The sequence below is a fragment of the Miniopterus natalensis genome, chromosome 12, assembly GCF_054644295.1.
Source record: "Miniopterus natalensis isolate mMinNat1 chromosome 12, mMinNat1.hap1, whole genome shotgun sequence".
Taxonomy (NCBI): Eukaryota; Metazoa; Chordata; class Mammalia; order Chiroptera; family Miniopteridae; genus Miniopterus; species Miniopterus natalensis.
In genome coordinates, this window is record NC_142092.1 from 70,673,070 (window position 1) to 70,951,984 (window position 278,915).

The 278,915-nt window shown below is 53.2% G+C and overlaps 8 protein-coding genes across 15 annotated transcripts in view; 3 read left to right on the forward strand and 5 right to left on the reverse strand.

Annotated features, from left to right (window-relative positions):
• Positions 1-8,979, reverse strand: part of GTF3C5 (general transcription factor IIIC subunit 5) — a 14,773-nt gene extending 5,794 nt beyond the window's left edge. The window contains exons 1-4 of the mRNA XM_016196587.2: positions 8,610-8,979; positions 7,402-7,621; positions 5,570-5,768; positions 130-325 (exon numbers count right to left, since the gene is read on the reverse strand). Coding sequence (XP_016052073.1) covers positions 130-325; positions 5,570-5,768; positions 7,402-7,621; positions 8,610-8,762 — 768 coding nt within the window. The 5' untranslated portion in view covers positions 8,763-8,979. The remainder of the gene's footprint in view (positions 1-129; positions 326-5,569; positions 5,769-7,401; positions 7,622-8,609) is intronic.
• Positions 8,980-25,554: 16,575 nt separating this feature from the next.
• On the reverse strand, positions 25,555-29,530 carry GFI1B (growth factor independent 1B transcriptional repressor). Of its 3 annotated transcripts, none has more exons than XM_016196676.2 (6): positions 29,431-29,530; positions 28,825-28,980; positions 28,204-28,475; positions 27,470-27,607; positions 26,311-26,476; positions 25,555-25,733 (listed from the first exon to the last, which is right to left on the reverse strand). In XM_016196676.2, the coding sequence occupies exons 1-6, from the start codon at positions 29,528-29,530 to the stop codon at positions 25,555-25,557; spliced, it is 1,011 nt and encodes a 336-aa protein (XP_016052162.2). The 3 variants fall into 3 exon arrangements, with proteins under 3 accessions (XP_016052162.2, XP_087679374.1, XP_016052163.2); XM_087823248.1 differs by having other exon boundaries at positions 26,311-26,575; XM_016196677.2 differs by lacking the exon at positions 27,470-27,607.
• A 15,165-nt stretch (positions 29,531-44,695) lies between these two features.
• TSC1 (TSC complex subunit 1) lies at positions 44,696-89,238 on the forward strand. 4 transcript variants are annotated; one of them, XM_016196589.2, is made up of 23 exons: positions 44,696-44,783; positions 53,604-53,666; positions 60,114-60,299; positions 61,485-61,588; positions 62,916-63,068; positions 65,355-65,499; positions 67,061-67,215; positions 67,551-67,624; positions 72,139-72,314; positions 73,114-73,229; positions 73,538-73,649; positions 73,946-74,064; positions 76,252-76,321; positions 76,753-76,857; positions 77,111-77,669; positions 79,008-79,051; positions 79,634-79,800; positions 80,472-80,654; positions 81,470-81,580; positions 82,300-82,422; positions 85,186-85,373; positions 85,453-85,614; positions 86,491-89,238. In XM_016196589.2, exons 3-23 carry the CDS (start codon positions 60,194-60,196, stop codon positions 87,008-87,010), a joined length of 3,492 nt encoding a protein of 1,163 aa, XP_016052075.2. In that variant the 5' UTR covers positions 44,696-44,783; positions 53,604-53,666; positions 60,114-60,193; the 3' UTR covers positions 87,011-89,238. The 4 variants fall into 4 exon arrangements, with proteins under 4 accessions (XP_016052075.2, XP_087679116.1, XP_087679115.1 ...); XM_087822990.1 differs by having other exon boundaries at positions 79,649-79,800; XM_087822989.1 differs by having other exon boundaries at positions 76,756-76,857.
• A 3,341-nt stretch (positions 89,239-92,579) lies between these two features.
• SPACA9 (sperm acrosome associated 9) lies at positions 92,580-100,129 on the reverse strand. 2 transcript variants are annotated; one of them, XM_087823250.1, is made up of 5 exons: positions 100,016-100,129; positions 95,875-96,055; positions 94,095-94,297; positions 93,510-93,657; positions 92,595-92,646 (listed from the first exon to the last, which is right to left on the reverse strand). In XM_087823250.1, the coding sequence occupies exons 2-5, from the start codon at positions 96,016-96,018 to the stop codon at positions 92,635-92,637; spliced, it is 507 nt and encodes a 168-aa protein (XP_087679376.1). In that variant the 5' UTR covers positions 96,019-96,055; positions 100,016-100,129; the 3' UTR covers positions 92,595-92,634. The 2 variants fall into 2 exon arrangements, with proteins under 2 accessions (XP_087679375.1, XP_087679376.1); XM_087823249.1 differs by having other exon boundaries at positions 92,580-93,657.
• A 281-nt stretch (positions 100,130-100,410) lies between these two features.
• AK8 (adenylate kinase 8) lies at positions 100,411-179,769 on the forward strand. The gene is made up of 13 exons (XM_087823251.1): positions 100,411-100,494; positions 101,279-101,363; positions 106,666-106,715; positions 109,098-109,211; positions 111,455-111,523; positions 122,722-122,803; positions 123,274-123,345; positions 123,428-123,628; positions 126,623-126,754; positions 136,481-136,570; positions 150,394-150,535; positions 178,184-178,264; positions 179,532-179,769. The coding sequence occupies exons 1-13, from the start codon at positions 100,411-100,413 to the stop codon at positions 179,767-179,769; spliced, it is 1,440 nt and encodes a 479-aa protein (XP_087679377.1).
• A 4,121-nt stretch (positions 179,770-183,890) lies between these two features.
• Positions 183,891-203,966, reverse strand: GTF3C4 (general transcription factor IIIC subunit 4). Of its 2 annotated transcripts, none has more exons than XM_016196591.2 (5): positions 203,619-203,966; positions 195,922-197,745; positions 193,212-193,342; positions 191,464-191,552; positions 183,891-189,720 (listed from the first exon to the last, which is right to left on the reverse strand). In XM_016196591.2, exons 1-5 carry the CDS (start codon positions 203,964-203,966, stop codon positions 189,656-189,658), a joined length of 2,457 nt encoding a protein of 818 aa, XP_016052077.2. In that variant the 3' UTR covers positions 183,891-189,655. The 2 variants fall into 2 exon arrangements, with proteins under 2 accessions (XP_016052077.2, XP_016052076.1); XM_016196590.2 differs by lacking the exon at positions 203,619-203,966 and adding an exon at positions 199,179-199,785.
• A 663-nt stretch (positions 203,967-204,629) lies between these two features.
• On the forward strand, positions 204,630-267,360 carry DDX31 (DEAD-box helicase 31). The gene is made up of 20 exons (XM_016196593.2): positions 204,630-204,740; positions 209,384-209,640; positions 209,742-209,817; positions 210,739-210,782; positions 212,075-212,145; positions 213,077-213,141; positions 217,374-217,418; positions 218,658-218,699; positions 219,444-219,508; positions 220,930-221,049; positions 221,177-221,283; positions 222,369-222,607; positions 223,330-223,506; positions 226,725-226,784; positions 234,219-234,269; positions 235,827-235,966; positions 240,204-240,285; positions 245,545-245,647; positions 251,289-251,457; positions 267,192-267,360. The coding sequence occupies exons 1-20, from the start codon at positions 204,645-204,647 to the stop codon at positions 267,358-267,360; spliced, it is 2,178 nt and encodes a 725-aa protein (XP_016052079.2). The 5' UTR covers positions 204,630-204,644.
• Positions 267,361-272,253: 4,893 nt separating this feature from the next.
• On the reverse strand, positions 272,254-278,752 carry BARHL1 (BarH like homeobox 1). The gene is made up of 3 exons (XM_016196657.2): positions 278,287-278,752; positions 274,264-274,486; positions 272,254-272,548 (listed from the first exon to the last, which is right to left on the reverse strand). The coding sequence occupies exons 1-3, from the start codon at positions 278,750-278,752 to the stop codon at positions 272,254-272,256; spliced, it is 984 nt and encodes a 327-aa protein (XP_016052143.2).
• Positions 278,753-278,915: the final 163 nt, after the last annotated feature.

Below are 278,915 nucleotides of genomic sequence, written 5' to 3' on the forward strand. Positions count from 1 at the left end.
TGACATCTGGAGGTGAAAACGTCCCACATGCTAACAAAGCAGTTTAAAAGAGTAGCCCAGCCGACTGCAGAGACAAAGCTGAGGGCGAGCCCAGGGGCCCGCGGGGGCGGCCAGCGCGTGGGCGCTCACCTTCCTCAGCTCCTCCTCCACCGCCCGGTCCACGGGGTTGGTGCAGACCCTCCTCCACGTCTGCGCGGCAGCCTCCAGCGGCTGCGTGGGCACCTCGTCGTCCTCGAAGTTCACAAAGACGGCGTTGTGGAGGCGCCGGGCCCTGCTCAGGCCGATCAGGTTCTCACCTGAGATGGGGGGGTTGTTGTAGCCTTCCCTGGGGGCAGAGAGGACCGATGAGAACTGGAGTGCTGAGGCGACCCCAGGCACAGCCTGGCTGCACCCGGCAGGGAGCCCACCAGGCCTGTGACGCTGGTGGCCCATGTTTGTGTGCTTTTCCCTGCAATCTGCATAAGGGAGAGGGTCTCAGCGCCAGCTACTCCTGCCTGTTCTCAGCTGACCATGGGGAGAAGGGCCAGCGACACCAGACAGCTCACAGAGGCTCTGGGCCTGCAGCTCTGAAGCTGGGCAGGGCCGACAGGTCCCAGAGGCTGAGCGTGTGTGTGCAGGGGGGCTCCTATTCGCGGCTCATGACGGCTCATGCGCGCACCCATCAGCCAGTGAGACACTGGGAACAACCTAATACCCATCGGGCGGGAACGGTGAAATAGTTACCGTGCAGCCACACAGGACGGGACCGACCCGCCGCCAGACCACAGCTCTGCTCGCTGACCTGTAAATTCACTCACTCAACCCTCCAAAGCACCTACGAGCAAGCACCGACTCTCCTGTGAAGTAGCTGAGGCCACAGGGGTTAGAAACGTGCCTAGTCAGAGCTGGGGCTCACGCACAGGGAGGCTGGCCGCCCTCTGACAATCGAGTCTAACTGGAGGCAACTAGACAACATCCAAGTGAAGAAACGATGGACGTCACCAAGTGTCACGCAGCAGAGGCAAAAAGCAAAGGTTCTGACACTAGTTACGCTGGGTCTCTCTAGTTGGCACAGAACATGCCCAGGAAAGTGAATCCCAAGGTACCCAGAGTGTCAGCTCTTTAAGGCGGGGAGTCAGGAGCGGCAAACCCAAACTGAAGTGGGAGGAAAGTATGAACCCCCACAAGCCCCTCATCAGCTTCACGCATTATCATCACACAGCCAGTTTCGTTTCATCTGCACCCCACCCCAAACTCCCTAAATTATTTCAAGTATATTTTAAAGTATGTCCTGGACGCCACAATTTTATTCAGGTGATTATTACCTTTTAAACTTGTTTCCCTTTTACCTTAATTTTCTTCTTTTTTTTTTTTTTAAAATATATCTTTATTGATTTCAGAGAGAGGAAAGGAGAGGGAGAGAGATAGAAACATCAATGATGAGAGAGTCATTGATCGAGCCCGCAACCGGGCATGTGCCCTGACCAGGAATCGAACCCCGATCACCTGGATCCTAGGTCGACGCTCAACCGCTGAGCCACACCCGGCCAGGCTACCTTAATTTTCTATATGAGTACATGCCATCTGCATATTTATGAAGAACAAAGTGATTTTCACATTAGGAAACAAAACTATAAACACAGGATTGAGTCTGTGTCTTTTTTAAAAAAAAACGTGACTCCATCAGAAACCATCTGGAACAGGAGCAACAGTATCCTGTCTTCAAAGACACCTCCCTGAAACCCCAGACACCCCACGAAGGAAAGTGGCTCACTGCAGGGCCAGGGCTCCCCGCACCCACTCCAGCTTCCTCGAGGAGGAAGGAGCCACCAGGCCAGCCTCCCGCAGTCTTGTGTCCCCGAGCCCCAGGAAGGCCGTCGCGACAGCAGTCGATGGCAGCCCTGGGAGAAAAGGCAGATGCTTTCTGTGTGCTGGAAAATTGATAAACCACGTGGCAAGGACAAAGGGCCTGTGGGTCCAAGGACAGCTGGCCCTCCTCCCTGGTGCCCTCCTGGTGTCCCGCAGGACAGAAAAGTGACTCAGACACTGTCGCTGGAGTCGAGGCTACAGTGCACTGGGGGCTCTATTCTCTTCTGTATATTTGTTTGTTTCTGACTTTATAAGAGTAAAATGCTTGTGAGGAGAAAAATAGTCAGAACGTCTCAGAAACGTACATTTTAAAAATGGATTCTATCGCCCTCTGCTTTAAGCTCAGTGGCACTAACACCCAGACAGACACGTCACTCCCAGCAGGAGGGGCTGGGGCCGACTTAGTTGTGCACTTCAGGGAAGCCTGCTCTTTCTAACAAGCCCGCCCTCCTCCTGCAGTCAGAAGAGGGGTTGGGGGAGATGTTATGGGTTCGACAGGCCTGAGGCGTCAATCACAGTGACTGTGCAGCCCACCTGGCTCTCGAGTCCCTTCTGAGACACCCGGGGAAACTGAATGAGGACTGGGTACTGGAAGACAGTAAGGAAGAGTGTAAATCTGCTACCTATGGTAACAGCATTGCAGATAAGTCTTTTAAAACAAGTCCCTCCCTGTTAGAGACACACGCTGACTTGTTTCCTGAGGATCTGCTGTGGCGCTGGGGTGGGGATGGTGGAGATAAAGGGAGCAGTGGAAGGTTGCTAGTTATTGTAGCTGGTGATGTAGGTGGGGGTCCCACAGATAATTCTACTTTTGGGTATGTTTGGAGCTTTCTAAAAAATTTTTTTTAAGGAGGAGAACACCACACCTTTTCCTTAGGAGAAAATCAGGCCCCTGAGCAGGATCTGCGAGATCTTCACCCCTACCTTTCTCTGGGGTGACCAGTCCCCTGACTGTACTTTGATAATCCCCTGGTCTGGAATGTCCTCCCGGATCTTCACCTGCCCAGCACTGTCATCGCTCAGGTCTGTTTCAAATGTCAGCTCCTCTGAGGGCCCTCTCTGACACCCTTAGCCCCTGCCCCCCTCCCTGTCCATTACGACTACTTCCCTTTCATCTCCTGTCACACAAGCATGTGGACACTCATTGTTCACCCATGTTCCATCCAGCTCTCCAACTCCCAGACCCTCCATGTCCTGTCCTCCCTGACGCCAGGCTCCAGAGAGTGCTTGGGGCCATGACAGGTGGTCACTACTTGTTGCAGGAAATACTTAAGGAGGTAAGAGAAAGTTCCCATACAGAGATAACAGTTTGGACCCCAGCCTTCCAGGTTTTTCTAGGCTTCCAGCATCACACCAGTTTATTTTTATACCACAGAACCTGCTCTAACACCTGCCTCTTTCATAGAGCGGGTGTACCCTGGACACGCACGTCAATCCACGAGCCAGCTCCTACAGGCTGCACGGTGTTCCCTGGGACAGACGGTCCATCACGTAACTGACCACGTCCCTGTCAGGGACTGATCACTGATTTATTACTTTATCACACCCTGCCAGGCACTTGCTACTGTAACTATTTCAAGAATCTGCCGTGTGAGCCCCCAGCACGGCAGGGCAGTGTGTACTGTCACCATCTCCCACATAGACGGGACGCTGTGAGGGAGGCCCCAGCTCACTCAGGACCTGAGCGCGGTGCCCGCGCCCGCCTGCTCTCCCACACCAGCTCCCAGCTTCTTACTGCAGCCAACAATCAGTAAATCCTCTCATAACTGGATCTTTGAACTCTTAGGTGAGAGTCACTGTAGGATAAATTTCTACGGATGGGAATGTTTGGGAAACAGAAAAAGAACATCTAAAATCGTAACAGATTTTGCCAAACTGCTCGCCAAAAAAGCTGACCTCATTCTCAGAGACCCGTCAGTAGAGGGTGTCTGTTTCTCCACACCTCAAGGTGCACACTTTTGGGGATGGGTCTTCAAGTCCAAAAGGCGACATCCCAATTCACTCTCTGTGGTGTAGGAACAGCTCTGAGCAAGGCCTCCAGGGATGCAGGGTGCAGGGCCCAGGGTACATCTTTGCCAGGGCTAGTCACCAGCTGCTCTGCTCTGGAGGCACTGGGGCCATGGGCTTGAGCACAGCTGGCAGCCCTCACCAGCCAGAGGGGAGGTGACGCTCAGCTACCAGGTCAGCAGGCGCTAAAGTCCTCCACATTTCTGGAAGTTTAAAACATGCTATGAATAATCCTTTAACGACTATCACCACCTATGGGCCATTTCTCAAATTGTCTTTTTCCTTTTGCTAATCTGTTTTTCCTACTCTTGCTCCCCCAACGCTTCATCCACTGGGGTCATAAATACTGGCAGAGGGCCTCTCACAGGCCAGCTGTTCTGGACACCAGGGTTGCAACAAAGAACAGAAGAGGCCTTAGTGTAATCACTACCTCCAGGGAGCTCACACTGAAAGTGAGACATTTAGAACTTTGTGTCCTTTTGTGTATAATTTGAAAAACTAAAGCATGCAAAAATACGGACTGCACGGCAATGAGCGAGGGGCTGGGATCAGAAGTCAGGGGCTCCGGGGCTGCCATATGCCCTGGACCAGTCACTGACCCCGAGCCCCATCTCCCCTTTGTCAAAACATGCACAGAGCTTCTCTCAGATGCTAAATCACTGGCCATGGAGGGGGCTATGATATTATTCTCAAATTGGGCATTTTCAAACTCAGGTTTTTCTTTTCTTTTTAAATACTATTCTGTCTTGGCTTTTAGACAAAGGAAATCCCATTCTTTCCTATCACTGTGTGGCTGGGCTCTAATGTAAAATCGACATTTGACATGGCCAGGCCTGCCTTGCCTATAACCTCTGGGGGTCTCTCCATACTGTCAAGGTTGTCTAAATGAAAGCATTTCGTTTATACAAATGCAGCACTCACACATGTTCTTTTTGGGGAGCACATGGCTGCAGGCTGGGAGACGGCTGTGATACACACCATGATGCGTGTTCACCTGGCTTTTCTCACTCTCAGTGTAAGAGAAATCACCTGAGTGAAGAGACACGCATCCCTCTGCTCAGGAGATTGTGTTCTCGCGAGCGGACAGACAGTGAGCAAGAACATAGTAAGCAAGGTCACGGCAACCACGAGGGCGATGGCACCTCAGGAGGTGGCACACAGCTGGGGCAAACTAGGGCTGGTGTTTGGAGGTGAGTGTGGCAAAGGGAGATGGGCACAGCGAGGATGAATTACAAAGATGGTCATGAAGTCACTGGGAGGGATGGGGACAGGGAGGGCGAGGGGCGGGAAACGGAGGTGGTGGAAAAGTGCTGGGCTCAGAGGGGGACACTCGCAGGTGGGATTTCTGATGTAGTGTCATTACTGGTGACAGCAAGGTCAGGAGGGTGGCAATGACCAGGGACTAAGCCATTTCTTGGCTGGAACCAAGTCCCAGAGCTAGGTTATCTGTCCTCTAAGGGCCCTCCAGCTCATGAGCACACAGGCACCGCTCACCAAGGGCTTTCTGTGTACTTGGCCGTGTGCGGAAACTTCCCGTGTATTTTAAATTGAATCCTAATGCCCCTGTTGGGTAGGTACTCAGTATCGGGTTTTTGAGATGAGAGCTGAGGTCAGACAGGCTAAGGGCATGCCTGAGGCCTCTGACGCTGAGTGGCAGTCACGCCCCAGCCCAGGGCCCTTGCTTTGCCCCTGACACTGCAGAGGTGGGACTCACCGATGCTGAGTCTCTGGTCGATAGAAGTAGTCAGCCGGGGTGTCCAGCCGGGAGAAGATGGGCGGAGGGATGTAGAGCGGCAGCTCCTGATGGAAGAAGCCCTCCTTCTCGGGTCTGAGCATGAGCACTTTGTCATACATTGACTTGTGAGCACCGCCCGCCTCCGTGTGCACGGCCAAGTACTGGAAGTCAGACATTCCTGGGGGGAGAGGCAGAGCGGTGGCCGACACTGCAGCCAGGGACAACTCTCCTTATTATACCTGCCCAGGAAGGGGCAGCTCCCATGCACCAAGGCCCATGTCCCCTTGGGGAGGTGCTGAGCAAGCCCCACGGTGGAGACTGTGGGCCTTTGTGGCAAGAGCTGAAACCATACGCCTCCGCAATGCTCCCATGCACTCCAAGTCACTTGGATAAATAGTATGTGAAGGTTGGGGAGTGGGGTAGGGCTCTGTGGTACATGAGAATAAAGTCTGGGTCAGCGCTTCTCGAGATGTAAGGTGCCTGTGACTCAGCTGGGATCTTGCTAAACGCAGATTCTGAGATGCTGCATTTCTAACAAGCTCCCAGGTGAGGTAGGTGCTGCTAGTCCAGGGATGCACTCTGACAGGTGAGGTGCTGGCTCAATTAGAGATGAAAAGTGAAATCACTCAGAAAGCCTTGTCTGAGCAAAACCAGCCCACTCTGGTGAATACCACATCCCACCAGAATGAGCAACAGTCAAAATGCCAACCCCTGGGGTCCTGGGTCCAGGTCCTGTTTTAGTTTCTTTTCTCTTCCTATCCCCCTCTAACCTTCTCAATCTTTCTTAAGATTCTGAGAACTGCAGCTGCAACTAAACGTTTCTAAGTGCCCCGCACACAGTGGGCGGGCCCCTTAATGGGCATCACCTCCCTGAATCTTCACAAGGGCCTAACGAACTCAGGGCCCCACTGTCCAGACAAGGAGACTGAGGCCGAGAGAAGCCTAGTGATCTGCTCAGGAAGGCACAGTTCCAAAGTCCGTGTCGTTTCCCGCTCCCCTTCTCCCTCCCCCGCCTTACTGCCTCCCTTCCTGACTGGAGCTCCCTGTGGGTAGCAAACTTGATTGAGGAAGCCACGGGAGACATCCAAGAGTACAAGGAACATGAGGTCCCAAGGGGCTGAGGTGATCTGGAAAGGCTTATTAATCCTCACCTGAGGATCTGTTTCCATTGCTTTTCAGAGAGGAAGGGAGAGCGACACAGAGAGAGCAACACCAGCAGCAGTGAAGACGGAGATCAGGTTTCACAACACTGCGGGGGGCTGAGGACTGGAGACCTGCTGACCAGTTTTATTTGGCCCACATAATAACTTTGAAAATTAGGACACATTTCATGCAACTCCAGCTTCTCTTAAGAATGCAGAAACTGCTCTAGCCGGTTTTGCTCAGGGTTAGAGCATCAGCCCGTGGACTGAAGGTTCTGGGTTTCATTCCGGCCAAGGGCATGTACCTTGGTTGCAGGCTCAATCCCCTGCCCTGGTGGGGTGGGTGCGGGAGACAAACAATTGATGTGTCTCTCTCACATCGATGTTTCTCTCTATCTCTGTCGCTCTTCCTTCCGCTCTGAAAAGCAATGGAAACAATATCCTCAGGTGAGGATTAATAAATAAATAAAAATGCAGAAATCGAGCAGCGGTGAGCCCACTCAGGGTCTGCAGGAAGCTGTTGGCTGGAGGGAAGAGGCTCCCTCACCTCTCACCCCTGCGCATTCCTGGCTCACTGCACTTACGTGGCTGACCTACAAGGCTCCGGCAAGCAGTGGGGACACAGGCCCTGAGATAACCGAGTGCAATAAGAATACACTTTGTAGTTACCTTGAAATTTGTATATGGTGGGGACGGTGCCAAGGACCTCCACATTGAAAGTGACCTTGGGGTGGGCCTCGGGCCCCAGCACCCCCTCCTGCCGCTTTGTCTTCCTCCTGATCCGGAGCAGCAGGCTGCTAGTACTGAAGCGGTTGGCGCACACGGGGTGGCAGTAGGGGTCCTTGGGCCGGAAGTGCAGCTCCAGCCTCTTGGTGGGGTCTGTATAGATCTGTGGCAAGGCCAACGGAGATGGATGAAGCAGTGGCCAGCTAAGCAGCCAGCAGGGAACTGTTCCTCTCTCTCAACAAAAGTCTGGTGGTGACCCAGGTGACCAAGGAAGGGCCAGGAAGCTCATGTTTCATTCAGAGCGTAGGTCCCCGAAGACTCACTTTTCAAACCCAAGTATCTTAGTTTTTATCTGGCAGAGAAAATGAGGATAGTCTCTTCCTTCTCAGCAGTTTGTGAAGCTGGAGATAACTGCCAGTTAAGTAAAGCGGTCATGCCCAGTCAGTGCCAGAAATCAGGGGACTCCTCCGATGTGGCTTCTGGGAGGTATTATCACCTGAGTTTACTGTGGAGGTAACTGAGGCCACTTGTCCAGGGCTTCCTACTCTGCGCACTAACTACCCACCCCAAGGGTCTTGTATGCAAGTGTTTCCAGGTCCGAAAGAGATTAAATCCATCAGTAACAAGCATTTTGGCTCTGACTAGCTGCTACTTGTCCTTTGCAAGCCTTGGCTCCTTCTTAAAACGGACATAATAAGAGCGCCTATTCATTGGAGTGTTACGATGATTAAATGAAAATATGGGCACAGCACTTAGCCCAGCTCCTAGCTCATGTTGGACACTCAACTGTTCCTGCTGCAGAAGAGTGAACTATATGGCTACCTTTAACCCTAACAACAGAACACTTCGTCTCCCTCTCATGTAGGTCAATGGTTCTTAATCTCCGCGCGCCTCTGTTTTCTACTCCTGTGGAAAGGGGCTGTGGCAGCCCAGGCTGGAATGCAAAGAACACCCCCTTCCCTCCCGGGATCTCCCTACAGCCCTTGTCCCTCGGCTTCCGAGGAAAAGCCCCGCCCACTGCCCGCACCAGAACCCGCCTAAAGCTCCGTCGCCTAGGAAACCACACCCTTTCCCCCGGGTGGTCCCGCCCCTCCGGCCTTAATCTCACAGCTCGGTCCCTCCCGCGGTCCCGGAGACTCCCCCTTCCTCACCCGGGAAACGCCTTCCTCGCCGCCCAGGGTCGACAGCATCTTGGACACGTCGCGCACCAAGCCCGGGTACTCCACGCACACCAAGCGCCGCTCGCGCCGCAGCTCCACGGGGATGGCGACCCCCCGCCCCGCGTCGGCAGCCCCCGCGGCCATCCCTGTGCGGGTCTGGCCCGGTCCGCCGCGGTCAGTCCCGCCGCGTGCTCCCAGAGGCCTCGCTTCGATGGTTCCGCGAAGGATTCGTTCCGGCCTCCCGCACTGCTCGCCTTTCTCTATATCCCCGGGCTCAGCGAGACTCCAAGGCCTCGGAGGGGAGGGGGGGCGCAAAGGTCCGAGGGAAGGCCCCAGGACTCCGGGGTGAACCTTCACTCTGTCCTCAACGCCGTGTTTTTTTAAGTTAAAGGGTTGGCTCGAGGGGCGGGACAAGGGCCTTTGTCTATCACTTACCCGCGAGGTTTTAGCCAATGAACAGTCAGGCGGAAGGCAGGTTCCACCCCTTCTTTCAGCTCCATAGTTTTAGCCAATAAGGAACCAGGGCTAAGCCGAGTTCCCGCCCCTTCCTCGGTTCCAGCCAATGATGGCTCGGGGAGAGTCGAGGTATCCTTCCGGCCCGCGTTCTCGCGTGGGAAGGTCTCAGTAATAAGATTACCTGGACGCGGAGTCGGCCGCTCCGTTTTCTAGGGGCTGCGGCCGTCACCCCTGCAGCCCCCACAGCTCCCCGACGCGTTTCTAGCTGCGGGAGGAGCCGGGGAAGGGGGCGGGGGAATTACGCTTTGTTTTTTTGTTTTTTATTTTTAAAAAATATATATTTATTGATTTCAGAGGGAGAGAGAGAGAGAAACATCAGTGATGGGAGACTCGGGATTGATCGGCTGCCTCCTGCAAGCGCCGGACTGGGGATCGAGCCCGCGACCCGGGCGTGTGCCCTGACCGGGGAATCCAACCGTGATCGCCTGGATCCTAGGTCGATGCTAAACCGCTGAGCCGCGCCCGGCCGGGCTCTGTATTTATTTGTTTTATTAAATTTTTTTCCCCTTTTTTGTTTGGAGGGAATTGCTCTGAATGCTCGCCAATGCCCCAGTCAGTCCTTGCATCTCTTATACAGGTATTAAGCGCCTGTTGTGTGCAGGGTACTGCTCTGAACCTAAGAGAAGCAGCAGGTAAGCGGCTGGGTGGAGGACCCTGAAGCAGGGACAGGAGCCATTCAAGGAAGTTGTGGGTGAGAAAGGGGTTCTACAGGAAGTAACTTCATGGGGTGATCTGATCATAAGTTTATAAATGGGCAGGTTATGGTCGTATTCACGCCCCGGGCATGTAACTTCTTTAGTAAAAGGTTTATCTTTGCCGTAAGCAAGTCCTGTGCATTGTTTTTGTGCATCTAGGTTAGCACACCTTTGAAAAATAAGGGTAACCACCCTCGAGAGAGCACATTATCTTGTTAATTATTCTGTAATACAATCCCCGCCTTACTTTCTCCCACCTTCATTCCTTAATTTCAAATGCATTAAAGAAACTGCAAAACTGTCACTCTCTGGAGCATCTGAGATCTTGCTTCCTGGCAATTGTCAGTTTGGCTCAAATCTTTAAAAAAACTACACGTTTGGATGGTTTCTTACATCGGCCGAGTGACAGAAAACAAAGCTATAGGCAGTGAAGTGTGGGGTGATGAGGGGGTGAGAGGTCACAAAGGCCAGACAGATTCTAAAAAGAATGTACCTAACCAGTTGGTTTTTCCTATGTGATGGAGACCCCTTGCAGGGAATGCCACTGTCTGAACTATGCGTTTGAAAGACTCTCTGGCTGTTGTGTCGAGACTGGATCAGAGAGGGCAAAAGTGGTCCCTGATAAACCAACTGAGAGGCTGCATAATCCAGGCAAGAACTGCTGCCTGGCGCCAGGGAAGTAGCTGTTCGAATGGAAAGAGGGGACTGTATTTGAGGATATTAAGAGATAAAAACCAATAAGAGTAAGGGACTTCTGGATATGAGTACCCCAAGTTTCTGAATCAAAAGATTACTTCATTGTTATAGATGAATTTAAGGAAGCCAAATAAATGGGTGCAAAGACCACTACATTTTAAAAAGATAAGTGTGTAACCTGAATGTGAAATATGTCATGTAATTGAAAGACTCGGCTGGGCACCCCAAAACTTTGAAAGAAGGGCCCCCTCTGAGAGCACAGTGAGGAATCAGCCAGAAGCAAATGATGGACGAGCCAGAGGATCCACATATTTCAGCAGGAAGCTGCATGGGATTTGTTGTGGTTAATGCTTTCATGATATATATATTTTTCCATCTCTTCACTTTCAATCTTATCCTTATATTTTAAGTCTGTCTCTTGTAAGCTGGATGTAGTTGTGTGGGGTTTTTTTTTGTTAACCCCCTATCTAACATCCTTTGTCTTTGAACTGGATTATTTGTTTTGTATTTAATGTAATGCCAATATACAGGGCGAGGCAAAAGTAGGTTTACAGTTGTTCGTATGGAAAATAATACAATAATTAATAATACAAGAATAAACTCTGTTTCACGTGCTCACAACTGGAAACCTATTTTTGCCCCTACCTGTCTTTAAATTTAAATCTTTCCTGTTACTATTCGTCCCATCTGTTCTATTTCCTTTTCCTCCCCTTTCTCTTCCTCTTTTATACTAATTATATTTTATTATTTTATTTGTCTTTTACTGGGTACCCTAGAGATTATAATATGAATCCTTGGTTTATTAAGGTCAAATATAAATTAGTATTTTTAACACAGCCATGACAATGCAAAGACACATTTAGACCCCTCTTCCCTTTTGTTCTATTGTTATCATGACATATGTTTGTATATATGCATATAGTGTGTGTGTGTATACTTTAAATCAACTTGATTGAGGTACAATTTACATGCAATAAAATACACCCAGTTTAAGTGCATAGTTCGGTGAGATTACAGAATATTTCAATCAGCCAAAGAATTCCCAGATCCCTTGGCCGTGAGCAGCCTCACCAATCCGGCAGTGGAAACAGATGGGGCCCAGGGCCCTGGCGGGTGACCACCCAGGCACCTGAGCCTAGGGCTCACTCAGACAGGCAAAGGTGGTGCTGGGACCTGCCCCCAACTCCCTCGCTCCCACCATGCTGGAGACTACCCACAAGGCAAAATTTCTCCCAAAGGCAGGTGCAGAGGATCCGGGACAGTCCATACACATGGTTCAAAATCCAAGACACCAAAACCTGGTGGCGGAAGGGTCTCCCTCCCACTCATGTCCCCACACAGAGGACCGTCTTTTCTCTGGAGGTGACTAAGGTCACCCGTTTCTTGTTTATATCCCTCTGGAGGGAATCTTACTAGTTAGAAACAAAAATCATATATATGTTTTCCATCCCCTTTCAAAAAGGGAGCAGCTGGCCCACAAGCGGGCTGTTAATTCTGTCTCCCCTAATAAGCAGTTGCACGTGTTTCCAGCCGGCTTCCCGGGAGATGCTAGTAAGCCTCTGGCCTATCAGTCAGCTAAGCTCAGCCGACCCCAAGTGGCAGCTGAGAGGCACTCCCCGCCCTGCCGCCTTTTTAAACTTGACCGTGCGTCATGGAAACCACCGCGCCGCAGCCGCGCGCTCCCCCGTCCTTCCAGGCGGGTGCACGCTGTTCACCGCGGGCCGGGCCGGGCCGGGCCGGCTTTCCCAGCCCGAATGCCAGGGGCACCCAGGTTGTTTCCAACCTTCTGCACATGCAGTGGGGTAACGAATCCCCGTGGCGTGTCGTTTCGACCTGGGCGAGGTGTCTGGAAGGCACCGTCGGGTCAAAGGGCATGTGTGAGTGTGACTTTGTTAGGCCGGCACGGAATGGTCCCCCAGGGGTGGTGCTGGGACCTGGCCCGGGGAGCCGGTTTCCCCCGCGCCCAGCAGCGCCCACCTCCCCAGGCAGGGCGCCCCCGCGCCCCCGCGCCCCCGCGCCCCCGCGCCCCCGCGCCCCCGCGCCCCCGCGCCCCCGCGCCCCCGCGCCCCCGCGCCCCCGCGCCCCCGCGCCCCCGCGCCCCCGCGCCCCCGCGCCGGGGCTGCCTCCGCCTCCCGCAGACGCCAGGGGGCGCTTCTCTCCCTCGAGCGCAGCGCGAGCCCTCCCCGCGCGCCCTCGGGCCTGCGCGGCTCCGCGTTGTTGGGGTGGCCCCCAAACCCTCTAACAGAGGTTCTGCGGGTGCCGCTCCCCTCCCCGCAAGTTCCTCGATGCCTTTGCCCCCCACCCTGCCCTCCTCCCCTTCGCCTCGGAGTAACCTCTGGGATGGGGGGCCCGCCCCCCACTGAGAAGAGGCCCCCTCTCGGGGACCCTCTCCAGGTTGTTGACCGCGGGGCCTCTTCGGGCGCCTGGCACACACTGAGACGCCGAATTGGGGGTGACTAAGGAACGGACGGAGAACCGCCCGGAGGCGCCTCCGCAGCCTCCCCCCCCCCCCCCCCCCCCCGCCACCGGGGGGCTCCGACCCCGCCCGGACCCTTGACCAGGACAGAGGACCCGGAGCGGGACGGGCCCAGGCCCCTCGACAGACAGACAGACAGACAGACCGGGCTGGGGTGTCTGCTGCACAGGGGCGCTCAGGGAACCCGAGAGGGGGGTGAATGACCAGGAAGAAGGAAGGAGAAGTGGGGAGGAGGGGAGGGGTGGCTGGGGGCAGGTAGAGAGGGGAGGCGAGTAGGGAAAGAACGGGGACTGCCGGCCCCACCCTGGGGCTCTGTCCTTCCATCCACCTGGACCCCTCCCTCGCTGGCCCCACACTCTGCGGGAACCCTGATTCCGTGGGCAGGGTTTTTACCTGCAGATTGAAAAGCCTTTGGGTGCAGGTGTTTTTTGTTTTTGTTTTTTTTTAAATGGATGTTTTTATTGATTTCAGGGAGGAAGGCAGAGGGAGAGAGAGAGAAGCGTCAGTGACAAGAGACAGTCACTGATCAGCTGCCTCCTGCATGCCCCCCACTGGGGATGGAGCCCCCAACCCACGCCTGTGCCCTGACCTGACTGGAAGGGTGACCTCCTGGTTCTTAGGTCCAGGCTCAACCCCGGAGCCACGCCCGCCAGCAGGAGGTTCTATAAAGTTCAGCCCAACTTTGGATGAGGCCGTGCCCGCTTTCCCCCTGGAGCCAGCAGGGAGCCTCAGGGAAGGGAAGTGCTCTGCTGGAGGAGGGTGCCGCTGGACAGGCCTTCAGAGTGGTCAGATTAGATGAGGGCTCCTCCCTGGACCCGGCGTGGGTGCTGCCCCCCAGGTGAGATCTGAGCTGGGGTCCCCCGGGGAAGCAGTTCTCAAACGGGTCCTCGGTCGACAAGGACTATGCTTCTGAACTGCCATTCACAGTCCTGGCCAGATGATTAGGAAGACCCCAGCCCCAGCCCCACCCTTGCCACGCACCAGCCCCTTTGGGGTGGGGAGTGGTCAGGCCCATTAGTTTGCCTGTTGTCCATCTGTCCATCCCTCCATTCATTGCAAAGTATTTATTTGCTAGGTGCCTGGGAAGCAGCCCAGATCTTCATGAACCGTGTCCAGACAATGGCAGGTAGCTATTTAATGACAGTTATGGTCAGCATCGCCGGGGAATTCCTGCGGGCCGTGAGAGTCTATACCCAGCAAGGTGAGGCCCCCTTGTAGGATGCACACGGGCTGAAAACAGAATAAAAAAGGAGCAAAGCTGGAGAAGAAATGAGGGACCTACCTTCAGGCAGAGGGAACAGCATTCAGGATACCCAGAGGCAGGCAAAGCCAGTCGGGAAGAAAGAGCGGGCAGGCAGGGATTCCGGTGGGGCTGCCTCGCAGGCGCTCAGTCCTGGATGCTCTCCCGCAGCCCCGAAGCGCCCTCCCTGCTCCAGCCCAGAGGAGACTCTGCATTGCTGGCCTCGGTGGAGGGACAGTTCCTGCCGTCTCTCCTCCTGGACCATGAGCTGTCTGGGGCTGGGCTCTGGCTCTCACCTTTGTTCAGTGAACATCAAGGTCACATGTAGCCACCAGTGTTTTTTTTTTATATATATAGTACTAAAATATACATAAAAATAAAATTGCTACTTTAATGTTTTTTTAAAAAAATATATGTCTTTATTGATTTCAGAGAGAGGAAGGGAGAAGGAGAGAGAGATAGAAACATCAATGATGAGAGTCGTTGATCAGCTGCTCCCTACACGCCCCCGACTGGGGATGGAGCCCACAACCCGGGCATGTGCCCTGACGGGGAATCGATCCGCGATCTCCTGGATCCTAGGTCAGTGCTCAACCGCTGAGCCGCGCCCGGCCGGGCTACTTTAACAATTTTTAAGCGTACAATTCAGTGGCATTAAAAGTACATTCACACTGGTGTGCAGCTGTTACTGCCATCCATCTCTAGAATTCGTCATCCTGCAAAACTGAAACTCTACCTATTAAACAATAACTTTCCATCCCCCCTCCTCGAAACCTGGCAACCACCATTCTACTTTCTGTCTCTCTAAATTTGCCTATTCTAAGGACCTGGTATGAGTGGAGTCACACAGCATCAGTCCTTCTGTGACTGGCTCTTGTCACTGAGCGCCGTGCCCCTCCGTGTTGCAGCAGGTGTCAGAGCGCCTTCGTTTTTAAGGCTGAGTAGTGGCCCATCGTGTGGGTGGATCCGTGTTTACCCATCATCCGTGGATGGACCCCAGTTGCTTCCCCTTTTGGCTGCTGGGAGCGATGCTGCTAGGAAGCCTGCTGGCTTTTCTTGTCTCTGGCTCAGCACCTAGGGCCAAGCACACACTCAACAAGCAGTGGGTATTTTGCAATGTTCCAGGGTAAAGGGACTATGGGCCCCGTCCGGACCAGCCACCTTCCTTCTGCATCTGGAGGCCCCGAGGAAGAAGGGACTTCCCCAGGGTCACAGTAGTGCACTATCTGGTCACCTACGCCACTCAAGACATCCTCACAGACTCCTGAGAAATGAGCTCAGAAAGCCTCCCCAGATAAAGGAGGTGAGGTAGCAGACGCTTAGCCCTGTGTGCCAAGCACTGTGCGGACACTTGTCCCCAAGCCACTTCCATTCCAACCTGACACTGACCCCCGAGCCCTGGAAACGGAGACCAGAGACTGGGCCACTCCAGGCTGCTGTGTACACCTTACTCCGCAGGACAGCCCTGTGTGTGTCTGTGGGGGGGAGCACTCTCATTTTACAGACAAGCAAGGGGCCCAGAGGAGAGAAATGACTTGTCTAGGATGACAGAACTCTGCACAAGGCTGACTGCAAATCCGTCATTGTGTTCCCCATTCTCCACTGGTCAAGGAAGCCTCACTCCCCAGCCTCCTCCCAAGTCCAGGGTCTGAGGAGGAGTCGGGGCCCAAGGGCACTCTCCAGCCCTGGCCGGCCCCCCACCTGGAGAGCAGGGTTCCCCCTGAGACTCTCCAGGGCCCAGGTGGCTAAGCCGGTGGCATTCCCACTCCTTGCTCTGTCCGTCCTCTTAGAGGACCGTCGCCCTCAGTGCAGCGGGCCCTGCGCGGGTCCTGGTTTGCAGGGCCAGCTTGCAGAGGACCGGGGTGGAGGGCATTTGTGGTCAGGGCACCCTCCCAGCCAATTTCTGAGAAGGCCCCCACCCTTCTCTTTCTCCCTCCAGGCGGGGGCTGGGATGGCCACACCAGTGCCCGCCTGGGGTGCTTCCTCTTTACCGGGCTTGCTGCTCGGTGGCCAGGCCACCCAACGGCCTGCCTGCCGCCGGACTTCCTGGAGGCCAGGCCTCGATACCCACACCTGCGGCAGCCCCTGCGCCTTAGAAGGTTTATCTGCCGGAGGGGCTTTGAGGGGAGCTGGTCCCTTATCTCCATGCCAGGGGCCTGCCCTACAGTTGGGGCTTTGTAATCTGACATTGTGATTTTTCACCCTTGTTTTTCCCCCCAGGGAGGGAAGATTTGCTGAATCACCCGGGGGAGGTGGTTGGAGGGGCTGGGGGAGAGGCAGCTGGAGGGCGGTGATAAGTCTGGGGCCCGCGAGGGGCGCTGGGAAGGAAACCCCGCTGTGACGGTTTCCAGCTAAGATTGTTGTTCTGCACAACTGCCCTGGGGACACTCAGCTCAGGGGCCTCAACCTGCCCCCACAGGAGTGCAGGAGGCTGGGCCACTGGTGCTGCCCTGTCAGCCATCAGGGACTGGATGGCAGGGACCCTGAGAGGCAGCAGCGAGCCAGGGGCAATGTGGACCCCACTAGGTCCCCCTTGCTTTACACACTGGCCTGCTGCAGCCCCAAGAGGGGCGCTGGCGGCCCCCCACCAGTCCCCCAGCTGGACGGAGAGGAGCCAGGCAGACCAGGGGCCTTCTATCTCCCCAGGGCCTTTGCACCTGCTGTTTCCTTGGTGTGGAGCTGCTCTCTCCACTTTTGACAGATCAAATTATTTTCAGCTTTCAGATGTCAGCTTCCTCCAGGAAAGCTTCCCTGACCCTGGGTTGGGTTGGTGACCCTTCAGCTTCCCAGCATCCCCTAGGTGTCCTTCTCCTGGGTCTTGACCCACCAGGGCCCAGCCCTGGGGTTCTCTCCTCACAGCCCTGAGAGGAGTTGCCTTGCATCAGGACTAAATGTCTGGGGCTTGCAAGGTAGGAACGAAATCCCCAGAGTGGTTGGGCTGACTGCCCAGGGCCCCTCTCTGTGGCCCCCTCTGTGGGCCAGGTACAGAGACAGTCACGTGAGTTACCCTGGGGGGGCCGGGAACGGAGGCCAGGCCGCCTGGGCAGAGGCTTCTGCCCCCTGATTTCTGATTCCCCTCAGAGTGCGATGGGCAACCGCAGCCCCAGGGAACAGGGGTGATTGACGCCCCTGAGTCAGTGGCCACATCCCCTGCAAGTCCCAAAAGGGACTTCTGGGGCAGGAAGAGCTGCCCACGGTGGTCGCTCCACTGCCTTCCTGCTGCCCAACTGAGCTCAGAGATAAGTCCTCGCTGGGCCAAGAGCGGCCGGGGGGCTCCGGCCTTCCCCAGAAATCATGTCAGGGTTCCTCGCGTGGAGGAAGGAGCCTGAGCGCCACGAGATAACCCCGTTATTTTTAAGAGCTCCGGGAGGAAGTCCCAAGTCACCCTTTGCAGAAATAGCTCTGAGCCTCAGCCTGGCGTCTGTGGCTCCAGCTGTCAACAGGGACAGCCCATGAGTGTGGCCCAGTTCTGTTCGTCACAGGCCCTGGGCCTGTGCTCCAAGGTCAGAGCCACTGGCAAGGAAACTAACAACAACTGCATTTATTTATTTACTGAAAGAGCAGCGGGTCAGCTTCCAGAGGTGCAGGCAGGTGCCAGCAACAGTGAGCTAGCTGCCTATGGACCTACCAAGTTATTTAACCTCTCTGGCCTCAGTTTTCTCATCAGGAAAATGGGGATAATCATAACGCCTCCTTCGGAGAGTTCATTTCTATAAAGTGCTTTGCAAGGCTGTCTGGCCCTTGGTAAGCTCTCAATACATATTAGATCTTAGTTCGTCAGCGTAATGCTGAGGGGAGGTCTAAGTGGAAACAATGTCAGGCACCGCTTTTCCTTCTTCCTCAATGTCATGCTCCTGTGTGGACTTTCCTGCCCCCATTGGCTGTGGACCCACAATGTGCAAGCCCCACTCTCTCCCCCCAGCCGCCACCCCACCCTCCATTCCCTTGCTCCTGCTTAAGAACTGACCCCTAGACCCCTGGAGTGTGCTTGTTTAAGAGGGAGAGAAAGAGAAAGGCTAAGCTAGACATTTCTGAAAACCACAGGTGCCATCTTCCAGACAAAGAAACTGAGGCCTAGAGGGAAGTCCTGAAAGTCACCTTGCCAAGTGGGGGCCGGATCGACATCCAGCCCCCTCAACACCCCATCCAGAGCTCTCTCCTTCCCTATCCCTCTCTTGCGAGGGGACAACTCAGTGCTTCTCAGTGGGCTTGCCCCGGCCACCCACATAGATGGCGATCCCCACGCGGACACCACACCCTACCCCGCACCGTCTCTGTCTGTTTCCTCCGCCGAGTTCCCAGGAGGGGGCATTTTGTCTGTTTTTCCCAGTGCCCTGCTTATTTCCACCACTAGAATGGTGCCTGGCATGTGATGGGTGCGTGACAAATATGAGTTGATAAATGAATGCTTTCAGGCCCGTTAGGGTGGTCTTTGTGCCTCTGGAGGATCCTGGGCCCGGCCTGTTACGTGGGACTTGGGACACTCTGCCCGTTCTGCACACTTGGCAGGCCTGAGCTCTGTTTGTGCCCCGGGCAGGCAGAGGTGGTGCCTGCAGATTGCTCCTGGCTGAGCACCACCCACCAGGGACCCTTGCAGGGACCCTTTCTCTCTCTCTCTCTCCCTCGTAAACAAATCACCTTTCTCTACCCTCCACCCCCACCAAACACAAATCTCCACATTGTTATTGTAAAAATCATAGAAAAGCCAGGAGAAGTCTAGAAAAAGGGATTTTAAAAATCCACCCTGATCCCCACCCTGCCACCAAGATCACTTTCCAGAACTTGGGGTCCCCTCCTTCTGCCAAGTGGTCCCCACCTCCAAGGCCAGGCTGCCTGCGCGGCTGTGCCTGTGCGTGGGCCCAAGTGAGGTGCCCCTCTCCCCTCGCAGGGCCTGGTCTCCCATCCCTCCTCCCATTTCCCACTCCTGGAACCCCCGGGTCCTTGTCAGTCTGCCCCTTGTCTACACTCACTCGGAGACTCAGTTTCCTCATTCACAAGGCAGGATGATTACATCCCTGACTCCACGAGCAGTGATCCCCGGGACAGTGACAAGTGCCAGGCTGGACATTCGGGGGGGGGGGATCCTTAAATGAGAAGTGCATCCTCACACCCAGACCACAGGGACAGGGAGAGAAGAGGCTGGCGTGGGATGAAGCTGGAGGAGTGCTCACTACCTCATGGTTTCCCTCATATCTTCTGGGGAGTGGAACCTTCCAGAAAAGGGGACTTTTTATTTGGGCCTTGCAGAGGAGCAGGGGAGCATGGGCCCCATTCTGTGGTCCGGAAGGCTGTGACAGGGAGAAGTGGGGTCTCCAGCCTGTGCCCGCAGGGGGCTCACTCTCAGCTAGGGCTGGGCTTTGGAGGTCCCCCCCACCCAAAGGAACCTCAGAGGCCTCTTCCTCCCTGGCCTCTTTCATTGGGGTGAAGTGGTTGGAAGTGTCTCTTTCTCTCCGGCTCCCCTTCTCCCGCTCTCTGAGCCACCAGGCCCCTGATAACACTTGGAAGGCGCTATCGGCAGGGAGCCTCCTCCCGCCGGGGGGCCTGCTCCATGCTGACGGTTGGCAGCCGGCACCATTTGATAAACTTATCAGGTCAAACCTGAGCCTGGCAGCTCCGCACAGCCCCTGCCTCAGATTTCCCTCCTCCTGCCTTCCTGCAGCCCCTCCCACCATTGAACCCTGGGCTCTGCCTGGCTCCAGCCTGGGGCCTAATCGAAGCAGGACACCAGCCCTCCACCAAGGCCAGAGGAAGAGCTGGGTGTCCAGCCTACACCCCAATGCTCCCAAGCCAGGGGCTCCACCTTAGCGTCCCCCCCCACCTGCCAAGGAGGCGCCAGGGCCACCTTAGCACTTATTGGGGACCTTCCAAGTTCTGGGCCCCAGCTAAGTGTCCGGACGCAAAGGACTGACCCAGTATCTGCCAGGAGGTGGTTCAGGGGGTTGGGGGTTGGCGACAGGCCAGCAAGCACTTGGAAGGAGCAAGGAGCCTGCCCCATGGGCTGGCTGTGCATGGACAGCCATGGACCCTGGGGGCCAGCTGCTTGCAGGGAGGGGTGGGGAGGCAACGCCAAGGCAGGGAAATGGTATTTGTGCATAGGGACTCTTTTTTTAATGCCACTGATAAAGTTATCATGCATGCCCATTGCAGAAAAATACAACACCCACCCTGAAAAACAGGGAGAAAAAATACGCACAGCCCCTGTATTCAGCACTGTTGATACGCGGCGACGCTTTATCCTGCAAACTTCCTTCCCCGCGCGCAGCTAACAAAATGGAATCACATGGTGTATACTGATTTTTAAACCACTTTTCACTTACGATATCACGAATAGCTTCCTATGTTGACACATTTACTATGCAAATCTATTTTCTCTTCCATTTTTTTAGTAAAACACACACACACACACACACGCGCATCCAAGCCTCTTGCAGACAGCACTGAGAGTGAAACCCAGCCTCCCTCTGGCCCCAGGAGCAGCTGCCCTCAGTGGTTGGGCGGCCTTTCTTCAGATTTGTTTCTCCGAGCACCTGGAAGTGCCGCGTAGGACCCCACGCTATCAGTCGTCGGAGAGCAGCGGTCCTCCTGTCCCCCCGCGGCTGCACCTCCCCTGCCTGGACACACCCTCGTCCCGCAGCCGGTCTACTCGCGGGGGAGTTTAGGATGGCTCCAGTTTCTTCCTCCATTACCCACGGGCCTCAGAGGACAGTGCCCACCCGTGACGATTCCTTTAACTCAGAACCCTAGGAGCGGAATGGAGGGCAGGGGGCGAGCACACGTGGAAAATTCACGTACTTGAGCTGGGTTTCAAGGGTTCAGGGGAGGGAGGAGAGCATTTTCGGTGGGGGGAGCACCCTGGGCAAAGGCACAAGTGTGAGAAATGGCAGCAAGAATTCCCCAAAGGCCTTTGGGGGGGGCGGATAACAGGAAAGACTGTCCCGCTCGTTCAGGGTCCCAGGGAAGCGGACAGTTCGGCCTTGACGCTCTGCGCCCTCCCCTGGGGGGGGGCTGCCCTCCCGGCCGCCTGCAGGGAGCAGGGAGGAGCTGGGCTGGCCCCAGGAGCTGCTATCACTCCGGGTGCTGACCCCCAACCAGCTCCAGCCCCAGGGCCCCCGCGGGCTCCGCAGGCAGCACCGTGCCGTGGATTGTCCTTCTAAAGCTCCTCTGACGTCTCCTGGGCTCCTTCCCTGGCTGCAGAGCAGCCGACGGCCCCGGTGGTTGTAGGAGACTCTCCCGGTTCCCCGGGCCCTCCTGCTGCCCAGCCTGCGCCGTGCTCTGCCTCACTGTGTGTGTGTCATAGCTTCTGGCCTGAACAGATTTTTTGTCACTTTCTGGGCGTGTCTCCTCTATCCCCTGCCACCACGGCCACCCCTTATGCGCCCTGTTCCTTCTCTGGAGTAGCCTGCACCCGCCCCGGGTGGGAGCCCACCTAGGGCAGTGACGGTTAGGCCAAGGCCAGGGGCAGGGACTTGAGTCTTTAGTCTTTAGCTACATCTGGTCTCTAGGGAACTTTACGAATAGGATCTATTTTTCTAGATAATCCAGGAACCTAAGCCTTCCCCTCCCCCCACTGTCCCAGCATCCAGGCCCTGTCTCCTCCCGTCGCTGGTCCATCCACTACTTCTAGACCAGCACTCGCCGCTCTGGGCAGTGGCAGACGGAGACAGGCTGGTGCCAACCCAGGCACACACCCAAGCCTAGGCCAACCCTGGGAGACTCATTTTCATCCTTATAAGTGATTTCTATGGAACCCTCCTCTGGGCATCTCCCAGTTTGTCCCTCAGGGGGCCCTGGTCCTGGGGCTGGTGGGGCCTGGCTTCCCTACTGGGGCGTGACCTGTTCTTGCAGGAGGGTACAGAGCATTGGGACATTTTATCCGAAAAGTAATTCAGATGTTGCATCCTGCTCCCTAATGTGGCCAGCTTGTTTTAATAGTAAAATATTGGTTTTGTCATTTACTGTGGGGTAAATTGATACTTTAGGTTGAGTCACCAGCACCATTCTGAAGTCTCACGTGGCCCCACCCACACCCACCCAGCCCGCAGCAGTGGAGGGTCGGTGTGGCAGTCTGAGAAGTGTGACAGTCCCCCATCTCACCGTGCAAATTCAGAGGCCACCAATCACCCCCTATTCTATACAGAGTCCCCTGGTGTCATGTAAGCAATCCTGTAGCCCCGGTGGAAAGGCCACTAGACCGGGGGAACCAGAAAACCTGAATTCTGTGTGACATTGGTGCTAACAGACCATGTGACTTGACCCACTGCTTCCCCTCTCTGGGCCTCGGTGACCTGGTGTGGCAGAGAAGCCATGTCCCCTTCACGGGGCGGGACACTGCCTCCCAGTTCACACGCCAGGACGCAGGTGGTGGGAATTCCAGATTGGGGGGGGATGGTGAGAAGCAAAGGATAGGGTGGTCGGACCCCTTCAATCGCACAGTGGGTTACACCCCCCACACCAACCCCAGTGTGATGAGCAGGCCCCTGATCCTGAGAAAGGGACAGCATCTGACAGGGAGCTCTGCTCCCACTGCCAGGGGACTGCCGCTGGCACCTTCTAAGAGCCTCCTCCAGGGGCCACAGCTGTGCATGTGAGGCCCACCCTTCCAGTGAGGAGTGGGGTGGGGAAGGAGCAGGGTGCACTCTGAGCAGCCCCCAACCCTGACTGCCTTCTGTTTCAGGGGGGAGAGCAGAAGAGAGGGAGAAGCAGATTTCACGGAGCCCCCACACCCGTCCACACGCTGGCCCTCTTTCTTTGCAGCATGCAGACGGGGTCCAGCCCCACTGCTCCGAGGCTGCAGTGCCTCCCCCACACCACTGTGGGTGCTCAGTGGAGGGGGCCTGCAAGCTAAATCCCGATGGCCCTGAACCTCAGCACATGAAGAAAGACGCATTGTCTAGCTCTCAACCCGCCCAGCCACAGAAGTGGCTGAAATCCTGGTATAGCTGTGGTTTTGTTTAGCAAACAAGGAACATGCAAAACAGCTCGCACGAACGTGTGTGTGTGTGTGACCCCAGCACCCACCCTTGCACTAATCAGACCTAGGAGGTGCGTGCCCCTTACCCCACGGTGTGTGTGTGGGTGTCAGGAACCCATTCCAGGCCGGGCCCCACTGTGTAGCTTTGGGCAAGTCCCTTCCCCTGTCGGGGTTCACCACCTCCATGGACAGGAGGAGGGAGTGGTGGTCTCCAGGCTTTCTTGGCTCTGGTGTGCTGGCTGCTAGGGGCCTTCATCCTCTGACTTCAAGAGCCAGGCCTGGGGGACATGAACTGGCAGCCTGCTGAGGAGGCCAGCCCACCTTCCCATGCAAATCTTGAACCCCACCCCACCACGCGTCTGCAGTCGGACAGGTTTGTTCAGGGGAATTCTGGCTAAGGTAAATAGGAAGAGCCTCTAGAATGAAATATGCTGGGGTCCTGCCCAGCCAAACCCAGAGCCTGGGAGTCCCCAGTCCCTAACGGCCTTGGAACCCCGTACGGTCACGAGGACTAGAGGAAACACCTGCAAATGTCATTGGGAGGAAAGGTAAACTGGAGACCTGAAGTCGAAGGCTTGGAATTAGATATCCTGATCCCAGCTCTGCCCTCACCCGCTGTGTGACCTTGGGCAAGTTGGGCGACCTCTCTGAGCCTCCACTGCCCCCTCTGTAAAATGGGATAGTGACACCTCCTTGCATAGGTTAGAGGCAGTGTGTGGAAACCCTGGGCCCAGCTCGGTACCTGGAAGTGACTCACTTAGAGGTGTCCACTGCTGCGGGCCAGGCCTGGGCTTGGCACTGAGCGCGTGGTCCTGCAATGTAAGCGAGGAGCCCTGGGAGCCAGGTGTTCAGAGGCGGGAGAACCTCGGGCTGGAATGACCACGGGAGGAGGCATTCGGGGGGGCCTTTTCCCCACCACGTGCTGGGCCCTGCTCACTGGGCCCTGCACACCTCTCTCAGGGCGTCCTCCGGGAATGAATGGTTATGCTCCCGATTCTGCAGAGGAGGCACTTGACCTGCGTCACACAGCTAGTGAGGGGGAGGGGCGGCACCGGCCTCAGTCACATCTGTCAAGCCTCTTTTGCCATCTGAACTGACATTCACCAGTTCCAGGACCAGGGCGTGGATGTCACCTCTGGGGGCCGTTACACAGCCCACCACAGCGATCAGGTGGCCCTCGCATGGGAAGCTTATCCCAGATCAGCCGGGTGGACCCCAGGTGATCACAAGGGGGAGGCAAGAATGTGAAGGTGGAGTGAGGCGGGAGGGGAAGCAGAGAGCAGCTGGATGGGCTCTGAGGGTGGAGGCAGCGGCCTCCCGAAGTCAGAGGAAAACATTTCCCCCGGAGCCTCCAGAGGGAGTGCACCCTGCTGACACCTAGAGTGTAGCCCGGGGCCCCTGTTGGGTTTCTGAGCTCCAGGGACTGTAAGAGAATGAATTTGTGTTGTTCGAAGCCGCTGAGTTTGTGGTGACTTGCTACGGCGGCCACCGGAAATGGACAGAGCCCGGCAGCATTGACCTCGCCCTGCCCCCTGGCCTTGTAGCACCGTGTCCAATGCTTCTGCTCCTGCCTTATCCGTCTGGTCTCCATACTCATCCCCCAACCTGTCTGAGGGCAACTGCATAGCTGTCTCTGCTTTTCAAGGACCCCCCCCCCCGCCAAAGCCTCATACACTAGCTTGCACCCAGTAGGCATTTAATAAATGCTCGTCGAGTGTAAACAAATCTGTGTTTATTTCAATTAACAGCAGTTGAGGGAACAGGTTTTTGACAGCAATAACTGCTGGTTTCTCCAGCCCCGTGGTCTGAGGGCAGAACTGGACCCCAGCTGAGTGCCGGTCAGAAGTAGGGGGTAGCCAGCAGGTCTGGCTGAAGTAGAGGGGTGCTGGGCATCCCATGGGGGCAGGAGGCAGCTCTGACCATCCGGCAGCCTGAAAGAGGCCCCCTAAAAACCAAGGGGACCAGATCCCAGCATGGTGGGCAGAAGGCACCAGGAGGATTTCTCTGTGGGTCCGGGCTCTGGTCTATTCGTGGTATCCCTGTCCACGTGGGGCTACTCTGGTCTTCTGAGCTCTGCCCTCTAGAAGGCACCCAAGTTTTTATATCTTCAGCTCAGAAAAGACCCAACCCAGCTCCCAACTTTACAGCAGAACTACTGGTCCAGAGAGGGAAAGTGATTTGTCCAAAGTCACACAGCAATTGTGTGAGTCTCAAAACAAGCTGGAAGACTCCCATCCGGTGTTGCCTCCAGGAGACTGGGGATCTGGGTGCGTGAAGCTGGCCTTGCTCCGGGTGACAGGACCTCAGGACAGGCTGGCCAGGGGCCGGGAGCGGGCACAGCCTCACTTGAGGTTGTGCTGGCTCTCGCGGTGCCGCCGCAGGTCCACCTTGCGCTGGAAGCCCTTGGTGCAGAGCTCGCAGCTGAAGGGCTTGAAGCCCGTGTGCTTGCGGCTGTGGGTGATGAGGTTGGAGCTCTGGCTGAAGGCCTTCCCGCACACCTGGCACTTGTGTGGCTTCTCACCTGCGGGGCAGAAGCGCCGGGTCAGGGTTGTGAGCGCCAGGCCTGCTGCCCCAACGCCCTGCATTCGATCTCCAAAATTTTATTATGCTTTATCTCGCTACCAACCCACATTCACTCTGACACCTCCCCGCCCCATACTGGATTGTACCCGGGTTAGGGCAGGGACTAGATCCATCTGGTTTACCAATCTAGCACAGCTCCTGGCCCAGAGCCTGGCACAAAAGAGGCCCTTGGTTAACAGCCGAGGAATGAATGAGTGAATAAATGGGGAAATGAATGAATGAATGAAAAATTCACCTGCTAGTCTCACTTCTACCTGGAGATCAACACTGCTGACTTTTGCTGTTTCTTTCTAGTATTTTCTCTCTGCATTAAGTGAACTTAACTAACACAGTGCCTCCAGCCCTCCTGTTGGAGGGAACCCCCTCCATGTAACTTGACCCCACCATCCTAAAGCTGGGACCTTTTAACAGTGAAAGGTGAGGGTGCCCGGGCTCTGCTTGGGCCCTGCCTGGGCTTGGACGGGCTGTGCCCGGGGACACAGGCCGGGCGGTGGAGCTGGGGCTGGCGGCCTTACCTGTGTGAATGTAGGTGTGCTTCTTCATGTCCGACTTCTGGTGGAAGCGCTTGCCGCAGAACTGGCAGGGGTAGGGCCGTGTGTCCGAGTGGATGAGCAAGTGGGTGGACAGGGTGGACGAGCGCTTGAAGGCTTTGCCACACATCTGGCACTCAAAGCTGCGCTCCTGCCGGAGGAAACGAGGCCCTGGGGGGTCAGGCGCAGGCGGGGCCTCGCGACCCAGGGCTGCCAGGCTGGGCGCAGGACTGGACCCGGCCGGAATCCCCTGAGGAACAGGACACTCTGTTGGGGTGGCCTGGAGGAGCAGGACCCAGAGCCCCCAATTCCTGCCTCCCAGGAGGCGCTGAGGCTTGAGGCCTGAGTGGCCTCCTGTGGGATTTTTCCTTATAACTTTCACAGTATCCCAAACAAAATACATGTTTGTTGACTGGTGGACCAGCTGATTTGGGAGTTTTTGCGGGGGTTCACAGTTCATGTCCCTTAACCCTGAGTGAGTTCCTTGAGGCGGGATGGTTATGGGCCGCGCAGTGGTTTGGTTAAGAGTCTGAACTACTGAGGTCTGCTTCTGGCTTCTGCATCTTACTAGGCACGTGACCTCCCTGAACATTGGAACAGGAATAGCAATGACCTCAAAGGGTCATGGGGAGGATAGGAGGCAGAGAACCGGCACATGGTTCATGCTCGCCAATGTAAGCTCTCGCCACATTTCCTGCCTTTCCCACCTGAGCTTTCGTACTGACCCAGGTGTTGGCGCCTCAGGTCAGGTGCAGGCGCTTTTCTGGAACATAGTACTAAGGAAGGGGCTCCTGCCGCAGGTAGGGCTACGTGGGACGAGACCGACGTTTAAGCCTGACTTTAAGATGCCAAGAGTCGAGGCCCTCAAAGGTAAGGACACCTATCCCGATCCCCAGGGGACGCGGGCCCATTTTTGAGCCTCACAGACACAGTGCTGCCCCCACAACCAACCTGGGCCAAGAGCCTCTTCCAATTGTGCAGGAAGCCGACTTGGTCCATCAGGGAGTGGGGGGTGTTAAGAGTGGGTATTGGAGAAAGACCACGGAGGCAGGTAATGAGGGACCCCCAATCTGTGTCACCAGCCATGGCCCTGGACCTCCTGGGAGTAGCACAGAGCAGGAGGGGGTGGGGTCCAGCTGCCCACCTGGGAGTGGATGTGTGTGTGCTGCTCCAGGCTCACCACGTGGCCGAAGGTTTTGCCGCAGACGTCACAGGCGAAGGGCCGCGTTCCGCTGTGGGAGCGGCGGGCATGCACCTCAAGCCCGTGTGGGGTGGAGAAGACCTGGGAGTGGGGGCAGAGTGTGAGGCCACGGAGGGGGCGCTGCAGAGAGGGAGCCCGGCCTGGGTCCCAAGGCGCCCCACCCCCGCCTCTGCGCCCAGCTCAGGAGGAGCACCAAATGCAGATTCTGCTGGCCCCTGCTGTGCGTCCCGGTGGGGGCGGGGGGTGGGGAGTCCCCTTCCCTTTCCCTTTCTGTGGCTGGGTTTCCTACCTAAAGTGGGGGCTGGGGGATCTGGAAAGCCCCTCCTAGCCCTCTCTAGAGGCTGAATAGCCAGCCCAGTGGTTAAGAACCAGAGTTGGCCAGAGGCAGGTTTGGACCTGGTTCTGATATCTACTCGCTGTGTGCTCTTGGGCAAGTGACTCAACTTCTCTGAACCTTAGTCCTGTGTCCAGTTCCTGGGGCTCATGCACATCAGGTGCTTAGCACAGGGCTGGGCACATGGTCAGGGCTCAAGGAATGGTGATGAGGACAGATTGTGGATCCTCGACGCCACCAGGGGACCCGAGATGCACAGGGAATGCCCGGCTTTGAACACCCCCTGTGCCGCATGCTGCGGGCGGATGCACAGCAGGGCCAGGAGCCCCCGCCCGCTGCTCACCTTGTTGCACTTGACACAGTGGTACGCCTCCAGCCCCGGGGAGTAGCGGAGGCTGAAGTCCAGGGCCGGCTCGGCGCTGGGCACCAGAGGGCTGCCGTACAGGCTGACGGAGCGCTCCAGGAAGGCAGACTGCATGGTGGAGGGGGCGTGCCGGTAGCTGCGGCTGTAGGACGCGGCCAGGGCGTCCCAGGAGAAGCTGGGCTTGTAGAATGGGGGTGAATCGGAGGGTGGCGAGTCCCTGTCCTGGGCTTGGGACATCACAGCAGGACCCTCTGTGGAGAGTGGGACACATGCCTGGTGGTGACTTATTTACACACAGGGGGCCCACCCCCCGCATGTGCTGAGGGGCTCCGTATGTAAGTGCCAAGCGTCCCCCCGCCCCAGAGTGCCCGCCTGGCCCACTTCATCAGCCTGCCCAGCGGCTCCCTCACCCCCACACTGAAGCCCTCATCTGGAAATGAGCTCCCGTCCGGGAGAGATCCAAGCAGAAACCTGAGAGCCCAGCATCCAGGTGACCTCGTCAGTCCTTCCTGACTCCACGACTCCAAGGTCCCTGCCTCCAGGAGCCCCTCCACCCCCTCACACTCACTAGAGAATGGCTGGGGGTCTTGGGCCAGGTACCTGGTGCTGAGACCATCCTGGTCAAGCTCTGGTCCAGCTCCAGCTCCGACTCCGGCTCCGGCTCTGGCTCTCGCTTGAGGTTGGTCCAGTCCAGACACTGGCTCGGGAACAGGGTGCTGAGAACAGGGTCATTGCTCGGGACCTGCTCACTGGCCACTGTGGGGAGATAAGATCATCAGTGCCACCAGCTGCAGCCCTGCGAGGGATCCAAGGTGAGGACAGGGCCCTGGAGGGAGACCTGTTTGCTGCCGCCTCTGGCTGCCTACGCTCAGGGGCTCTGCCCAGATGGGAGGCCCGGAGGCCTGGAGGAGACCCCCTGCAGGACTCTTGGACCAGTCTCGGTTTTTTGGAGCACCCGACTTCAGCCCTAGATTGGACCCCATTTAGGACCCACAGGACCTCATCTGCGGCTACCGAGGGCCAGCTCCACCCTGAGCTCTCATCGCCCCAAGGGCCCAGAGAGATGGGTTCATTCATTCATTCATTCAGCCAACACGGACGGGCTCCCCCTGCTCCCAGACCTGGAATGGGGGGATGAGCTGCTGCAGCCCCGTCACGTGGGGCAGGGGTCTGGGGTGCAGGGGGGCAGCCTGTGCTCTCACTCACCCGGGCTCAGGACTGGCGGCCAGACGGGCTCATGGTCCCGGACGCGGGGCTGGTGGTAATTGTGCGCCTTCTTGCTTTTCACCAGGAAGGAGCGCGGCATGGTCAGCGCCCACACCTGCAAGGGGACAGGTGGGGACGGTGAGGAGAGTGGCTCTCCTCTGCATTTTAGGGCCTCCTCCTGGCGGAACAGTGTTCCCCCAAAAGTGCATGTCCACTCGAAACCTGTGAGTGTGACCTCACTTAGAAATAGGGTCTTTGCAGATGTGATGAAGTAGAGGTCATACTGGGTTAGGGCGGACCCTAAACCCCATGTGACTAGCGTCCTTAGAAAAGGGAGATTTGGGCCTATAGACGCAGACACACGGGAGGACACCACGTGGAGGTGGCGGCAGGGATGGGAGTGATGCAGCCACGAGCCCAGAGGCGCCAGGGAGTGCTGGTGGCTGCCAGGACGTGGCAGGCAGGCGTGAACCACACTCCCTCAGGCCCGAGGAGGGAGCCCGCCTCATGACGCCTTGATTTGGGGTTTATAGACATCAGAACCCTGAGAGAATGCATTTCTGTTGTTTCGAGTCTCCTGATTTGTGACACTTGGTTATGGCAACTATCAATCTTAACCCCCCCACACCACTCCTTGCTAGGAAACGGACACACAGACCTAGAGACAACCCAGGCCCAGCCTGCTGTGGCTGCACCCCCCCCCCCCCCCGTCGCATTGAAGCAGGGAAGGAAGGTGGGGGGGTGTCTCCAAGTGGGATGCACTGCGGCCCACATTTAGGAAGCTGCATCTGCGTCCTGGCTGGACTGGCCTTCAGAGGCCACAGGAAGGGGTGTTCTTGGCTCAGGTTGTAAATCCAGGTGCTTGTGGGTTAGAATCCCAGCTCACCTCTGTGCAGTTTGGGGCAGGCGCTTAGCCCCTCTGGGCCTATTCTCTTTTCTGCATCTGAGGCGTTCCCCCTCCCTGGGCTGCAGGGGCGATAGGGCCAAGCGCGGGAAAGGGATTACGGCTGCTCTGAGCAACAGCGAGGGCCTGGTGATAAGGCCCCGGCTGGCAGCACCCGGAGGAGGAAGTTTAGAGAAGGCAGCTTGGAGCTGGGGGATGCCCCTGAGCCAGGAAGAAAAGGGACCCCCAACTGTGCCCAAAGCCCCCAGGGGGCATCAGTGGCCACCCTGCCAGGCACCAGCCCAGGCCTGGCTCTCCCTGCTGTATGTCTCAGTGTCCACATCTGCTAAATGGGATCACAGCCCAGCTTCGCGGGATTGCTGGGGCAAGAACGGACCTTCACTTGTTACAAACAGGCGTGTGAAACGCCTGGCGCGGTGCCTGGGCTGCAGGGAGCGCTGAGAAGTGGCGGCATCTCAGTCACAGGGAGAGAAGCGACAGGAGGGCAGGCACCGCTGTGTCCTGTTGCCTCTTATCACATCCCTGGCCTGGCTCATAGCAGGCACGCTCTAAGGATGGGGACAAGCCCTGGACCAGGGACAGGGGCCACGCTCCAGGCCCTCCCCCTCTGGGCTCTGAAATGAGGGGGTGGGACCCTAAAGGCTCTGGGGTCCCATCCAGCTCTCAGATTTGAACCACACAAAGCCCGCCTGGCCCGCCGTCTTCCCCAGGCTTGCTGGGCAGCCCGCGGTAGCCTTATCTCCCAGGGACAGTCTTCTTCCTGCCTCCTCGCCTGCACCCCCACCAGGGCTCCCCACAGCCCCCTTCCTTCCCCCTTCTAGCTCTTGGCTCCAGGAACACGCTGGGGAGGCCAGGCCCTGGGGAGTTCGAGAGGAGACCTCTGTGCACTGGGGCAGGGCTGGGGAGCTGGGTTCCCCTTGCCCTTTGTTCTGGGGGAGCCTCCCAGGACCATGGTCTATTTCTCTATCAAGAGATGATTTATTTATTTATTTTTTTACATAGTATTTTATTAGTAAATCAACTAGAACCAAAGGAAGGCAAACTGCTTAGTCTCAGCTCGGTTAACCCTGACCTGTGAGCCGAGCCGCTATTACACCATTTTATTGAGGAGAAACGGAGGCTGAGAGACTGGCTCGCGATGCCAGGGCAGGGCGAGGTGGAGCAGGACCCGGTCGTCCAGCCCCAGGCCTCCGTGCCCTTGACCACTGGGCCACAGGGTCCGGTGTGGAGGGAACGAGCAGACAGGCAAGGAGGAAACGGGACAGCGTTCAAAGCTCCCTGGGCTGCATTGCCATCAGATCCAACACCCGTGGGGCGTGGGAAGCAGTGACTGTCTTCCCGGGTCATGGGGTAAACTGAGGCAGAGAGGGGAAGGTGGCCTGCCGGCGTCGCACAGACAGTTCGGTCCTGTGCGCCTGTCCTGCTAGGACTTGCCCTCCGGCCCAGCACCGAGATGCGGCCAGCACCCCAGGAACACAGCCTGCCTGGGGAAGCGGGGGAGGCTGGTTGCTGGGGCAAGAGGGGGGAATAATGCAACTCCCATGATCTTCGCATCTTTTCCAGAACCCAGGAGGCCCCATGTTGGGCCCTAAAGAGTTTTGGCGAGAGGCGGGGGAGCGAAGGGACTCCCTCTGGGAAGCTTTGGGCTCCCCTTGGGCTCAGAACCCCAGGAGACCCGGGACCACAAAGCAGCGACACTCTCCCAGGTTCATGAGCTCCCCGTAGGGCCCACCTCACCCGGATAACTTCCTTCTGGCCCCTGTTTGCTGAGTTGAAAAAAAAAAATAAAAAAAACAGGAACCAATCACCTATATGGTAGTTAATTAACAACCACACCGTTTTGATTCACATGAAGCCTTTCTGAGAAAGAGCTCGGAGCAGAGATTGTGAAAGAAACCCAAGATTTCTTCATAAAACAGAGACCTTGATGGTATCGGACTCCGGAAAGAGACTCCCTGTTAACATCTCTTCAAAAAGCCCCAATCCTGATAGAGGGTCTCCCCACCCCGAATCAGAATCTCAGCTGAAACTTCTGAAGGGGGGTGATCCCGCACCCCGACTTCCAGGTGGGGTTGGAGCAGCAGGCGTGTGAACTCCGAACACCAGGCCCTCCCTCGGACCTCCCGCGGGCCAAGTCTGAGCGTGTGACCTTGACCGCATTAGCCACCAACCTGGGCCTTGGTTTCCCTATCTCTCACAGGGACGGTTGGACTAAGATTTCTACACTTCCCTTTTGCTCTAAAATCCACGTGCAGTTCGTTGCCCATCCGTCGGCGCGGGGCTGGCCCACCTTGACTGAGACTCCTAGCCCGGGTTCCCCTTTTGGGAGGGTTGGGCAAGACTGTGTCGTTTCTCAGAGCCGCTACCGAGGAGGCTTCCGACTTCCTTTATGCTTAAGGGGAAACACAAACAAACAAACACACAACCTTTTCCATGAAGGAGCAGGGGGAAGTGAGCGCAGGTCACTTTGGGGGCCGGCGCGGAGAGGGGTCATTATTTTTCTTTGCAATTTGGAAGGAGCTCCCAGATGTCTCCTCCTAAGTTTAGAGAATGTAACATCGGAAGTGAATTGAATCAATATCTGGGTGTATCCCCAAAAGAATCGAAAGCGGGGACTTGAATAGGTATCTGTGCACCCCAGTTCACGGCGGCATCATTCACAACAGCTGAAAGGTGGAAGCGACCCGAGTGTCCATCAACGGACGACGGGCGAACTCGATCTCTACATGCAGTGGAATAGTATTCAGCCTTGAAAAGGAAGGAAATCCTGACACCTGCGACAATGTGGATGAAACCGGAGGGCGTTACGCTGAGTGAAACAAGCTGGTCACAGGAGGACAAATCCTGTGTGGTTCTGCTTTGAGGCACTGTCGACAGCAGGCAAATCCACAGAGACCAAAAGTAGACTGGTGGCTGGGGGAGGGGAGCGGGGAGTTATTGTTTAATAAATACAGAGTTTCTGTTTTGCAAGATAAAAAGGGTTCTGTAAATGGACAGAGAAGGGAGAGCACAACCATGTGAACATACTTCGCGCCACTGAACTGTACACTTAAAACGGTCAGTGTCGCATTATGTGTATTTTATCTCAATAAAACCAAAAATGAGCCAATAAGGCGTGCCCTGAGCATTTCTGAATCAGAGACTAAAGAAGCTCCCGCTGGTGTGAAATTTCTGGAAACAAATGAACAAGACCTGTCTGTCCACCAGGGCCGAGAGCAGAGTGTAAGGTTCTCTGCTGTTTCTGGAAAGGGGGAGAGCCCGTGTCCCAGGGCAGCACCTCGTGTGCTCGGGCGGTTTTCCCCGGCCGTGATCTGCGGTGATCTGGCCCCAGAGCCTTAGGGAGCCCCGTGTTCTCCACCGGGGCCCCCAGCCCACCCCACCCTCCTGAAAGCCTCGGGGAAAATGGTCTGCCCTGGTTCTGAGGGACTCCGCCTATCAGACCCAACCCCAGCAACTTTCTGAGGTTCTCCAAGAACTTTCTGCAGGGAGACCAGCATAGGGACCCCCACATCTGCGTTGGGAGAGACCTCACGCATCTCCTTTTCTGGACAATCCCCCTGCGCCAGCTCCGAGGATGAGAAACCCGCCACCTCACCGAGTCTGAAAGTTCCCATCGCCCGCGGGCCAGTGCGCGGGCGGGCTGTGCGCCCCGGAGGGCAGGCGCGGCTCCCGGCTCCCACCAGATCTGCATCCAGAGACTGCAGGTTAATCCCCGCACCCCAAAATCTCATGAAAGCTGTGGACTTTTCCCCAGAAAAAAAGTCCACAGGCATGTGCCCACAGCGAGTCCGTGGACTGTCCCCCCAACAAGCTCTATGTTACAGCAAGTGCCTCTCCCCAGACGCCCGGACTCCAACTTGGCTTTTTCTCCCCCGAAAGGTAGAAGAGTCTGTGACGCGGGTCCCCACCCACGGTCCTACTGCTCTGGAGCCTGGGGGAGACGGGGGAGGCAGCTGCCCCTCTGCCCTCAGCAGGCTCCGCGTTGGAGGCCACCTCCTTCCCGTGTCCTGGGACGGTCGCCGGGACTGCGGGATGCCAGGTAGCGGGGCTTCCTTCGCGGCTCTCAGTCCCAGCCTTACTTTATAGACAAAGAAGGGCGCTCATTACGGTGCCCTGGGCACCCAGACAGTTTGCGCCCCAGGGGGGACACCCGCTCAGGTCCTCGGCGTGTGTCTCGCCACACCGCACCGGGCTCGCCCGGTCTTTGGGGTGTGGGTATGGTATGGGGCGCGGAGGTGATGCCTGTCAGCCCGAGACTGAGTTTTGAGCCGGGTGGTGGCATTTCCACGCAGCTCCCAGCCTCCCGCCGCCCTGGGGACCAGGCTCCAGCGCTGCCGCTTGTCTCGGGCCGAGGGCTTCATCCCACAGGAGGGATTTGCAGCCCACCTCCAGTTTCCTAGAAATGCCACAGGGGCTAGGGAACCTGCCTGGAGACGATCGAAGTCACACATGCAAACCGAGAAGATGCGGCAGGGGCCCGTCCCCGCCCCGCACTCACCTGCGCCGAGCCCGCGCCGGTCCTGCGGTGGGAACCTCGCGGCCACTGTCCGGGGACGGCTCCCCTCCGTCAACTCTGTGGCTCTCGGCACAAATAGATACTTCTCCTTTTCTCTCTCTCTCTGTTTTTTTCCTCTCCTGTTCCCCTCCCTGATTTTCAATCTGATTATTTGTCAAAATCTGGCGGCGAGGGCACAGCCAATGGAGAGCGAGAGGCTGTATTTGCTTATCGCGGCTTCCCAGGGCCCTGGCTCCGCGGCTCCCTCTCTCCAGAAGGTTCCAACAACATCTGGATGGAAGGAAAGGGGTGGCTAATCATTAAATTTAAAAATTAAAGTTGAAATAAAAAGTTTACTTGTAAACCTGACTTTGTATAGAGAACTTATAACTTTCTTTAGCTTTTCTTCCTCTCTCTCTCTCTGTCTCTCCCTCTGTCTCTCTCTCTGTCTCTCCTTCTGTCTCTCTGTCTCTCCCTCTGTCTCTCTCCCTCTCTCTCTGTCTCTCTCTCTGTCTCTCCCTCTGTCTCTCTCCCTCTCTCTGTGTCTCTCTGTCTCTCTGTCTCCCTTGGTCTCCCCATCTCTCCCTCCCCCTTCTGCCTCCACCAGTTCGAGTCCCCAGCGGGGAGGATTTCTGTGACAAAGCACTTGGCTAGTGGGCCACTGCAGGCCCTCTAACAGAGGCCCCCATCCCTGCAGAGGTCAGCTTTGAGAAAAAAAAAAAAAAAAAGCCCAATTCCTGTCCCCACACTCGACCTTAGCAGGAGTGAAGGAACAGTCAGGTGTGTAGTCAATGGTCAGCCAGACCCTCTGCAAGCTCAGGTTCACGCTCGGGTCCCCGGGCCTGCGCGTGCCGCCATCTGGTGGGCACAGAGGAGACCAAGGAGGTCCACAGGGGCATAGGGGTCTCCGGCCTGTCCCGGGTCACCAGGGGGAGAGCAGGGATGTCGGAGGTTTCATTCCACTTGGCACAGAGCCCCGCTCTCTGATCGCACCCTCACCTCCCCCCCATCCCACACCTCCACCTCCTCAGCCCCGACGGCTCAGGGATGACGGATTTATTTCGGGAGGATTTGCATAAGGCAAGGACTCACAGAGCAGGGCACTGTTAGGACGATTTGCATACCCTTCCAGCCTCCAGCTCCAGAGCCTGCGTTTCCCTCAAAAAGAAAACAAGTTTGGTGACAAGAAGCCCCGACTCAAACTGCAAGTCCAAGGTCTGACAGGGAGAGAGAGAGGGTTTCTGGTGAGGTCTCTGCACTGGGTCCAGCCTGGATGTCACCGGGGGTCCTGTGGTGCCACCTGGGCTCATGTCCCAACCACAGGCCGCGCACAGGAGATGGTCGCCCCCAGTCCTGGGTGTCTCTTCCTGCTGGAGATACATTAGTGGAAATACCTGGAATATTCTTTGCATGTTGCACATTACCAGCAGTCAACTAAAACCATTTGAAATTATGCAGAAAACTTAAGGTTCAGTTTCAGGCACGGTTGGATCCAGGTGCTCCAATGATAATGTCTGGATGGCATTCCTTTCTGCCTCAGGACATTTGCATGTGCTGTCCCCTCTGCCTGGGTAGCCTACCTTCCAGATCTTCCCACAGGATATGGGTCTCTCTTTGGCCAGGGCTGGCAGACTCTCCTGCCAAAACTGCACTAAGAGACTAAGAGAGGGGAAGATGGGATGACTTCTGGAGGGAAGAGCAGTAGCCCCACAGAATAAGGCCAGGAAGGTGTTTGGGGTCATAGCTTCCACCTCCTACCTTCTGTCTTCTCACTGTCACCTGAATATGCTGTGTTCTTGCTGGGGACCAAATCCCGCCTTCTGTCTCTGCCTTTTCTGTTCCCCCTGTCCAGAATGTTTTTTCTCTTTAGTCTCTTCCTTCACAGCCCAACCCAGCTCTCAGCTCCTCCAGCAAGCCTTCCCAGACTCCCCACAATCTCTGGCGTCACCTGTGGTCCAAAGGATTCGGCCCACCAGGGACAGCCCTTGGATTCTTGAGTTGCTTTGTCTGTTGTGGACACTGGGCGGCGTCTCAATGTGGCCAGCAGCTGTCTGAGGGTGGGAACATGTGGAGTCTGTCCTCTCACAGCAGGCAACAGGGCAGGCTGGCCGGAAATGCTGGCCTGCAGGAACCTTGATCAGGCTGAATAAATGGGACCCGCTGCCACCAAGGGCTAGCAGTGGGCAGTGTGCGGAGCCCCTACCCCCTGAGGACACAGGTGGGTTCAGAAGTTCTGTGGGAGATGGGGAGGGGTGAGTGTGCTGTGCTGGGGGCGCAGGGACCAGCTGGCATTAGCTGTGTGACCTTGGGCACCTTTCTGGCCTTGGCTTAGAACGGCCACAGAATGGGAAAGCAACAAGTAGGAGCTGAGCCCATCTGCCCGGGAATACATGGATGAAATGGGTTGTTCTAGCATTGGGGGTGGGGGGGGCTCCCAGCAAGCCCCCTGCACCCTGGGGCCATTCTTCTCTACCTGCCTCTTGGAGCCAGAAAAGCCCCCCTCCTCTGTTCTGCTGTGACTCGGTCCTTCAGGGAGATTGTGGAGCTCTTTCCAAGCCCAGGCTCCTTGGCAGGAGCTGCAGGGCCGCTGAGGTGGAGGGTGCCCCACTTGCAGGTCCTGCGGGCTTACCACGGAGGGCGCAATTCACTGTGTCACCACGAGGTGGCGCTCCTGACCGCTCTGCCTTCGGCAAAAACAAAACACTAAAAATTGTCCGTGTGGATCTATGTAGGATGCACGTATGCATGTATCATCTATCTATCTATCTATCTATCTATCTATCTATCTATCTATCTATCTATCTATCTATCTATCTATCTATCTATCTATCTATCTATCTATCTATCTATCTATCTATCTATCATCTATCTATCTATCTATCTATCTATCTATCTACCTATCTATCTATCTATCTATCTATCTATCTATCTATCTATCTCTATCTATCTATCTATCTATCATCTATCTATCTATCATCTATCTATCTATCATCTATCTATCATCTATCATCATCTATCAATCATCTGTCACCTATCTAGTGTATCTAATTACTGCTTAAATTACAAAAGCAAAACATGATCAGAGCAGAAAGAATAAAATATGCGTCTCTGTCCTGCCGCGTACTTAGCTTTTCTCTCTCCCTCCCTCCCGTCTTCTCTTTCTCTCTCTCTTTCCCCCTCCTCTCCCTCCTCCTGCCTCCCCCCATCTCCCTCTCATATGCATGTGTGCATATCATGTTTTTGAATTCAAGCAAATCTTTATTATTAAAAACACTCTGTATTGACCCTTGGCTGTTGAGTCCCACGCGGTTAGGCAGTAGCTCCCCCAGTCGGTGAGCTCAACCCTTCTGTCCTCGGGCCTCCATGAGTCTCAAGAGAGGCAGCAAACAGGCACCCAGGGACCCCTCTCTAGGTTCGGGAGATAAGCCGATCCCGAAGCCCACCTGCCTGCACCCTCCCCCCAGTGGCGAGCCGCCAGGCCCTGGGCACAGGTCTCCATCAGCTTTCCTCAAGCCAACCTCCCGCTGGGCGCCGGTGGGACCCGAGAGGCAGGGGGACGGCGGAGCCTCAACTCACGCCTCTGAGGTTTCAGAAGGGAAAACTGAGGCCCAGACAGAGACGTGCCGAGGGCACAGGGCTCCTGAGAAGCAGAGCTGGGACTGGGACCCGGCCTCCTAACTCTGCTCGAATGCCCTTCACAGTGGCGACCGCTCTTACTGCCTCCGATGTAGACATCTCGTCTGCCTTACAAAACATAAATGCCCAGTGGCACGAACAGAGCCCGTGAAGTCTAATTCTCCAGAGTCGCTGGGTGTGGTGGAAGCGTCATTCTGGTGTTCAGGCCGCCAGCTGGGTGACCTGGGGCACACTAGCCTCCCGAGACTCCTACTTCACGTCTGTAAAATGGGGCTAAGGATATGCCTCCCTTGGGGTGGTTGTAGACAGCGACTGAAGAGAATACGTGCAAAAAAAAACTTTAAATGTGTGAGACCCTATTCTCAGCAGCGATATGCGACAGCAGACTGTGGAACTCTGCTCCCTGTCTCTCTAATCACAAGGTCAAGAGCAGCCTTAGTGGGGGGGGAGGAAAGAAAACACCCCGTGACGTCAGCCTGAGTCCCTCCCGCGGGTTGATCATTAATGAGCCGCGGGCGCCCGGCTCCCGCTCCCGGCCTCCGCTCACTCCCCCCTCGCGTCCTCTCCGGGCCCCACGGGAAGCCCACTCGGAGGCTGCAGAGACGGGGTGGGAATCAAAGTCCTGTGACCATTCGCGCTGGGAGATGGGGTGGGGGCTTCACAGGCCTTGTCTCTTTCAGTCCGAGGGAGCATTTTACCACTTAGGGAAACCGAGAACCAACTTCCAGGTGTAGCTGGCACCAGGACCAAGTCCACAGTGACAGTGGGGGCGACCTGCCCGATCCACTAGAGCTCGGAACCAAACCTAGCACATCACAGGGTCAGCAAGCGGGTGATGCATGAATGCAAGTCAACGCCCTTCCCAACAAGCTGTGTGCGTGTGCACGTGTGTGTATGTGTGTGCCATGTGCATGTGTGTGTGAATACGTGTGTGTGCGTGTGTTCACTGGCCAGCCTTAGCAGGGCGAAAGTCTCCCAATGGGTCCCTCCCTCCCCAGGGAGGCCCATCGAGTAGCGCCCCCAGTGGTGACAGACTTGGTGCCCCTGTAATTTCAGCAAACAGGAGTTTGCTGTGGCCGCTGAGAGGGAGAGGCCCTGTTCCCGTCACACCCTACCTGGGTCAGAGGGCTCATGGCTTCTCCAGGCCCAGGAAGCAAAGCCTGAAATGAATGCATAAAGCAGGGAGGAACCCGAGGAAGGGCATTCGGAGGGATGCACATACTTTCACCGAGGACAAGACATCCAAGGTCATCTGGGAAAGAACCCCCTCTTTCCACACTGGGGGCTCTATCTCAACGCTGGGCAGCACCTGTGGGTGGAACCAACCGGGAGGGAGCCTTTCGCCCCCTAGGATGTGCACCCAATTTACATCTGCTTTGCATGGACCCGCTGTTCAGAGATTTCCAAGCTACCGTCTCATCAGAGTCCCCTGAAGAATGAGCCTGCAGGGAGGGCCCCTCTGCCGAGGAAGAGAAAACCGTGTAGATGCTGGGGGGAGAGAGGGAAGACCGCGGGGTCCTGTGACACAGTCGACAGTCCCTACAGCCTTGAAAAGCGATCTGTCCAGGCATTGCTGCAAGATGAGAGGATGCAATTTTTAAAAGACACTTGTAATGCCCGGCTGGTGTGGCTCAGTGGTTGGGCATCGACCCAGGAACCAATTCGATTTGCCCGAGGTGCGGGCTCGATCCCCAGCAGGGGGCATGCAGGAGGCAGCCGATCCATGATGTCTCTCCCTCATGGATGTTTCTCTCTCTCTCTTCCTTCCACTCTTTCTAAAAATCAATTTAAAAAACATTTGGAACAAAAAGATAGGTGTAGAAAGCACCCAAAGGAGGGACTCAACGAGATGTCTGTACCCCATCTGTTATGCAAAGAGCTGAGGTCTGAGAAGGCAGCACAACCCATTTACATGAGCTAACTATATATATATACATAGATATATATAATTTAGTCCATTTGGACACAGTGCTAAACAGTGAGGGGACAGTGCTAAGACTGGAGAGGCCAGGGGTGTGGAAGGCTTTGGGGACTGCTCTCGGGAGCTTGGACTTGACCCTGTGGGAGGTGTGTGGCCACCGGAGGCAGGGCGGCTGGCAGGGGGCTGAAAGCTGAAGCAAGAGGACAGCGGGAAGGGATGAGCTTACGGCACTGAGAGGGAGGCGCTTTCGGCTAGTGCTGTCCTTCCAAAGGCCTTCAAATCTCATGGCATCTGGAAGGCCTCTGGTTTGCAAGGGACGGAAACCCAACTGAAAGTAGCATCAGCAAAAATCGTTATTGATTGATTCCTGGAACTTGGAAGACCAGGGCGAAGCTGGTCTCAGGGACCCTGGAAACTTGGGAGAGAGCACCTTACATTTCTCTTTCCATCTCTGTCTCTGTCTCCATCTCTCTGTGTCTTTTCCTTTTGGCTGGACTTCTCACGGAGCTTGATGTAGAAGAGAGAGGGACAGGGTCACAGCTTTCTCATCCCAGTGTAGTGACCCAGGAGGAGAGACAAAATCTGTCTTTAGCATCCATATAGAAACGCCCAGGGAAGGACCCTAACTGGCCCAGCTCAGGTCACATGCCCAACTGTAGGCTAATCACTTTGGCTAAACGATGGGGAATCTCAGATATCAGTTGGGCCCAGTCCAGGTCCCTGGGGCCTGAGGGTGGTACTACGGTTGTCCCCAGGATGGGGCAGGGGAGACACTGCAGACAAATGTAATGGATGTGCGTCCCATGCGTGAGTCAGCACCGCCTGCCTACAAGGTGGGCAAGCCCCTGGCACAGGGCAGGCTCCAGGGTGGTACGTGGAAGGTAGTGGTCTGATTAACATCTGTTTAGCAAGGGGCAAAAATCAACCCCTGAGAAGAGGAAAATGACTGGGCAGCCCAGGCTAGGCAGTGGCTGGAGATGGCGGCAGGGCTGACCCTGCCTGCCCTTTGCAGACTCTTCTCAGGAGCCCCTGGTAGTCCATGTGGAGAGAACAGTCACCACCTTCTTCCAGAGCCATGTGACTGTGCCCCCTAGAGGGCCAGGAGCGGATGAGTGTCGTTGCTCCCTTCCCGGGAGGGAAGCATCTCAGCAGGATGAGGGCGCCAGGCCCAGGACAGTTGGGGGTGGAGAAGGAGCTCCTGGGTCAGAGCTCGGGAACAGTGCCGTCCCCCGACCCCACCCCTTCGCCTGAACTCTCCCCATCACCGGTGGTCTCAGCAATCTCTGAATGTACCTGAGTCCCCGCTCTGGTGTGAATGCAAAGGCAAGACGGCTTGTGGACTGGAGGGAGTGGGAGGACCCCGACCCTCCCCCTCCTCCCCTAACCTTTCCATCTCTGGACCCCAAGCTGACTCTGCTTCGGTGGCTGCACAGAAGTTAGCCTCTGCTGAACTGACGCCTGGGAGTGACAGAGGCCGACTGTGAGCACAGCCAACACAGTAACAAAGCTAACATTTACTGGACGGGGCTCTACGCTAGTTATAACTTAATATCTTATTGAACCCACCCCAAATCTCCCTTAGGTAGGCATTATTTTTACCTCTACGCTGTGCGTGAGGAAACAGGCTCGCTCACTTAGTGTGATGGTAGGAACCTGCATTCAGACTCCGGTCTGTTTCGACCAAGAACTCTTGGTTTCCCCCAACTGCCTCCGTGACCATGCGCGAGCAGCGGTGCATCCCCAGCTCAGTGCTCATTTCCCCGTGAGCCGGCAGGGGCCCCAGGAGGGCTGGGGGTGAGTGGGTAGGGGCAGAAACACAGCCTGGGCTCTGCTCACGTGGGCTATGGGCCCAGAGAAGGTGCCTTTTTCTAATTTTCACAGACGCCATACAGGCTAGCAGCAGCCCTACTCTGGGCCATGCTGGTCCTCTGCATTCTGACAAAACCCACCAGGCTGGCCACTCACACACCAGGCCCCTCCAGTCATGCTCTGCCTCGCGTTGTGACCCAGCTGGTTCCCACGACAAAACCTGTCTTTCCCATAACTCACCCAGCATCTTCCTGCCTCCAGGCTCTTGCTTCTCTGGTTCTCCCGGCCTGGAATGCATTTTTCTCCCCAATAACCTCCTCCCATTTCATTTTAATAAAACCCAGCTCTCTTGCCTTTATTTACTTATTTATTTTAAAAGGTGTTTTTATTGATTTTTTTTTTTTTTAGAGAGAGGGGAAGGGAGAAAGAGAGAGAAACATTAGTCGGCTGCCTCCTGCACACCCCCTCCTGGGGATGGAGCCCACAAACCAGGCAGGTGCCCTGACTGGGATTTGAACTGGTGACCTTTTGGTGTGGGAAGGGGGGGAATGACGCTCAACTGAGCCACACCGGCCAGGGCTTTTCTGCCTTTAAAACCCAGCAGGTTGGGGCGACCAGAGTGGCTCAATTGGCGGGAGTGCCGTCCTGTACACTGAAAGGTTGCCGGTTGGGCACATGCCTGGGTTTCAGATTTGATCCCTGGCTGGAGTGCGTATGGAGGGCAACCGATTGCTGTTTCCCTCTCACATCGATGCTCCCCGCGCCCCCCTCCTCTCTCTGAGCACGTCCTCTGGGGTGAAGATTAAAAAAACAACAAGCCCGGCCAGATGCCCGCTCCTTCAAAGAGCCTTTCAGACGCCACAGTTAGACTTCATCTCCCTGCCTGGCGCCTCCCACGCCGCTTTGCATCAGTCACGCACTTGTGTCCTGTCTCAACGATACAGACATCTGAGGAGCATCTGAGGAGCATCGACTGTCTCCGCAAGGTGCTGGGAGGACCGCTCTCCTACCTTATCTCCCTGAACCTGCGCCAGGGTCACCTTCTCTCCCCAGGGGGAAAACTGAGGCTCAGAGGACTTCCAGACTCCTCCAGGGGCACACGGCTGGGAAGCGGCACAGCAGGAACTCAGTGAAGGGGTTCTCATTTTTTTCTTTTAAGTTAGTTTTTGTTTTTGTTTGTTTTTGTTTTTTAAATATATCTTTATTGATTTCAAAGAGAGGAAAGGAGAGAGAGACAGACAGACAGAAACATCAATGATGAGAGAGTCATTGGGGATCGAGCCCGCAACCCGGGCATGTGCCCTGACCAGGAATCGAACCCCGATCGCCTGGATCCTAGGTCGATGCTCAACCGCTGAGCCACACCAGGCCAGGCAAGGGGTTCTTATTAAAAAAAAAAAAAGTTATTTATTTATTCCAGGGAGAGGAAGGGAGAGGGAGAGGAACATCAATGATGGGAGAGCAGCGTTGACGGGCTGCCTCCTGCACGCCCCCTGCTGGGGACCGAGGCCTCACCCCGCCCTTAGGCGGGGCCAGGAGCCCCAGGGCGACCCCACCTGGGCCACGGGGAGGTCCCTGCTCAGTCACTGTGCGGTTCTCATTTTAAAGCCACCTGCTCTGGGAAGCATTTTTTTTATTTAATATTTTTATTGCATTCAGGGAGAGGAAGGGAGGAGAGATCATGGATGACCTGCCTCCCGCGCACCCCCTTCGGGCATCTAGTCCGCAGCCGGGCCGAGCCCGACGGGGACCCACCGGGGACCCTCCTCCTGGGTCCAGGTCGGTGCTCACCCCGAGCCACGCCGGCGGGGCTGCGCAGCGTTTTTTTTTCCCGTTGAGACTTGGCTTCCCCACGATGGTCCTCAACGGGGCTCAAGTAAACTCATACGAATCTTCTTACAACAATAAATCCATCCACCGAGCCGCCCGCTCGGATCAGGCGGTTCCCGCAGACGTCGCGGACCAGGCCCGGGCTTTCGCAGACGCTCCGCGCGGCGCGGTGCCCGGGCGCAGGGAGCCGCCGCTCGGCCCGGGCTGCCCTCCGCCCACGCGGGCCCCGGGGCTCCGCGGCCCGGTAGCACCGGGCCTGCCGGGGAGCAGCGGCCCGGGGACGGCGGCCGGGCCCCGCCACACCCAGCCCCGCCGGCTTGTTTACGCCTCTGCCGCGGCCCCTCCCGCCGGGCCGGCCCGGCCACGTGACCGGGGCCCCGCCCCCCGCGCTCTCGCGAGGCTCCTCCCGCAGCGCCGGCTCTTCTTTTTGCCTCCTTGGGAGTCACAAGACCTCTCAGCGGCCTCCCGTCGGGATCCTTCCGCCTGGCCCCGCCCCCTCCTCCGCCTGATACACTCTCCTCGGTCCTTTCACGGCCGGTTCGCATCCTCCGTGACGAGCAGGGCGGCCTCTTGCGTCCAGCGTGGCTGCGACCGCGGTCATTTGTCATTAGGTGCGAAGGAGAGGCGAGACCCCCGCCCCCGCCGCCGGGGACTCTTTTTTCGTGAAGGAGGCTTCCGCGGGCCGGGGACGTTTCACGACAGGGGGAGGTGCTGTACGTCCAAGATGGCGGCGCCCTGTAGTCTGGAGGGACTGTGAGGTAAACAGCTGAGGGGGAGGAGACGGTGGGTGAGTATGGGGGTGTCGCCCCCTCCTTTTCACGGGGCCTTCTCGGGGCTGCCCTGGCGCCATGACCCCAGTCGGGGAGGCCCCGGGCGGGCGGGGGCAAGGGGCTCGCTTGCCGGGGAGGAGACCCCGGGGAGGGGGATTCGGAAAGCTTCCCTCTCCCTCTTATTCCGCGCGGTCTCCGGTGGGGCCGCGCCGGGCCGGCGGGTCCCTGGGATGGGGAGGCGGGCCTGGCCGGCACCTCGCCCGTCCCGGGCGTCCGGGAGGACGGACGGATGCGCGCCCGGGCCGCGGCTCCCAGGGCAGGGGGGTAGGTGGGCCCCCTCGCCGGACCCTCACTTGGTGGGGTGACAGGTTCCCGGCGGGGTGCGGAGGGCGGCGGAGAGACCCCCGTCGGTCGGCGGGGAAGGGCCGCGCGGCGGGGCTGGTCCCGGGGCGCGAGGAGAGGGGGCCGGGGTCGGGGCGGAATGAATGGAGGCTGCTGTGGGCGCCGAGGGCTCGCCCGGGCGCGGGGTCTCCGCCGGAGCCGGCAGGACCGGGTCGCCCCGCTCCCGGAGGGCTTGTGGGTGTTTGACGACGGTGGAAGACAGTTACCTCCAGTCAGCAGAGGTGATGCCTGAGAGACAGCTATTTGCGGAGCGGCTCCTGGCCGCTCATTCATTCATTTGAGGAACCGGAGGGTGGAGGGCTTGCAGCCCGAGAGCTGCTGGAACCCAGGCTCTCCCTTTGTGTTTCCCGGTGAAGAGTTTTGCTCGGTGTGTTTTGGACGGGGGGTGGGGGGGTGTCTCGGAAGGGGGTGCGGTCCTAGTCCCAGCAGCTGGCGTTCGCGGAGTCCTTGCTGGGGAAGGGCTGCGCCCCGTCCTCGGCTCAGCGACGGCGACGCCTGCGCCCCTCGGACGCAGAAACTGAGGCCCAGCGAGGTGCGGGGAACCCGCCTGAGGCCGCCTCGGGCAGTGTCCGAGCCGGGACCGGAACCGGGGTCGGACCCGTCCCCAGGCTGCGGCCCGTCGTTATTTATACCCGCACGGCTCGGCCCGGCCCGGCCGTTTAGTTATTCGATCAGAGCTGGCCCGTCACCCTAGTGAAGCGATTTGCAGGAATCTGTTGGCCCGGGCCTGTGCTCCAAAGCCCTCGTGCGTGTGTGTGTGTGTGCCCGTGTGCGTGCGTGTGTGTGGGCATGCGTGTGTGCATTCATGAGCGTGTGTGCATTCGTGTGCGTGTGCGTGTGTGTGCATGCGTGCACGTGTGCGTGTGCATTCGTGTGCATGTGTGCTTTGCATGCGTGTGCATGCGTGCGTGCGTGCCCGTGTGCGTGGGCATGCGTGTGTGCACTCGTGTGTGGGCGTGTGCGTGTGGGGGGTGCATGCGTGTGCATGCGTGTGCGTGTGTGTGTACTTCTGAAGGGAGTGCCTTGCTCCTGCGCCTTGGCTTCTGCTTCAGAGGCGGTGCTGTGCAGCTCAACATGCGGATCTAGACTGGAAAGTACTTGATACCTTTACAACACTGGTGAGCTGACTGCAGAAGTCCTTGCTGGTGTTTTTTGTTTTGTTTTTTTAATAGAAAGCATAGGGATAGCACTTGACTTTACATAGAGTGTGCCGTAAAAGTACTAAATAATAATAACACTCTCCTGAGACACTGTGATTTATAATTTTGGGGTCAATGGGGACTCACCCATATTCAAACTGGCTGGCAAAGTGGAGCTGTACGTTTCCAGAAGCATGACAAAGCGGGATCTTCTGGGAGCCTCCATTTACAGAGCAACCACCTGTGATTCTTAGGCTGAACATTGCTGTGTAGACCTGGGGTATGCCAATGTGAAAACTGATTTAGGGTTGTGCAGGGAAAGGTGCCTGTAACAGTCCCGCATCCTTAAGAACCCGCAGCATTCTTTGCTGTTGCCCTGGGGAGCTGCAGAATCTCCTTTTTAACCATCTGGTATAAACTTAAGGGGTATTTATAGAAGACGTAAATGGAAACTATCCTCTTAACTAAAGTTAATATCTTACCCAAAACACACTTACATCACGTGCCTGGAAGGGTGGTGATGTAATAAACTTTCTTTGCTTCATGCATTTCCTGGTGTCATAAAGACTTGGTATGTTTCTAAATTCCCAGTTAGATTTCCAGCTGGCTCCAGGCCCTCTCACTTGCTTGTGTTAAATTGGAGGGTGTCAGATCCTTTGACTCAGTGATACTCTTCCTCACTGGATTAAGAGCAAAGACCTCCAATACTGCAACTGTTGTGGTGTAATGTGATTCCTTCTGTGCATGCCTGGCTTCATTTGAGATGAAACCGAACAGTCTTACTAGGACTAATCACATATATACCTGTCTGTGTGATGTTTACAGAATAGTAAAATTGCTGGAAACAAGATCTCTAACAGTGTTCATCAGAATCTCCGTCACAGATGTCAGGCCCCGTAGTAGGTAGACCTGCATAGTCAGTCTTTGAGGACCCCCTGGATGTATATTTTGGGAGAAGTCAAAGGTGGTCCTGATGTGCACCAGAGGTTGAAGATCAGTGCCTTAAAGTTTCAGTTGGCTGGCTGGCATGGCTCAGTGGTTGAGTGTCAGCCTATGAACCTAGAAGTCACTGGTTCGATTCCCAGTCAGGGCACATGCCTGGGTTGCAGGCTCGATCCCCAGTGGGGGGCCTGTAGGAGGCAGCCGATCAAAGACTCTCATTATTGATGTTTCTCTGTCTCTCTTCCTCTCCCTTCCTCTCTCTGAAGTCAGTAAAAACATTTTTTTTAAAAAGTTTCAATTGGGCTATTTTTCTTTTAAATTACTATTTATTGCAGAGGCATTTTTAAAAATAGCTTCTAACCTCTGGTGTGTGTAGTGGGGTGAATTTTGGGCTCTCAATTACAGCTGACTTGATCTTATACCTCTGTCTTTTTCCCAAGTTTGGTAGGGTACAGGCATGCTCCTTCTCTGGGTTCCAGGGCCATAGTGTACTGAAATGAGCTTCTCCTGGAATTAATTGGACATTCTTGGATGCAGATGAGCCAAATACAGTAATATAGCAACCATTTCAAGCTTTATAAAAGTCAAATAGCTCTCTGAGCCTGTTTCTTCATATGTGAAATAAGAGAGTTGGATTGTAAATTAGAGTATTCCTAAGTCTAAATTTCTGTGATTTAAGATCCTCCTGGGGCTTCAGTTAAACATTCTGACTAAATTGATTGAATAAAAATGTTAATGGGTTTATAATATATCAGCAAATTGGTGACTTTTAAAAGCATGACCTGTTTATCTTTTCCTTTGTATCACATTATTTTTAAAAGGTAATTTCCTTTAAGTTTCTCATACGATAAATCCCTTTGAGAGATTATTTTAATTTTTATTAGTTTTGTCTGTCATTTAAGTAGCTGCAATCATGAAAGAAAAGTGTACTCAGCATTCAAACCTGTAGTTTTTTGCTTTAAATATACATATAATTAATATGTACTCAAACACTGTTCTTTCCTTCAGTGTTTAATATAATTTAGTTTGCATGAAATACTCATCCCCCCTCCCCCCAATTTAGGTGGGTCTGAAAGAGGTCTATCATCAGGAATTTTCTGGTTTACTTTTAAGCCTGTAGTTACTAGATATTAGTAATTTAATGTCTAATGTCTCTTTTGGGGGTAGAATAAAAAATTATATATATGTGTGTGTATGTATATCTCAGTTAATTCTCGGGACCTTGCTAATTTTTTCTTGTCCCTTTTCTTGTGCAGTGCTAACTTTTGTTCTATACAGGGAAGTAGCAAAAGGTAACAATATTTCTAAAGATTGAAGGAATTCAGATTGTCATCTAATGAGTAAAGTGCCTTAAAAACCAAGGTTTGATACAAAACAAGGCAGTTTAGTTACCCGCCTAGAACTCACAGGTCACTGTGTAAAGATAATGGCAGTAAAGACCATGAAGTATTTGAGTAACGAGGGACAAGTGTGTCCTTCTGTTGGTGATGGAAGACACAGTGCAGAGTGATAAGAACAAGTGTAGTGGCCTTAATGTCTGCAGTCATTTAGATGTGCTGCTTTGAGTGGCTCACAGGGCACAGTAACAAATGAGAAATGTATCCATTTTAAGTTAAACAGTAGTTTTATCAGTGTTTCAAATATAAGCTGTTGAATGGATAGACCGCAGAGCCTATGTATCCGGCAATACATTTTGTTTAGTAGTAATATTGTTATAAAGTTTATATGTGTTGAGTGCTTATGAGTCAAACACTGTGCTATTTTGCAGGTAAGATCCTATGAACTCTTCCCACAGCCTTAACAGACAGGATAGGGAGGTGAAGGACCTGAGGCCTAAAGCCACTTACTCAGCTGCTGAGCTGGGATTTGAACCCTGCTGGTTCACTCCAGAGCCCCCAGATTTAGTATTTCAGTGTGTTAAACTGCCTGGACTGCTGATCTCATAAACTAACTCATAGGTCAGTGGTTCTTAATCTTTTTTTGGTGGTGGTGGGGGGGGGGGCGCTGGAGGAGGTGGCTCAGTTCCCCTCTGAAAATAAACTATGGGTCAAATATCCTTCCCGTTCCATCACCACCAAGAAAATTCATAGAGATATGAAATGCTGGGTATGTCTTCAGGAACTTCATTCCAGATAGATTACTGCTCTTAAAAATGGACTTGGGCTTCATTAAAAACAATCTTTTTTTTTTTTTAAACCAGTAGGTAAGGAGAAGCCCAAATCTTTTAAAGATGGGCCTATGTACTGTTTGTATTATAAATCATCTTGTCAGACTTTTATATTGAAATATTCTTTACACTTCACTGGAAATTCAGCTTTGGGTGCCACATCAGAAATGAAGAATTCAGGGATGTAACTTGCTAAATGCTTGTCAGGCCTGGCACTCAGTCTGTGCTGGTACCTTTAGCACCTGGTACAATTCCTTTGGGTCTTCCCCAAGGTTTATGCACTATTTCCCCTTGAACCTCAGAGTAGACATGAAATGTATACGCTTCCTGTTCCCCGCCTTCGTCCTTCTTTTGTCTGGGCCAGTGGCTTTCAACCTCTCCTGGGCTTCAGAATCACACAGAAGACCCCGTTCCCGAAGTTTCTGACTCAGAGGTCTGGGTTAGGCCCACGAATTTGCTTTCCTAACAAATTCCAGGTGATGCTGATGTTGCTGGTGTGAGGACCACATTTGAGAACCACTGTCCTAGACTATCAAACCCTATGACTTTATTCTGTGGATGTTTCTGTTTTAGTCCTATGAGCTTGAAACCTAAAAAAATATGATAGTTTGCTCAGATTTCTTTTAGGGGAAGCCCTGTATGGTGACTTTTTGACACATACATGATATCTGTCTGGCCTGTATTTTCTGGTAAATAATTTTGTTCATGCTAATAGAAAGTCAAAACATAAACATTATTTATAGAAGAAATACACCGTACCAAAATCAAGCTCTGTCCCTGCAGGCGACCTTTGAAATAGGATACAACCTTCAGCAAATTGTCCATGAAGCTTCCTGATGGCAAAATTCTGAATGGAGAGTCTGGACTCTCCTGCCCCAGCTTACATGACCTTGAGAAGGACTACCACTGAGACCATTTAAATCACATGTGACTACACACTTTGGCAGGTCTTGCCATCAGCTGTTTTACTCACATACTAAGTAGTATTTCCTGCCCCTTTTTCTTTCCTTCTGTGTATTGGTAGGAAGAGGGACTGGGAGTTGGTGTCTTACCTTTTTTGGATGCATTTGTGTAGGAGGCAACTTTGTTCACCTGATAGAATATTACCTCAGATAGTGTAATAGTGTCTTATTAACAGATTATTAGTATCTGTATTGTTAACATATTAACTGTATTATTAACATACAAGTGCAATATTTCTGATTTATATCTACTGTACTTGATAATGAAATAGTCCACCTATGCCTGAACCTGTATCCAAGTTGAATTTGAGTTTTTTCTTAGTGAAAACCCGAGTGATAGGAAACAAGTGTAGTGAAGAGACATCTGCCTTCATTTATACCCATAGTTGTTTTTGTCACAGACAAGTGAGTACAAAGTTATCTCAGGCGATAGCTCTGCAGTCACCTATTTTGTGTAATTTGTAGTTCTGGGACTTCTAGGGGAGAGGAGGCCACAGACAACACTGGCTTTCCAAAACTCTGAATATTCAGCTGATACTTTCAGATCAGATACTTTCTAAAGGCCTTGTAGGTACCTGCCACACACGTTCATAGAGGTATGGGTAGCTCTTAGCCATCTCATGGCCCATCATGCATCTTGGCGAGGGCAGAGATATGTGACGTGTGTACAGGTCCTGCTGATGACAGCACCATGTGGCAGGTGCCCCAAGTTTGCATGTATCCCAGGTGTCTAAGCCATCAATCTGTAAGCACCCACACTGTGGAATTGAGGTGAACTGTGACAACAAATTGACCTACCTTCCTTCTGTTTAATCTCAAGACACTAAAGTTCAGAGCCCTCATCTTCTTTCTCAAACCTGCTGTTTGTTCAAAAAGACGGCTTGTAGAAGTGCAGTCACAACATTGCCATAGGTGAGAGCATTGCTTCAAACTATCACAGGAACAGCTCCATTGGGAGGCTCGTTTCTTTTTTGGTTTGGCTTTTGAAGCTAAGGTGGATTGACCCTGTTACGCTCTGACGGGTGTTTCCATCCATGCCCCTTGAGGGTGTGCACATCTGTGACCAGTCCGCTTCCTTCCTCACTTCTGGTCAGGGAAGTCATGTCACATCTCACTTCACTGACCAGAATGGTTCTGCCCTGTAGTCCCTCTGTAGGGCAGGATTTAACTACAAAGTAATGAGAGAATAAACATAAGTATCAGTAATGGCAGGTAGCCCTTGACATGCCAATGCCACAGCGATGCTGATTGATTGCCATTGCAGTTTTTTGTGTAGTGATAAAGGTGTTGAGGAGTCTTCATGTTCACATTGGACAAAAACCTGATTTCCTGTGCCAGTGCCTTTATCTAGGACAGTGGTGTGGCTGGGCAGGCCGCAGGATCCCATCTTATATATATCTGAATTTTACCCTCACCTTAGATACTGCTTTTCAGGTAAAAGAACCAACTGGGATTAATTGCAAGAAGTCTGTATGACTCGCTGGACTAACAGCTGATTGAAGGATTCTGGAGATTAGAGGCTCACATGTTTAATTCCACCTTTTTAGTTGGTTGAGCGACTGTGGCAGGGCAAGCACGCCCTGTCTGAAGGGCCAGCCTGCCTCCCAGCTCTGCGCACGTGTGCATGTGCCACTGAGGACCATGGTGTAAATGCGTGGAGTGTGCTCCACGAGGAAACAGAATCACCTTGTTGTCTGGGCAAGAGGTTTTCATTGTTAGAGAGTCAGTTGCTCAATCCCCTGGTTTGACTTTGACCAGGATGGTACGTTGAAGGGCTTGTTTCCAGGCTTTTCTGTGCTCGGGGTAATTAGGTGTATATAGTATGTGAGGCTCAGCTTTCATACTCTACAGTCAGCCCTGGAATGGCTACCAAACAAGCTGATGAAATCTTTGTTCCCAAGAAGAGGGTTGTTTGCCTCTTGTGTGGCAGATGCTGAAATAGGCCCTGTGTGTCCAGTGGTGGACCGCATGGTCTCTGTCCTCTTGGAGCTTCCAGTCTGGAGGTCAGCCTGTACCTAAATACATTTTGAAGCAAACTGGAATGTATGTGTTTATATATACTCATATTTGACATAGATGTTTAACATGAGATAATGTGGACAGAAAGTAGGGGAAGAAAGTAGAGAAATGCTCGATCAACAAGTACAGTAAGTCCTCACTTAATGTTGTTAGGTTCTGCAACTTTAAGCAAAATGATATATAATGTAACCATTTTTATTATAGGCTAATTGATATAAAGGAGTCGAGTTTTATGATGTTGAAGGAACAAGGCCTTATCTGAGGACCTGCTGTGCCAGGCACTGTGGTAGCTGCTAGAGATACAGTACTGACTAAGCCACTCTCTCCCTGGATGTACCTTCCAGTCTAGTGTGGGAGGCATGTTCAGTAACTAATTATATAGGTGACACAGAAATGCAGGCTGTAAGAGCACACAATGGGACCTGACCTAGGCTGGGCCTTGGGAGTGGAGGGAAAGGAAGACTTCTCTGAGGAATGTGTGTTTAAGCTGAGATTTTAAGGGTGAAGATATAGCTTGGGGGGAGGGAGGAGACTGGTCCTGAAATGGAGGTGAGACTGGCTTGGCTGAGAGACTAAGAGGCTAGTGGGGCTGGGTGAGGGGGGAGTGGTGGGTGCTGAGGCGATGCAGGCCCATGAAGGACCTGGGGCTGCTCCACCTTTGGGGCTGCCCCCTGGGGCTCCCATTGTTAGCACTCCATGCCACACACTGTGCCCAGGGCTCCTGGATGCATCGCCTTCAGTCACCACACAGCCTTATGAGGAAGAGGCCTTTACTCTTGTTGCTGTACAGGTGCGGTAGGTTAAGGTCAGACATAAGAGACTTAGGATAAGTAGCCAAAAGATACGCAGCCAAAAGATGGCAGAGCTTGATTTCAACTTGGACCCTCACTACTGCCCATTTGTTTATAGCTCTAACACAGGCAGTTAACAAAGGCAGAGAGTACAAGTTCCGCACAGTATAGAAAATTTCCCAGCAGCCAGCTGTTCAGAAATATGGACAGGGAGAGGTAGGTGTGCCCAGGGATTTTAAGAGTTCATTTTTTTGGAGAGCAGATGCCACCTGTCAGGGCCAGAGTAGGAAGGAGGTGGGCCCAGGGGAACCCTAAACTCACTCTGGTTGGGTCTGGTTTGCTGCATTGTAAGATTACTATGTACATATTTGTGTTTTTCCCTCCAGTGACCATGAAAGACACCAGGTTGACAGCACTGGAAACTGAATTACCAATTGTCCCCAGAACAGGTAAGGTATCAACTCAGCCCACTGGTTGGGGAGACAGAGGGAATTGGCCATCTTGTCCATGGTGGTACTGGTGCATAATGTTTTTTTGCACGCAGGATTTAACATTTATGATGTTAACTGCTTGCCAGGAACTGGACTGTCTATGGCATGAAGTAATTGGTCAAATTACTGATGATTATTAATTGCTTATTCAGTGCCGGGCACTGTTAAATGCATTACTTTTCTCTTCACAACTGCACTTTTGGTGTATCCCCTTTTGACAGATGAAGAATTGGACTCTGAGATGTCATCTAATTTTCCTAAGGTCATACGGCCAGTACTTGGTGGGTCCATGACTCAAATCAGTTTTCACAGCCAAGCTTGGTTTTAATCATTAAATTGAAGTGCACTTGGGACTATAAACGTAAATTTGGTATAAATGTAAATTTGGTATAAACCAAATGTACTCTCTGGACCCTACCCCTTAACCTGCTCTGGAGTGGGGCCTGGGCTACAGGTTTGCATACTTTCCGGGTGATTCTATAATGCACATCCTGGGCTGAGCGCCCCTGAAGTCACAACTTAGCATTTGCATTTTAACATGGCTTTATCTGTTGGTTGTCTTAATTCATTTTAGGGATGAATTATATGCTATTGGGTCTAGGAACTAGAGGATTCTCAGAGCCCCAGGATATTTCCTTCATAATTATTGAGGCCCTGGCCTTCGGATACCTGGTCAGTCTTAGTGAGCTGACTGATCACTGAGATGTAAGGTGGAATTGATCAGCAAGAGTGCCAGAGCAGCACGTGGTATGTCTGTGGGGACACAGGGAAGGTGTTTAGTAGGCTGTTTTTATACACAGACACCTAATGGGATTCATTTAATGGCTTGAAGATTGCCATTTACTATATTCTGTCACTGTCTGCCTCACCTTACATAGTAGGAAACAAGTAGGGATTTTTGTCTTAAGATCAATGTCTGTTCACAAACAAGGACTCAATGTAGGTTGTAGATTGTCTAACAAAAATGTGGAAGCAGCGTACTCTCACAGGGGAGGCTTTCTAAGTTTGTCTTTTCATTTTCAAATTTTTTGTGTGTAGTTAACACTGACCCTTTTTTTAATCATCACTTGATATGTTTTTTAAAAATTGATTTTGAGAGAGAGAGAGAGAGAGAGAGAAAGAAACATTGGTGATATGAGAGAGAAACATTGATCAGTTTGCTTTCCGTACACACCCAAACCGAGGATCAAACCCCACAACCTAGGTATGTGCCCTGATCGGGAACTGGACCCACTGCCTTCCGGTGTACAGGACGATGCTCCAGCTAACTGAGGTTTGAAACATACTTTGTCAGCACTATCAGCAGCCAGGTTGCGCCTGTAGTCACTGGTACACATGTGTGATCCCGAACAATCACCTTCAGCTGCCACTGTTAGTCCCATCACTGATGTTTCTGGACAGAGCTGATGTGATTCGGGAGAGTGTCTGATGGGCTGTTTTCTGGAAGGAAGCTGTACCTGGGGCAGACCTCGAAGATCCTTCATCTTCAGTTACTGCAGACTGTTGGCTGTCTATAGCAGTCCTTTCGACAAGCTTTTTGTTTAAATTTTTGCCCTTCATAGACATAAAACTACAAGAAACTGTCTCTGTAAAGTGTTTTTGTAAAGTCTGTTTTGAAAGTTGATAAGTGAGTACAAAATGTGTTTGAGTAATTTTTTTCTTAACATTGTTTTCTTCTCTCTTTTTTTTTTTTTTAAATATATCTATTGATTTCAGAGAGAGGAAGAGAAAGAGAGAGAGAAACATCAGTGATGAGAGAGTCATTGATCAGCTGCCTCCTGCACACCCCCTGCTGGGGATGGAGTTCACAATCCCAGCATGTGCCCTGACCGGGAATCGAACCACGATCTCCTGGATCCCAGGTTGATGGTCAACTGCTGAGCCATGGCGGCCGGGCTTCTTCCTACTCTTTATATTCTTTATGTTTGGCTTGAAGATGGTTTATCCTGGATGCTATTTAGTGTGATTTTAGATTTTTTTTCATGACAAAATTGAGGTGAAAGTAGACATTTTTTATTCATTCTCAGATGTGAAGTATTCCCAAATATGACTTTTTCTTGAAAGACTACACACTAAATGCAGTTCTTAAGGTTATTTTGTTTGTAATAAATGCTGAAAAACCAATTCTATAAAAATTAAAATATGCTTTCTGTCATTTAGCCAGGTATTAAAATATTTGTAAACATTTGACTCAAAGAATAATTACTGTTATTTATAGTGATCTAGCTAGTCTACCCTATTGATATTCACATTATTAGTTAATGTATTTAACTAGTTGAAAGTTCTCAATTGTTTTTTAATGTAAAAGTCACATCATGCTCCGGCTGGTGTGGCTCAGTTGGTTGGAGCATCGTCCAGCGCAGTGAAAGGGCTTCTGCTCGATTCCCAGTCGTGGCTCATGCCCAGGTTTCAGTTTCAGTCCCTGGTTGGGGTGCGTGCATGAAGCGACCGATTGATGTTTCTCTCTCATATTCATGTTTCTCTCTCTCCCTTTCTCCCTCTAAAATCAATTAAAACATATTTTTAAAAAGTCACGTCATTAACTGCCGATTTTATTTTTATAAGTATACATCTGTACTTAAACTGACAGAATTTCAGCCTGTCATACATAAATACAGAACTTATGTGTTACCTCTATTTGAAAGCAATTATTCAGGTATTAGTAGTAATTCTAAATGCATGCCTTGTCCACTTTGCACATTGTGTGGATTAGATAATATGGTGACAACATGAACATGTAGTTATTGATCTCTCTCTCTCACACACACACACATACACACACACACACAGAGTCAAGGATGCCAGGAATGCTGCCAAAGTAGGCAGTTGATAGTTCAAATTTCACACCTAAAAACCAGGGCCAGGTATCGAGACAGACCTGAAGGACAGTTAGCCCTGTGAGGATGTGGGAGAGGAGCACTCCAGGGATGGAGGGAACAGTGTGTGCAAAGGCACTGATCGAGAAGCTTTCTTCCTGGGTTTTCAAAAACAGAGACTAGAGCAGAGAAATGAAGCAGAGGGGTGTGAAGTGAAGGCAGAGGGAGGTTGGGGAGTTCATAAATGGCTGAGCTGTGGGAGCCTTAGAGGCTGCTCGTGAGTTTGGCTCTTATTAGCTCCACAGGAAGCTATTGTTTGATTTTAAACAGGGGAGTGATAGATTCTGATATTCATATTTCAAGTCTCTTGTTTAGTGGCAAATGAGTTCTAGGGGAGCAGGAATGCAAGCAGGAAGGTGGTGAGGGAGGCTGCTGCTCTCTTGTCTCCAGGGGCCATAATGTGGGTTTGGACTGGACTTACCTCAGATGTAAGGGTAAGAGTGGTGGAAGCAACAAGGTGTCTCCTAGATGTCTGCATCTTGACCTTTTACTGAGACCAGAGGATGGGCAGAGTGACAGGGTTTGGGGTGGGTAGTGGGTGTTGGAAGTCCTGCTCTTAGTATAAACAGTGTCATCTATAGCACTGTGCTGTGCATGCGGCCACTAAAGATAACATTAAAGTAGCTGGAATGTTGCTTTGCATGTAGATACAGACATGTATTAACCCAGATACTGACTTTCGGCTTCTCCTACCTTCTCTGTTTTCTATACTTGGTTCTTTCTAAGATGGAAGAGAGACTGGCACGGCTGTAAGTGGGTATTTCACGTGCCTGTGGCGCTCACCTTTCTGTGTTTGTTTCCAGCAACTCTTCCGTAGGTTGTAAAGTGTGTTTAACGCTTGCGCATCTCACCCGCCACCACCAGCCCAGCCCAGGCTGGTTCCTCCCCGCCTTTGTGTACCCACTGAGCCACGGCCATTTCTCACATGTGCATAATTCTCCAGTGTGCTTGCTAGGTCTGTCTGCCCTCCGTAGCACCTGCACTGAGGCCCTTAAGACATATTTGAATGAGTTTAAAAAGGAGAGATGTTCCAGTCATGGGACTCATTCCAAAAGCTTATAATTCAACTTTTGTCAGGGCTTTTTAGAATATTGGAAATCCTTGAACTTGGGTCACTTAAATGACAAATCTCATACAAAGCCCAATATTTATATTTTTTCTAGGGATTAGGAAATATGTTTAAAGGGTAGAATTTTAGAACCAAAGAGAAAAGCTTGTTGCCAAAAATGTTCTAATGTGTTTTAGCTGAAACCTTATTTTTGCCTTGTGTAAAGCATTTGGAAAGAGTAGGCTTCAGAAACCAGACTTCTATGCCTAAATTATATTTACACACTGAAAAACAAGCTGGATGGTCCAAGTCGGTCAGCCTGACCACTGCCAGGTTGACTGGATGGTCGCCGTCTTTGTTTAGAACTGAGCTTATGCCACTGTGCTCTGGGCTCCTCATTTGGGACCAGCCCTGACAGGGCTGTCTTCTCAGTACACAAAGGAGCATCTCCGAGACCGTAAGTAGCAATTTTATTGGAACAAAACTGAACTTACAGACAAAATACTTTAAAATCTAAGGGTCATTTGTGATTTACCTGAAGTAGAAATGAAAATGGGGCTAGGAAGGTAAACGTGCTACCTCGGTTGCAGGCTCGATCCCCGGCCCTAGTCCTGGTGCGTGTGGGAGGCAGCCAATCCATGTGTCTCTGTCCTGTCAATGCTTCTCTCTCTCCCTCCCCATTCCACTCTCTCTGAAAAGCAATGGAAAAAATATCCTTGGGTGAGGGTTTAAAAAAAGTCATCTTGAAAGCAGTGTCCTGAAGACATTTATTGGACTCTTCCCAATGACATGCTGCACTGCTCAGCGAGTGTTTATTTGCGCCACGTGCTGTGCTGAAGTGTGTGACTGACATCAGTCATCCCGTTTAGCCCTCTAGGAAGAATACACCCTGGCCAGCTGCTGCCTTCACCATGGCGGTAATTGAGTCCAGCTCACAGCAAGGCGACATTGGTTTCTCTTCTGTTTTAAACTCTTTTGTGGTAAAATCTTACCAGTTGTAAGAGTTCTGAGCCCTTTCAAATGGCCTTCCTTTGTGATTTTCCTGTAAGATTTATATTTATAGGTGTGACTATAAATACTGTGTACTTCATGATTTACTATAAAAAATGCATTTAGACATTTTAATTGATTTCTCTGACAAATGAACTTCTGACTAACCAAGAGCCAAGTCAGTGAATCGTTACTGGTTATAATTAAACAAGAACGTAGATGACAGTAGTTAATACTCTCTAGTTTCTGGGGTCATTGCTCCTTTACATTTGACATCCTGTAGGAGGAGCTTAACTCTGTACATAGTGTTTCTCAGACAGGGTTTATGTATCACCCAGATAGGAATTACCTGGGGTGCTTATTAAAATGCAGATTCCTGAGCCCCAATCCAGTTCTGGATGGGCCCTGGAAGTTGCGTTTCTAACAAGCATCCCAAGTGATTTTGATGGACACTAAAGCTTGATAACTTCTGGTTTAGCTTATTCAAAGGAAAACATAGAAAATAAGGGTGTATTTGTGTGTATATGTGTGTGTGTGTGTGTGTGTGTGTTTTAAACACATCTTTATTGATTTCAGAGAGAAGAAAGGAGGGGGAGAGAGAGAGATAGAAACATCAATAATGAGAGAGTCATTGGTCGGCTGCCTAGCCTGCAACCTGGGCATGTGCCCTGACGGGGAATCGAACCCCAATCTCCTGGATCCTAGGTCGATGCTCAACCGCTGAGCCACGCCCGGCTGGGCAGGGTATATTTTAACATGGCTGCAAGTGGCATCTGTCTTCATTGGCCTGGGGACTGGGCCAGCCTTGTTCTGCTTTTCCATGTGACCGTGGCCAACTCACTCATCCTTTTTGAGTTTCCATGTTCTCATTTATAAAGGAAGGGTGCCAGCTGGTTCCCTCACACAGTTGCCGGGAGGGTCAGCCACATGCTAGCTTTGTGTCCCATTTAAGGGCTTGGAGCTTTGGAGTCAGGCGGACCTGGGCTCAGCCTTCAGTTCTTCCCTGGTTTTGCCTCTTGCTAGCTTTGTGACCCCAAGCCAATGGCCTGACCTCTGTTGCTATCCCTATAAAAATGGGACCAAAGAACCAGTCACATGGTACTAGGAGAGTAGTGTATTCGATGGTGTTCGTAGAAGGTACGCAGTTCCTGCCTGACACATGGTAGCAGCTGTCACTTGTTTTTGAAGATAGAGCTTTAGAGACCAAAGTGGGGAGGTACACGAAGTGGGGAAGTGCAGCCACACTTGGCGAGTGAGGTGACGCAGGATCGGTTCTGAGTGGTGCCGTGTTTGGTTTCTCTGGTGGTTGCATCTGGAGAATCCTTCTCATACATTTGCCACAGGCAGCAGCGTTCACGCGCCTGGCTGCTCTCATCGGCGAGGTTCTGGACATGCTGTTCACGGCACTGAAAACACACGCTGCTCTGTCCCGCAGGTGTTTTCTGTGGGGAAAACTTGATTGTTTTGTCACCCTGTGTTCCTTTTTCTCAGTCTGGTAGCAGCACCAATGAAGAGCCTTCAGAGTCTTTAACGAACGTCCTGGACCCTGCACAGCACGTCCGTGTAGGAAAATGGCCCAACAAGCCAATATTGGGGAGCTGCTCTCCATGCTGGACTCCCCGGTGCTGAGTGTGCGTGATGATGTCACGGCCGTCTTTAAAGAGAACCTCAATTCTGGTGAGCAGGAGCCTGTTCTTTTCAGCTCATCTGCAATCGGCAGACATTGACGTAGCGGTGACCAGAATCCTGCTCATAAATTATGGTTTCATTTTCTCAAGAGAGTCTTTAAAACCACCAACAAAGAGCATACATTGGTGAAGTTACGCTGTGTGTTTTAATTGCAGAATATTCAAATATGTACACAGACATAGACATAAGAATCCCATAGTGACCCCCTTGAACCCATTGCTTGTTTCTACCATTCTTATTTTATCTTAACTTCACTGACTCCCCCCATCCAAGTATTTTAAAGCAAATCCCAGATATACCATTTTATCTGTAAATCATATGTGTGATTTTTAATATGAGAAATCCTTAACCTCCCTTTAATTGGAGGAAAACAGTTTAAACAGTACCTGTTTTTGCTTACCAGGTGGGTAAAAATCAAATACGGATCATAGAAATAGACATTGTTAGCAGGAGACTAAGTTGGTGGCCAGCCTTTCTGCAGTATCATCAATTTAAAAACATGTACCATTTGCCCACCTACAAGAATCTGCATTTCATTATAGCCTTGAATGAAATATAGTGAAAAATTGGGGAAAGCCAGGTGTCCTTCAGTAGCTGAATGGTTAAATTAGCTGCGTGGAGCCAAGCAGTAATGAACAAGGAAAGGGTCAATAAAGAGAATGAATAGGTCCTAGGTGCCGACATCGAAAGGTGTCTGCACCACCTCATTAAATGACAAAACACACAGGCTCTGAGGATATGGACTTGGGGGCGGTGTGCGCACGTGCTCGAGAGAGATTCAAGTAGGAAGGTGTTTGAATGGACATTTACCAAAGTCTAGGGCATTTCTCTTCGGAGTGGGTTGGGAGGCAGGTGGTGAGGAGACTTCCATTTTCATTTTATGTACTTTAATATAGTCTGAATTGTCAGTAATAGGCATGGGTTATTTTTGTAATTAAAAGAGTAATAAAAAAGATAGCATTTATGTGCTTATGTGGATATTTAGACAAATAAACTTAGTGTTATCTTATTGTTAAACCTAAATGAATGTAAGGAAGCAGAAATAGAATGCTTCGTATGACTGTGGGTAGCCTATAGAGGAACGATTTCTGGATTTTGTGACAGGCGACTATTTGAGGTAAATTTGAACGTTAAAGGAAATAACTATGAGAAACTACCCTTGTCTTTGTTCAGACCGTGGTCCGATGCTTGTGAACACCTTGGTGGATTATTACCTGGAAACCAGTTCTCAGCAAGTATTGCACATCCTGACTACCTTGCAAGAGCCACATGATAAGGTAACTGCCAGGGTGTAGAGCGGAGCGTGGGGGACATTCTCCCATGTGGTGCGCTGGCTTCTCCGTACACCAGCTGGGCAGGCCCCAGAGCTCTCCCCTCTAGCTCCTACCTGCCGCAGGGGCCCTCGTTCCCAGGTTATCACCACATGTGAAAGTCATCTGCAGGGTCTACGTTTCTGGAAAAGTTTAAAAAATGAAATAAATTTCAGAGGCTTTTTAAGATCTTGCTGTTTAAAGAAACCTGGAATCCCACTACTGTAATTGTGCAGTGCCAGCCTGACCCATAGCACAGCCCTGGTTAACCCCGTGCTTTGAATAGGATTTTTCAACTTCTAATAAGCCTTGGAAAATGTAAAGCGCAGGTAACTAATGGGGCTAACGGGTGAGTCCTGTCTCCCAGCTTTTGGGAGGTCCCTTACATTTTGCTTTTCCTTTATTTTTTGGTTAATCCATACCCTAGGGTTTTTCCCCCATTGATTTCTAGAGAGAGTGGAAGGGAAGAAAGGCGGGGGGGGAGAGAGAGAGAAACATATCGATGCCTCCTGCATGTGCCCTGACCCAGGCTGGGGATTGAACCTGCTTCCCAGGTAAGTGCCCTTGACTGGGAGTCAAGCCGAGACCCTTTGGTCTACGGACTGATGTTCTAACCACTGAGCAAAACTGGCCAGGCATGCTTTATTTTGCTTGGTGGTCAATAGCTAGTAGAGCACTTTAATGGCAGACTTTGGGACATCTTGAGTTTGTATGCTGGTGACGCTACCAGAATTTGAAGGCCTTGCCCTCTTGTTTTTTTCACTCTGGGCTGAATTTTAACTTCTGTTACTACCTGATTTATATTTGGGGCCAAACCATGTAGCTGGGCTACTGTAGCAGTGAGTATGCTTCCAGTGGGATCCCTTCGCAGCTTCAACAGCAGGCCGCAGGCTGGGGGCCTGTGGTTGTGGTAAGAAGTGACCTCTTTGTATTTCAAAAGGAGGGCCTATGAAGGAGTGTCCTACGAAGGAGTGTCCTCAGGCCTCTCTGCCTCCCGCCGCAGATGCATGTTATGGGGATCCTTTTTTAGGAAGTGCAGACTGGCTGTCCTCTCTCAAGCCAGATGCAACAGTGTTTTGTTTGCCAACATGGTTTAAAAAATCTTGAATTTGATCTCTTTACCTGTGGCACCCTTGCTCTACATCAGGGGAGGCCTTGGGGGCCAGGAGCCTATCACTGCCAGCTTTGTTTGTGTGATCCTTGTATGTTCATCTAAGGGTTTCCTTTGGTTCCCTTGACTCCCTTCCACCCCCAGCTTTACTAGATATATTTCCCTGTTCTTTCACGTTTTTAGCACCTCTTGGACAAAATGAATGAATATGTGGGCAAAGCCGCCTCTCGGTTATCCACCCTCTCGTTACTGGGCCACGTCATCCGGCTGCAGCCACCCTGGAAGCATAAGCTCTCTCAAGCACCTCTTTTGCCTTCTCTACTAAAATGTCTCAAGGTATGATGTTTGTAAGGATTCGAATTAAATGGCTTTGTGCATGTCGTCTCTAAAATGTTGAGTAACTTCAAGCAAACCAGCTAGATTTTAACCTGAGCATTTGAAAACTCCAGGCATTCGGTGTTTCTTCCTAAGTACAGAGCTGGGCCGAGTGTTCTCAGGGCATCCTGACTGTCCAGTAGCTTTTGTCCAAGCAAATACAGTAACGTTTCGGTCAGGTCTGTTCAACGTCGCTCATCCCAAGTCTCTTCGACTTCATCCTTTGCCGGCCTCCCCTCAGTTGAAACATGCTGGTTTGTCTTTGGGAAACACTTATTCCTGGTCACAGCTCTAGTCAAAGCGCCTGCTGAGTTGCGCTCTACTTTTTTGTACCAACCTTAGTTTTTCTACACAGGGAGTCAAACCTAAATAGAACCTTATGGTTTGTGTGTTGACAGTGGCTTGCTGAGCTACCAGAGCTCTGTGCTTAATCTGTTCTGGTTCCTGGACTTGTTGCCTACCTGTGAAGTTAGAAAATGAGATTAGTGTGAAGTGCCTGCGCCTCGAAGAGACTGGACATGCCTGGCAGTGTTTACCACAGGCGGGCAGCACCTTAGGACTCGTCTGATACAGCACCCAGCACAGGGGTTTGTGTCTCTGCCAGCAAGGGCACTAGCTGCGTTAGGATCCCTAGAGGGGGTCCCAAGGAGTTGCACTGATAGGTGCCATAAAAACATGCACGTAGTATTGGGGAAAAACAGGAACAATCTTAACTTTTTTTTAAAACCCTCTTCCAAGGATATGCGTTCATTGATTTTTAGAGAGGGATGAAGAAGGAAAGAGAGAGAAACATCGAAGTGAGAGAAACTCTCATCAGTTGCCTCTCCTTTGTGCCCCAATGGGACCGAACCCGTAATCTTTTGGTGTATAGGGCGACACTCCAACCGACTGAGCCACTCGGCCGGGGCAGCAGCTTAATTTTTTTAAGCTACTGGGTTGATGAGGGTATAACCCAGTTCTGAGGCACACCATGTGGTTCGATTGCAAAACTGTCTTTTCCAAAAGGGTAGGCCTGGAAAATTACTCATGGGCTGTTACCCAGCCTTCAGTTAGAATGTGGAGGACTTAGGGGCAGTCCCTTTTACCGGAACTCATTCTACGTCTCCACCAGTGTTTTACGTTCTTGCTGCTAGACAGCTGCCATGACCAAGAGTATGGTGCGTGATGTGGAAACCAAGCATATTTAAAACTTTATTTCCAGCCTGATAGATTCCTTTTTAAATGGGAATAATGAATGTCTTAATTTCCACAGGAGTCTTTTGATTACAATCTTGTTTCTTGAGTCTGAATTCCAGCCACTTGGCAAACAGCCATGATTTGATCATGGGCCAGCTGAGCTGCTCTCACCGTCCAGGTGACTCACCCTCCGCTGGGCATCAGTGTCCTCATTAGCTGGCAGTGACGAGGCTCAGTGTCGAGGTTATCAACGGGTCAGAGGTCACCACAGCGGCTTTATCTTCTCTTGTTAATCTTCACCCGAGGATATTTTTCCTTTTTTTTTTTTTTTTTTTTTAAGAGACAGTGGAAAGGGGTAGAGAGAAGCATCAATGTGAGAGGGAGACATCGATCAGCTGCCTCCTACACATGCTCCCTGTTGGGGTAAGGATCCTGCAACCGAGGCATGTGCCCTTGACCAGGATTGAACCCAAGACTCCTTGGTCCTCAGGCCAATGCTCTAACCACTGAGCCAAACCGGCCAGGGCTCCACATCACATTGTCTTTTATTTGCTGATTTCTAAATACTGTGAAGGTGAGCCATTAAGTACACTTGTTAGTGCTAAACTAATTTCTTCTTAAGTCACATTTCTGTTGTAATCTTTTGAAAATAGTGTGTTACTTGTCAATGTGTAGTGTTTTTTTGAATTGACTTTAAAAAGGTAAGTGTTTTAGGATTTGGTTGGATGAACAAAAAGCAGCGTTTCTTTGTTCTGTTACAAAGCAGCTTCTTCAGCTTCCTCTGAGTGCTGTGAGTGGAATGTCCTCTGGCTTGAGGACTTGGGAGTCGCTCTGCCAAGTTTAACTCCTCTCCCGGACACGTGTCCAGATGCAGACTCCTACAGGCGAGCTGGTCCTCAGCAGTTTTCTTGTGGCGTCTGTTGCAGTGTTGTCCCTCCAAACCCTTAGGGACTTAGGGACAGGTTATGAGTCTGAGCAAGCCTCTCATTTGGGACCCTTGGTTTCAGAACCTTGTCATGTGCTGTGCTACGCCTGATGGGTGTTTTTTCTTTCTCGGCTTTTCCTTCACAGATGGACACGGATGTCATCGTCCTCACAACGGGCGTCTTAGTGTTGATAACCATGCTACCAATGATTCCACAGTCAGGGAAACAGCACCTTCACGATTTCTTTGATATTTTTGGCCGCCTCTCATCATGGTGTCTAAAGAAACCAGGTAAAGATCTTCTGTACCTGTCGTATCCTACCAGGTGGATGCTTTCAGTAGTGATGGCAGGTCGTGAGCTGTAAGGGGGGACACGTAGACTTCGGTAGCTGAAGTGGGTGTTGTCACTGGCTAGATGAGGAGCTAGCTTGGGGCGTCCACTGTAGGCGGGAACAAGAGGCATGCCTGTTGAGATGCCTTTCTTCTGTTGGCTTAAAGGATTCATTCTCAGAGAAATGGAGTAGTAGGAGGTAAAGCTTCCTGACTTTCGGTAAACCCCCTAGTCCATGCCAGGCAGCCAGCACTAAGCTTATAGGACATTCTTGCCTTAGTCTGCTGCTCTGTAATGACAGAGCATAGACCCTTGGCTCTAAGAACTTGGTCCTGTGTCTGGGAGGAGGGAGAATGCAGCATGTTCCAATGCTCTTTCACGTTTCAAACACAGTGGGCTTTGTCACACCTCGGCAGGTAGCACAGCTCTATCAAAATCACTCAGAAGCTGTACGCACATGAAATTCCCAGCATGAGATGCTCATGTTGCAGGCATGAGCTGTGAGCCCTGTGAAACAGAATCCTGTGGCTCTGAGCAAAGCCCCTGTGGTGCTGGCCGGTTATTTAGTCGGCTCTCCCTGGGGGCAGGGATGGTCTGTTCATTCTCTGGAGGAGCTTTCTGTACACTGTGGGCTTGGCCGTTTCCACCGGGTCCAGGCAAGGCTACATTAAGTTTTCTTTCTTTTATCCTCACTGGAGGATGTTTTTCCATTGCTTTTCAGAGAAAGTGGAAAAGAGGGAGGGAGGGAGAGGAGGGGAGAGAGAGAGAGAGAAACGTAGATGTGAGAGAGACATATCGGTTGGTTGCCTCCCCCATGCTCCCCGACCGGGCCAGGAGTGAACCCACAACTCAAATATGTGCCCTTGATTGGAAATTGAACCCGAGACCCTTCAGAGCACAGGCCAACACTCTAACCACTGAGCCAGTCTGGCCAGGGCCACTGTCAGCTCTTTATAAAGCTAATTTCAGCATGTTTTTTTTCACTATGTAGTTACAAATTTGCATAGCGAAGACTACATACTCTTTCCCAAAGATTCTCACACCTTTGTTCACAAATATTTGAACCTTGTTGTGCACCAAGCACAGTGCAGGACACTGAGAGTACAGAGGTGAGTTGACAGAGACGTTCCCAGGAAGCATGTGCTGAGCAGTCTGTGGACAAGGAGCATCAGAAACGTTAGAGCCAGTGACTGTCATTATAAAGGTAGTTCAGTGTGGAGAGAACGTCTGGGCCCTTTTCAAGGGATGACTGGAGAGGAAGCAGAGATTAGCTCAGTAAGAGCCTGTGGATCACTCTAAGTAGAGCGGAGTATATCCAGAGGCCATGGGGGCCATCAGCGGGTTTTCCGCAGAGGTGTCTGGTGTGCTCACATTTGCTTTGTAGAAAACCATTCCCCCTCTCTGGGGCAAAGTGGGACTGTCCATCAGCAGGGAGTCATACGGGAGCTTTGGAGGCATGTCTGTTGGGCACCATCAGTCTGTGTCTAGCTGAGAGTCTCCCCTCGATGCTTTCCTTTTCAGGCCACGTGGCGGAAATCTACCTTGTCCATCTCCACACCAGTGTTTATGCTCTCTTTCATCGCCTCTACGGAATGTACCCTTGCAACTTTGTCTCCTTTCTACGTTCCCACTACAGCATGAAGGAGAACCTGGAGACCTTTGAGGAAGTGGTCAAGGTAAGTGAGAACTCTGTAGACAGTTGGCATTTATAACTTTTGTGTTAAATGGTAGATAGGAATTCTGAAAAGAAATTCCGCCTTCCCCCCAGCCCAAGACCTGCCACCCCGGCCCTAGGCAACTGCTGATCTGCTTTCTGCTTTATAGACGTACCTGTCCTGAGCATTTCACATGAACAGAGTCATGTGACATGTCTTTTGTGCCCGGCTCCTTTCACTTTACACAGTGTTGTAGCGCATATCAGTATCTATTCTTTTTTCTGGTCTAATAATACTCTGTTGTACGGAGATACCACAGAAGTTAAGCCTCTTTTTTGTCAACCGAACTCTTCTAGCCAATGATGGAGCATGTGCGGATTCACCCGGAACTAGTGACTGGATCCAAGGACCATGAACTGGACCCTCGGAGGTATGGAAACACACTAGTGATATATTTCACACTCTTCTGAGAGATTGAAAATGGGACCTAGGAGACGTCCCTCTTGAGAAGTTAATGGGGAATACAGGTTCTTCTGCTATAGCGTTAGTCCCTTTTGAAGGACTTGGACAGTGAAAACTTCCACTGAGTCTGAAACATTCCTGAGAGACAAGGAATTGGTAGCTCATTTATTTATTTATTTTATTTAAAATTTTTTTTATTGATTTTAGAAGAGAGGAAGGGAGAAGGAGGGGGAGAGACACCTATGTGAGAGAGAAGCATACATCGGCTCCCGTATTTACCCTGACTGGGGATGTGCCCTGACCGGGAATCGAACTGGTGACCTCTCGGTGCATAGGACGATGCTCAGCCACCTGAGCCACACCAGCCAGGGCTCATTTAGCAGAGGGGATGCACTGTGGGTGCCAGCCCCGCAGAGCCCCCCGAAGGGCTTCGAGCTTGGTGGGCCCAGCGATGGTGTGAGGCAGGAGAGGAGGGTGTGTCTGAAAATAGGTGGACGGTGGAAAATCTGGATGCTGAGTGTGGATTCCCCAGGAGCTTTCTCCTGCTTCGCCAGGTGACTGCCATCTTCTGTGGAGCCCTGCAGAATCTCCCAGGTCCAATCCGTCCTCTGGAGAAACAGCCTGCAAGGCTCCTGATTTGAGAACACCGGGCATGGCAGAGGATGAGTCAGGCTGAAAGGAGGGGATGAGTGAGATTCTGCTTCTTGAGCCATGAGAGCGAGGGGTCCCAGGAGATGAGAGCAAGAGCCGTGTCCCAGTCTTGGTCCAGCTGTCCCTTCCTTCAGAGGTTACAGGAGCCCCTTCTGGGGGAGTCCTGGGAAAGACAGGCTTTCCTTAGCCAGAGCACCTGGCAAGGTCTAGAGTGAGGACCAGGAGTTGGATGAGCTGCTGAAATAATTGCAGAGGGAGGAGACCTCTCTGTTTGCTGCTTCTCGGCTCACTGATCCTGCTCCCAGGAATTGGTCAGTGTGGACTCCTTCTGTGGGATGGAATGAATGTCCTCAGCTGATCCAGGCAGAGAGGGGGCGTAGGGACTTCATCAGTGCATAATCAGGGCACACTAAGTACACGTGAGTTATCTGGGGCAGGGTCACCTAGGCGCTGTGTCCCTCGGTTCAGAACAGTACAGTAGCAGCACCTCGATGTCTGTTCTGATCTGCACGGGTTGTCTCTGTCTTGCTCAGAGCCGGCATCTTACTCTCTGTGGATTTCCCTTCGCTGGTGTCCTCTCAGGGTCTCCGTTTCCTGTATATTGTGTCTTCCCTCTTGGTTTGCTATTGTTTTCATGGGTTATATCGTTCAGCAGTTTCTGGGTAAAGGATGCAGGTTTTTGGCTGGGGGTAGACTAGGAGTCTCTCCCACTCAGCAGTTTGAAGGCATTATAGTGTCTCCACTGTGCTTCCAGTGCGGCTGTGGAAATTGAAGATGTGCTGGTTTCTGATCATCGCGTTTGCTGTGTTTCCTCTGTGGGAGCCTGCAGTCTTTTCTTTGTTCCATAATATTCTGAAATGTCCTAGTGATGCCCCTTGGTGTAAGTCTGCTCTCATTGTTCAGTCTGGAAATTCTTCAGGTTCTAGGAAATGTTCTTTATTTTATGCTTGGTTTCCTTTCCTCCGTTGTCTCTTGTCTTTTTTCTAGAACTAGTATTCAAATTGGGACCCCTGACACGTTCTCTGCTCCTTTTTGCTCTCCCATTTTTTTCTCTGCTCTTTTGTTCTGTTCCCTGAAGATGCCCTTATCTTTAGTTTTAATCCTATTATAGTTCTGTTTCTAATACCTCAGAGCTTTTTCTGTTCTCTGCTCCTTTTTTACAGTGGCCCATTTTTGTCTTTGGGTGCAGTCTCTCGTCTGTGAGAATGTTGATAGCTGTTTTTTTTCAGGGGTTTTCGGAGGTTGTAGAGTGGGATGTGTGTGTTCAGTCTATTCTTCTAACTTGGAAGCCTCCTGGGTCAACTTACAGAGCCTCCCTCACCTCGGTAGGCAGGCAGGGGTTATCTGGCTTTTGAAGAAAGCTCCAACTCAAAAGATAAGACCCAAGGTAAAGCGGAAGAGGCGGAGCTAGAAACTGATCCTACAGAGCAGCAGGAACTGTCAGCAGTAGCTCTGGAGATGAGGCGCTCGGGCGCAGATCCCCAGGTCAGGAGGGAGGAGTCAGACGCAAGAAAGAGCTCCTGAAAATGAAAAGTGATATCCCAGATAAACATTTCAGTGAAAGGTTGGGAAGGCGAATTTGAGGATGCCTCAGGAAGGAGGCTCTTTGGGAGAGGGTGAATTATCCTGGCGTCCCGTTTGCATGTGTTTATGTAGACCTTATACGAGGCATTGTTTCAGAGCTGTTGGAGTAAGTTTAAGAGGAGTTAGGAATAGATACACAGAAGATTGAAGAAAAGCAGAAGAATTCCAATACCAGGACAGTAAATCGAGCAAAATAACTATTGTCATAGTAGAACTTTGGCTCGATCATGAGTAAATAGTACTAATGTAGTCATAATAGTTGTTGAAAATCAATTTTGACAAAGAACAAAACAGTGGTATATTTATTTTGAGAGCACTGAGGAGGAGGGAAAGAGATACATGGAAGTGACCTAAGTTCTCACCTATAATAGATGATGTGTCACATTCAGACATCAGGAAACTGAAAGCATAGGGTATAGTTTTGAGAAACACTGCGGAGGGGTCACAGTTCAAGCAGCTGCCAGAGTGCTGGAGGGAGAGGTATGGGAGGGACCTTTTATACTGTGCTGACTTTAAACTGTCATATTGCTTTGAATCTAAGGTGCCATTGAATATAGGATGTACTTATGTTGTACTAAGCACATTTGAGAAGGAAAGAATACCAAATAAATGAACAAATGACTGGTTAGCCTATGCTTCCTAGTTTCAGAGGTACTAAAACATGAACAATCCCTTTAACCACCAAGGAATTGTTGTGAGTGCATCTGTTACTCTGATTAAACTAAAATGTTCCTGCTTTGTCGTGAGTCTCATTTTCTTCTCTGAGATAGTCTTCCTGTGTGTACGTATGTGTCCTGACTCTTGCTGTCACTTAATCACTTTCCGGCCACACTGAGAACGTGTCAGGAGGAGACTAGCACCAGTACCACAGGCTGCCACTGGGAACTTAACCTGTATGGTGACCCAAGAGGCTACGTGGGAACGCCAAGGTTCTCCTTAGGGAGCTGCCTCACGTCCCCATAGCCCGGGTGCTTTCATCCTGTATTTGACGTCACACTCTTAGCATCAAGGAGTCAGTGCTGAGCGGCCTAGAACTGTCATGTAGGATGGGATGTATTGCTAGGGGAGACCCAGGGGGTGCCCCTGTGCTGCTGGACTGTTTTTCTGTTAGCTTTAGAACACAAAGATGAGAACATCTGTTGATTACTAGTTACTTAGAAACATGTAGAGCAAAATTGTGTTGTCTAAAAGGAAGTTTGTAGTTGAGCAAATAAATGTATTAATTATCAGGGCCTTGTTAGGGCACTTGGCGATGACCGAAGGAGTAGGAGGAGGGAAGAAGCATCACCTGTGTCTTGTTCCTTTAACTTGAATTATTAGCTAGTCATATCTGTTTGTGCATCTCTTGAGGAGTTTTGTTTCCTTTACTCATGTAAGATTATATCCTGATTTAATCTTTGTCATTTTATGTCATTTAATCTTTGAAAGCATAGTTTTTAAAACCAACTCTCTTAAGGTATAATTTAGATACAATGAAATTCATCAGTTAAGTTTTGACAAAAGTCACAGTCACAATAGAAGAATGTATTGTTGCTCAGAAAGTTGCTTCCAGCCCCCCTCCTGGTGAGCACTGACCTGCTGAAATTGTGCTTTTTCATTGAGGAGTCACAGTTTTTCCTGTGCAGAGTCTCTCTCTGGTTGGACTTTGGGTTACTTCCTCTCTTCCTTCCATCACGAGCTGTGCTGTGCTGTGCTGAGCGCTGGTGTACATTATGATGCATGTGTGTTTCCACAGGCCACGTTCTCTGCAGTGAACTGTGGCTCACGTAACAGGAACCCTAGACAGTTCTTCAAATATCCTCGTGGGCTTTCTCTAGGTTTGAGACTTTCTGGGCTGCATTTGTTGTCTGGAATCAAGGCTTTGATAGGAAACCTTAAATCAGGCTCAGCTACCTGGCAGTTTCCAGGCCGCCCTGTTCTTTGATTACCTGTGTTCCAAAGGAGATTTTCCCTGGTGACTGCTCTGCATAGTTTGTGTTCTATTTTGAGGCAAGGCCTACTCTTTTGTTGATTAAATTCTTCTTTCAGATTCGTTTCTGGCAACTTGATATAAGCACTTTAAGTGGGGAGGACACAGGTTTGTGAAACGAGTGGCTAGTTTCTGATTAATATTTCCCGGGCTGGTGCGGCTCTGCCTTGTGCTTTGCTCATCACGGGTCAGTGGCTGGCTGGAGTGAGCACTCTTGTGTATTTGATTGATCACGTGCATTACAACTTGCACCTCTTGACTTTCTTTGCCTTTTACAGGTGGAAGAAATTAGAAACCCATGATGTGGTAATTGAGTGTGCCAAAATCTCTCTGGACCCTACGGAAGCCTCCTATGAAGACGGCTATTCTGTGTCTCATCAGAATGCAGCCCGCTTTCCTCCTCGCTCAGCCGACGCCACCACAAGCCCTTATGTGGACGCACAGAATAGCTATGGTGAGGGGACTTTGGCACTTCCCCGCTTTTCCACTTTGTCTTTGGAAAGCACCGTTGATTTCTGCTAACTTTTTTTTTTTTCCTAGAGGAAGACTTACTTCAGCTCCTACGAGTTGTTTCCCAAATATTTAAAATTTGAATTTGTTTCCATTTTCTCCCGATTAATTCCGCCTTCATGTTTAATTTAGTCCCATGTCCTTGATCTCCTACCTGATCGTATGCTTAACAAAGAAAATGGATTTAAATATTTGACTTCTAGGCTCCCCTTCATAAGGGAATCTTTCTACTTTTCAGACACTTGCAGTGAGGCCCTTGGGCTGTAGCACTAAGTGTGAGTGAGTCTGGACAGTTTAGAACTGGGCTGTTACAAAGTGTGGGCTTATCTGGTGGCAGCACCCACTGAGGCTGTGATTCTGGCCATTCCTTCTCGAGTTCTCCTGCAAACCCTGTTGTTCATGTCCAAAGAGCACTTTGAAGTGTTCCTTTGTCCCCCAGGATGTCCCCTTCAGATATTTTTTAAATGTAGAGAACTGAGTATTATTGAAGATCTAGAAGACCGTACTTTAAAAAAAAATTAATTTGAGAGAGAGAGGGAGATCAGTTTGTGTTCCACCCATCCATGCATTCATTGGTTGCTTCTTGTAGTGCCCTGACTGGGAATCAAACCCACAACCCTTTGGTGTACAGGACAATGCTAAAACCAGCTGAGCCACCTGCCAGGGCCAAGTGAACAAAGTTTTTTGTCAGAATAATGGAAAGCCACACACTGATGCCATATGCTCTTTCCCTTTCATTGCAGGGAGCATGACCTCCACCCCTCACTCCGCTTCCCGGCCGACATTGTCCAGCACACCAGGGCAGCTACCTCCGACTCTGAGTTCCCCTGCGACACGGCTGTCAGCTGAGCCGCCACAAGTACGGTGTCCATTAGTGTGCCTGCTTCCTTCTGTGCTCGCTGCTGAAGCTGATAATTGGTCAGGATTTAGTATGTAGTCTGGGAAAATCTCAGTGCTTGTTTCAGAAAGAGTTATTTCTAAGGATGTTACATTAGCAAAACCCAGTTGGGTCTCTCTGGAGTCTAGACTTGGAAAATGCAACTTGTCTCTTGATGAAGCTTTAATAAAGTGCCTTTTTCCAGTTTGAAGTGACCGTCGGTCATGGACGTAAACCTTGGGTGGTTGGTGTTCATTCCCCATCGTTGACATGCCTTCCTGACTTCCCAGGCCACTCTCTGGAGCCCATCTGTGGTTTGTGGCATGACCACTCCTCCCACGTCTCCTGGAAACGTCCCATCTGATTCATCCCAACCTTACAGTAAAGTCTTTGGTACATCTGGTATGTATGTCTTAGGTTGGATTTGGTTGGTGGGCTGGGCCTGCCTTTCATGACCAGAATGGTCTCTTAGATCTGATAGTGAGTCTGGGGGACTTACTGTAGTAAACATGATGTTGATACTTAAAACTCTGGGGCTTCCAGAGCATGTTAAGTGAACCTAAAAAAAAGACTAGCCTAGTTCCCCAAAAAGCTAACTCTAGCAGCTTTCTTCGCAGTAATAAGCTGATAATAATTCGGCAGCTTTTCTAATAATTGGACTTCGGGACTGTGTGTGTTCTGTCCTTGTCTCTGAGCAGGTGGAAAAGGAACTCCCTCGGGAACCCCAGCAACCTCCCCTCCTCCAGCCCCACCCTGCCATTCGGATGACTGCGTGCACGTTCCACTCCCACAGCCCACAGCCACGCCCCCCAGGAAGGTAGGCTCGAGGTCTGTGGTTCTGCCCAGGCACAGCGACTGCTCGCTCCCACGCTCACTTTGTGAAGCCCATCATGCCAGATAGAGCTTCAACCTAAAATGTGATGGATTTAAACAGAACAATTGGAAATAGACCAGCCAGCAGCTCTCCAGGTGGTATCAGCTGACTCGGCATCCTGAAGCCCTTCCAGGGAACCCACAGGGTCAGAAGTGCTGTCACAGTCACAGTCACACTAAGCTGTCTTTCCCCTTGACTGCGTTGAACTCATGGTATAGAAACTGGTGGGGGCTGGCTGGCCCCTCAGCATGAATCAGAACAGGCACCTGCCTGTCCTGGGGGCCATCAGGCTTATTCCTCGGCATGTTTTTTCATTTTAAAAGAAGAAAAGGAAACAAACAGACCAAAAAAACTAACTTGAGTGTTCTATGGAAAGAGGTGGAGGTTTTTAGTTTTATTATATATTGGCCCTTGGGAACGTGTATGTGTGTTATTACTGTGATGGAAGATGGAAAACCCACAAAGCACTTCGTTGCACACCCGCCGTGCTGGTAGCTGGGGCAACACGCAAGCGTCCGAACTGAGAGCTGTCCGAGCTGCTTTTCTTTATGAAGTGCTAGTTTTATTTTATTTATTTTTAAAAATATATCTTCATTGATTTCAGAGAGAGGAAAGGAGAGGGAGAGAGAGATAGAAACATCAATGATGAGAGAGTCATGGGTTGGCTGCCTCCTGCACGCCCCCGACGGGGGATGGAGCCCGCAGCCCGGGCATGTGCCCTGACCGGGAATCAAGCCGCTGTCTCCTGAATCCTAGGTCAATGCTCAACCGCTGAGCCACACCCGGCGGGGCTCGCCAGTTTTTTATTTTATTTTATTTTATTTTATTTTATTTTATTTTATTTTATTTTATTTTATTTTATTTTATTTTATTTTATTTTATTTTATTTTATTTTATTTTATTTTATTTTATGATTATTTATTTATTTAACATATCTTTATTGATTTCAGAGAGAGGAAAGGAGAGGGAGAGAGACAGAAACACAGAGAGTCATTGATTGAGCCCGCAACCCAGGCATGTGCCCTGACTGGGAATCGAACCCCGATCGCCTGGATCCTAGGGCGACACTCAACCGCTGAGCCATGCCCGGCTGGGCGCCAGTTTTAGTTTAAAGAGCATTTGGCTGACTTACTGCGGTTATTCAGAACTGAGCATGTCTGGCAGTTAGTTAAAAGACAAACTGAGCCTGTCACTTCAAGATAAATAACACAGTATTTGTTGCCGATGATAAATTCACCTTTCAGGCGAAATTAGAATATTAAAATACTGGTTCGGCCACCACCAGTGGTAGCTTCCTGTAGACTTTCACGAGGAGATTGAAGTGTCTGGTTCCTGAGTTGAGTTTTCTGCGTCATCTAGTGAAATGTTGCAGCGTATGCGTAACTTGGTGAGCCAGTATTTGCTAAATGCCCGCACTGCGATCTTGCAGCCTCACACAGGTGGAAGGTGCGTTCAGGTAGAGGCAGACTAGTGGATACACACCGTGTGGAAGGTGAACTGCCGTGGCTTCAGATTTCATGTCATGACTCACCTGTAGGAAATAACCGTCGGGTTTGGGTGCAGTGTGAAAGATGGCTAGCCCCGGTAAGGTCTATCGGCAGAGTCTTAACATACATCTGCTTCTTACCACTGCTCATCTGTGGGGCCTGGGATTTTCTTCAAATGCTTTATCCAGAATACCATATCGCAACAGATTGCAGGCAGAGGCAGACAGGAGAGCCCAGCTTTCTTCCATTCAGCCAGGTGTTCAACTTGCAACAATGTAAATCAGCTGCGCTCTCCTCACTCGTCCATTCTTGCATGGGGAAATACAGATTTTTTTTCATAAAAGTACATGTTACTTATGTTTACATGCAAGGGATTTATTATTTTTGAGTAATGAAAATAGTTTAAATTCGTCTTTCAGTTTCTAATCCCATAACTGTCACTGGATATGACCACATAAAAAAAATTCTTGGGATTCTCAATAATTTTTAAGACTATCAAGGCATCCTGAGACCAAACAGTTGGTGAACCCTTTACATCCCTTTAATATCTACTAAAAGTGTAGCTATTTGGGATATTTCTTTTACACCTGGGGACATGTCCTCAGCCTTGCCCTGTGATGTAAGCGGTACCTTACCTTTTCAGGAGGAGAGAACGGAATCGGCCAGGCCCTGTCTGCACAGACAACACCATATCCCCAGCGACCGAGGACTAGGTAATGTCCCGCGCGATGTCAGGCCTCGCTTGTCTCTCCTGTCTCCTCGTGGAAATAGGGAGATTCGGGAATAGTGTGAACACTGAGGCCTGGAGGTAGCGAATTGTGTGCTTAATCTAAATGCCAGCCTGATGGTAACGGCAGATGCAGTTTTTAAGTATCACAGTGAAGTACCTACGTGTTGAGCTGGCCAAGCTGCAGTTTTATCTGGTCTCTTGAGTGTTGAGAACGGAGAATTTTGTTTCCTGTGGGGTTAGTTTTTGGCACCTTCAGTGAGAGGATTGGTAGTGCTTAGCTCTCTGTAGCGGCCTTGGGACAGCTGTTCCTGGCCTTTCTGTTCACCACGGCGTCCTCCGTGGTGGCGGCAGCAGTTGCACGGTGTGGCAGCTTCCAGCGTGTTCCTTTGACTTGAATTGTCTGTTTCTCTTTAGAAGAACTCCCTGCCAGCAAGGGTTCCGTCACTCTCAGTGATCTTCCAGGGTTCTTAGGCGACCTGGCCTCTGAAGAAGACAGCATTGAGAAAGATAAAGAGGAAGGTAAGAGCCATGGGGTCCTGGGCCTAGAGGTTGTAGGAGATGGTAAAACCCTGAAACCAGGCTTAGAGTCTACACTCCCAGGCTTGCTTCGGGGAAAAGGATGGGACTTTTATTCTGGGCCCAGTGCCAAGTAAAGGGATGCCGCTTTCTGTCTTTCCCTCTGGGTGGCACACAGCAGCCTGCCACCCCACTGCCTGGCCCTGCCCGGATCGCCTTCTTACTGTGGTGTGTCTGTCGCCCTCCCTCCCCTTAGCGGCGATATCTAAAGAACTTTCTGAGATCACGACGGCTGACGCTGAGCCTCTGGTTCCTCGAGGAGGCTTTGACTCTCCCTTCTACCAAGATAGCTTCCTGGGCTGTCCGAGGAAGACCCCGTCAGCCGTCTCCAGCGCTCAGGGCGCCAGTGTGCACCCCGAGCCTCTGAACTCCTCGCTGGACAAGCCTGGGCCTGACACACCAAAGCAAGCCTTTACTCCCATAGAGCTGCCCTGTGGGGGCGCCGACGAGAGCCCTGCCGGGAGCAGGGAGCGCCAGACGCCTCTGGAGACCAGCATCCTCACTCCCAGCCCTTGCAAAATTCCTTCTCAGAGAGGCGTGGGCTTTGGAAGTAGGCAGCCTCCCCCCTACGATCATCTTTTCGAGGTGGCATTGCCAAAGACTGCCCATCATTTTGTCAGCAAGAAGACTGAGGAACTATTAAAGAAAGCACCAGGAAATGTAGAGGAAGACTGCACACCCTCTGCCTCCCCGCTGGAGGTACTGGACAGGCTGATCCAGCAGGGTGCTGATGCACACAGCAAAGAGCTGAGCAGGTAAGGTGCGTGGGCTCCAGTCTTCCACAGTGTCAGTTGTATGTGGGATCAGAACTCGGGAGGGTGCAGACCATCATGCTCCATCTGGGAGCCGCTGCTCCTCCTGTTTGGTCAGACATCCCTCCATCCGGCTGCCTTTTTGTACATGACTGTGTGTGTCCTCTAGACGTGCACACTGAACTGGTCAGCCCTTATAAGATGTCCCATTTTAACACGAGTCTTTCTCTCTTTACGTGGGCCATTTGTCCACTGCACTCTGAGGAAGTTCAGAGGCTTCCACACTTGCTCTCAGAATTGGAGGGTGAGGTTATGGTATTTCAAGTATAGGAATGTTTGTCACAGGGTCCCTGTCTGTCTAGCTATGGGTGGTTTTTCTGTTTGCTGTCACAGCTCATTAGGTAGAAGATAAAATTTACAGCCTTTTGGTGCAAGTTCATGTGGCCCCTCCCCCAGGATGGCGCACGTGGTTTCTTAGATCTGAGACACTTTACAACCTTTTATTTTTTAAATTTTTTTCTCTTTTTTTTCTTGTCTGACTTTTTTTTGTGTGTGTGTCTGACTTTTATTACTCTTTTCAAAGGATGTCCAAGGAAAGGGTAAGGGAAGTTTGAATCCTCTGCCATTTCTCAATAGGCTCTTGGGGAATGTTAGTTTTTCATTTTTCTTCTGTGTGATCATCTAAAGTAGAACACGACAGAGATTGCGGTATTTAAGATCGCTCTCTTTTTAAAGATTGATTTTAGAGAGGGCAGGAAGGAGGGAAAGAGGGAGAGAGAGAGAGGGGAGAAAGAAACATTGATGTGGGATAGAAACATTGATCAGTCGCCTCCATATGCCTCCCTGACTGGGAATCAAACCTTCAACCTTCTGGTGCACAACATGACGCTCTAACCAACTGAGCCACACCTGCCAGGACTAAGATCTCTTTTTTAATGAAATCCAGTGTAATAGGCCCAGGTAAATTACCTGATTTTTCCTTAAACTTGGGTGACAGGAGCTTCATAACCCAGAGCTACTCCTCATGTATTTCAATAGAGGGTTGAAAGCAGGTAGCTCTCAGCGTGTTCGGTCACCAGTCCTTGGAGATCTGAGCAGAACATGCAGGCCGCAGAGTGAGCTCAGCGTTGGGCCTTTTCACACCAGAGACTTGGGTGCACATCCTGGGGCACTGGCCCTTGAGTGGCCTGTAAGGCTCCTCCGCTGACTTCACCGTGGACTCGCAGTTGGAGACTTTCTTATGCCACAAGAAAGTGACCTAACCTTGCCACAGTGAAAATTCCAGATAAGTTTCTTCTAGGTAAGATTGGTAACTTTGTGATTCAAAAACTTTCTTCCTAGGTTGTCTTTACCCAGCAAGTCTGTCGACTGGACCCACTTTGGAGGTAAAGTTGTTACTTTAGCTCCAAATCCAGCCCACACGATCCTGCTTGTTGCCTTTGGGAGGTGCCCTATAGGAAACATCTCCCCTTTGCTACTGTTCCAGCCCCTCTGTCTGCTTGGCTAAAGAGTATCTCAAGTGTTGCAAAGTCAGCATTTCCTGTTTTTGAAAAGTGTCAAAGACCATGCACTTGGCAGTAGAATTGTAAAAAGTGCAGACCTCACTCCCAGCTTCCAAGTGCAGTAAATGGTACTGTTAGAGTTCTTGGGGGAAAACATACCAGGGAAGGAAGAAAAGGAATCTCAGAAGTGCATGCATATGGGTCCAGTTTGTGGGGGAAAATAAAGAATGCTCTCAAGGAGTCACCCCACATTATGCCCGTTGTGATCCTGTAAAGGGAGATAAGTGGTAAATGCTTCCTTGTCTCCTAATGAATGACTGGTGCAGGGAACCAAGTGGTTTGACAAGTGAGCGGCAACTCGTTTCTTAAAGAATTGATTTCTTAAGCTAAGAGACCACGGGCGGGGGCTTGATTGAACGATATGTAAAAGGCATCTCTGCCACCCTCCCTCTGCTTTAAAATCAGGCTCTCCTCCCTCAGATGAGATCCGCACCCTCCGTAACCAGTTGCTTTTACTGCACAACCAGTTGCTCTATGAGCGTTTTAAAAGGCAGCAGCATGCTGTCCGGAACAGGCGTCTCCTCCGCAGGGTGATCAGAGCAGCGGCTCTGGAGGAGCACAACGCTGCGATGGTGAGTGTGGTGGGGGGCAGGTGGCGGGGTGGTGGTCATTCCTTGCCTGTAAAGAGCAGCCCTGAGCCGAGTCAGAGTTCCCTGCCTTGCTTTGCTCACTGGTGTGGCTTGGGCAGCCCACCTTATCTCTGAGGTTAACACGTGATTGGCCGTGTCTCTGAGCTCCCTTGCAGTTCTTGGAAACTGTGGGAACAACTGATTTTTTTGTATGTTTGTAATTGGCTACTATGAAACAGGGTCAAAAGATTATTTTGTTTCTCCAAATATGAGACCAGCTCTGCTGAAGCTGTTTTATGGCTAAATCCTTACGGCACAGTTGTGAAGCCAGTTAGACCTGGAGATTGGACCCTGGCTCTGCCACTTAGGAAAGTAAGTCAGCCCCCTGCAGCCTGCTACCTGGTGTGTAACATGAGAGGAATAGCAGCACTTGCTTAGTGCCTGGCGCAGGGTGAGCGTTCATTAATGTGCATCACTTTAGTGACCTTTGCTAATGTGAAACTTGGTAACTCTGGAGTTAAAGCCCAGTTAGACAGTAGCAAGCGGTCAGGTTCTAGGTCTGTTGTTAGTTACAGGGTAGCTAAGACTTTAGATGAAATGTTTGCATTTGAACTTGAGTATCACTGCCCATGTTGGAAGGCAGCTAAAATGATGACATCTTTGGTCTCTGCTAGAAAGACCAGTTGAAGTTACAAGAGAAAGACATCCAGATATGGAAGGTTAGTCTGCAGAAAGAACAGGCCAGATACAGCCAGCTCCAGGAGCAGCGAGACACGGTGGTCACCCAGCTGCACAGCCAGATCAGACAGCTGCAGCATGACCGTGAAGAGTTCTACAACCAGAGCCAGGAACTGCAGGTACGCACTGCCACGCCTGGCAGTCCACCGGAGAGGGCACGCAGCACCTTGCTCATCGTACTGGAGGTGAACCCTTTCCTCTCGGAAACCACAGCTGCTGGATCTCATGGCAGGTCCATTTTATTTAGGGCAGAGGTCCCCAGCTCTCTTGGTTCATAGGTCCCTCAACGTTTCAATAATTTTTTCCTGGTACTCTGCAGCCAAAACAAACACCTGAAAATCTGCTTATTAAGCAGATCTAAACAACTTAGTGAGTAGTTGTTCTGACACCTTAGTAGCTGTTTGAAATAATATACATAAATTTAAAAATTTAAATTCATTTTTAAATGACACAATTGCTTACCAATGCTATGTGTACACCTTTTGGGCACTGCACAGAGTTTCAGACCCTGGAATCACCCTCATTTCCTCTTTCACACTGGTTTCCCCCTGGGGGTTTTTAGCACTTTGACCAACTGAAGCTCACCTTTGCAAAGAGATGGCGTCATCCAAGGGCAGGGACACTTCTTCCTGAAACTGAACCTCCAGCCAGTAGTGCACACAATGACCAGCAGATGGCACTGTGTTTCCCTCAAAAATAAACTGTCCTGCAAGGTTCCTGGGAGTTGACTGCATGGCCCCAGGATTCTTTGGTGCAGTTTGGGAACTGGGGCCTTTTATCCCTTTGTTAACAAATTAGGAAGTCAGAAACCCACCATAACTTGCTTTTTAAAACTAAGAATTAATTCCTGATGGGCCACCGAGGAACCAGGATCTGGTGGCTCTCTGGGAGCGGGCCTGCTGGCACTCTGACCACATGGCATCTCTTTGGACAGACAAAACTGGAGGACTTCAGGAACATGGTGGCAGAGCTGCGCCTGGAACTGAAGAAGGCCAACAGCAAGGTGTGCCACACAGAGCTGCTGCTCAGCCAGGTGTCTCAGAAGGTAAGACGTGGGGCGAGCTGAGCTGTCCTCCCAGTACTGCTGACGCTCCTTCAGAGGGGACAGATACGTCACTCCTTCAGGTGGGTGTGTCAGTGTGAGGGAGGGAGTCAGCCCCTTCCCCCCAGGGGGCATTTGGCAAAATCTGGAGACATTGTTGGTGTTACTGACATGGAGTGGGCAGGTGCCAGGTATTGCTAAACACCTGTGTGTACAGGACGGTCTCCACAGCAGGGACCACTGGCCCTTGCCCTCACCTGTGCATGTCCCAGGAGGTCCTCCACACTGTGTTTGCGTAAATGTGCGAAGTTTGTTCAGAGTTTGGAGCTGTGATCCCTCTCTCTTTGGGATTCACTGCACTGCTAGGAATCGCTTAGTCAAGAGCGGTGAGTCTTCCCTGGGCCTTTACTGCCAGAACCGAATGTCCCTGCTGTGGTCCTGCCCATACCCATCTTCTCTAGGCGTCCTGGAGTGGCCACCTTTGATGTGGGCATGGGTACCTCTTCCCCTTTGCCGGCTCCATTTTGAAGTGCATTTCTGTCGATTTTCATTGTCCCTGGATGCCTTTCTTTGCTCCAGCGTGTATCAGGGGATTGAAAACTGTGGGAGTAGTCGTCTCTGCCCTCGCACTGAAACGGCCTACTTCTGGCTCATTCCCTGATGGCCACTTGGCAGTTGTGTTTTGTCGAATCTTTCATGGCTTATTCATGTGTTTTGCTCAGCTCTCAAACAGTGAGTCAGTCCAACAGCAGATGGAGTTTCTGAACAGGCAGCTGCTGGTTCTCGGGGAGGTCAACGAGCTGTATTTGGAGCAACTGCAGAACAAGCATTCAGACACCACAAAGGTAGGCCGGGTGCGGGGGCCAGCCGCTCACAGGACCCAGGTGGTGTGTCTGCGGCAGTTCAGAGTGGCTTTATGAATCATTGCCTAGAAGATGGTGCTGTGGTCCTTGTGTCCATCTCCAGCCCTCCCTGGCCTAGCGATACAGGCATTTCTCAGCCATCATGTGAGCCTGTTCCCCTAGTTGGGTTACTTTGAAATTGAGGCAGGTGTGAGTGAGAGCACTTGCCGGTAACTGATCAGGAGGTGATCAAGGTGTTTCTCTTCTATTACCCACACCTCTTTTACAGGGGAGGGGCGGGCGGAGGGAGGGAGGGAGGGGATGCAGCCAGGCCTGTTCTGTGCCTCTCAGGACTGGCTGTGTGCTGGTACTCATATTTTTCTTCCTTTTCATGTTGAATTTAGTTTCAGCAGGTGGTGGTTCAATGCTGGCAATGAGGCCAGCATTGGGACAATCTTAACGTTAATTAGGGCCTCACAGTGGTGTTGAAACAGAAGTTTCATGTCACTTTATAAATAGCCTCGGGTGATGTTAGGGACTGAGTGAGGAATGGATTTTAATAGCACATGCTCAGATGTTTCCTGTCACTGACTTCTCCGTCACACACAGCTTCCTTGGTAGGCGTGCTGTGCTTGCGCTTAGTACAGTGTCTTAGAACCAGAGAGGCGTAGTTTTCATAGTGGAGCACTCCTCAGCCCTCTGCGCTCAGCTCAGATCCCTTCAGAAGGAAGTTACATGCAGAACTTCCTCTGGAACCAGCCATCACTTACTTTGGAAGTATAATGGCTCTGGAAAAAGAAAGTGGGAAGCACACCTGTGGGACAAGAGAACCTCTGAAAAGTTTGCTTAAATGCAGACCTGATGTCTCCTGAGAGGAGCACAGGTGATCTGCTTCTGTGGTGCCGCCTGTGGCCTGAACACTTGTGCACCAGAGCCTCCAGCGTGCCCCCGTCCTCTCTGGGCTGTTCCACAGTTCATACACCCCAGAGCCTCCAGCGTGCCCCCGTCCTCTCTGGGCTGTTCCACAGTTCATACACCCCAGAGCCTCCAGCGTGCCCCCGTCCTCTCTGGGCTGTTCCACAGTTCATACGCCTGGTAGCACGATGCCTTCATTTGTAAGCAGCAGCAACAAACACTAAACTGGCCCTAACCAATGTGGCTCAGTTGGTTAGAGCATCATCCCATGCACCAAAGGGTCATGAGTTCGATTCCCGGTCGGGGCACATACCGAGGTTGCGGGTTCAATCCCCGGTCAAGGCTGGTACATGAGGTAGTTGATTGATGTTTCTCACAGTTCCCGGTTGGTCAAATCAGAAGTATAGAGACAGCATCAGGGAGTCTGGCTCTTTCCACTCCTCTCACTTTGTGGCCTATCCTGTCAGCCTTGCCTTGGGTTAGCTGTACTCATGGTTGCAAGGTGTGTGCCAGTTACCGCTGCCACAGGTGGATGCCGTGATGTCCTGTGGAAGGGAGAGCATTACTTCCTGCAGGTCTCTCTGCAAGGAAACCTTCCCCAGGAACTGTCTACCAGACTTCCCACCCTTGCTATCGGCCAGGATGGTGTCGTGTGCCCTTCTGTAGACAGTCATTGCCTTGTGCCCATCAGGGTTTGCCCCGGACCAAGAGCTGGGCTTCCCCTTGTTCAGTCAGGCACAGAATGGCCAGTGGGTGAGGGGCGCAGTGCCTAATGTGGTGGTTGTAAGAGTGGGTGTGAGGGTGTGTGAAAGCACATGGACGTGCCTGGTTCAGTGCTTTGTCTGTTTGTCCATAAATCACTGCCATCATTTATGACAAAGTCTGATCTCTTCACTGACCGGTGCCAACGTCTGGGCTGAGAGGCACAGCTGGAACAGCCATGTTATCTGGCTCCCAGTTCTGAGCTCCAGACAATTGCAGCCCCTGCTGAGGAAGCGCTGGTCGTACTGGCCATCTTGAGCCTGGGATGCCTTTGAGGGAGCTCCTCGACCTGCCTCTTATTTATTATCTTTTTAAAAAAACAAACCTGGTAAATTTTGTTGTGCATATTTCACCACAGTAAACACAGCATATGTAGCATGTGCTTGTTGGGAAAGGACCCTCCAGCGTCCTTCCTGAGCATTAGTGTCCGCCACCTCTGGGGTTTCAACTGGTCCCACCGTGGCTGGCCAGTCATTGCCTGGCATGAGTGACACCCCTGTCAGGGCACCTCTGCTGCAGGTGTTGCTTTGCAAGAGACCTGCTCAGCCTGTTGTGTTCTCTCAGCTGGTCTGAACAGAGGGAGAATAGGCAGGGAAACAAAGGGCCCTCCTTCCCTGTGCCGAAAGGACACCCGCAGGTCAGCGTCTCTCCCGTTGGTGTTTTGTGAATATGTTTACATAGTCAATCACACTGTTCACATGGTTTATATATATAGTCTGCTTTTTATCTCTTACTAATATATATCATTTTAAAAAGCTTACAAATATAAGACATACTTTAATTTACTTAACTATTTCCCTGACAGTAGACCTAATAGTTTCTAGTTTTTCGCTCTTCTAAATATGCTGTGATGATTCTTTTTGTGTCAGAATGTCTATTCATATTTGAAATTATTTCCTTTGGGATAGATTTCAAGGAAGGATCCCTAGGTTAGCGCTTCCTGCCAGCTCACTTTCCGGAGCTTTGTACCAGTGTATGTTCCTGCTCGCACTACGCTGCAGTCCCTTCTTAGTGCTCGCTACCTTGGTTTCTCCAGGTGGACGTGGCATGGTCATTGCCAGAAGCCACTGACTCCAGCCCCTCTTTTAGGAAGTGGAAATGATGAAAGCTGCATATCGGAAAGAACTCGAAAAACACAGAAGCCATGTGCTCCAGCAGAATCAGAGGCTTGACACCTCTCAGAAACGGATTTTGGAACTGGAATCTCAACTGGCCAAGAAAGACCACCTTCTTTTGGAACAGAAGAAATATTTAGAGGATGTCAAACTCCAAGCAAGGTAACTTTCATGGAAGAGGTTCTTGGGTGGTGTGTGTGTGATGTGGGGTTTCCCACATGCTGCTGGCCTGTCTTTTCAGAGGACAGCTGCAGGCCGCAGAGAGCAGGTATGAGGCTCAGAAACGCATCACCCAGGTGTTTGAGTTGGAGATCTTAGACTTATATGGCAGGCTGGAGAAAGATGGCCTCCTGAAAAACCTTGAAGATGAGAAAACAGAAGCAGCGGAAGCAGCAGAAGAAAGGTAGGAGCAAAGGGTGGGCGTCAATGGCCTTGCCATTGGTGCCACTGACGGAATGAGGACTGCGTGATACAAGTTAGAAGCGATTGCAGCAGGCGGGCTCTGTCGGTTTCAGAGAGCCCCAGACACCTCTTTCCCCAGGACGCCCAGTGATCTCCCCATGTTCCCTTTCCTGGGCCCCAAATCCCTTGCTATGGTCACGGGAAGAGTCCATATTTAAGATTGCATCTCATGTCCCTAGTTGTCCCCTGAGGAGATCTCATGCTTGAGTCCTCTGTTGTAAATGTGGAGCGGGCTCGCAGAGGTCAGGGTCAGTGTGCGCACCCCCATCATGGGCTGGCAGGGGTCAGGGTCAGTGTGCGCACCCCCATCATGGGCTCGCAGAGGTCAGGGTCAGTGTGCGCACCCCCATCGTGGGCTGGCAGGGGTCAGGGTCAGTGTGCGCACCCCCATCGTGGGCTGGCAGGGGTCAGGGTCAGTGTGCGCACCCCCATCGTGGGCTGGCAGGTGTCAGGGTCAGTGTGCGCACCCCCATCGTGGGCTGGCAGGGGTCAGGGTCAGTGTGCGCACCCCCATCGTGGGCTGGCAGGGGTCAGGGTCAGTGTGCGCACCCCCATCGTGGGCTGGCAGGGGTCAGGGTCAGTGTGCGCACCCCCATCGTGGGCTGGCAGGGGTCAGGGTCAGTGTGCGCACCCCCATCGTGGGCTGGCAGGGGTCAGGGTCAGTGTGCGCACCCCCATCGTGGGCTGGCAGGGGTCAGGGTCAGTGTGCGCACCCCCATCGTGGGCTGGCAGGGGTCAGGGTCAGTGTGCGCACCCTCCCTCCCAGACATGGACACCACAGTCACCACCTGCTTTTCTCCTCCTGGGTTTGTTGCAGGCTTGACTGTTATAATGACAGCTGCTCGGATTCTGTGGCAGGGCACAGTGAGGAGGCATCTGGCCACAACGGTGAGACCAAGCCCCCCAGACCGGGCAGCACCCGAGGTGGGGGTGGAAGCAGAGGCGGCGGGGGCAGCAGCAGCAGCAGCAGCAGCCAGCTCTCCACCCCTGAGAAGCCCCCGAACCAGAGGGCAGGCCCGTTCAGCAGTCGGTGGGAAACTACCGTGGGCGAGCCCTCCACCAGCATCCCCACGACGGTTGGCTCACTTCCTAGTTCAAAAAGCTTCCTGGGCATGAAGGCTCGAGAGTTATTTCGTAATAAGAGTGAGAGCCAGTGTGATGAGGATGGCGTGAGCAGCCTTTCTGAGACTCTAAAGACAGAACTGGGCAAAGACGCGGGCGTGGAAGCCAAGACTCCCCTGAGCCCCGACGGCCCACACCCATCTCCCCCGAACCTGGACAGTGTTGGACAGCTGCGTATCATGGACTACAACGAGACTCATCAGGAACACAGCTAAGGGTGGTGGCCAATCAGTGTTAACTTGCGTGCTGCTGGCATAGACCAGGAGGTGTGGTGCCGTTTCCAAGCTTTCCTATTCCCAGGGTTTGAGTGGCTGGCTCACGCGGCAGAAGTGGGATGGAAGGAGGTCCTTTTGACAACTTCCTGAATGTGGAACGGTTTTTGGATCTGGCATTGAAATGCCTCCCCCCCCCCGCCATTGACTTAGCAGTGTGTACTAACCGAGGGCCAGTTTGCATTCCTCAGTAGCTTTATTTTCTTCCCCTGCCCCTCCAAGGTTGTGTCCTTTGAACCAGTGCAATATGAGGCCAAATTTCTCTGAGTCTAACACACCACTCTCTGCTCCCTAAAGTTCAGATAGCTGGGCTGGCTCCCGTTAGCCAGGTGACAGGTGGCACGCAAGTAATCTGTTGGCCCTCTCAGAGGAGGTAGCATGCTAAGCTGACATCTCATGAATACTTTTACAGGAGACTTTTTCGCTGCTTTTGGTTCTGAGGTTCAGCATCTAAAGCAGTGGGTTAGAAAATGATGGGTCGGTCACCCTTACATTCTTCTGGCGGCTCTGATAAGCTTCCTAAGAAGTTCTCGTGAACAGAGGCCTGTTGTTGGAAAAGTCTAGAGCTGGCACTGTGGAGACATAGTCCCTTTTGTGAATGCTCTGTCCCCTCCCCACTACCTCTTATTTATTTGGTGTTTGCTCGAAAGCTGGTACTGGTCTGACCACAGGCTGGTGTGTGGAGTAAACCTGCTGTCTGCAGAACGGAAGGGCTGTGATGTGGGCAATTACCCGAGAAACACGTGTGGGCAAGGAGCTGCCCTCCGGGCAGGGCTGTGCTGGCCGAGCCTGAGGTAGCTGTCTGCGTGTTCCCTGTGTGTCCCGGGTGCCTCTGTGTCAGCTTCGTGGTGTTCCAGCAGGACGGCTCTGACGGGCCACAGAGTTTTTTCAAAGCTTAGTGACCATTGTTTCTCAGGCTTCAGAGTTGCCTCACTAAAGTAGGTTCTAGGCCACCAAAAAGGTAACAGCTTTTTACACCAATTCTGACTTTGAGGGGCCTGCTGCCCTCCCACATGTTGGTGATGGCAGAGCATCTCCCATCAGGGTCCTGGTGAGTTCTGTCAGAGGCTGGCTGCTGGGGACCCATGGGTGTCGCACATGTGTGCTCAGGAAAGGTGACACCAGCTGCAACACTGGTGGTGGCAGAGAACCAAACTCCACAGATGCTCCTGAAATAAACGCTAGAAGCCTAAGAATTCTTGCCTGGTGTTCCGGCTGAGGCGAGGAGAGGCTGGGAAAGAGCTGGCGAACCCAGTTTCTCTTTCTGTTCTTAGGGTTACAGTACAGAAGGTTCAGCCTCAAGGAGGAAAAAGACCAGTGATGGTACGAAACCTTAGAGCGTGTCCTGGCATCCCTCAGCACGGGCCGGCTGAGAGACTGCGCCAGCACAGCTGTGTGGGCAGGAGGCCTCCCTGGGACGGTGTGCGGGCGTGACTGACCCACCCCAGCCTGCGAAGGCTGTCAGCAGGCACGGCGACACCCTCCCACGGGGTGTCCCACGCGGAGTGTCACACCACCCATTTAATCCTTTGTGTCCAGAGGAAAGCTAAAGGTCAAATACGTTCTGGTTGCCTAGTTCAGATTTAGAAAAGGAAAGCAAACAGATTCAGAGAGGAGAAAGTGTTACAGGGTCGCTGTCGAGACAGTTCTGAATGTTAACCCTGCTCCCGTCCAGGAGATCGAGACTTCAGGCGCCTTAGTCACAGTGTTTCCCCTGGCTGACTGGCAGAGACAAGGAGGCCCATGGGAAGAAAGGAAAACAGTTTTTAAAATGGGCAGATTGTAAAAATACAGGAGGAGGAGGCAGCGTGATGAACTGGGCTGAGGCTCCAAGGCAGTCTCTGTGCCAGGGCCCTGGCAAGCTCCTGCAGCCTGGGTGCTGTCTGCTCAGCTTCACAGCTATGGCTGAGCCTGCAGAGCTGCGCTCAGTCCCCTCTGGGTTCCAGGTGACCATGGGTTTTATTCAGCCAACGCTGGGATCAGGCCTGGAGTCATGTGGAAGTGGCCCAGCCTAACAATTTAGGCTTTTGTGTTGCAAAGGCCTCAGTCCTCAGTTTTGTTTGGTTTGGAACGGATAAACCTGCCAGGAGTCAGCAGGCCAGCCAAGGCTGCTGCAGCGAGCTAGCATTCTTCAGGGTGGGAGGCTGACCCAGAGGCAGTCCTGAGAATCGGCCAGGCCCAGGGGCAGGGAGGCAGAGGCACAGGAGAGTCAGTGTCCCTGGCAGATCCTGGGCTGACGGGCGCTTGTGGTGCTCACATGGGCTGGGCTGGGCTGGGCTGGGCTGGGCTGGGCTGGGCTGGGCTGGGGGGTCTCTATCCAGCCACCGAGCTTGTTGCCTGCCCCAGTGCTGTGGCAGTGTCCTGGTCCCCCTTGACACTGACCAGGGTCAGCACAGACCCCGAGAAGATAAGAGGCCGCTGCTGGGGCAGCAGGGGATTTATAAGAGGAGCACTACAGTATCACTGGGTGGGCGGGAGAGGAGACCGCAGCATGGTCTCCACAGGGAGGTGCGTCCCTGAATCCGCTACAGGTAGCGCTCCGATCTGTGTCAGACACGAATTTAGGGATTTAAAAGGCTTTGACAAGGTTCTGCCGAAACACGTAAAAAACCCATTACTGTGGGGTTGGGAGAAATACTGGTCATGAGTAGGAAAACGGACTGAAGTCCAAAGGTGGGAGAGAAAGGCCATTTCTTGGGTTGAGAGGTTTCAGAGCTCTCCTGGGAGACGGTGACCAGCTCTATAAGGTGGGTGGTAGACGTGGCCTCCCCAGGCTGTTCAGAGTTTTTCAGGAAAGAAAACTGCTGAACCTTTGGGAATAAGCTGCTGACAGTTGTTAGGCTCTGAGTGGAGAGAAACGACAGATATGCTGCTTTGTGAACCAGAATATACGTACTGTCCTCGGGGAAATAGTCCAAACTCTTCCTGGAAGGTAAGCTGTTAAAGCCCAGGATCAGGTCCCAGACGCCCCTGGCCTTTGGAAAAATTAGCCCATGTGCCGCCTTGGCCAGAGAGGCCACACAGCACAGGGCAGATCAGGACAGCCGGAAGCAGCTCCAAACCCGCAGTCCCCATTTGCAATAGCACGTGGAGCCTCCAGTGGGTGTTCTTGTTGAGAAAGATTAAACTAGCAGCTGCGTAGAGGATGACGAATGATGTGCTCGTGGTGTTGAGAGGACCTGTGAGCTGGGCCGCACGGCTGTGGGTGTTTCTGTGTAGAAACTAAGGAACGTGCTCTGACTAAATACTAGATAGAACAGACCAATGAAGCCGGGAGGAGATACCGAAGAACAGATGAAAGTACTGCTTAGATACCCAGTTTCCTAAGTGCGCACACTAGGAGGTGTGGGAAGTGTGGACAGGTTTACGGAGGGTTTGGGTAGAGTGAGGGCTCAGCCCCAAGCTGACGCCGCCACCTTGTGTGGGGACTGAGAGTGGTCCCTGCAGCAGCCCAGTCCCGCCCAGGAGTGTGTCCCCATGGGGACAGCTGTCTTGTGGGATGGCCCAGATCAGCACGTCTTCCTCTGCCGCATTTTTACCCTAGGTACATGCTTTAAAACTGACCAACAGTGCGTATTGGACAGTACACCCAGTCTAAAGATGTTCGTGTGTCTGTTTACATCCAGAGCTCTATGACACATGCTCCCGCCCCCCCTAAGGATTTGATTGCACTCGACTAAGCTTTTCTCCAGAGGTGAAAAAACCAGTTGAGGTCTGAGGTCGGGGCCTGGCCCCAGGCTGCTGCTGTGACCCTTGTCCCCAGGTGGCTCGTGTCTCTGGCCATGACTCTGATGTGCCCAGGGAGAGCTGTTTCAGTCTTTTCCACACCATCCCTCGGTCCTTACATGCTCTCCTGAGAGTGGCGGGAGCTACACGGGACACTTGCTTGGGACAGTTGAGCACCTGCGCCCACGACTGCTTTCAGCCTTGAAACGAGTTATTGAAGACAGGAGCTCCCCCCGCCCTCGTTTCCGTTTCCCTCTCCTTGCCTCCCCTTCCCACAAAATTGTCCATCCTCTGGGCTTAGTAAGCTGGTTGACCCATTGGAATAAGTCTTTTAGAGGAGACCCAAGAATTTGAGACCCCCTCCCCTCCCACCTCAGCGCAGTGTTTGGACAGGAGGGTAGGGTACTGCTCTGTGCAGCTGACACTGGCTTATCAAAGGCAGCCAGGCATTTTGCACTAGGAAGAATCAGTGATCACTTTTCAGAAGGCGCCCACGGACCACAGACACCTTATGGAGGAACAGATTTTGCTGACATAGACCTGGTTTTATAACTCAATCATGGATCAAGCGTGTGCAGCCAGCCTGCAGGGGAGGGGTCCCATCACTGAAAAACAGATTTTTTAAACTGACTGCTTTTAGTTAAATTTTAAAAAGTCATCTCGTCAAAAGGTTTAAACCTTCCCGCCTCGATTAAAAAAGCATGTCACACAATCCGCATCAGATGCCATCAGCGTGACCAGCAGGAGGAAATGGTACAATCTCAGTGAGTGGGGACTGGAATCCAAAGGGTTTGCTGTCCTTAGAATGTTCTAAAACGTCAAGGCAGTTGCTTGTGTTTAACTGTGAACAAATAAAAATTTATCGTTTTGCACTATGCTGTGCTGCTGCGAGTGGCTCCTGTTGCCCCTGAGGGACTCATCCAGAGATGGGAAAAACTCAGGGTCTGGGGAGGCTGGTTACCTCCGGGTGCAGAGGAGAGTGCCGACAAGTGTCAGAACCTGGCTTTATTCTGTGAGATCATTTTTGTTCTGGCAAACAGCCACAAATCCTCAAAATTACCTGCCTCCAATTCATGCCCTTTCCCCAAAGAGTGGCCTTCTGGTGTGTCTGTGGGAGTTGACTTGAGTCACGGCTATGAGAAAACTCACAGGTTGCTTACTGGGCTGCACTGTGTCCAGCCTGGGGCCCACTTGTGTCCCTAACGGTTGGCTGGCACAGTGGGCTTAATGCAGCCCTTTGGTGGAGCCCAGGGACACTGAACCTATCAAGAGCTGGCATGCAGCACTTTCCCGTGCCTGGGAATGTGGGAGGAAGCGGGCCCTGTGCCATGGGGGTGGGGACGGAGGTGGAAACTGCCTCTAAAAAATGGTTAGAGTGGTCCTGGCCTTACTATCTCTTGCTTGGGACATCTTGGGACAGTACCAGGGACTAAGAGCTCCACCTGCAGTGTAGCTCCACCTGCAGTGTAGCTCCACCTGCTGCCCCCTGGAAAGGGGTCTGCTCTGCCTGTTTTAAGGGTGGAAGCAGTTCCTTTGAGACAAAGACTCAGAGGTGGCAGCTTTTCGTTTTGTTTGGAGAATGCAGGTGTCCCTGTCTGGGTAGGTCTCTAACACAGGAGGGGTAGCCGCGGCCTTCTGTGCGTCTTTGGCAGATGTGCTCCTGTCTAGTGGCTGCTCTGTGCTAGCCGTTTCACTGGTGAGGCCACTGCCCAGTGTCCTTGGGGTCTCAGGATAAATGTGGCTTTCTTTAGGGATAAATCCCAGGAGACCACGCCAGGCACACAGGTAGTAGAACACTTTTATTCTTGACGTTAGCCCCCGAGGAAGCAAGAATACAGAAGCTAAGTCGCCCCCTGTGAAGGAAAAGCCAACAGTCAGATAGGACTCCTGGCAAGCTCGGAGCTGGTGACACATTTCACACGTCTGGGCCTCGCTCATGAAGACCAGGTAACTGCCCTGCACAGGAGCCCAGATGAGAGACCCTCCAGCGTCTCTCAGTCTCCCTCTCCCAAGTAAAGGCGGAAGGAAGGAAGGAAGGAAGGGCTCGTTCCCTTGGGCTTTGGTCCAGAGACCTGGTCCCACTGAGGGCGCTCAGCATGCTGACCCGCAGCAGCCTGGAAGCCAGGGCAGCCCCGTCCCGCCAAGAGCCGCGCCTCCCAGCAGGTCCCACTGCGGCCTCCTGGCTCCCGCTCAGCCTGGCGAGGGCGCGCTGGGCGGGAGCTCCAAGAGGACGGCCGCGCAGTCAGCCTCGCTCTTTCCCATCCTCCCTGGGACACTACCAACCACTCCGAAAGTGGGGCTCCTCTCCATGGGCACAGAGCCTGCCCTGAGAGGCGAGGGAAAGTTAGACGTTAGAGCGAGGGAGGGCGCGAGGGTCTCAGGAACAGATGGGGCAGCTCCTTTGGGGTTAACGAGCGGCAGGGACTATGGGTGCCAGTGAAAATGGATCCACCAGTGAAACCGGGTTTAGTGACAGTCCCCATGGGCCTGGCACTGGGTCCGGACGGGCAGACAGGCCACGGGCTCTGGGTTACAGTTTCCCACCAGGTGGTCTCCAGGGAGGTTTTGAACACCCTTTGCCTTCCCCCCGGGGCTTGGGGCTGTCTTTCGTGAGCTGCCCACACTGGTGTTTTCCTAAGCAAGGCCGGGCGCCTTTGGTCAGGGGAGGCAGAGCAGCCGCCGCGGTGGCGTCCTGGCGTGTCTGGGGCTCACTCACATGCTGCAGCGCTTTGCGGGGCAGCTTCTCCGAGTGGGCGATCCACTCTTTCATTAGATCCAGGACAATGGGAATGAGGCTGACCACGCCCCCGTAGTGGTTCCTGGCCTCGTCACAGCTCAGGTGGTTCACCACGTCGTGAGGATACCTGCAGGGCAGCAAGGGGGCTGGGTGAGCCCCCACCCCAGCGACTCGCCACACGCCAGACCTCATGCGGGCGTTTTGATCCTGACCTCCCAGCAGAATCGCCTGGGAGGTTTTAGCACTGTGCGCCCAAGCCGGCTCCCGGTTCGGGGCCCCCGGTGTGAGGGAGATTTGTAGAACCCGGGTGAAGGGCTGTGGACGCCTCTAATAGCTTCAGAATATGCTGCGTCCCCGTGACTGTTCCTGCCCTAATGTCTCAGCAGCTTCCTTGAGAATTTGGGACTTTGGGCAGTGGATCCCCAGGGCTCAGAATTAGGGCCTGGGATTTCCCACCGGCTTCATCAGTTCGGGCTCACCGGCCCTCTCAGCAGAGGCCCCTCCTCTTCCCCCCTGCCCACACGCATAGGCCGAGGCCTCAGGAATAGGGCCAGAGTGACTTACTTTGCTCTCAGGCTGCTCAAGTCGTTGCTCTGGCTCACAAAGGTTTTACACTTGTCGAGGAAGTTGTTGGTGACCGGGGTGCCCGAGTGCAGGGCTTCGAAGTTCTGGCAGAGCCTGCTGAGCTCCGTGCAGATGTCCAGGAACATGAGCAGGATGCGGCGGTCCGTGGAGTTGTTGCAGTAGTGTTCCATGTAGCTCTGCACCTGCCGGGCCGGCGCCGTGGCGTGAGCGAGGCCGGCCGCAGCCCGGCCCTGCCTTAGGGGCAGGCCTCCAGGAGCCCCGCCGTGCCCTCCGCGCCGCCCAGGGCCAGCGGCGAGATGCCAGCCATGCTGGAGCATTCGCACAGAGAGCACCGTACAGAGCTAATGGCGCTAACGCAGTTGAGTGTCCCAGGCACCGCAGAATGCTTTGCAGGCCCAGCGTCACTCCCTCCTCACCTAAACCCTACACCTGGGCAGCTTTTAAACCCCCGCTGTGCAGATGAGCAGGGGAGGCTCAGGGCGGTGAGGTACCGAGCCCGCCTCGGCTGTCAGCTCGCGCCCTCGCCAGTCCCCACAGGCCTAAGCCAGGGCCTACGGCCCCGACTTTTCATGCCACAGTCCCGCTCAGACGACTGTTGGCAGGGCCACCCGGACTGACATCCTTTGCAGTTCTGTCCTGTGTGTCCAAGGCAGAGAAAGGAGGGACAGCCAGTCAGTGGAGCTGGGGAAAATGACCACCCACGTGAGAAAACCACTCTTTACCTCACACCACAGACGGGCCACCTCTGGGAGGTGAAGCTCTTCAACCTCCAACCCGACTAGCCCTGCGGAGAGTGTGCCGCAGACCCAAAGTGGGAAACAGCCTCGGAACAGGGCCGGAAGACGCTCGGAAGACGGAACAGCTGACCTACTTTCAACTCCTTTCCTGGGGGGGTGTAAGGGGTTCCCTCCTGGCTCAGGGGACTGTCTCTCCGGAGTGACCTGGCTCCACCCAGTGACTCTGGATCTGAGGTCAGGCAAGGGTGGGAGGACTGACCTTTGCCGGAAAGGAACTGGCTCCATCCAGGCGGCATTCCCGACCCACTTCTGTCAGATGGTTCCCCCACTCTCCACGATCTGGTGGCACCAGCACCCCCACCACCTCCAGCACCCATAAGGCTCTAAGTCGAACCCCGGGCTTCCTGCTGTCACCGGTTGCCAGCTCTTGCTAGCGGATGTCTTTCCAAACCAGTTGCCTGAAGTGTCCCTTCCCCAGCGCCGTAGCTTTGCGGGGGGCAGAGGCTGACACCCTCCGCGCCCGCCCGCCCGCCCGGAGCGGAGCGATGTGCTGTAACCACAACAGAGCAGCGCCCCTGGCCGCCTGTGGTGTGCGCCCGACCTTCGGAGGGCAGGGTGAGGGTGGAGAGCCGACACTTCAGATGGAGGGTCAGACTGTGGGGCCGCTGTTACAAAAGCCTCCACTGAGCCTTCTCACTTTACAGATGAGGAAACTGAGGCACAGAGGGGCAAGCCACTGGCCCAAGGTCACGGAGGTGGCCTGGGGTAGAGCTGGGATGTAAGCCCTGGCCGGCTGAGTCTTGAGCCCACATTTTTAATGCTTTGCTATAGTGGCTCCCACGCGTGGCGAGGGAAAGAATGTACGGCTCGTCCCCCCAGCCAGGATCTGAATCCTGATTCTGGCACGAGCATGCTTCCTCTCTCTCGGCCTCAGTTTTCTCATCATTCAGGCGAGGGCCGGGCCTGCTGCCGCCCGGGAATCTCTGGCCTGGCGGGGCCCAGGATCCTGCCCCTGCCCTCACCTGCTCGATGCTGGCGATGGGCCGGATCTTGTCGTGGGCGTTCTCCCGGCAGTGCTCCAGCGCCGCCACGAAGGTGAACTGCTGCTGCTGGAACAGCTTGTACTTCTGCTCGATGCTCCGGAGGGACTCCTTCGCCTCGTTCATGGTTCTCCCCTGGGCTCACCCCCTGGAGAGCGGGAGCCTGTGGGAGGCAGACGGGAGCACTGAGGGCCCAGGGCCCAGGCGCGGACGCAGCTCTGCAGTCGGGTGCTGGGTGCATGGCCCTCCTGGCGGAGTGCTGCATGCGGTCCCCACCACCTGGAGGGCAGGGACTACAGCAGTCACCCCCGTTCTGCAGAGAAGGGAATGAGCCCTCCCGTGCAAGACCCCCCAGGCTGCCCACGAGAGAGCTGAGCCTGGCCCAAACCCGTTTATCCCGGAAGGACACATTCTTTGTGGTAAAATATGACTTCCTTCCCTCCACTGTGGATAAGAATTTCTCTGGTTTCCAGTCTTTCCAGACGGTGGGTCTCTCTTTCTCTCTCTCTCTCTCACACACACACCCCGGCACAGCCTCCAGTGCCTCCCTGTGGTGTCAGTGAGAACTGGGATCAGGGAATGTGCCACAGCATGTAAAACCTGATTCTATCAGCTTGGACTCAAATTGTTTTAAAACATCGGCCACTGCAGTTGGTGGGATTCTTTCCGGTGGACCAAGCACAGGAAGGGTCGGCACTGGGCTGCGCCTTCCCAGCTCTGGTCGGGGCAGGGCCCTGATTCCGGTTTGCCCGGGCCCCTCCTCCCTGCCTCCTGCTAACTGCAGGATGACCCTGACTGGGAATGTGACTGCCGAGGGCAGAGCTCTCTCCTGGTGCCTCACTGTCTCGTGCGGTCCAGGCGGTCCGCAGCGCCTCTAGAATCTGCCCTGGGAGCAGAAAGGCTATGGGTTCTCCCCTCCGTGACATCATAATTTTGCTGAGCACACACCAAATGCTCCAGGTCACAGATTTGTGGAATGGTAAGAGTTAGAAGGGACTTCAGCAGATGAACTCCCCTTTACTTTGGGGGGAGGGGGCTCATGTCCAGGATGTCACAGCAAACCTGTGCCACGGACCCCCTGACCCCAGGCTTCCTGACAGCTAACCAGCATCCTCGAAGCTGCCACACCGCCGACCCCGCACCCCTGGACCAGCACACCTGGACCCCAGGCCTGGATGTGCCCCACGTGAGCAGGGTCAGAGGAGGCTGCGAGGGAGGGAGGACCCGAGTGAGATGCTACAAGGGAAGGACATGGGGAAGGACACTTTCCAGGCTTCCCGGTAGGTCCCAGGTGGAGAGGTGTGAGGACAGGTTGGAGCTGGGAGGCACTTCCTTCTGTGTGTCCCTCAGCACCTCGAGCCCAGAGCAGGGCTGGCGCCAGGGAGGCCGTCCCTGTGGCAAGAGGAGATGGTGTCGGGGATGAAAGGAAACGCAAGGAGGACAGACCAGAGGATGGCCTCCGAGCCTCGATGGGAGCAGTAAGTCAGAGAACCTGGGAGGGCTGGGAGACACAGCCGAGTCCTGGGCAGGGAGCTGAAACGCAGCCAGGCTGCCATAAAGGAGCCGCACCCGAAGGGACCCTGACAGTTGGCCCCGTAAACCCGAGTGGGTCCACTGTAAACAGAATGGAGCGCACTTCAGCGGCAGTGGCCCGAGTCCACCCCGGGAGCCATGGCGCCTGTGTTTGCCAACAGAGCAGCGCAGCTCCACTGGGGACTGGCTGGTCCAGGGCCAGGCAACCTCCCCGCACTCAGCACCTCCCGTCTCTGAAGTGGGCAGGCAGGAGGGGATGCAGTGGGGGTCCCCTGTGTGCAGGACACTATTTAGGGTGCTGGGCTATGACATTAAACAAAACAGGTGAGATTCCCCACCCTGCAGGAACTACCTTTTAGAGACGGAGGCAGACAAGGAGGACCAGTGAATGGAACGTAGATAGAGCAGAGAAGTGGGATGGGGTGTCAGGAACGGGGGGGGGGGGCACAGTATGCAAAGGGGCGTTTGCAGGAGGTGGCTGGGGGCAGTGCAGGTGCTCTAGCTCGCAACCGGAGCCAGGAAGGCTCGCCCGCCACCCCCGATCCTCATAACCACAGGTTACTCGACGGGGCTCCAGGAAAACCCTGGACGCGCCCCACCACAAGTCCCATGAACAGGGTACCACAGCTGTCCCCACGTGACAGATGCTGGGAAGCGAGCAAGCCAGCATTTCCCCGCTCACCTCTGCCTGACTTTATAAAGTCTGGGCTCGTAACTCGAGTATCTCCCTCCTTCCCTCTGAGAGGGTCCACCAGAGACATAAGGTCAACTGTGGTTGGGGGTTTGGGGGTGTGATACCAAAGGCCTGAAATGCTCCAGCCCTCCGCCAGGGCCCACGCACCCGCCGGACCCCAGGATCCCGCTCGCTGTTCCCGTTCCAAAGCAGCGGGGACTAGCATTCAGGGGCTGCCCTGTGCGCCTGGCTCCCTGCCACCCTCCGGGGGCTTCCCGGGGCTGCCAAGTCCTCCAGGGATACAGCACTACCTCGGCTGGTGGCCCCAAGAGCCCCTGAGAGAAAAACTGACTCGGTTCTTGATCCTAGCGACTTGTGACATGCACAGCAGGAATGTCGTGAGAAGAGCTGTAATAAGCTATCCAAAGTGATCGTCCCTTGAACGAGAGTCACTGCAGCCAAATTAGCCGGGATGAAAGGCACAGGGTGCAGACACTTCTCGATCTGGGGGGGAGGGGGGGAGGAAGGAAAAAATGATTACCCAATAGGTTTTTGGCTTTAATTGATTTGTATTTTTCTAGGCTGCTAAAGAAGATTAAATCGTGGTATGAAAAGCGCCTAGGGCTTAAAATAAATGAGGAGAAAGGTAAGTCATTTCAGAAATGTCCAGGAAGCAAACTGAACGTCTCCAGTGCAAATTGCAGGCTTGGTTGTGGGGTTCTTTGTTCGGGGGGGAGGCGGCCTCCTTTTCTTCCCCGGCTGTCTCTGCAGTTGGGTTTGACAAGCCTACCAAGGCCTGTGCGCTTTGAGGAAGCGCTTCTGAGGGGGAGGCAGGACTCAGCCTCTCCTGTCGGAGGGCCAGTCTCCGGGCAGCCGGCTGGTGGGAAGGGCTTTGGCCGGGAGGCAGGACACCTGGTTCCCAGCCCTGGCTCTGCGTCTGATTAACAGGTGACCTCGGCCAACAGTTTCTCCCTTTCTAGGCCTCAGTTTATCCGGCTATAAGGTGAGGGAATTTGGATTCGAGGCTCTTGGAGCGGCTTTTGGATTCTCATGTTCTGTGATCAACCACCAATGGGGGAAAAAGGCCCAGAAAGAGGACCTGACTCGCCCAAAGTCACTCAGACAACTATTTCTCACCATTCCAAGCCTCCAAATTCTCATGTGCAAGACGGAAATGAAGGTACCCAGTCCTCAGGGTTGGTGCAAAGATTAAATGAGATAATACTAAGAGCAGCTCCTACGCAGTGCGCCCTTACTAGAAGCCAGTTCCTGTCCAATACTTCGGAACCCCCAGTTCCCAGGGGAAGAGAGGGGCACAGGGCAGGCTCACACAGCTGGCAAGCGTGCACCCGGAATTCGCACGCTGGGCGATCTGTATCCACCTGGCCACACGCACCCCCCCCACGCGCACAGGCACCCAGGGGAGCGCGGAGCCCACGGCGGCGCCTCCCGCCGAGAACCGCAAGAGCTCGAGCTCCCAAATGCAGGGCCGGCGCCGTCTCCCCGGGGTGCACGCGACCCCCACGGCGCGCACCCCTCCGGGCCCCGGGGCAGCAGCGGCGGCCGCCTGCACCCCCGCCCGCCCCCCGTTTCCAACCCCGGGGCCTAACCTCGCTCGCTCCGCAGCCGCCTGCGCTCTGAGCGCCCGGAGCCGGAGAGCCCCGCGGGTGTCGGGCCCGGGAGGGGCGCGCAGGCCCTCCCCGAGGCGGGAAGGCGCGGTGGGCCGGAGGGTGCGGACGCGGCGGCGGGAAGGGGGCGGGGCCGCGCCGATTGTGACGCGGTCGCCTAGCAACCGGGCCACGTGGCCCCCGGGGCGCGGGCGGGGCTCCCGGGCTCGGAAGCGGCGAGTTCGGCGGAGGGTTTCCCGCGAGACCCTCGGCCCTCGGGCCGCCCCGTGGCCTCCCTTCCCTCCCCTACCTCCAGTCTTCATGCCAAAGATGGGGAAACGGAGGCCAGGGAGCCGAACATCTGGGCGTGGAGCATCGGCGGACCCGCAGCAGGATCCGCTTTACCCTCGGGGTGTCGTCCGGCGGCTCGGCACGGGGGGGGGGCCCCCGCCGGGCACACCGCGGGCCCTCGGAGGCCGCGGCCGGGAGCGGCCCGGGTGCCCCCTGAGCGCGCCCGAGGGTGGGCGCGGCCGGCGGGGAAGGCGCTCGCCCGCAGCACGAGTCCCCGCCCCGCGGCGCGCGCCGATGACGTGCCGCGGCGCCCCTAGCGACGGCGGTCACTAGGGAGCGGCGCCCGCGGATGACGCCAGGAGCGGCGCCCTTAGCAACGGCGGTCACTAGGGAGCGGACGCGCCGCGCGGCGGCATGGACGCGACCACCACCCCGCACCGCATCCCGCCCGAGATGCCGCAGTACGGGGAGGCGCACCGCATCTTCGAGATGATGCAGGTGACCGCGCGGGCGCCGCTCCCCGGAGCGTCCGTCCCCCCCGGGCTCCCCCCCCAGGCATCCCCGAGACGCCTGTGGCCGCTGGAACCTCCGGCCTGCACACCGGGGACACCGGGCCTCCCTCCCGCAAGCACGCGCTTCCTCCGGGAAGGGACTGACGGGGGCCAGCTGTCCCAGGGCTGTCCAGGTATTTGGCAGGTAAACATTCCCTCCCGCCCGGGAGGGGCTCTGGTAGCCGCGATGGCCCCGCCCCCCTGCAGACATCTGCGCTGGGCACTGACTGTCACTGTGCCGGGCACTGGGACGGGGAGGCAATGATGGGACACACGGGGCCGCAGGAGCGCGTGGCAGGATTCCCCCAGTGAGCATGGTCAGGAAGGTCCGTTTGCACCAGGGCCTGAGGACCGAGGAACCTGTTCCAAGCTGAGGGAGCAGCACTGGCTCAGGCTCAGGCTCAGGCTCAGGGGTTTGTGAAAAGAACAGAGAAGGCTGGTCTGCAAAGTACAAAGGGGCAGGGGAGAGGGCCCTGGGACTGCCTGAGTCGGGCCGTGGTCCCTCCAGGTGCCTCCCCAGCTGTACCCACACGGCCCCTCCCTCATGCCTCTGCTCCCTGGACCCAAGCAGCTGCCATCTGGGGCAGGGGCTGGGTCCCGAGTTGAAGGCGTATGGGTGGTGTGTGGTGCAGAGACGAGGCCTCACAGCCATTATCCATGGTGACCGGGGTGCTGGACCACCTGAGCCAGGGGTTGTGTTAACCGCCTGGGTGTCTGCCCTGTACCCACAGAACATGCTGGAGCAGCTTCTGATCCACCAGCCCAAGGATCCCATCCGGTTCATGATCAATCACTTGCAGCGAGACAATGACAACGGTGAGCACTCGGGGCCCTCGCTGTCCTGGGAGCAGCGGTGAACCACTCTGTCCTTCTGTGTCGGAAGGGAGGCCAGAACAGGGCGGGGAGGGGTTCTGACAACTTGGGCTGGTGGTTGATTGAAAAATGCCTTAATTTCTTTGGGAACACAACTAATAAAAGTTCTCTCACCAAGTTATTAGAAGAAAAACCTCGGAGTGGCCCACGGAGTCAATCACTAACACTTCCGCCTGCCACAGCCAACATCGCCTGTTGGGTTTAAGCTCCGTGATCGCTCCCCTTGTCAGGTGTAAATTTGGTTTCTGGTCTACCCGACAGGCAGCATGTGGGGTTTCCTGATGGTCTCATTATGGGCGCCCGTTAATGAGTTCCAGAGCTCCCCACACCTTGGCCTGAGTGCAGGTTGGCCAGACCCAAGGCCAGAGCATGGGACCCGGGTGTGGAGAGAAGAGGTTCCATTCCAGGGTCGATCTGCCATGTGGAGTAGGATTGTCCGTCCTGTGTGAGCTGTCAGGAGAACCGGGCTCTTGGCACTTTGATGTTTCTTTCACTGGGGCAGGAACTGCTTTGAAGGAGCGACTAGCACACCAGTGAGATTAGTGCTTGGTACAGCGGAGGCAGATGACTGCCCGAGATGCCCCGTGGTGGGCCTCAGAGGCCTAAAATGAGAAGGGATGCTAAGTAGCTTAAAAAAAAAAGAGAGAGGAGGCCCCAAGCTTGCAGGTGAGCCGGGCACGCCTGGCGCTTCCAGCGAGTTCTTTCCGCAGGTCCTCATGGTGTCAGGCTTGGCTCCAGAGTGAGGACCATTTCACAGACCTCAGCCAGGTGGTTCATAGAGCGCCCAACAGTGCCCTTTTCTAGTTGGGCAGAATTGAGAATTGACATTAACTGTGAGCCCGATGCCCCAGGTAGACATGGAGCTGTGACCTCGTGGGCCCAGGAGGACCACCTTCCGCAGCTGTCCACTGTGCCTTCCTGTGCTCCCGGGGCGATTCACTTTGCCCGTCGGCGATTGTTCTCAGAGGCCTCTGGTCCCTGGTTCACACGTGGGAGGCTCACCTGCTTTGCAGGGTGGGTGTTAAGCCACCTTCCTTCCTGGTGGGCCTGCTGCAGACCAAGCTCCCCACCTGGCCTCACCCACTGCCCCGTCTGCCGGAGGCGGAGGTGTCCGGTCCCGCTTCCCCGGCTCTGGGGCTGGGCTGGGCTGGGCGCAGATTGCTAAGCTGAGTGTGTGAGGGCTACTGGGAGCATTTCTGCCCATGTTCAACTCTGGTGCTGCCCCCTCCCCCCTCCCTCAAGCAACTAGTAAGGCCAAGGGACCGTGACACAAAACTAAAAGTAAAACAGGAGCAAAGCAGAGCGACAGGGCAGCTCAGGGAGCGCAGGGGCTCCACTCCTGGCCCCACGACCAGCTCCTGCCGTTCACCCCTCTCCTTGTGGAAAGAGACGGTGAGGCAGCCTCGCTCCCTCAGTTCCTCATTTGTAAAATGGGCGTCACCTGAGATGGAGGAGCGGCAGCTCTGGCCCCGTGGGGACTGGTCAGTGACGCTGGCCAGGCCCTGACGCTCCCTCAGGGCTCCAGGTGCTGCGATGTCGAGCTGGAGCTTCCGCTTGTGAACGTGTATCAGATTTCCCTAAAGTAAAATGGCACTTGACAAAAATATAAGTATTCGAACCCTAAGCTGGGTCCCGATGGCCCGTCATGCTGTGTTGCTTTGAAAAAGTCTCTTGGGGAGCGTTTGGGCCACCCCGTGTGTCTCTAATTCCAACCCCAGAGCTCGGCGCGTCACCCTGGCTGAAAGCTCCGGAGCCTGAAGCCGAGGCTGACCCCTCCTTCGTGTTTCAATCTTGCAGGTGTCCTTTTCAGTGTCAAACCATCCACTGCAGCAGAATTTTAAGTTCAAACAGCCTTTCTGTTTGGGATGCAGTGTAGCCGACGCCGGCCGCGCGGTCCTTTGGGAGCATTTCCGCCGCCCTGGGCCCGGGGTCCGAGGGTCAGGCTCCCTTGTAGCCCCGCGGCGGCCTGTGTCACCTGGACGCTGGACTCTCAACACTCCACTTCCTGGGCCTGGGTGCCGAGTGGCCAGTGGCTGGTGCGGGAGGGATGAGGGGAGCCACCCGCACACGGGCTGGCAACCCCTTCACCGCGGGAAAAGCAGATCGGGTACAAAGTGAGCATTTAGAGTAGCCCTGGGCAATGCTACGGCAGGCGATGGCGTATATAGCGGCGTGCTCTGTTTTTTATCAAACGTTTGTCCAGGAAAGCTGTGTATTAGAGCTCCAATACCTAAGGGTTTCCTTGTGAATTTTAAATCACGCTCCTAGTTAAACCTCAAAAGGATCTGTGGATGGAAAGGCTTTTTGATTTCCTTTGAAGTGGTTGGGAGAAGTTGATTACTCTTGGCAGCCAAGCAGCCTTTATGACACTGTTTATAAATAATTACGAGCAGGGCTGGAGTTTCAAGGTGTTAGATTTTAAGAAACTGAAATTAATCAGATAAATGTGTGCGAGAAATTGGGGGTGGGGGCATGGATGTTCCCTTTTAGAGCATTTCCATAGATGTGTGCAACTTGATGTCGCCTATGGGAGCCTGGGAGGGTTTCCCCAGCAGCCTTTGAACCCTGTCGCTTTGTCAAGATGAACGTGTGACTCGGGCGTCAGCTCGTTCCCCAAACGCCCTTGCCGGGGTGCGTCTCCCTTCTCCTCGGGTCCCGCAGGCCCTGAGCCCCGTCAGGTCTGGCCCTGTTTCTGAGGAACCTTGGTGGAGGCCTGTGGTTAGAGCCCTGATTGGAGGGGCAGCTGGGCGATGGGCACATGAGCCAGACCCACGTCCCCCCGCTGCGCCCTCTCTCTGGCTTTGGCAAGCAGCCCCCCACCCCATGGTCCGAGTGGGCTCTGCTTCAGTGCGCGGGGCTCCTCCACCCTTCACTACCCTCCCTGCTGCTGCAACGCTGCCCCCCAACCTTTCATAGGGCCCCCCCCGCTGTGGCTTCTCTCATCCAGGAGGAGGGCCCAGAGGCCTCGCCTCAATCTGCAGAGGTTGGGTGGTTGTCTGAGTTCGCCTGTCAGGTGAGCCCACAGTCAGGGGTGGTCTGGGAGGTGCTCTCCCTGGTGGCCCTGCAGGGCCTGGTGCCTGGGTGACTGTGAGGGCACGTCTGGTGGCTGCCCCACAGCTCACACAAGTGAGTGGCGTTTGGGGCATGGCCGCCGTGTCTGGCGTCCAGTGGGTCAGCGCTGTGCCCCCCAAGGGGAGTCCTGAGCCCTGGGCCTGGCTCCTGCCTGTGTAGGAGTCCGCGCACCTCACTGGCCTTCGACTCAGCTCGTCTGCTTCCTGCAGCTGGCACCTGAGAATGCCGAGCGGCACAGGGCACCTTTGTCAGGAGGCAGTCATGTTGGTGACAAAAGTGATAGGCACTCAGGACAGCTGCGGAGGAGGCCACTGCCACCCAGCTGTGTGTGTGGCTCCGCACAGCCCAGGCTGTGGCAGAGGCACTGAGACTTGGCCCTGCCCTCGGGGAGCCTGCCATTGGTGGGGGACAGTGATACGACTGGCTGCTCAGCTGTGGCACAAGCGTTGGGTGGGGGTGAGGAGGACAGCCCTGATGGGGAGATGACAAGCCAGGAGGCAGGAACGTGGAAAACATCCTCGGGCAGAATCAGGCAGCTCCGGGCCGCGGGACCCCCAGGGAGACGAGGCTGTTCGGGTGACCAGGGCGCACCGGCCTTCTGCTGAGGTCACGCCCCTCCCTCCGGGCCCTAGAGGACGTGAAGGGACACAGAGCCCTTTGTCCAGGAGAGAGTGGGAGCCGAGTCCCCGATACTGAGGGGGCAGGACGGACGGTGGCCAAGCCTGCCTCGGAGGGAAAAGCGGACGCGTCCCACAGGCGGTCAGGCAGTGGGGGGCTCCGGGGGTGCACCTCGCCCACACCTTCCTGCCCCCACATCTCTGATTCACAGGAGAGGCCTCAGGCATCCGAGAAACAAGTTACTGCCTCTCACACGTCGGGGGGCTGATGGGCCAGACCTACAAGCGTTCAGCGACGCAGGAAACAGCAGCGTCCTGGAGCAACCAGTTGGCCCACGGGAAAGTCCCATAGCGGCAGGAAGCCTGACGGGTGCCCGACCGACGTCCTCCGTCTCCGCGTCCTGAGAAGAGAGAGGTCCCGTGGCAGAGGCGGGCAGAGGGGGCTCGCCCCCGGTCGTGGGCTGGTGAAGTTATCCCGCGACCGTCGCCAGGGGCCGCGATGCGCCTTGCTTTCCTCGGCGGCATCCAGTCCAGTGCCGAGCATGGAGGAGGCGCTCAGGGAATACTGTGGGGTGAACCTGGATGATCTTGACCTTTCCCTCCACATTTTCCCTGAAAAAGAGAAGGTGCTGTGAATTTGGACGCGGACAGTCCCCTCCCCGCAGCCTGGCAGGAACGGCTCTGCACCCAGACGTCAGAGGCCCAGGCGAGCCGGAGCGCACCTCTGTGCGTCTTCCCCGACCTCTGTGCTGTGCCCCTTGCTTCCCGCGGATGGGGGCGTCATGGTCAAGGCGGCGGTCAGCGGGTCGTCTGTCCAGGCGCCGCGTTCTGTTCCCTGCGTTTTGACCCAAGCTCGCTCACCTTCCACGCTCTTCTGATGTGTCCATTCCCGTGGCCGCACCCACTCAGCAGTCTGGTGGCTGCTGTGGGAACTCCATGGTCCACGGACCTGCCAGGGCCCGGAGCCTCGGAGCCTCGGAGCCTCGGGGCCTCGCACTGAAGCCAGCAGCCCGCGTCTCCATTTGCATAGAAATGCCCATGTCTGAAAACAAAGACTTTCCAGCCTGGGGTTTTATAAATCTGGCCCATATGCTGCAGGCGTCCCCCATTATTTCCCGCTGTAAAATGATGGGGAATACAATTTGCTAAATAAGAGGGCATAAATATTAGGGGGAAAAAGCTTCGAAGGTCGATTTACATAAAATACAGCTTTACTCGAGAGCACGTCCCCGAGACAAAGTCCCTGTTTAAAATGCTTTATGATGTTTGAAATCTCAATTGTTCCTGATATTTATTAGTTTGGAAAACAAGTTACCATGTCCGTGTCCCCTTGGAGACAGAAAAATAAACCATCGCAGCGATCGCTTACCTCTAAGCACAGAGAGAATGTTCTCTGGTGAGAGCATCCCCGAACCACTGGGTTACAAACGACCGTGTCACTTGCAGAAAATGAAATCCGGGGCGGAGAGAAATAAACACTGTGTACCCGGGGAACGGAAGGCGGGAGGCTGCTTTGTCATATCGGTTGGTGACATTCAGATCTCTTTACTCCGCAGTGCCCAAGATTGTCATACTCGGTCCACCGGCCTCGGGGAAAACAACCATCGTAAGTGCATCGCGTCACGTGTGCGACACGGAGGCTGCACCGCGGCGACTTCCATCCCAGCTGAGCTTTTCTTCTCTCCCTTCCCCTGCTTCTAACTTATTTTCTTACTGTAAGAGGCAGTGTGTGTTCATAGTAGAAAACCTAGAAAATACAAAAAAAAACAAAAAAAACTCAAGCCCAGAAGTATCTATAATTCCCCAGCCGAGCGGAGACGCGCGTCACTCCGACGCGTTGGGCTGTGCCTCCCAGGGCGCGCCCGCGGCTATGGGACGCCCACCGCCCACCTCGGTGCCGCCCCCAGGTCCTCCGCGAGGTGGGCCCGCTGGTCAGACCGTGCACCCGGTCCCCAGGACTCGGGCACGGAACCTTCAGGTTCACTCCTAACGTTTTAATTATGAACCAGTGCAACTGATGAGAGGGGCACAGATACCCCTCCCAGGTTTTACCGGAGTTTCTCATTTTGCCGTGTTTGCCTCGATGATTTTCTTTCCATTTCATTTTTATATTTGTTTATTCATTTGTTTATTTTTCTCACCCGAGGACATTTTTTCCATTGCTTTTCAGACAGAGTGGAGGTCGGGGGTCAGGGAGAGAGAGAGAGGGAGAGAAACATCGATGTGAGAGGGACACATTGATTGGTCACCTCCTGCACGCGCTTGACCAGGGCCAGGGATCGAGCCTGCAACCGAGGCACGTGCCCTTGGCCAGAATCGAACCCGGGTCCCCTCAGTCCTGGGCCGACATTCTAACCACTGAGCCAAACCGGCTAGGGCTATTTATTTTTCAGTGTGTTTTTATTGATTTTTAGAGAGAGAGAAACATGGATGAGAGAGACATCGGTGGGCTGCCTCCTGCACACCCCCTGCTGGGGTCGAGCCTGCAGCCTCTCGGTCTCTAAGATGACAACGTTCAACCAAGTGAGCCACACCGGCCAGGGCATGAACTTTCTGGCCTTTAAAGCCTGGTTAGTTCGCCTCAGCCCACCCCCCTCCAGGACTGTGTCCTCACTGGGCACCGTCCGCCCGGAGGGTGTGCCCGGGGTTCCCTCACCAGCTGCCTCCCAGGGTGGCCGATCCTCCCGCACAGTACGTGCACGGGCTCTGCGTTAGCATTCGCGTAGCTGTTCCACTCACCCACCTGTCCGGCCACCCACCCGTCCGCCCGTCCCTCTGTCTGGATTGTCTACCCTGCTCCGCAGGCTCGGGCTGTCCGCTCCCACTCCCACGGAACCCCTTGTTGCGTTCCTGCTGGAGTCGCAGGGCTCCCAGCCCTGGTCGGCTGGAGCGTCACCAGGGTGCCCTGGAAAATGCAGGTTCCCAGGCGGTCCTCCGTACTCTCCTCATCAGCATCTCCTGGGGCGGCCCAGGCGCTTGCGGAACGTGCCCCCGAGATGATCCTGAGGTTGGGACCCGGGTGGTCGCCTCTGGCTCCCTGAGCCGTGTGGACGCGGAGTCGAGGCTCTGTGAGGACTCTCCTCTGGCAGAGGGCCTTCGTCTTCCAGACGGTCGACACCCTGGGGCCACCCTGCCTCCTCCCGAGCTCTGGCTCTCCTCTGACCACAGGGTAGAATGTAGGAAGCATTTGTGACTCAGGAGCAGAGGCCTCCTTCTGTCAAGTCCGAGCGTGGCTGAGGTGCTCGATGTTGTCCCCCCGAGGGTGTCGGTGCCTAGCTGTCCCGTGTTTCACTGTCCCCTGCCCTCCACCTCTGTATGGGGACACATAGACTCTAACTTCACAATAAGAGGATATACAGTAAAATCCAGACAGAGGGCCGCAAAGGGCTGTTGGCTGATGGCGTCACCCACATTTCCCAGCGCGAGGAGTGGAGAGAATTAGGGTTCACACCTGCCCAGAGGACCTTCAGGGCCCTCGAATCACCCTGACGCCAAAATGGTCATCGGTACAAGCCTGGTGTCAAGACCTTTCATCACATGATTATTCTGGAAAGTTTACTCTTCGCTTGTCTGCATAGCTCTTGTGAAGGAGCCTAAACTCTCGTTTGGCCAGCAGAGGTCCCCTCCCCGCCTCCAGGAGCGTCAGTACCTAGTGTGGCCTGAGCCACGTTCAGGGCCTCTCCCGGCATTGCTGTCACTGCTTCCTTGAGCTCACAGCTCACGGTCCCCGGGCCTGGAAGGGCCCCCACGGCGGCCAGCAGCAGAGCCCGCGCGAGGCGTTCAGCTCCGTGCGGAGGCCGTGCTGGTTGGCAGGCCCGCGGGACCCCGGGCTGGGAGGCGCTGCGTGGGGTTGTCTCCCGTGGCCGCCTCCCCCCCAGCCGGGAATCGTCCCGCTCCCGCGTGGCCGGTCCGTTCCCACAGGTGGGGAAGGGCCCGGGCGCTCTCGGGGTTCCCTCCCCGCAGCTGGGCTCTCCCCTCCTTTCCTCAGGCAATGTGGCTGTGCAAACACCTGAACAGCAACCTGCTCACGGCCGAGAACCTGAGAGCAAAGGAATATTCCTCCCTGGCCGAGGACGCCAGGAGGCACATTCAGGCAGGGCAGGTAGGAGGCCGGGGGAGCTACTCTGGGGTCATCTCATTTTCTGCAGAATATAAGCTTCTCGGGGTGGGGGGAGGCAGGCTTATTTCCGGAATACAGATGCTTTTATTAGGCTTATAAAAGTGGAGAGCGAGGAGGGAGTTGGAGATTCCTCCTGGGCTTCATTAGGCTAATTATCAGCATATTTCAGACCACGTCCAAGTGCTTCCAAGGGTGTCTTGTTGGGGTTCTTTGGTCTGCAGCCCGGGTGGAGGGGAGATGAAAGGCAGGCATGGGTTTGGATCCAGGAGTGAACGGTTCTGAGGTGGGAATGGAATGGGTGTGCGTGGGCCCCTGCTCGCGGCCTTCTCGCAGGTGGTGCCCGCCAGGCCAGGCCGCTCATTAAGCATCGTCTTCAAATCGTCTGCTGATTTGGAGCCTTCGAAGCTCCCTTTGTGAGTGGCAGTAACACCAGACACTGATGTCTCCTGCTAACCTCGGCTCTGCGCTCCTACATGGAATTCTCTCGTAGGCATTTCCAAATGGTTTCTGGAGTCCTTCCTAATTGCCTGATGTGTGCCAGGGGGCGCCAGGGCCAGCTCCTCCTCCTGGGCCCTGGGAACTCCAGCCAGCGGGGAGTCCAAGGTGCCATGAAGCTAACAGGGCCCAGGATTGGGGCCCGCGGCCCCCTGAGGTCGGCGGCTCCTTTGGCAATGAGTTTACTCGGAAGGGTTCTCTGGGCAGCCGCCAGGCCCCGCCCTGGCCCTGCAGGAGAGCAGAGCCTTCCCCAGGGGCGCACCGTGACGCTCGGGAGGGATGTGGAGGAGCCCGGGGCCACGCCACGTGCCACAAAGCCCATGTGGGCCCGGGCGTGCCTGAGGATGCTGGGGCTCCAGGCGGCCAGGGATTGGAAACAGCTTTTCTGTTTGTTTTGAACTGTTTATTATAAAATATTGTGAAGATGCCCAGGAGCAATGAGACTAACATAAGACCCCTATGGACCCACCACGCGGCTCCAGCCAGCATCAACTCATGGCAACCTTGTTCCATGATGTCCCCCCACTCGCCCCACCTCGACTCTGCTCTAGACAGAAGTTCATACTGGAGATCAAAGTGACTATGAGTCCCGAGCAAGTGTCACCCAAAGGTGGCACAGGCACATCAGGGGCCCTGAAGGGTGGGGCCTGCTGATGGGACCACTTGGGCTGTGTCATCCCGGTGAGGAAGCCCAGGCTTGGAGAAGTGAAGTGAGGCGCCCCAGGGTGCAGAGCCGGGGTTCCACCCTCCACCCCCGGCTGCCTCTGAACAGCAGCAAACCCGCTCCGTCTTCAGGGGTGGGGCACCTCCAGGTGAGCACCCAGGGTCTGCTCGGGCCCCGGCAGCCAATGCTGCCCTCGCCGACAAGGGGCAGGCTGAGTGTCGCTGTGTTAGCGAAGGGCAAGGTCAGGGGCCAGGGGCTGCGCCTGGGCGGGGCCTTCTCTGAGACCAGCAGGGGCTCCCGTGGGCTCCATCAGCTTGTCCCTGTTTCTCCCCCAAAGAGGCTTTGGGGCTGGGGTGGGGGAGCACGACAGAGCTCTGGGAGGAGGGAGCCTGATTCCCTCGAAGACAGCTTGGCAGGGCTCTGAGAAGCAGCCCCCTGGAAGCCCTCGCTGCGGCAGTGTGACACATCAAAGCTGGCATCGGGACAGCGCCGCGGCGGGGGGCACCCAGGAGGGGCCCAGCTCAAAGTCACCAGCCAGTCCCCGGCTGCACAGACTGCAGGGGGCACTGTGCCCCACCCGGACCTGTCACCTTTCAGCTCATGTTCTCTGACTGGTTGCAGAGCCCCCCCCAGTCCCCTTCCCCTGAGTCCTTCGGATCCCAGTACCTGTTTGAATGCCATCTGCTGGATGGGTGCTGTCGGGGAAGGGAGATGGATTTTTGGAAACTGGCCTCAGGATGTAAACTGGCTCTGCCCGGGTCAGGAGGGGTCAGGAAAGGGTAGGAGGGGGCGATGAGGAGAGGAAGGGCAGCCTGGGAAAGTGTCCTGGGATGGCCGGGAGGACGTGAGCAGCGGCACAGACACCCTTCCTCTCCAGCGGCTTCTCCCACGTGGGGCAGGGCTCCCAGTGCTTGAGATGCTTCAGACACCGGTGCTCCAGGTGGGGCCCCCGGACCGGCGGCATCCCCTGAACACCTGTGAGAACTGCAGCTGAGCCCCCCGCCTGCCAGTTGTGACCTTTGGCGTCCGGCGCCCGAGCTCAGGCCCCCCGTGCTCTCTCCCGCAGGCGGTGCCCAGCACGCTGCTCGGCAAGCTGATCCAGGAGCGCCTGGGCGAAGAGGACTGCGTCAGCCGGGTGAGCGGCCCTGCGGGCCCGCTCGGGCTCCCGGGCGGGGGCTCTGTCACCACACGGGCGGGGAGGGGCGCGTCCGCCTCCCAGGGCAAGTCGGAGCTTGGTGAGGGTCGGTCTGCAGGTGGAGGGACACAGGGTGGAACCTGGGAGGCCCCTCGGGTGCCTGTGGGAAGAGCCGGCCCATCGCGGAGGCCACGGGGGGCCTCTGATGAAAGGATGGCCACAGAAGTGGGGGTGGGGGGTAGATGGGGCAGCCGGCCAGCGCCGATGAGGCAGTCTGGGCACCCTGGACCTGGAGGGGCAGAGGGGAGGTCGGGCGTGCCCCAAACTCTCCTTCCATCCTCTGATCCCCTCCAGTGCCCCCTTTGGAGATTGGATCAGTTGCCACTGCCAATATTTAATCAATTCTGCTTTTTTAATCCTCACACGAGGATATTTTTTCCATTGCTTTTCAGAGAGAGCGGGAGGGAGAGAGAGAGAGAGAAACATAGAGAAGCATCGATGTGAGAGAGACACATCAGTTGACTGCCTCCTGCATGCTCCCCGACCCGCGCTGGGGACTGAGCCTGCAACCGAGGCACGTGCCCTTGACCCGAATCAAACCCACGGCCCTTCAGTCCGCAGGCTGATGCTCTAACCACCGAGCAAACCAGCCAGGGCTCACTCAGTCTTCATGGCAGTCCAGTGCGGGCAGGACTCTCGTCACTCCCGCTTTAGGGGTGCAGGGCCTAAGACTTGCAGAGTCTTTCCCAAGGTCCCATAGTCATCCCAGGGCCGAGAGGCGCACACGGAGTCCTGCTTTGGCCACTCTGTTCCTGTCGTGCCAGCGCCTGCTCGCCGTGTCCCTGCGGGCGGGCGCTTCCCTTCCCGTAGCCTCACAGTTCCGATTGGGTGGTGTCCAGGCCAGCGTTACCCGCAGAGTAAAGAAATAGCTCCTTTCGTTTGTTTTAAACTTCTCCTGAGCCCGGCCAGTGTGGCTCAGCGGTTGAGCATCGACCTAGGATCCAGGAGATCGGGGTTCGATTCCCGGTCAGGGCACAGGCCCGGGTTGGGGGTTGATCCCCAGAAGGGGGCGTGCAGGGGGCAGCCGATCAACGACTCTCTCATCATTGATGTTTCTCTCTCTCTCCGTCTCCCTCCCTGTCTCTGAAATCAGTAAAAAATATATTTTAAAATAAAATAAAATTTCTCCGGAGCTTCGAGGGGCATCTGCACCCTCCCACCTCCCCGTGGGAGCCGGGACTGCAGGAGCAGGGGGAGGCCCCTGGCCATGTGCTGTGGTTGCTCGAAGACAAGACAGACGCTCGTCCAAAGTACACAGGCTTCCTCGCTTCTGGGGAGCAAAATGACACGTATGCATATTCATTTACATGGTGATTATTATCATTTAGCTGCACGGAGACTAGAATTGGTAATTTAGAGCACAGGAAAGATGCAGGGCATAGCGTTCAGGGAGAGATAATACATTCACGACCCGTCAGGGCTCTGTAGCTGATGTTGCCCCCCCTTTTCTCTTTGGTGTAATGTAGTCTCTTTGAAGAATTTCTTTGAAGTGACCGTCAAACGCGTTAGGGAACGAGAAACCAGCACTTCGCATTGGCCCCGTCAAAGGAGGCGGGCTCTACTTGCGGGGACGGCCGGCCTTTCCTAGGGACAGCCGCGTCCTTGAGGCCCCAGGGCCAGGTGCTCCGGAGCCCGTCGCGGGGCAGAGGGAGCTCAGGGGAGGCAGTGAGCGCAGGAGGTTTGGGGGAGGCTCAGTACCGCAGGGCTCCTGAGCCTGCCTTCGTGTTTGCTCTCCGCTTGTCTGAATTATTAAGAATCCCTTTCCTTTCTGGGGCACCTAACCCGCCTCCCCGGTTCTCCCCAGTCCCGTCTTCATATTGCCGCCAGGGGGAACCACTAAAAAGTCAACGCATTTATTTCTTCGCTGTGGTACTTTCACATGGCTCGAAAGTCAAAAGGCACCCACGTCCCCCTGTGCTGCTGCTCCCCAGCCACCTGGCCCCTTCCCTGGAGGCGACTGATGTTAACACCGTCTTGAAAAAGCATCCTTCTGAAGACTGTTTCATACACAGAGAAGATTTGTCTTTTAAAAGCGAAAGTCACTGCGCCCCTCCGCTGCTGAGACCCTCCCCGCTTCCCACCCTGGGCTGCACCCGCGGAGCCCCCGCGCCCCGGCCCCCTCTCTCTGCCGAGCCCCTGCTCCCTGCCTCTGGACCTCCCCCCGCTTAGCCGGCGCCTGCCCCACTCAGGGCCTGGGCACACTGGCGGGCAGACCCCCAGGGGTTCCCCTGCTCCCAGGGTCCATGCCTGTGGCACCCCCTCCCCTTGCGTGGGGGCAGGGCCAACAGAGGGGGGCAAAGGCGATGAGGCGTCGCTCCCCGGAGGACGGTGCATCGTATAAGACGCTGCCTCAGTGGGGCAGAGGGGCCTCGCCCTTCCTGGCCGGGCGGAGGGAGCTGCCCAGTAGGGGAAGGCAGCAGGAGCGGCCCCCAGCCGGGCGCAGCCGGAGCCTCAGCCACGCGCCCGCTGTGGACGCGAAGCTGCTCTGCCTCGGTCGAGCCTCCGGATGAGAGCGCAGCCCAGCCCATCACCACGGCTGCCCCGAGAGACCCCGGGCAGGGAGCCGAGGGAAGCGGGGTTCAGACTCCTGCCCCACAAACGTGTTGTGTGAGGCCCCCGAGACTGAGATGATTTGTCACGAGGACTAGAAGACACACGTGCCTGCTCTTTTCACCGGCTGAGGTCCCCCTCGCCGTAGCTGGACAGCTGCTTCCCCGTCCTCAGTCTCAGGTTAACGTCACTCCTCCGGGCAGGTGCCCTGACCCCGTGCAGCCCCCGGCGAGGCCAGGGCTTCTCTTACCCACCTTCTCCGAACTTGAACTTCCACAGTCGTCCTTAGGACTGTGAGTTCTGTGAGGGTGGGGGCCGGCCTGTCCCCTTCGGCAGACTCCCCTGGAATCTCACATGGTACCTGGCGCAGACTCCGAGCTTGGGAAACATTAAGGAAACAGATAATTGAAAGCCATCGGATAACTCCCGGTTCTGCGCCACCGAGGCAACGCAGTCCTACCCCAGCTTGCTCTTGGCCCAAGGAGTGCGACGGGCAGGCCCGTGTCCGGCTAAGAGAGAGAGAAGCATCGATGGACAACCACCCTCCTCCCAGCTGCGGGAGAAGGGAAGGCATGTGTGCAGTTACGAGGGCTTGTCAGACGGTGAGGGTTTTATCCCCAAGAAAAGGCAGAGGCCTCTGTGCATCAGGAATGTGATTGATAGGTGTGCAGATGGCCTGTGTCCCCTCCACTGGCCCGAGCTGTCCCCTGAATATCTGGGCTGGTGACAGCAGTGAGGGAAGGGAGCAGAGGGACCCGTGGGGAGAGGTGCTTAGATCTCGGGGCGTCTCTGTGCAGAGCACCCCAGAATCGGGCAGGCCAGGCCATGTGGGCTCTGGCGCGCGGTGCCCGGTCTGAACGAGGCTGTCTCGCTCTCCCAGTTAAGTGAGATCTCATGAGCCACGTGCTCAGCAGCGGGCGGGCCCTGAGACCCAAGCAGGCTGAGGAAGGGGCTTCTCCCATGCCCCGGGGCGGCGAAGCAGTTAGGGTCACTTAGGGGCGGGGGCAGAGGACTGCTCCTCCCTCGGCCCCGAGTGAGAAACCGTCCCGGGCACTTCTGGGGTTGGCTAGTGACCTGCCAGCTCTAAACATCTCCGGTCCCAGCACCTGGCCAAGGTGTCTCCCCAACGCCCCTCCCAGAAGCAAAGGCGCGAGATGGAGCCTGGCCCCTGGGAGGTGTGGTTCCTTAGGCGGGGTGTGAAAAATGATGACCTTGCCCAGGGTCCACTGGGCCTGGGATCTCGTCATAGTGAAGGTCGGGGGGGGGGTGGTAACAGCAAGTCCAGATTGAAGCCCAAACAGAGGTTCGGGGGCAGAACTGGTCCATCAGGACAGAGACACAAGGGGCAGTTAGCTGGCATTCATTGGCACGTGTGCCAGACACTGTGCCAGCTCTGAGGCACTTTCTGTTTGAATCCTCACAACTGTCCTATGGGTCTGTTTTTTTTAAACCCTTGTCTGAGTATATTTACTTGTTTTTTTTTTAAATTGATTTTTAGAGAGAGAGGAAGGGGGAGAGGGAGCAACACCGACTGGTTGCCTCCTGTCCTCCAATCAGGAATCGAACCCACAACCCCTGGGCTCCAACCAGCTGAGCCCCCTGGCCAGTGCTAGCCTATGGGTTTTTGACAACTAAGACTTACGGGTACCTACTGTGCGCCAGGGACTGTTCTGGGTCATGTTAGGCACAAACAGAACAAAGAGAACCCACGGAGCACCCACTTCCACGGGCGCAGGCCGGGGGCGGACAAGCAGCTGCAGCGGGAAACCCACCGCGGGTCCCAAGGAGGGCAGGCCTGTGTCCTGAGAGAAAAGCAGGCCTTCCAGGAGTCCAAGTTCAAAGCACTTGGCTCCACATAATCCCCGCGCCTCGAGCTGCAAAACTGTGACCACGCTGCTGAACTTTGACCTTGCCCCCCAGATTCCTGGTCAGGCAGGTCTCTGACCACACTGCAGGCAGGGCCACCCCCCACCCCCCAGTTAACAGTAGGTAGGGGGGTCCCTTTATGGCACATCACATGCAAACTGGCATTCTCGGGTTCGCTTCGATCTCACGCACCACAGAGATGCTCAGCTGTTCCCCACGAAGGAGGCGGGGAGGCAGCCGAGCGGGGCCGGAACCGAGCTCCCAGGTTTCCCGGCAGGTCCCGGGAGCCTTCCCCTCCCCTCCCCTCCCCTCCCCTCCCCTCCCCTCCCCTCCCCTCCCCTCCCCTCCCCTCCCCTCCCCTCCCCTCCCCTCCCCTCCCCTCTCCTCCCCAGTGCAGCTTTACTCTCCCGCTCAGGCGTGAGCCGGTGCTGGGCGGTGGGAAGGCCGGCGGAGAGGCCCGGCTCCGGCTGCGGAAGCCCAGCTGCTGTTTCATTTGTCCTTGAGGCGTCCTTGGGCCGGCGTGCGTTACCCAGCTTTCATCCGCTGGCTGACGGCAGGGGGAACACGGGGTCTTCCTGCCATTGTTTGGACACTCACGGGTTTATGGATGTCACTGGCAGCTCCGAGGAGTGCGGTTTTATGGATCAGCAGCTCTGCCGAGGCCGGGCTGTGTGGTTAGGCTCTCAGGGCCTCAGAGGGGGGTCGGGCGTGCGTCACGGCGAGGCGGGGACACCCTCATGGGTCCCTCACCTGTGGGCGTCTCTGGCCTCTGTGACCGAGGCCATGGTTGGCTGGTCGGCCGGTTGGTGTGATGCAGGGCTTCTTAGTGGCATGTGTGGCCCCGTCTGCGGGCCGAGCAGCAGCACCCCTGCTCCCCGTGGGCAACAAAATCACCTCATGTGTCCTATGGCCCCTCTCACTGCCTTGGGGGGGAAAATGGATGTGGGAAATGCAGGACAGAGCTGGATGTCCGAGCAGCTCAGGGACTGGAGAGCACAGGGCTGTGGAAATGGGCCTGGACGGCACCACCAGCCACGTCACCTCTAGCGACTCTGAGACCGGGGGGGTGGGGGGGGGCTGCCTCCCGAGAGCGGGAGAGCCCTGCGAGGGCACCAAGCCCGGGCAGCAGCCCCTGGTCCCCGCTCCTAAGCTTTGGTGATGTTGTCCAGCCAGCTGTCGCCCATGAGAAGCAAGGAGTGCGCCAGGGGCTGCAGAGAGGAGCCGCCATCCCCGGGGCACCCGCCTCCGCCAGACACTGAGCCGGCCCTTCATGAGCATCGTCACACCAAGTCAGAGCGCCGTCCCGTGCGACTCCTACTTTGCTGACGAGGAAATAGTCACACAGCTGCTACGTGGGAGACCGGGGTCCCCATCTGGCTCAATACCGTCAGCCCATAAGATCTGAAAGAGTCGTGGAACAAAAGTGGATGGTTTTTAGCTATGATCTGCAACCTATTAACTACCCTGATCTTAAGTATAAATAACCTGACAACCTAGACTGTTAATTATAAGTAAGAGCGTTGGTTAGAGTACAGGGGCAATGTGCATTTATTGGTGTGCCTCTTATTTACGCATTAAGACGTGGAAGCCCCGCATCCGCACCGGCGAGCTCTCCTCTGCACATGCAAGCGGCCTCCCCACGTTCCCCGCCAACAATCGCGCAGGTTGGATTTTTCCTGGAGCAACAGAGCAGGGTCTGGTCTCGGGAAGCAGAGCTGAGAACGCGTCTAGGGAGATGTGCAGGGAGGTCGGGCCCCAGGGAGCGGAGCCGGAGGGAACAGGCGGAGGGCATGTGTTTTCCGATGGCCGTGACCAGACAGGGCGGGGGCTGTGGACGGTGAAAGTCCCCTGGTAGCGGCACGGCTGCTCCAGCGTCCCCGCTTCTCACCTTGGCGATGACTGACACCCGAAGGGCCAGTCTTGTCTCTGAACCAGGGGTGGGCTCTAAGATGTGGGAGAGGAACAGGCCTCGCACAGTGTGTGGGTCGCCCACCCCCCTCGCTTCAGCGGGAGCCTGCCGCGTCCGAGCCCGAGCACGGAATGTGAATCCGTAAAGCCGGTTATCTCTGCAGTGGGTCAGCTCCGTGTCGCCCCGGACTCGGAGCTGGGTGGCCCTGGCCCATGTGGGGACAGACAGTGTAGCCTTCCAGCCGCGTCTTCCTCCCCAGGGCGGCTTCCTGGGCTACCCAGGCATCTGATGTGCGTTTGACTGTAAAATACTTTTTAGCTGTTTGCAGATAAATAAAAAGCCTCTTGAACTTCACACCGGTGCCCTACCGGCTTTGAACACCTGGCTGTAGCTTCAGTCTTGGGGAACAGACGTGCCTGGACCCGCGTGTTTGCATAAAAACGCCCCGCGTGGGTCACCGAGGTGCACGGCTCCTGCGCAGCTCAGCCCAGTCTGAGCACATGCAGTGTTGGGCTGTGCGGTAAAAAGGCCCCGGGAGCCCCAGGCTGCCTGGGGTGGGGCAGAGCCGGACGGTCCCGTGACATTCGTGGACTCGAGCGTGGTCGGGAATGCCAGCGGTGTGGCATGTTGTTGAGGTTAAACTTGGAAATTAAAATGTTGCTAGTCATCAAAATGCAGTCGGCCCTTGAACTGCATGGTTTGAACAGCGTGGGTCCACTTACATGTGGAATTTTTCCCCAATAAATGTAGAGTCGGCCTTCCGTATCCCCGGGTTTTGCATCTGCGGGTTCAGCCAAGTGTGGGTGGAAAACAGTACTTTCAATCCGTGGCTGGGGATCCGTGGATGCAGAGGCCGACCATATGCACTGTGCCCTGTGGTCCTGTGTAAGGGACTTGGGCACCTTCGGACTGTGGTACCCACAGGGGCCCGGAGCCAGCGCCCGCAGGTGCCGAGGGAGGACCGCGGGCGTTGTCCTCGCTGATTGTCTCTGGGACACATCAATGTGCCAAACTTGGTCTTTTAAGATGCATTTATTTTCTGGCTGATAAGATGTCTCCTCCCTTCTCCTTTCTGTGCTGGGAAACCACGAACTACTTCATGAGGAAAAAGGCTGCGGTGCATCTGTGTCTCGTCCCCGGTTCTGATTCTGAGCTGAGTGAGTCCGGCTTATTGAGTCCAGACCTTCAGCCCCCGGTGGCCTCCTCGGGGCTGTGAGGAGTCCGCTTTGGGCCCCGGGGGGCGCCCCTCGAGTCTGCACTTGGAGCTGGGAGCTGGATGGGGCGTCCTGCGGGAAAACGCAGGGGAGCGCCCCCTCTGGTCTTTGGGGGGGGGGGGGAGACGACTGCATCAAAAAGGCGGAGGGCCCAGAGGGCAGGCGTCACGCCCGCGCCGTGGCTCATTGCGCTTTAATAACAGCCAGGAGGGCGGGAAGGCCAGCGTTCAGAGCGCTCGGCGGCCTCGCCGGCTTCCCGGCTGCCTGGCTGCTTTGCTTCCCTTTCTTCTCAGCCGTGACATCTGCTCGGCGCTTGTCCCTCCTGTGATTGCGCACCCCTCGCAGCTGCGCGGACCCCCAGCTCGCCGGTGCCGGGCTGCCCCGGCAGCCGCCTCTTTGATGTGTGATAAAACAGAACCAGGCCACGGGGGTGTGGGGGCGCGAGCCGCGGAATATCAATCAGCCCGCTCGGAGCAAAGCCCGGCTCCGGCCGGCAGGCGGCCCGCGCAGTGTCAGCCGGGTGGATCCTGCCCCGCTGCAGCGTCAGCCGGATGGATCACCGTTCCAGTCGGGGGCGGCTCAGCGTCCGCGCCCAGCTCTCCTGGAAGGCAGGCCCGGGCCCAGCGAGCCTGCTGCTGGGGCGGCCGGCTGCTTGCTGACTGTGCCTTCTTGCTTTGCCGGCTGTGCAGCCATGAACTTGCTCTCAGCCGAAATTGCTGTTTCCCTTGAAAGTGCAGCCCCTCTGGCAGCCGGGCAGTTCCACGACCCTCTGCAAACGCAGGCGCTCTGGGAAAGGTCTGCTGGGGCTGAGCCTGGGGCTCCCGTCCTGAGGATGCCCCCGGGACCGGCCCTCTGGATGCGGGGGCCTTGGTCACGGTGCCCTGCCTTCCTGGCGGACCCGCCTGGGCCAGCGCTGGTGAAGGGTCGCTGGGGCTGCCTTCCCCATGCAGCGCGGGGCTGCACTAGTGGGGTGTGGGGCTGCCCTCAGGGGTCCCTGGGGACCTGTTTCTTAGCACCTCTGATTCTGAAGGAGCAGCCTGGAGAGCTGCTGGCCTGGGATCTGCTCCAGGGCCCCCACCTTCTCCGCCTGTAGGCCTCAGATCCGCGCAGGCCCGACGCGCCGGCGAGGCCGGGCTAATTAGGGAGATGTTCCTCGTTTGCTGCACTTTTCCTGCGTAATTGGGAGCCCGCTCTCTCCAGTGAGAGCTGTTCCCCTGAACAGTTCTAAAAGCTTTGGACCACATACTGCTTCAGCTGCAAACGTATGTGCGACAGCTAATGACTGCTCGCGATGCGGTATTAAACGCAAAGCCCTCCTGGCGCCGGTGCCGAGCGAGGACCGGGCTCCAACCCTCCTTCAGCTTCAAAAGCGGCTCAAAACGCCATCACCAGCCCTTGTCCTGGAGGGAGCAGCTGGTGGCCCCCAACCCCTCCCCAGCAAATAAAGGGAACCCGTCTGAGTGTAGCTGAAGTTCAGAAACCCGGGGCTCGCCTTCCGGGACCCGGAGAGCGGGGCCCCCAGACTCTGCCGGCGCCTGCGGCGGGGCGCATCTGTACGCGCTCGCTCTTCTTGGAGAGCCGCAGCCCAGCGCCTGGCTGGCTCTAACAAGGACTTGAGGGAGCAAATGGCTGTTAAAATTCTCTTTCGCACTTTTGCTTTGTTGGTTTAGGAACCAGGGGTTCCGTGGCTGTGCATTTTCCTGCATAATTTAAGAAATTAATGGGAGCATGCCTGATTCTCCCAACACTCTCTACTCTGTAAATCTGTTTAGCTTTTCTTTAAAACTGTCACTTGAGGCTGTTGGAGCCTAAATATTTATTTTTTAGAAAGACATTTCTTGCTCCCGTCCACATGGTGTTCTGGGAATCAGGTGTCACGGGTTATGAGCGACCTTGGGTCTGAGCTCACCCCTGTCAGTCCATCCTCTGACCTCAAAGCAACCAATTCTCATAATGACCTAGAGGGCGGGGCCTGTGGCTGGGGGCGGGGAGTGTCCGGGTCCCCATCTGAGAGCCAGTGTCAGAACCGTCCCTCTCCCCCACTGCAGAAAGGAGGAACACCTGGAGCTATTTGTGGCTTTATTTCACTCTTGCAAAGCTCACCTTACCCAATTTACCTGGCTGTCAGGTGGAAAGCATTAAATTGTGTGTGTGTGTGTGTGTGTGTGTGTGTGTGTGTGTGACCTGGCTCACGGAACTTGAAAAGACGTCAGACACTGTTTAAAGTGAACGTTGTTGAGGGACATCAACAACAACTTAAGCAAACGGGAAGATCGTGTATTGACCAGATATTGCAAAAATGTCAGTTCTTCAAAAGTTAACCTCTGCAGTTCATGTCATTACCGAAGCCTAGTTGAATTTCGATTTTGGGACTTGGCAAAATGTTTTTGCTGCTTACCTGGGAGAGCAACGTTTTTGAAAAAAGACGAAGGAGGAACACGACCTGTAAGATGAAACAATAAATTATAAGGTGGCAATAGTTTCAACAGAGCGAGGACCGCACAAGTGTCTGTCTATAGGCAGCAAGAGGCCGGAGCCAACGCGCAGCAGCGCTCAGGCCGCGATGGAAGCCGCGGTCGGAGGGGGAGCCCACGAGGCTGGGGCGGCTGCTGGGCCACCAGAAAACAAGTCTGAGCTCCGCCTCGCATCACTCTCAAGATAAAATGTGGCTCCGTTCGGTATTTAACTGTAAAGACAAACCATAGGAGAACAGGATGGAAATGCAAGTGAACGTTTCTCAGCGTTTGCACAAGTCCACACGACGTGAGAATCTGGAGGAAAGCGATGGCCGACCTGGGCGAAGGCCCGTGTGTGAAAAACAGCCCCGCCCGCGAAACTGAAAGGCCAGAGGCAAGCTGGGGTCTGTGGTCCTGTTTGCCAAAAGGAGTTAATGCTTTTAACATGTAAAGAGCTCTCGTAAATAAATAAAGGGGTAAAACCCCGAGGGGAAAGTGGAGAGATGGCATGAATAGGCATTTTTGGAAAAGAAAATATTCGACCAGCCAATAAACATATGGAAAGAAGGCCGAGCCTCATTAATGATCAAAGAGATGTAAATCAGCAGCGCGGGCCCAGGCGTTCCCCAGGGGCGCCTGCCCTGGTTGAGGAAGATGCAGGGAGACAGCTGCCAGCGGACTCGTGGCCGGGCCAGGCGGTGTCGCAGGGACCTGGCAGAACGCGTCCAAGGTCACAGGCGAGGCGACAGCGTTTAGAAATTTATCCAGAGGCTGTTGCATGTGCATCAGGAGGTCCGCCCAGCGCGGTTCCTAGACAAAGGTGAAAAAAGGGAGTGAAACCAAGGGAGCGGCCGTGAGGGTTGGCGAACGTTCCCAGCTGCGCCCCACAAGCCAGGCAGCCGCCAGAGCTCCCAGGGAAGGAGCATCTTGCGACGAGACGTTCGTGGAATGTTTTTGCTTTACAGGAAAACACACACACACACAACCCCCCCAAAAAAACCCAGACTACAAATGCGGCTGATTTTACTTTCTTTGGTCTTAAAAGTTCCAGACTTTCTATAAAGCTAGCATATTCCTTTATTAATTCCCCCAAAAATCTAAAAAATAAAAATAGGAGAGCACCTTTCCAAATTCTCTGCCTAGGGCTGGATTCTGGACGGCATCCCGGAAACTCGGGAGCAGGCGCTGATGATGCAGACCCTCGGGATCGCCCCCAGGCACATCGGTGAGTGGCCCCCCGCCCCCCCTGCCAGGGCCCACCCACAGTCCAGGCACCATCCCAGGGGAAAAGGGGGCCAGTGCTGTTGAATATTTTAGAGAACCAAATGCATTTGGGGTTCGTGCTGAAAAAAGTGGGGTTTTATTTTTACCCTGGTGGTTCCTTGTTCCAGGAGTCCCCCACCTGAGAAACTCTTTAGGAAATCACCTAAAATGCGGCGAAAGCGTCACGCACAGAGATGTCCCTCGCGGTGTTTTGTATGACAGTGAAAATTGTTAGCAGTCAGGCGTGTGCCGTCCCGGTCCCCAGGCGTGTCCTTTGTGTTTCGGTGCTGAGAAGACCCCTCGGGGTGGGAGACGGTGGTGGTTTTAATGTCATTACGCAGAGAGACGCCCATGAGACAAGTGTAGGGCCGTGAGGTTCAGCTGTCTGGACCCGGTGCCCAACGCGCCTGGTTTCCTTCCTCCTGCGCCCAGTCGTGCTGAGCGCTCCGGACACGGTGCTGATCGAGAGGAACCTGGGGAAGAGAATCGACCCTCACACCGGAGGTGAGCCCCCCCGACCCCCCCATGCAGCAGCTTCCTCGGCGGCGGAGCAGGTGACGCCCACTGAGCCCCCCTGTCCCGGCAGAGATCTACCACACCACCTTCGACTGGCCCCCCGAATTGGAGATCCAGAAACGCCTGGTGGTGCCCGCGGGCATCTCGGAGCAGGAGACGGTGCAGAGGCTGCTGGCCCACCACAGGAACATCGTCGGGGTGCTCCCCCTGTACTCGGGGATCCTGAAGGCCGTCAGTGCCGACCAGCCCTGCGTGGACGTCTTCTACCAGGGTGAGCGCGGACGGGCCGCGGGTCACTGTGCGCCACAGGCCTCCCCGTGCCAGCGTCCAGGACGTGCCCGGGGCCCAGAAGTCAAGTCATGGAGGGCCCAGGGTCCCCGTGGGGCGGAGCCCCTGGGAGCACCCCACTCGGAGACCCTGGGCTGACGTCTACACTCCACGGGGCCAGCAGACTGGACAGTGAGGGGCGGGAGGAGGAGAGGTGAGGGACGGGCTGGGAGGGACGTGGCAGCAAGCCTGGCCCTCAGGGTGAGGGGGAAGGAAGAGAAATTCTATAAAGACGGAGAAAACAGTAACACAATCCCACCCCCACCCCCACGAAGACTGAAAAACCACAGTGCAACTCGGGTGCTGTGCGTCCATGTAAAAAACCCCTGAAGCGGACAGGTGGGGGTGTATGGGGGGGCAGTTGAACCCCGAGACTTTGGAGCCTGGTGACCTGTGTTCAAATCCCCACCACACCCACCACGGTGCCTTCCGCAGCCCCCCAGAGCCGAGCCTCGGCTTTGCCATCCCTGAGATGGGAGCCCAAGTCCCGCCTCCCGCAGGCCGGGGTGGCGGCCACGCGGTTCTGCGGGTCATGTCTGCGCACAGAAGCGGCTCCGCACGTGGCAGACACTGCGCTCCCGTCGGAGAGGCCAGAAGGGGGGATGTCAGAGCACTCCTCTCCCCGCCCAGCTGCATCAGCATTTCTAAGTCTTGCCAAGCTTTGGCTGTCTCCAAGGCCAGTTATCCCTCCTGTGTGGTGACAGGTAAATGACACATAAAAATACCCCCAGGTATTTAAGACGCTTGGCAGCATACACGGGCTTTTCCTCACGTTCTCTCAGATCCTTCGAGGGGAGTGCTGTTGGGTGGGCAGGAGGTTCTGGGCTCCCCGTAGCCCCCACCTGCCCCTGGGCGCGAGTAGCTTCCCCGAGAGCCCCGCATGGCTCGGCCTGGCTCCCGCCTCCCGCTCTCCGCTCTCGAGGGTCAGCCACCGACGCCGGGTGTCTGGAAGTAGGACCGGGTGCTACTTTCAAAACGCCGGCTTACGGGTGGCCGGGAACTTCCCACGGGTTTTGCATCTCTGAAGGGTCGTCAGCCGCGAACACTGCACTCAAGATAAACCACCACGGCATTTATCTTGTGCCAAGATTCTGAATTTATACATTAATTGCTTTCAAATTATTTAATTAAATTTAAAAGTTCATGTGATCGTTCATAAAGAGTTCATGCCTGGAATTGTAAATGAAAATGTGAGTGTCTGAATGTATTAATTATTATTAATTAATAATGTGGAGAAAGAAGTGAGACTTGGAAAGCAGAATTCTCTCTGTTGTTTTTTTAATCTCTCTGCAGTGCACCCAGCAGCCACATATTTTTTAAAGGAATAATTAGCTGTGGAGGCTGTCTGGGGGGTCATTACCTCTAGTTAACTTGGTTATTTACTGTAAATTAGGCGCCGTTTGTAAGCAGGCCGCTTTGCCGGCAGTGTCTGTGCTCTCCGGCTGGGCCGTCTGAGAAGAGAGAACCTTGCTAGGAGCGTTTCCTCTGGGCTGGTCCCACCGGTGGAGATGTCACCGTGCAGTGGGTTTGGGGAGCCCCCAACCCTGCCAGCTCTGTAAGTGGGGACAAGAGGAGCTCGGCCCTCCTGGGCACGCCAGTTCGAGCCTGTCGAGCGTTTAGCTTGGCGGTGTCGAGGGTCAGCACAGCCTCGCAGGCAGTCGATTAACTCACCTGTGCCTTCAGGTCTGAACACGAGGGGAACTGTGGTGTTTCTAACGGTCCCTCCAATGAGAATCCCTGCAAAGACTTGAGAGTCAAAACCTGCACCACGAACATATTCTACTGGTTCTCAATTTTGTACCCCCCCTCCCAGGGGACATTTGGCAAAGTCTGGAAATATTTGTGGTTGTCACAACCTGGGAGGTGCTGCTGGCACCTGGTGGGTGGGGGCCAGAGCTGCCGCCCAGATCCTACACTGCACAGGACAGGCCCCGCAGCCAGGACCCAGCGGCCCCAGGATCAGGAGGGCGCGGGCGCCAGCTCTGCCGCGGATGGCGGCGGTTTCAGGGAGGCTGGGCTCCCGAGGGCAGCCTGTTGGCTCAGCCCCTGGTCGGGGTGGAGTCTATCTGCAGGTGGGAAGGTGTCACGGGGACGCCTCTAGCTGACCTTGGGCGCTGGATGGTCTGGGTCCCTGGCAGGAGGCAGGGCTGGGCAGGGAGACCCCGTTTTGATGTGGGCAGCCGGGGAGCAGGCACGGCCTGGGCCTCAGCTGGAAGGCAGCTCCCCTGGTCAGGGCCTGGCGACCCCCTTTCCCGGCCTCCTTACCTGCCTTCACACCCTCTCCCCGTGCTCCGTGCTCGGGCAGGAGGTGGCCGGGTTTGACGTTCAGTGGCTTTGGCGTGGGGGTTTTGCCCTGTGCGGTCGTCTCAGTGTTGGCGATGCTCCCGTGTCCCCACTTCTTTGTTCATCCAGTGCCAGGGCGCAGGAGGGCGCATAGCTGCAGCCACCCCTCCCGGGCCTGTTGGATGGCCGCCTCTGTGGGGACTCCCAGCAAAGTTGGTGTCACTGGAATGTGGCTGCAGATTATTGTAACCAATTCCCGAGTCCTTTGGAAGCCCCGAGGGCCGGCCCTGCGTGGCCCGGTGTGGTCATCAAAGCCCGTCCTGCCCCTAGGAGGCCGGCCTGGTCCGGCTTCAGGTTAGAGGCCTGGCCAGCAGGGGTTCAGCTGGGAAACACCCCGATGCAGTGGTGCACATCGTGGGTCCTGGGACCAGCCCCCCACAAAGCAGCCAGCCAGCCCCTCCCATCTGGGTGCCAGGCCCGAAGCCTAACCCCTTCCCCGCAGCCTCGCCCTGCTCGGCAGGCCCAGGCCGGACACAGGAGGTTTCCACGGAGCTGTGAGGAGAGGGAGAGTCCTGCTGGGGAAAGAGCCCCGCACGGTGCGGAGCGGCTTCCCTCTCTGGGACCTGTGTTAATTCTCCTTCCTCCTGTCTTCCAGCTCTGACCTACGTCCAAACCAACCATCGATCCAACGCCCCGTTCACCCCGAGGGTGCTGCTCTGCGGGCCCCCGGGCAGTGGGAAGAGCCTGCAGGCCGCCCTCCTGGCCCAGAAATACGGCCTCATCAACGGTGAGTGCCCGGCCGCCGCTTCCACGGCCTCCCCGGCGCCCGCCCTCCAGAGCGCTCCAGGGTATGGGGGTGGCAAGGAGGGACCAGTGTCGCCTCTCCCTTGCTCCCTGCTCTGAGCAGTTTTCAGGGAGTCCACCTGTGCAGGGACAAGGTCCCCTCCTCCCAAGGGCAATGCTGTGAACACACTGCCCAGTGAGGACAGGGCCGGGGCCCGGGAGCCGGGGCAGTTTCTAGCCGTCCTTTATTGCCCCTGCCGCAGTGGTTTCCTGTGCTCCGCCCCAGGGGGGCCTCCCACCAGCGCCCCAGCCTCCTCGAAGCCTGAGCCAGCTCCTGCGTTATAGGGCCTGCTGTTTGTTTATACTCTCTTGTCTCCTTTGGCTCCCCAACCCAGGTCAGTGTGTTTACAGGCAAACAGTTTCTGAACCAGAGGAAGGCTCGCTCTGCACAGTTTCAATAAATATTTCACCAGGAGGAGAGAGAGTATTGAAGTCAGTCCTCCAGGTCCTTCCCAGGTGGTCCCCGGCTTGGATGCCAGCCTGTCTTCAGGGGGGAGGGGCTGCAGAGGACCCGGCGTGGCTGGGGGAGTTCGGGCGCCAGCCCCAGCCAGCGCTTCAGCAGCCTAAATAGCCTCCGCTGCATTTACGAAAAAACAGGAACCTGCACCCCAGCATATAAATACATGCTCCCCCAATTATGCATACATACCACACCGATAAGCGTGTATACACACACACACACACGTACACCACCCCAGAAGGATCACGTTTTCAATAAAAATGCTTTTCAATTATGCCTCCCACAACTTAAAATTCCGAAGACACTGAGACTAGCTAGGAATTAGTGACAAAAATCATACCCACAGAATGAAGACAGAGAACTGAGCCAGTCATTCCGATTCGTAAGGAAACGTGCGAATGGTAGTGATGTTAGTATTTTGCTAAAATTTCTAAGCGGTCGTATTCTCATTGATTAGTGTGGAAAAATAGCCCAGACACTTTAGGATTAAAAATGCTTTTGCTGGCATCAGTGGGTTTTTTTAAACCATCACTCAGAGAATTTCTTCTCCTTTGATTCCCCCCCTTTAAGAGCATTAGACTGAATTTCCAGCTCTGGTTGGCTTTTCGTGGGAAGGAGCAGCAGTCGGCTTGCAAGCGGCTGCACGTGTGTCGGGCTGCAGGGCTTCCTGCCATGTGGGGGGACGTGAGGGTGGGTCTCACAGCAGAGGGTGGCTGAGCCCCAGCCAGCAGCCCTCACCGTAGCCCTGCTTTGCTTAAGTCGCCCTCACCGCATCTTATGTTGTTCATGCAGACACTCTCACTCAAGACAGCTTCTCTTTAATCTTATTTTTCCATTGCTTTTCTAGAGAGAGAGTGGAAGGGGTGGGGGAGAGAAACATCGATGTGAGAGAGACACATAGGCCGGTTGCCTCCCGAATGTGCCCCGACCTGGGGCGGGGAGCGAACCTGCAGCCCAGGTATGTGACCCTGACGAGGAATCGATGCTCAGGTGCGCAGGCCGATGCTCTCACCACGGAGCACGCCGGCCAGGGCATTAATTTTATTTTTCAGTTGCAGTTTACATTCAACATTATTTTGTGTTAGTTTCAGGTGTGCAGAATGGGGGTTAGGCAACCGGGTAAGGAAAAGCAATGTTTCAGGTAAATTGTTTTTGGTGCCCCAATGAAGAAGTGAAATTACCAGGCTAGATCTTTCTAAAAATGAAAATAGAAAAGCTCATCAGGGCTTTTGCTTTGTCCCAAAGAGCCATTTGGGGGCGAATCTTCTCGAAAATTGAGCATTTGGAGACCAATTCAGAAAGTTCTCATTTCTCCAAGGTGCTCTTGATAAACGCAAGACATCACGAGCTTCCCATAAACCGATTTAAGGGGACTGCTGTTAACAAGACGAACACCGCGCGGTCCGTAGAGGTTTGCGGAGGCCTGTCTGCGCCTGGAGCCCCTGGCACTGCCGCCCCGCAGGGCCACCCCCTGGCTGGGTCTTCATCTCCGCATTTATGAGCCTCTCAGTCCTGGGAAAACACCTCCAAACAGACACACACCCCAGCGCCCACTCCAACAAGGTTTACTGAAAGTCTCCCGGCTACAGTGGGCAGGGATACGAGCGGGCGCAGTGTTTTGACAGAAAGGCCACTGTTGATTAAGATGCTCTGTTGATTAAGACCCTCTGCCCGGTGCCTTCACTCCTGGGGCTTTCACGTTACTGAAGCACTCATTTATCGTGCACTGTCCACAAAAAGAGACGTCAGAGGGCCAGTTACGTCAGTCAGGCTCAGCGCAGGCAGCCGAGCACCGGGCAGCCGTCCACCAGGAACCCGGAGAGCGGCTTGCTGTCCGGGCGCCTTGTTAAGCGAGGGCGGGCGGAAAGCGACCTGCTCAGCAGTGTCAGGGGCGGCCTCATTTTTGTTCAAAAAGCGTGCTGGTCTATGCCCAGAAAAAAACCTGGTTATTTCTGTAGAGTGGTGTATGACCCAGCTCTGATTTGTTTTGTTTTGTTTTGCAATGAGCATGAATTTTCTAACCAGAGACAACCACAAAGGATTTCCTTAAAATATTAATGGTTCGCTACAGCGCTGAATGCAGTTCACGTTACCGGGTGCACAGAGCGGGCACGCGTGAAAAAGTAGGAGGGGAACCTGAGGGTGCAGCGTGGCCCTGGCGGGCCGGCCTGGGCCTGGGGAGTGAGCAAAGCGAACTGCGGCTGACCCCACGCCGCTGCGGGGCCGACTGCGCCCCAGCCTCGGTCCTTTGAACCTCCCGGAGAGAGACCGTCACTGCCTGTTCTTCAGGGAGCCCGGTGGCGCCAGGCGGCTGTGGCAGGGGCTCTAAGCCGTTCCTCCCCAATACAAGCAGTGAGCACTACATGCCCGCCCCCGACCCTTCTCGCAGCATTTTAGGAGGTTCTGTTTTGTCAGCCGGTTCAGAGTATTTTCTAATCTCCCTCGTGGTTTGTTTCTTGACCTATGTATTATTTAGAAGTGGATCGCTTCATTTCCAAAAATTTGGGGATGTTCCAGGTTTGTTCTTGTTACTGATTCCACACTTAATTCTGCTGTGGTCAAGAACACACCCTGTGCGATTTCAGTCCTCTGAAACGCATCGGTACTTTTTTACGGCCCCGCACGTGGTCTGTATTGGTGGCTCCCACAAGCCCTGAAAGGAATGTGTGTCCTGGTGCTGTTCACAGTGTCCTACAAACGTTAATCAGGACAAGGCGTTTGGGAGCGTTGTTCAGATCTGTGTTTTTCACGATCCCTCCTCTCTCGTTGTTTCAGTTACTGAGGGGGTGCGTTAAAATCCGCAACTCTGACTGTGGTTTTGCCTGTTTCTCTGCCAGCCTTCGCTCCGTGCAATTGGAAGCTACGGTATTAGGTGCACATACACCTAGGATTTCCCTGTCTTCTGGGTGAAATGACCCTTTTGTCGTTAGGAAATGTCCCTGTGCGTCTAGTAATATACTCACTTCCCTGACGTCTGCTTTGGTATTAGTGCGGCCATGCCAGTGTCTGGATGGTATCTCTTGGGAACTTTTTCTTTTAAACTGTCCATGTCTGATATTTTAACTGTGTCTTGTAGACAACACAGAGCTGGGTCTTGTTTTCTAAAAAACTAGCCTGATATTCTTCTGCCTTTCTGTTCCGTCCATGTCCACGTAAAGTAATTTTCATACGGTGGGGGCAGGTCTGCCACCTGGGTTTTTTCATCTGTTTGTGTTGTCCTTTGTCTGTTTCTCCTCCCCTGCTAACTTTTGGATTACCCGGATATTTTTTATCATTTTTTTATTATTTTTTTATTTATCTTTATTGTTGAGAGTATTACAGGTGTCCCATTTTTCCCCCCAATTGACCCCCTCCCCCTTGTTCGCACCCCCTCCCCAGGCCTTCACCCCGTCATTGACTGTGTCCATGGGTTATGCCTATATGCATATAACTTCTCTGGTTAATCTCTTCCCACCCTCCACCCCCTTCCCTCTTTCCTCTGAAATATGATCGTCTGTTACATGCGTCAATGTCTCTGGATCTATTTAGTTCATCAGATTGTTTTGTTCATTAGCTTCTTCTTATAGAAGACCCTTCAGCATTTCCTGTAGTGCTGGTCTGGTGGTGATGAACTCCTTTAGCTTTTCCTTGTCTGAGAAGCTCTTTATCTGACCTTCAATTCTAAATGATAGCTTTGCTGGGTAGAGCAATCTTGGTTGTAGTTCCATGTTTTTCATCACTTTGAATATTTCTTGTCATTCCCTTCTGGCCTGCAAGGTTTCTGTTGAGAAATCAGCTGACAGTCATATGGGTGCTCCCTTGTAGGTTACTAACTGCTTTTCTCTTGCTGCTTTTAAGATTCTGTCTTTGTCTTTAACCTTTGGCATTTTAACTATGATGTGTCTTGCTGTGGGCCTCTTTGGGTTCCTCTTGTTTGGGACCCTCTGTGCTTCCTGGACTTGTAAGTCAATTTCTTTCCCCAGGTAGGAGAAGTTTCCTGTAATTATTTTTTCAAATAGGTTTTCAATTCCCTGGTCTCTTTCTTCCCCTTCTTGCACCCCAATAATATGAATGTTGGGCCTCTTGCAGTTGTCCCAGAGGCTCCTTATACTATCTTCATATTTCTGGATTCTTTTTTCTTTTTGCTCTTCTGGTTGGGTGTTTTTTGTTTCCTCATGTTCCAAATTGCTGATTTGATTCTCAGCGTCCTCCACTCTACTGTTGATTCCCTGTAAATTATTCTTCATTTCAGTTCCTATGGCCTTCATTTCAAATTGGTACTTTATTATGTCATCGATGGTCTCAGTTGTTTCCTTAATAATCTGCTTAAACATCCTTATAAACAGAATTCTGAACTCTGTATCTGTTAGCTTGCTTGGTTCTATTTCATTTAGTTCCTCTTCTAGAGATTTCTTCTGTTCTTTCCTTTGTGACATGTTTCTTTGACTCCACATTTTGGCTGCTTCCAGGTGTTTGTTTCTATGTATTGGGTAGAGCTGCTATGTCTCCGGGAATTCGTAGAGTGGCTTTGTGTAGTAGGTGTCCTGTAGGGTCCAGTCGCTCAGCCTCCCCAGTCACCTGAGCTGCGCCTTCTAGGGGCTCCCCTGTGTGGGCTGTGTGCACTGTCCTGTTGTAGTTGAGCCTTGGTTGCTGTTGGCGTCACTGGGAGGAACTGACCCCCAGGCAAATCAGCTGTCAGGACCAGCTGCAACTACAGCCAAGGAGCTGCTGTGCTGGAGACACCCCTATGGAGCAGGATTTACTTCTGTGGTGCTTTGGTGTTCACCAAGTGCGCCCCTTGAGTGTCACTCGTGGATGTGGTAGGGTTGTAATCCAGCGTGGTCGAGTCTACCCACCAGGTGCACTGTCTCTGAGGCCTCCCAGGAGGTGCAAAGTCAGCCTCTGCCAGTGCCTTGCCCAGGGCCACCCAGCATGAGCTACACAGCAAACCATAGCTGGCTGCTACTTGTGCTGGGCTTGGAGGTGCCCAGGAGAGGCCAAGTTATGAGCCAGTGCAGGCTGCCGCTAGTGCCAGGCCTGATGCCACTTATCAAGCTGTATGGGGCAGCTGCTGCTTGTTTGAGAGATTTTAGGAAAGTCCTAAGCATGAGGCTCCAGAGGCCACTTGCAGAGAAAAGTCCCTGGAAATGGCCTGGATGAGCTGCAGGTGGGGAGGGCGGGGCCTCCGGGAATCACGGGGCGGGGCCAATGGTGGGAGTCAGGTTTTGGCGATTCAAATATGGCGCCTGCCTGCCGGCTGTGTGGGGAGGACTCGCCAAAGGAGCCATGGCCTCCGCCAGCCCTTCTGCCTGGGGGGAAGCCGCCCTCCAGCTCTGGCCCCAATTCCAGGCAGGTTAGTTCCTCCCCGAGTGTCCCGGGTCCTTTCCGGCTGCTCCCGGCGCTGGGCTCAGAGGGAGCGTCCGAGTGAGTCCGTGCCGGGCCCTTTAGAGGAGCTGCTGGGGCTCCCGGAGCCTCCGGGACCTTCAGGGACAGTCCCCGCTGGGTTCACAGCCCAAAGTTATGGGGCTTCTCTTCCCAGCCCTGGAGCAGCCCTGGGCTGGGGGCCTGATGTGGGGCTGGGACCCCTCCCTCCTCCGGGAAACCCCCACCACCGAGATGCCCTCCCGGCTTTAACCTGCGGCACCGGGTGTGGGCCCGCGGCACGTCTCCGGGATTCAGCCCCGATCCGCGCGTCTCCGCCCCTCCTCCCGCTCTCGGTGCTTCCTCAGGTCCCTGGCTGCGGGGCTTCTGTGCAGCCGGATCTCAGAGGCCCTGAGCGACGGCGGTTCTGTATTTTCGCTGTACGTTTGATGTGGCTGCGGGAGGCGGCGGGGCAGCTGCTCCCTGTGCCGCCAGCTTGTTTCTCCTACCCGGATATTTTTTAGTAATCCTTACCGCAGTCTCTCTTGACTTAGTATCACACCTCTCCGTGCATAACATAACCTCCCAGCGGGGTGTCCCCTTCCGCCCTGCCCCGTCCTTTGTGCTCTTGTCAGGCACGTTGCCTGTACTTACCTCGTACGCTCTTCAATGTGCTGTAATTGCTTTCACTTTATACGGTCTCTTTTTAAAAGTCAAGAAATGCGGGGGAGAAAGGCGCTTGCCTACGCCTACATGTCAACACTCTTCTGTCTTTTGTGTAGATCCAAGTCTCTGTCTGTTATCATTTTCTTCCAGACTAAAGACCTTCCTTTAACATCTCTTGTAGTGAAAGTCTGCTGGTGACAAATTCTCTCCGCTTTCGTGTCTGGAAATGTCTTTGTTTCACCTTCATCCTTGGACGGTGTTTTTGGTGCACATGGGGCTGTGACAGCTGCCGTCTCTCAGCACGTTAAGGGTGTCGCTCCTCTGTCTGTGGCTTCCGACGCGGCCCCGGGTGATTGTTGTCCTTGTTTCCCTGTAGATAAAGCATCCTTCCCCACTCTGACTGCTTTTCCTATTTTCTCTTTGTCTTTGGTTTTCAGAAACTTAACTGTGATGCATCAGGGTGTGGTTTCCTTTGTATTTGTTCTTCGTGGGTCTCAGAGATTCTTGGATTTGTGCGTTCATGTTTTTCATCAGATTTTGAAATTCCTCTGCCATATTTTCTCACATATTTTTGTCTTCCTCTCCCCACCCCTCTCTCTTCTTTCTGGGACTCCAATTACATGTATGTTAGACTTTGGATATTATTCTCCAGTGCTCTGCTTTTTGTTTCCATCCCCTCCTCCAACCCCCTCTTTGCCTCAGTTTGGTTACTTTCTAGGACTGTTTTTCCCATCTCCAAATTCACTACTTGCAAGCCCATCCTCAGTGTTCTCCAGTTCTACAATTTCATCTGTTGTTTTTTTGTTTTTTGTTTTTTTTTATACTTTCCATTTCTCTGCTGAGATTTACCCGTCTGGTGACTCATATTAACTACCTTTTCCTTGAAGTCTTAAACATATTTATAGTAGCTGTTTTGAAGTCCTCGTGCACTAATTCTGACTTTTGTGTCATCTCTTGGTCTGGTTCTATGGCCTCTTTTGTCTTTATAGGGCTCACTTTTCCCTGTTTTTGTGGCCTCTCAGGTAGTTTTTTATTGCACGCTGGACATCGTGGTTCTCACACTGCTGAGAGTCTGGTTTGTGTGTCTTGCTTTAGGAAGACTGAGTGTAAAGGGGTTGGGTTTTATCACACGGTGAATCCAGTGCAACATCCACTTGACCCCGTTGAGGCTTCTATTCAGTTTTGTGAAGGTGGGGCCAGACTGGACTCACCCTGGGGCTGGTGTCTCTCTACACCACAGGCATGGCCTCCTGGAGTCTCAGCTCCGTGTCGGGGCGTCCGGCTGTCAGAATGCCGGCGTCTCCCGCGCCGTGTGAGCCTCCACTCAGCTCACGGCTCCCCGGCAGCTTTTACCCTCCGGGCCTCGTGAGGTCTCACCCCACATGTGTGCAGCTTTGCCCAAACCAGGGACTCTAGTGGACCCCCCGCAGGTCCCTGGGACTCCTCGCTGCACAGCTCCCTCCTCTCCATTACCTGCGCCCGGAACTCCGGCTGTCTCAGAGCCCAGGACCCGATCCTTGCTTCCCGCTCACTGTCTGGTCTCCGCTTCTCCTGTGCTGCGGTTTGGAAAGTGACCATGGGCAGGAAAACCAGGGTGGATGTGGGGCTCCGTGTGTCCCTCCTCCTAAGAATCACAGCCCTGGTGTCCGCTGTGCCTGGAAAGAGTTGCTTCATGTTGCTTCACAGCTTTTTAGGATAGAAGATAGCCGTGATGCCTGTTCCCCCTTCATGGCCAGAGCTGAAGCTAAGCATGGGTTTGATGCCACACAGACCTGGGTTCGAACCCCAGCGGTGCTGCTAACAGGCTCCGTGACCCAGAACAGGGGACTTCACCTCTTCGAGTCCCTTTCCTCACCCAGAAACAGCAGGTTGTCATGAGGGCTAAGACAAAGCCCGCCTGGCACAGCGCCCGGCACCTGGCACATGGAGAGGTCCCGGTGACCAGCAGCCTTTGCTCTGCTCCTGTTTCCCTGAGCGAGTGAGGCTGCGGCCGTCCGAGGACAGTCACTGCTGTCGTCTCCACGTGAAGGTAGCCTGTCCTCACTGAGGACGGAGTCTGGTGATGGTTGTTGTCTTAAGCATTCACTTCATTCAGTGAATTTTAGGCTTGTTGGTTTGTTTGTTTCTTTAATATTGGAAGAAAAGTCCTTGGCCTTAAGATTAAGAAAAGCAAGATTGTGCAATTAACAACTCACGAAAATATAGCTCGAACCTTCAGCTTTGGCTGCTACAGGCTTTCATTCCACACTTCTTGACCGACACCCCTGCGTGTTGGCCTTGGCTGAGGTCTAGAAACACCTCGTGGGGGCTCGTGACAGAAAGGCCCCAGATTGCTTGACTGTGACTCCAAAGGGGGTTACAGCAAGGTCAGGGTGCTCCCGTGGTCGGGGTGTTCCCGTGGTCAGGGTGTTCCCATGGTCGGGGTGTTCCCGTGGTCAGAGTGTTCCTGTGGTCAGGGCTCCCCCGTGGTCAGGGCTCCCCCGTGGTCAGGGCACTCTCCTGGTCAGGGCTCTCCCATGGTCAGGGCTTCCCCGTGGTCAGGGCTCCCCCGTGGTCAGGGCTCCCCTGTGGTCAGGGCTCCACTGTGGTCAGGGAGCTCCAGTGGTCAGGGCTCCCCTGTGGTCAGGGCTCTCCAGTGGTCAGGGCTCCGCTGTGGTCAGGGAGCTCCAGTGGTCAGGGCTCCCCTGTGGTCAGGGCTCCCCTGTGGTCAGGGTGCTCCAGGATGCCGCCTGAGTCACAGGGGGGCCAACAGGGCACATTCCCTCCAACAAGTCATCCCGTGGGAGCACCTCGCTGACTGGAAGCAGCGTCTTCCCCGCCGCCCCAGCAGGAACAGTGAGAGGAGAGCACGCGGGGCACGTTGCTGGGCCCACGCGGTTCCCCAGCCGGACGCTAGCCCTCGGCCTGCCAGAGCCCCGCTGGGAGGCTCCGGGCGCACCCAGGCCCTGCTGTGTCCCCCACACCGTCCATTTTTAACACGTTCTTTGCCAAATGAATTCTTTCTCATTCTGCATCTTCCTCCTCGGTCTCTTATTTGCCAATTCCTTTTTAATATTTCCTTTCCTGGGACACACACCCACACTCGGGAAACCCTTGCGTGTTTCCAGCGACCCTTCCCCTCGCGGGCAGCACTCTTTCTTTTCTTTCTTGTCAGTCTTCCTCCTGCTGGAAACGTAATGGGCGCCTTTCTGTTCCTCTCTCCAGTCTGCTGTGGGCAGCTGCTGAAGGAGGCCGTGGCCGACAAGACCATGTACGGCGAGGTCATCCAGCCCTATTTTGAAAAGGAACTGGCAGGTAGGCCACCCCTTCCACAGCGGCTCTGGAGAGAGCGCCCCCGGGGGCACGCAAAGCACCTGGGCGCTCAGGTCCGGGGAACAGCCGGAGATGGAAACGGCTCCCCTGTGAGCAGAGGCTTTAGTGGCTCCCTGGTGGGGCCTCGGCCCGATCCACGCGAGGGGCTTTGCGGAGCCACTGTCCTCACTGGCGGTTTGGAAGGTCCCCGTTTCTCAACACGTTGCTTCCCGGAACCGACGGCGCAAGGCGGAGGCCACGGAGCGCCCACGCCTTCGTTAGTCCACGCGCGGGAAACGCCGTGGCAGCTGTTCCCACCTAGTCAGCAGTCGGGGTCCAGGCGGCTGCGCAGGTGCTGCTGCTCCTCACAGGGTCTCCCGCCGCCTGCCTGGCGGGGGAGGCCGGACCAGATGATCTGTCCAGGCCCCCCACCCATGATCGCCAGTCCTAGTATCCACCTGAGGACGGGAACCTTTGAGGGATTCTAGTCCAGTTTCCCGCATCCACAAATGAGCCACGGAGGGGGACGGGCCGCCGAGGCCACTCGGCCAGCTCGTGTCTGGGCTTCCCTGGTCCCCGTGCCTTCCTCGGGCGGAGCGTTTTCCGTGCCCCACACCTTCCTCCTGGCGGAGCGCGGTGCCCGCGTGCTCGCAAACACGCGGCCGCCTTGGGGCAAACGGACAGACCAGGCCGCAGGGCCGCCCGCCCACCGCAGCTGGGACTTGTCGCTCTGTCAGCGTCCTGAGTGCGCCGTCCTCCCGTCTGCCGTCTCTGGTGAGCCCTGCTGTTCATTTCCATTGCTGCGGAAACAAACTTAGTGCTTTAAAGCAGCTTGAGTGCGTCATCTCCGGGTCCCGGAGGTCAGGAGCCCTAACGTTGGTGTCGGCCGGGCCGGGTCCTTCCTGGGGCTCTGGGGGGACCTGCTCCCTAGCCCGTCCCAGCTCCCCGAGGCCCTTCCCCCCACGTCAGCCAGCAGCTCGGCGTCTTCCCATCTTTCTCCCTCTGGCCCCGAAAACGAAACCCACAAGCTTTTTTGGTGATGGCCGCGAGGCAGGGCTGTTTTCTGGCTTGGTGACCGGGAAGGAGACCCGGGCTCCGACCCTCCAGGCTTTGGGCCGCGTGTCCCTCTGCAGCCTGTTGTTTGCTGAGACCCTGCAGCTCCAGCCGCCTGCGCCTCCTGCAGAATTAAAGACACAGCCACCCCTGTGTCCCATCTCCTGCAGAAGCACTGCATCCCCCCTGGCACTAATCCCGGCCCCGCGGGGTCACGGAGAATGCGTGTGCATTCAGAACCACTGACCGGCTCGTTAGCGGCTGCAGAGGAGACCAGGGCGCTCTCCGGGCGGAGGAGGCTGGAACCCTGGCCTGGCAGGGCCACTGGCCTGGAGCCGGAAAGGGACAAGACGCCAGCGCTTCTCCTAATCCCGTTCGAGGGGACTGTCCTTCTGGACGTGGAAACTGCTTAGATATCCGCAGCCTCACATGTCTCCCAGCAGAGGCCCCCCTTCTCGGATCCCGTGTCGCCGATGTCTGGGACCCGGTGTAGCTGGGTGGTCATCAACCCTGTCACCTCCCCGCACCTGAGCTCTAAACCCATCTAGAGGCAGCCCAGAGTGTGCTGGGGGAACCGGGGGAGGATGTCAGGGTCTGGGGGCTCTGTTGGGCTTCCCGACCCAGCCTCCAGGTCCAGGCCTGGGGACAAGTCAGCTGAGCTGCAGGGGTGGCCCCTCACCCAGTGAACAGCCACACGGTGAGGCTGGGGACGGGGGAACTGGCCCAGGCCCTCCCTGGGAGAGCTCTGCCGGGCGGGGGCAGAAGCGGGAAGGGACCCATCCCCACTGGGGCGGGGGCCAGAGGGACGCGGCCAGTCCAGTGAGAGACCCTCCTCTCTGGGGGAAGCGAGGCAAAGGGGCAGAGGGAGCAGAGTGTTTGTCTTCCCAGCGCTGCCCCAGGATCAGAAGGGCCCTTCCCAATACGCAGACGGCGGTTGCTTTCTTTTGGGGGCCTATGGGGGCCTCTCAGATTTCTCTCTTCACGTCCTCGGCATGTTTTAGACACCTCCCCTCCATGCCAGCCCCATTCCCCGGGGTTTGGGTTCCCAGTCACCCCACAAGCATTTCCACCTGGGACACCTGCAAGGTTTGGGGGGCTCACGGGAGAGCAGAGGCTCTTGGAAAAGACTCAGAGGACTTGTCACCCTGGGGCACAGCCCTGGCCCCTCCGAGTGGGCAGCCAGAGCCTCCTGCCTGTGGCCAACCCCGTGCAGAACCACACCCTCGCCACCCCGTAGACCAGGCAGTGTCCTGGGTACTGAACCCCCCCCCCCCGGGGACGCTGTGCCCCCTGCTGCTGGCCGCTGGCCACCTCAGCGAACCTCCCGCCGTCTGTCCCTGAGCTCCTGCCACTCAGGCTCCTGCCCTCTCCGCTCACCTTGGAGCCGCAAGCCCCGGAGACGGCGGCTCTGTCACCGAGGTGCATGGAGGCCGCCCCCGCAGTCATCACCACCGGCATCCAGATGTCGTCCTTCCCCCGGAGCCACCCCCCCTCGTCCCCAGGGACTCAGATGTCATGTCCCAGCCGCGACCTCTGCAGGCTCGGTTATGTTCCCGTGTCCTCACGGGGGCTGCCAACACCTCCTCCTCCCGGATCAGCAGCGAAATTAATAACTGTGTTGCTTCCCCGGCTTCTCTGTCTGCTGGGCAGGGGACCCCCGGGCCCCGCGTCGCGCGCCCTGAATCTCTTGATCCCAGGCCCCCGTGACGTGCGGTGGACGGAGGCGTGGGGAGAAGCTTAGGCAGGGCCCCGCGCTTGGAAATGTGTGGGTCCGACCCCTGCACGCGCTCCGACCGAGCTGCCGCGAATGGACGAGTCCATCCCGCCGCCTCCTACGGTCACCGGGCCGGCCCTGGTCACGCGGCTCCGCGGCTGGAGCTCTTGTCCCTTTTTTGTCTGTTAGTTAGTTAGCCCTCACCTGAGGGTATTTTCTTCTATTGATTTTTTTTAGAAAGAGTGTAAGGGAGGGAGGGGGGAGGGAGGGGAAGAGAGAGAAACGCGGCCTGAGGGAGGCACGTCGATGGGCTGCCTCGCGCCCGCGCCCGGACCGGGCGGGATCCACCCCTCGGTGCGCAGGCCGACCCTCCGACCGCCGAGCCACACCAGCCAGGGCTCGCTTTCCCGTGGCTACGAAACCAGTAAAAAACTGTCCTGGGCTCTTGGAAAAGTAGCCTCTCAGCTGCTTACACGCCCCTGGAAGTGAGGAGGCTGGTGCCTCTGCGTGACGTGTGCCGATGGGCTTTTACTCCCCAGAATCCGGCGAAGGGGCCTCTTACTCTCCTTCTCCGCTGAACTCCTGGTGGCTACAGCGGCCACCAGCTCCACGTGACGGCCGTGGCTCCTTCCCTGGGACACCTTCCTGCCCAAGGGCCTTGCTGCGGGCGAGGTTTCCTCACTGGGGACCTGGAGCGTCCCGAGGGGGCGGCCAGCTGCCTGTGCCCATTGGGCTGCCCGGTCCCCAGTTTTCACTTAATGTGACAACCAGCCCCCCTCATCCACCTCAACTCACTCCGAAAAGTCTGCACAGCTGTATTTTTCACCTTTGTCCCAAGAATTTCAGCTGTAAGTTATGGCCTCGTGTGTGTGTGTGTGTGTGTGTGTGTGTGGCTCCGTGTGTGTGGCTCTGTGTGTGTGGCTGTGTGTGTGTATGTGGCTGTGTGTGGCTCTGTGTGTGTGTGGCTCTGTGTGTGTGGCTCTGTGTGTGTGGCTCTGTGTGTGTGGCTCCGTGTGTGTGGCTCCGTGTGTATGGCTCCGTGTGTGTGGCCCCGTGTGTGTGGCCCTGTGTGTGTGGCCCCGTATGTGTGGCTCCGTGTGTGTGTGGCCCCGTGTGTGTGGCCCCGTGTGTGTGGCCTCGTGTGTGTGGCCCTGTGTGTGTGGCCGTGTGTGTGTGGCTGTGTGTGTGTGGCCCTGTGTGTGTGGCTCCGTGTGTGTGGCTCCGTGTGTGTGGCTCTGTGTGTGTGGCTTTGTGTATGTGGCTCTGTGTGTGTGGCTGTGTGTGGCTGTTGGCAGTAGAAATAACCTGACTCCAGATAGTGGGCTCTAATTGGTGGCACAGAAGGGCAGCCTCCTACCTGGCTCTGCTGGTCGCTTTGTTCTTGAACGTTGCTTGGGTCTTCTCTGACCCCCAGGGAAAGTATCCAAACAGCCAGAGGTGCGTCTTGCCCACGTTGGTTTAGGTCTTGCTCTGAGTGTGAGATGTTTGTCCTGATCCGTCTGCTCTGCACTCAGATCGAGTGGGGCTGTCCGGTTGGGGACCAGCCGTGAGGGCGTGTCCCCAGCAGTGGGGGCGGAGTCAGACTCTAGTTTTTGACATTTCCTGTCTCTCCAGGAGCAGAAAGGGGACTGTGGGTTCCGACACTCGCCACCCGGCCTGGTGGCCAAGTTACCGTGAGCTACTAGCTCACCTCAGCCCTGTAGCCAACCCCACCTGTCAGCATCCTCCCAACAGGCCCAAATCCCAAATCCCTGGGTGCACACGCCAGACATTCTGACCTGCAGGTGAGAAGGCAGCCGCTTTCCCCTACAGCCAAATCCTGGTGTGCAGGAGAGGTCCCGAGGAAGACAGATTATTACTGTTTCCCGTGCCCCTCCCTAAATACTTCTGTTTGGAGAAGGTCCCTTACGGCCCAGCAGAGCCGGGGGAGAGGCGGGAGATTTGAGGGAGAGTCGACTCTAATTTGCACCCTTTCTGGTCATGAGACCCCACCGTGGCCGGCGCAGCCCTCACGGCACAAACCAGCCGGGCAGCCCCAAGCTGGGATGGTTACCAGCGTCTTCGAGAGCCTTCTGCGCCTCCGCATCCCGGGAGGCGTGGATCAGAGTGCAGCCAAAGCGCCTCCTTTTTAGGGGGAATTAATATTCCCATCACTAAATCCACACTAAAGATTTGACAATAGGCCAGCTTTGTGCTTTTGTTAAAAACTTGCAAAGGTTTGCTGAGTTGAAAGACAAAGTAAACCTCCCCGTCTGAGGAGGTAAGCGGAGCACAGCCCGGTGAGCCGGCAGCGCCCCGCCCGCCACGGAGGCCCGGGGGACGGCGTCTCCAGCAGCCCGCGTGCGTCTGTAGCGGCGGCAGGCCGCGCCCGGCGCTCTGAATTATTTACCAGCTGATTAATAGACTCGCAGGGGTATAATTAGGAGCGGGAGAGGCGGTGGGCACAGCAACCGGCGCAGCGCTTGGGGGAACGGGAGACTTTATTTTTTTAAAGAAACTTTCTAGGGTGCTGGGCGTTTGAAGATAAGTTGGGAAGAGCTCAGTGCCTCTTCTCTTTTGAAGTGGAAATAGGACAGTTTGAATCCGTCGAGTTTAATTTTTCACAAGCTTTAGGGGCCCCCGCGGTGCTACTCCCTTTTTATTACTGAAAAAAACTCCACATTTTTCTTTCATTTTTCTACACGCACATGTGCACGCCCACACGCACACATGCACGCACGCACACACATGCGCACGCACACATGCACACACACACACGCACCCACGCACACACATGCACCCACGCACACACGCGCACGCACACGCACGCAGTCCGAGCAGTCGGTAATAAGCACGTTCGTTTGCTCTCTCGCTCAGCGTGTGTTTTATCTGTTCCCTCCCCGAGACGCGTCCCCCGTCCCTCGGGTGCCCCACCGGAGCCCCGCTGCAGGGCGGCCGGCGGGTGGCCGCGGCCGCGGCGCTGATGCATTTTCATGGACCCTCACCCGGCCCGACAGTGCTTTTGAAGTGGCTCCTTGTTTCAAGTCAAACTTCTGGCTCCTCCGCCGGGACCGCTACAAAGGTTTCCTCCTGGAAAGCGGGTGGAGTCTTCCAGCGGCGGGGCCGTGGCCGAGGGGCCCGTTCACGAGGACGGACAGAGGAGGGGGTCAGCGCCCCGTGTGTCAGCAGCTTCGTGCCCCCAGAGGGCCCAGCTCCTTGTGTTTTTAAAACTAGACTTTCATCTCTACTGCTTCTGTATCGTCAAAATGATGCTTCACCTGCATCATTAAAAGGTCTGTCACCATAGAGGCCACAAAGCTTTTGTTCAATGGCCAGACCAGTGGGGAAACTGAGGCAGCGAGGGGCCCTCAATGCACTCATGCTCCGGGTCAGTGAAATCCTTTCTCCCCAGCTGGGCGGGGGCTGTGTCACCGGCTGTGCCTGCTGCACCGGGTGTGCCCAGGGCCCTCGCCCTGTGCCGGGCTCCCAGGTCACAAGACGAGGTGAGGCAGAGCCCGCGCCTCCGCAGGCCTAGGGTGAGCCCGAGCGCGTGGCGTCCTCCCGCTGACCAGAGCCTCTGGAATCCTTCCCCCCACGGCAGCCCCTGTGGCCTCCCGCCCACTCAGCTGTGAAATCGGCTGCGACAGGCTGGACCCCGGGGCCCGAGCCGCCTCCTCCAGCCGTGAGGCCTCCCGTGCAGCCGCCCAGGGCTCCTCTCACACCCACGGCAGGTGCGGCTTGAAGCCCCTTCCCTCGGGGACTGTCCCTGACACCGGCTCTTTCTCGTGGGCTGTGAGCGGGGCCTGGTGACCTTCTGCAGCCCCTGTGTTTCGGACGGTGGCTGTGTCCCTGAAACGGATCAGGGATGTGAGAGTGGCTGGGGTTTGTCAGCTAGCAGGCGGCGCTGAGGCTTCCCCACAGGGAATGTGGCACAGCTGTGACCGACGGGGGGGCGTGCGGCCCACACCCTGCAGCTCCGCACCTGTCCACGCGGCTCTGAGTGAGGGGACCGTGGGGGGCGAAGGTGGGAATGTGGTGGGGAGGTGGACTGGCAGGCGGAGGGACACGCAAGGTGGGGAGGGGAGGGACCCATATAGAGCATAAAGGGAGGTGCCTGTCCCATCCAGTCCCTTCCACCCTCCCCGCAGCCATCCTGTGGGACCCGGGGAGGCGGAAGGCGAGCAGGAGACTCCTTTGCCCTCTGCGCCTCCCGCCTCCATGCGCACATCTGATTTACCCTCCAGAACCCGGTCGCACTGCCCCACCTGGGGTCACGGTCGGGTTCCTGGGAGGTGAGATGGACCTCGCCTCCCAGGCAGGAGCCCCACGGCAGCTGGGCGGGAGCTTCCCTGACGCCTGCATTCTGGGTAGGACACCCCCTCATCTTGGAGGGACAGTGGGACAGCAGGTGGTAGAAGGCAGCAGGCAGCCTGGCGGGTGTCTGCAGGTGGCCAGCTGCCGTCGCTCCTTGACAGTCAAGGGAGCAGCAGCTACAGGTTTGGGCTCTGAGTTGCTCCCTTGATGCCAGTTCTGCCTCTGCCGCCTCCCAGCTGTGCGCCCGTGGGCGAGCCAGGTCGTCACCCGCAAGGGGAGCCCTTCGTGGCCTTGGAGTCATGGGTGTGTTCTGTGTGGAAGGTGACATTGTGTCTATAAAAGTCCAGCACAGGGCGCGGCACAGCAGGGCCGCGGATTGGCTGCCTGCTGTTGCTGTTACTGTTGCTGTTGCTGTTGCTGTTGCTGTTACTGTTGCTGTTGCTGTTGCTGTTGCTGTTGCTGTTACTGTTACTAGCAATTATACGAGTGACAGGTAGTAGCAGTGAGACCCAGTAGCTACACACACATGTTTCTATGTGGAATTTTAAAATATTTTATTATTTTCCTGTGACTGCTGCTGGCATTGGGTGTCTGGTCCCTGTGGTCACCAGGAACTGGCAAAGGCCCGGTTTTTCACACCTCTGGTGCCCCAATTCTCTATCACAGAAACTCTACGGTTTACGGGCATAAAATGACAACTATCTGATTATGCTCCTGATTTCATAGGTCAGGATCCAGCAGGACGCGCAGAGAGGGCTCGAGTGCGCCCCGCCCCAACGTGGGCCTCGGTTGGCGCGGCTAGACGAGCGGGAGGCCTGGGCTGCTCCTCCAGCGCCCTGTCTGGTCCTCAGCTCTGGTGTCGGCTTGGCTCCTGGCTCTTCCCCTGTTGCATCTGCTGAGGCCGCTGTGTCCTAGATGGAGCCTCCATTCCCAAGCCTGGTGACAGGGGTGATGCTTGGCAGCGCTGGGGCTGGCCGGACGTCTCTCACCCAGACAGCCCCTCCCAGTGGCCAGCATGGGCAGGACCAGCCTTCCCACCTGGTTCTGGGGAAACCAGCACCCTGGGGAGTCCAGGGCGGCGGTGGTGGTTGGGTGGAGGGTGGATCAGCTGCGAGGCTCCTGCCCGATCCTGGATCTTGTCCGTCAGGCTAGTCAGTAGGACCAGCCCAGATCAGCAGGACCAGGGCATCCCCGATCTTCCTTGCAGGGGAAGGTGGGAATGAGTGGCTCGGTTTTGCTCAGATTGGCTGCATCTTGTGGCTGCGCTGAGGCAGACAGACAGCCTTGCGGACCCGAGGAGCTGGGGACCGCATGACTTCATGCTGCCACATAGGGGCTCGCCAGTAGCTCAGAGACCTGTGTCCAGTTCTCTTTTAAAGAGGAAGGAACCCCAGGTGGGAGTTGAAGTGACTTGTCCAAGGGCCCGCTGTGAGTGGCCTGCAGAGTGGGGGGCATGGTTCACACTGCCCCTTTCCCTGAAAGGCCAGTGGGGAGCAGAGATCAGGCAGATGGCCCTGAGCTAGGTCATCTGCCCTAAATCTGGGCCCCACTGCCTACTAGCTGTGTGGCCTTGAGCAAGTTGCTTCCTCTCTCTGTGCCTCAGTGTCCTAATCTGTAAAATGGGGTTGTTGTGAGGATCACATGAATTAGTACTTGTATGAGAACAAATATACGCTTAGAACAGAGCCGAGCTCACAGTGAGCCCGGCAGCACATGCTTGTTAAGTGAATACACCGTCGTGTCTTTTCCATCCCAGAAAACTGGGCCCGTGGCTGCTCCCCGCTTCCCAGCAGTTGCTGGTTTTCTCCTCAGAGATCAGGTGGGCGGTAGGTAGTGTTTGTTCTCACTGCCCTTGAGATGTGGGGGCAATAACTCGTTCTGAGTCCCAGATCCATCACAACGAAGGAGAATCGTGTCCTTAAACCCGACACCTGCAGTGGACAGTGACTGGACACCTGCCCTCCGGCGGCGCCCTGTCCTGGACAGGCTGGCAGCCTCCTCTCATATTCCCGTTTTCACTTTCACATCCCACTGAAAGACGGAAAAATGTGTTTTCAGATCAGACGAACTAATTATCAAATCATTACACACGGTGAGGGTGAGCATTTTTACTAAAAGTCTGGTTAATTTGCTAAGTGAAGTGCTGTTTGTTTATAGGAGAATGTCTGTGTTTAAATGGTCCCGTCTGAAGCCTTGCTCGAGACAGACTGGCACCTGCTGTTGGAGGGCCCTGCCTGGCGACTGCAGCGCCCCCATCACCTGCGGGCACCTCCATCCTGCCTGCGCCCTGTGCCCGAGCGGACGTGACAGAGGGGGAGTGACAGAAAGTGACAGGAAGGGGCAGCGGCTCTCAAGGGATGGACAGCGTGAATAGGCCCCTAATTGGTAGGAGCCTGGGGATAATGTACTTTTCTAGACTTGAAAAAAATCTAATATTCAGAAAGTTATTTCCCGGCACCACTGTCTGCCAAGCAGGTTGAAATGTTATTGTTACGCAATAGAGATGTTAGAACATAGACTCTTAAAACCTACGGGGCCTCAGCAGGCGCCTGCTCCATCGTGTGCCTGGGAGCCCAGGCCTGCAGACAGAGCTTGTCTGGAGCAGGCGACTGGAGTTTAACAAGGGGACAGGCTAGGTCCAAGGGTTTGCTCCCCCCCCTCCAAGAACTGCAGGGCGCAGCCACTTGGAACAGCCGATTTCTCCTCAGTGACTTGGAGGGTTTAGAAACGCTGGTTATGGGTTTGTGCTCCTGTGGGGCGCAGTACCCACGACCCACCAGCAGGCGGCAGTAAATAACAAACAACCTGCGTCACCGAGGCCGCAGCTCCCGCCCTCCAGGCGCTGGTGGCGTGGCAGGTCCTCGGGAGGCCCTGGGGTTTCGTGGTTTCCGGTTCTGGCTGGGGGAGGGCTGGCAGGGCGGGAACCAGCACTGGGGGGGGGGGGGAGGGGAGGGGGGAGGGGAGGGGAGTCTCCCAGAAACAGCTTTTCTTGAATTACAGTGGTAGTAAGTTGGGGACCCAAAAGGTCCAACCCGTGTCCTGGGCCAAGCCCCCAACATTCTGGGGAAGAGAGTGAGGGGGGAGCCCCATTTCTTCCAAGCATCAGCATGCACGAGGTGGAAACAGGACGAGCAACCCTCTCCCTCCTTCACAGTCCTGGGCCCCTCCAGGCGGGGCGGGGGGATAAGAAAGTTCTGTCTTCCATGATGTCCCCCTTACCTTCATTCCTGAGACCCTGAAAAAGGAGAGCAGTTACAGGGACAGCCTCAGGGTGTGTGCGTGTGCGTGTGCATGTGTGGATAGACTGTGCAGTGGCTGTGTAGCGTGTGTGCTGTAGGGGTGCGTGTGCAGGGGGTGTGCAGGGGTGTGTGGTGAGGCGCCCAGCTTTATTGTGACTTGCCCTGGGGGGTGGGAGGGTTGAGCCACTTACTCTGGGTCTGTCAGTCAACCCGGGGTCTGTTCTGCCTTCCGGCACTGGCTGAGGGAGCCGTTCCCTTTTCTCCACTTCTGTCCTAGCCTTTTGGGGCCCGTTCCAGCAGCCTGTTCCCCTTGGGCCCCAGCTGAGCCCCAGCTCGGGGGCCCTGGCTGGTGGGCGGAGTGCAGGAGCGCAGACGGACAGCAGGTGGCAGCGTGGAGCAGCCGGAAGGCGCCAGGCCGGCCTGCAGGAGGCCCCCTCCCGTCCCGGCCCTGGGCTCCCAGCCACCGGGAGGCCCCGAGCTGGGCCCTCCTAACTCCACGTCAGCTTTCAGAGGGGACTAGGCTGAGGATGGAGCCAGACCTGTGCCCAGAAAGAACCACAGTCCCGTCCCGCCATCTCAGGGTGGCCCCGCTCACACTGGATGGGGACCGGCGCCTTTAAGCTGAGATCCTCGGGTTGAAGACGGGGGAAGGGGGGGCAGGTGTCCTGGGTGGCTCTAGGGACCTGGCAGGATCCCTGTGAGGCCTGGGCGCCTCTCACCTGTGCCTGCCGTCAACCCTTATGCCAAGCATACCACACTGGCAGAAAACAAATGGACTGAGACTTTAATTACCTCGAGGTCAATGGAAGATCTTAAGAACAAAAAAAGACCCGAAACACGGCGTGGCCTCATAAAGTCGTGGATGCGCATGTCTTGCACATTCTAGACTTGGGGCTGACAGGAGAAGCAGCCCGTGGCTGAGATGTGAACTGTAAAGACACATGGAGCCCGAGGCCCCTGACTTACTGGAGAGACAGGGCCTCCCTGAAGTTGCACCTGGCTGAGCAGAGAGTGAAGGGGGGTGGGCAGCGGCATCCGGCCGCTTTAAACGTCCACAGGCTGGTCAGACCACGTGTGGCTGCGGAAACGAGCCAGCAGCCTGCAGGGAACGTGGGCGCAGAGCAGAGAGCCCCCCAGGAGCAGGAGAGTCTGTGGGCTCGGGAAGCAGGCCCCGGGCAGGGTCTCCGGGCCCCTGCCTTGAGCTGCCCCCACAGCTGGGGGGCGCCCCCCGGCAGGGTTGGCGGCCTCGAGGGAGGCAGGTCCCCCCGGGGTTCCTGGTCCCCTTCGCCTCGGCCCCGACCCCCAGGGGGGACACCGGGAGACCCCTATGATCCGCAGAGGCTTCTCTGCTGGGAGAGGACTGTGGAGCCCCTGAGCCTCGCAGCCCCTCGAGGCCCCATGCTCAGAGTTATCGATATTCGACCTTGACTGAGGGGCAGAGGCAACGGCCTCGAGCGAGGGGCCGGGCCGCTTTCTCAGGATTGCCCAAGAGGCAGATCTGGGCGGTTTCCGGAGCAGGCGCAGTTACGGAAGGACACAGTCCCCACCAGCGCCCGGCTGTCCCCACAGCGTGGCCTTCTGAGGAGACTCCATCTTTAGGCATTTAAATAGTTCCCTTTAAAAAACAAACCACTTTTTAAATGGAAGGCTTTACACATTGTTTAAAAAGGACAGGGCACCCACATGGACCCGCCCCCAGTGTAACGAACCCACGAGAGTGCGTGGCCTCCCCGTGTCCAGGAACAGCAGCAAGACCCCTCCCACCAAGGTCATTTTGGAACAAGTTCCGGACGTCCACGCGTGTCCCCGTGATGCCTGTGTAGCTTGCGGGCGGGCTCGGGTGCAGAGGAAGGGCCACTGAGGGGCGGGCTCCGCGGTGTTTCCCGTCGCAGGGGGCCGATCCCGCGCTCAGGAGAACCGAGTTTCTGTTCTATGCACACAAGCGCTTAAGGAGCCGAAACGCCTCCTGGTGTTTGAAAAAGGTGCTATTCACTCATCCAAAGAGCGTTTACTGAGCGCCTAGCACGTGCCAGGCACAGTGCCAGGCGCTGGTCCTCTGTCCTCATGGAACCCCGTCTTTCGCGAGAGGCAGATGTTACACAGAAAACTAGGGTTAATGCCAAGGGTGCCAGCGACAGTGAGGCGAGGCACAGGGCTGCCCCAGGTGGGGGCCGTCCTCGGGGGAGGCCGAGTCCAAAGGCTGGCCCCTGGCAAGGCCTGGCAGGGACGGCCTGGGTGGAGGGGCTGTGCGTTCGAGAGGAGGCGAAGATGGGGGGTCACCTGGCTGGGAGGCAGGAGTCGGAGCTTCAGAGCCGGAGCTTGTTGGCCATGGGGGAGGGGGCGGCTCTTACCCCCGGGCACTGGGGAGCCACTGCCGGTTTAAGCAGGAGAAGAGACAGGATTAGCTGTGTGCCCTCTCATTCACGTTACAGAGCCAAAGTTCTCATTAGGGCGAAGCCCCTTTTCTGCTCCTTCCTGGGGACTGGGAGAGAAGGGCTGAAAGGCACAAGAAAATCAAATTCGGGGAAATGCGTACGGCTTAGAACAGGTTCTGACTCTGGTGACGGGTGGTCACCGGGATGCCGTGGCCGAGGGAGACAGCAGAGGTTTGTCTGCACCGCTCGCCCCGAGTTTACTGGCTGCCAGCCTGGGGACGCGTGGGGAGGCTTCAGGCGTGTGCAGCGGGGTCGCCTGCCTGACCCACGGGTGCCGGAAGGCGGGGACCAGCATCTCCAGAGAGGCCGCCCCCACACCTCCCTCCGCGCTACAGCTCCCGGAGCCAGCTCTCGTGGGGCCCGCGTTCACAGCAAACATGGTAATATTTACCAAGTATTTCTGCAAAAATGAGTGTAAAGTGCAGGCAATGCAGAGCAAATTGCTAGAATGGAGTACATTAGCAACATAGGACATTTAATGGATCTGAGAAGAGAGAGAAAGGTTTCAGGAAAATGTCAACTGTGAAATGTAAACAAGAGACTTCTCGCTGTCTCATCTCCCCGAGACTTTATTTCAGTCTCCAGTTATCACTAGAGCTGAGACCCTGAGAGATTCGAGCCCTACATCGCGGGGGGTGGGGGAGTGGGGCAGAGAGGAGAGCGGGTCGCTGTGGACCACAGGCTAGCAGAGCACCTCGCGCACCCACTGATCCCGCCTGCGGGGCGCAGGGCCCCCGGCGGGCCTGGTGCACGTCTGGGAAGAGCCCTGCTGCAGACCTTCTGGGGAAACGGCCACTTGTTACTGGAGGGCTGGGAACTACCCCCGGCCACCGAGGGGCAGGGAAAGGTCAAGGTCAAGGTCAAGGTCACCCTTGACCCATCTTAGGCAGCCACATTCTTCCCGTCACTGGGACAACGGAGGGACCCGGGAAAGGGCACCCTCGGTCTTGTCCACCGACACCCGACTCTACCAGTTCAGTTCACGGTCAAGTCAAGTCGAGAAGCCCATGGGCCGCAGATTCTCCCTCACGTTCCTGTTGGGGGAGAGGTGCCCAGGACGGCAGGGTGACTGACCCCGTCCTTCCTCCGCAGTGCCCGACAGCATCATCATGAAGGTGCTGGCCCAGCGCCTGAACCAGTACGACTGCCTCCAGAAAGGGTGGGTGCTGCACGGCTTCCCGCGGGACCTGGACCAGGCCTACATGCTGAGCAGCGTGGGCTACGCGCCCAACAGGTGAGCCCGCCCGCCGGGGCCGCCCGGCTCACGGCCCGCTGACAGCGCCCAGCTCCCAGCCTTCGCGGCTTCCCCGGGCGGGTCCCGTGCCCGGACCCCCCCCACCGCCTGCTCGCCCAGGGAACGGGGACTGCGGCTGAGGCTCCAGTCCCGGCGCTGTCCCCTCGCGGGGCCTGAACTCCTTCAGCTGTGAACTGTGGAAATAACCGAGGGCCACCCGGCGAAAGCACCCGAAGGCTTTCAGTCCGGGAGGGCTCTGGCCGGGGAGGCGGCCGCCGTCCCCTGGTGTGGCAGAGACGCTGAGGAGGCGGCGAGGAGCCGAGAGCGTTCTCGTTGGAAACGGGGCTCCCGGTGTCCGGATGGCGGCTGTGGGCCTGGGGAGCTGAGGGGCCCCCGGGAGCGGGGCCCCGTGTGCCTGGCCAGGGGAGCGGCTTTGGAGTTGTCCTCAGGGGCGGACAGACATGCAGAACTTCCTAAGTCCCTGCTTATGTGAGCCTTTCTGTCACCTTTATTTGTAAGCATCCAGCAAAGTAAAGAATTCTTGGGGCGCATTCCTCCCTCTCGCCCACCGTCTGGGACGGAGCCTCGAGGCCGCGGGAATGTCAGGCTTTCCCGGCCGGGAGGGGCGCTCCCCCCGCCCCGCACACACTTCCCCAGAATGTTCTCCCGGGGTCGCCTCGGTTACGGCGTCCGCATACAGGGGGACCCCGACGTGCGGGCCGCGCTCCCCTCTGTCCGTAGCTTCACCCTTTCTGTGTTGTTCCCGCACGTCTGTCCCTCACCGTGACTTGATTTTCTGTCCTACTTATTTCCCGTTGTTTCTGGTTTGTTTTCCATTCGTACGACGCTCTTACGTTTCCCTTAGTTTTTTTCCCCCCTTAACTTTGTCAGCTGCCTTTCATCCCCTTTTTTATCTCAACTTTTCTTGTCTTTTTTTTAAAAATATATTTTATTGATTTCAGAGAGAGAGGAAGGGAGAGGGAGAGAGAAACATCAGTGATGAGAGTCATTGACCGACTGCCTCCCACACCCCCCACCAGGGTTGAGCCCACAGTCAGCGATTCCCGGTCGGGGCACATTATCCGGCCAGGTTGGGGTCCCCGAAACTCTGTCTTATTTATATCCCTGGAGTTGGGGCTGGGGGCTTCCTGCCGGGAGACTGAAAGGTCTGCCCAAGTCTAGGGCCAGGGGCCCAGCGGGAGGCTGCCCATCCTGTCCTCTCGCCCACCTGCCCGGGCGTTCCCAGGGACCGCGGCGCCGTGAGGCTGTTTCCCCCTCGGGTCTCCGGTGACGTGTCAGAGGTTAGCTTGTGTGTGAGCTCACCCTCCACCAGAAGAGGCAGGGCATCGGGAAAATGGGGAACAGTCACTTAAAAGAAAGGCCAGGGCGGGTCAGTGACACGTGGGGGACAGAATCAGCGTTTCTGAGCCCCGAGGGGCAAAGCCCGCTGTGTTTACTGGCCCTCTGCTCGGACCGGGCCTGCGAGACCCGCGGGGGGCCAGGGCGCTCGCTGCAGAGCCGGCGGGAGGAGCCGCGGCTCCCACTCGGGCCAGCCTGCGAGGGGACACGTCTCTGATCACCGCGGGGAAAATCGGTTTCTAAAGGCGCAGTGAATCGTGCCAGTGTCATTGGCCTGACCCTCCGGCCCGGGCGGCGTGGATTCGGTCGCGGCCCGTCCGACCCCCTTGGGCGACACCCGTCGCCCACGGTGTGTTTCTTTCCCTCCTTCCCGTCTCCGCCGGTTCCGTTTCCCCAGCTTTGCTTTCCGTTAAACATTTTTACAACTAATTCAGGGAGTAATTTTCGTCGTCAACCTTCAAGTCCAGACAAAGGCTAAGGAAGGAGAAATATTCAGCAGGGAGCCCACCTGGCCCTGGGCCGGGCCCGGGGGTGGGGAGCAGGCGGGCGGGGCTGGTTCCGCGCCGGGGGAGTCTCCCCGGAATTACAGCCCCGACGTCAATCTGGGACCACAGCAGAAGCCTATCATTCAGATATGAAAGCCATCCACAAGGGCTCTTTTTTTTTTATTTTTAGGAGGGTTCAATGAAATGAGATTAAAATAAATTTACATATATATCAATTTTATTATTAGAGTATATTCACACTAGTAAATAGAATTATTGGGAAGGGCAAGCTGCTCTGTGCATTGGACACAGAAATAGACCTCCTTGGCTTATCAGAAAACAAAGTTATTGTCTCCTTGTCAGATATAAATCTCTTCCTAGAGCTAATAAAGGGTTGGTGTTCAAATGCAATGTTTTGCCTGACTCCTACCTCACAGACCCGTGGCGCATAATACTAAATTATACCCCGCCGGGCGGCATCAATCTTGGGAGTCCGACATCACACGGAGAGGGAGATGAACCAAGTAATTGATGTGTGGAAAAGAAGGAGGAAAACTTATTTGAGAACAAATAAAATGGGCTATAAAGTTTGTTAAAATGTAATAGTAACAGTTAAAAAAAATAAAACAGAAAGGGAGATAGGAAAGAAACCAAGAACCAGGCAAGGCTGCATCCAGAAGCCTGCCCTCTGCACGGCCGTGAAACCATTCATTTCACGCTGCAAGTTTGCAGCAGGTATTTCCTTTTCAAATTAATGTTCACTGCAGAGAGGGAGTGTAGGGCGCTGATGGATGGGAGGTTGGCGGGGTACCAGCCAGACTCTTTCCTGTGCCGGCTGCAGGTTCCCCTCGGTGCTGCAGGGACGGGCCGGCAAGCCATGGCCTTGAACCTGCCCCCCCTGGCTGCAGGCAAGGCCTGGGTCCCAGGTCAGAGCTGCTGCTGCGTCTCAGAAATCCCTGGGAGGGGGGGACAAGGGGGGAGCCTGGCTGAGCCAGTGGCAATGGAATTCAGCAGGATGGCGGCAGGATTTTATTAGCGTTGTCTCCTGTACCATTTCTCCCTCTGTTCATTGGACTAAATTTGGGGACTATGAAGAAATCACCAAAGACGGAGATCTAGTTTGTGTCCCAGGTCATTTTGTGCAAGTTGGAAACCGCTCAGTGTGGCAGTTTTTAATTTTTTATTTATTATTATTTCTTAAACTCGACAGTTGTGTGTCCCACATCCAGAGGAGCCCCGAGGGGGTTTGGTCGTCCCTGGGAAAGCAGTGATAGGTGTCCTCGCACTGCATTTGGCTCCCAGTTGATGCCAGGTGTGTCTCTGGTTTTTGCCAAAGGCACAGCCTTTCCTCCAGGGAGCAGAGGGTAGAGCCACGGAGGGGACCCAGGCTGACAAAGTCAGGGCCAGGTGGCCCCTGCAGGTCAGCGGGCCTGGGAGCCGCTCAGATTTCCTAGGGGTGGGGGTGGGGGCCTTCCAACAAGCGCTGGCGGTCCTGCAGGCTGCCCTGGCGCTGGCAGGAATACCTTCCTCCTCTCCTCCCTGAGGCGCTCTGTCCGGTTGTGCCCAGTCCCTAGGTGTGTCTCCGAGGCACTTCGCCCCTGCCGAGCCCTCTGACCTTCAGCCATCCTCCTTCTCCTCATTGAAAAGCCCCTCGAAGGTTTGCTCAGTAAACCTGGGCTGGGAGCAGCTGTGTCCCTTGCCTGGGGCCAGGTGGAAGAGCCCAGGCCTGAGCCCAGCTCTTTGCTCTGTTACTTTGTATCCTTTCTGGAAGAGCCCAGGCCTGAGCCCAGCTCTTTGCTCTGTTACTTTGTATCCTTCCTGCAGCGCCAGCGCTTAGCACTTATCCCTGCTCCCCAAATGGCTTGAAAAGCTACATTCTCTCTGTTTTCTTCTCTGCCACATGGAGCACTGACCTCTGCCCTTTACCAGGACAGCCCTCCTGCTGTGCAGAGTGACCGGGGTCTGTGTGCCCGCAATCCATAACCGGAAAGCGCCACCAGGACTCGGGCCGAGCTGGCTCCTCCTGGCGGGCCCCCTGTCCACGTGTCGGGCGTGGTTCGCCTTCTGGCCGGACCTCACACAGCCAGTCCCACACTCAGGCCCCAAACTCGGGCGTTGCCGGTTCGTCTGTTATTGCGGTCATCACGCATGTGATTCTGAACTCCTGTAACATGAAAAAGAGGCTAAGATGGCAAATACAGTCATACTCTGAAGGGGTGGCCGTCAGTATTTGCCACAGCAACTCATTATGTGTCGGTTCAAATCACTTACCGCTACTTAAAATATTTTTCTCTGATAGGAATCTGTTTACTTTTCCTGTCTTCGGAAGACACTTAGACGCCCGGGGGGTTGGAATTGGGGAGGATAGTTCCCTCCTCTCCCCGCAGCCGTGGCATTGGAGGTGACCCCGAAATAGATATAGACAAAACCTCCCGTTTGTCCAGACCTCGCAGAGTCCGGTGGGCGGGGAAACCGCCCTCGGGGCATTCAGTGGCGGGGTCAGTTATTCTCCGAGTGCTGGTTTGGCTCCTTGGTTGCGACTGTGCTACGTTTCGACCGTGCGGCTGTGGTTCGTTCCGCCAGCAAACCCCAGGCCCGTACAGTTTACAGGCCCGGGCGCTCTGCTTGGATTTACATGCTCCTTGCGGCTTAGTTCCCCATGACACTGTGTTTTCGGGGCAACACAGTGAACCCCTTGGGTAATGGCTTTGCCATCGCTAACGTCTCCCAAAGCAAGAAGGATGCTACCATGTCTTAAGAGGACGGCAGAGGGACCAAAGGAAAATTAAAATGCAAACGAGAGAGGATCTCTTGCCTCCCTCCCTCTCTCTCATCACCACTCAGTCGTCCCAGGAAGCTCCCCCATTTCCGCCGCTGATCCCCGTGCGGATTAGGGGTGATAAACAGCCCATTAATGGAGGCCTGAGCTAGGAAATGGAGTTGGAATCAGCAGCGGGATGCAGCGCTGACTGAGGTTAATAACTCCATTACTCCAGCGCTGCGCCGCCCGCCCGCCGCGCGGGATCTTAGCCTTATCTCCTCCTCATTAATTGAGCTAATAGAACCCGGGTGACCCTGCCCGGCTGCCGCCGCCGGGGGTTTCCCAGGCGTGGGCCGGAATACTTATCACCGACCGCGCGCGCGTGGGTGCCTTCTGCTTGGGGAAGGACGCTGTTGCTCCACGACGGGTTGGCTGCCAATGGTCAAGTCCCCGTGTCACTGTCCGCACAGGGTCCCCAGGTCACGCTGACCCTGTCCCAGAGGACGGTGCGGCCAGGGCCTGCCACGTCCATTGGCTCCTGTGGGCAGAGGCCCCCGTGGGCGCAGCGCTTCAGCTTCAGACTGGATGGCCCCGGAGGAGGTAGCTGTCGCCTCAACAGAGCGTCCCACGGGAAAACGGAAGCCTGTTGGGGATGGGACAGGGCAGACCGAGCCTGGCCTCCGGGACTGGGACCCAGCCTGGCCTCCAGGTGCTTCTCTTTCCCTCGGCACTTGGCAGCCACCTCTCCTGCTCTGCCCTTCCCGCCCCTCCCGAGTTTCCGGTGGTTCGATGCGTGCTCGTGACAACGGTGCTTTGCCGCTCACTGGGTAAGAGGTCTAGGGGCCCTACTAAACCTTTCTGAGCCTCAGTTTCCTTAACTGTCAAGTGGGTCATAACCCCACCCTCTCCCCTCACCCTCTGCTGGGCTCACATGGACGTTTGCTGGGAAAATGTGCCTGGACAGGATGGGTGCGGGGGAGAATGTTCTGTACAACCGAGATAATGTTGTTAGTGGTTAAAACTCAAAACCCGAGCTTCCCGCAGAAGTCCGCTCGCCCCTCGGCGCCTCAGTTTCCCCAACTGGACAACAGGGGCAGTCCATGCAGAACGTCAGGTGTGAGGACGGGATGAGAGGATGCAGGGGAGCCCTTAGCGGAGCCTGGCGCCGGCGGGCTCCCCGCGTGGGAACCTTGAGCATCCCTAACGTGCAGGAGCTCAGAGCCTGCCGTGCGGACCAGAGCTTCTGAGAAGCAGGGTCGGGCCTATTCTTGCCAAAATACCCGCTGCACGGTCTTGAGGCCCAAGCTGGCCCCTCGGCTGCTCCGGGCAGGTTGCTTCCCTCCAGTTGGAGGAAGGTAGCTCCTGTTCACCGGGTGGCTCGTGGGGCAGAAGAATGATTCTGCAAACAGAGAGAATCGCACAGTCGTCACAGATGCCACGAGCCAGACAGACAGGAAAAGCTTGATGTTGGAATCTCAGGTTGGACAGGAGCCATGACCCCAGTCCTGGAAAGATGTGAAATCTTGTCACCTGTCCCTGCTGTTTTATAAGATTTCAAGATTGTGGTGATGGTGGGACACATCACAGTGACATCAGAGAAGCGAAAGGAGGACCGTCACCCACAGCTTCAGAAGAGAGGTGGCTGGCACTTGGGGCCAGGCGGGGAGCCCCACCCTGGGGATGGGCTGTGGCCAAGCTGTGGAGGGCAGGGGGAGGGGCTAGCCAGGCTGTCTGTGGATCGGCTCATTTAAATACTTTTAGGGGCCCAGGGCATAGGGGCCGTCCCCAGACAAATGTGGGAGCCCGTGGCAGAAGTGGTCGGAGTAGGGACTTAGCAAGGTGCCCGAGAAGGGAATGGAGAGTTACTAGCCCTGAGTTCAAAACTGGCTCAGTGTCCAGCATGCTGCCTGGCCTGCGACAGCGCCCCCCACAGGCCTGGCTGTGGGAGCCGGTGCTCTGCTTGGATGCGGCAAGAAATACTAGCTGGTGATGGGAAGTCGGCAGCCTCCTGGGTGGGTCACAGCCCGGGGCAAGAAGGGTGGAGCGCCCCAGTGCCTGAGCCCCAGGCCGTGGCCAGGAGTGGTGGTGACGGGCCCTCAGCCCACTCGCCTGGAGCTGTGGCATTTTAATCTTTCCGTAAATAAGAGCTGGAGTGGAAAAGGGACTGCCCCCCCCCCTTTTTATCCTGCCTGGGGACTGGTGACATTTTGCCACCCATCTGCAATGTTTGTGCAGGAAAAAGTCGGAGAGCCTGATTCTGAGCAGCTGTGGGAGGTCGGGACTGCTTCTCCTGGGTTAGCACTTAGCGGTGACAGTGTTACTATAGTTGCGACAGTGTTACTAGGTTTGTCATCTGCCCTTGAGAGCCTAAGAGCAGTTCCTTCGGAAGCCACAACACGGAAAGTGTGCGCGACCCCTGCTCTCCCTGCCTGCAGCCTCGAGGGTCTTTGGGGTATAAAGCACAGTGAATTCCCAGAGAGCCGGGGAGCCCAGGCCCCAACAGGCTGAGCTCTGCTGACCCCGCGGCAGCCGGGACTCGGGGCCGGCACACTGTGGCGCCTGATAACCGCACGCTCGGAAATTCCCGCTCGCCCCCTTCGGGGTTCCCTCGTCTTCACTGGTGATCATCTCAACTCCCTTTCCCCTGTGGACTAAGCTCTTACCAGGGGTCCCGTGGGCCTATCCAGCGGGTCACCAGTGGCGGCGACTGAGCCGGTGGACGGCAGACAAGGTAAACACACCTTCCCGCCGCGACCACAGCCATCTCCCGCCTCGGGTGGAGACTGACAGGTGACTTTTAACAGCGCGCAGCCCAGGGCAGCTGGCATTTGAGTCCCGCTCTGCTGGAGACTCCCCCAGGCGTGGGGGTGTGACGCTCACTTTAGCTTAAATTCATTTCCCCGAGAAAGGCGAGGGGACGGAGCTGCCAGGTGCCTGGGAGAAATCCTATTTGCTTTCTCACCCGCAGGAGCCGCGGGGACACATCCGCGCCCTTCAATTTCCCATCTTCCTCGAGGCATAAATCAAGCGCTGAACCGCCGGCCCCGCGCTGCGCTTCAAAGCTCGGCCTCTGCCAGGTCCGGTGGCAGGCGTCTGAGCGCCGGAGGCGCTCCTTCCTAAATATCACGGGAAGTTTTAATAAGAAAAAGCTTTTTTAAAAAAGTCTTCCCCATGTAGAAGTTCAGCTTTGCTTTTTCTGAGATTGTCACACTCTGGGCAGTGCCTCCTCGCTGGCTTTGAGGTTTCTGCAGATTCCGGACACCCCCCACCCCAAAGGCAGGTCATACCCCTCAAAGCAGCGATGGGGCAGAGCCTCCGTCCGGGCCCCTGCATTACCTCTCCTTTCTCTCCTGGGCCTGAGCCTCATGAAGCGTGGGTTCTAGATCCTAGGATCTAGGGAAGGCCTGCCAAGCCTGGAACCCCCTCCTCCAGGAAGCCTTCCCTGATGCTGCTCCTTGCTCTGCACCCTCACAGGACCTTACACATGGTGCTTGTGGTAGGAAGTGGCTGGATAGTGCAGTGGTGGAGCGGAGAGGCTGTGGGATCCTGGCTTTGCCCCTTCCAGGTCAGGTGGCGTTTGGGGTGGGGGTGTCTGGAATCTGCACCTCAGGATCTCTCACCTCAGGATCTTCCTGTGCAGCTGCTGCTTCCATCCTGGGGGCACAAAAGAAACAAAAGCACAACACTTGCCGTTGCTCACACTCTGCTTGGGGTGGTCCCCTGGAGAACAGGAAACAGGGTAAAGGGGAGCAGGAAAGGGGGTGTCGGGAAGGGGGTGCTGGGTGTGTGTTATAAGGTGGTCAGGGAAGGGCTTTCTGATGAGAGGACGTTTGCACATCGTGGGGATACCTGGGGAAGAGCGGTGCAGGAACAGCATGTGCAAAGGCCCTGAGGTGGGGGTGGGCTTGGCACATTTAAGGGGCAGCACAGTGGCTGTTGCAATGGAACAGGGAGAGGCGGAGATGATGCCCGAGGCAGAGGGTGCCCAGACCCTGGAAGGCTCGGACTGTTCCTCTGAGTCAGGCGGAGTCACGGGGAAGTTTGAGCAGATGAGTGGTGGGATCTAACTTACGATTTAAAAGGATCACTCAGGCTACTGGGTGGGGAACGGACTACAGGCAGGAGGACAAGGGCGGACTCAGGGTGGCCAGAAAGGGGGCTGTTGGCAGAAATCCAGGTGGGGGATTCTGGTGCCCTGGCCCACGGTAACAGCTGTGCAGGCGGCAGAGAGGCTGCATTTCTAAGGGCAGACAGGGCGTCTGAGAAAGGCGGGCGTCAGGGAGAACTCCTGTTTTTGCTGGAGCTCCTGAAGAATAGAGTGGCTGTCTGCCCATCAGGGAGCAGGTGGGAGGACCAGGCCTGGGGGACGGGGCCACTAGCTGGCCTTGGGCAGAAGATTGAGAGGCCTGTTCGCTGCCGTAGCAAAGCACCACAGGCTGGGCGGTTTGAACGGCTGACATTTATCTTCTCACGGTTCTGGAGGCTGGAAGTTCAAGATGAAGGTATCGGCAGTTTGGGTTTCTCCTGAGGCCTCTTCTCTCCGCGTGGCTCGTAGATGGCCTCCCTCTGGCCGCCTCTTCTCAAGGTCTTTCCCCTGAGCACGTGCACCCCGGTGTCTCTGAGCATCCACATTTCCTGCTCTTATAACACACCAGCCAGACTGAATCCGGGCCCACCCGAAGGGCCTCGTTTTAACTGCAGCACCTCCTTAAGGCCCCGTCTCCAGATGCAGTCACACTGTGAGTGCTGGGGTCAGGCCTTCAGCATGTGGATTTGGGAGGATATTCAGCCTGTGTGACACTTGCTCTGGCAGCCGAGCAAACCGGTGCAGCACACTCGTGAGCATCTCAGCTGACCCCCGTGCCCGCCCACGTTCCAGCCAGGACAGGTGCCTGGGAGCCCCGGCCTCTCCCAGCACCCCCTCTCCTTTCCCGGCCCCGTCCAGGCTTTTCTTTTTTGATTCTGAGATTCAGGTTCCTGAAAGTCAAACCCAGTAGGCCCCTGGAGGCTATCTCCTGTAACCTCCAAATTGCCCAGGGAGAAACTTAGGCCCTGAAAGACTCGGGTCACCTGAGGTCACCCTGTGAGTGGGAGCAGAACCGGGCCTCCTGGCCCCAGGCTGGCCATTCTTTGTCTTGTTTGTTCTGCTTTCCTAGTCCCAGCACAGTGGCAGGTGAGCAGTTGCCCACCCTGCAGCCAGCCCCCATCCGGAGGCCTTCCTGGGTCCCCTTCTCCTTCCCCTGCCTGCCCCCGGGACAGATGGGGACAGTGGGCTGTGACTGCCCTTGTACCTGGCCCATGTTGCGTCCCGTTTGCATTAACCAGATGCCCCTCTCCAGTGGAGCTCTGGGAGCGTCCCCCCTCTCCTCTCAACAATAATTAGCCTTGTAAGACTAATGGACAAAATCGTGTCTAATTACCCTGTTGAAGGCCCAATTATGCGATTAACATTTGTGGACTATAAACTAATGATGAGAAGAGCCTCTCATTTGCATAGCATTAAGCTAATTGAGCTGCAAGCCGGGACGGCCGGGGTGGCGATGGCAGGGTTCTCTTTCTGAGAGGATACTAATGACCAGGGAGGACAATCCACCTGACAGCTTTATTAATTAACAGCGATCTGGTTACCTGGCAGGACTGGCAAGTGGCGGAGGGCAGAAAGGCTGGGCTTTGTCAGAAATGAGAGAAGGGCCGGCACCACCGAGTTATCCTGCCAGCACTCGGCTGTGTCAGAAAAGCGTGTGATCACCTTGAAGGCCCATTTTAGAAACGCGTCTGTAAGATCTGGCCCTGGCCTTTCTGCCGTGCCCTTCACTCATTTAGTCGTTCATTCGCTCTCTGGTCCGTTCATTCCACCCACACTTACGGAGCGTGTCAGGCTGGGCCCCTGCCCAAGGGAGTGTCTGGGGAGAGGGCTCCGTTCGGCTGCAGGCTCCAGCTTCTCCCAGAGGGTTCAGATTCAGCACCAGGCAACCTCAACGTTGGAAATGTCAGACTTTGAGGTATCCTTAGAGATCATCAGTTCAAGGCTCTCATTTCAGCCCCCAAAAATTGGGGCTTAGAAAGGCTGAGAGCCCAAGGGTCAAGGTCCCCAGACTTGGAGTGGCGGGTGGGGCTGCTGGTCCTGTCCCTGCCCTGCCCCCCCTACCCACAGAACTGCCCACAGGACTGCCCACAGGAAGGTGTCTTTTCAGCACCTTCCTTAATCCCAGGGATTGTATTTTAAGTATTTAGACATTGTCTGCTAGGGAAACTTGCCGGAAGCCTCTCCCATGTGCTTCCAGGCCCCTGCCCTTCTCCCTCAGGGCACTGGCCATCTGGTTTTCTCGGCTGCATGCTTCTGCTCCCTGAGGGCAGAGACTATGTTGTGCTCACTGTTTAATAAATAGATGATTGAACCAACTAAGGAACCATTCAAGTGCTGTGGCTGGGACTAAAACCCAGATTGCTTTCCAATGAATTCTAAATCATGGATTTTTTTAAACAAACAAAAATAAGGTTATGTGTAGGTCCTCATATGACTTGCTTTTTCCATAATAAAATATTGTTGTACATATGTTTGTACAGTGTTACACTGCAAACTATTACACGGTAATAGTTTATGTACACAATGACGCAGCCCAGATGTGTTACAATGTATCCAAATGCCCTGTCAGCAGACATCTGCTTCCTGCATTTTTCTATTATAAACAATGCAGCCACGAAGATATGTGCAATAAAGCTGGGATAATGTAGGGAAGGTGCCGGTCAGTCTAACCTGAAAACAAAGATAATTGACGAGAGGGGTGGGGCCCCTACAAACCCTCAAAAATCTGGGAATACTTAATCCCCCAGACAAAGGAGCTCCCTGTCTTGAGTCTCTTGGCCCTGTGCTCCTGTGGCTCTCTTGCATTCGCCTGTGTTCCCTCCACAGCTGCATGGCCCACAGCCACGAGGGACCCCGCACGCTGTGGACTGATGCTGGACTGAGGTGTGCCCCAACAATGAGTGAAAACTCTGGGCAAAAGCTTTAATCCAAGTCCTGCTGAAGCCACAGCTACACTTCTTCCTTGGTGGGATAGCGGGGAAACGGGACCTTGGAAACTTGGGGATTTAACTCCGTCCAAATAAATGACATTCATTCTCCTGTGCAAGACTCAGAAAATTCTTTTTTTTTTGGTGACATAGCGAGAAGCCCATATCCTTCAGCAACCGGCAGCGACAAGGAGAGCACCCCACTGATAAGAGAACCACTAAGGCAAAGGGTAGTATGTATAATTAAAAAGTTACTTTTATTTTTTAACTGAAAGAAGTCAGAGATTGAAGGAGTACAAATAAATATTCAGTGAAAAAATAAGTCCCAAAAGTAAACCAACTGAAAATGAATCATCTGAGCCTCTGACTTAGGTTAGAGAAATAATCAACCTAAAGAGTGGCAGGGAAAAGACCATCGAGATGGAAACCGAGGGAGGAGGAAACTAAGTGACGGGGCGGCCACAGTCAGTTCTTTGATAAAAGTAATGAAATTGGCATGTCTCTGGCAAGATTGAGCAATAAAAAAGAAAGACTGCACAGATAAACAATACTTGGAATAAAAATGGGGACATATCCATAAACAGCAGAGTTTAAAAGGGTAAGAAAAATATTATGAACAACTTTATGACAATAAATCTGGAAACACAGACAAGGTGGATAAATTCAGGAGGAAAAAAAAAAAGTCTTACCGATGTTGACATCAGAAGAGATAGAAAATCCAAGCAGTCCTGCAATTACGAAATACATCCGAGTAAAACTTTCCCATCCCCCAACACCGCTGCCCAGACTGCTCCCGGCGGCACCGTGAGCGTGACTGAAAAACGGGCAGGTGACCGTGGAGAAGGGGCTGGTGAGCTGCCACCAAGCCGCACGGCGCCAGCCCATCCCGCACCTGAAGGCAGTGAGCTGCAGCCCTCGCGTCAGCGTGGAGGAGTCTGAGAAAAGTCATGCTGAGGGGAAAAGCCAGTTGTAAGGGGGCATGTCCAGCAAAACTGAACATGTGTAGGTGCTCATACACATTTTAACAGTTCCCGATGGTGGCTCTCTTCTGATGTGAGTGTAGACACAAGATAGGATTGGTTAGGATCCCTCAGGGGGTTTCAAGTATTGGGGTGATGAATTACTTAGGTAGTGGGGTCCCAGGGCTAGTTTTATGTTCTATATATTAGAATGTATCCACCAGAATAGAAATTATTCTAGGGGGAAAAAATCTTTGTCTTTTTTTTTTTAATATATCTTTATTGATTTCAGAGAGAGGAAAGGAGAGGGAGAGAGAGATAGAAACATCGATGATGAGAGAGTCATTGATCGAGCCCACAACCCAGGCATGTGCCCTGACCGGGAATCGAACCTCGATCGCCTGGATCCTAGGCCGACGCTCAACCACTGAGCCACGCCTGGCCGGGCAATCTTTGTCTTATTTACCAATGTATCTCAAACTCCTAAAATAATGCCTGGCACATAGTAGGTTCTCAGTAAATAGTTGTGACCAGAGTGATTGTATGTCATGCCACTTATTTATATATATAAAAATATGTCATAGTTTTAAAATGGAGAAAATATTAAGTTTTCTTCTCACCCCAGACCTTTGCTCCCTTTCCCGGAAGCAATCATTGTTCTTAATTTATAGGGTGTTCTTTTAGAAAGTTTCTCTGCAGCAATAAGGAGATTTAAATATATGCCTTTATTTTATATAGATGGAGGCCCACTACACAACCACTGAACATGCAGTCAAGCGTACGTCCTTATGTGACCTGGTTTTCAGTTTTCTCTTAACTGTGTCTGGTGATGTTTCCCTGTAGCCTGTACAGCTCTGCTCTCAGGCTTTTTCACAGCTGCCTAGTATTCCAGCCTGTGGCTGTACAGTCATTAATTTAACCAGGCCCCTGTTGAAGAGCATTTGGACTGTTTCCTTTCTTTCCTTCACTTTGCAAACAGCACTGCAGTAAACATCCTGGCTGTCTGGCCCTGCGTAGTCATAAGATTGTCCCTACAGATTCAAATCCTAGATGTGGAGTGGCTCAATGTGGTTGTATTTTTATTCTCAGTGGGTGCTAGCATTGCAGACCAAAGGCAGGTGTCCTTTGGAAACAGCTGGAACATCCAAGGAGCAAACGCTTTGCTGAAGTGAGGGACGCGGGGCTGCAGGACTGCAGAGGGCCAGGGGCCAGCGGCGCGAGTGATGTTCCCGCAGCTGCCTGGCACGTGGCACAGTTCAGCTGAATCGCACGCACATGCCCAAGCTATGGAAATGTGTCACATCACAAACTCAAGTTTCGGGGAGCATAGCTTTCTCTCAGGATCACGGGTGGATTTAAAATATACCCAAATGTTTTCTTTCAAGAACGGTTGTAGTGCCCACAGCAGTTACTTTTCGATTTACGTGCTGAGTATTTAATGACAATTATTTCAACTGTTATTGCTTCGAGCCTTCAGCCACAACTCAAACATGGCGCTTATGAACATAAAGGCCCATCATGGACGGAAATTGTTCTCAGGGGCCCGCGCTGCCTTCTGGAGAGGCCGGAAGCCAGTGTGCCCGGCGCCTCTGCGAGCGGAGCGCGGGGGTCAGCTTGTGATGCGGTGGGTCCCCGCACACAGCCTTTGTGGGGCGCAGTCCTTGGGAGCTCTGGGCTCAGACTCAGCTCGGGCAGCTTGTCTGGTGCCTGGTGGTAGAAACACGCCAGGGTCGTCCGTCCTTTGTGAGAACAGGTGAGCGGCCGGGAAGCATGGACCTGGAGCTCCCTCCGGAAGCAGGCCTCTCAGTCTCCCTGGGACCGGCCGCTGGCTGGCGTTGCTGTGACATTTTCTCAGAGCGGTGGGTTTAATGTTAAACACGTGAGCTTTGGAGGCAGAGCCCTGAGTGTGAATTGGTGCCAGCTGACAGATGCTTAGCTGTGGGGGCCGGTGAACAGGACAGACAGACGAACTCCCCTCTGGGTAGGGGGCCACTCAGGGGCAGGAGGTCAGTGAGTGAGTGAGTCTGAGGCATACTGCTCTGGTCAGCTCTGAGGCCCCGTGGACTCGTGGAGGCTCATGAGAAGTTGGGAGGAACAGCATGCCGAACAGAGGGAACAGCAAGGCCACGGCTCAGAGGCAGGAGGTAGCTCCAGCTCTTCTGGTTACTTCACCTCTCAGACCCTCCGTTTCTTCGCTTGCAAAGTAGATTTAACAGTGCACATGATGCGGAGCGGCTGCGGGTTCAAGGAGACAGTGCAGGGGAATGTGCAATAAGGAATCATTATGTGAGCGAGTGAATGATAAACTATAGCCGTCTCCACTGTCGTCCAGGGTTGGCGCGCTCCTCTCCGGCGCTTCCCAGACAGGACTGGATTAACCAGCAGGGCCTCGGGCACAGCCGGACCACTCGCTCTGTGAGAGATGGTTCTGCTCATCAGAGGAAAGAAGTGTCTTTCTGTCTCATCCGTCTTTTCCATTTGCCGAGAGGAGGTGGGCCCTCCTTCCCCAGAGCTGGGGAGCTGGGGAGCTGGGGAGCTGGGGAGCTGGGTGGGCTGGAGAGGCCTCATCCATGGAGGGAGCCCTCCTGAGCCAGGCCCTTTGCTCCCGAGCCCTCCAACCATGGTCATGAGCTGTGGAAATGTGTCTCCCACTTTTCCCCGTGGCTGCTCCTGGATTGAAATGTCAGTCACTTTGGCTGCCCCTGGACAAAGGCATTCATCTGTCACCTGCAGGCACCCCCGGCAAGTGCTGCCACGTAATAGAGACAAAGGAAGCACCAAACCGGGAGTGGCTGGGTCCGAAATTATGTACTTAACTCATAGTTGGTGTAGAGTGCTCCTAAAATCTTGATCATGACAGAAAGGCTGATAAACACTTGAAAACACAAATACTCGGGGAGGAAATGGCTCTGTGCAGCATTTGGTTGCGGCCAGGCAGACCTCCCCAGATACCAGCCTGGTGAGCTCTATGCAGGATGGGCAAAAGGCGGCTTACAGCTGTTCATATGGAAAATAATATAATAATAAATTATAATACAAGAATAAATTCTGTGTTTCTCATACAGCTGTAAACCTACTCCCCCCCCCCCCCCCCCCCCCCAGTATGCAGGGTTGGCAATGATCTCGAGTGAGCTGTTTCATGGGCGGGGGCGTAAAGGACCTTAACCCGACGAGAGGCTCTGCCTCCGTAGCTGCATCACTGCAAGCCTGAGCTCTTTGCCTTTCAGGTATGTGATCGAGGGGCACAGGGGCAATGGCTGGGGACGGGACCCTACTGGATGCCAGCAACGGACGTGCAGGGACGTGCAGGGAAGCCGGTCCGGTGGAGGACGGGCCCTGCCACCCTGGCCTGCTGTGGCCCCTGACCCTGGGTGGAGCAGCTGTGTGGGTAGGAGCCCATCATGGGTCTGAGGCAGCCTGCATGCAGAATTGGAGGGCTTCTGGGGTCCTCTTTGCCCCTGGGGTGCTGCTAGTGGGCTGCTGCTTCCCCAGCTGCTGGTGTGTGGACCTCAGCAAACAGGAGGGTCACTCGTTTGTAGGTTCAGCAAACTCTGGTTAAGCCCCATGTGAGTGTTATGTGCAGACAGCACAGGCTCAGGGGATGCAAAGGTGGGTGGGCCGTGGTCCGGCCCTCCAGGCCCCCTCCCCCAGGAGCTCTGCCTTTCAGAAGGGGGTGGAGGGTGCTGGACCACAGCAGTCTCTCCCAGGGAGGTCTTGGTGCGCAGGGAGGCCACTGGCACCGGGAAGATACCTTTGATGGCGCTCCGGTTCCCCGACACATGGAAAATAATACCTGCTAAATATTTCAGACAACCAGTTGTAATCCAAACAGCCACAGCAGCGGGTGCTGGCTCCTGTCAGCTGGAAGAAGGGAAGGTGCTGATAAAAATATCCGCACAGCCTGGCTGAGCAGGTCAGCGGTAATGTGGCCGTGAGGCCTTTCCTTTAAGTGGTCGGAAAAAAATGGAATCAGGTTGGAAAATGTTGTCCGGTCGGGTGAGACGGGCACGGCTGGGGGAGGAAGCGGGGCGTTCTGCTCGCGTCCCTCTGCGGCTCAGCCTCCGGAGGGGAGTGAGCCAGCCGTGGCCTCGGGAGCCCCGACCTTTGGGGATGGAAATGCCTGTGAAAGGGGCGGGGCTACTAGGGCCTCCACATCCAATCAGGAGGGCGAGGGGACCCGAGCGGCTCCCTCATTTGCATGCTGCCTTGTTTGTGAGTCAGGAAAATGTAAGGAGCTGGGTGGCGCCCGGTCCCCGCTGCGCCCCCGGACTCCTCTGGGTCTCAGGCCTGTGCCTGCAGTCAGGCTCCAGGATAATGAAATGCAAACAGCCATTTCTGTCCTGGACTGAACTACATCTCCGCCCGTTCGGGCCGAGGTGCTTCAGAAACATCAAAAAAAACGTAACCTGCTCAGTGCCTCCCGTTTCCTGCCTCGCACCACCTCTGCCCGCGTGTCCCATTTGCCCTGGGGGTTCCGTGGGGGTTCCGGCATCCATATCCTCCCTCCTTCCTTCCCCAGAGTGTTTGCTCAGCTGAGCGGATTATCCGGGAGCCGTTCACCCAGGGGTCTGGGACTCGGCCTCACTGGCACATTCTGAGCTGCATGAACCGAGGCCAGTTATTTCAGCTTAAGGGAGGCCTTCCTCGAACCCTGCCTGTCGTCCCCATTGTCCCCTTAGCACCACTCTGGGAGGCTGCAGGAATGAGCACTGAGAGGAGGGGTGGAGGGGGAGAGGGGGTCCCACCACAGCGAAGGTGCCCTTTGCACCCCAGCAGGGCAGGGAGGGCATGCCATTCAGGGCCACCTGGGGGAGGGTGACCCCCAGTCCTCCAGCGAGCACACTAGCATGTCCTGGAGCCAGCAGCTGGAGCCCATGCCGAGGGCCCTTCCCTACCCAGGATGTGCACCTGGGGTAGGCTCCAGGATGGCTTCGGCCCCTCCAGGAACTCCGGCCCACCAGCTGAGCAGACTGTGCCACTCTACGGACACGTCCCGTGAGCACGGCTAAGCAGGCACTGCCCAGGCCCTTCTAGAAAGAAATCCTGGCGCCATGCCATGGGGGCCAGGTAGAGGGTCCGTGCCTGCTGCCCACCAAGCCCTGGGCCTGCTCACCCACTGGTGGGCGTCTTGCCAATGGAGAAGCAAGATAAAGGCCCAGGAACCGCGGGGCCCACTCTCGGTGGCGGGTGACTTAGGTAGGTGACTTTACCTCTCTGAACGTCAGAGTCCTCATCACCCAGTTGTGGCCGGCGGCTCCTTTCCAGGCACTGCCCCAAACCCTGGGGCGACAGCCACGAGGAGAAGGTTCCCAGAGGAGGAGGCAGACAGTCACCAACAAGCAAAGGAGAAATACCCACAGAGACAGTGCTCCGTGGGGAAGACAAAGGTCTCCGTGCTGTGGCGCAGAAGGCCTGGCGGCAGGCGGGGTGACTGGGGAAGGCACCTTTCAGGGAGGGTCAGTTAAGCTAAGACTTGAGTGAAAGGAAGGAGCCAGCCCTGGGGTGGTGGGGGGAAGAGCCATCCAGGCTCGGGCAGGAGGGCGCCAGGCATGTCCAGGGCGGCTGGTCCGGAGAGCAGGGCTGGTGCTGAGAGGGGTAGCGGGGGGGGGGGGGGCTGTGAAGGCTCGGGATGCCCTGAAGACCCAGCACTGTCCCTCTTACGGGCAGGGGGGAGGCGGGCGGGCAGGAAGCCCAAAGAAGCTGGCCACAGGGCCGGGGGCAGGATGGGGGTTATTGCCCTTGTATGTTTCAATCATTTCGTCACACAGGGAATCCACTTACCATAGAAAAGCTAGAAAATGTAGCTAATTGAATATTTTCGATATCCAGAGATAGTCAATGTTAACACTTCGGTATATGTACTGACACTTAGAGATACTCTACAAAAAGGGGATCTTAACTGCAAACATTGTATCACGTCCCTGTCTTGCGCTTCATACGCTACATGGTAACCTGCGGCCCCCGGTGGGTGGGTGGGTGGCTCGCAGCCCCCCTTCCCGGTCCCACCCAGGCTCAGGGTTACTGCAGGGAGAGGCCTTGGGGTCGCTCCCACCAGGGCCGGTAGGCTTCTGCCCACGAGTAATAGGTTTAATTCATGGGCGACTATCGAAACCCGGAGTCTTAAATTGCAGCCCCGCGTCCCCAGCCAAGGACGTGGAGCGGCTTTATCTGGAAGCTCCGGTTTCACCTCCCGGGTCGGTTCACTGAAGAAGTTTAACCCGGAGCACAACCAGATAAACAGTTTAACCCTGGGTTTCTTTGCGGAGGGCAATTAGGGGAGTGTTCTCTTGGCGCCGACAGGCCACGGGGCTGGCCCGGGCGAGGCCTCCCAGGGCCGGCGCCCTCCACCCCTCCAAATCGAGTGTCCCCCAGCTGCAGTCATTCACGTCCAGGGTGCAGTTCGTACCGAACTCCTACAAGGAACGTGTCTCTGGATGCGGCCTGACGTCAGTGCAGGCGCAGGACAGGAGGCGACGGCTCTGGGGGCGCCTCCCCCTGAGGCCACTCGCGTGGGGAGGACCCTGCCGTGACCAAATCGCCAGGGGGAGGCTCTGTGGCATGGCGACGTCTGAACCTGTGTCTGTGCTAGTCCACCAGTACGAGCTGCCCACCACAGGGAGAAATTTGGGGAGGAATTTGGGAGTGGCCTTCCTGGAGTGGAGCTCGGGGGGCATTGCCCGAGTGGGGGCATTCTGGGAAGTCCTCTGAAGGGCACCGGGGAAGTCGCCGCAGTGTCTGCTATGGTCCTGTGTGGCCTCCATGCCCGAGAGAAAGATGCAGGGCGTAGATGAAGGCGGTGGAGGCCTGGCAGCACGTGGGAGGAGGTCGGAGAGAGACAGGTCGGGAGGCACTTGCAAGGCCTGGGAGCCCAAAGCCTGCACACAGCAGAAACTCAGTAAAAATGAGCCGGGTGTCTACACTGCAAGCCAAGCAGGGCGGAGGAAGTAGGTCGTGGAGGAAATGAAAAGACGGCTGGGGGCTTGTGGCTGTGGCTGTCCCCACTCATCCTGCCAACTGCCCACAGCTCCCACCAAGCAACCCCTCAGAGAGTCTCCCTCCGTCCTGAGGACCAGGTCCTTGAGGACAACGTAAGTCAGTCAACAAGCATTTACTGAGCACGTACTGTGCACTGGGCACTGTTCTAGGAGGTAACAACAGGGCAGAGAACCACAGAGATGCACCTGTGCCTTCAGGGCTGGACAATCAACGTAAATAGTGCAACAGCCCAGCTTCCAACGTGCCTTTGGGGGTGGAGGCCGCCCCTGACTGTGTGCATTTGTGAGGGACAAAAGCGGTGAGTGGAGCCTCCTTAAGGGCACAAGCTGAAGTCTCTCGTCTCACATGATAATAATTCAGCTAGAATGACCCAGGCCATCATTACGTGCCAGACCAAGTACGAGGCCCATGGACTGGCTCCTTCGATCTTCACCACCTCTGCCTGGCTGCCCCGTCCCATCCGCATCTTAGAGACGGAGAACGGGCGGGCCCTGGCTGGGGAACGTGCCCCTGGCCACTGGCCTGTTGTCCTCGCAGCTCTGGGCGCGAGAGTGGGTGCCAAGGAGGTCCTGTCTTAGGAGTCCCAGGGGGTGGAGGGTGTTAACGCGGGGCTTGTAGTTTGGTGTGTGTGCGCGCTTAGCTCGCGTGAGACCCGGGCGTAGAAGTCGGAGGAAGTATTTGAGAACCATGACCACCTGGGATGAGTTGGGGGACGCTTGTCCCGGTCCCCACAGAGTAAACTAGGATTTTTGCTATGAAGGTGACGTGTCTCTGCTCCAGCTTGGAGTCGGCCACGTGTCCCCTGCACAGCCTCTGGAAGCACGCTGTCCTCCAAGCTCCGGGGTGATCTTCTTGTGGGGGCTCATTGGCTCTTCTCTGAGATTTCCTCCCGAGCACACTGGAGACAGAGCTTCGAGTCTGGGTCCGAGTTTGCCACTAACTGCGTTTAATGAAGCCCTAGTGGCCACCTTGTGTGGAGGGACAGAGTCAGGCCTGGAGGAAACCCTTAGCTCGGAAGCATCGCGGGTGAAGTGCCCGGGGCAGTCTGGGCCTCTGGGTGACTCCAGGGCCCCCTGCACCCCGGACCCGGGCGTGGTGGGCTTCGAGTTCCCGGAGTTCCCGGTTTGCCACCGTCCTGACGCTGCATCCGGAATTGTTGGTAAAACAAAAGCCGATGGCCTGCTGGGCCCTTTTAATCACCTAATGGCCGGGGACACCCGACGCCCCGGCTCAGGTTCCCAGCCTCGGCCACGGCCCCGGCCACTGTAACTACAGCCAAGTTTGGCCCGGCTTCTCGGTGTTACAGCCCCGACACGGACGCACACAATCGAAGTATTTGAGAACAATGAAATATGCATGGCCATCGGTGACAGCCCCATAAAGTGCGGCAATTAGCCGCGTAATCCGAGAGAGGGAGCCGGCCCTCGCAGCCCGCGGCTCCCCATTAGTTAAATGCATTTTGTACGTCCCTCATCCCATCAAATCAACTAACACTTCCTTTAATTGGCTCATGAATTATACAGCCGCCCCGCATTATAATTTAATCGCCTGTAAACATTCATAGGGCCCCGCTGTAAAGCGAATCGCGCTCATTAATTCGTTAATTTCAGCAGATGGAAGGGGAGATCGGATGAACCGCGGCAGAACAGAGCGCCCCGGGCAATGGAAGAAGGAAAAAAGGTGGGGGGCCGTTTAGGTTTTTAAGGGCTGTCAGAAACTCAATCTGTGAGCTGTCAGCAGCCCGGACCCGTCCCCACCCCCTCCGCTCCGCCGGCTGCGGGAAAGTGACTGGCGGATTCATACGGAGGCTTGTCAACCGGCTTTAAACATCAAGCCAGCGGGTAAACCGAGCCCGATGTAAATTAATTCTTGTCTTACGGGCCCCCCTTTCTCTGTCCCCATGAATATTTCATGGTGGGCAGCATAAATATTAATTCTAATAGCTCTGCACAGTGGTTATTATTTCTGTTTTATGACAAATATTCATAAAATATTCAGGACCCTTTTTTAGAATATTTACACACTTGATTGTGAATATCCCCAGATCCCCCGGGACGCTGTAAACATATTGGGGTCCTCTTGATGGACTTTCCCCCCTCCACGACTACCACTGGTTATCGGTATTTAATCACACTTAGGGTTCCCGGGACGTCAGACCGGAGAGATTGGAGGGCTGGCGGGCACTTCCCCGGGCCTGTGAAACCGGAGCGGCTGTTCTCCTTTGACACCTGGCGGCCCGACAGAGGTCACCTTGCCGTTTTATTTGGGAAACAGCATCGGTCCCTTTTGCGTATGTCTGTTCTCAACCGGGAGCTCCAGCAGCAGCCAACTTAGTGTAATGAAATTCTTTGCAACATTTATGCGAGGACTTAGCATGATTTTGGAGTAATTAAAGCGTGGGTTTAACGGGCGCGGGCGGGTTCCGGAGGAAGGCAGCGGCCGGCGGGAGGAAGGCTGCTTTGGAATCCATGCCATTTGTCTTTAGCCCTCGGGGGCAGCTGACCGAGGAGGGGTCCCAGCCTGGGGCGCCGGGCGGGCATGTCTTAGGTGACGGAGCACACGGGGGGGGGGGGCCCTAGTGGGGTCCAGCGAGCCTCGAGGATGGGGGTGCATATGCGGGGTCCACCCACCCCCACGAGCTCTCCGGGACCGTTGGGGCCACTGGGACCACTGCAGGGAATGAAGCCGAATCCTTTTCCTGCGCAAGGTAGCAGGGCTGCCGAGAGCCTGGCGGAGTCAGCCGGAGGCACCGCCTCCCCTCCCAGGCCTCGGATTTGGATCCCAGGGCCCGGGCCACGTGCTTCCTGCGAGCGTTTAAGTGGGACGGTAATGTGTGTGCCACGTGTGCCACAGGCGCCTGGCCCGTAGCGGGCACGCAAAGGTTTGCGGTGACGGCGGTGGCTAAGGAGAGGCGGGGGGCTGAAGGCGAAGCCGCGGAGTGTGGGAGCCGCTCCAGCGCCCTGAGTGTGAGGCGGAGGGCGGAGTGTGGCCCGTGCCCAGGAAGGACGGCAGGCCCCCGGGAATGCGCAGCATCTTCGTCACGAGCACACGGGTGGCCAGCTGAGCAGGTAACCAGGCCCCTCAAGCAGACACAGAGGTGAAGGGCGACCGCGGGGAAACGGAGCGACACGTGTGGGCGACGGGTGGCCCTTCCTGGTGACCTGCTGAGTGCCGGGCACGAGGAGCGTGGGGAGAGGGCAGTGTCGGGGAGTCTGGACATGGGGCCTTTCCCGGGGCTGGGAAAAGACACTGGCCAGAGTTTATAAAGCGGTCCGGGGCCAGACGAGGGTCTCCGGTTTAGATGGCGCCGCGAGGGGCGCAGGCTGGCCAGGCTGGTCCCGTAGCTCCAGGCGCGTCCGCCGCGTACGGTCATTGGTGCTTTAAACCCGTTTGCCTTCCTCTTTGGGGAAAGTTAGCAGAGCGTCCTGGCCACCAACCACCTGCGTCTCGCGGTTGTCGGGAGTCTGGGTGGCCGTGCGCAGGGCGGTTATCCTTTCCCCCGAGCGGTGAAGGAGGCAGGACTGTTGAGACGACTTTAAAATGGAGACGGATTATGCAGGGATTTGAGCCCCGGCCGCCCCCTCAACCCGAGGCTGTGTTTGTTCAGCGCGTCGTGACCGGCCGGGCGTGCGCGCTAACTCACTGGTTAACGACAGTCAGGGCCTGTCCTCCTCGCCCCCGGAGACTTCGGACGCAGGCAGCGTAAACCCGCCGCCGTGAGCTGTGCACAGTTTTAAACACGCACTGGCCGGGGGAGCCCCTTTGCAGGGCGGGAAGTACGGCCTGAGGGCTGGCCGCTCGGCGCTCGGGTTTAAAGTGAGAGCGAGACGGCTTCAGTTCTCAGGTTGGACCCTTGTCAGAGTAAAACACGCACCGTACGAAATTTTAAACTCTGTCCCCGCTGCGCTGTCCCCTGCAGCAGTGACACGGGTCCACAGGGGTGCCCTTGGCCCGGGGACCTGCCCATTGAGCTGATGGGACGCTTCTCTCCGAGAGGGACTCGGGCTCCTCACGCCCACCCTCCGGCCGGTCTCCGCATAGCCTGCGGATTTGTTCAGCGCCTTCCGTGTGCCCCGCGCGAAGGCCACCGACCGCGCAGGGAGGCAGGCAGCCCGGCGCCCGGCCCCAGCTCGCCCCCAGTGTGTTCAGGGGCGTGGGTCCTTCGGCAGGTGGCCCAAATTGTATCTTTGATTTTTGGTCGTCTGTCCGTAATTCACCTGCACCTTCCGCGGCGTCTCTCCAAAGTCCCCGGTCTCTGCGCCGCCCTCAGCTCAGTTCCGCGCGGCTCTGACGACGTCGCGACACTGCCTGCTCCTCGCTGCCTCCCTCCGCTGCTCGCCGGACCGAGGCCTCGTCCCGACAAGCCCGTAAGAACGCTTTCTCCGGCCCGATCCATGCGAGCGCCCCGCCCATGGCCGCTGCCCAAGGACTAATCGGCAACAGCTTCTCGGCCCATCACCTCCCCGATGGGTCGTGGGCACACGGTTTGGTTACACGCGAGCTGACCATTCTACGTGTTCGTGTACAGCCCGCCCACTCCGAGCGGCCTTTGCTTTCTTTGCCTTCACTGCCCTCCCTTCCCCGGCCGTGAACTAGCAGCAGAAACACAGCAGGCAGAGCGGGGCGGGCGGGGCAGGCAGTGTGTGTGCGCAGAGCCCCGCGGGCCCCACGCCGCCCGCGGGCCCGGAGCCGGAGCCTCCTGATCAGAAGCTCCCGGCGTGCGGACTCGGGGACGCGGGACGCGGCTCCTCTCCAGCGAGGCCCTTCCCCGCTGCGCGTCTCAAGCACCGACCTGGTGCGTCCTGCTTCTGATCTTGCCGGCCTTTCACGAGCCTGTCCCTTGAAAACGACAAGTGGTCCTGATACGCTGGGTTAAAAACCTTTCAGTCGGGGCTTGTTTGTGAAGCGGCTTCAATTACCAGGGATTCGCAGCCGGCGGGCATCCTCTCTGCTGGCTCCGGAGCGGCACCGGCAGCCCCAGTCGCCGTGACAGCCACGTGGCGGTGCTGCCGCTGGGCCTCACAGGCTCCGGGGTGCGGCGGGGGCCCCGCACGCTCGCAGTGTAAGGGATAAAAGCACATTGGAACACGGCCGCTCCCTGTGTGCAGATGCACCCCATCCCACATGTCTTATCTGGTGGCTGTTATTTTGCAGCATGTTGTGAGCGGAAGCCATTATCTGGGACGTGTGCAGGGAAGAAGCGGGTTTCCATGCCCCCCCCTCGTGGACTGGACCTGCAGGTGGCTGAGGCTCCCGTCCGGTCCCAGTGAGGGTCTTCCTGGTGACGGGGCAGAAGCAAACCTCTGCAAACAGCCTGGGCAAAAAGCGAGAGGGAGCGGAGAGGTGGTGGGAGCAGCTGGCCTGGAAGGAGAAAACACTGACCCAGGGACTCACATTGTTTTCAAGCTCACACACTTTCCAGAAGGGACCGGCACTGGAGGGACTAGATGTTTTACGTGTCCTTCGGTAACAACTGCAGGAAACCAGCTCAAGTCAGTGTAAGCAAAGGAAGAGATTTATGTGTTTATGTCAGGGAAACGTTGAGGGGTGTGTTGGCTTCAGGCACAGCTTGATCCAGGGCCCCAAACAATGTCTCTTGGCATCTCTCTGCTCTCTGGGGTGGCTTCCTCTTCGGGGAGGCGCTCTCTGAGTGCAGGCCCCAGGCAACCCCAGGTCCCACACCGTCGGCCTAGCAGCCCCAGCAAGACTGAAGCTCCTTTCTTCCTGGTGAGCCGGGGACAGCCTCTCGTGGGCCTGGCTTGGCGTGGCCTGCGCCCTGACCCAGTTCCGCAGCTAGGAGGGGCCGGCACTCAGATGGGCCACATCTGGGCCTCCCTGGGGCGCAGCCCTGCGGCCCTGGGGTGAGTTAACTCCAAATGAGTCACAGGGATGAGAGGGGATCAGGGTGGCACCTGTGAGCTGAGGGGAGCAGCGAGTGTGGGGACAATGGGCAGCAACTGGGCAGCCCTGCCTGTACCTCCTCACAGTTGGCCATGGCTGTGTCCTTCGTCTCTCAGACCAGAGACTCAGAACCACTTTTAAGAGCTGACACCTTTGAGAAGTATGAACCCATTCCCCCCCCCCCCCGAAAATGTGTAGTCAACGGTCTGTATCTAATTTCTGGGGCTGGGGAGCCTGCAGAGGAGCCAGGTGTTGTCCGAGGCGGCGGGTTCCAGTCGCTGGGGGAACACTTGGCTCCCTCTGGTACCTGCCAGACCAGCACTGCTGGGCAAGCGTGTGGGCATCCCACAGCCACGGCCCCCGCGGGCTCCGATGCGGGTGGTTCCTGGGAATGAGGGCCATGTCTCGGGCATCTGGCCCCGGCATTTCACAGAGCTCTCCACCCTCCCAGTCGGCGGAGTTTTGGCCGCGGTGGGAAATCAGGCAGTGGACGGTCTACACAGACCACTAGGACTGCACGCCGCACGCCCACTCACTCGTTCTTCACAGTGCGTCCCGGGCACCTGCTGGCTGTCAGGACTCGGGCCCGCGTCGGCCGTTCATTGCCCTGGGCCCAGCAGGTGGCACCTGGGCCGGAGAGACTGGTCCACAGTCCTTGGGGACCCGTGTCCCATTGGACCCAGCCAGGTGTGGCCTCCTGGCAGCCCGCTCGACACTTCTGGGGTGACTGAGCTGGAAGAAGCTCCCACCCTAAGAGTGGAGGGGAATCTCATTTATGTGCGTTTTTCTTGAACTCAGAGGTGCTTCTTGCTTGAGTTTACTTGAAAGTGAAATGAACAAGGCTGTGGGTGCACAGGGAGCGTTTGTTGTCACCAATGTTATTGTCACCGATGTCCCCAATGGAAGCCGCTCACATCAGTCATCAGCCTGGATGTCGATGGTGATGACTCCATTAGGTGCCGCGTCTCAGTTCCATGCGAGGGGCGTATACAGTGCCTGGCACCCCGCGGGCACTCAACAAATGTACGTACGCATTCAATACGCAGGCAGGAAGTGAGCGATGGAACATTCCAGAAGCCACTCTTAAAAACAGTCGGAGAGGTTTTGATGCGAGAAGGCAGGGCCTGGGTTAGGTCTGTGGGCAGGAGCCGCGAGCAGCTGCCCCGCTTGTCTCCACCCCGCACTGTGGACACTAGGGCTCGGCAATCCTTGCGGGGGGGTGTCCTGTTCATCGTAAGGTATCTAGCCATATTCCAGGCCTCTAGATGCCAGTGCCACCCCCTCCCCAGTTGTGACATCCAAAACTGTCCCTATTTATTGCCAAGTGTCTTCTCGGGGTAAAATCACACCCGATTGAGAACCTCTCTCGTCAGGTTGTATAGAGAGAAAGGGGTCCATTGCCAAAAAGGGGGGATTAGACCATTTGAAGTAGGCGTTTAGGAGGTGCATCCCCCAGCGCCGCCCGTCGGAGAGCCCTGGGCTAGGGGTGAGTGCTTGACTCTTCCTCTGGGCTCTTGGCTTTGGAGGACCCTGCTCGTTTGGGTCCGGGGGGGCCCCTTTCTGAAAGAGGAAATGAGGGAGCTGAGCACAATTCCCCCCCAACCCCACCTCTCCCAGGAGGGCTGGGGCAGCCAGGGAGCCTGAGCTCCTGGGGAGGGCATCGGTAATAAATGACCCATCATAGTACCAGCTGCCGTGTTTGGGCACCGAGGATGCTCAAGCCCCGCTCTGAGCTCGCGCACAATTTATCTCATCAGATCCTCAGCACCGGTCAACCATTAGCCCCATTTCACAGTTGAGGAAACTGAGTCTGAGAGAGGTTGTGTTAGTGGCCCGGGTCACCCAGCAAGCGTGGAGGTTAGAGTCTCCCCCATCACGCCGTCCTCCAGAAAGGACGGGCCATCTGCTCTCCCACAGCTCACCTGAACGACGCCTCCTGGAAAGCCCCCCCGGAAATGAGGGGGGCTGGGAGCCATCTTGAATCAGGTGCGGAGAGCTTTCAGAGCAGGGAGGCCCCGCCTGCATCCCTCCCAGTTGACCTCCGAGAGCTGGGTGCCTGGAGCCCCTGCAGGTGGCTCCGGAGGCCCCCCCACCTCTGGGTTGACCCGACCCTGGTCTCGGTGGGCGGCTGGGTCCTCTCCAGCTGATCCTGGTGCCTGTCCTGTCCCCGCAGGGTGTTCTTCCTGAACGTGCCGTTAGACTCTGTCATCGAGCGGCTGTCCCTGAGGAGAACCGATCCTGTCACCGGAGAAAGGTTTGTGCCAGGCTCCTGGGGGGCGGCCATCTGAAGGCTCCGGGAACAGGCCCCACTGGGCACCTCCTCCCTCCGCCTGACTGACCGATGCTCAGCGGGACTGCTCCAGGGACAGCACCGGTGGCTACTGACAGAAGGCTCTAGAAAGGGGTGCACCCACTAGCTCCCCTGGGCAGCCCCATCCACCCGCTTTGCCTGGAAGAGAAACCAGGAAGTGAACGTCGCGGGCGCCACAGCTGTGGTCGTGACCTTCGCCGGTGCTGTCTGACCCCAGCATGTGAGCCGGCCGCCCCGGCAGGTGTCACCTGTGCGTGTCACTGGGCCTTTGTTCTCACAGTGAGGCCGCACACATCCCTGTGGGAACCAGTTCACCTTTGAGCCTTCCCAAGGTCACAGGGGGTGGGTTCTGAGTTTTATTCTGCAGTCTCACCAAGTACAATCACCATGTTCGCGTTGAAATGCAATTTAAAGTCCCTGCAATCACTAAGGGGTGAAAGCTTCCAGTTACCCCAGCAAGCCGCGTTTCTTGGCAACCAGGACCACGATTCTTGGCAACCAGGACCACGTTTCTTGGCAACCAGGACCACGTTTCTTGGCAACCAGGACCATGTTTCTTGGTAACTAGGACCATGTTTCTTGGCAACCAGGACCACTCCAGGAGTAGAGTGAGGGGGGGCCAGGAAGGAAATACCAGGATTTTTCTAAACTACAGGCCTGGTCTGTGCTCTCATCCTGGCTGTGGGGGGACAGCCTTTTGCTGACCCCCCTCAAGTAGGATGGCCATCAGGTCGCCCTGGGGTCTCTGCCAGCAGGACTGTCTGTGGCACTTCCTGTCATCTCCGCTCCCATTTGTCGTTACCGTGTCCCCTCCCCCATTTCACTGGAAGCTCCAGAAACACGGCATCGACGTCCGTCTGTCCTGCTTGTCATTGCGTTGTCCACAGCAGATGAAATGCCAGACGTAGAGCAGACGCTAAACACACATTATTTGGAAGGAAGAAGAAAGAGAGGCAGAGAAAGGAAGCAAGGAATTGGGGCTTCATCTGTGGCTCCATCCTGTCCCGGTGTGGACCGCATCTCCCTCCCCTGGGCGGGGACCGTGTTTTGGTCTCCGTAGCTCCTGCACCCGGCCGAGGCTGTGCACAAGGCCGGTGCACAGTAAATGTTTGCTGGTGGTGACCCGCTTGGCCCACGGTCGGACAGAGGGCCCGTCTCCCCTGCCGCCTGGGCTGCACCAGGGTCGTCTGCATCCCCTGCTCTCTTGCAGGTACCACCTCATGTACAAGCCGCCTCCGACCATGGAAATCCAGGCCCGTCTCCAGCAGAACCCCAAGGACACTGAGGAGCAAGTCAAGCTCAAAATGGACCTGTTCTACAGGAACTCGGCCGAGCTGGAGGAGTTCTACAAGCAGGCCATCACCCTCAACGGGGACCAGGACCCCTACACAGTCTTTGAGTACATAGAGAGCGGGATCATTCACCCCCTGCCCAATAAAGTCCTCTGATGGGTGCAGAGCAGGGACCATCCCCAGGGAAAGGAAGCTGATCCCCCGCCCCCACCTTCTGGAGCCTCAGCCCAGCCAATAAAGAGCGCTGGGTGCAGTCCCAGACTCGCGTGTCCTGAAGGGAGGTGGCTGGAGGTGGCCTTGTTCTGGGGCTTGGGAGCGCAGGAGGGGCGAAGCCCAGGGAGGCCTCGCAGCGGTGTGGCGAGCGGGGCAGAGCCTGGGTGCTCTGTGGCCTCAGTGCCCGTGCCCTGTGTGCCAGGGAAGTCACTGACCTCGAAACTCTTTCTCTCCCTCTCCCTTCCTCTCTCTGAAATCAAGTAAAAAATTTTTTCCTCAGTGTAAATAGCCCCATGTGGCTAGTGGCTGCCGTGCAGGACAGGGCAGTTCTAGACACGCTCAGCTGTTTTGCTAGAACCCTGTAGAGGGCCGGACTTCAGGCCCCCCCGACATGCTCCCCTGTGACCCGCAGAGCCCACAGGGCCCAGGAGCGGACAGGAGGGACAGACAGTCTTTGGAGTGGCACCGTGGGCGGACAGAGCTCGTGATCTTCTTTCGAGAGCCCTGCCCTCTCCCGCCATTGCTCTCTTACCTCGTTAGGAAGAAGGTTGGGTGAGCCCTCCACTGACAGAAGAGGTCACTGTAGCCACAGAGGGTAAGTGACTAACCTCAGGTCGCTTGGACTCATGGCTAGACCCAAACCCGGCGCTCTGGGCCCTCTGTCTGTGGGGCTTCAGCAGGCTGGGTCTGTCCGGGCTTGAGACTGGGGTTCCAGTCTCTGAGCTCTGGGAAGCCTGGGGATCCCTGGCCTGCTGGCTAAAGCCCCTGTAGCCTGGGGTGGCCCAGAGTCCCTCCAGCAAGGACCTGCCCCGGGCTCTGGCTATGGAGTGACTGCGGTGGCCGCTGGTGTGCACTCACCTACGCCTCCCTGGCCTGCCCTCCGGCTGCCCCAGTCACAGGCAGGGTGGTCCCAGGCCTGTCACCGGCAGGGCGAATCCCTGGCCTCATGGGGCTGGCCCCTCTCCAGAGGTGATGTCCTCCCCTCTGCACCCTTTCAGCGGGCAGCTCAGCCCCTGGCCCTGCTCAGGCCCTGGGTACGGCCTCCTGAAACTCCATCAGGGCCCTCCCCCGCCCAGGCCCCATTTCTTCCCAACCCCCACGGGGAAGACGGTGTCTACCCTGAAAGTCCCTGAGCATGGGTTCCACAGGCCCCAGGAGGCCCCAGAAGGGGTCCTCGCTACAGCCCAGCTTGCAGACGCTGTGCTCAGTACCCAGCATGCGCTGTGCCCGCTGCATCCAGTGCCCCAGACGGGAGGAGACCGTGAGTGGGAAGGAGGCCAGCGAGGCCTGGCTGAGGCCCCCATTCCCCGCCCCCCCGCCCCCGGGCTTGTTTCGAATACCAGAGGATGAAACCTCACTATACTGGTCCTGTCTGGTCAGCAAAACACCATTTGGACGTAAATTCTTAGCCAAAGACAAGACATTATGAAGCAGCCTTCTTTTTTTTTTAACCCTCACTTGAGTATATTTTTTCCATTGCTTTTCAGAGAGTGGAAGGCGGGGAAGAGAGAGAGAGACATTGGTCACCTCCCACTCCTGTACCGGCTGACCCAGGGCCGGGGACTGAGCCTGCAACTGAGGCACATGCCCCTGGTCAGAATCGAACCCGGGACCCTTCAGTCCCAAGGGCCGACCGCTGTAGCCACTGAACCAAACTGTAGTCTAGGGCCAGCCACTTCTTTAGTTAGCGGAGTAATGCTTGCTTTGTGGATGACCTCTCCCCTCCCCCACGCGAGAGCCGTCCTGCCCTTTGCACCCACTCCAGGCAGCACTTTGTGAGGCAGGTGACTTCCTGCCAAGACCAAGGGCCCTGGGACGAAGCAGCCTGGGGCCACAAGCGGCCGTGTGACCTTATGACCTCAGGATCCTTGTATGAGAACAAAATAGTCCTGGCCTCCTAGGCAGCACTGGCAGGCTCTGTGGGGTGAGATGAGTGATGGGCAGGCTGGGAATGGGGCCCACGCACAGCCACGCTCAGTAACGCACGGGTCTCATTCTCTCAGCTCCCCGGGCTGTGCTGTTTTATCCATAATTGAGGGGGGCGGGGCTCAGAGAGTTAAGTAACTTGCCGAAGGCTGCTAGTGGTGAGGCGGCTGGGGCTCATGGAAGAGCTCAGCCAGCTTATGGTGCCACTGTCCCTGGGCGCTGTGGACTCTGCAGGCCCCAGAGGAGCTATTCCAGTGGGACCTGAAGCCCCGGCCTTCTACGGGCTCTATCAAGTCTTAAGAAACTACTGAGTGTGTCTAGAACTGCCCTGCCCAACACAGCAGAGGGACCAGGCCCCAAGTCCCTGGACCCAGAACTCCACGTGAAGACAATGTGGCACCTGCCTCCCCCGAGGCAGGGTAGGGGTGAGTGGCCTTCCGCCAACACCCCGAGGAGCTCATCCCACCGCCTCCTGCGGGCCCTGGGGCATTGACTGGACTCTGGCACCGCCCTGGTGCAGGGACAGCACAGGGACGGGCCTGGCTTCATGGAGAAGTGTGGGGCACCTCCCCGGTGGGCCCCACATGATCCTGCTCCTGTAGGTAGCTGCCCGGGACAGGCCACGAGCAGAGGGCCCTTATCCCCCCGCTGCTTGGCAGGCAGCTCCCTGCCAGCTGGGGCTGAGGGCTCTGCTAATTGGCCTAATTGGGCGGCGGTGGCGTCATTAGCATCCGCTTCCGTTGCTGCCCTTGATCTGGGCGCTTCCTGGCCCCCCCGAGAGGCCCAGTCCTGTGGCCTGAGGGCCAAGGTCTTGTTAACATCCAGATCAGCAGGTGCTTAAAGGTCACTGAGGTTGGAGTCACTTGCAAGAGAACAAATCTTTCCGATGTTGTCATGAATGTAAGTCCTCAGCTCATTTTCAACCTCTTTTATCATAAATGCTCACTGCAAACTCTCCCCTCGCTCGGCCCCCAGTGCGTCACCCTGGCTTATGTCTGGTTAGAAGGTCCCCTCCCTGTCTGCTCCCCTGGCAGTGGGAAATCCAGACCATGCGGGGTCCCTCTGGGTGTTCCCCACCCCCACCCGCAGCCCCCGCAGGTGTTTCTCCTGGGGGACCCTGTCTGCAGCTGAGGAGACCAGTGTTGCACCTGCTGGGGACTCTGAGCTGCCCAATCAGCTTCCCTCCCCTGGGAATTTGGAAAGAGAACTGGGGGCAGCTGGTCACTCTTCTGGCAGCTTGCAGGGAGAGGGCATTTGAGGCAGCAAGGCCCACCTCATTCAGCCAACAAGTATTTATCTAGCGCCTACTCTGTGGCCGGCCCTGGGGATACAGTAGAGAGAAACAGGAAAAAAAATCACTCCCCCCTCGTCTGAGGCTTACACTTGACAAAGATGGCAGAAATGAGAGAAAAAGACCATCTGATTTCTGAGACGCACCTCTGCCCTTGGTCCCCTAAAACATCCCTCTGTCCTCCCAGCATGCACCTCTTTGTCTAGGCATCTGGCAAGGTTGGTGGCACAGAGGTGTGGTCAGGACGGGTCTGGAGATGTGCCAACAGCAGGTGAGGACGGGCTGGTTCTGCCAATCTTGTTGTTTTAATGGCAGTGCCACCACCGAAAACTTCCAACAGTATTTACTCAATGGGATCTGGCAGGATTCCCCCTAGGGGAGGTGCAGGTGACATGGTGACTTAAGTTTTGAGGCGCATGTGATTTTCAGCCATCTTATTATGATATGTTTAGGCATAGTTTTCATTTTTTTAAATCCTGTGTGGTGTTCGACTAGCTTTTCTGGTTGTTTTCAGCAGGAGTGTTGGTCTGAGTTACGCGTTTATCGTTGTGAAGTTCGTGCGATTGGTACTTGGTTTATGGACTCACCAGATGCTATTAAGCTGATGGTGACATACGTGGCCTAAGATGTTACTGACGCTGTGGGTTATTTCCTCTTATGTTCCTCATACATTGTCTGGAGTAAACCAAAGGCTGAGTTGATTCCGAGGTGGCTGCCAATGGCCATTTCTCTCATGGTCACAGCCCCTCCTCTGCTCATGTCTGGGCATGACTGTCAGGCCTAAAGCAGTTTCTAAGCTTCTCTACACTCCACATGACCATGATAAGATATGCACACAACACACAAATAATTCTGTTATTTATTTATTTTGAATAAAAAATTGGCCAGGATAACAATACTAGCGGCTCTGCATACAAAACACAACACATTCGAGGTTATTTCACATTTTTACAAACCTGCCGCTATGTACAGCACTGGATATTCACAGCAACTTGATTAGACTCTAAGGACTTGGAATCACACGAGCAATGGGGGAATCCAAGGCGGGGAAGAGCTAGAACCCAGTGGTCTCTCGCTAACTGGAGCCCCGGCCGGCGGCTGAGAGACAGGGTCTCTGTTCTGCCTTCTGCAGTCATGACAGGGCTACAGGTTGACAAACACCTTCCGGGACTTCCATCCCTTTTCTCTATAATCCTCCCCGCTTCAGACTCTCCCAGAAACCTCTGCCCTAGGGTTAGATAAAAGCTCAGGACACTGGCGCGTCGCCTCCAGGGAAAGAGGCTGAATAGTGCTAAGGACACGGCACCGTCAGGTTCAACCCAAGCAGCTCAGTTCAAACCCAAGAAAGAAATCGGCCGCCTCTGGTCGTGCGTCCTTTGCAGTTTTGAACACTCTGGAAAAAGTGAACTGTGCTTCACTGAAAGGTGGCAGGAAGCTACTCACTCACATGTCATGAGCAAGGCACTTGACCTTAGGTGCTGCCGGAAGTACCAAGACGAAACAGACAGTCCTGCCCGTGAGGAGCTTACAATCTAATAACGACCACTATGTACATATCTACAATGGAGAGGAGCAGCCAATTTTTCTGGATGGGGGGTCGTGTTCCAAGCAAAATGTGTTATTATTCTTAAACTTATTTAAACACAAAAAGACTTAACACACCACCTGATCAGATGACAAAAATTTTTTTAAAAAATCTTCTTTTTATAACCTTAGGTTTTTAGATGCCTGTTCTTTTTATTTCAAAAAATGTCATACGTAAACATACAAAAATTCAAAGTCGAACACAAAGATTAGCACGGGCATTGGGTAAACATAAAATACACATCAGTACACACAATGCAGGCTTATTTTTCTATACAGACTTATTTTTATATAAACAAGTTTGATATTCACTTTGCTTTCATACATTAAAGTACAAATCTGATTCAGTCTTGAGAAAGACAGAACTGGTTTTTGCATTTAATTCTGCCTTAGTACCAAAACCAAAACAAAGTACCCTAAACCCTCCCAGCCTGTTAGCCAAGTGACAGACCTGCTGAAGAGTCTGAAGTGCCTCACGGCCACCACAGCCGCCTCCGTTGTCCAGTGCGACCACTTTACAGGGTCTTCCAATAAAAGGAACAGGGTTTCATGATGGCGAGGGAAGCAGTTTTTTATTTTAGAAATACACATAGCATTCAGAATTCTGAAATTTATTTCTCCCAACCCATTTACAACATTTCAACCAGACAGCCTATACCTCAGCTCTGTCAGCGCGAGGTCCACCTTTCCCTTTTTCCATCGCCTCCCGAGCCTGGAGGGAATGAATAAGCGCCCTGCTGGCAATCCCTACAGCACTGCTCTAACCCAACTCACTCAGTAGGACCTCCAATTGTGCATTAAGTCTCCTCACTAGAGTAAAGTTATAACTAAAAGAAAAAGCTAAGAAAAGCTGAGTCACCCACCAGGATAAAGACTGGGGGAGAAATATTCATACACCAAAAGGACTCACTTCTTCACAGGACACCTTTACAGTCATTCCCGTTAAATTTATTGTTTTCACACCAAGTTTTCAAAAACAGCCCTGTCTTAAAACAAAACAAACTACATCTGCCTGTGGGAGGCTGTAGCCCATCGACCACGGGCTCAGTCTCCCGAACACCTGCTGGTTCATCAGGGCGCTGAAGCTACTATAGTGCTTTAGATCACTGGACGCGACTCTACAGTCTGCAAACTTGACTTCATTCAATTCAAGGATAGTCAAATTTCACATGCTCTATAATCATGACAGCAGATATCATGTCAGCAAATGTGAAGACCCTAACTCCAAAAACCTCTTTTAGCTTCAAGAAAGAACAGTCGAATTTTAATAGCTCTGAGACTGGAGGCATAGTCTAAAACTCTGCTTAAAGCTACCAACTGACACTTCCACTAAAAACCAAAATGAAGACAATGCATGTGGGTTAGATCCTTTAGGGCAAGGTGAACCTCTAGACACTGCAGGCTCCCTGCATTGCTGGCGCCAATACACAGAAGAGTGGCCTGAGAACAGAAAGATACATTCACAACAGATCACCAGGCCAGGCAGAGGCTCGAAGCCATCCATGGTGGGCTAACTGCAGAGATTCATTTATTTGTCTTGCTGTTTGTGCTGCCCAATCTCTAAGAAGAAAAAAAGGCAGAATGTATCTTTCCTTTAAAAAATTTAGGCTTCCTGCCCTGGCCAGTGTGGCTCAGCTGGTTAAGGATAGACCCATATGCCAAAACGTTGCTGGTTCTATTCCTGGAGAGGGCACATGCCCAGCTTGCAGGTTCAATTCCTGGTCAGGGTGGGTGCGAGAAGCAACCAATTAATGTTTTTCACATTGATGTTTCTCTCACCCCCTTCTTCTCTCTCTAAAAATCAATAAAAACATATCCTTAGGTGATGATTAAAAACAAAAACTCTCAAAAAAAGAAAATTTTTGGGAGGAGAGAGAGGTCAAGGAGCTAAAATCCAGCATCCTCCAGGACAGTGATTTCTAACCGGTGTGTTGCAAGAATTTTTTAAAAATGCAATTCCTCACTATTGAGTCAGGGGCACTGACTTCTTTTCCCTGAGACTGTCATACTAAAAAAATGACAGCAGCCAACACAACAGTGGCTTACGGGTGTGACTGAATCAAAATCATACGTATTTTTTTGGTCAGATCAGCAAAAAATAAAATATATTTTTTGGTGTGCTGCAGAATGTTAGTAATTAGTTCAGGTGTGCCGTGAGATGAAGGAGGTTGGAAATCACTGCTCTAGCCCAAAGTCCAGCCGAGAGTTACTGAGCGCTCTCACACAGAAAAGCATTGAAGGAAACAGACACAGTTTGCCAAGTTAACACTACCACCTTTAGAAAGAAAAATCTGCTTTTAGAAATTTTATCACTAACCTATTTTTCTTTCAAACATGAAACCTGTTCGCTCTGACATGTCCTAAGGCAGAGAGAACTAAAGGAAGGGAAAGCAGAGCGGCTGGAAGCACTGGGCTGACGGACTCTGGAAACTGACCAGGGTCATTCCCGGTCCACTCCAGGAGTGCAGTTCACCAAACTCCAACGCAGGGAAACTGCGGCAGGGCCAGGGCTCCAGGGCCCAGCACTGTCGTCCTCCCAGCAAGCACTGATAAGCATCAGTTTCTTCCGACTTTTATCTGATACCAGATGATCACAACAAACTGTATTTTAATATTTAAATATTACCTTTAACGTTCTTTTAACCCAACTCATGAAACTCCCTATGGGTCTAACCCACACGCTTCTCCGAGGGAGCAGCAGGAAAGCACCACGCTTCGCCACGTTCTGCAGACACTACAGTAGGTAGAGATCTGGGTGGTGGACACTCGAGGATTTCAGAACAAATATCAAGCATAATAAGTAATCAATTTCTTGTGCAGAATAATAGGAACAAATTAAGCCCAGGCAGAGAAAATGAGATACAGGTGTGGACACCAGACTCCCCAAATGCAACAGCGTTGCAGCTCACAAGGTTGAGCTGTGTAGAATCGGCTGCCATAAGCCACTCCAGAGGTTGCTGCAGTGACGGCTGAACCCCAGGAAACCCCTAGTCAGATTGGGCAGATTCCAGGAAGGCAGGGAGGGGATGCTAACTTTAACCCAGGAGAGGAGCTCGGTCTGGGGTTCCTGGTGGCCTCCCACTCTTCCAAGGTGTCCTGGTCGACACTCCCACCAGGTGTTCTGAGCCCTAGTGAACGGAGGCGCGCACCGTGCTTGTGCTGCCTTTCAGCCTCCCCATCCTCCCAGGCCAGCGGGTTCACCTCCACGGACTGGGTGGCAGGAAAGGGGTTTGCCTAAGAACTGCACTAGGCTCAGTCCCGCGGAGAAAAGCCATATCCTAGTGAGAGTGGCCGTGTATATTCCTACCAGACACACAGTAACCCGGGAGGACCCTCTTCAGTTAACTCCTAAGACACAGTAACCCGGGAGGACCCTCTTCAGTTAACTCCGAAGAGCGGTTTTCCCCAAATGCGCAAGTGCTTTAAATAAAAACAACGTGAGTCTCAAATGGCAGCAGCACCACACAAACGGCAGCAGTTCCCCGACAAGAACGACACTACCAACCCCGAGCAGGAACAAAACCTAAGCGAAACGAAGCGCTCATGACTATCAAAGCGGCGATGATTCCCTGACATGATCCCGACCGTTACTATCACATCTCTGGTAAAGTGAAACAGCTACAGGCAAAAAGCGGATCAACCACACCTGCCCACTACGCGGCTCATGATTCTAATGCTGACTGGTCCTTTCTTGAAAACCAACTTAACATGCCCGACACTAACTTCTGCATAGACGCCATTCTTGAAATTACCATCAAAATGAGAAATAGCAAGTGAGGCAAAATGTCTTTCACTAAGGACACAAAATAAAAGCAGGAGGTTGTGTTAGAGTCAAGGCAAAACTGATGGCATGTAGGAAAAGTCAGAAGTTCACATTCTGTATTTCCCATCCAGTTTTCCAGAGATACGCACCATTTCCAGCTGTGTGCGAACAGTCCTGATTAGCACCAATCCCTAGGATACTTAATGTAAAAATCCAAGAACACTAATTCCAGAATGGCTATTTTTTTATTTTAGGTTTTAAAACCAATTAACATTGAACGCCTTTTAGCCCACAGAAGATACCTGTATTGTAATACCAAGGATGTCTGTGGAGAGAAGGAACTCGCAGCCCTGCCAAGCGGCTGCACATACAGTAGCGCCCGGGCGCGAGTACCACCCGTCTGAGCTGCCGTCTGTCTGGCAGTCTCTAGGCAGAGTCTACACTCCTGTACCAGACAGCAATGAACCATCTGCAAATGTCAACATTAAAAATACTCCAAAGTTTTAATACTGAAAGGAGAAAATATTCTTCTATGTACAGATATCTGTCTTGGTTATCACAGTTCTGTCGGAAGCAGGGACACGTCCCAGGTAAGCTGGAACACTTGACATCCTTATACACACTGAGGAGTGGGGGCAGGAAATCATATGACACGGGAGATCATTAAAAGTCAGTCACAATTATTAACTTACAAGAGTCATCTGACCTTTTGACACACTAAAACCAATTTTAGTTTTGGCTTCAACCTCTTAAAAATATAGTTTTAGGAAAATGTTTTCAAACAAGAATCAGAGAGGTGCAGTTCTGCAGCTGTTTGTTGAGAACATAGCAGGTCCACATGGTCAGACACTTGGAACATCTGCTGGGACACTGACACCACGTACAGACCATTTCAGCTCCAGGGAGCCACAGGCAGGCAGTCCCAGCCCGAGGTGAAGAGCAAATCCCGAGTCAGCCCACAAGGCCCTTCTCCTGAGTCTCTGGAAGAAATGACTCTGGAAACAAGAGGGCATTTCTTCAAGTGTTCCTCACTGGGTAAGGAGTGGGGCTAATGTTCACCTCAAAGTCACTTGGCTCTGCACCTAGTCATTTGCAGACGGCCTCTGGTCCCCGAGATAGAGGGTCACTTCAGAGATGACTCCAGCCTCTTCACAGACACAAGGAGCGCCTCTCCCCTGTGCGGGCCAGGCCTCCAGAGCACCCGTCTCTCCAGGCTGGAGAGTGCTCAGTAGATCACACGCCCTGTCCACTCCCACCACTGCTGTTCAGAAGACAGGAGAGTCGCAGAAAGGACAGGGGCTTTGCAGCAACCTCTTGATCCAGTCAGGATCTGCAGGGGAAGACAGAGGTACTGAGCATGGGCTTCAGAAAGGGGTCAGGTGGGTGAGTGGTGAATGAATTGCAGTGTCGAGAGCTGGGCATTCTGGTCCCAGCCCCCCACTCACGACGTTCTAGCGAGGCTGGGGAAGCCATGGTCCCTGGAGCTCTCAGTGTGTGGTGACATTCTGATCCTTCTGTAATGATCCATGAAACAAGGGCACCGAGTGTGTGTTTCATAGAGCTGAAGTTCGCAACTTAAAGGACTATATTTTCTTCAGAGAGTATTATCACTCATACACTGTTTACATTAAAATATTCTTTTTTGTAGCTTTATTGATTTCAGAGAGGAAAGGAGAGGGAGAGAGAGAGAGAAACATCAATGATGAGAGAGTTATTGATCCGCTGCCTCCTGCACGCATGTGCCCTGACTGGGAATCAAACCCCAATCGCCTGGATCCTAGGTTAACGCTCTACTGCTGAGCCACACCTGGTCTGGCCAGTATTTGTAATCTTTAAAAGCGCATTAGTGGAGAAAGGAAAGCACAACACCCCCCCCACCCAAGCGGACTGCCGCGCAACTCAGGGTCAACCGGCAGAGGCGCGTGTGAACCTTGCTTCAGTCTTGTCCTGGTTTCCTCCCTAAATGGTATACTAATTTTCAGTGCGCATATAAAGTCTCCCAAATTTGTTTCAAAATAATCCAGTAAGAGGAGGGGAGAGGATGGGGGACCACGGATGAAACAAAAAAGGCCGTGAGTTGGCGACTTTTGCAACTGAATGATGGGCACATAAGGATTTATTAGGATCTTTTCTCTAATTTTGTGTATGATGGCATTTTCTATAAAAAGTTAAAACAACATAAGCTGCCAACACACCAACTTCTCAGAATCAGAAAGCTTCAGCCAGTTAAAAGTCAAGCCTAAGGGTGCAGTTTTTTGCAGAATGTTTTCTGCTTCACTTCACTGAGACCAGGTTCCCCTCCAGAACGTGTACATAATTGTCTGTTATGACAGCTCATTTGGTTAGTGTGATGTTAATGAACCTCAGGGCATAAATTTGACATTCATGGGGTTGTTTCCATCACGAATTCCTTGCCCACATCTCTAATTTCATCTCCAACTAGTTATCTCAAAAGTGTTGGCTGTGTCCCGGCTGGCCTGGCTCAGCAGTTGAGCATCAACCTAGGATCCCGGAGATTGTGGCTGGATCACGGTTAGATTCCCGGTCAGAGGACGTGCCCGGGTTGTGGGCTCAATGCACAGTAGGGGGTGTGCAGGAGGCAGCGGATCAGTGACTCTCACATTGATGTTTCTCTCTCCCTCTCCGAAATCAATAAAGATATATTTAAAAAAAGAAAGAAAAGGAATGTGGGCTGTGTCCCTGGGGCCATCGGAAAAGACTAGAGACCAGCCAGAATAAAACCCCGTCATGGCAACTAGAAGGACTCCATGCACATATCCCATGACTATCCAGCAATGTCATTTACAGAGTTTTCATTCAAATGTGACTGATATGTCAGGTAAAACAATCTTGGGCATTTTAAAAAGTAATTTGCAGTGGCAACAAAACAGCAGACGTACATGCTAAAATGCAATATAGACTTGAACATGACATTCTGATCATCGATTTTTAATTAGTTGTGGCTTCATGGTGATACTGTGGAGGGCAGTGCGCGCCTCACCCCAGCCGGCATGGGCCTGAGGCACTGGCATGCTCCACCTCAGCCTCCCCAGCTGAGAAGGCACTCACTCACCTTCTGGAGCCGGGTGGCGGGCAATGCTGTCGTGGAGCAAACACCTTCTGTATATCAGACTCTGACAGGACTGGTAGGTTAAAAAGCACCTGAAAGACATGGTATCATCAATTCTACCAACACCGGAAAGTGGCACAGTGCTGAGGGTAACTTGCCAGTTATTCTAAAAGCCATGGTAACCAAGCAAAGAGCAAACATTGTTCACAAATGCATGGCAACACCATATCTGGCTGGCTGGCTGGACTCCACCACCTGCACTGAGGGAAGGAAGCTTGTCAGGTTCCTAAGCGAGAGATACAAAGTTTCTAATGCACAGTCAGCAGCTTCTTTTTGGTGTGTTTGCAGCCTTGGGAGAGTTAGTCTGTCCTTACCTGATTGTACTTGGAATGTGTGGTATGCTAAAAAACTGACCACGTGTTATACTGAAAGTTATTCTCGTGATTAAGATTAGATACCAGCACTATCTCTAAGAATCTAACCACACAGTGGGGGAAACCTGGAGGATGCAGAAGACAAAATTAATGGTATAAAAAAGATGGGACATGGACAAATGTTAACAGGCTCAGGTCCATCCAGTGCTGTTCACTGCACATCTCCCAGGACCAGGCAGGCAAGGAAGGGGAATGCAGGGCGCTGGGAAGGAGTGCACTTGTGTCTGCAGGGCAGGTTTTCCCAAAAGATAAGAGTTTTTAAGTTGAGCAGCCAAGGAGCAGAAAAATACAAAGAGGAAAGAGGTGGGAGGGAAGAGTCCAAGCAGGTTCACTTGGAGTAGAGACGGGTGTACAGGAAGGAAGATCGCACGGGAGAGCAAGCACCCACCCTCACCTGGAGGAAATGGAAGCATTCTGCCAGTTCAATCAGCAAAAATGCAAAGACTCTGTTAAAGAACCCATCGGGCACTATAATGTGTGGTGGCTACACCTGTGAACTCTGCAGCAAGAACGCCAGGTTCTAGCTCTGACATCCACCACCTGTGCTGCGTGAATGAGCACATGACTGACCTCCCCCAGGTGCCAGTTTCCTCATCTGTGGAAATGGAAATCACCGCAGTGTCCCTGTGCACAGTCGTTGTGAGAACACAGTGACTCAGGACACGTGCACCTCTCAGCAAAGTGCCTGCCACATTGACGGTGCTTGAGATGTTGGCAAGTTATTGTCACGAGCCGACTACTACTACAAACTTGCACAGAAAAACAGGTCCAAAGATGGACATCAAGGACACGAAGCAGACAACTAAGAATGTAGGGTCAGAGGCAGGAGAAAAGCAGGGATACTGTGTCTAGGAAGCAAGGCGTTGGGAATGCTCTGAGCAGGGGGAGGGAGTGACCGACTGTGTCCATGAAATGAGGACTCGCTCAGGTTCCCCCTGGAGTGAGACTGAGGGCAGACAAGGAGGGGACTTCTATCTCTTACTATAAAGTTAGACCAAAAAAGTACATCAGCGCTTTTATATTCCATTAACGTTAACAGGTATTACTTTTGTAATAATTTTTAAAAATTCAATGCTACTTCAAAGGAAAACAGTATTCCCCAAATAAAGGCTCTCCTACATATGGCAAGCAGTAAAACTCTCTGACGGGCGCCTGGCTGCTGTCAGCCTGAAGTAAAGCGTGTGTGCCAGGTCTGATAACAGCAGTTTGCTCCAACCTCATGCCCAGGCAGTTCGTTTGGGACGAACACTTTACAGTGCTCTGTGCCACACGAAACTGAAAACGGCGTGAGAGCAGGATCTGCTGCAGAGGGCTTACCGGAGCCAGATGTGGCCGTTGGAACAGACGGCCTGCTTGCGATCCGTGAAGGGCAAGATCTCTTTACACAGACTACAGTGCTCGGGGAAAGTCTGCTTGTTCATCTTCTTTGAGATGTGGCCAATCAGCACCTGGTAAGACAAAGTGGTGGGCAACGTTGGAAGGCAGGGCAGCCGGCGCAGGTGAGTGACGCACACGAACAGGACGTGTGCATTTCCACCGTTCTGTCTGGGAAGTGGAAAGGCTAGACCTTCGTCCTTGCCAGCTGGCTGAGTGACAACAGGGTGGACTATAACCACTGAAGGAAAAACTGTTCTGAAAACCAGTCTTGTTACTTGCCTTGTTTTCGCTGCTTCTGAAACAAGGACTTCAGAGTTCTGTTAGAAGAAAAGTATTTAGCTATTACTTATAATGTTCTGATTTTAAGAAGGGAAAGCATAATCTCTACATGCAAAATATTACATGAAATACTAACTTGGTAGAATTGTCCAAATCTATTCTTCAAGAAAGGATTACAAAGGAAAAAGGTGATCAGGATTAAAAATGATTTCTCCTTCTGATGGCACCAAGGCCTGAGCAATCCAGTCTAGTCACCTGCAGTGTGAGATCCACTGACCCTCGGCAGAGCTAGGGTGGGGCAGGACCCACTGTGGGGGTGGGGGGAGGTTGACAGGGCTGGCGCAAGGCCTTGTCCCAAGTTCATCTTCCCCTTTCTCTGCTTTGGTCTTAGGGTGACACTACTTTAACAATGAAAGTCTGAAAAACACTGATCAACTTCATAATTTTGTAGGAAAAACCTTCAGTGGCTTTATCTTTGGGATGGGCTACACCAACCCTTCAGAACCATCTTGTCTTACTAGCAGATAATGTCCTTTGAAGTTTTTAATCCATTTACACTGGAGCTCTTGTGGAAGGACCCTCTAAACCTGCCATTCCCTAAAATTAGTTCACTGAAGTTTTGAAGAAGAGCAAGGGGGGGAGAGAGAGAGAGACAGACAGACACAGGTTTTTGTTGTTCCACTTATTTATGCATTCACTGGTTAATTTTGTATGTGCCCAGACCGGTATCAAATCCAAAACTTTGGCATGTTTTGAGAGGACACTCTAACCAACCGAGCTACCTGGCCAGGGCCATAGTGGGATTTTTAAGACATGAATTGTACTGTTTTCAATCAAAACTCAGTTGCTGTTTTTCCTTCTTTAAGAGCCACATGACCAGGCTAAAAGGAGCTGCCCTGCTCACACAGCATCTGGACAATCACTTTACACCAGTGACTTCCAACCATCTTCATTTCGCGGCACATGCATACTCATTACTAAAATTTTGCGGCACACCGAAAATATTATGTTTTGCCGATCTGACCAAAAAAAAAAAGGTATAATTTTTATTCATTCACATTGGACAGCTACTGTTGTGTTGGCTGTTGTCATTTTTTTATTTGACAACCTAAGGGAAAAGAGGTCAGTGCTCCTGACTAGTCAGGTATTTTTGCATGTTTTAAAAATTCCTGGGGCACATCAGTTGAAACTCACTGCTCTCAACCATCACCAACCAACTTCCATTACATATTTTCTAAAATGTTGAGTTACTATGTCGTTGACTATAATATCCCTGCTAGGTCCTTGAGAAACAACGATACTAGAACACTCCACACAATTAGGCCACAATGAAACAAAGTTTAAAAGTTGACTTTTAAAAATGAAAGGTCAGTTTCATGAACAGTACATCTTAACTACTCTTGAAATTGTTGCAAACATCCTATGAGCAATAATTTCAGGGGTGTACACATGCGCGCGCGCGCATACACACACACACACACAATCTCTCTCTCTCTCTCCCAACAAGAAAATGCAACAGGTGATTGTGAACGGTTTAACATGAGGAATAACAATATCTGAATTCATTGCCTTCAGTGAATATTTTAAATAAGACTTCAGGCAATGAGATGTCAATCTTCGAAGTAAAAAGGACCAGGGCTTTTGTGTTGGTATACAGCATGTTCCTCGTAACACAAGTTCTTCAGTCTGGATGACACTGACCCACACCAAGTTAAGAAGGGTTCTCTTCTGTAGGGTACCATCTCAGAACCTGTAGGATAACATGCACTGGGAACCTGGAAGAGGGGTGTGGAGCACGTAGGAGTTCCCCAAGTTTGGAACCCTGGTATTGTCAGGGAACTTGAGTTCTGTGGACTACATTTTGGGTAACACTAAGATTGTTCTAATACCAAAATAAAGATTCTACCCAGTTTCTGTAAAAACAACACAACCAATTTACTTTATATGCCCTTCTTAACTAAATCAGACCTCCTCAAGTCTTTTTAAATGGAAACATCACCCCCACCCCCCACCAAAAAAACCCAACTTTCTGCAAACAGCAAGAGATGGGTGCCTGGTGCCACACTTCTGCAGCTGTGCCAGCCCAGTCACACACTACCCTCCCAAGGACAGCCTCCTAGAGCGCACCCTCAGCCTGGAAATCTCATCTTGCAAGCCCTGCATGTCACTCACAGCCACTGAGAGAGAACTCAACTATTTTGTGTGACAGGGACATGTCCTCTGCACCAACCCGTTTCCTATTTATTCTACAGCACCCTGTGCCAATCACCTACCTAAAACATGTCAAAGCAAAAACTGAGCTTTAGAAATTCAATACAGGTCAGAGACAGCAGGCTTCCCAGTGTCTGCGCTGTTGTCAACCAACACCTACCCGTGCGGTTCGGTCGTCACACTCCTCGTCAGACATTAAGAAGTTACAGAGGCCCCGGGTGGGGATGCTAGTGTTCTCAGTGATCCAGGTGTGGAGGTACACTTCCCCCAAGACTCGCTTCATGTGCTCCCTGGTCAAGTGCATTTCCACAGCTTCGATCTTCCCCTGGATCTCAAGGAGTTTCTCCTCCATTGGCTCACGGCCGCCATCTCCAGACTGGGTGAGGGAGTCACCTGTGGGGTCCTCTGAGTCCCCCTCTTTGCTCCTCTCCTGAAGGCCTTGCTTAGTCACCTGTCTGGAGGACGTGCCTTCTTCTTGCTGTTCATCCTCAGCAGTGCCCATCCCAGGTGAGTCGACTAGTAAGATTTTTGAGTCTTCCTGGCTGGGTTTCCACAGGGCATCTGAAGGGGATTTCTGCATTGACTGATACAAAATCCTCAGGAGGAAAAGTTTGAAACGCCAAAAATAGGTGGCCCCACTGCTTTCGATCTTTTTTTCCAAAGCTTCTTGTAAAAACTGAGGGATATGTTTATCTTTTAGAATCTTCCAGCGTACCAGGTCTAGCAAATCTACCTGCTTAAAGAGATTCTGAACTGAAGATTCCAGGAGCTGAGCAGCTGCCTCTTCAAAGGTTTTGAGAGCAACAAACTGGACCTGGTAGTTTTTGTTAACAGGATGGAGGCCATTGAACATACCCTCGGTTGTAATGACGGCCAGATATGCACCGCAGGGGCTCACCGCTATCCCATGTGTCCTCACTGAGCCAAACACATCTGACAGTTTAATCAACTGGTGTTCAAACTTCAGTGCGACGTCTGTGAAAATGGGAATCAGCTGCCTCACCTTGCCATCGCTGGAACAAGTATATACTGTTCCGTTCTGCTTGTCTGCTGTCATGGAGACGATCGGCAGCGAGTGAAGGCCTGTGACGTGGGAATTGTGAACATTCAGACCTGCTTTGGAGATCAGTAGGAGACACCAAAACACATAGGGTCCTCTTGCAGCCACCACTAAGCTGCAGCTGCACTTCTGGTAAGGGTGATAAAGCGGGACACACCTGATGCTGTGCACGGGCAGCTGGTCCATTTCTTTCCACAAGACCACAGGCTGCCTTAAAGTGAAGTAGCCTTTCACTGCTTTGAGGTTGACAGGGAGAATTTTCACAGGTCCAAAAGCACTCCCCACAATAAGGCCGCTCATTTTCCGACTATTGTGTTCGTATTCCCACCAAAACAAGACACTCGGAGAGCTGATTCCCGACTCGATCGTGCTGCATGAGGAGATGGACTCCTTCCCTACAAAAGGCAGCTGAAACTGCCACACAGCGATGTTTCCGTTTTCAAAGAGGACGGCCAGGAGCACGCTGCCCACGTCCCGGCACTCATTGTTGTGCTTGACCTGCTGGGTGGTGCAGATGCCTGACCACTCCATCCTGACTGGTGTCTGCATGCTGTGTCTCCTCTGGAACTCAGAGAAGTCTGCCAGGCTCCCTCCCGGGGCCTCATTTTTAGAGAACCTGTAACTGGTCTCATAGAGACGTTCTCCGTAAATCTCAGTCAGATCGACCAGCTGGACCCACTGCAGTCTGTTGAGGTTAGCCTGGATGGTCAGGCGATTGTCCAGGGTCAGTGCTGCCAGGAGGCACCTGCTGTTGGCATCGCAACCCACGGGGGACCAGCTAGTGTATTTGAACCCTCTCATTGGAGGCAAAGCCTTCCCCTCGGGGTTGAACACCCTATCCAACATGAAAGTCTGGCTGACGGTTGGGTCTGGGGAGCTGGCAAATTTCTCCTTACACTGAGCAACTTCTGCTTTTGAGCCAACCTGAAAGTAAGAGATATAAAAACTATCAGATAAATATTCACTCTAGAAATATATGTATATTACTTAGGATGTATTAACTGAGTCACATTAGTATATACAGAAATTCTGCATCCGTTCTGTTAATTTTGGTATGAGATGCATCTAAAAGATCTAAAACTAAATGAGCATATACTCAGAGGATGGTGATTTTTTTAAAGGACTGGAATAAATGTCGTCATTATCCATAGCCTCGTTTCCACCATCTTAGAACTGACGTAAGCAATAAGGGCAAGAGAGATGCGCTTGATTCTTAAGAGTCTATAGTATTGAGCCGAAGCAGTCACAAAATAAGGGCATTAAAATGCGTGAAAGTATACATCTTTGATACAATTAGATATCTGGATTTTTACAGTATCTTTGTAATACAAATGCAAACTTTAAGTTTTCTATCTAAAATTTCATTTACAAATTATGCTGAAAGTCAACTCCAACTGCTTTCCACCATTTATATAATGTCTGCTCCAATTATCTGCTATTCCCTGAACATTTCCACTCCTACCTTCCCTGGCTCCCTTGCCTAGGACGCTCTTTCCTCCTATTGAATCCCACCCAGCCTACCAGGCCTTCTGAGATCATTCTAGCTTTCATTCATCTCTCTGTTCTCCAAGTCTGTAGTGTACATCAGCAGTGCCTATCTATATGATGTTGATCTCTTTAAAAAGATTTTAAAGGGACATTGAAGATGGTGGAAAAGATAAATGACCAAAAGAAAGTGGTCCAGAGCCATAAGGAAATGGCCAGGAAGCCTAAAGTGGAAAAAAAGCAGGGGTCAAATAAAATATGGTTTCTGTTATGTCAGAAGTAAGAAGAAAGGACTTGACCACTGTGTTAGAGAAATGGCTCACAGAGAAAGCAAGCAAAATCTTTCCATTTCTTTTTGGTGTCAATCTCCTTTCACCTAGAGGCTGATCTTCAGACTGGAAAGGGTGAAAAAACGTGATTAAAAAGGAATTCAAGCCCTAGCCAGTTTGGCTCAGTGGTTAGAGAGTCGGCCCATGGACTGAGGGGTCCTGGGTTCGATTCTGGCCAAGGGTATGTACCTCAGTCTGCAGGCCCCAGTCTCTCTCACATTGATGTTTTTCTCTCTCTCCCCCACTTCCACTCTCTCTGAAAAGCAATGGAAAAAATATCCTCAGGTGAGGATTTAAAAAAAAAAAAAGAATTCAAGCCTAAGACATATACAGGTATAATAAAAGGTTCTTTAAATGAGTTTAAGGCCCCGAGCCCAGAGGAACTACACTCCAGGACACAGAAAGAACTTGGAAGGTGTTGAACTCTGAACCACTAACTGCATTCCCTGATAAAGCTTGGACAACTGGGAGTGTGAGTGCAATAAATAGTTTAAAAATATCCCCCATAAGGTAAATAGGTAACAAAAGCTACAGACCATTAACCTGATAGGGAATGAAATTCCTCAACGTACTAACAGGTGACCGGTTTGTGTGGACAGCCGTGACCTTCGGAGATCAGCACCGGTAGCTGGAAAGGGTACTTTTATTCTTTTTTCTGCTGAAGCTGCTGGATGACAGAATAAATAATCATCTAAAATAAGGCAGGCATAAAGCTGTCCAACAAACGAACCAGATGACTGACTTTTCCTAAAATGTTACACAGAACAGTACTCCCCTAAACTGTCCCATGAGAAGGAATTTTGTGGCTACACAACATCCCCTCTGAAGAGTCACAGGAGCACATTCAATGTCTTGGCCAGGGAGCTACCACAGAGAATATGCAAACTCTTCTAAAAAATAGAACCTTTGGGGGTGGGGGCGTCATCCTAAACAATACTCTAGAAATGGTGTCTTGGGCAGTGTATCTTGATTTTAGAAAGGCACTTAAGGTAATCTTCTGGATACACTTATGGACATGCTAGAGAAATAGTATAAACTGGAAATTCCAGGTATAGGTGCGGTTTTCTTGCCTGTACAACGTAATGCTAGTAAGACTCTGGAGCTGTGTGTGGATAGACACAATTTAAAACATGATACAATGAAACCCAGACTGAAAACCTGTGCTCTGATGCCAGACCACCCAGGTTCAAGTTCTGGCTCCGTCACATAACAGCTGTGACACCCCCCCCCCCCCCCCCCCCCCCGCCCCAGACCTCTGGCCCTAATTTCCTCACTCACAAAGAAATACTACTGCATATCTCATAGTCAGGAAGGTTAAATAAGTCAGTATGTGTAAAGCATATATTAGTGAGTACTCAGTAAATGTTAGCTATGATGATTACTGCTACCTCTCCGGGGAGTAAGTAAATGTAAAATGCAGGTTAAAGCTGTCCGACAAATGAAGGGTGGAGATATAATTGTTCACCAAATCCTGTAATACGATAAAGTAGAATAGTTAAGTTTACTATAAATAAAAGCTACTACAGAACTAAAAGTAAACTTACAGAATTTGTAGCCCAAAGCAGCAGCACAGGATGAAATAGAGGAAGCTCACGCAACCCTTGGTCCTACTCACTGTAGGGAGAATTCTTCATAAAGTGGAGCAGCATGAATCTGGACCCACAGGGAAATTCCTTACGGTTTTGTGCAGTAATTTCTAATACATTAGTTTGAATGAGCCTACTGCATATCACAAAATTAGTTGACAAATTAAAATAAATATTCAGATGCCCAAGGAATATACCACTTAAAGGGTCCAGCTCCCAGAGGCCCACCCCCAGCCAGCCATTTAACTATATACTATAGCCTTTCCAGTTGGCCACTATTACTACTAATCCCTACATATTTTGTAAGCATCTAACAAGTAAAAATTTATTTGAAGCTATTAGAGAGTAAGCTTCTCGAGGGCAGGAACATGATTCCAAAGACAGGCAACAGTTATTAACTTAACGTAGCAGGTGGAGTTAATACTTTTAGACACTCCTAACAACGGATACTCAATAAAAGCAGTTACACATGTTAATAGAATTTGGACTGCATACAACTACATGAGTTTCTAAGTCAGCAGTCCAATGGGAAGACTGTAACATTCTTAAATCACTATTTTATTGCTTTTCAGACTTATATCACATAACCCTAATGCCCAGGACAGTAACTTGAAAATGGTGGCCATGTGAACTATTATATAACTGCACATTTTTCTGAAAGAAATTCATCATCTAAACAACAGAATCGTAAGGCTAGCCTTCTAGCCGTGCTCCACACTAAAACCATGATCCAGGGGGCAGAGTGTCCATTTCCTGTGTCAGAGAACAGGCAAGCTGGACAGCACTGAGTAGGTGTAAAACCCCAGAGATGGTCAATGGGTAGAGCCATCAAAGTACTGATACAGACTTTTTTTACATTCCTACCATTTCACCAGTGTTATTCCAGGAGTCTCTTTTAGAGTCGCAGGGACAATTCAGCTTCATTCAGCAGGCAGTCCTAGGCTACTGAGAACACTGATTAACGGTTTGCATGACACGCACACCAAAGAGCAGTGCACAAGACGAAGATGACACTATATTCAGGCAAGCTATTGGTCAATTATTAGTGGGATATATAAAGATTCCCTAATACTTGTCAGACCGTTGTGGAACCGACGACGGAGTCAAGTTTCTATCATACTACGGACGTCTTCCTACCCACAACCACGGCGCTGACCGACTCCTGTCCCTCCATACTGTAAGCTTCATTTTTTTACCTTGAGCATTTACAGTGGGCCAGGAACTGTGCCAATTGGTTAATGTATGTGTTTATGTGTATACATATGTAAATGTCCACATGTGTATTTAATTTAATCTTCCAAAAAGTCTCAGTGAGGTAGGTTTTATTATGCCCTTTTATACACAGGCCTATCTTGCTACCTTGTGCCAAAGCCCGGTGTCTTAACCTCTACTTGACACTGACCCAACAATCATCTTGCCTGCAGTCCAGCCAGACTCACTTTCCTGAACCATACCAGGTCAACCTGTGCTTATAAAACCTGAACAGCATGTTAGGGCTTCCTAGATGGAATGAAGCCAACCTCCTCTGACCGACCTTCAATGTTACCATATTGGCTTCACCTCACTTTCTCGGACTCTGTTGACCCATCCTTACTTACACCAACAATAGTGAATTACATTAATAACCTTAAATATGTATATGCATGAGATGACACCTTATTCCTGCCACCTGGGTGGCCCTCTCCTTCCTTCCTCTTACAACCCAACGGCTATCTTCTTTTAAGACTGCTGCAGATTCCCTACCAGGTAACCTCCCCAGAGAAGTGCCTCCCCCTTCACTATTCCTCTTTAAATGCTCTTTGCTAAAGTGCTAAATCTCTACTGCACTGACACACAACACTTGCAATTTTCTCTAGCTGAGGTACATATGAACATCCTTAGATACAGTAAGTTCTTTTTCTGCAGAGGATACACTGTATTTTTGGTTAATTCTCACCCAAGGATATTTTTTCCATTGACTTTTAGTGAGAGTGGAAGGGAGGGGGAGAAGGGAGGAGGGAGCACTCGCCCCAACCATGGCCAGGGACTGAACCTGCAACCCAGGTTTGTGCCCTGTGCCCTTTGGTGGTGCACTGGCTGAAGCTCTAACCACCTAGCTACACCAGCCAGAGCAAGGATACACCTTTTAAAACCCCTTTCTTCTGCCTCCCTCCTTCAGTGTTTTTCAATTTCATAGCATCACCAGCACTTGTCCACCTGATTTGTTTATATTTGGACCAATTTGTTCATATCTTCTCCAAGAAGATCTTAGAGGGCTTAGTAACATAAGTTTATCAGTGATCTAATTCAACACCAAGTTGTCCATTTAAAACTTGAATTAAGTATGCTAAAAAGTGGTGTGGGCTTTCTGCATTTAAAATGGCTGTGCAGGGTAAGAGGTGGTTCACTTTCACATAAATACATTCTCTGTACGCAGATACATAACTTTACAGCGCTTATCACCATCTGATAAAACACTAGTTCATGACTTGCTAAAGAATGTAAACTCCATGAGGGCAGGGACTGTGTTGTACACCGATTTATTTCCAGGGCCTCAATCAAAGCCCAGCAGATACAGTGTATCCACATCTGTCCGCTTTGGTAGGTCACATAGACACACAGAGATCTTTAAAGGAAACGGAAAGTTTTTACAGTGTACTTTCTAAACCACGAAAATGAACCTTACCTATGACTTACTACTTTAAAAAAGCGAACTTGAAAATAGTATTACGACAGTAAAACTTAGGAACCCTAGGGTTCTGAAGGCAAACTTAGTTTCCACGAAGCTGCAAGCACTAACTTTACGCGGAGGCCTTGGACTCGAAGTTTAAGGGCTGCATTTATGGCCAGAGGCTTTACTTTTCAAAATTCCGCACCCGGGAGGTTTTTAGCTACTAAAGAAAAACTGGAGTACAGGCTCCAAGATCTCGCCCCTCTGCCCGGGGTGAGAACCACTCCTAACAAAGTCGCTGGAACAGTTAAGACAATGGGAAGGGCCGACGTTGCTTCACCAAAGCGAACGAGGAGCCAGAGGAAGGCAAACAAAGCCAGCCAGGGGCCTCGGGGAGTCGGCCCCAGACAATGGGAGCCGAGGCCGAGGCGAGTCTGGGGGTGGGGGTGGGCCAGCAGGGGGTGGAGCCTCGGGAAGCGCCGCCAGGGAGCGCGATCCGCGCCAGCAGCCCGCCCGGCGAGGGGCGCAGCGGGCCGGGCTCCGAGGGGGCCTCCGGGGCTCCGTGCGTGTGTGTCGGGAGGGGGTGCGTGATCCGGCCACACTGGGCACAAACAGCCGCAAGGTTCTGTGTGTGTGCTGCCGGCTACGGTGACCCCCGGCGCTTCACCCTACGCGCTGGGTGCAGGGGGAATCCCCGGACTGGGCGCGGGCCGGTGACGCGGCCGCGGGAGGCCCGGGAAGGCTTACTTTGAGGAGGCAGCTGTTGAGAGGGGCGGGCACTGAGGTGCGGTGGATAACCAGGTCCTGACCATGGTTGTGCACGTCGCAGATGAGCTCCAGCACAGCGATGCTGCGGGCCGTGGACACGGACACGCGGTGGTCTTCGGACCAGGCCAGCGGCTCCAGGCCGCTCACCGCGTACTGCAGCTTCACGGCCGGCTCCCGCCGAGTCACCAGCAGGCGGAACGCGTCGCTGGGCCCGGGGGTCGCGTCCGCCCCCGGCTCCTTCCCGGCCGCCTCGCCCTCCTCCTCCTCCTCAGGCGGCGCGGGCCCGTCGGCCGCGGGTCCCACCCGGGCTTTGTCGGCCGTGTTCATCTCCCGTTTGATGCCGCGGCCCCGGGCCCCGGGCGCGCCAATCCCGCGTCGCCGGCCGGTTGCCGCCTCCCGCGCCCGCCGCCGCTCGGCCCCGGCGCCCTCCGCGGCTATTTTCTCCCCTCAGGCCCAAAGCGCCGCCGAGCCAGGAAGGACCCCGTCGTTGCTAGGCGACCCAGCCCTGCCAGGTGGCCAAGACGCTGCCTGTCTAAAAAACGCGCCACCTCGACGGGCGGGACCGAAGTCCCCGGGCTTGGCCGCGCGGGTGGGCTGGGGGCCGGGAGCCTCAGACCCCATTAGTGACTTCCCCAGGGCCACTAAAGCAACCCGAGGGCAAACGAAGGAAATGTTGGTTAGATGGGCACGGCCTCTTCTTGTTCCTCAGAACGTCACAAGCATGAACTCAGGGGTTGAGTGCATCCGCTGCCACAGGCCGAGCTACTAGGGGTGCCAAGCGGGACGGCCACCCCGCCCCGTGGCCCCGGTCACCAGTGGAATGGGCCGTGTGAACGTTCGCGGGCCCCGCGGACCTCGGAAGGGGCGCGGCTGCAGGCCTCGGCGGGGCAGCTATGCGGGGTCCTCGCGCGCGTCCCACGTGAGCTGGAGCTGAGCCGCAGCCCGAGCTCTCGAGGCCCAGACGCGCCCCGTGTGCCCGCGTGTGCTAGTGTCTGTTCTCCGGCCATGGCAGTCACCGACGAAGTGCCCCTCAGCCTTCCCGAGGCCCCCGCCGGCGCCTCCGGGACGTCCTCCCGGGCCCGCGCGGCCCTGGCGAGGCGGGTGAGTTCTGGCCTGGCTGCAGGCCCGTCTGCTCCAGGCCCTGCCCGCGCGGCAGGCCCAGCGCCGCCGCCTTGCCTCTGGGCCTGGTTTGGAATAATTTCCGGAGTTGGGGGGGAAAGTCAGGCAACTTCTGGAGGTGTCGCTGAGCAACTCGTATCTAAGACCAGGGTCCCCCGCCCCCCCCACACACACTCGGAGATGTTTTGCGGGGGGGGGCGGGAGCGAGCTGGGGCTGCCCGTTGGTGGAGTCGGAAGAAGGGATTGGAGGCCTTTTCCGTAGAAGTTAGGAGCGCGGCTCGGGCGTGAGGCGCGGCCATGTCACCACCCACCCCTCTCAGCCGCCGTTTTCTCGACTGGGAGGGTCGTTTGTTTCAGCCATCGGGACCAGAGACTAGAACTTTCTTTTAAGTGCTTTCAAAAAATGGCATAGATTTCATCCGTGTGCAGTGGAGGGGCGGGGGGGGGGGGAGGTACAACTCATCAATAGAATTCCCTGGCTAGGGGGGGAGAAGGCCTTGAACTGGAGCCAAGCCAGAGTCGAGAACTGGATTCCAGGATGACTGACTTATCCGCTAGACGAGGGGAGGGCTACGGGCAGGAAGCCTGTGGGACCATCGCGTTACCTCTGGCACCGGGAAGGGCGCGATCTCTTACCAAGGAAGTTTTGTGTGCGTGTTTTCTCGAAAAGCAACAGATAATTCTGTTCAGGAGTTCATTGCCAAGATTCAGTGCAGTGCGTGTGTTGAAGCTGAAATTCCTCGAGGTTATTTTGTGTGGTGTTTTTGGTGGTTTGTTTTTTGTTTTTTTAATCCTCGCCCGAGGATATTTTTTCCGTTGCTTTTCAAAGAGCGAGTGGAAGGGGTGGGGGTGGGGGAGAGAGACACATCCGATTGGTTGCCTCCCGCGCTGGCCTCATCCAGGCCCGGGGTTGGGGCCTCCCACCGAGGTACTTGCCCTTGGCCCTGATCCAACCGGGACCCTTCGGTCTGGGGCCGCCGCTCTAACCACTGAGCAAACTGGCCAGGGCCCTCGCGTTCTTATAAGGTAACACTCGGTGCCTCCATTCTCGTTGGTGATTTCTTTAGTGACATGGTTTAGGACTTAGAGGCTTGGGAGTAAGGAGTTTTCAGCTAGCCTACGGTGGGGGGGTTTGGGAAGGGGAGGGGAAGCGCAGAAGAGCCCTGGGGAGCATGGGATTTGGAGTAGGACAGACCTGGGATTAGACGCCAGCCTTGCAACACTCCAGCTCTGTGACCTCGAGGAAGTGACTTCACCTCTCTGATCCTTATTTTTCCTAGCCATAAAATGAGAACAATAATTTCTACTTCGTGTAAGATTATGAGGATTCAATGACATAATATACATAAAGATTGTACACTTTCTGACCCATAGAGGCCTTTAATAAATGCCAATGATAAAACATAAATAAGTTCATATCGGTTCCATTTTGTGTAATAGAATTGCTACATCAGGAGGTCAGTGGGGTGCTTGTCCAATGTACTTGCCTAGTAACTGACACATAAAAAGCATTTACTGAAACTTTGAGTGAGTTGAATAAACATGGAGTACCTGATTTTAGGAGTGTTTGAACTATTGTTTCAAAAGGGTATTAATGAGGTGATGACAAGTGCCTGCATTGGTCTTGTTTGTATCTACATTTTCATTTGTGTCTTGAATGAGAATTATGGATATACTTACCAAATTTGCTAGTAGCCTGAACTTGGGATGTGTAGCTAATATTCTGGATTTGGAAAGACTTTGACAGCTTAAATTCTGCTATATCTAACACTGTGCAGGATATTTTCTTTCTAAAATTTTTTTCTTTGTATTATTAAATTAATACAAGATTATTGTAGAAAATTTCAGAAGTAGATTTTTTTTAAAACCACCCATAACTCTGGTTAATATTTTGGTGGATGTCCTTTTAGAAAACAACTCAAAACAAAATAGGGATCAGATATTCATGATATTTTCTAACAAAACAGCATACAGTTAATAAGTGGTATTATAGCATTATTGTCAGGAACCTGGGCTGTGGAGTCGATGCCCGGGCAAAGCCTCGATCGCTCTGTGGTCCTGGGGCAGCTTACCTCACATCTCAGTGTTCTCAGCTTAAAATGAGGTGATATCAGCACTGGTATTGGTAAATGAGATAATTCATGTAAGTACTTAGCATACCACCTTGCGTAATATCTACTCAGTATGTTTATTAACATCAAAGACATGGTATCTAGACTTTTAGGGCTAGATGGGCCCCAGAGGTCATTTGTCAGGAATAGGAATAGACACTCAGAAGTGATTCGCTTAATGTTGTGCAGCTAATTTTGAGTAGATCTAGATATGTCCTTGCTCCTGTCTGCTCAAATCCCACCTCTTGAAGCATTCCTGTCCCCTTGCCATAGGGGTAGTGTTGGTAGTCTTTCCTGTTTTGTGCTCTCATAACCCTTGTAGATACCTCTTCTAAAGCACAGCTATAGGTTTGGATGTCCGGTTTTACACTTTTTTGTCTCTTCCATGAGTCTGTGACTTCCTCAGGGGGTTGACTGATCTTTCAGCTATGTAGCTTAAGGATCAAGCTACTTGACAGCTGCTAAGTGGTCAACTCTTTTTAAATTAATGTATTGTGGATGGGGGGAGCTAACAAGTAGTAGAAAAGTATCCAGACTGTGGAAAGGGAGAATTCCATTGTGTGTAATGGAGCACTTACCTTGTACCAGGCAGAAGCCAATGCAGGGGGATGACTGGGTGGGCAGGAGGTCAGGAAAGGCTCTTCTGAGGACCCAGTAAGCCTAGATCTGAAAGATGAGTATGAGTTAGCCAGCCAGAGGGAGGGTTGGAGAAATGGTTGTGGGAATAGCATGTGCAAAGGCCCTGAGGACAGAAGGAGCATGGTACATGCTAGGAATTAAGGATGACCAGGATGGCAGAGGGTACAGCTGAGACTGGTGAGATGGGCAGAGCCAGATTCTAGAGGACTTTGTACATCAAATTACAGATTTTCGATTCTAGCCTAAGAGCGATGGAAGGCCTATCTAATACTGTGTTTAACTCTGAGTACTTGCTTTTAGAGAGAGGTTGACGTGGGAATAAAGGGTGAGCTGGATGGTAAGGGATCTAAAGTTTGTGTCCTATTTGGAATATTTAGTCCAAAGAGAAAAGGAGTCATATGATGTTCTAAGGAATTACATACAGAGGAAGTGAGCTTGTTCCGCTTTGCAGCAGAAAGCAAACCTCAGGCTTGTAGGTAGTAGATGTTTGAGACAGCCGATCCTGCCTGAATGTCAGAAACAGCTTCTAAACTCCTAGAATTTGGTCTGCCTTGAGGGCTGGAGACCAGTAAGAGATGTGCAAGCAGCAACGGCAAGGACTCCTGTCAGGGAGCCTGTCCTAGGAAGTCTGCATGGTGGGAGTGGCCCTTCCACCTTTATAGTCTCCGAGAGTCCATGTTCCGAAATGTGTCAAGTCTGCGTATTCATCCCACCTTGCAAATGACTCAACAGACCTGATACTTGACTTCATCTCTTTCTTTAATCTGAAAATTCATGAACTTGGGACTTTATAAAAATAAGTTTGTAAAATGAAGTAAGTCAGTACTTATGATTACTATTAAAACTTTGAAGTTATGTTTGTTGAATTACTTAGATATAAAAGACCTTTTGGTTGCCAGGAACAAAGCTGATTTTGGTAGGTTAGTCTGAAGCCGATTGTCATAGCTAAAACATGCCAACGTGTACGTGAAAGTCATCTCGGGCTAAGGGGAAAGAACATATTCCCAGAGAAACCAGAGCTCCGCAGTAGCAAGCACTGGCTCTTCAGGATGCTTCCATTTTCCTGTGTAAATTGGAAGAGAAGCCAAAGAAAAGAGAGGAATTGGGTGTTTCTTCTCCTGGGGGCAGTTTGGACAGCGTGTGCTTAACCACATTAAATTTATGGAAATAAGCAATGGGCAAGAAAATACCTGGTGGTGTAGCCTGCGGTCGGCGATCAGGTGAGGACTTGCAGGGTGAGGAGAGTTGGAAATAATTGTGGTAGAAGTGATGGATGGAGCAGGGTTCTCGTTTGGAATGGAAATGGCGAGTAGGCATTGTCTCCACACCACCTGAATCTGGGGGAGCAGCTTGAGGGGAGCATGACAGCCATCCAAGCACTCTGGGTGGAGCAGTGATGAAGGTTTCCACTTCCTGGGCCTTTGTTGGTAGAGGAAAAAGATTCCTTCCTTCCCCTTCCTCCCTTCTCATGTAAATAGGTTCCTAGGGATGTGTACTGACTTAGCACACACACTTTACCAGGTGGGTTCTCTCTTCTCTTAAAACAGACTTCTTTGTTAATATTCAGCCCAAAAAATGCTTCTCCCTTCCTGATCCTCACCCTTATTTTGGTTGAGTTGGCGGTTAAAGTGGGTGGTGAGGTCTCGTATATAAGTGAGCTGAGCTTTTGTGGGGCTTTTTTCTTTTTTTGATTTTGGAAGCAAAAAACTGAGTCAAAGAGTCTGATTGCAGACCCTAAACTGTTGCTTGGCATATGGGGCGTAATGATCTCTGCAGGGAGAGATGCAATTCCGTGGGCAGTCACGCTTCACTCTGAGGTCTGTCTTCATGGACTAATGCACCTCTTGCTGCTCTTTCCTTGGGGGAACAACGCAGCGCGCACAGGCCACCAAAAGAAAACGCCAAGCGTCCAGTGAGGCTGCCTTAGCCAAACGGAGGAGCGCAGCATCCTCTCTCCCAGCCAAGAAAACTGCTGCTAAAGACGCCAAGAGGAGTTTTAAGGGGAAGGCACAGAAGGTGTTTTCTCAGAAGAAGTCTTTGGCTAGCACGAGTGAGAAAAACCAAGAGCAGAAGCCGGGCGTTAAGACTTCATCGTTGTTTAAAAACAACCCTGAAATTCCAGAGCTGCACAGGTATGCCCAGGTGCAGGGCCCCTCAGGAATAAAAGGAGCTAATTACTGCCTTTTTCTTTGTTTATTGGAACTGAGGCCTGGGTTTTGTTCATCATTTGCAGACCTGTGGTCAAGCAGGTGCAAGAAAAGGTATTTTCTTCAGATGCTTTTGATGAGCTGGACCTCCACCCACATCTGGTAAGTCTCTCCGTGGCTCACGCAGTTGGTTTGGCATGTTTATCCGTTCCGAGTGCCTGGAGTGAGTCTAGGAAGGGAGTCCAAGCATGGCTCTTTCTGCTTCAAATCACCTGGGTGAGCTCAGACTGATAAGGCGCTCTCCCCGGACAAGGCAAGTGAGCTCACGCATCGTTCCCCGTGTCCCCTTCCCGCTCTCACCCCTTTTAAAAATGCTAAAGGCTTTCCTCACCTAATTTAGCCTCCTTTAAGTCAGCCTCCTGGGTAGATGCATTGAGGCTGTTCTGGGTGGCAGATGTCACGGTGACCATAAGAGGGAACTGAGCTGTGTCTCGCTGTTAAGGGCCATCTGTGGTTATAAAGAATTGAAGGAGAAAGAGACTATTTTAAGATGCATTTTCTACAAACAAATGAGCCCGCCTCCTCTCCCTTTTTTTAGACCATGAGTGAGTTTTCCATGTTTATTTCTGAGAAAGGAGAGAAAATACATGAACTTCAGTGATTTCCTTTGCTTGCATGTCCTGGCTCACCCTCCTCCTCCAGGGTGGGTTACACAGCTTGTCTGCTCACCTGCGGGTCTGAGAGGTTTCTCAGCCTGGCTGCTGCGGACACTTGGGGGTAACTCGTTGTAGGGTGTTGAGCAGCATCCTGAGCCCCTACTCACTTGATGCTGGTAGTATCCCCTCCCACAGTTGTAACAACCAAAAATTTCTCCAGATGTTGCTACATTGGGGCAAAACTAGACCCAGCTGAGCACCACCGGTTGGAGGAGCTTAATTTGGTCATGGCAATCAGTTTCATCCCTGTGGGTTGTTGTTGTTTGCATCCTTATTTGCAAATATAAATATTTATATTTTGGTATAAATATATTAAATATATTTATACCAAAAATTTGATAAAGAGTATTTATTTTTTGTCTTTCAGATTTCCACATTAAATACAGTCTTGAACGTATTTAACATGACCAGGTAAGAGTTCCAAGCCAGCCTTGATTTTCTTATTACTTAAGTGGGTAAAATTGTGTGAAATCTGAATTGTCTGTGGAGGAATGAGCCAATTTGTGTGTTAGTGTTAGAGATCAATGCCAGGTTATTGACTGTCGAGGGCTTGACATGTCCCTTAGCCACTTGGTTTCCCCACCTGTCAAGTGGGGAGACCGGCTCCCCCTTCATTTCTGCCCTCAGCTCTAAACTGTGAGAGGTCTCTGTCCAGAAGATGGTCTGCACAAGATCTCACTGTTGTGCTTCCCTGACAACAATTTGTTAAAAATATGGAATTTATCATGCAGTTTCTTAGTGGTAAGAATTACAGTCTACCTAAAAGACCAGGAGTAAATATTTGGTTGGGTATAATGGGATACTGAATTTTTTTTAAATGTTAATAATGAAGATTCCTGGAAGCTAGAAACAGTATTGAAAGAGGAGCATGCTCCCTGAGTGTGTACTTCTGTAAGCAAAAGTAAGAATATTAAGAATAAAATAAGTCCCTCTCACCATTTGTTTTGTTCAGCTTTGGCAATGAAATTTAAATGATTTCCGTCCCTTTTTAGTGGCTGGTTTTTAAATATGTCGTTAATGATTTCAGAGAGAGGAAAGGAGAGGGGGAGAGAGAGATAGAAACATCAATGATGAGAATGTCATTGATCAAGCCCGCAACCAGGCATGTGCCCTGACCGGGAATCGAACCCCGATCGCCTGGATCCTAGGTTGATGCTCAACCGCTAAGCCATGCCCGGCCGGGCTAGTGGCTGGTTTTTAAATGTGTATGCGGACTCATACAGGACTCGGTGTGTTCCTACAGTTATGTCTTGGTTTTCTGGGGTGTGAACAGTCCTGGCTCTCCAGGGGGGTTTCACAGCTTCCTTTTACTCTTCTGCACCGGGATCTGCCCCTAATGTTTTACTTCCTTTCCTTTCATAGTCCCTCTTCCAGAAGGCAAGAGAGCGTGTCTCGTGCTTTCACGATAGCTCCAGGTTGTCGTCATGCTTGTCCTGTTTTTGTTTTTAATTAGTGTAATGGAATGGCCAGTGTCTGGCTTGCCTCAACATTTCAGCTAAGTTCCAGAACTTTAACTGAACTTTTATTCTTGTCATCAAAAGTTTCTCAGCACCTTCACTTGAATGTCTAGGTTACTTCTAAGGGGGCAGTCGATAACCAGAGCGTGGGGCAGTTGGATTTTGTGTGTCCTGTGCCTCTCCCTGTAAGCATGAGCGGTATTATGTTCTGAATAACCATGTGTTCTTTCTTCTTAATGATCCAAGTGTCCAGAAGCAAAGCATTCCTGCATTGCTGGAAGGCAGAGATGCTCTCGTGAGATCCCAGACGGGCTCAGGTCGGTCATCATTTAATTTCTACCACTTTTCCCAGGGTACCTAGGCCACTACTGTGGAGTAGGTTATATAGTCATGTCTGTCTTCTGTGGTAGTGGCTGCTTTGTTTTGTTTGGGGGAGGGGAGGCCATGCTTACTTATGATTAGAGCCCTGAATTAGTTCACACAGTGAGAGGAAGGGGATGATTGACAGCCATGAGCAGGAACCGTCATGAAGTACAAGTTCTGCTCTCATTCCTTGGAGCCTGTCTCAGAGCTGTGCCAAGTCCCACCATCTGTGGCCAGAGCTGCCCGTCCTTGCTCCAGTGGGATGAGTGTTTTCTTCTGGTGTTAAACACAGTTCTGACCCGAGCACACATTGTTTGGATGCCAGCCGTTTGCTCAGACAGGCAACACTGCTTTTGCATGTTCTGGAACAGCGCAGGCATGCTCTTCTGACCCCCTTGTGCCCTTCATGGTCACTCAGCTGCTCTCCACTCCCCCATCTCAACTACCATTCAGGTGGGTGGAAGCCCAAAGTTATCACCATCCTAGGTTGCTCTTTGGTCTTTAGCGACTGGGGCTGGCGCTCAGCCTGGCTCCTCCCACACCAGCACCACACAGTGCATTTGAGAGGTTAGGACCACTTCAGAGGGGGACTGTCTAGCTTCTGGAGACAGTCCTCAGGTCGAGCTTTTGTGTAGTTTAGGAAATGTATCAGTGTGTCGCGTGTTAGAGGGAGAAGGGTGCTGAAGCTGGTGGTTTATTATAAAGAGGACTGAGTTTACAAAAGGAGTGTGAGACAGGTGAGCTCCGTTTCTGCCTTTCCTGGCCATGTGACATGCTCTTTCCTTTCCCCAGATTCAGTGCGGCCCACAGGGAGCAGGGCTGCTTTCCTTTACTGTCATCCACAGGGGCTCTGGTTTTAATTACTTTTTTGTACTTTTTTAAAAGGTAAAACTCTTGCCTATTGCATCCCCGTGGTCCAGTCCCTTCAGGCAATGAAAACAAAAATACAGGTGAGTGTCAGGTGTATTTTTCTGCTGCTGTTCAGAGTGCATAAGAAACCATCAAACTGAAGCACAGCAGTAATACTGGGACCGAAAGAATCTGCTTTCACTTAGCATTGTTTCCTTACTTTGTTAATTCATTTATCACACAGCATGTTGCCTCTGAAGACTGTGCCCAGAGTATAGCAGAGTAAATGTATTTCACCGTCATCGTAGTGGGTCCGATAGGGGACATTTGTCAGATGCTCCCCGGATGTCAGACACTATGCCGGATGCTTTGCCTGTGTGATCTTGAATCTTTAACTGCCTCGGCTCCACCAAGTTGTCGGTATTACTGTTACCCCAAGTTTTCATGAAATATGGAAGCTTGAGGAAGTTCAGTAACTTAATCAAGACCATGTGGTGAGTAATAGGGAACTGCATTCCTACCTCAGCTCTCTGTGGCGCCAGAAACCAAGCTCTTCTGCCTACGAAAGGTGAACATAATATTAAAATGTGATTTATCATGAATAGTAGATGTGAAAATAAACACCCAATTAGTGAGTCTGACAATGGGCCTCTAGTATTGAGCATTGTGTAGAACTTATCTTTAGTTGTGAAACACATTTAGTTAGTGCCTGGGCCACAGTTGGGTTCTTGGCGTTGCCTGGGAGGCCAGTTAACTGCCTCGTTCCATAGACATAGGTGTTTCAAAACCTGGCCCAGAATCTCAAACACAGCCCTGGTTAGTCTTGAGGGGAAATAGCAAGATTAGAAATAGGAAGTGAGGTAGGTTCACAAATAGATAAGAAGAGCTAATTGGTTCGTGTGTTTTTTTTCCTCGGTTTGAACATACAGAATTAGGCATGTCTTGAGCTCACCTGGTATTTGAGTGCCAAAATAAATAATGAGAGTGTTGGATTATAGCCCGTAAACTAAAATTCCATGAGTCCAAATTTGGCAGATGCCACAGTGGGAGTGTTGCAGGCAGGAGTCATCACAGATGCTAACATGAGTGGTGAAAGTGTGATGAAATGGGATGTTTACATAGTTTCAGAGTAGCTCCCCACAAGTTACTTCTTAACCACAAAGGGAAAACAGTAACCTTTCAACTGGGAAGCCTGGCTGTCTCCTCCTAATCAAGCGATCAGAGTTGGCATTGCCAGTGCTGAGATGTGTGGACCTTTTGGGTCTCCTGCAAGTTTCATGGAGGACGCAGCTCCACTTCTGTGGTTTTCTTGCCAAAAATGCATAACCCAAATTTAATCATAAGCAAACATCAGACAAACCCAACTGGAAAGACATTCTACAAAGCAACTGACCAGTACTCTTTAAAAGTATTAAGGTCACAAAAGACAAAGAAATACTGAAGAACTACCCAGGTTAACAGACAAAGGAGATGTGACAACTAAATGCAGGTCTGGTCCTGAGCTGGATCCTAGTCTAGGCAAAGGACGTTAGTAGGTCAGTTAATGGAATTTGAATAAGGCCTGTAGATTAATTAATCGTGTTTAATCAATGTTAATTTCCTGGTTGTGATCATTGTACTGTGATTTTGATAATCCATACCATGTAAGGCAGTGGGGAGAAGGGCTTAAGGGAGTTCTTTGTAGTATTTGTGCAATTTTTATTGATCAATTGATTGATTTGTCCTGTAAAAAATGTGTGGAGGGAGCAGCAAATTCCAGGCACCCAGCAGTCCTTCGGTTCCTTTGGGGGATGGGAATGGACCTCTCTGCTGTGCGTTCATTCTCTCAGTCATTTTGGCTCTGATTTTTCTAACATCACATCCATCTCTTCACTCACTTCTGCCCTGCGAAGAATCGCTTTCCCTTTCTTCTCGTCTGTGTAGTCACACCTTTTGAAATGTCAGAATCCCCCACCGTCACAGCGAGGCTCACTGATGCTGTCATGCTAACATGTTTACCGTTCTTGCCTGGCTCCAGCGCAGCCTCACCAAACATGCTGAGTACAGGCGGCTCCAGTTTGAGTTCCAAATCCTGTTCTCCTTGTGGGTAAATGTCTCCTGTGCAAAACACGAAGACCATTCTTGTGATTGAATTTGCTGCTACATCTGCACTTAGCTGCTGCTCTGTTTTGATCCAGTCACTGAGCACTTTCAAGGTTCAAGGCACCGGTGATTTTGGGGCCTTTATCGGATTACTTAATTCTCTTCTTGTGTTGTTATTATTACTACTATTACTACTTTCAGATATAATGTACATGGCAAATAAATTTAAACAGTACCAAAAACTGTATAGTGAAAAGGAAGTCATCCTACTCCCCCGCCTTCCCCAAGCGGTGTGGTTCGTAGGGTGCAGTGGTCCTTGTCACCAGCCTGTCGTGTGTCCTCCCAGGGGTATTGTTTGCATGTTAAGCAAAAATGAACTTGCACAGGTCTTCTTGTCCCTTTAATTGAAGCGTGTGTTTGATACACAAATGGTTGCTTGTTATGCATAATGTCATGAGCTCTGCTTTTGTTCACATGACAATAGGTTTTGGGGAAAGTTTCTTATCTGGTAAGCACCGCGTGATCTGCCTGGTTTTTAAAGGGCTGCCTAGTATTCCGCTGTATGTACAGTAAGTTAGTGAATCATTCCCTCATTGGTGGAAGCTACAAACAGGGCTGTTATAAATACTCTGCATTCTGGAAAATACCACTTCTTTATGTACACGTACGAGCCCATCTTTTAGAGAAATTCCTCTAAGTGGAATTTGCATTCTTATTTCACAGATAATGTCAGAATTGACCTTTACAGGCATCATACCATTTGCACTCTCACCAACAGTGCACAAGACTTCCTGTTTGCCCGTGCCCTTATCAACACTGTCAGCTGTTTAATTTTGCAAACTTGATGGGAAAAATACTGTATTATAGTTTCAGTTTAAATTTCTCTTAGGAGTGAAGTTGAACATCTTGTGTGTAAAAGTCATATTTTGAATTATTTCCATAAATTAACTGCTTATGTCCTCCATTTTTCTGCTTGACTTGGTCTTTATTTTTATTTTCAGTTGAATTATAGACCTTTCTTGTAAGGTGGGGAGATTGGCCTTTCTCTTATATGTGGCTTTAATTTTCCCCCATGTTGTCATTTGACTCTTGATTTTGCTTGGGTATTATATTTTCATTCTGAAATTTTAAATTTTTATGTAATAAAATTTATTTGTGTTTCATAGTTTCTGAATTTTATGTCATCTCTAAAAAGGTGAACTTAATTTTTTTCTAACATTTTTATAAAATTACCTTTGAATAATCCAATTTGCCCTTATAAAAGGCCCCTGATCTTATTTCCTGAATTTCTCTATGTAGTTGATTCTCTTCTGGACTCTATTTGCTACGGGAAACTCTCTATGCCAGTATCAATTTTTTAAAACTACTGTAGATTTAAATTGTTTTAACACCTGATGTTTTTTCGCAGAAATGTCTTTAAAATCAGACATGTTTGGTTATATATGTTGTTATATGTGTTCATATATATGCTCCTATGCATTTTTGTTAAAATTGCATTACGTTTATTGATTGATTAAGGAGAATTAGCTTATATGTAGTATTATCCAAGAGCAAGATACATCTTTCATTTATTCGAGTTTTATTTTATGCTCCTCAGAGGTATTTTAAAATTCTCTTTATGTGGATTTTGTACATTTTTGTTAGGCTTCTTATCTTTTTTGTTGCTATTATAACTGATTTTTCTCCTTCGTTTGTACTTTTTCATTTTCTGTGTTAGAAAGCAGTTGATTTTTATATATTAATTTTGCATTCACCTAGTTGTGTTTTTTTTTTTGGTTTTTTTTTTAGGATAAAATATCTGGTAATAAGACAGTTTTGCCTTCTACTTCCCAGATTTGTACACATTCCCTCTCTAGTCTGATTCATGGGCCAGAACCCCTAGAACAGTGTTCGTGATGATGAGGGTGGTGGGCATTGTCCTGGTTTTTTTTAATCCTTACCCCAGGATATGTTTTTATTGATTTTCAGAGAGAGGAAGGGAGAGAGAGGAGGGGAGAGAGAAACATCGATCGGTTGCCTCCTGTATGTGCCCCGACATGATGGAACCCGCGACCTAGGTATGTGCCCTGACTGGGAAGCGATCCTGCAACCTTTTGGTGTGTGGGACGACTCTCCAACCAACTGAACCAACCAGCCACGCTTCTCCCTTTTTACTGAGACTGCTCCTGATGTTTTACATGTGGCCACTCATACGTTCTGTCATCTGGACTCTTGTGACCTTCATTCAGGGCATTTCTTTCCTTGTTGACAGCGTGGTGATGGCCCCTATGCGCTGGTGCTGGTGCCAACGAGAGAGGTAAGCTGTCTCATGTTTGGATGAGTCTTGAGCGAGTATTTTCAGTGGCATCCTATTGAATTTGTGAGTGGTTTTGCCATTTTCCTCTACTGCACAAGCCGCTGGGCCCTTTCCTTTGCCCGGAACCATCCTCTGGTTCCTGACAAGAAAAATTCAAGTACTCTTTGAAAATCTTAAGTTTCCCTGTTATCGAAAAACTAATCACACTGTACATTTCTGTCTTTTTAAAAGAGACTTACGTAATCACATTTTTGTATTCCCCCACCCCAACTTAATTCGAAAATAAAAGCATTCGGTCCTAAAGATGAACTTTTTTTTTTAAAAAAGGGGGCTACTGTGCCAAAAAATGTTCCTAAAAGTTGAGCTTCTTGGTATTTTTCTTTTTTCTTGGTGGAAATCTCTTTTGTCTGGTGTGCTTTATTTGCCTACAGAGGTCATTTCAGATTAGGGTATGTTTTTTCTGTCAGATGCAGTCACTTTCCTGCAGAGAGTTGCTTGTGGAAATGGAGGTTCCATGCAGCCTCTGACAGCCTGCAGCGCCCCAACAGCTCAGTCCAATGCTATTTAAGTTTCGACAGCAACGAACCGGCCACTTCCTAGGATGCTTTGTGAAGACGGGGCTCTACAGGCTCTTAGAGTCTGCGTGTATATGTGTCTGTGGGCATGGGGATTGTGGACGGTTTTTCATGGTGGTGAATGGTTATAACCTCGTTCATCTTCACTTTCTCTGGTTTCCGCTGGGCTTGTTGGTTTCCTTTCATCAACTCGAGGAATGGCCATCTCTTGGTGTTCAGCTGCTGCTCAGCCTTGGCACATTCCTGGATACAGTCATATCACATTTAAAGTCCCCAAAGGCCAGCCTGCTGCATCACTTCCAATTCACCCTTCATATAAATTGCATCTTTCTCCTAAAGAGAGCTGAGTTCAGATCGACACCTTCATTTCCTCCCGTCTTTGTGTACCAGAGACTTGTACTTCTTTGCGGCACTCGGGGAATTTGAGCCAGCAGAGGGAGCACAAAACACTTTTTGTATCTGTCCAAGAAATAGATGTGATGCGTCTGCCCACATTCTGCAAACTGACAGGTCTCACAGTCATTCTCACATCAAGGTATCTTTTTCGAGTTGATTCTATGCTAGGATTTCTTTTTTCTTAAATCTTAACTTGAGGTCCACGTTTGGACACCAATCACTTTACATTGTCTAAGTTTAACAAACAATAATTTTTTAATATTTACAGCTGGCACTGCAAAGCTTTGACACGTTCCAGAAACTGCTCAAGGTAAGGCACGCCATGAGTTCACTTTTACCTTTTTTCCTGACTTCTTGAGGAAAGAGAAATACACTATAGTCTTTTCTTTATTTTTAAAGAGCTAGGAATTAGTCTTAATTTCCCTTTTTCCCCGGATATCCCTGTTCTTCTCAGGTACAGTGTGTAGGTTTTTATTGATATAAACCTTACTAACTACCTGTTTTTAGTGAGCAAGATTACTAGTGTTTTCTGGTGCTTAAAGTTTTATAATCTACTTACCACAGTCGCTAGTAAGCCACATACGGACATTCACAGATATAGCAACCTCAAGGTGATCGAGTGCAGAGCAACTTAAAAGGCTGCGAGTGCAGTTTAAGAAAGAGAGGCTCCAGGCCAAAGCCAGCCAGCCCACCCAGTTAGGTCGAGAATTGAGTGGGGAGGGTTGTGCTTAGGCTTCATTTTAACCCAAAAGAACAAAAAAGAAGTCAGTGGACTTACTCTACTGTGTGTTTAATTCAGGCTACTTGAATCATTTCCGAAGCTTCCATTTCTGTCTCAGAGTTGGAAGGTAGTTACACATCCTTTAATTCAAGCTATTGCAGACCGTGGCCCTGGGTGTGGCAGTGCCTAAGAATCGTGTCTGCACAGTAACACCTCAAAGAGCGAGAAGTCTGGGTCCCCTCCCGATTCCTTTGAGGAGAGGAATTTGGACTCCGTCTCTGTGTTTGTGGTAAAGGGACTTCGCATTGATTCTGGTCTGATGTCTTTCTGTAGCCATTTACCTGGATTGTGCCTGGAGTGTTAATGGGAGGAGAGAAGAGAAAATCAGAAAAAGCCAGGTAGGGGGAGGTTTGTTTGTTAATTCCTTTTTGACTCTCTCTGTCCTGCCTTCCTACTCAGTAAGACTTGGTCCTTCTCAACCTGGAGAGAGCCTGTCTCAGACTGTGCTTCCTAGTCTCATGTATAGGGGCAGATTGAGTCAGCAGGGAGCAGTTCCCTCTAGACAGTGCTGTTTTTAAAATAGTGATGAACCTGCAGGGGGTTCCCTTCAGATGTGGTCATGCCCTTAATGCCATCCTCTGGTCCCCCTGTTCAGCAGTCCCCCTGTTCAGTACACATCTCCCATTGGCAGTTTGGGGTTTTGTTGTTTTTTATAAAAACAAGATCATAAGCTTACATAATGCTTTGTACCTTGCTTTTTACACCCAAAAACATTGATTTCTAATTCTGTGTTAGAACTGGTAATGGGTATCAATAAAAATTTTTTTTATAACAAGTAAATTCCAAATTGTCTTTTAAAATAATTTTTATTGTATTACAGTGTAATGCTTAGTAGTAACACCCAACGGTGTGTGTGGTCTGTTGCTGAGTAGTAATATTGAAGTGGAAACCTAAAGATACGGGCTGAAGTTCAATTCAGCTGTGAGTAACAGGCAGCAAACAGCAGTGCCACCCACAATGTGGAAGGTTTGCTTTTCTTTCACGTTTAAGAAGCCTCACGGCCCATCAGGGCTGGCATGTGCTGCAGTGTTGGGACCAGGCTCCTCTATCCTTTTGTGCCACTAAGCGAGGCTTCCATTTTCAGAGTTACCTCGTAGTAGAGGTCCCGCCATCACATCTACTTTCCTGCAACAGGAACAGAGACAATCAGACCTCCCCCTACAGGTGCTCGTGGGATTTGCGTCTTCTCTGTCCTCTTACCTTGTTCTAGAGCATAGGCCAGGGTCATACGTCACTGCTAGGAAGCTGGAGAATATATTCAGCCAGAGAGTGGAGCTTTTATTACCATGGACTAATGGGATAAAGGATGTTTGAGGAGTCACAAATTAGATTTATTCTACCTAGTCCATGGAGGCAAAGCTAGGCCCATTATATGGAAATTATAGCAGGGATTCAGCCTAAGAAAAACATTCTGGGATAACTGATTCAGGTAAGAGGTTTCCTGGCATGGATACCTTGAGGAACAGGCTAGACCATGTATCTAGGAAGGACCTATGACTCAGGTAGAAGGCATCAGAATACATAGTAAAGATTCCTTTCAGAGTTAAGGTTTTAAGATTATAGTATAATTGCAGACCTTAACAACTGTATTCTAAAGGAGAGGGAAACTTTAGAGAAAAATTAAAACCATATTTGTCATGATTTCAAGCTGTGGCACATGGTGCTAGACACGAATCTGTCTCCTTTGCCTTTTCCTGTGTTTTCTATTGATACCTCCCAGTGTGATTTACTTGCTTTTACAGTATATAACTTTAAACAGGCTCCGCAAAGGAATCAATATCCTCATCTCCACTCCTGGGCGTCTGGTGGATCATATTAAATCCACAAAGAACATTCATTTCAGTCGCATCCGGTGGCTGGTTCTGGATGAAGCCGACAGGTGAGGCTGGTCACAGAGCATGAAAGGCAGGAGGGAAGGGCTGTTTCTGTCTCCTTTGCGACTCTGAAGCCCCTAGTATCACATGCAGTCTTCACATGGATTAACATTTCTTCTTTTGAAACTGCAGAATCTTGGATCTGGGTTTTGAAAAGACTATCACAGTGATACTCAATGCGATTAATGCCGAGTGCCAGGAACGACAGAACGTCCTGCTGTCGGCGACTCTCACGGAAGGTGAGGTGAAGAGATGCTCTGTGCTGAGTGAGGAGGGTGGACACAGCTGCAGGGGCCTGTGTGTGGGCAGCTGTGCTCAGCCTTGGGGCGGGGGAGGCATCTCAGATGACGGCCCAGGGCGAGGGGGCAGGTCCTAGATCCAGGGCCACAAATCAGGACAATGCTGTAGGCGTTCCTCGGGTGGGGACCACGAGGAAGGCCAGCTGCCACCATCTGTGCCTGCACGAGGTTTTTATTGCTGCTGTGACCCAGTGAGAGCAGGGCTCTTGTCCTGACAGTGACGATCTCTCAACCACGTCCATTTTTTAGTGCAATCTCCTGCCTTTCTCCTAAAGAGGTATGGAATGTAAAAACATACATGTTCTTGAAGCTCATTTCTTTTTCATTCTCGTGAGATGGAACTTCTTAGCTGTCTTTTAGCTGTCTTTCATAGATGGGACACTGGGGCTTGGAGAAGTGGCATCACTCCACTAGAATCCCATAGCAGGTCCTGTCTCAGCGACAGGACAGCTTCCTTGCTCTTCCGTCTGCTTCACTAGTTTCACCATCTGTGTTTCATATGCACATACCAGATGCCATCAGTGCGGCTGATCTGCTCAGTGTATTCCAGATAACACAAATTTTGAGAATCCATGGATAAGGGATTCTGTGCTTGAAAGTTTGGGAAAGCCACACATTATCTCCTCTTGGTAATTCATGGTGCCCCATCACACAGTAAAGGTCCCGAGAAGGCCTGTAAAACCTTGTGAAAGAATTCGTGGAACCTTTTTACCTGGGTTTTTATAACTTAATTGACCACAAAACCCTTTTGGGGGGATGGGCAGCAGACACCTGTTAATATCCCCTCCAATGGTTTCCCACAGGTGTGAGCTTAGAAACACTGGTGTGGGTGGGTTGTTGGCTTTGGGAAGAAATCTGTGGGTCTGCCCCACCAGATTGACAGTTGGCAGATCAGTGGTGGCACTTGGTGATACCCATCGGGAATTTCCTTGTTTGTCTGGCTCTGCGGTGTGTCTGGGTGTGCATATGGGACCAGTTCCATGGTGTGTACCTGTTATCTCTTTTGCCTTTTCACTTTTTCCCAGGTGTAACGCGGCTCGCTGACATCAGTTTACATGACCCAGTCAGTATTTCTGTCCTGGACGAGAGCCTTGATGAGTCTTACTCAACGAGCGAGTCCGATTTTGATGACTCTGATTCACAAAGTAGTGATGACGAGCTGGATGGTTTTGCAATTCCAGAGGGTCTCGAGCAGTATGTGGTATTGGTTCCCAGCAAGCTGAGGCTGGTCTGCCTGGCAGCCTTCATCCTGCAGAAGTGCAAGGTAGGACTGGGGGCCAGACTTAGCTCAATCGAGGGGGGAGAGACCTATGTCATTCGTATCAGGCACTGATGGCAATGAGTTGAGACGCGCACACAGTTTTTAGCCTGTTTTTGAAGGTAGACCTAGTAGGTATCCATCAGTCAGTGGTTCTGGGACTGTGTGAAAGATCAGAGGTCAGTGATAGCCATTATGTTCAACTTGAAATCTATCTTAAGTATCTTTCCTGGGATTGATGTTGGGAACATCACAGGGTAGGAATGTGCTGGATGTAAGAGAGAGCTAGGAGCCTGTGCTTGCGTTTTTGAAAGACGCCCAGTATTTGTATATTTATTTGTTAGTTTCATGTGGCACGCTCTCTGGTACATGGGGAAATAGTATGTGGAGGGCTTGGGAATGGAGCCTCAAGATGCGCTGCACGTGCCTGGGCTGGGCAGTGTCGTGTGTGGTGAGGCCCAAGCAAATGAAGAGCAGGGCTGACATACAGCCTCACCCAAAAGCATGTTCTTCTCAGGTGTGGGAATGGGACCAAGGTCATAGCTGTCATTTCCCTTTCCTGCAGTCTGGTACCATGGAGTATCAGTGTTAATTTTGAAAATAACTCAAAGCCGTCTGTCACCTGTTCCCCAGTGGGGGCCGGCCTGACTATGTATTTTAGAGAAATACTTGTTTTAGTGTCACCTAATAAAAACGTGTGGTGGTTTTTCCTCTTTATGTTGATGTAGTTTGAAACAGAGCAGAAGGTGATCGTCTTTTTCTCAAGTTGCGAGCTGGTGGAGTTCCACTACCACCTCTTTCTCCAGACCCTGCTGAGTGGCCCGGGGGCCCCGGCATCAGGGCAGTTACCATCTGGCTGGCCGCTGTTCAGTTTCCTGCGGCTGCATGGCAGCATGGACCAGGAGGTGAGCAAGCCGGGTCTGTCCAACTTGAATGCACCCTCCAGGGTCAGCACTGGCTCCCGCCAGGCTTGGGCAGGCATTGCCTGGGGTGGGCGGCCCACGGGAACTGGAAGCTGTCGCCCTCCCAGGCGGTGTGGGCGAGGAGAGCCTATTGTTCTGCCCCCCTGCTCCTGGAGCTGGGCTCGTCCACCTGAGAGCTCACAGGCCGCTTGGCCTGCATCTATCTCAACCAGCTGTTAAGGCAACGGAGCACCACTAAGTAGCTGGCACCAGGGAAGGGTTTTGCCTTTTTAGTACCCAGTGTGTAATTAGGGCTTGATGTCTTCAAATTAAGAGCATTAATGGAGCTAAATTGTGGCTCCCATATGGTACTGCTGAGCATGACTGCTGTCGTTGTCAACAAGATGCAGCGCTCGCTCTCAACACTTGCAGTTGTGAGAGGGTCTCTGTGTCTCAGCTCTGCCTCGGCTCCGAGGAACGTTTTTGTTTGGGAAGAAGAGTAGAATTCTTTCCTTACTTTAGGTTCTTGCTGCATAACCCAGTCCTCTACCTATGAGTAGACCGTCCACTTAGGGAGTCAGGGCAGAGCGCAGAAGTCACTGTGTTGTGCAAGGAGGGGGACGGATGGGGCCTGAGATCAGGGCCATCTTGTCCTAGAGGTTGGTTACTAGCCAATTAGAAATAAGGAGTGAAGGAAAGCCAGAAATCAGGGTAAGATTGGGCTAGAACCAGCTTTAAAAGTAGTAACATTTTTAGATCCACGAGAGACAGTAAAGGTCATTAAGTCTGTTAACCTTTTTTTTTTTTTTTTTTTAATGATTCAGGAAATGAAGGTTCAGAAAAGTGAATTTCTCAAGGTGACTAAGGGCACAGCTTATTTGTGACAAGATTATATATAATTTCCTTAATATCCCAGCCTTGGTGAATTTTATAAGCTCTTGGTTTTCACCTTCTGTATCTCTGATTCAGTTGAGTTTGTTGATTTCATAATGAGATACCATTTATGTTTTTGGGGTTTTTTGTTTGTTTGGCTTTTTTTAGTTTCCTAATCCTCTAGGTCTGTTTTCACCAGAGGCATCCTGCAGGATAGTCTGGGGGTGACAGAGGAGCTGGATGTGGCCTCACAAGGATCTGGGAATTTAGATAGATCATACAGGAGATTCTGTAGTGAAATTAGTTCAGATTCATTATAATAGGGTGGTAATCTCGGGTGTTGATAGGGGTATTGCCCTGGAGGCAGACTTCTGGTTCTATTCCTGGCTCTATTCTTTAATGGCTGTGTGACTTCAGGAAAGCATTTATTTCTGTGCCTGTTTGCATGTCTCTAAAATGTAGCCAATAATAGTACTTACTTCATGTGGTTGAGACGATTCATTGAGTTAATGCAGATTAAGTGCTTAGCACAGGGCTGGCACATAGTAAGTGTTCAGTAAATGTTAGGGGCAATTATTATTATTTCTTCTTCAGGAATGGTTCAGTTTTTCAGTTTAACAGTTGTTAATATTTTATTTAGGTGGTTTTGTTTATAAAGTAGTCTTCATAGCCTCCCCATGGGATAGAAGAAGATGGGAGTATCTGTATTTAAGGGTAAATACTGAGGTTAAGTGTCTTGCCCAGACTGAGCTAAAACAGCCAATCACATATTCCTGGCTTCTCATCCTGGCCACTGTTCCACATGACCTGTGGTCTCCCTAAATGATTGACACGACCCCAGCCAAGTTATGGGCATCAGGGAGAAGTGACAGTGTGAAGTTGCTGCCTGGTGGCTGTAATGAAAGCTCAGGAGTAGGTTTCCTCCTTCCCCACATCTGGATCTATCATATACAGGTTTTCAGATGTATCTCGGCTTTCAGGAACTGTTCTGATTTGACTACAGTGCATCCATTAAAATGGTCCCTTACGAAGACCATGCAGCAAACTGGACCAACATAGTCTCCTTGGGAGGGCCTGAGCACTGACTCTGGAACAGCTTCCTGGGTGCAAGTGCCGGTCCAGCCCTTTGCTGAGTGTGTGTCCCTTGGGCAAGTTCCTCGGCCCTGGTGCCTCGATTCCTCCTGGAACGGGAGTGATGATAGTACCTGCTTGGAAGGTTGTGGAGATTGGATCAATACAGACGTGTAAAGCATAGGCCAGCGTCTGGTACAAGACATTGCTCAGTGCACACTGTCCTAAGTGAGGTGTTCCGGGGGTCCTGCTTATGTGATGACACATGCATGTGAAAGGACTGCAGTGAGGTTCCCTCAGTGACACGGTGGCTGTGCCAGAGTGGAGGGAGAGACTTCATTTTTTTTCTTTTTTCCAAACTTGTATTATTTTATTTCCCTTTTTGGTTGTTGCTGACAGATGTACATGGCCAGGTCTCAACTGCTTGCAACACTGGCTTTGCAATTCACACGGAAAGCCTTTAAGTGTATACTCCTTTTGGTCCAGCAAGTCTGCCTTTAGGAATTTACCCAAAGGGAATAATTTCACCCACAGGACTTACCTCCAGAGATGTTTACAGAGCGTGTCGCAGTGAGCAATTGGCCACAGCCTCAGTGGCCAGTAGTGGGGCACCAGACTCGTAAATGGTAGCGCACCCATCCCATGGGATACTAACCATGTCTTCACGAGATGCTCATGTCCTATTGATATGTGGTAAGAGTGTGCTATAGTATAAGTAGTATGGGCCATTTTTCAAGAGCTCCTCCTTGGATATGTTTTGCACAGGAAGGGCTGGGGAGGGAACAAGGGGTTACTGGTGGTGGTGGTGGTGTGCTTTGAGCAGCGGGATATTGTGTTTTTTTTCCTTCGACATAAATACAACTTTTCTACAGTTAAAATATATGGAGTTTGTAATTTTTTTAACCTTTTAACAAAATTCCCCTGCAGGAAGGGTGGGTGGTTCTTCATTGCTCTTGCCCCCCTGTAAAAAGTGTGTCCCTGTGGGCTGTCTCTGCTCCTGGGTGGCTGTTCTGGAGGATGTGCCCAGCCTGGTGCTGTCTCAGTCTCACTGACACGTGCTGCCCCCATGCTTTGCTGCTCTGCCAGAGTCCAGTCCTCAACCTATAGGGAGAGTCCTGTTAGATGTGAAGACTCACGGCTTCCTCTTTCTTGGCAAGGCCTCTCTGTTCTGTGCCTTAATACAGGTCCAGCAGAAGGAATTGGGAAGTTATGGGAATCGCAGCCCACCTCACTGGAATCAGTCTCAGAGCTATAAGGCTTTTCCCTTGTTTTTGCAGGAAAGAACAGCAGTGTTCCGTGAATTCGCACATTCCGGCACAGGCATCCTTTTTTGCACGGTATGTATCATTCTGTGCTCCATGTGATGTTTGAACATTTCTGTAATTGGTGGTTGTAATTTTTTTCTCTTGACAATTTGCCTTGTGACCAGCTCCACAGACAGCGGGAATACCAGGGGCCTCTTGGTGTGGCTGGTTCCTTTGCACTTCTGGTTTGTCACCTGACTTTGTCACAGGTAGCCGCTGCCACTGTGCAGAAGACTCAGCGATTTGCTCACTAATAGTGACAGCTGTTGGTCTGAAAATGTGTGAATCTTGGTGATTTTTATCCACCTAAAACTTGTAAATTACAGCTATCGGGAGTAATTAGAGCTGAGAAAGTCTTTCCACAACAAAATCACTCCACACAGGAACGCCTATGTGCTTGGGCAGAGCTTGTCTGCTGTTGTCTAAAACTACCATTTGCCCTGCAGTTTTCAGGCCCGTTCCCTCGGCCTGTCTTTGCCACCCTGGAGGCCGCCGCCTCTGGCACAGTTCTGGTGTTTTTTGTGAATCCTCACCCGCTGATGTTTTTTTCATGGCTTCGTAGAGAGAGTAGAAAGAAAGAAGGGGGAGAGACAGGGGAGAGAGAGAGAAACACTGATGTGAGAGAGACACATCAATTGGTTGCCTCCCACACACGCCCGACGGAGATTGAACCTGCAGCCCAGGTACATGTCCTTGACCAGGAATTAAACCCGTGACCCTTTGGTATGCTGTAAGCCGTTCTGACCCCTGAGGCACATGGGCCAGGGCAGCACTGGCCGTTTGAATGCATGTCTTGTGCTTTTTTGAGATGGAAAGTCAAACCTTTGAGGGCCCTTCTCTGGGGATGCACTTCACCATAGCTGTTGTTCACTCTTAAGATTAAAATGCATTCCCTGTTTGTACCATTATGGGTGATGCAGCTTAATCCCCAACTGATGATTCGAGAAATCCCTGTCTGTACAACAATGGAATTGCACTATGACTAGAGTAACCCGGTGATCACATGCTATGCAGAAACAGACGTTTAGCTCTTTGAACGCCTGCTAGGCCTCTTTAATGCATTTACTTTTTAAGGAATGCCTGCTCTGTATTCAGTTTTAAAGGCCTAAACGGTTGTTTTCTTCCTAAATTTAGAGCGTATGGCCAATACGCCAGTCTTCTCCCAGTGTCCTCTTGTCCTTACTCTGGTGAAGGGCTGGAGAAGGGCTGGTGGGGCTCCTCTCTCTCATTCTGAGCCACGACACAAGCACAGCCTCCTGGTTCAGATAAGTTCTTCATTCACTCTTGTATTCCTTCTACTGCTGCCGTATTTGTTTGCTTTAGCCTGATGCTTCTGGCGTCTGAGACTGGGGAGTATGAGACACGTTGTAATAGATCATGCCTGGGTGGGGGAGATATTGTCACTCTGCCTCCTTTTAGGCAGCCTGTTGCTTGCCAGGTTCTCTGAACGCTCTCCAGGAGCCTCCTTAGTGTTAATGAGGAACGTGGGCCACGTCGGGACAGGCAGATGGGGAGCTGCTGCTTCGGATAAAGAGGAGTGGTGGTAACTGTTGCGTGGGGATTTCTCCCCCTTTATCCCATACCTTTGCCATTTTGGTTTATCACCCCAGGGTCCTTTAACAAAGCCAGCAGACTGCATGTGTGACAATGTGAGAATTGTGTCACCACACAAGAGCTCACAATTACGCTGTTTCCTTTACTGCCTGAAAATCCCTCCCTGCACCCCACCTTCCTCCCTGCTCTATTCTGTTATGAGGAACAGTCAAGAGTGTGTGTGTGTGTGTGTGTGTCTGTGTGTGTCATCTTGATTGTAAACATCTGAAAACAAGGATCTTTTCATTTCTTGCACCAAATTTCTTAGGACCTGGTACCTGGCTTTGTACACTGGGTTCTCAGTAAACAAGTGACCATGGTGACATGAGTCCAGGCCAAGGGAGGAGGGTAGGAGAGACCAATTTGTGAAAGCAAGTCTTGACACATTTGAAGTGTAATTTGTGTCCCCTAGAAAAGTAGATTTAAGAAGCCAAGTTAGGAGGGGAGCGGTGATTAGCAGGAAGAAGTCATTTGAAAGTTCAGAGCCCACTTTCCCAAGTGGATTTAATTAATCATAGGATTCAGAGGTAAGACACTGAGTTGTCTACAAAATATTTCCTCCGGGTTATGGTGAAGAGCACACCCTAAGCCAAAGGAAGGGAGTGTGGCTTTAATACGTTGTTACATTGATGAAAAGAAATGCCATTGAGAGCCTGGAAAGTGGAATGTCCCAGCTTCCTCTCGCTTTAAGGCTGACTCTGGTGCTTCCTGGTTGTCCCTGGGTAACCAGAGCATGGTGACCTGCCCCAGCAATCGGAGCACTTGCAGCTGCACCTGGGTCTGTGGCTGGTTGTCTTGGACTAGCGGCTGTCCAGCACCTGTGTTCTTCAGACAGTACCTAAGTCACGTCACCTGTGTTGCTTTCCTCTGCCTCCTTTTTTTTTTTATTCTTTGCTTGAAGTACTGTTATGTCTGTGGTTCTTAATTTCCTCTCCTCCTGGGGAATTTCCACTGTGCCAGGAGGCTCAGAGACAAAGGAGTGAGGCCACAAGAGTCACAAGAATGTCAGCTAACAACCCAAACTAAATGTAGGCTTTCTCAGTTTTCTAGGGGGCTTGTTTTTTAGGTAAAGTTTCTCCTTTCCACTTTATTTCATTATGTTAATGGCAAGATCATTGGGAGATTGTTGGCTGTTGACTCAGTTACGCTAACTCATGTTGCCAGTTTTTTGGCTGCTCCAGCCAAGATCTTGCGCCTCTGACAGCTTCTGCACTCTCTCCTTCCTCCTCTGTTTACGCAGCCCAATCTGTCACCCGGACAACGGGGGCCTGTACCCTGCTGATGGCTTTCCACACACGGCAATAATGACTTTTGGCAGGCCGGGAAGGCGGCAGAGGCGAATTCGCTTCGTCCCTTCCTCAGAGAGCCGCAGGCCCCCTCTCCCTGTTAGTAAAAGCACTTTGTGAGGTTCTTGGGTAAATAAATGAGTCATTTTAATCCAACTGACAGGCTGGCACCTGAGCAAGCTGCCTTCCATCTGTACTCCTCGGTCTCATGGAGGCGGCCAATTGTCAAGCCCGGGGCCTTCACGGCCTTACCACTGAGTGTCTTTCAGAACTGACTTTAGCGGTTCTTCTGCCCTAATTAGGTTGGAGGAGTGCAGTGGGGCTAGATCTAAATTCTCAGGGTGGGCAGAGACTGAGGCCTCTGCTGAGTCCAGCAGGTCAGGTCCTGGTGCCCTGTTGACAGCTCCCAGGAGCAGGGTCCTGCCTCTGGGGTCCTCTCCCCCGTGAGCAGAGGGGAGAGGCATTCACTTCACTGCCTGGTTGCCACCACCCCGGTTCTTTTTTTCAATTCTCACCCGAGGATGTTTTTTCCGTTGCTTTTCGGAGAGAGTGGAAAGGAAAGGGGGAGAGCGACATCAATATGAGAGAGACACATTGGTTGCCTCCTGCACACGCCCCGCCTGGGGCCAAGCCTGCAACTGAGGGTTGTGCCCTTGGCCCGAATCGAACCTGGGACCCCTTGTCCAAGCCTCTAACTATTGGGCCACATCAGCCAGGGCACTATCCCAGTTTTTTACCAGAAAGCGCAATACTTAGATTTGTATTTCGCAGTGTTTATATACATGGTTGCATTTGATCGTCACAATAACCTCAGGAGATAAATAGGGTAGGTCTTATAGCCATTTTTAGGTGTGTAAACTGAGGCTTGGAACTGAGTTGACTCCCCCAGATCTTATGGGTCCAGAAGGGCTACTGGAGTCCAGTCCTCTCTCTTCCTAGACCAAGAAGATTAGTCTCTATGGACACTTAGGCTCAGAAGGGAAAGACGTACTTAAAGAAATAGCTGGAGTGAGTGACTTAGCTCACTGTGGTTGGCTGTCAGTGAGGCCTCCCCACCCCAACACAGGAAGTGGCACACAGGTTGTCATGAGCTAGGCCACCCAGGTGGGAGGCAGAACCTTGAAAAGTCAGAGAGAGAGGCTGGGGGCACTTCTAATTCAGCGCTTCAGCGCATTTATACTCGAGGAGTTTCGTGAATGTCAGATGCTATATTAGAGTTTTTTGGTTGAACCTACTAAACTGATGAGCATTACATTTTCTGCAAAGCCTGTGTGTCTGTACAACTTGTGCAGCCCATTGTCTGCATGAATCTCCCACTGCAGAGCACATCAATAACATAAATAATTTCTTAAGAGCTTAGCATACTGGAGAAGCCATTGGTTTTTCTGAAGACTTGAGCCGTGGTTAGTGCAGAAAGCAGTTCCAATCCCCTCTCGCTAGAACTGAAGAGTATTCTCAAAGGCATTGCTTGGGACAGCAGCCTTCAGCTTCCAGGGCACGTGGCAGCTGTAGGAAAATACCTTGTGGGTGCTCTACACTTTTAGTACATTAAACTTCTGTCTAACACTTCATGAAGGCAGCCTGGCCACTGGAAGGAGACCAGCCCATCCCAGGTGTCACCAGTGAAGGCTGACAAAGCCTGTCCTGCCTCAGTGCTCCTGGGTGAGTTGGATATGGCGGCACGGTGTCTTCCCTCAGTCCCATCTCTGAGCCTGGGGGATATAGGGAACGATTGTTTTAATGTACTTCTTGCAGAAACTTTGCACAGGATTATTATTTTTCAAAAAAAGCTAATTATACCTATGAATCCTTAGTGGTACTTAAGAGTGAGGGGAGAGGGAGGAGGGCTGTTCTTGCAGAAGGATGCCAGCTCTCAAGTGGAAGGAAGGAAGGAATGCTAGACAGGAAGTCATGCCTCACAGCCATCAGCGTAACAGTTAAGACAGACAAGCAGAACCAACAGATGCTGAAACCACTGGGCAGAAGGATTTAGGAAACAGTTTCCAAGTTTCACCCCCCAGTTTACTTACTAATTACAAAGTGAAAGGCACCTTCCGATGGAGAGAGCTGGTGGGTGCGCCGGGAAGTACACACCGCCCTAATGTCATCTGCAGTACAGTTGGAGAAATGTGAGTCTGGGCTATTAGGAAATGACGCAACATTGAACTCCTCAGGGGTGATACAGTGTTGTGGTTGTGTAGGAGGATGTGCTTTTACTTAGGAGATGCGCACTAAAGTATTTAGGGGTCAAGTGTCATGATGTTTCCAGTGTACTTTAGGTGGTTCAGAAAAGCGTGGTTGGAGAGAGGAAAAGAGGAAGCAGACGTCCCAACGATCAGCATCAGTGAATCCAGGTGAAGGCAGATAAGTGGTCACTCTACTACTCTCCCAATTTTTCTGTAGGTTACATTTTTCTAAATAAAAATTCGGGGGGAAATATTCATTGTTAAAAGGAAAACAAAACAACCAGAAAAAAATGGAAGGAGAAAAGTAAAAGTCACCTAGTCCTCTGCCTGGAAATAACTCAGTGGCAGTGTGGCGACCCTTCCGGTGTTGGCTCTCAGTTTATCTGCAAGACACCTGTCCATCCCCCCACCTGAGTAATGTTTCGTTTAGATTTGGGTTTTTCACCTCCTTTTTTTCCTTGAATTTTTTGGTGGAAGAAACTAGACTGTTTGTCCCATTCTGGATTTGCCTAACTGTGTCCTCGTGATGGTGTTTCATTGCCCCTCTTTCCCCCTATTTCCTATAAGCTGGTAGTTGGGTCTACACCCCTAATTAGGCCCAGGTTTGAGGGGTTTGTTTTGGTGAGAATAGGTCATACTTTGCACTGCCTATTGCAGGACAGCCGATCATCTTTTTAGTTTTCAGACATTGACATCGTCTCAGAGCCAAAATTAAAAAGGCCCATTGGAGGAGGTCTAGCTTCCATCCTTTCCCTCCCCCATCTCTTCCTGTCCAAGTAACTGTTTTTATATAAACTTTGGGGGGTTTTCCCTTTATTATTTCTTTTAGAAATAAGGGCAAGTATATTATCCTCGTTTCTTACACAAAAGTGCTATACACACTTGAAATATATCCTAGAGAGTCTCCATGTCAGTCCATAGGAATCGTCACTTTCATGGCTGTGGGGCGGGTGTCTTCATGTGAGATCCACTGTCTCCTGCTGAACGTGGGTGTTTTTTACCAGTCCTGCAGTCACAAACTGCTTACACGAATAGCTTTGTGTGTGAATCAGTTTGTATTTTTGCCAGTGTATCCTCAGGATGGAATTCAAGAAGTAAGATTGCTCTGGGTCAAAGGGCAAATACAAAGCACTTTTGCTGGATGGTACCGAATTCCCCACTATAGAGGTGTGTACTATTTTGCATTCCTACAACGGCGCATGGAAGGTACCATGCCTTCTCTGGTGTCAGAGCAGTGTAATGTTATATGGCCTTGGAACAATAGTTGTTTTGAAGATCCGTCAAGATAACGCAGGTAAAATGCTCCACACAGTGTCTGATGTGCAGTAAGTGCCCGGATAGTGTGGACTGGGGGTATTCTTGTTACTACTGTTAGCTTGAAGATGAATGCCAAGTGCAGATTTATTGCTGAAGACTGTAAGATTCCCATGTTCTCGTCTCTGACAGGATGGCCAGTGAGCAGAATCTTTGCTCTTTAGGTGGTGACCAGCCAAAAAGAAAAATGAAATTTCCATTGTTTTATTTATTTAAATTTTTAAATCCTCACCTGAGGATATTTTTTCCATTGCTTTTTTTGGAGGGTGGTGGTAGGGGGAGAGAGAGAGAAACATCAGTGTGAGAGAGACAAATCGATCAGCTGCCTCCCCACACGTGCCCCCACTGGATTGGGGAACAAGCCTGCAACCAGGGTATGTGCCCTTGCCCGGAATCGAGCCCAGGACCCTTCAGTCCATAGGCTGATGCTCTAACCCCTGAGCCAAACTGGCAAGGGTAAACTCTCCATTGCTTTTATAGTTTCGCCTGTCTGGTTGTCTTTGGCCTGCGTTCTGATTTAGCTGTCAGAGAGGCAAGGCATCACTTGATCCTTGCTGCTCTGAGTCTGGTAAGCAAAGGCACAATAAATACTTTGCAGCCACCTCCACGAGGGAGTGCCTGGGGTGATCTTCCAGGAGCCCACCTCAACACTAGGTCGATCGCTTTGCTGATGGGTGCAGGATGGGGGTAATAACCCACAAATGCATTTGTCATAGGGTGGTTTACAGATAAAATGTAAAAGTACTGAGACACTGGATGTTTTCAGAATTCCTCCAAGGCACAACTGAGAACGACTTGTGAAAGATCTGGGCTGCCCTGTGGGTAACGATCTTGTGGGGAAGTGGTTGTGACCGCCTCACCCGTGGGTTCCGGAGCACTTCCCCTAGTCGGAACTTTGAACCACAAATGGACTGGGTGGCTTCCTGAGGCTGTCTGCAGACTGTGTGTGTGTGTGTGTGTGTGTGTGTGTGTGTGTGTGTGTGTGTGTGTGTGAGCGAGCCCTCGTTTGCATGAGATCATCAACGGATCTGTGACCTCGGAATGGTTCAGAAACTTGGTCCTAAGCCATATTCTCTTCTGTTTTGAAGGATGTTGCGGCTCGGGGCTTAGATCTCCCTCAAGTCACATGGATTGTTCAGGTAATTTTTTAGTTGTTAATGTGTGAGCTCGAGGCAGGAATATATGATCATGAGTAGATGCGTTGGCTCTAAGTAGAATAATTATTACCCTCCTGGGTGTTGCCCTGGTAACCAGGCAGCAGCCGGCCTTGTCTGCACAATTCTCCTGACAGCTTTCCTTAACTCAGCCCACCTAACTGCGGCAGCACAACAGCCAGACTGCAATCACAGGAGGAGGGGGCCAGCTCCCTGGCTCTCAGACTAATGCATGTCACACACAAAGTTTCAGCAATCTGAAAATAACAGGAATTACCCAGGCCCCTGGGAGGCCTCATTGTGTCCAGGAGGAGATGGCTCAGCTCTCCTGAGAGCCGTGTCCTGTACATTGACCTGCAGGGGGCAATTAAGTCCATGAGAGCATCTTATACAGACCGCTAGCCGTAGACACTTTGCCAGAGGGTACAGGTGTTAGTGCTAGAGCCTGGTGGCTTTAGTTTTGTTTTTTCTTTTCGTTAGCGTGCAGAATGGTATTTTTAAGCCTTCCGAGTGCGGGCCAGGGGACAGATGCCTTGTTTTCGTGAGTCATGGTTTATTCACATTCTAGTGCAGCCGCATGCCTATCGCTGGCTGGGAAATCTGCTCTGCGCACCGCAGGTGACCACTTTGCGACTAGAATCAGTGTCGTCTTTCCTGCTGGCACAGAGCGAGTTAAAGAGGAGGAGGCAAGGGCAATTTGTGTGGGAGGCTAGGCGCAGAGTCGATCATCTGGAGCTTTGTATTCTGAGTACTATTGGGCCTAGTGTGCCTGGCTTCCAGTGTATTGTAATCACTTTTGCCCTCTGATCTTTCATTCATGTAGCAGCGGAGGGATAAAGGAAGAACGAATACCTGGTCAATTAGTTATGATGGCGAAGTTCTTGCCTTAGACAACATCTAAGGCTGTGGATGATTATTCTGCTGAGTTATAGAATTGCCCTTTCCCTGATTCAGGAATGCTGTCCGTGGGAGCAAGAGCATGTCCCTATGGGAAGGCAGCTCTGCTGGGACAGAGGGAGCTGCAGCCAGGAGGTGGGGACCAGCTCCTGGTGACCCAGCCACAGAGCTGACTTCTGGTCAGGGTATTCAGCCCCTTGCTCCTTACCCTGTCCAGTGTCCTCTGTGGCCTCACCCCCACTGCTTGTCTGTCAGGGAAGTAGGCCAAAGTCATGTGGTCATCTGCAGAAGTTTGCCCCCACCTGCCTACGTTTTCACCTTGCATAGTCACCTCAGTGAAAAGATGCAAACAGGAAATTGAAGAGACCTGTGGAGAGGTAAAATTAGAAATGAGATATTGGGATGAGACGACATCTCGTTTATCTCACACTTGGCCACTGTTCACGTTTGCGTGTCAGAGCCTTGTTATTTCCAATGAAGCAGGAGTTTCAGGGTTGAGTGACTTCTCCTTGTGATTGTGTTAGGGTAACCATAGCACCAGGATTTAATTCCTGGGATACCTGGAGGCAGGTGAGGGGTATTGCACTTCCAATTAACGGCAGCCCCTTGATCTGTGAATGCCTCCGTTTCTGTTACCCCTTTTAGTACAACGCTCCATCTTCACCCGAAGAATACATCCACCGGGTTGGGAGAACCGCCCGCATCGGCTGCCGCGGGAGCAGCCTGCTCTTCCTGGTTCCTTCGGAGGCAGAATATGTCAGCTCGCTGGCTTCTCACAAAATCAAGTGAGTCAGAAACCTGAACGGGCTTCGGCTGATCTCACCTAATTAACTTTCTGTCGCTTCTTATAGTGGCTGGGCCTTGTAAGCTGACGAAGAGCCATTAACCCTTGTGATCCCTAAATGAGTCCCAGAATAGCCAGTGGCAACAACTAAAACCCTTAATGCCATCAGCACATGACAGCTTTCATTGCAGTGCGAGACTAAGTCATAGGGCGATCTGTCGCACTCCGTGTTGCTTGCACAGGGGCCCGTTTCGTTTCTCTCATAGCCAGATTCATGAAGATCTTTCCTAGTCACAATTTTTATTTCTTGCAATTAATGTTTTGTTCCTTTAAAGTTGGTTTATTTTTGAAAAATATAATACTTTTTACTCATCACACAACTCCCCTTCCCTCCAGAAAGCAAACCCAGGAGAAAGTGATTGGGGTTTGCGCACACCCACAGGCGGCTTCAGCCAGCTGTCACCTTGTCAGCCTGGTCAGGTGCCGATGCCTCCCGATCCCGTGTAAAGCCCCCAGTTCTGGCCCTTGTCACGGCACAGAGGACTAAGTAGCATGGAAGCTGAGTCAGGGGCTTCCATCAGACTCCCGACCTCACTTAGGAAAGACAAAGGAAGCGAATAACAGTGAGAGCAGCTCTCCAGGGGTCGTTCCAACGTGAGCAGAGAGAATTCACGGTAGCCCCAGAAATGTATTGTTGTCCTATTTCCCACAAAATCTCTGGCCCTGACATAACAAGATCTCCTAGCAGGCTTCTGCAGGCATGCTGTTTTTCACCCTAGCCCACGTTCCAGAACTTCTGCTCGGACATAGCACAGCTGTGCACAAAGGGTCCTGGAGGCCCCGGAAGAGCTGTGTCTGCTGGTGGTTGCTTGGGTGCCCTGAGAGCTCACGCTGTAACACCAGCCGCAACTGGGCTGTGCAGCTGAGCGTGGGGTCTCACTTCCTGGTGCTTCCCTTTGCCCTGGCCTGTGCTCTCTGTAAAGCATCAGGCTCTCCCCTGGGAAATCATTGCAGCCCACATGGGAACCTGCTGTGGGCGACTGAGTGCAGACCACCCAGTGGGAGAGAGGGATGTGTATGGCCGTGCCCACCAGTACCTGCCGGGTTCTGCTCTCACCGTGCTCAGCTCTCTTTTAGGGCTGCTGGTGTGAACTTTCATGGACTGTGGCTTATTCAGGAAATGTGCCTGACCTCCTTAATACAGTTTTTCAGTTGAGAGGGTGTTTTTATTTGTTTCAGGAAGATGTGCATATTTTATCTTGCTTAATAGAGAAATGTCATGTGGACCAATCATTTGTCACTGAGAGCTTAATCGTAGACTTGCGGAGGAAGTTCAGAAGGATAAGACAAGGAAATACTAAGAGGAAGAGAGTTTAGTCTTTTGTGGAGAGAAAATACCAGCTGGTGTAAGGACATTCATTTAAGGGGAAAGAGTCCTGTAGGGTCCAACCTCGCTGGTTTCTGCCCCAAAAAGCCACTTATGGAAGTGCTTTTTCCTGGAGCACAGACTGCTTCCTGGGCTAGTGGGAACGACCTCGGTAACTTTCAGACCTGAGTTCTGGTCTATAGCCCAGCGCTCTGCTTCTGGTCTGTTTGAGGTAGGCTGTATTGTATGTTGAATATCTAAGTATAGACTGTTCTTTGACTTAATACAAATAAATCTTCTAAGAACTAACGGCAGAATGCACTGTGGAAAGAAGCAGACTTGAACATTTTATGAATCCAAAAGGTATTCCTAAATGTTTATTTTTTTAAAAGTTTAATGTATTGATTTTAGAGAGAGGAGGAGAGAGAGACAGAGAACTATCGATTTATTGCTCCACTTATTTGTGCATCATTGGTTGCTGCTTGTATGTGCCCTGACCAGGGATCAAACCCCCAACCTTGGAGTATCTGAACAACACTAACCAACTGAACTACCTGGCCAGGTTGGAACTCCTAAATGTTCTTTAAAAATTAAAAAGGAGAAAGAATATATGTATATTTTGTGCCAAGAATCTGAGAGCCAGGCAGCGGGATGCTGGGATGGCTGATGAATTACAGGAAAGATTCGGGACAGCAGCAAGGGCCCTCACACTCCTTGCTGCCTGCCTCACACTCTGCACCATGCAACTTGCCCTGACAATTCGATTTAGCAGACGGGGCAAGAGACAGGTGCCGTGGGCCGCTTCCGCCCCTGTCTGAATGCTCAGGACTATTTCTACATCCTTTTGACTTCTTTGTATTTGCCAGCTCCTTCAGTTTCCCTACTTCTCCTTTAAATGTGTTTCTAATGAAAGTCATCATTGGTTTATTAAAATGTAAATACTTCATCAGAATGCGTGTTTCTTAGATCAGGCATGAGACAGTTCCCTGAATTTATTTATTTATCTGCTTCTTTTCTTAGTAAGGTGGGCAGTTCAGATCTGTTGCTAGAAACATAAGTAAGCAGAGCAGCTTCACTTTGTTCCTCAGAAGGAAAGGTTTCTGAGACCAGGAGGAAGGCCCTTTCAAACTGGAAGTCACTCTGGTGCATACTCAGCCCTGTTCGCAGAGGGCCAGTGGTCCCCCGCCTTGTGATGCGGACACACTGCAGAGCAGCAGGCCTGGCAGGAATGTCAGCATTGCCGTGCACTGGAAAAGCTGGCTTTTCTGTGGCATATTTAGTTCTTTGTATCCCTGACTGAAGGGCATTCTTGGCTCTTCTTTCTCCCTGTTTGAGATTTGACCCCATGTTCTCATGTTTCTTTTAATTTCTATTTCTCCTTTATTTTTCCACAAGAAAGAAAGGGATGAATGGAGGCAAGTTGAGTAGACAAAGGGAAAGATGGGATTGGGCTGTGTTTTCACCTCCTTCAGACAACCAGGCATAAATAAGAGGCAAATTCAAAGCCATAACCTTTCTCTCTTGTATGAAAAATAGATTTTCCAAGAAATCATGAGCATTTTCCCCAGCTCCTTCCTCCAATACGTACTACGCCTTCCTGGCTGACTCTCTCTGCTATACAAAGATTTCACATATCCGTGGGGCCTGGAGCTGCAGCAGAGGGGGCTGCAGGCTGGGGCGTGCAGGGAAGCGGTGACACATTTCAGGTAAATAGCTGTCAGAGACATGACATTTTCATTCATGGCTTTGGCAGAGTAACCTTTAGGGGAAAGGGGGAGCGTTGCCTGGTCCCACAGAAGAGATTGCTCTTGGTATGCTAATCTGCCATTACATTTTTGAAAAACAACATACAAGAAAATTATTTATCTTTTTGTGATCTGTTTTTCTCCCCCAGCACTCCCCCTTCCCTTTACTTCCTCCCTGGGATGCGTCGTCAGCCACTCCATTTCCTTTAGTCTCTCACATGTGATGCACGCACTTCCCACGCTCTAGTGCTGTGGACTTTACTGCCCGGCAGGTCAGACAGCTCTGTTCGGCTCCTGATGGCTCTGGTCACAACCAAAGCCCAAATTCTGCTTTCAGCCGTTTCTAGATTCATCAGAGAGCACTGGTCCTCACCCTTAGTAATTAAGAGACAAGAGTCATGAAGATCCTTCAGGGTGGATTGGAAGTGGGTTCTGGGGTACAGACACCAGGTGGTGGGCCCCAGTTCACCTTCACTGGCTTATTCCCCCCAACAGTTAAGGATCTTTAGCTTACCTGCCACCGCCATGCCTTTCCTAAGTCCAAAACAGAAGGAACTATCTGAGATGTTTTTATCTCGTCATCTGCTCGTCAGGGTAATACATCAATAACCACACCTACTTACTTAGTATTTGAGGTTTCATAAGAAATAATGACATTTGCCCTGGCCGGGGAGCACATTGGGTTAGAGCATCATCCCAGTACGCCAGGGTGTGGATTTGATCCCCAGTCAGGGCACATGCAAGAATCAGCTGATGAACGCATAAATAAGTGGAGCAGCAAATCGATGTTTCTGTATGTATCTCTCTCTCTTTCTCAAATATTTTTGAAAAAAAGAAATAATGAAAAACAAACACAAAAAAAAGAAATAATGACATGATCCTTATGCAGGAAATTATAAATGCAACCCACTTAATATTCACCCAGGAGGAAGGAACTTGTTGGAAATATTCCCCACCTGCCCCTGTAATATCATGAGGTCCCCTTCCTTCCAGGTTCCTGAAGGGTTAGGAGCATAGTCCCTTTCCTGGGAAGTACTGCTCCTGCTTTATGCCTGGCTTGAGAATAGGCCAGCGTGGATGACTTGAGAGAACGAGAAGTTTATCTTGCTCTGCCCTTTCTTTTACAGCGTTTCTGAGATGAAGATGGATGATATTTTGTCTGTCCTGACAAGGGATGATACTTTTCAAGGGAGACGATGCGGAAACCAGGTGAGTTTTATTATTGTGTTTGCTGCTAACAGATGTGACTCACTTCTCAACTTGGGGTAGTGGAGATTTTGTTACCGACAGTTGTTTCCTGTCAGGTAAAGTGCATATTGGAGAACCAGGAACATTAGATGAGGCCAGATCTGATTGTGTCTTTTCTCTCTGTTGCTTCTGGGTGTGCTTGCTGGTCTCATCCAGTGAATGGACCATGGTCTGTCCTGGAAGTCTGCCAGGCGGCAGCAGGCTTCCCAAAACCAGGCCACTCTAGGCTGGACGCGTCTGCAGGCAGTGTTCCCCGCTCAGCCTGGTGGACCCTCTCCAGATTGTCACCAAGGACAACTGACTAGACTGTGTCCACCCAAGACAGCACGTCTCTTTTCAGAGACACTTAGTTCATCCATTTGTTTAATGTGTGCTGTACACAAAGTAAAGTGTGAGCGTGTGTATGTGTGGTGTTGCTGTTTGTAATTTTGTCTATGAAATATTAAGTTTTTGGATATTTTACATTTATTTTCTTATGCCTGAGGATAGACTGGAAAATCAGAGCCAAATAGACCAAGCTTAAGAATTTCTTTTATCTGTTAGTACGTGTGTTTATTTAGATCAATATCCTCCCCAGAGCAGGGACTTGATTTGATTGGCCCTGACTTAAGTTCTCTTGGTCCAGAGAATACGTAAGGAAAGGGGAGGAAATAGTACAGTGTCTGTCACCTCTCCATGTTCTGGACTCGGGACTATGCGAGGCTCTTCACAGGCTGGGTCCAATTTAATCCACCCACTTTATAGATGAGGAAACTTCAGTCTACAGAGATGAAGGGATATTGATGGGCACACTAGTTATGCATCCTGGGATGTGAGCGCAAGCAATCTAAATTCAAAGCACACAATCTGTACACCAATATGCCTCCCCTGGAGCTGGTTGAGGTGTGCAGAGTGGGCAGGAGCATGGCCTCAGGCTCACTCCTGGTCCCTTCCCGGTGGTGTGGCTTTGAAACTGCCTGGGCCTTCCTTGTCCTCAGTTTCTTCATGTGTAAAGTCGAGATAACGGTAGTGTTCTCTCCTGCAGACACTGCAGGATGGAATAAGAAGTAACCCAGAGCCCAGCACAGGTAGCAAAGGGCATTGTGTTGATATTGCCGCTGTTCTAATTGTTATCATTATTGTCACATCAGTTAGTAGATGTGGAGCTAGAGCCCGCTTGGTGACACATAGCCTTCTGCTGTAGCACCACGAGAGAAATGCCAGCATCTGCCTGCTCCTCAGAAACAGCAGTAGGACCACAGCTGAGACAGGAAGGGTCACTCAGTCCACTCCTTACTGAGACACTCCAGCCCAGCCTTGGTGTCGGTGTCCACCCTGGGTCGTGCTGTGTATCCGTGGGGCCTCCTGAAGGACATTCCTGGAGGAGGAGGAGTGGTGCAGCTGCGGCTCCTCTGCTCCTTAGGAGCAAGCGGACCATTTTCTAACATCTGCCCTCTGGGGCCTTGCAGCCTTGGTTTTCCTCTTAGAGCCTTTGCCTTGGACTGAGGCCAGCTCTGAAGCCTTGCTGGGCCCAGAGGCTGAGGCCCAGGGTCACACACACTAGGGTTTAAGTACTTTCTTCACAGCTTGTGGTTCTGCATTGTGGGCCAGTTAGCCTCTCCCAGCCTCAGTCTTCCCATCTGTAAAATGGGGAGAACCGGAGTGCCTGTCTTGTAGGGTGGTTGGGAGGTTTAAATGAGACGAAGCATAAAGCACTCTGTAAACCCTGCACACCGTGGAAGTTCGTCCTAGGCCCGGGCCCCTGCCTTGATGGCACAGAATGAATAGAGTGTTTTGATATTTTTAAGGTTTGGTGATCTTTGTTTTTAAAGAGAAAAAGTGTTAAACAAGGGTGGGCTTTCAACTACACCAAAACACCCAGTTAACTTAGAAAACTAAGTTAATCATACTGGGTTCTAGGTGTCATGTTGATGAAAATCTCACTCGTTTGACCTCATGTAACTTGAATTAAGAGGATGAACAACTAAACTCAATCAACAATATTACTAATTGTCACAGCCTGAGAGTGTTTTGTGCATGACCCATGTGAGTAGTAGAAGGAATATAGTAGATGCGGGGTCCAGCTTTTAGTTCTGTTTCCTGTAGGAAGTGCAGCAGCTCTCGTGGGCTGCTTTCCTCTGGGGCAGCTCTAAAACACAAGCCAGTGCTGGGCATGTAGGAATAGGCCCAGTGGACGGGCCTTTCCCGCGCACAGCCGGGCGCTTCATTAGATGCCCTCCCCACCCGCTGGGTAAAGCCTGTTGTAAATGTCCCTTTGGCACGTATGTTTTTGGGCTCCTATGAACAGAAAGCAGGCGAGTGAAGCATCTGTAAAATGTATATTTCATATTTAGGTACATAAAATATATATAGCTATGCCTGGGTGTGTGACTGTTCATCCACCTACAAAGAGAATAAATTTGATCTTTCAACTTTACTGGGACGCACTCAGAAGTTTCTAGGGATTTGGGGGGTAAAACTCAGGTTGCCAATAAAGTGATTAAAACAAAATCCTTCCATTTAGTTTTAAAATACTTTAGAAGTTGGCAATATCAAGACATGCTTCCCTCAGAAAAGCCACTCTCCCCCCCACACTGCTACCACTTAAAACTTTTTCCAATGACAATAATTGGTCATAGTTATCATAAACTCCTCTGTTGCCTCTTGATACGTGTGGGATTGTTATCTTAAACACATACACGCATGCAAACATGTTTTCCCTGGAGTTCTTTTGTCCTGTGAAATATGCCTGTAAACTTATCCTAACAAAAAGCTGTTGCTGGTATCTCAAGACACTGAAATTAAAATCCCTAGCCCCTTGCCTCAGTGCCCTTTGATCGTCTGGTCTTTCCAAGACCAGTCCAGTCTTTCAGGCAGGGAGTGCCGAGTGCAGGCTTTGGAAATGTATGTTTCCAACCTGCCTGTGGTCCTCTAGGTGCTGGTTGGCTTCATTAGCCAGTGCTGAATCTGTGTGTCTTTGAGGGTGCGAGAGCCGGTCCTGTGGGGGCTCACGTGCCCGCAGGGGCTTGACCCTCTCTCATTATGGGAGCAGTTTACCTGTCTGGGGCTGAGCTGGTACTGCGTCACTCTGCCCCTGTCTTTGGTTTAAATTTAGACTGTCCTCCCCAGAAGTCAACTAAAAAATGCCTCATTCATTCTCAAGAGGGGCAATTTTAAAATAAAGTATTTCTGGAAACGGGTGAGGGTAGTAAGACACACTTTTTCTCAAGGATATTATATTTTCTGCCATTAACTTTTTCTCCTATTTTCCTGAAGCTGACCTCACTTCAGACGTGTGAACCTAGTTTTAAGGCCTTTTTCTACGTATTCCACCTGTACACACACTTGCATTTTTTATACGTGTATATATGTAATTTTTTTTGGCTGGGAAGAAAAGATGCCTCATTTTGAAACCTAAAGGGGGGAATAAGAAAAGCCCTTTGTAATATATTGCCATATTATCAGTAAATCCCCTGACAGTTGTGTCACAGAAGCAAGTCACCTGTCACTTAAGCTTGAGGTCTCTTTAATTTTCTCCTGGAATTCGCACCAGGCTGTCTTTAATTTGAGGCCTTTATTGGAATTCTGAAACCTCTCTGCCTCCCTGGCTCTCAGATCTATTCTGAGAGCTGTTACAGAATGTATACAATAACCAACAGAGGGATTCGAGAGGGCTGGCGCTCTGTTTATTTAACACTCTAGAGGGATTTTTGTGCTTAGTCGGTCCTGGCTGCCCGGCTTTCAATATCGCTTTGACAGCCATTCTGCCCTTCTCATTAATTTTAAACAGTTAAAACACAGGAAAAAGAGGGAAAAGTTTTCATTATTAAAGTGCTTTACTTTTTAATAACAGAGGATTCTGTCCGCCAGGGGAAAGGGCATCCTCGCTAATTTCACATTCGTATTTTTTAAAAAAACTCGAGGAAGGTGACAGTCGCACTGTGGAGGTGGCTTAACGAAAGGAGGGCAGCACAGAAAGTTTGCATTTCACATCAGTTAAGAGGGTGAAAAAATCCTTGTTAATGACAACAGCAAATGTCCACTTTCGTAACACAGCTCCAGAATGACTTTTCTCTTGACATCTGAGTGGAGCATACCCTTAGGGGGACCGTGTACTGTGAAATCAGCTTGGCTGTCATCAGCCAAACAGGTAGTAGGAATGATTTGACTAAACCAAAAACATTTTCAGGGTGTTCAGTCTCTCTTAATACAGAGATGAATGTCGATTCCCAAGAATGGGGCTTTTTCTTCTCTCCCTTTGTTCTTCCTCTGACAGCTCTCAAGAGTGAGCGACACGGTAGTCAGGGTCAGGCACGGCAGCCAGGCCAGGCGCTGGGCTTCGCTGGTTTTCGTGGTGACTCACGGGGGGGGGGGGGGGGGCAGGAGAGGCTTGATAGCACCATTCAGAGTCAACGTATCAGCCAGATGGGCTGCAGAGCGTGTTCTTTAGCCTCTCAGTTTCACCTTCAAGCATTCATGTTTGTTTTAAGATAGTATAAGGAACAAAAACCACTTGTTTGGGGGAGGTGTGCTATAAAGAATAGAAATCTTTTCTCTGCAGTGGTTAAAGGTTGAAAAGAAAATGCTATTTTATTAACCCGTCCCCTCTGTAGGGTCTTTCAGTGCATACAGGTGTGGCTTCTTATAGGGGATGGTTTGCTGGAACAGCCCATATCTTGATAGGTTCCTGGGAACTCAGCACAGTGGTTCTGGGCTGTAAGAATGAATCTGCACCAGCCTGGGAATGAGGAGACATGCTCTGAAATCCCAGGGTGGGCCGAATTTCAGAGAGCTCACCGTGGGATGCTCGCACAGAGGAATCACTGTGCCCCGTGGATGGGGGCGAGGGAAAGGGGAAAGACTCGGCGCCTAAGTAGGAGATACAAGAGTCATTTGAAAACAGCTTAGTTTCCGTGATGTTTTAAATGCCTGAATTGGACCTGGAAAATTACAAGTGTCTCCAGTGGACTTTCATTTTGAACATGAGTGATAGGAGGCCAGGAAGGAAAGTAAATAAATAAATACGCAGTTCTGATCTGCTTCGTCACAAAGCCATCCTCGTCTTTGCCTGACTTTAACATCTTTAGAGCTCCCTTTTTCCCTAGTAATATTGAAAGGATTACCCTGTAGGCCCTGAGGTGGTTACTGTGTGATTTTACTGTTATTAAATCTATTATAAACTGCTTCATTATTCCTGACTCTGACTCTGTCTCTTTTTTAATCCTTCCGTTACCCTCCCAGGCCGATGGCCCCCAGGAAATCCGAGAGCGAGCCACGGTCTTGCAGACAGTGTTTGAAGATTACGTGCACTCCAGTGAGGAGACTGTCTCCTGGGCAAAAAGAGGTCAGTCGGTTTCTTAGGTGGTTGTGGAGGGCTAGCCCAGCAAAGAGCGTCGTCCTCACCTCCATCCGCACACCCCAGACGGGTGTCTACTCACCAGCAAAAGCCTTCAATCTCCCTAATGCTGCAGGGTTCAGGAGCAGGCACGGAAGGCTTTAACATGATATTAAATGTTAATTTCACCCTTCCCTGTGTTTTGCACAAATGAGGCTTTATCTCAGCTTACATCAGGACTAGAGCTTTGACCCAGCAACATGGGTCTTCGCAATCTGTTTTTCTCCTTCTTTGAAAACTGGATAGAAGAGAGATGACATGTCAGTAGGAATCGTAGAGATGGAAATTAGAGATGAAGCACGGGCTGGCAATATTATACCTAAGCAGTTCTGTTTAAAAGTACAAAGAAAGATGAGAAAGAACAGTGCTGAGGAAGGGCCTAGACCATGAGCCCAGTTCCTAGGGCATTTACAGAAGAGTTGGGCATTAATTTAATATTCAGACCCTTTATAGGGTAAGTTGTCTCCTGGGATCACCAAGCACTAGGTGTGGACTGAACAGTTCACTTAAGCAAGGAGCAGAGTGTGGAGAGCTGCCTGGCTTCTGCGGGAGAGCCTTGAGCATCTTGGCTGGTGACTCTCTGTGCTAATGAGGCTTCTTCCCTGTTGGGAGAGCTATAGTTCTGGATAGTTACCTGCTGGGTTTTTTTGTTTGTTTTGTTAATCCTCACTGGAGGGTATTTTTTCCATTAATTTTTAGAGAGTGGAAGGGAGGAAGGGGGGGGGGGGAGATGTGAGAGAGATACATCTATTGGCTGCCTCCTGCATGCGCCCCGACAGGGGCCAGGGATTGAACCTGCTACCCAGGTACGTGCCCTTGACCGGAAATTTAACCTGTGACCCTTTGATGCATGGGTTGTGCTCTAACCACTTAGCAACACCTGCTGTTTTGAGAAGAATGCCTGGCTGGCTTACGAGTACAGCAGGTTCCTGGAATGTCGTTTTGGCCAGCATCTTTTTCTTAGAATGTTGATGAGCTGCCATAGGAACTTCACTCTTATTTATATCAGTGAGGCTGTGGTGAAGCCATTTTCATTATATATTGTTTTGCTTGAAGCCACAGAACCTGTCCACATTAAGTGAGGACTTACTGTGTGTGAATACCATAGCATCCTTTCTTTCCTTCTTTTTATAAATCAAAATTTCTTTCTAAACATTTAACAAATATGTGTTGAGTTGGGCACTGTTCTAGGTGCTTGGCATACGTCAGGGATCAAAACAGACAAAAATTCTCACCTTTCTAACATTCTAATGAGAGGGCAACAATGAGCATAATAAAGAATAAATTATACATAAATTAGTCTATTAAAAGGTGATCAGAACTGTGAAAAACATGGAGTAGAGTACAGGCTATGAAGGGGATGGCAGGACAGTACATTTTAAATAGAGGATCTGAGTGAGCCCTGTTGTGAAGATGACACTTGAGCAAAAACTCAGAGGAGTCATGCCTGTGGTGGGATTTGAGGCAGCAGGAACAGAGATGCTGAGGACTCAGGAAAGCAGCATGGCTGGGGGTGGGTGGCACAGAGGCAGATTACATGGATCACCTCAGCTGGAGGCTGGTGGAGGACCTGGGGTCACCCTGAGTGAGACAGGAGCTGTTGGAGGGCTTGGAGCAGAGCTGTGTGTGGTCTGACAGGCTTCAAAAGAATGGGGGGGGGAGGCCAAGGGTGAAAGCTGGGGGATGGGTTACAGGGCGACCATGGACCTCAGGAAATAGATGGTAAACATGGGTTAGTTGGCCAGTATTGCCCAGTGCCTATTATATATCTTAGCACTCTGAAAGCAGGCCAACTGCACAAGGTGAAAGGTGAACTCCCAGTATTTGCCCCATAACCCCTGATACCTAATCAGTATGCATCCTTCCAGCCTGGGTCTGATAATAGTCTACATAAAATCTTAGCATTTCCCTGAAGCAAACTCAACAGTACCTAAGGGTTTTCCAAAGAACCTGCCTTAGTGACTTTGCAGCTTGGTCATTTGCAGGAAGTTAGGCAGACTCAGTTTGCTGTGCGGTCCATACTGGGCATTGTGCTGCAGAATTTCAGGATTAATAAGAGTTGTGATGAAAAGAAGAAAACCCACACCAGCATCTTCAATTTGGTGCCGGAGGTATTTCCAATATTCTAGGGAGACTACAACTACTTTAAGGTATCTTGGTCATCAGAGGGAATGTAGTTTTGTGTTTTCTCATTACTGTTGAACTTGTTAACACCAAGAAATAAACAGGTATTTGTTTTCCTTGGAAAGGCTATTGGAGTGGGGCCACTCCCATCGGTTTCATACCGGGAAGGAAATAAGTATATCATTGTTCTTATCTGCTAATTGATTTCCACACCAGATTGGTGATGGCCTGGGACAGGCTGCATGTAGCGGGTCTCAGTCACCCCTCTTCAGACTTGGAGCTCTTTGCTCTTCTTGTCTCTCCTGTTACTGAGGACTGTGAGTTCTGAAGGGTTGGGGAGATCTACACATAATTGCACTGTAAATGTGTTGAATTTACATGGGGACAGCTACCACACCCCACAAGTGATACTATCTTTTGCATTTCAATCTTTTGCATATGCAAATCCCCCACTCCTGACTTGCCTCCTTTTATGCCATTTCAGAACCCACCTCATGAATAATTAACAAAGCAGCTGGTTTTGCCTTTGTGGCAGAAAACTAGTTGGAAACTGGGCCAAGTATGCATTTGTTTCCCTTTCTCATCTTCTGACCCAGTCACTGTTCATAACCAGCATTAATTGTTGTCAGTTTCCAGAAGCACTTGCCCCTTTTTCCTCTCATTTCTTGCATCTTTTTAGCTAGAGATTCAAGTGGTAAAGGTGGTAACGAAAGTTTGAGCTTCAGACTCTTAAGCGGAATCCATTCCCTGCAAATTCCCACTTGTCCTGCAGTTTGCTCCTCCCCACCTTCCTGTCTTCCCGAAGAGCCGGGCTAACGCACGCAGGGATTATGCTTGGCTGGGAAGGGATGCTTTTCAGAGTCAGGACAACCCAAGCCACCGGGGCAGGTCAGCCCAATTCCCTCTGTGTCAGAGACAGGCCCATACTTGGCCTGAGGCTTTGTCTCTCAGAAAATGATACTGAGCTGCCCCCTGGCCCCTCCTCTGGGTAGTTGTCACTGTTGATGTCGAGTGGGAAGATGCGTGTGCCTGAACTCTGGACACGTGCATGCTCCTCAGGGCCAGGCTGGCGTTTGCTCCCTCTTACCCCCTCCATCCTAAGCGTCGGCATAAGACACGCTTATTCTTGATCAAACGCCCAGAAGTAAACTTGATTCTATGAAAAAAGGCAAAATGGCCATGTAGGGTATTTTAAAACAGATTTCCCTTAATTCATCAGCCATCTGGCTCTGAACTAGGAATCGGTGACTATGGAGCACTCACACTCTGGCTGCAGCTTCCTCCGTCACCCCAAATAAACGTCTGCTTTCATTACTTCTCTATTTTCTGCTTGTCCTGGTCCCACAACCCATTCCTAGTCTTGACGTGGCCCACACGAGCCCCTTCCTACCCCTCAGAGGGTCCTGCACACAGCTGCCCCTGCACCTGACTCCCTGCTCTCTGAATCATCCGAACATGGGAGTCCACACAGGGCATGAGGATGACCAGCTGCCACTGTCCCCAGGAGCCTGGAGGACAAGGTTCAGAAAGAGGCAGTGCGAAATGCTGCCTGCCCAGGGAAGAAACACCTGCCGCTCCTGGGCAAACTCTCTCCCTGTAAAGCTGTGGGTAGAGCACCTACGGCTCCTGGGATAGAGCTTGTGCGTCGATGTGGGGATGAGGAAGGGAGGGCGCACGCAGCAGTGGGGGCTGATCTGCTTCAGCAGGGGCCGGGTGAGTGAGGAGGCCTGGGCCAGCGTCTGGGTCACAGACTTTAAAAGGGTCAATTCTTTAGTGGGCTCGGCTCGGCTTGGTTTCAGGCTGGTTTCTTAGATGAGTAAATGTTGGGGGCTAGGGAAAGAGAGGGGATGGAGGAAAAAGAGGCCTGGGCTCCTGGGCCGGGGCAGATGTATACTTTGCTCTCGGAGGACTGGGGTATGTAGTAGTAGCTTTGTGTCTGGAAGTCTGGTGTCAGAACCCACCAAACAGCACCGGCCATTGGAAGCGTTAAAGATTTTCTTTGAAAAATCAGCCAGTCCCCAGTTATTAAAAAGGGGAGTAAGCACAGACTTAAAGAGGGTGCAGAGAAGTTGCCTTGGTTATTATTTCTCATCGATTGGGAAAAGGAGTTCACTTTGCTCAGTAAATAGAGCTTTGATGGATTCCCAGGACCTTCCAGGAGCTGATCTGCTAAAATGACACTTTTTATTACTGTTCATAAACGCCAATCTCCCGGTGCTGCTGGGATATTACGGTTAAGCTGCGGGCAAACTTACCAGTCCAGTGGCTCAGCAAGCCAGGGTGAGGGAGGCTGGTATTTAGACCGTCTCCACTAGGTGCACCCTCTGGGCTCTGTGTGGTCGCAGAGGACTGTGCTGGGAAGTACAGTGAGCAGTGACGGATGGGGACAGTTTTCAGAGCAACCCCTCCTGCCCTGTGGGTGAGAAAGGGCAGACTCTTAATTTTCATTGTTACTGCAGGATGTTCCAGGAGAATCAGCTATGGGAAATCTTTCCTCAAAGGAATGTGAGTGTCGGTGGTCAGAGCTTCACCCTCCTGGGACCAAGTCTGGTTTCTCTGGCTGTCACCCAGTCCAGGTCTAGGACAGAGACCATTTCCTACACTTTAAAATAGGACTGAAATTTTCATGGTTGAATGTCTGATGAACATCCACACTGTTAGCAGTCCTTAAGGGGTGAACTATTCTGTGGGCTGTTTCAGAAATTTAATCCCTTCTTTAAAAATTCTGTTTCATGTGCTGGCCGGGTGGCTCGGTTGTTTGGAGCATTATCCGTACACTGAAAGGTGCGGTTTGATTCCCAGTCGGGGCACATGCCCAGGCTGCAGGCCTAGTCCTCGGTTGGGGCGCATGTGGGCGGGGGCTGATCTGTGCTCCTTTTTCACACCGTCGTTTCTCCCCCTCCCCTTCCTCTCTAAAAAAAAGAAAAGCCAATTAAAAAATCTTTCATTTCCTTTTGCACACCCTTTGAGTGGGTAAGAAGCACTGTATCAGTCAGTCCTGGATACTTAAGAATGAATTTGGTTTTAAAATCCCATGAGTTGTCGATGAAGTGGCACCAATGATTCCTCTGGATTGGGGAGCTGGAGACGAGGCTTGTGGTGGAGGCAGCACTTACTGCACTGGCTTCACTCATTCCTGTATGTGCCAGGTACTGAGCTGGGCCCCAGGACTAATGAAGAAAATGCGCCCTGCCCTCTGGTTATTAGACACTACACAGTAAAGTCTGAAATTATATTGGGTTTATTTAAGTGATAATTGCAGCCTATAGTGTTGTTTTGTTTGCTCATTTGTTTTGAGGAATTAAAAAAGACACAGGTATAGGTTGAGGTTTTAGTGTGCGGGGTACTGCTGGTTGGGTGCCATCGGGCCTGGCGAGGTGCCCTGCCCAGGACAGCCCTTTGGCCAAGGCACAAGTGGCACTCAGGGCCCCGCCCCAACAGCCTCCCCCCTTCATTTTCCCTGCAGCCCTGCAATCCTTCATCCGGGCCTATTCGACCTACCCCCGGGAGCTGAAGCACATCTTCCACACCCGCCTGCTCCACCTGGGCCATGTGGCTAAGAGCTTTGGGCTGAGAGACCCCCCCCAGAACCTGAGTGGCCCGGCTGTGAAGAAGAAGAAAGCGAACGCGAAGAGGTAAGATGCGTCGAATTTGTCCTGTGACAAGTGGCCGAAAGTCCGGCGGGTGTGAGCTCTGTTCAGGCTGCTGGGTGCTCAGTGGAACTTGCTCTGTCTTTGGTTTTCCTGGTAAGTTATCACTGATACCTGCCCTTCTCTCAGTGTGATAAGTGCTTGGAGCAAGAGGATGAAATACCTAACTAACATTTTTAAGGTGTTGGCAGAAATTCGGTTGTGTCTTGTTGGTCTCCTTCACTGTCCGTGTAGAGTAAGCAGGGACTTCCCACAGTTGGAGCTTCCCCCTGGGAAGCCTCTGGGACTTGTAGGAAGATTTCTGGTGGGTTCCCTGAGGGTGGACCCGGTGGCAAAGCTCTCCTGGTGAGCAAGGCGGGCAGCACTGAAGCAGCCCCCTCCCCCAGGCTGGCTCCCAGGCCACTGTCCTTGGAGCTGACGTACAGTACCAGTGCTGAGCGCTCCTAGAGGTGAGCACATTGAGTCTCCCCCGACTCGGAAAGCATATTCAAGATCCCCCCCTCCCCCCTCCCAGCTCATGGGAGAGGAAAGTCAGAGTAAGGAGCATGGCCCTGTGGGCGCTGGGCTCTGAGTCCATCTTCAAATGTCAGGAGGTCCTGAGATGATCTCCCTCAGCAAAATACATTCATAAAAGTTCTTTCTCTCCTCAAAGACACTGTTCATTTAGTGGCAAACCCAGCCCTTGTGGGAACTGCAGGGTTTGATTCCATGAGTGGACGAGGTTGCTTGCGGAGTTTGGGTGGATTGCCATCATTGCTCATGCTGCGTTGGTGGGAAGGACACAGCATACAGGTGTTTGGGTACCAAGGAACCCTTGTATGCTCTGGACAGGTATTTTGCCTTGTGTAGCCTTATTTTTGCATATTAATTACAAATGCCAATATCCACATGCCCTTCCTGCCTGATAGGGGGCTTGTAGGCAGCACCCCTCCAGCATGCTCCATCCTGCACAGGGTCACCGAGAAGTGCCGGTGGCATTGTCAGCCTTGTCAGGTGGCTTCTCTGGTGGAGGGAGAAGGACCACCTGTAGGGTGTAACCATTGCTATTGGAGCCACAGCACGTGGTCTTAAGTGCTGCGCAGTCTGATATGAGCTTGTGAGCTCTGGAATGTGTCTGCCTAACTTCTCAGAGCCCCTATTTCCTCAGTGACCAACAGGAGAAGGAAATCTAGATTTTTAGCTACTTCACAAGATGGTTTTGAGAACCAAAATGAGGTCTTAAGTGTAAATTTGCCTTTTGAACCATAAAGAGCCACACAGATGAGGCCCTTAGGACACAGAGCTAGAGACTAGATGAGTTAAGATTCCAGAACCTCCAGCTTGATCTGGGCAGGGACTTGGCATCCATGAGGCTCTGGGTAATGGGTAAAGAGTTTTTTTGGAGTTTGTAGAGGCGTGGTGGTTGCCTTCCATTGTTAGCTCTTGTGGAGCACAGTAGTCTGAGGCAGGTGTTTCTCCACACGCTGCTGTTCTGAGCTGCCTGGGAGACACACAGCCTGGTGTCCTCCAAGCGGGTGGGCACCTAGGGTGCAACGGTGCGGGGCTGCAGTGCATCAGAGGCTGGCCCTGTCTTGGGTTTGGGGTAGCTGATGTCTGCGTATGTTAACTTTGGTTTTGAGTATATGACAAACCATGAGGCCTGCACTTGGGTCCGAGAGTGACCTCCTAGTGATCTAGGCCTGGCTATCCTATCACGTCTCTGAAACGTTGACTCTGAGAAGGGAGGACAAGGCCTGCCAGGTGGTGACTGGTAAGAAACGCATTTTGTTTCTTTGTCTCCCCACACATCAGTGGATCCCAGTATTTCATTGTCACAGGTGATCTACTTCCATGACCGGGAGTTTCATCAGCAAGTGTTAATCCAGACAGCAGCTCCTCAGACTGGCATGTCCTCAGCTCCCACCCAGATCCTGGAAGGCAGGGAGGCAGTTGGGAGGGGGACTTGGAGCCAGCATTGTCCTTACCTTGAGAAGCCACTAGGGAGAGGCACTCCGCCTCCTGCTTCTGCTGACCCTCGCTGGCAGATGGGCACCAGCCCGCCTGTGCCCTGTGAGCAGGGGATTTCACAGGGCTTTATTTAGGGAAGAATGGGCTGATTAGCCGGTAAAGAGCGTGTAAGATGGTATGGGGCAGCCTTTGATGTCTGGCTGGCAAGGCAGGGAGCCGGGGTGAGTGACAGCAGTGTGTCACAGGATTACTCCGCCCGTGACAATACCGCTCTCTGTTCTTGCCATGTCACCACTCTGTTACAGCTACTTTTTCCGTGGTTATGCTTTTCTTTCAAAGGCGTCTCTCTCCACGCTCCTTACATCCCCCCACCCTACCCCAGCCTTGCTAATGCAGGCGCGCTCGGGAAGACAGTGGTACCTTCTTTTATTTGGGGAAGTCTTGTCACTCCTGACGGAAGAATGACTTTGCAGCTAATCTGCACATGGACCGTATAATTGTGGTCAGTATGAGCGGTGGAGAAAACCTGACAGATCAGGGCTCGAGCAAATGCCAGTTGCTGCTCTCTGAGGATTGGAAAGAAAAGTCTGCTAAACCCTACAAAGTGCAGAGACTTGTGCTGTGGCCACAATGACTGTTCTGAGCTGAGGCGTCTCCTCTGAAATCCATCTGTCCAGAAAGAGAATGGGTTCCTTCTCTTTTGTGTGGGCGATAAAATAATAGCACTCCATTCTCTACAGTGTTCTGCATTCCATTGTATGGTGCTGACTGCCTGGAAAATTATATGTTCTGTGCAGACCTCTGATATCTGCAAACCTAATCTGCCAGCCTGTCGGGGGAGTCCTACCTCACCTCTTGCACAGCAGCCGAGGGGTCCAGCCCGTGTGTCTGGAGTGTGGGCAGGTGGGTTAGGTGGGGGGCTATCAGGCATTTCCATGTAGTGACAAAGGGGATTTTTATCTTGTCTCTATTCCTTTACTTGACCACTTTTCAGAAAACCAATAATGGTCCCCAAACGAGATCTTAATCCCCAGGTGTCTGCTTTCCTGGTCCTCAGTTCTGAAAGGGAACACTAAGTCATTCACAGTCACAAACCCTTCGACGCCCACACACACCTGTCAGAACGGCCCCCGCCCTGCCCCTAACACCTACACACATGTTCAGTCAGGGAGCTGGTGCTGAAATGTTGAGTGGCCCCTCAGCAACATCTCTCACGAACACGTTTCCCTCCCCTGAAAGGAAGTCTGGTTTTGAAGCCATGTAGATTCAGCAGACCCTGAGAAGGGAAGCTGACATCTCCCAGAATTTCTCTCTACCCAGGAGATGCTGAGACCCAGCGCTGTCTGCCGTGAGAGGCAGAGCTGGGCTGTTTGCCAGGGTGTCTGTCTAGGCCGTCACACACATGAGCAGAATGTGTTCAGGAACAGCAAGCAGACATGGGTCCCTCATCTGTCCGACACTCTAGAAAATGGTTCAAGAATATAGAAAGAAACTAATGGGCCTGGAGGTCTTGGTGTTGCAGTGACAGTATGCGAGAGCGTGTCTCCTGTTGCCACCCTGACACGAGTGGATTATATGTGATAATTATAAGAAATAAAAAGCACCATTTCCCCCAGGTGGTTTGGTTTGTAGCCAGCTAAGAGTGCTTTTACCCCTGTGCCTAGATATCCTTAGTGCCTAGAAACATCCAGCATCATCTTTATCAGCCATTCAGTCGTTTTGCTCCCATTCTGAGCTCCCTCCCTTTAAAATTAGTAGCAGACGACAAATCTGAATTGTCGACTATTCTTAAAAGAAATACAGTTTCATTTTGTTTGTATAATACATTTTCTCAAACCAGCCTAGCTAAAGTGTTATCTGATAGTTATTTTGTCAGACAGGTAAACAATTTAAAATAGGGATCTCTTATCCCTCAGTACTTCCTAGATCTGGTGTGCGTGGTTGTCAGCGCTCAGCAGCCCGTGGTCACTAGCAGAGGGCACATGGGCTGCCCTGAGCACTGGTCACTGCAGAACCCCTAATACCCGAGCGCCTCCTGAGCCTGTTACATCTAGGGTTCTAGGTGCAGTGTGGTCTCTACAAGAAGCAGACATCTTCACGGGACCTTACTCACCAGACTTTTCTCTCTGAAGTATCACTGATACTTGTCACTAAAGTTCAAATTAGAGATTTCGCTAAGCTCCATTTGGGGTGCCTCTTTCATCTTTGAAGCCCTTCGCTGTTTCACTCTGTGATTCTCACCCTGGCTTGTTCAGTAGTTGTTAAGTAACTAGCAAGAGTTACTATGTTGCACACTCTGCTGGTGTGAGAAGTTCATACCCTTGTTCCTCTCCTTGTTTCTAAACGACAGTGGGGGTCCGGGTTGAATCATTGATCATCTGTGTGCCCTTGGATGAGTGACTCAGTTTCTGTGCCTCTGTCCCCTCACCTCTCACATGGGGTGGCCGGAGCCTCACGGTGTTGTCCTGGGCCTCAAGGCTGAGGGTGAGTGTAGAGCCTCAGCCCAGTGCCTGGGACGGGAATACACGGAGCATGTGTTGGTTTTAACGACATCCCCACACATGTCCCTGGAATAGAAAGTGCAAGTAACTGTCAGTTTCTTCCCACTGTGAACTTTTCCTCCCGAACAACCTTGAAAACAGACCGTTAGCTCTGAGCCCCACCTCGGGGAGCTGCAGCTGCACCTCCCATGAAGCAGGCATTTTCATCATTAGGAGCAGCTTGCCCGCCAGTTTTTATGTGGCATTTACAACCTCTCTAATATCACTTAAGTAGCTGAGGGCGAAGCTGGGCTCTGGACCACTGGAAATCTCCTCGGACCTGTGGAGCCTGTTACCATCCTGGAAACGAGATCAGGCTGGATGGAGCCACCCTGGGACCAAGGGCTTGTCCGTAGACCCCCTGCGTGGAGTCGAGACCCTTCTTGCCGGTTCCAGACCCGCGTTCACCACTACTGGCCTCCTTAAGTCAGACTCTCCTTAGCTTCCTAAACTGTCTTCATGACTGGCGGCCCTTCAGCGTCACCTGGACTCCTAGAACAGCCTGCTGCTGGGCCTTGTGAGGCCACTGCTCCACAGGCAGCCAGGCCTCCACCCCTCCCCATCCTGCCGAACTCGAATCAAAACCAAGGACCACAGACCCCTCTTCCGGGCTTGCGTGGCCTGGCCTGGCCTCGCCGACCTCGGTGTCTCCTGCAAGGATGTCCTCTCTGACCCACATGCTCAGGTGGACGCACACAGCTCTGCCCTCACCTGCTCTGTCATCACAGCCGTTTTACGTCTGTCAGTGTTTCTCTCCTCTCAAGTGGAGCTCAGTGGAAGCCCTATCTGGTTTTCCTCATCACACCCAGCACCTTCTGCAGCACCTGGCACATGATAGGTGCACAGGAAGTATTTTTAGGTGAGTGGAAGTGAAAGCGTTCTGTGATTCTGAGAGGAGCAGCATGAAGGGAAAGAAAAAGGACTTATTCTGACATGAAAAGACGGAAAGGCCTCTGAATTATTTTGTGAGCCTATGGGTGGAGGCTGGCCTTTCTGAGCCCCCTCCCCCCATTCCACTCATCAGCCAGTCTGCCCAAGAAAGCAGCATGGGACCACCTTCCTCGTGGCATCAAAGCAGCATCCCCAAGAGGGACCGAGCCTCTGCTGCTTCCTCGACCTCACAGGTGGAGGAGCCACCAGGATCAGCCCACAGAACGTGGAGATGAGCAGGACGGGACCAGCTCACTCAGCCTCTGCCTGAAGAGCAATGGAAACAGCTGGGACCCCTGGGAGTAGCTGTGGGGACGGGTGTTATGAGTGTCCTGTGAGCAAGGGGAAGTCTGAAATCATGGAGCACGAGGTTGACATGATTGTGAACTTGACTAACCAAATCTCAAAAATTGAGACCCAGACTCTAGAACCTGAAGGGAATGTGGTCCTCAGAACCGGTGACGGGTGTCTTCCTCCACACCGGAGGCGGGGGCGATGCTGGCCGAGTGCATATGGTTTGAGGTGAATTGGGGTTGGTTACTACATGGAAACCTAGAGCCTGGCTGAGCCACACAGACTGTAGACTAGAGCTCATTGAACTGGTCTCTTTATTAAGCCACGCTGTGGATCTTCCTTTGTGCTCAGGGGAGGTGTTCAGATAGGACAAGGGACTGGAAGGTGGCTGGGTCTTCCTGGGTGGGGGGCACTGAGATAGTCAGGGGGGCTGTTTGTCATCCTTTTCGATTGTTGCATTCACAAGTGGTTCCACGTGGGTTGGCCGTGTGGGCACAGGCCACAGTGGGGGCCTCACCGTTCCTTGCTCTGCCATCAGGCACTGCTGCCCCACCTTTCGGGGCTCTTGTTTAATTACAGCTGTGTACATGCAGCTTTTTACACTTGGCCTTTTGTTTCCACCACTATTTTTTTCTCTCTGACTCCATGCAATTACCAGCTCTCTGCCTACTCGAACAAACACACCCTCATCCCCACTGGCTAATGAGGTGATTAAAGGGATCTCACAGTGACCCTGAGCCTCTTCCACACCTGGGTCACCTGCAGACAGCAGGAGCCCAGAGCTGTGCTTTCAGTCAAGCAGTCGGGGCTGACAACAAAGAACAGGAGCCCAGCCTGCCTCTCCTGGGAGGACGCTGGAGATGGCACACTTGCAGTTGAAGCCTTTGGAGCACCAGGACTGGAAGGTGGGGCCAGAGGCACCAGGGAGGCCGAGTGCAACAGGGCAGTGCGCAGCTCATTAGCTGGTTCTTGCATGGACCCTCCAGTTGGTGCCATTTCAGAAATCAAGAAGGAACACGATGGTCCCCAGCTGTCCCCTCACTGCACAGTCTCATTTTAGTTGCCCTAAGCCCTGCCATCTCAGAACTGGCTGCTGTCTCCTCCTTTCGTCTGTCCCTACACTCCTTGGGCTCCTTCTTAAGTAGGACATCCCAGCCCCTCCACACTTCATTGATGCCAGAGCTTTTCCATGTGGTTGTGACCTGTATGAAATGACTCCAGGTCACATGTCATTGTCATTCCAACGTCCTGATGTCTGAAATGCAGAGCAGTATCTTAACTGCTTGATAGTCAAGACAAGGGGTGTGGTTTGAGAACCAGTGTTCCGAGTGACAGCAGGTGACTGCTTGTTAGTTTTAAGTTCTTTGGTGGTGGAGGCAGCAGCATTTCTCTTGGGGGCTAGTGTGTGCCCTCGGCTCTGCTGAGTTCACATGCATGGTCTCATTGAGACCGCATGAGGTCCCTGTGACCAGAGAGGGTCCCCAGTAACCCCTGAGGAGATGGACATGCCAGTCATTTAGCTCTGTGCCTGAGAGATCCCGGAGCCCACACTCCTAGCTCTTGCCTGCTTCCTAGCATGTCCCTTTTGGAAGCTTCTAGTTTCTAGACTCAGTATTGGGCAAAGTAACAAGCATGTGAACCGTGTTAAGGTGTTTTTCTTTGTGAACAGCTCATTCTTTATGTAATGGGATGTAATCTTGAAGCAGGAGAATTTGGAAACCACCAGAGGAGCAGACCCTGGCATGGGTAGTAGAAGTGCTGTTTTCTTCGGGCATGGTCTCCAGAGATCTTTGAGAGGAGATGATCATGGGCAACACCTGGAGGTGATGATGTCTCCAGTTTCACCCAAGTCTAGGGCAGAGGGTGCAGTGGAGGAGGGTGCAGTGCTCCCAGCCCAGTCCCAGCCCTGGCATTGGGTGCAGCCTGACTGCACAGTGAGTGCTAGAGGGGTGTGTGGGGTGTGGGGAGAGATGGTGAGCGTGGAGCACTGGGCACCGAGGTTGCTCAGTTAATGCTGTTTCCTCTGCCCGACCCCATTTTCTCTCTCTGAGTCTGTAGATGAAAAGTGAAAGCTTCCAGACCCTCCCTGAGTGCTCCCCTGCCTGACTCTCGTCCCAGCAGCTGCGTTGCTCCTTGGTGGGTCTGTGCATCCTCTGTGCCAGGCCTCCCAGCAGTGGGCTCCCTCTTCCAGAGTAGACCCTGCTCGCTGTTAGAACTCCTGTCTTGAAAATGAGCCCCAGGTGATCACTTTCTTATTCCACTCTGGTCTCTGAGATTCAAATGCTGAATGTGCAGGATTTGCAAACATAAAAAGACAAGGTGATGTGATTGTTGACGAAAGCAGCCCTGGTCCAGGTGACCACGTCAGCTATGTGAAGATGCGCCTGTGTCCTCTGCCTTCCTGCCCTGCACTGGAATGATAGTCACATCCCTGAGCGCCTGCACCACAGGCATTGCGATCAGTGCCTTGACTCATTAGTTCACCTAAGCCTTTTGTGAGTAAGCTGCTGCCACCCTGGGACAGTAGTTCCCCAGCCTGCGTAGGACAGTGCCAGGATCCTCCCCCTTGGGGCGTGCCTGACCCAGGCTGATGTCCCCCACACCTCCTGCTGCTCCTGGGTCACAGTCCATCGTCTGGATGGCTTGTCTCTCGGCCTAGGTTCTTTTCAAAATCTTGTTTGTAAAACTACCCAAACTTATGGTGCGGATTGACCAGCAGAAAATCATGCAGCTGATGGTGGTGAGGCTCCCGGCCACCACCATGTGCGCTCAGTGCTGTCCAGGCTCTCTGCAGTGCAGTTGCTGAACTGCTGCCTCTTGTCCTCCCATCATCATCTTGACACTCCTTTGCAGCAGGCTAGGGCTCGCACCCTGGCCTCCTGGGTCCAGATCCAGCGCCTCAGCCATTGCAGCTTCTTGCTTTGTTGCTTCTGGGTCATCTGTATGCTGTGGCTCAGGATAGAACTCAGCATCTGCACTCTTGTCATTCTGCCTGTCTGCACATCTGGTCATTGAAACCACCCACCTTCTTCTGTGACTCAAGAGCAAGAACTTATGTGTGCCCCTGGTCAGTTCCACCTTGTAGCTGAGGCCCATTCTTTTGACCTGTTAGGGTGTTGTGAGCATTGGTCACCCAGTGTGTCAGCTGTCCCAGCAGGCTTTTCATCTGCAGATGTGATATGCCCCATAGTATCACCCCAGTCATTGACAGTCATGTCAAATGGGACAGGCTCAGGGCTTGAGCTCTGGGGCTTGGTGCTGCAATTCTGCCCCTCGCTTAGCAGTCTCATTCGTCTTTTCAGGGTATAATCAGACAGGTTACAAATGCACATAATTGTTTCCATGTCCACCTTGTATTTCTCCAGCTTAACAATTCATAGTATTTTCACAGTGTCTAGCACGTTCTAGTTGATTTGCCTTTATATGAGCTCTGCACCTGTGTGGAGGCCCCTTTGACATATGAGGGGATTAAGCCATCAGCTGGGGGTGAGGGGGCTGAGCTGGGAATCACGGCAGGCTCTGCCAAGTTCTGGTCCTCCGCCCCTCCCAACAGGGCCTCCCTGCCGCCCCTGTCCATGCCTGAGTCCCGACAGAGCTGTAAGAGTTTAAGAGTTTCGGGCACTTAGGCTACATAATCTCAAAGTTCCCACTGTGTCAGGTTCAGTGTCAGCCCTTTACTCTTGGACATCCGCCGTCTTTGGACATCATCTCTGTCCTCTGCCCTTGTGCATGCCCCTCCAGGCAGCAGACCCCTCACAGCGTCAGCCTGTTAGGTGCCTGCCTTGGCCTGGGGCTTGGAGCTCTCCTGCCCTCCCTGGATCTTGTTCTTGGGCATAAGGCTGACACTTTTTAAAAAAATATATCTCTGTTGATTTCAGAGAGAGGAAGGGGAGAGGGAGAGAGAGATAGAAACATCAATGATAAGAGTCATTGATTGGCTGCCTCCTTCACGCCCCCTGCTGGGGATCAAGCCCAAAACCCAGGCATGTGCTCTGACTGGGAATTGAACTGGGATTTCCTAGATCCTAGATTGGTGCTCAACCACTGAGCCACGCCCTGCTGGGCTGACACCCACTCTTTATCCATTTCTGTCTACAAAGCCTCTCGGGAATTGTGCGGTAACTTTCTCACCAGAGATGGGATATGTTCAGAGCCCTGGCAGTTTTACTAAAGCTAGAGTTGGTTTGATCGGAAGAAGTCACCAGAAGGTGTCCCTAAGTGGCTGGCCTACCAGCTGCATCTCTGCCAAACAGAATCCAGAGGCTAAAAGAGTTGATGCAGTTGGTTTTCCTTCAGTGACTGTAAAAGGTGTGCAAGCTCTTCCCCTTCAGTAGCTAAGTTCCCCTCCCACGCTGGCTGGCTCCTTCCCTGAACTCCTTTGTAGCGCTAGAGGGACTGCTTGTCAGATTCTCCCTGGAGTTGTTTGTTACTTCGACTGTCATCTGAGAGCCAGTGAAACCCACCCAGGCACTGCTGCCTTTCTAAACCTGTGAGAGCCAGGCCGGAGAACGGGAATGGAGTCAGCCTCCAGCTACTGGCTGTCCTTACTGCCTCCAGCCCGGTCACTCAGAGCCCAGGCTTCTCTTCCAGTCAGGGGCCAGCTTTCCCTCCTTATGGACAAAATCAAACAAGTGGAAGGTTAAAGGCAAAGAGGCTTTGATGAGTAAAAATTAAAATACTTTAATATTTCAGCATAAGGCAGAGTTCTGCCTTTTGATTTTATTTTCCTAAATGAATATGCCTTTTTTTCTGATTATAGAAATAATGCGTGTTCATTGTGAAAATTTAGGGAATAGAGAAAAGCTTAAAAATCACTGATAAACCCACAACCCAAGTTAACCTTGATTCACACTTTCCATACCCTTCATTCTTTCTCTGCATGTATACATGTGTGGACGTTTTGTGTATAATGATATTGAACAAATCATATGATTTTTTAAACTGCTTTTTTTTTACTTAAGTTGTCCAACTATTACTTTTAAGATACACTTTACGAGGGTTCCAAAAGTCTTTGAGATTTGAGATAATGTGAACGTTGCTTTGTGTTAAGTGTATTTTATGCCAGGAACTTGCTCCTGGTTTTGGTCACGACTTACCATGAGGTGGTTCAGTGGGCAGGCCCTGGAGCCAGGCTTCCTGGGCTCACATCCAAGCTCCTCGGGTGCTGCTGTGGCCCCGCACATGCCACCTACCCTCTCTGGGCCTAGTCTCTACCAGGAGAGGGGGGTACTGCTAGTACCTGTTTGCCAGGCTTGTGGAGAGTGAGTTAAATACCCCTCAAGGCCTTCAAACAGTACCTGACATGCACTAAGTGCCCTTATGAGTGTTAGTAATGTAAGTATTAGAGTCACACAGCCAGTTTGAATGGCTTCAGTTTGACCTGTTTTATATCCATTAATAACCCACATAATTGGTATTTGCTTAAAAGTTGTTTGAGTATATTTGGAAGAACCCGTTACTGTTGGCCGATATCACCCCCAGCTCTTTACACGTGGCCTGTAGGAAGTGGTCTGCACGTCAGAGGGCCGCTCGGGGGCCACGTTTTGGGTCCTGGGGGAGGAGATTAATAGTCCAGCGACTGCCTAGGATAACTTTTGGGCAGAAATAAATTCTCCGCATCCTGCCATAAACCAAAATTAAGTCTAGATGGATTAAAGCATTGATTTTCAACCCTTTTCATCTCATGGCACACTCAAACTACTAAGATTTTGCGGCACACCAAAAAAACATACTTTTTGCCAGTCTGACAAAATAGGTATAATTTTGATTGAGTCACACAGGACAACTATCGTGTTGGCAGGTTATTTTGTTTTTTAATTTTTATTGATTTTATTGATTAAAAAATTAAAAAATTAAATTGATTTAAATTGATTTAATTTTTATTGATTTTATTGGAGCAACATTTATTTGTTGCTCCGCTTATTTATGCATCATTGATTGATTCTTGCATGTGCCCTGACAAGGGATTGAACCTGCAACCTTGGCATATCAGGACGATGCTCTAACCAACTGAGCTGCCCAGCCAGGAATGTCATTGTCATTTTTTTATTTGACAATCTCTTGCAGCACTGGTTGAAGATCACTGACTTAAAGCAATAGCAGACTCAGAAAATATACTTAAATATTTTTAAATGCTAGGATGCAGAGACATTTCTAAGTATGACCCTAAAACATAAAAAAATATTGATAGACTTGACAATACATAAATAAAATAAAAAATTTTGTCCTGCCAAAGAGTGCCATTAACAAAGCCTGTGTTAGAATGGCTTTTTACCTAGCATACTTGTCTGATTTTTTTTTTTTTTTTTTTAACATATCTTTATTGATTTCAGAGAGAGGAAAGGAGGGGGGGGACATCAATGATGAGTCATTGATCGGCTGCCTAGCCCGCAACCTGGGCATGTACCCTGACCGGGAATCGAACCCCGATCTCCTGGATCCTAGGTCGATGCTCAACCGCTGAGCCCGGCCAGGCTTGTCTGAATTTACTGATAAAGTTGGAGAAGGTCCTGAGATCTCTTCTCCAGGGGTCCTCCCACAGCATGTTGATTTACTAACTGGATTGTCACTTCCCCTTATTGGCAGTGAGAGAGGCACCGCCCTGCTGGGTAATCCAACCTGGTAGCAAGGGGATCGCTCAGCCTCCACTACAAGGGACTTTCCTGTGGTTGGATAAACTGATCTGTTGCCTGGTAACTTCGGGTTGGTGGAAGCTCAGGAAGCCCATTGGAGAGGGGCTTGGGTATTTGGAGGTCGAGGAGAGCAAGAAAGTTGGCAAGTTCCTGGGACAACTCAGCTTGGCAGGAGAAGGGATCAGCCCATGTGTGCCCGTCGTGTGCTTGGGTTTAGAGCGTTTCATCTTCCATCTGTACTTGGCCTGTTCAGCACTGGGCCTCAGAACAAAGGAAAGAGACAGGGAGCTGGCCAAGGGAAAGGTGGGTCCCCTTGGGGTGGCTGCTGTGCCAGCAAAGGGGTACCACTCAGGTTGACTCTGAGGCTCTCCCAAGGGTCTGGGTCTGGGAAATGGGAGCCCCTGCTTGCTCTCTGGACAACCAGAGCCTCGTAGTTGGGTTTGTGTCCCACCTTGAAAGTACTGTTGACTGTGAACAACTCAGGTGTGAACTGCGGGCCACCTAGATGCGGCTCCTCGTGTAAGTTCAAATCCATGGTGTTCGAGGCAGAGCTGTGTTTTCCATCCATGGTTGGGAATTGGCGTATGTGGAGGCCCAACATAAGTTATACAGATTTTCAACTGTGCAGGTGGCCGGCGCCCCTAACTCCACATTCTACTTCCACAAGGGTCAACTATACATTGAGTAGAATAAAGTCATAAGTACCTAGGAAATTTTGAGGTCATAACCTCAAGACAAGCAGGACTATGTCCAAGACATGCTTGCTTGCTTTTTTTCTTTTTAAAAGTACATATTTTTATTGATTTTAGAGAGAGAGGAAGGAAGAAGGAAAGAGGGAGAGAGAAACATTGATCAGTTGCCTCCTGTATGCATCCTGACCAGGGCTCAAACTTGCAACCTGGGTATGTGCCCTGACCAGGAATCGAACTGGTGACCTTTCGGTGCACAGGATGACCCTTGAACCAACAGCCAAGACCTGCTTTCCAACACATCCGCTACCGCAGGGTGGACTTGAATGTTCTTAGTAGCTGTCCCTGTGCAGTGGCCGTCACCCTTAGACCACCTTCCCCTCCCAGCTGTATTTGTCTGGGAAGTGGACCGAGTGGGGGGTGTGTGTGTATCTGTTCGTCCACCCGAGTGTCGTACATGCTGATGTAGCCTTTGCAGTGTCCACTGGCCCCGCCAGTCTGAGCCGCAGCCAGAGCCTGTCCTGCCCACAGTCAGTGTATCAACCACCCAGGTAAGGTTCTGGTTATTTACTTGCTTCAGCTGTGACAGGAGTAGTCGCTGGAGCGAGTGGCGGAGCTGATGCCGGGGAGGCTATTTTGACTGAAATTTTGCATATTTTGAAACTGGTTGTTACACTTAGAATTATACACGTTGTGAGTGCCTGGTTCAAATGTGGGGGGAAAAAAAGCGTTCCTTCCTGTCACAACCCCTTCACTCTGTCTGTCATGTAACCCAACTAAAAATAAACTACGAGACAGAACTGGCAGCCTTCAGTTTGGAGAAGTTCAGTGCTCTCGGCGGCCTGTCTCCTGCGCTGCCAAATCGCACACCACCGCCTGGAGGTGGGGCCCCGCCAGGGACACTGTCACAGTCCACCGGGCAGGGTCTCGGACTCAGGGCCGTTCCCTGTGGGAACGGGTGGTGAATCTGCCTGCACAGGGCCTCAGAGTCAGTCTGCTCCTGTGTGGCCTTGAGGAGTCGCTTGGCATCTCTGAACCTCAGTTTCCTCAATTCAGCCAGATTGACCACAGTCCCCATGCCAGTCACCAGCTGACACCTCTGTGTCTTGCTTTACTTAACCCTTACAAACCCCTATGAGCTGTGTTGTGAGCATCAACCCATTTTCCCGTGGGGGCACCAACCGGAAAAGACTGAGGCACGCGTTTCGTGTCATTGAGCTAATGAGCGACAGCCGGTCCCATTCTCGGCATCTCCTTCACCCTCTCCCTCCCCCTCGATCCTTCCTCCTGTCGTCTGCCCCATCATCCTACTGAAACATTTCTATATGACACCAAAGGGCTCCCCCGTGTCACCTGGTCATTTGTCACCGTGCTCCTGCTGGGCCTTCCTGTCATGCCCGATGGCTCCATCCTGGACCAGCAGCCTGGAGGGAGGCGGGAAGAGCATAGGCTCTGAGTCCGCTTGACCGTTTGCATCTCCGCTTCCGCACTTACAGCTGGATGGCCTTGGGCGAGCCTTAGGTTCTTTGTCTGTGAAATGGAATGATCACCTTACCTGCCTCATCAAAGGAAGGTTGTAGGCGACAACACAGCCCAGAAAGTGCTTCCCGCCGCTCTGGTCTCCTCACAAGCCCTGCCCCTGACACACACACCCTCACTATATACTCCGGCCCTTCAGTATTGGGTCCTAGTTATCCCCTTGCCTCAAACCCTTTTTCCCACCAAAGGTTGGCTTTGCGTGTCTGCCCGAGTGTCACAGTGGACACCATTGTCAGACTGTCACAGGCCCAGCTGATTGAACCCTGCGCCCTGGAGCCGGTTGTAATTAGGCGTGGCTGTTTAATGCGGTGTTGAGGCTGGTGTAGCATTCCGCACCCTCCTTTTAATCGCAGTGCTAGTCCTGTTTGATTTGTGGGTTTTAAAGGGTTCTGTTACATTTATTTTGACCACCAGTTTAGTCTAATTATCCTCCAGTTATTTCAGCCAGGAAAATGTTGCAAATCTAAGTAGTCAAAGGCCACATCTGCCTCGTGTAAGAACCCCTAGCAACTTACCTGCAGCCACTGCCGCTTGGTGGTGAGTATTGCAGCATGGCAGTGGGGGCCGTGGGGGCCGTGCTGCTGCTGTTTTGGTTAAAATCCCCAGGGAGCCACAGCTGGCCTGGGTGCAGACCCTCGCATGGCTCCTCAGCACACCTGGGGTTGGGTTTTCAGGTCAGTGAAGAGGTGTCTGGATGGGTGCCCCACCCCTTGCTATGTGGCCCCCACTGAGCAGGCCTAGGCTCAAGCCCCTGGAGGTGGCCCAGTGCTTTGAACCATGGACCTGCGCAGGGAGGGGTTTTCAAGGTGGGTTTTCTCCATCCTCTGGCAAACTGCCGTATCATACAGCTCGCCTGCCATCAGAGTGAGAGTGTGGAGTGTTCTTTTCTTCCCAGGAAAACAACACAGAACAAAGCCTCACTTTTAAAAATGCCGTGATATTTTGCCACCATTATGAAAATCTGTCATTGCCGTATCTAATCTTCTGGTGCACAGAATATCAAAACAAGCACTATTGAAGGGATTGTACTTCTGTTCATACAAGAATGTCAGTTCCACAGTCTCGGAACCAGCTGCTCTCAGCCTCCTTCTGAATAGGAACGAAAAAAATAATAAAGTTTCTCTTCCCTCTGCCATTGCTGTTTGCAGGGCTGACCTTCGGAAGAAGACCCAGAAGAAACACCACCTTGCCGAGATGCTGCGTTCGGAATTTGAGAGTGGTTTGGAGGCTGGCGGCGCCAAGGTCAAAAAGCAAAACAGAGACACTGAGCCGGACAGCCAGCCAGACAGCCAGCCGGGCAGCTCCAGCAACGTCTGAGACCCGCGCCCGGCCCGGGCAGTGGGAAGAAAGAAAGAATGCCCCCATGAAACACAAAGAAACCCAGAAAGGCTCACTGAGGGACAGGACTTCCCAGAAAGTGTTTTCAAACTTGGCCACCACGGGGTTGGGCCTGGGGTCCCGGTGGCCCCAGGTCAGTGTCCTGTTTTGTCAGATCTCCCAGTGGGTCTTTCCCTGAAGACGGACCCGAGACTAAAGCACAGCCTTCTCTCTGGGGAGGAGCCAGCGGGGCCCGTCGGCACAGTAGCTTAGAGCTTAGCCAGTTAACCCGCCTCCTAGCTGTCCTATGCCTTGCGTTAGCCTAGCGCGCCCACACTTATCCTCACGCAGATCCTGCAGTGCCCACTGCTTACTGTGAGAGCCTGTGCTGCCCGGCGGCCGCGGGGACGTTCCTGCCCCGTAACGCGGGCCTGCGGAAGGTCCAGTTTTACCCCTGTATTGGCATGAATTTTGTAAAATGGGTTAAAATCTGGATTTAAATTTGTAAAAGAGAATAAAAATATTTATCCAATCACTTTGTCAATGTCCAGATGCTTTGTGAGGGGACCAAAGGGGTTTGGGGTCAACGCAGCTCCAGCATTCCTGTCTGCAGGCTGTCCCCAACTCCATGTCACGGTCACACGTGTTGCTCGCCCTTCATGCCCACGGACAGCTGACTCTCAGGCTGACCGACTTACTGTCGCCTTTCTCTTATCTGCCTTTGAAGTCAGAAGGCACCAGGGCCCTGAGCTTTTTCTCCCATTGAACTCCATCTTGTCTCTGAGTCTGGGGCCTTGGTATTGTGGCCCAGGCCCCAGCCACCCCGCCCACATTGTGTTTTCTGGGGGGTTTGAAAGAGGACCCCCACGGCGTATTGATTTCTCAATAAATGTAAGATTTGGACACGGGCAACTCCTGGGGGTCTGGAGGAGAGGGGTGAAGCCGCAGCACCTCTGCCCGGCCCTGCTTGCTCTCCCCTACTTCTCCATCTCCCCCGTTCTCCCCTTGAATTCCTGGGGTGAGTGCGGAGACCCCACTGCAATAGGCCCTCCAGACCCACATGGACTGCATGGCCCGGAGGACCCTGAGAGCGGCAGGTGGGCAGCACCGAGGGGCCGGCATCCTGGCCTCTGCCCCTGCCCGTCTGGGAACACGGAGCCACGCGGGCGCTGGGTTGCAGGGGGGACGCAGGCCCTTCCCGAGCTGCTGAAGCTGGTAATAAGGCTGCAGCACACGCCAGGGCGGCGGCAGACCTGCCCTTTATTTTGCTGCAGGATTGTTCACAGGACTTGGATGAGGAAAGGAGGGGTCAAGCTACAGACAAAACCCAGCTGTGAGAAACAGGATTAACGCGGGCGACTGGGATGATCAAAGAGAAACCCCTCCTCTCCCCCTCCCATTAAAGGGCGAACCCGGAGAGGTCTGCATTCCTGGGGGAGGAAGTGCTAGAAACGAGCAAAGTGTGTAAGTGGCTATAATTCCAAAATGAAAACTTACACTTCGTCTGCTAACACTTCAGTGAGGGTTCCGTGTCATAGCAGAATCAGTCTATTACCCCCAGTTAATACAGAAACTCGGATTTAGCAGATTTAGGGTTAATATTCTCTAAATTTAAATAACCTTAAAATAAATCTCTCTCTTATTACAGCTCTTGACAGATTTTACATTTCAGGCATCAATTAGGCAAAGCTTTAGCTTAATTCCACTGTACATATTCTAATTTTGTGTGTATTTTCAATCATGCCTTTTTTTCCCTTCCATTTCCCCAAACTTAGCATGTCCTCACTTCAAGCCAGAGAACGTGGCCATTTCACGGAGTGTCGCAGCCTAAAAGCCCTTTCCCCCTCGTGGGCCCGTGGAATGCTTTTTGAATGCCACGTTCATGTCGGCGACCCTTAGCGGTGACACATCGTCAGAGGGGCCCCCATTCCCATGCACCGAAGGGCAGAGAGCCCTGGGTGGGCGATTAAGTCGGTGCTGATGCAACTGGAATGGCATCTTCCACTTAGACACGCAGAGAGCCCACCAAGCCCGGGCAGAGGGGGTTTTCACAAAGCCTGGTGGGTTCCTTTGATTTTCTTTCTCCCTGTAGTGAAGGGTAGGCGAGATTTGGGGATGAGGGGAGTAAAGGAGAACCCCTTAAGGCAGGTACATTCCAAAGGGCTAGCGGCCTTGCCCTGCAGCACTTCAGCCCCTCACCCAAAAGTCCGAGGGAGCCCTTGGAATCCAGCTGTTGCTTCCAGGAAGGCTTTTCCCACTGGCGAAGTTGCCCTGCGGGCGAAGGGTGCTTAACTGCTCTTGCTGAGTTGCTGCCTGACCATTGCACCTTACCTCCGTCCGTTCCACCTTAGGACACACTCAGCCCTGTGGGGGCAGTGGGGCGCCCTGAGAATCAGCTCCACTTCTCAGACATTTCCAGAAGCCTTGCAACAGGGCTCCCGGGGGAATCTGAACTTTTCAACTTTGTTGCCCCTCCCCCGTTGAGTCTAGACTTCTGGGTGGGGGGCAGGAGCTAAGGAGGGGGAGCCGAGAGAATGCCTTCTGGTGCCTCTTATTGTCCTGCCTGCTGGGGGGGTGGGGGGTGGGGGGCTCACATTTTTTTCTATTTTAAACGCGGGTTCACCCAGCCCCGGGGTTGGGAACAGAAACCAATCTCACCTTGTAACGAGAGGAAAGCAGAGCCCACCTCACGCCAAGGTTGTAAAGTTATTATTACAGACGGGAAGCGCAGGACAATTTAGAACATTGTAATTAGAAACTTGTCGGGAAGGCTTGTCCTTCATTAGTGTAGATACGAAGCCGCCTCTGCGGTACAAGGACAGTTACATAGTCAGGAGGTGTCTGCGGTTTACACTGCGCTGTGTAAATGTGAGGGGCCGCTGCAGGCCGCCCCCCTCCCTCCGGCGAAATGAGAGGCACACCAGTGCAAGGTGTCCTTTGATAGATTTTTAATATGATTTTAAAGAGTTTTGTTTGGTCTCATTTTCATTCAATGAGATTAATTTGAAGCACTTATCCCCTGGGTTTAAGTCAGTCCGTGTAGGATTTGGGCAGGGTTTGTTGCACGGGGGGTTTTGTTTGCAGGAGGCTCTGAGAGACTCCTTTCCCACTTCATTAACCCCGAGTTGGGGACAGGCCCCCCTTCGCCCCCACCGCAGCCCGAGCTGGGGATTTACCAACCCCCATTCACATGCAAAAGAACCCGAAAGCCGAGGGGCTCCTCGACTTAATTAGCTGCTGTGCATTTTGCAAAATTAGAATAATACCCTCGCCGTCCCCTGAAAGGGAAAGCGGGGGTGTGAGGGTGTTGGGGGGTAGGGAGGGCACCAAGCAAGGGTGGGGGTGTAGTTCAAACATGCCCCCACCTCTCCTCCACCAGGCAGCCCTCCCACACAGCCACCTGCCGTCAAACGAGGGGGCTCAGGCTCTTGAGTCCCCCAAAATTCCCAGCCCGGGGAGTGTCCTCCGTCCGCGCGCCTGAGCTGCAGGTGGCGTGGGGGAGGGGAGCACCTGCGCCACCTCCCGGGAGGGCGCGGCCGCGGGAGGTGACCTTGGCCCTCTGGTCGGGAACTGGAGGCCTGGAGTCTGGCTGAGATTTAAACTCCTTCCCCTGAGACCCTGGAGCCACAGGCCCGGCCTGGGGTCCACGCTGGGGTTTGGCTCCCGCCTGCGCCTCATCTCCTCTGGAGTCAAGGGGAAGGGAGGAGGTGCGGGAGTGGGGGGTACCCGCTGGGGCGCCAGGTTCCCAGCGAGGGCTCTTGGGGTCCCACCCGGGGCGCGGCGGGAGCTGCCTGGGCGCCCGAGCGGCCTGAGCCCGGACGCGGAGGGGCCCACGGGGGGAGCAGCCTCGGAGCCCATCTGTCGGCCCCGCGCCCGGCCGGCCGGTCACCAGCTGCCGGCGCCCTTGTTGCGGCCAGATGAGCCGGCTCAGCGAGGGCACCGCAGCCCGGCCCGCAGCCGAGCGAGCCCGGCCGCTGACCCCCACCCGGCCCCCGGGACAGGCTGGGAGCGGCGAGGAACCAGATGGAGAGGCGGGGGGCGGGCGCGCAGCGGGTTCGCCGCGCTCTGCGGAGAGGAAGACTGAGGCCGGGGCGGCGAGACCCCTGCCCAAGGCCCCGGGCCCGGTGGGGGCCCCTGCCCACGACCGCAGCGCCAAGGAAAAGGGGGGGACCCAGATATTTCCTTATTGAGGATGGACGGAGACCAGGGGGAACGGAGGGTGGTCACGACGGGCTGAGCGCGCGGACAGGCGCCTGGTCATTTGTAAGAAGTTTATTTCGACATTTAAAAAAGAGAGAGAGAGAACCGGAGGGGCCCGGCCGCCCCGAGACCGAGGCGGGAGGTGGGGGCTGGGGGTCGGGGTGGGTGGGCCAGCCCCCTTAGCCCCTTCCTGCCCCGCCTGGGAGGGGGAGGGCACAGGCCACAGACTCACTGATTCACGGACACGGTCACGGGCTCGTGGGTCACGAATAAATAACTTCATATACACTTTGCACACCGTATGTACAGCCGTGCGCCGGCCCGCGCTCCGAGGGGCTCCCGCTCCCCTCCGCCGGTCGGGGTGCGCGGAGGGGCCTTGGTGTGCAGCTGGCGCGAAGGGGGCGGGGACTGCGGCTCAGGGGGTCGCCCCGGCCGCTTCCGGGAGGGACCAGGGGTGCCTCGGGGGCCGGCGTGGGGTGTAATGTATGTACATCCGCGGGTGGAAGTGGCTCCCGGAGGGACTGGCCGAGAGGGAGGGCGCCGAGGGCGGTTCGGGAGACTCGGCCCAGGGTCCGGGCCTCGGTAGACTTGGCATCTGGCCCTTAGGGGAACAGTGGCCGGAGGGCGGGACAGGGCGCCCCGGGGAGGGGCCGAAGCCCCGCGCCCTCCGCGCAGGCGGAAGGGGCGCGCGCCTCACCGGGGCTGCGCGGCGCGCGGCAGGACGCCGGCCAGCGGGGGCAGCGGCGGGGGCGCCTCGCTGGCGCCCTGCAGTCCGTGAATGAGGATTCTGGGCACCAGGGGCCTCTGCAGGGCGGGCGGCGGCGCGCTGGGCCCGCGGTACAGGTACAGGGCGGCGCCGGGATCCAGGTTGGAAACCAGGCTCTGCGGGTAGAAATAAGGCGACGGGAACATCCGCTGGAGCGCCGAGTAATTGCCTGCCTCCGCCAGCAGCTCCAACCCGACGGCCGTCTGTCGCTTCCACTTGGTCCTAGGGACGGAAATAAAGGCGCGCGGCGCGGTCAGGGCCGTGGCGCCCCGACACCCCTGCGCCGCGGGGACGCCCGGGGGGACAGCGCTGGTGCGTCACTATCCATAACCAGAGCGCCGGGCACGGTTCGCACGTGGTACGTGGCTCGTTCAAACCTCCACCGGCCTTCCGTGGCCATGCGTACCCATTGAACAGATGGAAACCTGAGGCGTGGGCCATTTTCCCAGATCGTCTCGAAAGTGGGAGAGCCCAGGCTCGAAGCCAGGCTGTCTGACCCCAAAGCCCGGGCTCTAACCTGGCATACTCTGCCCAGGGCACTCCCCGACGGGAGGGGGGATCCTTGCAGCTGGTGTTGGCGCTTCCCCAGCTTTCCGCCCCCTGGAGGGGAGGTGGGGTGGGGAGGGGGTAGGTGTGCTAGCGGTGTAAACCGAGGCTGTTGTTTCTCTCAGCGGCACCACCTGCAGGGCCAGGCCAGCACCGCCGAGATACCCAGTTGCCGGCCCTTCTCTGGAAGCTCGTGGGCCCGGGACAGCAAATGGAGAAGACACGCACCAGCCACCAGCCACCAGCCGCACACCCTCTCCGAGCCACCCAGGTCTGAGTCTGGGGCAGCCCCGTAGCCTGTCTGGCACCAAAGCCACCCGCAGTGCGGGCGGGGTTGGGGGAGCAAGGACGCTGGTTGCCAGAGCTGTGGCCTGGATCCCTCAGTGTACCTGGCCCGGGAGGCTGGGCCAGCCCGCTGAGGTCCACTGAGGCCGGCTCAGCCACACCAGCCCCGTTTCCCTCCCTGAATTATTCATCGTCATCATAATTGTGTGATTACTGTAACGGGCCTTAATTATTGATGCCCGGAGCAGTAATCGGTATTTATTATTAATGGGGCGATGTGTTCTGAGGCTTGTTTATGGAAAGCCCATTCTGGCCTCTGCTCGGAGTCCAGGAGGGACCCGGGGTGTGAGTGTTTCCGTGTGACTGTGTGAGTCCTGTTGACATGTGTGTCTGTCTGTGTGACTGTGGCTGAGTGTGTGTGTGCGTATGTGTATCTTTGTTCCTGAATGTGTTAGGGAGATTAGAAAACACCAGGTTCAAGGCCAGTGCTCAACACCAATTTCCCGCCACCCAGTCCCCAAGGAGCTGGGGTTTCAGTACCGGAAGGGCTGAGGGGCCCAGCAGGTAGCACTCCGCCCTCTCCCATCCCATCAGGCAGCGGCCTGGGCTGGACTGCTGCTACTTCTAGCCGCTCACCCCTGCACCCCCCCACCCCCATCACCCCCACCCCTTCCCACAGGCTGCCTACTTGTCCTCCCAGAAAAACATTCTGGACCTAGGCTACCACCCCTCCCCGGGCCTTCCTTCCACGGGGAGAACTCAGTGGCCCGCAGACTGGAGCTAGGGCTGGTCCGGGTGGGGTGGTAGGACCTGGCTGGGATGGAGCCCGCCTTGGGCCTCCTGTGGCCCATGGGTCTGTCTGTCTGCCTGTCCTGGAGAGGGATGACTGGGCCCTGGGGAAACAGAATTTGGCTCCTCCTCTCTGATCATTGCGGACTTCGGGCAAGGCCTTCCTTCTGCCTGGCGTCTGTTTCCCCACTTTTACAGAATGGGGAAAGCTCAGAGGCCCCTCCCTTAGAGGTCAGGACGCGGACTTGTTTCATGGAGGGGCAGATAGAAAGGAGAGGGCCCTCTCCGTCCCCACCCCGCCCGCGGCCGGGCCTCACCTGCGGTTCTGGTACCAGGTCTTGACCTGCGTGTCGGTGAGGTTGAGCGAGGCGGCGAGCTCCATGCGGTCCTGCACGCTCAGGTATTTCTGCCGCTCGAAGCTGCGCTCCAGCTGCGCCAGCTGATGGTCGGTGAAGGCGGTGCGCGCCTTGCGAGGCTTTTTCAGGCGCACCGGGGGGCTGTCCCGCGAGCTGGAGATCTCGCGGTCGCCCTCCTCCCTCACTGCGGAGACAGCGGCGCGTCAGGGCCCGGCCTCGCCGCGCTCGCGCCCCCGCGGCCGCGGGCCGGTCCGCGCGCCCCCGACCGCGGTGGCCCCGCTGCGCTCAGGGGCGCGGGGGGCTGCGGCGAAGGCGCTGGGGACCCGGACCGCGGGGCCCCGGACCGAGCAGGACCGATTCCTCGGGGAGAATAACCCAAAGCCGAGACAGCTCAACCCGCTTTCCCCGCGCCGCGCTCTCCGGAGGGGCGAACCCGGCGACTGGTTGGGGAGGGGACCCAGCGGCTCCAGCGGCGGGCTGCACGGGTGCCTGTGCCCCGCATCTGCGCCCGGATTCTCTGGCCGCATAGGGGCGCGGGAAGGGACGAAACTGAGGGCCAGGGTCTGGGGAGAAAAACCCGCGTGAAGGGACAAAGTGCTGTGCACCGCGCGCGAATCATGGTCCTAAAGAATAAATAATTGCACCCACATCTCTCCAGGCCCCGCCGTGGAGGCGAATCTATAGCGATGGTCTCCCTGGTTCCTAACCGACAGCCGTGCGCGCGGGAGGCCGGGCGCCAGGGTGTCGCGGGCGCCGGATCCGCGAGCGCCAGGCGCTGGGCGAAGCAGCCGGTGGCGTTTGTCCCTCCCCGGCCGCGTGGCCGGGTCTGTGCCTGTCAGCACGGTGCCCACTGTGGCTCCCAACCAGCTCCGCGTGGCGGTCGTGTGTTTCCGACCCTTGGTCGGGACACCCCGGCAGGGTCCCCACTCCTGAGGCCCAAGGATGGGGCCCGGCGCGGCCGGTTTGTGTTGTTTTTTTTGCCAAACACTAGGGATGGGGTTGAAGCGCACACTTGATGGAGCAAGCTCAGCGGGCTCCCTCCTTCTACCTCTAAAGCAGTGATATAACTAAAGAGGCCACTTCCCCCAAATTGGCGCCTGGCTGGGGCCCCCCCACTCCTATTCTCCCCGCGTTTTCCTTTATGGTGAGTTTCATTGTGCCTGGCGTTTGCAGTGACAGGGTTCAGCTGAATGCGAGTTGATTTCTCTCTGTAGGAAACAATAATCCGGTTAATTGAGCCACTGGGGAGTGAGACATTTCAACCGGAAAGGCCCAGGTTTGCGGCCGGGAGGGTGCGGGGACCGTGCGCACTGGGGCGGGCTCGCAGGGAGAGCGCCTCTGGGGACCAAATGCCCGGTCCAGGCCCCACCTGGCCCTCCCTGGCCTCCCCGGCGCGGCCACTTAGGGGCCTGGCCGCCTCAGCGGGGCTGTTGGGATGGGGGAGCCGGTTTCTGTCTATGCTGTCAGGTAAAGTTTAATCAAGTGCAAGGAAACAGTTATCCGAACCCCAAACATGATAGTGTGGAAACCTTACTTTTTGACCTAATTGCCCGACTATTTGTGAAAATCCCCACTCTGGGGGCTTAGGTCTGAAGTGGGGGTGGGAGGGTTGAGTTGCGATGTCAGGAAGATCGAGGCCTTTCTGTAATCCCTCCCTGGCACAAGCTGGAGCCTTCGGATGTGCCCTCCATGTGGCTCCAGGACGGGCTCACCTTGCAGGGCCTCAGATCCCGGCCTGGAGGCCACACTTGACCGCCCCAGAGAGTTTGAGACCCCCCCACCAGTGTCCTTGGAGCAAAGTGCCAGTTGGGTTTCTTAGCCGGTGGCTCTAGCAGCTGGAGTCCGGCAGACCGCCTTGCTTCAAAGCCCAGTTGTAGCTTCTTAATTTAAATGTTATCTTAAGGAGCCTTCGATAGCAGAAACTAGGGACCCACTGACCAGGCTCTCCTTGGAGAAAATGACTCAGCATGGAAGGTGGGTGGGGGGATGCCCACCGGGGCTGGCTTGGTGTGTCTATCTCTCCACCGGGCTTCCTAACTGGGCCCAGAAAAAGTCACCTCCACGTTTGAGAAATGCTCCAGACGTGGACTCTGGGGGTGGACGTCCCCACTCCCTTTTCACCTGGGGGGGCCGCTTGGCGGCACCGCCTAGGGGTGGGGGTGGGGGGGACCTTTCACCTTCCTCCACTCCAAACCTATTTAATCGAGATGTGGACAGCCGGCCCTCATCACCTCCCTGATCAGATATCATCAGGGACAGGAGGAGGAAATTGATATTCCAATTATCTTAAACGAAACCTCTCCTCCAAATCCCAAATAAAAGGAGACAGGAGTCAAATTCTCTCACCAGCAGGAACATCACCCTTAGCGCCCGGTGTTGCTGATTCTTGCCCTCACTCTAACCACAGAGCGGGGTGTTGTTGAGAATCACAAATAATGCAACATTGTTATAAATACGTGTTTCGGTTGCCTCTCTGCCCTTTGCCCTACACCTGTCTTTCTCCAGGGCAGGCTTCCTTTGCCTCTGTAAGCAGCCCCTGGGGGAGAAGCAGGGTTTCCGGGCCGCGTGCCCCCGGACCCCCTTCCTGGGAGCTCAGGCGCAAGCTGCCCGTGTTGTAGGCACGGCGGGCCCGCAAGGCTGCCGGCGGCTCCGCTCCGCTCGGCGGCGCCTGGGGAAGCGAGCGGAGGGCAGCGAGGTGTGCAGCGGGGCCCCGATGGGTTTCGGTTTGAGGTCAGGGCATGTCCACAACGAATTCTTGGCTGGAAGGAGAGTGTTAAATGAGCCCTCCTATATTTTTGTGAGGACCGAGTACAAATAGGGGCTAGGAGGTGCAGGGCCCCACGACAGTAGAGCAGCTGCCTTCAGAGGGAAGTTCTGTTTGACGAAAAAGGGTTCGGGAATTAATGATAAGGCTGAAAGCTCTGAAGGGCCTCTGCCAGTCCCCAGTTTTCTGCTGGATGGGGACACCTCACTCTCTCCCTCGGCTCGAGCCCTGACTGTCCTTCCCCTCCTGCCTCCCGGCTGCTTCCTGGAAAGAACTTTGCGCCTCTGGCCTCATCAAAGAGCTAAAGTCCAGGCAGGTGCCCGGGGGCGGGAAATAAAATTAGGGTACCCCTTTCTCCTTCCTTCTTTCTTTCCCTCCTTCCCCTCCTCCCCCCCTTAATCTTGATCTCAGCTGCCTGGTTGAGACGGGATAAAAGCCAACCACAACGAAAAGGTTCACGGAGGTGAAGGCAAGTGAAGGGCCAGGGACCCCAAAGGGAGGGAATGGGGCTGGTCACTGGGGAACCCCTGGGTCCCACACAACCAGAAATCGATTGCTGAATTCTTTTAAAAATCAAATTCCGTGAGAAGCGCTGGGTGGGTGCAGGGTCCCCCTCTCACTAGACCTCTGACCCTGCTCCCAGCCAGCCTGCCTGCTGGCTCTGCTTTGAAGTGAGAATCCCTTTCGCAGCGAGATTCACAGGGCCCAGACCGCACTGGGCCCAACGGAAGGCAAAGCCTGGTTTCTCTTCCCCTCTGGAAATTCAGATTAAAGGGTGGACATTTCTGACTGCCCTCGGTGCTCCTGCTGAAATTTCCTGCGAGGTTTTCACTCTTATAAAAAGGGCGTTCAAGCAGAGCCCTCCGGGTCTTCTGTTGTTTTGAGGTCTTTTCTCAGTTACCCACTGGCCAGATAGGAGCCTGCTCCTGCCCACCAGCACCCCCGGAAGGGTAGACCCAGCTGAAGTTTGGAAAGTTTGCTTTGTGCATTTGGGGGGATCTCTCCTGGGGCACACAGCCTCCCTCTCCCCACTGGATCCACTGGGCTCTTTGTTGCTCAGAGGCATAGCCAGGGGCTGGCGGGAAGGTTCAGACAAGACCGACTGCTCGGCTGGGCCCTGGGGCTCCAAGCCAGCGTGTGCTCATCCCCGCGTGTGTGCGCTGAAGTTTTAAGAAATATAGCATCCCCACCCCCCAAGTTTTCACCTCCCGTTTTCTTACCTTTATACTCAGAGTCTGACGAGGCGTTGCTACCACTTTTGTCCAGCTTGTCTCTAAAGTCCTCCCCCGCCTTGGCCGAAAGACGGCCCCCTGGCTCAGGGGCTGCCGGCTGCCCGCTGCTAGAATAGGGCGCGCAGGCTGCCAGTGGTTTGCAGTCAGCAAGGATGTCCCTGATCAAAAAGGAGGAGGTCACTGTCCGCGACTGGGCTGGGGCTGAGAGCTGCCCCGGCTGCAGGTGGGAGTCCAGACCTGGGCCCGATGCCCCGCCAGGCCGCGGGGCGCCCGTCTCCAGACAGTCCCTTCCTGGTGAGGCTGGCGAAGAGCAGTCGCTGCTGCTCTCCGAGCGGGGACTCAGCTCCAGGGGTGAACGGCAGTCCCCAAGCAAGGGGTCCCCCTTGGGAAGGGCGGGGCTGCCTGCGCGGTGGGAGAGGATGGAGTCGATCCCGAAGCCATTGGAGCCTTCCATAGCCAAGCTGCACCCTGTCCTCTCCGAAAGCTCCCCACCCACCCCCAGCCCCAGCCGCCGCTGCCCTCGCCCCTAGCTGCGGGCTGGCATGGGGAAGGCGGGCAGGGAGCCTGCGGGCACCTTGGATGGAGTTCAGCCTTGGGGGAGCCCAGGAGCTCTGGGC

Bases quoted from the DNA above. Each gene is read 5' to 3' on its own strand.
- GFI1B (XM_087823248.1), bottom strand. From the start codon at position 29,530: ATGCCGCGCTCCTTCCTGGTGAAAAGCAAGAAGGCGCACAATTACCAC. The intron at 28,981-29,430 runs GTGAGTGAGAGC...ATCTCCCCACAG, and splicing joins GCCGCCAGTCCTGAGCCCGG to TGGCCAGTGAGCAGGTCCCG. The intron at 28,476-28,824 runs GTACCTGGCCCA...CACTCTCCACAG, and splicing joins CAGGATGGTCTCAGCACCAG to AGGGTCCTGCTGTGATGTCC.
- TSC1 (XM_016196589.2), top strand. From the start codon at position 60,194: ATGGCCCAACAAGCCAATATTGGGGAGCTGCTCTCCATGCTGGACTCC. The intron at 76,858-77,110 runs GTAAGAGCCATG...CCCTCCCCTTAG, and splicing joins TGAGAAAGATAAAGAGGAAG to CGGCGATATCTAAAGAACTT. The intron at 80,655-81,469 runs GTACGCACTGCC...CTCTTTGGACAG, and splicing joins ACCAGAGCCAGGAACTGCAG to ACAAAACTGGAGGACTTCAG.
- DDX31 (XM_016196593.2), top strand. From the start codon at position 204,645: ATGGCAGTCACCGACGAAGTGCCCCTCAGCCTTCCCGAGGCCCCCGCC. The intron at 212,146-213,076 runs GTCGGTCATCAT...CTTTTTTAAAAG, and splicing joins GAGATCCCAGACGGGCTCAG to GTAAAACTCTTGCCTATTGC. The intron at 240,286-245,544 runs GTGAGTTTTATT...TTACCCTCCCAG, and splicing joins GGAGACGATGCGGAAACCAG to GCCGATGGCCCCCAGGAAAT.
- SPACA9 (XM_087823249.1), bottom strand. From the start codon at position 96,018: ATGAACGAGGCGAAGGAGTCCCTCCGGAGCATCGAGCAGAAGTACAAG. The intron at 94,298-95,874 runs GTGAGGGCAGGG...CCGGCCCGGCAG, and splicing joins CCATCGCCAGCATCGAGCAG to GTGCAGAGCTACATGGAACA. The intron at 93,658-94,094 runs GTAAGTCACTCT...GCTGCCCTGCAG, and splicing joins TTGAGCAGCCTGAGAGCAAA to GTATCCTCACGACGTGGTGA.
- GTF3C4 (XM_016196591.2), bottom strand. From the start codon at position 203,966: ATGAACACGGCCGACAAAGCCCGGGTGGGACCCGCGGCCGACGGGCCC. The intron at 191,553-193,211 runs GTAAGCCCTCTG...CATGTCTTTCAG, and splicing joins AACGGCCACATCTGGCTCCG to GTGCTTTTTAACCTACCAGT. The intron at 189,721-191,463 runs GTGAGTGAGTGC...CTTCCCCTGCAG, and splicing joins CCGCCACCCGGCTCCAGAAG to ATCCTGACTGGATCAAGAGG.
- AK8 (XM_087823251.1), top strand. From the start codon at position 100,411: ATGGACGCGACCACCACCCCGCACCGCATCCCGCCCGAGATGCCGCAG. The intron at 100,495-101,278 runs GTGACCGCGCGG...CTGTACCCACAG, and splicing joins GCATCTTCGAGATGATGCAG to AACATGCTGGAGCAGCTTCT. The intron at 109,212-111,454 runs GTAGGAGGCCGG...TCTCTCCCGCAG, and splicing joins GGCACATTCAGGCAGGGCAG to GCGGTGCCCAGCACGCTGCT.
- BARHL1 (XM_016196657.2), bottom strand. From the start codon at position 278,752: ATGGAAGGCTCCAATGGCTTCGGGATCGACTCCATCCTCTCCCACCGC. The intron at 274,487-278,286 runs GTAAGAAAACGG...CTGTCTCCGCAG, and splicing joins GTCAGACTCTGAGTATAAAG to TGAGGGAGGAGGGCGACCGC. The intron at 272,549-274,263 runs GTGAGGCCCGGC...TTCCGTCCCTAG, and splicing joins ACCTGGTACCAGAACCGCAG to GACCAAGTGGAAGCGACAGA.